At 48.9% G+C, this 278,478-nt stretch overlaps 8 protein-coding genes and 1 non-coding gene across 19 annotated transcripts; 8 read left to right on the top strand and 1 right to left on the bottom strand.

The window, feature by feature from the left end:
* The first annotated feature begins 9,805 nt into the window (after positions 1-9,805).
* DNMT3B (DNA methyltransferase 3 beta) lies at positions 9,806-44,134 on the top strand. 9 transcript variants are annotated; one of them, XM_027558803.1, is made up of 23 exons: positions 9,806-10,134; positions 21,930-22,110; positions 22,841-22,902; positions 24,351-24,458; positions 25,347-25,472; positions 26,124-26,333; positions 27,338-27,496; positions 29,208-29,315; positions 30,109-30,253; positions 30,797-30,856; positions 31,870-31,995; positions 32,127-32,171; positions 33,302-33,381; positions 33,677-33,789; positions 34,177-34,360; positions 34,801-34,885; positions 35,784-35,929; positions 36,255-36,345; positions 36,663-36,811; positions 37,826-37,911; positions 40,360-40,429; positions 41,120-41,238; positions 42,563-44,134. In XM_027558803.1, the coding sequence occupies exons 2-23, from the start codon at positions 21,936-21,938 to the stop codon at positions 42,702-42,704; spliced, it is 2,589 nt and encodes an 862-aa protein (XP_027414604.1). In that variant the 5' UTR covers positions 9,806-10,134; positions 21,930-21,935; the 3' UTR covers positions 42,705-44,134. The 9 variants fall into 9 exon arrangements, with proteins under 9 accessions (XP_027414604.1, XP_027414606.1, XP_027414605.1 ...); XM_027558805.1 differs by having other exon boundaries at positions 21,930-22,092; positions 42,563-42,950; XM_027558804.1 differs by having other exon boundaries at positions 21,930-22,101; positions 42,563-42,950.
* Positions 44,135-49,695: 5,561 nt separating this feature from the next.
* On the top strand, positions 49,696-80,296 carry MAPRE1 (microtubule associated protein RP/EB family member 1). Of its 2 annotated transcripts, none has more exons than XM_027558802.1 (7): positions 49,696-49,793; positions 54,310-54,433; positions 64,409-64,554; positions 66,223-66,430; positions 68,974-69,095; positions 73,887-74,039; positions 76,037-80,296. In XM_027558802.1, the coding sequence occupies exons 2-7, from the start codon at positions 54,313-54,315 to the stop codon at positions 76,091-76,093; spliced, it is 807 nt and encodes a 268-aa protein (XP_027414603.1). In that variant the 5' UTR covers positions 49,696-49,793; positions 54,310-54,312; the 3' UTR covers positions 76,094-80,296. The 2 variants fall into 2 exon arrangements, with proteins under 2 accessions (XP_027414603.1, XP_027414602.1); XM_027558801.1 differs by having other exon boundaries at positions 49,720-49,827.
* A 16,017-nt stretch (positions 80,297-96,313) lies between these two features.
* EFCAB8 (EF-hand calcium binding domain 8) lies at positions 96,314-135,985 on the top strand. The gene is made up of 24 exons (XM_027558101.1): positions 96,314-96,469; positions 98,002-98,105; positions 98,576-98,711; positions 101,973-102,078; positions 102,310-102,394; positions 102,955-103,079; positions 105,017-105,090; positions 107,181-107,311; positions 111,478-111,545; positions 111,867-112,018; positions 113,896-114,033; positions 115,387-115,500; positions 116,644-116,871; positions 118,076-118,146; positions 119,183-119,387; positions 120,225-120,437; positions 121,400-121,534; positions 124,675-124,896; positions 125,440-125,577; positions 127,985-128,153; positions 132,029-132,161; positions 133,726-133,930; positions 134,014-134,112; positions 135,338-135,985. The coding sequence occupies exons 1-24, from the start codon at positions 96,314-96,316 to the stop codon at positions 135,632-135,634; spliced, it is 3,504 nt and encodes a 1,167-aa protein (XP_027413902.1). The 3' UTR covers positions 135,635-135,985.
* Positions 135,986-144,185: 8,200 nt separating this feature from the next.
* SUN5 (Sad1 and UNC84 domain containing 5) lies at positions 144,186-164,697 on the bottom strand. The gene is made up of 13 exons (XM_027558167.1): positions 164,520-164,697; positions 162,693-162,751; positions 162,430-162,498; positions 161,394-161,460; positions 159,191-159,252; positions 157,713-157,762; positions 156,424-156,458; positions 155,511-155,619; positions 147,718-147,796; positions 146,683-146,798; positions 146,007-146,174; positions 145,416-145,502; positions 144,186-144,361 (listed from the first exon to the last, which is right to left on the bottom strand). Exons 1-13 carry the CDS (start codon positions 164,603-164,605, stop codon positions 144,230-144,232), a joined length of 1,119 nt encoding a protein of 372 aa, XP_027413968.1. The 5' UTR covers positions 164,606-164,697; the 3' UTR covers positions 144,186-144,229.
* Positions 164,698-169,861: 5,164 nt separating this feature from the next.
* LOC113903765 lies at positions 169,862-169,968 on the top strand. Its single transcript, XR_003514302.1, has one exon. It is a non-coding gene; the product is annotated as a U6 spliceosomal RNA (small nuclear RNA).
* Positions 169,969-172,174: 2,206 nt separating this feature from the next.
* BPIFB2 (BPI fold containing family B member 2) lies at positions 172,175-190,779 on the top strand. Its single transcript, XM_027558166.1, has 15 exons — positions 172,175-172,313; positions 175,561-175,654; positions 177,832-177,936; positions 179,230-179,376; positions 180,789-180,849; positions 182,544-182,604; positions 185,443-185,534; positions 185,804-185,989; positions 186,245-186,298; positions 186,850-187,024; positions 187,510-187,573; positions 187,736-187,781; positions 188,073-188,136; positions 188,501-188,577; positions 190,511-190,779. The coding sequence occupies exons 1-15, from the start codon at positions 172,202-172,204 to the stop codon at positions 190,550-190,552; spliced, it is 1,380 nt and encodes a 459-aa protein (XP_027413967.1). The 5' UTR covers positions 172,175-172,201; the 3' UTR covers positions 190,553-190,779.
* Positions 190,780-198,844: 8,065 nt separating this feature from the next.
* Positions 198,845-214,677, top strand: BPIFB6 (BPI fold containing family B member 6). Of its 2 annotated transcripts, none has more exons than XM_027558164.1 (15): positions 198,845-199,068; positions 201,381-201,480; positions 202,516-202,620; positions 203,068-203,217; positions 203,365-203,428; positions 203,831-203,891; positions 204,689-204,780; positions 205,702-205,875; positions 206,999-207,052; positions 207,409-207,582; positions 208,321-208,388; positions 212,018-212,063; positions 212,655-212,718; positions 213,113-213,189; positions 214,470-214,677. In XM_027558164.1, exons 1-15 carry the CDS (start codon positions 198,900-198,902, stop codon positions 214,500-214,502), a joined length of 1,431 nt encoding a protein of 476 aa, XP_027413965.1. In that variant the 5' UTR covers positions 198,845-198,899; the 3' UTR covers positions 214,503-214,677. The 2 variants fall into 2 exon arrangements, with proteins under 2 accessions (XP_027413965.1, XP_027413964.1); XM_027558163.1 differs by having other exon boundaries at positions 198,845-199,071.
* An 8,783-nt stretch (positions 214,678-223,460) lies between these two features.
* Positions 223,461-240,371, top strand: BPIFB3 (BPI fold containing family B member 3). The gene is made up of 15 exons (XM_027558162.1): positions 223,461-223,578; positions 224,311-224,467; positions 224,907-225,011; positions 225,459-225,599; positions 227,018-227,081; positions 229,100-229,160; positions 229,915-230,006; positions 230,142-230,321; positions 231,653-231,706; positions 233,299-233,469; positions 234,320-234,387; positions 236,739-236,781; positions 237,568-237,631; positions 238,236-238,312; positions 240,342-240,371. The coding sequence occupies exons 1-15, from the start codon at positions 223,467-223,469 to the stop codon at positions 240,369-240,371; spliced, it is 1,419 nt and encodes a 472-aa protein (XP_027413963.1). The 5' UTR covers positions 223,461-223,466.
* Positions 240,372-249,761: 9,390 nt separating this feature from the next.
* BPIFB4 (BPI fold containing family B member 4) lies at positions 249,762-276,362 on the top strand. Its single transcript, XM_027558161.1, has 16 exons — positions 249,762-249,867; positions 250,843-250,905; positions 251,311-251,830; positions 252,789-252,893; positions 253,641-253,784; positions 254,989-255,052; positions 255,517-255,577; positions 256,590-256,681; positions 258,473-258,676; positions 259,968-260,021; positions 262,615-262,785; positions 265,076-265,143; positions 267,163-267,205; positions 269,887-269,950; positions 272,369-272,445; positions 276,339-276,362. The coding sequence occupies exons 1-16, from the start codon at positions 249,762-249,764 to the stop codon at positions 276,360-276,362; spliced, it is 1,860 nt and encodes a 619-aa protein (XP_027413962.1).
* Positions 276,363-278,478: the final 2,116 nt, after the last annotated feature.

Below are 278,478 nucleotides of genomic sequence, written 5' to 3'. Positions count from 1 at the left end.
CCTGATCACATTCAAGTTTGAGGTACAAATAATCACTGTTTTAAAATGCCCACCACATGCTGGGCTTTATTTTAAGCACCCAAAGACACACCTTGTATGATATTTAATCATACTTTGACTTACTTCAAATACTTTCAATTCAAATACCTTCAATCATACTTTCAATTGTCTATGTCTTGTCCCTCATTTTATTTCTGTTTTAATGTTTATCACATTGTGTTTCTGCTGTCATTTACACATCTGTCTCCTCTGTTTACTAATTATGTTGTCTTGAGCAAATTACTAACCTTTCTGTGCTTCCACTTCTTTTTCCATTTGTACAAATGGAGACAATAGTAGAACCTACTAGAAAAGATGAAATGAGATAATGCTTGTAAAACACTTAGCACAGCAACTGGCCCATTCAGTAAGTGCTCAGCAAAAGCTTGTTAGGAATAGTACTCCAACTTTTGAATCTTATAAAAAGAACTTGGCAATAAGCATCCTGTACACAATTCATTTTTCACATCTGATTATTCCTTGAGGAGAAATTCCTAGAAGGTCAAGGGTATTATGTTCAGACGTTCAGGGTTCAAAATAGTGCTAGGATGACAAATTTTCAAGTAAGGGACAGGCTAGACAATGATTGAGAACACCCGGAAATTAGCATTTCAGCCTGAACAGAAGCCTGGCAGCAGGCTCATTTCCCTGAAGAGGACCCTGCTTCCCTAACCCACATCTCTCAGCCCTGAGAATTCCAAGTCCTCTAAGAGAAACCTCAAAGTCTCACACAACAGCATCTTGGTTTCAATTATAAATGCTACAAAAACATCATCATAAAACGCGGCATAATATTCTACTGAGTGAGAATATAATGATGCCCGTAAGGAATCCCCATTGGTTGCCCGTTCAGGTCTTTACAATTTTTCAATTTTATTAAGAACTTGGCAACTAACAAAGACAATAGATAAAAATTATCTTTCCAATGGTATCCTTCACAACCCACTCAGACAGAAAGGAGTGGTGATCACTATTAATGAGGTAAGTTTGTAGCAGGAAATGCAGACCTGGGGCCAAGCCTCCTTCTAGAGAACCCCCGCCCCCAGCAGCTCCCATTTCAGCCTTAATGAGGGACCTAGCTCCCTCCATTCACTTTAAAATGTCCCCGCAGAGGGCAAAGGAGGCCCCCAACCCCCACCCCTGCAAGTGAAAGGGGTTCATTAAGAAGTCCTTTCTCAGGCTAGAGGATTCCTGCTGGGAATTTCACCAAGGGGCTAGGTTCTCCCCAGGAGAATGGTTGACACTTTAGGCTCTGATATGTCAAAAGACATCTTTTTTTTTTTTTTAATTAAACTTTTTATTTTGACATAATTGTAGATTTACTTGCACTTGTAAGAAATCATGGAGAGAGACCACTGTATTCTTTTTCGAGTTTCTGTGCACAGATCCCATCTTGCAAAGCTAGAGTGAAATCTCCCAAGCCGGATACTGACGTTGGTGCAAAGATACAGAACATCTCCATCACCACAGGGATCCTGCATTTTAACAGAAGGAACAAACTCCAGATCCTCCTTCTGCCAAAACCTAGGGGGAAAATGCTATGGATATTTTTATGTTTCCATTGGTGATTATCCTCATCATACTTTCAATATTATCTTCTTTATTATAAAAACATGTAACAAAAGCCACAAGATTACAGTTACCCTAGACTCTTCAAAACACCTAAGTTATTAAAGTCATCAACAAAGGAAGGTGAAGGAATTTTTCCATATTAAAAGACACTGAAAAAGACAAAGTGACTACATGAATGCAATGTAAGATCCTGGATGGAGGTAAACGATTGCTATAAAAGATATTATTGGCACAACAATGCGAATATCCTTACTACTACTGAACTGTACACATAGACATGGCTAAGGGAGTTTCCTGGTGCTCCAGTGGTTAGGACTCCAAGCTTTCACTGCCAAGGGCCTGGGGTCAGTCCCTGGTTGGGGAACTAAGATCTCACAAGCTGAATGGCACAGCCAAAAAGTATTTTAAAAGAATGAAAGAAGATGGTAAATTTTATGTGATGTGCTTTTCTTTTAACCATAGTTTTTAAAAATGACATTATTGAGACAATTGATAACATTTGAATACAACTTATAGATTGCATAATAATATTGTATCAATGTTTAATTTCCTGTATTTGATCTTTGTGTTTGATTTATGTAAGAGAATGTCTTTTTTTTCTTAATACAAGCTGAATGTATTAAGGTAAAGAGGGATGAAGTGACTGAAGAAAAGAAATGAGGAGGGGATAGTGCAAATATGTCAAATGTTAACAGTTGGTGACTGGGTAAAGAATATACATGGATTCTTTGTATTATGCTCGCAACTGTTTTGTGAATTTCAGTTTATTTACAGAATATATTTTAAAGGAATTTTTCTCACATCCTGTCACATGATAAATTATTTTCTATTTTAACTAATATATCTTTGAGTATTCATTCTGGGAGAGGTGCCTGGCATTTATGCATTTTCTTCCTTAATCCTCTCAGTAACCCTACCAGGAGGTCTTAACTTAACCTTGGTCTTTTTTTTTTTTTTTGTAGAAGGGGGGATACACTTAGAGAAGAAAGGAGCTAATCAAGGACATTGCTGATTAAGGGTAGGACTGAGGTTGAAACCTCCCAAAGGTGTTCTCAGGATCCTTCTGGAATGGCCTAATAGAATTCTTTCTCCATATGTATTTTTTTGAACCATGGACTCATATATACAGAGCTTGCTAGGTGGTGCAGTGGTAAAGAATCAGAATACCAGAATACCAGGCAACCCACTCTGGTATTCTGGCCTGGGAAATCCCATGGACAGAGGAGCCTGCTGGGCTATATAGTCCATGGGATCACAAGAGTCACAGCTTAGCGACTAAACACACACACACATACACACACACAGTTTATAGCACTTAGCATCTTGCCTTTTCACTTAGCAGTACATCTTGCAGTTCCCTCCACATCAGCATTTACAGACTTGCTATTTCCTTTATAATAGCTGTATAGCCTGGATAAATCCCACCTGATCTAACCAGGCTCCTACTGATGGACACTTACGGTTTATCCACGTTTGCACTATTACAAACTTACGAACAAAGCTAGAGGGGACATTCTTACATATACAGATAGTTGTTCTCTAATGAATGGAATTGCTGGGTCGGTACCTTTTTTTTTTTGGTCAGGCCACTCATTCCCTGTGACCAGGGATTGAACCTGGACTCTGGCAGTGAAAGGGCCAAGCCCTACCCACTGGACAACTAGGGAATTCTCACTGGGTCAGCAGCTTCCATTTGGGAAGGATTTGCCAAACGCCCAGGAAGATTTGGAGTCAGTTTTGTGAATACGTTTGTCCATTCATGGGACACGTCTTTATTGAACACCTATTATGCAGCATGGTGCTGGATGCTGGGACAAAGCAGTGAGCTAGACAAAAATGCCCTGGTTGGGAGGCTATTAAGGGCAGAGGAAATGAAGAGCTTAAAATAGGAAGATTTAAAAAATAGAAAGATAGTAAATCAGGACCAGGTAGGAAGCAAATTCACGAACACATGGGTCCGTGGAGGCATTACTGATTAGTTTTTAAATGGGCTCTGAGCTTGCTGGAAGCCAGGGGTGCATGCGTGCATGCTGTTACTTGAGTTGTGTCTGTCTCTTTGCGATCCTGTGGACCAAGGAAGAAGAGTCGTTCCACTTTTAGTTTATCCTTATGCATGTAAATGAATGCAAACAATCTACTGTTAGACTCCCAGGACAGTTCCAGTTTTTTTACTTTTATATAGGATGTGGTGATGTATTAATACTTATTTGTCTGTTTAATAATATTTCTCTAATAAATCTCAAGATTTTTCCTTGAGACAAATTTGAGAAGTGGAATTCCTGGGGTAAAGTTTAAACCTGTTTAAGATCCTTGGCATTAGCTCCAGTGGACATTTACACTGTCCCCTCCAGAAATTTGCTTCTTAAAGGGCCCTTTGGCACTTCCTAGTTTTGAGGGTGGGGGTGATAATGCCTCTACCCTTTCGGAATCTCACTGCTTATTTCAAATTCAAGGTGGGATTCACTTTGCCTGAGAAAATGAGGCCTTGGATCCCTATTGTCTGCTTTGTTTTTCTCCTCAGGATGATTTTAAAGTGAATGCCTGGCTTGGGCCCCAATTTAGGGCTGCAATGCAAATTACTGCTGGGTGTAGTGAACACAACCTGGGTGTAACCTTGGAGGAGTCCCTGGGGAACTTTCTCTTCTAGACCACTTTGATTATCTGAAACCTGGAGGAGCCTACTGATTCTTTGAAGTAGCAGATATTCTTTTTCTTTTTTTTTAACTTTTTATTTTATATTGGAGTATAGCCCATTAACAATGTTGTGTTAGTTTTAGGCTGACAGCTAAGGGACTCAGCCATACATATACATGTATCCATTCTCCCCCAAGGCAGCAGATACTTATTGAGCACCTACTCTGTGCCAGGCTCTGTGCTAGGTGCCCCGGACACAGCAGTGAACAAGACAGGCTACTGCACTGCCTCTGTGCAGCTCCCAATCTGATGGAGGAGACATGCTGTATTTTTGAAGAGTCACTTTTTATCCAAGGGTCACATTTATCCAAGAGTCACTTCCTGGATAAATGCCAGGAAGAGAGTAGGAACTTGTGGGCAGGTTCAGTGAGGATAGGGGTAAAAGAAGCCAGGCATGAGCAGACAAATGAAAGTTAAGCAGAGTCCTCAGGCCTTGAACAGATGACTTAAACAACCCGATGGAAGTCCTGGGGCCCTAAGCATGTCACCCAGTCTTTTCCCACTACTCCACAACTCACAGTCACTTTCCAAAGCCCAGCCTGCAGGCAGGGTTATTGCCACCCTGTGTATATGGACTTCCTGCAGATTGGAGGGAAAGGGCCTGCCCAGAAGAGATAAGGGCAGGTCTGGACAAGGGGATTCCATCCCTTCAATGCTTATCCTGAAATAAAAGAGGAGGCAGAGTCCAGATCCGGAGCAAACTCAGGAAGTAGAATCCTTCCTTTCCAATCCCTCAACAACAATTGTTATTATTACTACATATCAGATGGTGATGTTCTATATCTTGATAGGGGATGGGTTACACAGGCATGCGTGCATGTGTGTGTGTGTATGAATGTTCAGCAAATGTACATCTGAGATTTCTGTGTATCAGTGTGTGTAAAATTTACCTTGGAGACAAAGCAACTGTAAACAAAAATAAACTCCAGTTAGTGATATGCAGGTTGAAATATTTAGAGGAAGTACACTGATGTCTGCAACTTATATTTTGAAATGCTTCTAAAAGTAAGATGGATAAAAGTATAGATGTGTAAGCTGGGTGGTGGATATAAGTGAAAGTGAAAGTCACTCAGTCTTGTCTGACTCTTTGCGACCCCCATAGACTATACAGTCAAAGGAATTCTTCAGGCCAGAATACTGGGGTGGGTAGCCTTTCCCTTCTCCAAGGGATCTTCCCAACCCAGGGATTGAACCCAGGTCTCTGCATTGCAGGCGGATTCTTTACCAGCTGAGCCACGAGGGAAGCTCGGTGAGTATAAGAGTGTTCTTCATAATCTTTTTCAACTTCATTGAATACTTGAACATTTTCATAATAAAATGTTGGAACATTATAAAAATAATTAATAAATTGTTATATAGTCAAGTCACTTGTGACAATTTAACAGTAATTCTTAAAACTGAAAATGTCTAGGAGCTCTCTGGTAGCAAGTCAACAAGGGCAGAAGTCTGGGTGTTCCTGTTGAAAAGGGAAGGTAAGGAACCCACTTTGCAAATGAACGTGGCCTCTAATGACACTACAATTAAGACTGAGTACTTTTCAATGGGGTTCTTTCACATACATGGGCTCTGTGAAATCCCTGCAGTCACTCCTGGAAGTAGGCATCACTATTATTATTATTCCAATTAGAAGGGGAAGAAGACTGAGGCTCAAACTCCTTAGCATAGCACTCGAGGAGTGGGGGTGGGGGGGGGTCACAGCGAGTGGGGGTTGAGCTGGGAGTCTAGTCCTGAGCTGCCACCCACCAGCTGTGGCTCAGCCTAACTGCCTCACTACGCAGAGTTTTGTCTGTAAGATGGAGCTCATCCTACTAGATTCCGCTTGTAGAGGTGAACTGGGCTGGCCTCAGCAGCTGGGAGCCTAAGGGACTGGGTTGTGTCACCCTGAGGAGGAAGGGTGGATGTTCATCTCTGTACCAGCCAGGGGCCCAGTGTAGCACATACTCATCATTAATAACAAGGTAGTTTTTTAATTTAACAAGCACTTTTATGGTAGTTTATATGTTCAAAATGCCTTCCATGTATTAACCCATACAGATCTCCCAACAACCCTGTGAAGGAATTACTACTTTCATTTACAGGTGAAGAAATTAAGGCACACAGAGATGAAGTTACTTGCTCATAAAAATACCGACCACAGGGACTTCCTTGGTGGTCCAATGGCTAAGACTTCGAGCTCCCAATACAGAGGGCCCGGGTTCCATCCTTGATCAGGGAACTAGATCCCGCATGCCGCAACTAAGACCTGGTGCAGCCAAATAGCTAAATAAATAAAAATAATATTAAAAAAAATACCGACCATATACGGAGAGCCTACTGGGCATTAGACACTTTCATGTGTTATTGAAAAGCTGCAGCTGCTCTAAGAGCTGAAAAGAGGATGGTATAATCCCACACATATAGAATATTTAATCTCAACACAGGCAAAAATCCATCATCGGTTGATTTATTAGCATGAGGGCATTAAGGGTGTAATAATGCATGTGTATTTTTTTCTTTTTAATGTTAATTTTTTTAGGAGGAGGTTTTTAAAATTTGAGATAGTTCCTAATTTACAGACAACTTGTAAGACTAGCATAAGGAACTCAAGAATGTCTTTTTAACCAGATTTTCCATTTGTTTACATTTTTGCCCCATTTTCTATCCATTCTCCCTCTGCCATATATATGCATATTATTGTTTCTGAACCATTTTATAGGCAACTTGGTGATAACATTATGCCCATTTATGCTTAATACTTTCCTGTTTATTTCCTAAGAGTATTCTCTTTATGTTATTTTGTTGTTGTTTATTTTTTTGACCATGCCTCTTGGCTTGCACGATCTCAATTCTAGGAGCAGGGATTGAACCCAGGCCAAGGCACTGGAAGCACGGCTTTCTAACCACTGGACCACCAGAGTACTCCCTCTTATCTATCTATCTATATATCTTTTTGATAACAAATGTACTTTAATCACAGAATTTTTGTTGTATCCTTAATAAATATTGATTGGCATCATGATTATAATGATTGTGATGTGTCACAGTAAATTTTTAAGTAAACACTGTTGCACCAGTATGCAACCAGAGGAAAATCTGAAATCCTACTCAGGTGTGTTTTAAACATGAGTCAGAACATGGCTTAAATGGGGACATATCCACCATGGCTTGGCCCCTGTTACTTTTTCCCTCCTTACTCCCTGTGCCCTGGCCACATTGGCTTCCTGTCTGTCCCTCCCACATGCCAAGCTGGATCCTGACCTGGGTCTTCCCCTGGCTACATCATTCCAGCCTCCATTTTATCTTCTTCCCAGATTTAGCCACCCTCCCCAACCATCAGGTAAGCTCTGAACCTTCCCTTCTGAATTCCTAGTCAGGTAGCTGCCACATAGCAGGTGCTCAAAGTCAGGCTACATGGTTGACTCACTTCACATAAGTCCTTCTAGTCTCTGGGCCTCAGTCACCTAATCTGAAATGAGCACCCAATTCTCCCTGCCTTGATTTCTCGTGGAGTGGCTGAGAGGCTCAAAGGAGGTAGTGAATATGACCAATGAACTTTGGAAACGACAAAGTTCTGTGCCACAGGGAAACATGCCATTTTTGTTTCACTTCCTTTCCAAATGACAGGACAGAGACCACTTGCTTATTCAGACCTTGTCTGTTTTTCTTCCTGGAGTTAGGCACTTTGATGTCCCCAGAAATGTCTGCCATGTCCCCCCCGAACCCTACTCTTTGTCATCTTTACTATACCTTCCAGGCATTCCTGGTGGTATACAGACATCCTTTGACCCATGGAGGTCTTAGAGCTTATGGATCAGAAAACAGAGACCCAGCAGCCCTCCCCACAGACCCACCAGCTTCATATATAATTTCTTTCCTCTGAAGACTTACCCCAGATGGTGAGAACAAGCGGCAGGCCCTCTTCAGAGATCTTCTTGCACCAACTGACTGGAACCCAGTTTTGGATGTTTGTGCCAGAAGGTCAAGGAGTTCCTGCCACTCATTTACATGAGGCTTGCCTGGTCACTGAGCCCATCTCACTTTCACACTTCCAACATCAAATAGCTATACGTGCTACAGAGAGAATGAAATAGGAGTGAAGGAGGGGACTATTCAGGTTGCTTGGTCAGAAAAGTCTGTCCAGAAGGTGACACTTTGGGAGAGAACTGAATGGTACAGAGATCTGGAAAAAGAACACCCAGAACCAAGCTTGATGTATTTGAGGAACAGCAAAGATTAGAAGATTAGAGTGAAGTGAGGGGAGGGGTGAGGATAGGCGGTACCTGGGAAGGCAGGCAGGAACCAGCTCAGCTAGGGCCTTTGCAGCCCATCGTGTCATCATTCATTTGCTCTCATTCATTCAACATTTATTTGGCATCTACTGTGTGCTAAGACATACTGAGACACTGCTCTCACAGTTGGATACATAGACACACAATGTTCTGTGCTCAGTCTCTCAGTCGTTCGTGTCTGACTCTTCTGTGACCCCATGGACTGTAGCCCACCGGGCTCCTCTGTCCATGGGGATTCTCCAGGCAAGAATACTAAAGTGGGTTGCCATGCCCTCCTCTAGGGGATCTTCCCAACCCAGGGATCGAACCCAGGCCTCCTGCCTTGCAGATTGACACAAAAATAAGCAGGTAAGTAAGTGTAGATGCCAGGTATGGGAAATATTAGGAAGTGCTGTTTTCCAATAGTTCAGTGCCCCTTTTGGAGAAAGAAATGGCAACCCACTCCAGTACTCTTGCCTGGAGAATCCCCTGGACAGAGGAGCCTGGCGGGCTACAGTCCATGGGGTCACACAGAGCCGGACACGACCGAGCGACTGACACATAATGTCCCTTAAAGGGCAGAAGCCATCAAGACCTGCTAACAGTGGGGCTTCTCCTTCAAGTAATGCCGACTGTAACCCAGAAGCCAGCCAGGGACCTGACTACCTTGGCTCCTCCGCTCTCCCTCCCATCCGCTCAAGATGGCCGACAAAGGCCCAGCAGGGTGGGAGGAAGGGAGAAAGGACTAGTCCGAGGGTCCAGAGCGAGTTGACTGACCCGCGGGGGCACCGCAGCGCCCAGGTGGCCTTGCGGCTGGGAGTTGGGGTAAAGGGGAGACCCGGCTGCTGTGTGACTCTGGGGCGGGGGACGGGGTTCTTCCTTCCCTGGGCCCCCGGCATCCAGACCAGCCCGTGTGTTCTGGGTCGGGGTGGGGATCGGGGAAGAGGGGCCCCGGGAGGAGTCTCGAGAGTTGGGCGACGTCTGCGGGGTCCCCAAGACGCGCCTGTTATCCGGGTGGAGATTTAACCGACCAGTGTGTGTGTGGGGGTGGGGGGGCGAGAGGCGGCGCCTGTGGAGGAGGGGCGGAGGGGAGGCTCCGGAGCGATTTCAAATTTCCCTCGTCCCCGCCCCCCGCCCCTCGCGCTCGAGGCCCTGCTCTGAGTGGCTGCGGCAGGGGCGCCCCCGGGCGGGGGCGGGGCGAGTGCCGGGCCGGGGTTACAAGGGGACTCGGCACCGCCCCCTCCCCACCCACTCCAGCTGCCAGGTCCTGCCCGCGCCGCTTCCTCGCAGCAGCCGCACCCCCTCCCTAGCCCGGCTGCCGCAGCCTGCGTGGACGCCCCGAGCGCCCCCCGACGGACGCCACCGGCTCACTGGCAGGCAGGCAGGCAGGCAGGCAGGCGAGCGGGCGGCCGCGCCCGGCCGGCAGCGCGGGGGTTAAGTGACCCAAGTAAACGTAGCTCGGCGATCGGCGCCGGAGATTCGCGAGCCGAGCGCCCCGCGCGGCCGCCCGCCGGCCTCCCGCCCGCCAGTCCGAACCCGCGGCTCGACCCGCGGAGCCGCGCCCGAGCCAGGCTCTCGGCAGGTGAGCGCCCCGTGGCCCCCGGGGAGGCTTGCCAGCCCGAGGGCTCCGTGGGCTGGTGGGGGAAGGGACCGTGGAGGGGTCCAGCCACCGCAGGGAGGGAATCCCGTTCCGGGACGTCCTGGGGAGGCGGCTCCCGTACGGCTGGAGACCGGGCATGGTTGGGGAGGAGAAGTCCCTGATCTTACTGCGGGGAAATGGGCAATGAGGATAAAATTGGCGACGGGGAAGGCATGTGTATTACAGGGATACGAGTGAAAGGGATACTTGAGGTGTTCAGGAGACCCAGAGGAGGAGAGAGGATCGTCCCCAGGGAGGGTGCTGGACGGCCTTACTGGGGTCTAGAGCCGAGGGGAGGAGGTCTCCTACTGGAGAGAACTGGAGTTAGTGAAGCAGGGGTATTTTTACCTGGCCTCGGCTAGAGAGAGAGAGTCTACTTGGGAAGGGGAACGGTACAGAAGAGAGTTCTGTCGAGGAGACGAGCGTCCGTCCTTTACGACTTGGACCCTGGGGGTTCAGCCGAGGGACTTTTTTTTTTTTTTTCTTCTCTCCCAGGGACGGGGGAGAGGTAGTGGATGGGCGCGGGAGAACAGGTGGACCGGTATGTGAGCGCTTCCCAGGGGCGTGTGCCAGAGGGGCGGGCTCGCGGGGTCCTCCCTAGGGGACCTACGGAGACCGAGGTGCGGCGGGGTTGCGGGGATGCCCTAAGGAGAGGCTGCCTTCACGCTTGTGCACACCTGGCCGGGGAGGAGCCGGCCCGGTGCGGCGCCTCCCTGCCCAGCCACGCTGCCTGCCCTGGGGCCTCACTTTCCATTTTTCCCCCTCTTCCAAGGGTCAGGCTGGTCCCACTTCGCAAACTTGCAAACTGAGGCCTGAAAACCTCCAGCACTACCTCGGTGCCCAGTGGGATTGTTTGCCGCGGGTGGGTGGGTTTTGAGTCCCACTTTCAAGAAGAGAAAGTGGAAGTTAGGGAAGAGCCGGCAGAGGTAGCAAGTTAGCAACAGAGTTGCTCTTCGGCTGGGGTTTTCCTGCTGGAGTCACTCACCTGTGGCAGGGAAGGGCTGCAGGAGTTCTGGGCTCAGAACTCAGGTTGTCCACGCTGCCTCCTTCACTTACCTCCCGGGCGGAAAGAGGCTGACTGGGCCCTAATGCTTCCCCACTCCAAGTTGAGAGGCGTATGAATTAAAGAGAATTAAGGACAAGGTTATGATGTGTGACTTTCTACCTCCTGATTTCTGCATGCTGTGAGTTTTGGCGAACTGGTGGCAGTTGTTTTAGGGAGCCAGATCCCTGCTGGCGCCCACATTTCCAGGATCCAGGACACTGACCTGCCTCTGTTCTCCACCAGGACTGCTGTGACTTCTTGCACCCCAGCCACTGGAATCCCCAGGTGCAGACTTGGTTTTTCCAGCTTTGAGATGATGCTACCTATTTTATAGGGCTGGCATACAGTAATCTCCCAATAAAGTCTTGCCACTCCTTATCTATCATGTGGGATAAGTAGGCTGCTTCCTTTAAGGGGGATGCATAGATCTTTGGCGTGTGTTTAAGTCTATCCATGTTAATCTGTGGCCCTCTGTGCCTTATTACATGTGTGAAATAGGAACCGTCATACTAATAACTCCAAGTTGGGTAAGAAGGAAACCAGTTTTACACAATTTAAACTCTAACCCTCTGTGTTCCTCAGATGATGCGATAATTCCTATCACATTAGGCTTGGGTTAGGAGTCAATACGTTAGTGCTTGGTATAGCAGGTAGTGAATGGTATTGTATTAACCATTAGCCCCTCTTTTTAGGGTGGCCATTAATGAGAATTGGGGAGGATGCAGGCCAACTCTGCCATCCCCTCCTTTCCTCCCACCAAGGTACTCCTCTCAACTATGGAAGGTTTTCCAAATCATTGTCCTCGATTTGGGAGTTGGCAGGAAAGTGTGCCTTTGTTCCTTTTTGAAAGGAGCAGGTTTTTGTTTTATGGATTGTGGTCATTTTTACACCCCCACCCAAGTTTGGGACCTGCCTTGAGGGTGCAGAACTAAGGGAGAGCCTTTACTTTTCTCTGTTAGGGTGGAGAAGGCTGAGACAAAGGGGCTGGGGTTAGGGCTGGCTCCATCCTGCTCCTTAAAGCCATAAGCATTACCTCCAACCCCTGCAGTTTGCAGGGAGGGTAGGAGGGTATTTGGGAGCTGCAGGGGGTGAAGGGGAGGAGCCAGGGAGGTGGGGCTGCCAGAGGTTGCTTCCTCTCCTTCCTTTCCTCCTGCCACGTGGGGCCTGCAACCCAGAGGGGCCTGTCTCCCTTTCTCATACTACAGCCCCAAGCTCCTTGATGGAGGGTTTGGGTAAGTTCTTCCCAGAAAAACTTCCCCGGAACTAACTCCTTTGTCTCAGACCAGCTCTCCTGCCTGCTGTCCCTCCAGGCTCAGATACTTTTCCATTTCACCCAAGATGATCCACGCTAAATCTGAAAGGCCGCTTGGTCTGACACCATGGCAAGTGCTTCTACCCCAACCCTCCAGAAAAGTACAGGTGCACTCTTGGTGTTGAGTTTTAAAATCATGAATTTAGGGTGTTTTTAGTTTAGTTTTTTTTTTTTTTTTCAGTTTCATGGCAGATCAGGGCTGCAGGAGTACAGAATTCCTCATGTCAGCACCCTCTTTGTAAAACGATGGGCTCATGTTCTCACAGGGTCAAAAATTTGCCGCTGATGGAACTCGGAGAGATGCAGGTACTTCGGTAGCCTGATGATTAGTGCTTTACAGAACTTTCACATCTGCCGCTAAAAGGGAAAAAGCCGAGTCCAGGTGTTCAGATGTATCTGGCTGTGGATGGAGGGAAGTGGCCTGGTAAATGCAGAGGGAGCCTGCCCGTGGAGCCCCTGTGCTGATTAATACCTGTATGTAAAGTGAGTGAAGATGTACATACCCCAGTAGAGTTGGTAGGAGGATGAAATGGAATCCTTTTAGGACTTAGGCATTTTCAAAATAAGTTAGGTGGGGGCCCTGAGATATTGTAAAAAGTCTGGTATGTTGTAGGTCATGTTAGTCACTGGAATCAACATACTCATGCAGCCTGGGCTGCCAAATCAAATCAGGATTTATATCCAACTCACTACATTTATAAGCTAGTGACCTGAGCCTCAGTTGCTCCATCTGTAAAATGGGGATGCGTTGTTGGCCAGTTAAGGGAATGTTGAAGTCAGTTGAGATCCTATTAAAAAGTGCACATAATGAGGATTTAATAAATGTCACATTGTGTAGTCAATATTGAGATGATGGCTAATGGTCATTATTTACTTGCTGAGAGAAACAGTTGGCATTCCTGAGGAAATAAGCAAAAAGTGAGGAGGATCTGTTTTGTGTAGGGAATTAGAATATTTTATCAAAAGGATTTCCATTGTGTTTGATACAAATGAAAATCAAATTTGCCATGTTCAGATGCAAAGAAAAAACAGATCACGGCCTGTAATCTCACAGGCCCAAGGTAATCAATGTTTTACTTTCATTTGGGGGCCCTTTCAGTTTCTTCTAGAAGTGGAGAAAGCGTAGAGAGGAGCAGCAGTCCATCCTAAGCAAAAAGACAAGAAGCCAGGGCAAGTGCAGTGTGGTAAGGAAAGGCCCTCCGTTGGCGAGGTTTCCCAGTGCACTGGTCATCTGGGGCCAGCTCCCCACGTGGATGGGAGGACCTTTTACAGAACCATTGGCCTCTGCTCATTGCCCAGCTCAGCCTGACCACGTTTTTCTAAATAACTTCACCTGCAGAGGTTTTTCTCTTTTCAGAGTAATTTTTTCTCCTTCATAAATATATATATATAAATTTTATTTTTGGTTCTGGGTCCTTGCTGTGTGGGCTTTTCTCTATTGTGGCAAGCAGGCAGTCTTCTCTAGTTGGTGGTGTGTGGGTTTCTCATTTCAGTGGCTCTAGAGAGAGTACGGACTTTAGTAGTAGCAGTAGGGCTTCTGTCTCAATGGCCTTTGATAGTCTATGAAATTTGTGGGTAGAGCATTAGTCATTGAGAAATTATGAGCAGGAAATTAGAAATGCCTTGTTAAGAATTGATGGGTGGGAGAGGTCGTGGGGAAATGTTCTTAACCAATTAATTTCCTCTCGGGGACAGATGATGCTGACCAGGTGTGTATGAGGAGCTGGTACTGGAGGAGAAGGGCTCAGTGTCACTGAGGGTTCCTACCCCAAAGTTGAGGAAATAAATTTCCTTGAGCTATTACACCCCTTGTTTTTTGTACTCTGTACAACTCATCAGATGCGGCACCTCCTGGCCTGGTCAATTTGTCCTTAGTTCTGCTTTCTGGTGTCCTCAGCTTTTATGCTTTGAAGGGTTCCTGTCTTAAGAATTTCACTTGTAATGGTGTCTTCATCTTGTTTTTGGACACATCCTTTATCCTCTTGTTTTAATTTTAGTGTGTAGAGCTCCATCCAATATTTCTAAGTGTCTTTTTTTTTTTTTTACTGTTTTTGTTTTTCATATTTTAGTTTTGAACTGTACCTCTGTATTCAGAAGGATTTAAAACTGGAGGCTTACTGTGTGGGACATGGACTGGAACTTGTCTCTGGGTCTCCCAAAATCTGAAGGTAGCTCTCTGATATTGGTATGTCTTATTCCCCATTCCCTGGAGCAGAGGGATCGTCCAATGCCCTGCCCAGTGGTACAGGTCTGGCAGCTAGAAAAGGGACTGGGGAGTTTATCAGTCTGGCATTAATTTTTCCCCTGAGTCAGGTCTCTTGTGTTGCAGCCTGGGTGGAGAAGTCATTACCTACCTATTTCTTTATCCTTTCCTGTACTTCCACCTTCTGAGGTTAATGGGGCTTCCTAAGCAGCATTTATTTCCAGTTGCAAATGGGCCTGCTGGGGCCAGAGCCAGGGCCTTCCACTGCCCTTCAGCTCCTGGAGAAGGGATGGTGCCTTCCTGGTGGATGTTCCCAGCGGCCAGCATGGTGCTGGGGTGTGTGAATGTGTGCTGGGTGACACCAAAGCAGGCCTTGGACAAACCTGGGTGTCCTGTGGCTGAAGCACTGGAAGCGGAGGAGATACTGCAGGTGAGTGGAAGGAAGCCTCACCTGGGACACAGATGTGCAGTATTAGGCGGGATGCCTGGATGGGCAGGTGCTGTCCTCAGGGATTTTCTAGGTTACCAGGGAGGCAGCAATAGGATATGGACAGTTCTGAGCAAATGTGCATACAGGTACGGGTGAAATCGAGAAAATCAATGAAACTTTAAGGTTGGCAGGCGTGTCCAAGGAGATATGAGCATTTATTGTTAATGTATCATGATTAAAAGAGGTGTCAAGGGCTAAATACGAAAAAGAGAAGTGAAACCAGAAACATCCCATGTATATAGGGGACATATATAGAAGAGGTAGAGTTGGGTCATACTAGTCATTGTATGTCTGACTTTCCTTATGGAGAAAATTGAGCGTTCTACCTTATACCATTCAAAAAACTTCAGATTGACTAAACTTAAATGATCATTTTCAAAAGTGACATTTTAAAGTTGACTTTTTGATTGTAAAAGTCACATGGGGATAGATATGGTTGTCTATTCTTCCACAAGCTACCTTGCTGAGAAGTTAAAAAATGCTGGAGGAACATGGCTTAATATACACAGTAACCTATTAAACGCGATTGTATTGTTAGGTGGACTTTTTCACTTTACATGGTTTCATCTAGAACCAGCTGCCCTATTCTTTGCCTCTCAGTGGTCTCCCCAGTGTGGCTGCATGTAATTTAGACAGTCTCCCATTGATCATTTGTTGGTAGCTTTTACTTTGACAATGAAGGCAGTGCCAGTCTTGCCCACAGGTTTGGGGAAGAACTTTGCACTGAGTGGATTCCTAGCAGTAGAATTCCTGTATAACAGGATATGGACACTTGGCACTTGAGGTCATACTGTCAGATTGCCATCTTCAATACTGAATCAGTATCCCCACAGCATTGGTATATAGATGGGCTGAGGTTTTAGGCAATGGCAGTAGCAACAGGTGCAGGCTGCTGCGAGGGGCAGAGCTGAGGGAGTGACTTTGAGAATAGCGGTCTCCTTTCTCCATTCCCGCTGGGAAGAGGGCAGAGGACACTTTGGCTGGATTTTGCCTAGGGGAACAAGGCCGCAGGAGTGGGTATAGCAGCTCCCAAATCCTCAGCCTTAGGATGCCCCACATGGCATTCTGGGTGACCCATGGGTTCCCTGTCTTAATCTGCATGACCTTCCTAGGGCTTCTCAAATAACTTTTAGGCAGAAGGGACTAGTTGCTTGCAACTTGTTTCCATAGGGTAAAAAGTTTGACTCCAAACTCCAGTTGAAGCTCTCATTTCAGATCTTTCTGTAAGTTCCTAGGTTTTCCTGTAAATTATCTAGAAGGTAATGGTATATAATTTTATTGCAGTCTATTGACAAATATCCAGATGTACCAATGTTTCTCTATAATTTTGCTATTAATGAGCAATGTTGCAAGGAACATCTTCATAGCCAGCTTCTCTCATACTTGCCCAGACTGACTACTGGAACATCTTCATAGCCAGCTTTTCTCATACTTGCCCAGACTGACTACTGGAGTCAGTCCTTACTAAGATTCTGATAAATGTGCCCAGGACGAACTATTATCGCACAATGACAGTGGTGCATGTAGCCATGACCCAGAGGCACTGAAAAATTCTCCAAACTTGAGTCATCATGGACGAAGGGATGCATCCCTTTGTGAGCCTAAGCTGGGAAATCTGGCACGACAGCACACAAGACTGTGTAATCTCCAGGTTTTAAGGTTTTGCCATCTGCTTTGGGATCTGTAGCACCAACCACCTAGGGAATTAGATGAGGTCACTTATTGCCTAGGCTGTATGACTGAGGCTTGAGAAGGACAAGGAGGACATTTTCTTCCCGTTTCCCTGTGAACCTGATCTTTTTTATGGAATTCACTGGAGATTCCTGATCAGGCATAGGGAACTGGGACCCTGTGCTCTGTCCCCAGCCAGGGGGACAGCTGTTTCGTCCTCCTTGACTTTGTCTGTACTGTGTCCACTGCCTCCCTTCTCTTCACTCACCCGGGTGAGCTGTCCCTCCCCGGCCGTAAACTTTTTAAACCGTTTAAACTTAAAAACTGTGCTTACTGCATTGTTTTATGATGTCTTTAAGATCTGCCCCCTGGACTAAGGCCTCAGTCTCCATCACTCAGTCACTCTGGGAACCTCATCAAGGAAACTGCTTATCTGTTTCCTCTGAGCTTGTTTCCCCATCTACAGAATGGGGATCATAAGAGTGACTAACTCTTCTGTGGTACATGCTGAGTGCTCTAGCTCAGCCATTTTGGGAAACAGCTAAGAATACTTGAGCAGTTCAAGGGGAGGAGTCAGGAGTCGATTCCCCTCCCACAGGCCAAGGAGGAACTTTTTAAATAGGGGAGGTGGGAATGTCTTTCACCCTCTCCCTCTTTTGCTTTACAAATCTCTAAACCCTGGGTGGACAGAGTCGGTCAGGGATGCCCAAGGTCCTCCCCTGCTAACCTTGCCATCAGGCCCACCATCACCCCCTTCCTGCACTGGAAGTTTAATTAATGCAATTAACATTTACAGGGTGCCAGGAAATAGTTCTGCTGCTGGTACCAGCCTGGAGGAAATGAATGACGTTACTTCTCAGGTTTATAGCTGGGTTGCGGGGAGTCCCTGGGCCGCCTCCTCCCTGAGTCTAATTGGGGGTGCCACCCACCCTTCTGTCTGCCACATTGCATTTGGACACGTCTGACCTGGTTCAGTCAGGACACAAGCATCCTGCACTAATGAGGCAGGGTCTTGCAGGGGGAACCTTGCCTGTGAGCCCACCCAGCACCGCTGACCATCCCGAAGTCACGTGCTGGACCCCAGCCTCTGGGAAAGGGTCAGAGTTCACCTGCATCTCGAGGTTGGACCACCACCTCCTGTGAAGGTTAACAGCTGGTGTAAGTCCCTCAGCCATACAGCTCCCGAAGCTCCTGGAACGAATGGTGCATTGTTCATAACTCATCTCAGGCACAACAGTTCCAGGCACGTGCCCTGGATTGCCTGGGCATGAGTTTGGCACTGCCACTTTGCTGGGTGACTTAATTCATTTGAGCCTGTTGAGAGCAGGTTGATGAGAGGACTTGCCTCGGGTTGGGTGGGGGTTAAGAGGTGTCAGTTCTGGCTTTAGCAGACAGGAGGGGCCTGGGACATGCTAACAGCCAAGTGGCAAGTGTTCTGGAGCTGGTATGTCAGCCCCTCTGGGAAAATCCCTGGGGAAGATGCCACTGCTCAGGATTGGGATCGCTCTAGATAAAGGAGCTGGCTTGTGCTGGGGGCCACATTATCTGGGAAATGCCAATTTTGACTCATTAGAAACCAAACAACTTAATGAGGGAGATGTATTATCTACCATTACAAACCAATCCCTAGTGCTAAGATCTTCCTGTTGCCAAAAGCAGGTAGTTAAAATTCACGCCTTCTTGTTTAAGTTCCCTGGGAGCATTCTTTTAAGTGAGTACAAACTATGTTGCCTAACCTCAGTTTGCTCATCTGTTATACAGGGATAACATTAATGGTATGTAAGGATTAAGTGAATTCATACAGGTAAAGCACAAGGGTGCCTGGCATATGGTAGTAAATACTGAGAAAAGTGATCAAGATGTGTGGATCTTCATGAGGAAGCCTTTGAGAGAAGCCCTCCTTGTTTTGACCTGTGGTTTCTGAAATCTGAATACGTGATAGGGCTTCTAAGTTGAGGGCCTAACAGTAGCACATGCCTGCAGCTGTTTGGGTCATGTGTATAATGTGGAGGAAATATAATGTGTGTAAAATGTCGAGGAACCGAGCTGGGCATCTTTAAATCTTGCCAGTTCTGGACTCTGGTGTGTGTGTGTTGTAACTAGTGAAGTGAAAGTGAAAGTTGCACAGCCGTATCCGACTCTTTGTGACCCCATGGATTATACAGTCCATGGAATTCTCAGTCAGAATACTGGCGTGGGTAGTTGGCTCCCTATTCCAGGAGATCTTCCCAACCCAGGGATTGAACCCAGGTCTCCCGCATTGCAGGTGGATTCTTTAGCAGCTGAGCCACCAGGGAAGCCCAAGAATACTGGAGTGGGCAGCCTAGCCCTTCTCCAGCTGATCTTCCCAACCCAGGAATCTGTCATTGCAAATTCTGGGTGGTGAAAACTACAGGGAAGGAACTTGTAATGAAATCACATTGAATGATGCCACTGGAAGTAAGACTATTTTACCTACCTAGCTCACCCCAGGGCACCCAGGTAGTTGGTCATACAGCAGGTTGGTTTCCTTCCCTGAAATCTTCCTCCAGTCCCTGTGGGCAGAATTTTTCCTGACTGTTGAGATCTGGCTTTGGGAAGGAGCTCTGCTCACATCCCTCTAGCAGGCTGGCAGACAAGTTGGCACTGCTGAGGCCCCAGGGAAGCCTGAGGTGGTTAGTCATAGTTAATCATTGTCTGCTTTGGGCTGCAGGCTCCAAATGGGTCTGTCTAGGAGAGAGATTCCTTTTGACCCAGGTGGGGACTGTCTGAGGGAACTCTGAGCCCCGCATAAGAGGGAAGGAAGCCTTGTCCCTTGATTTCAGCCTCTGACCTGCTACCCCCTCCTGACTGTCTTCAGTCTACCCCTCTCCCCTCCCCAGAGCTCCCGTGGAACCTCCTGGTGTCATGTACCCCATGGCCAAGTCTCCCACCCTCTGCCAGGCCATCCAGGTTACCTAGTTCACTAGTCTGGCCTGAGGCAAAACACTGGAAATTAATGATTACTCTGAACCACACTCCAGCAGTTTTCCTGAGATACTGGCCACTTGGACTCACAGGAACTGGCCGTGGGGTCAGATAACCTGTTCTTCCGGGTCAGGGCTTGAGAGTAAAAGGGCTAGAGAAGCCGCTAATTAGGCTGGGTTAGGCATTCCTTCTTTTCCTTGGGGCTGGTGAGATTCCTTAATACGTATTGAGAGAAAATACACTGGGAGCTGTGAACCTGCACACTCTGGACCACGTGGCTTAGTTAAATGCTCTGTATCAGTGTATGCATTTGTGACCCAGGCAGTATTTTTTTTTTTTTCCTCCTTTTCATCGAACTGCTCAGAATCCAGCTTGCAGAATCTTGGTCAAACCCTGGGCTCCACAGTGAAATAACTAACCACTGGACTGCCAGGGAATTCCAAGGCAGTGTTTCTTTAACTTGCATATTGATTACCCAGGGATCCTGTGCAAATGTTGATCCTGATTTAGTAAGTGCCTGAGAATTCTGCAGCATGATTCCATGGTCCCTCTGCCTTGTGGGGAGCATCAGAGGTCTACTTATCACACACCCACACCTGGGGGATGGACTGATGCCCAGGGTGGAATTAAGAATCCATAGGACATTGCATACCTGCCGGGATTGGGGGTTTGGGGGGGTGGGGGGGGTGCGATGAGAAGTTAATCACTGAACCCCACAGCGCCCCCTGGTGGGTGTGCTGGCAGCATCCCCACTGCAGCTCACAGCCCTGTAACCTAGATGACGCTTCTAGAAGGTACCCTGGGAGGCTTGCTTGGGTCATTGGGTACTATGTGGTGAGTCCGTCTCCCATGATAGGGAACACGGACCAGGAGTGCTCAGCGCCCATAGGCAGCTTCTAGAAGGTACCCTGGGAGGCTTGCTTGGGTCATTGGGTACTATGTGGTGAGTCTGTCTCCCATGATAGGGAACACGGACCAGGAGTGCTCAGCGCCCATAGGCAGCTGTTTGCTGGGGAAACTTCACAAGCAGGGTTCCTGTGGCACCAAATACTTAACCTCCATTTGGGGCTTCACCCTTCCTCTTACATGTGAGGTTTTTATTTTTGATGTTGAAGATTGACCAGGTCTGTGGGTTAGTTTTCCTGTTCTATAAAATGGGCCCACATCACATTAAGAGGAATAAATGAGAGTAAGGTACATGTTCTTGAGGCCAATGTTGCAGGCAGTAGGGCCATGTCAAAGGTCACACAGCCCTCCAATGCATGCCTGAAGACCCTGGCTGGAGCTGGTCTTAGCTTAATAGCCTAGTGATGATGCAGTTACCAGGGTGGGCAGGGATGGGGAGGCAAAGGCCCAGAGGTGGGGTGGGGTTGGAGCAGATGAGGAACATGTCCCTGGTTAACCCGTCCCAGTCCTTCCCCCTGTGTCTCCTCCATTCGTTCCCTTCTTGGGAACTTGGGACTCTGAGCCCCAGCTGGTAAGGGAGGAGGAGAGTGAGCGACAGGCCTGCAGACCAATGGGCCCCCGAGGTTGTGATGGGGCGGGGCTTGTGCTGCCATGGAGAAGAGAGAAGCTGTTCTGTGGGGGAGGAGGGGACGGTGGGAAGAGGACCTGGAGATTGAGGGGAAGGGAGAGAGCAAACAAAGGGGTCAGGAGGGAAAATAATGCACTGACTTCCCGAGGCCCTGCAGAGACTGGGCAGGGAGAGCGCGCCAGGGGCAGAGGGGACCAAGGCTGGCGGCAGGCAGGCCGGCCTTAGATGGCATTGTTTGAAGTGGCCGGCTAATTGCACAGAGCAGCCTGAGCCTCAGACCACGGCCCAGCCCCCTCCTCTGTCCTGGGTGCTGGCTTCTGAGCCTTCGGGTCGAGTGGCCACATGGAACCAAGTCCTGAGCCTCCGAGTTTGGTGAGGGGGGCAGGCTATGGGGGGCGGCCTGGGTGGGGTCCTGAGAACCACTCCCAGGCCCTCTCTTGGCCTGAGGACTTGGTGACATTGGCAGAGGTTTGGGGGCACACTCCCCCCAGCCACCCTTGCATCTCTGCTACCCTCCTCACTCTGGCCTTCCTACAGGAAACAATGAAGGGAGACACCAGGCAACTCAATGGAGAGGAGGACGCCAGCAGGAGGGAAGACTCCGTCCTCACCAACGGGGGCTGCAGCGACCAGTCTTCTGACTCCAAGGACGCACCCTCACCCCCGATCCTGGAGGCTATCAGCACCCCTGAGATCCGAGGTGGCAGAGGTGGCAGAGGTGGCGTGGCCCGTGGGGAGGAGGGGTGAGGAGGGTGGTCACGGTGGACCACAGCTGGGACACAGGCCCCTGAGCAGGCTCAAGGCAGCTGTGGGAGTCTGGGCTCTGACGACCCCTGCCCCAGCCTCAGGGAAGGGAAGAGCTGCTCCCTTTATCCTGGCACCTCCGCTGGGACAGAGTAGGTGACCCCAAGCCAATGAGCCCTTCTGTTCCAGACAAGGGGGTGGGCACAGCATAGGTACACTTCTGAGGGGACACCCTCTCCCCTTGCAGCTGGGCCTGTCATTTTTCTGGGAAGAAATAGAGGCAGTGAGCATATCAGGCTTGCTGCCAGTCCCACCCTCTCTCTTCCCCTCTCCTCTGCTGCTCACATCACCTGGGACCCTCCCTGCTGAGATTTTCTGGCCCAGCTGGTTTGGAAACCCCTGTATTGTCTCATCCTGCTGTCAAGAGAACTCTTCAAGTTACACCTTCCCATAGAACTTTCTAGAGGCTGAAAGTGTTCTCTTTCTGCATTGTTCACATGACCGTGAGGAGCCACACATGAGTACTTAATGTGGCTGCGATGGCAGGCACTGGGTTGCTCCTTTAGTGGAGTTAGTGGCCACTGATTTGGGCAGCATAGGAAGGAACTGTTCAAGGGCTAGGATTTAACCCCTGAGGATGTCAGTGGGTTTAGGGAGACCAGGAGAGCCCCTTCTTCGCAACAGACTCCGGTTCCTCCTTCCAGGCCGCAGATCAAGCTCACGACTGTCCAAGAGGGAGGTCTCCAGCCTGCTAAGTTATACTCAGGTACTGGTTCTGTGGTCACATTTCTGGGATTCAGGGGAACTCTATGGTTTGCATATTAAGTAGGGGACCTGAGGCCCACTTAAACTGATGGCCAGCAAATACTTGCTGAATGAGGAATTTGAACACTGCTAGGTACACAGAAGACTTAGAACAACCTCACTTAGAATGGCATTTGCTGCTCTCACATGCTGAGTTTTTGAAATGAATGTTTTTCTCAATCTGGATGATCAATTGAACTGATAAATTTCTACTGTAACAAGATTTTTTTTTTTGTCCCTGAAAGGAATCCAGCTTGCTCATGGTATGTTTTGAATTGGATCTATTTTAGAATTTAACATCTATTCATGAGGAAAATAAATGTATGATTTTATTGCTTGTAATATACCTGTGTCTGGTTTGATAGTAAGACTGTGTGGCCCTGTGGCCTCAAGGATTTTTTTTTTCCTTTTGGAAAGAACTTGCCTGCCTTATTAGGGGATTTTTAACAATCATTGAAGTATCTTTTACCAGTGTTGCAATGTCAGGGTTTCTACTTGATTAGTTTTTTTCCAACTTGTAGCTTTTCCGTGTTTTTTTTACTCATGACGCTATTTATGTCTTCTGTTTTCCTATGAATCATATTAGAGTTTTGTTAATTCAGGTCATTATCAGGCACTGGGGACAAAGTCACGGTTGAAAGTTGTAGACAATGAAAACTCCCCCTCATATGGCTTGTCTTGTCCTTATGGAGGACCACAGGTGCGCACCCAGATAATAAGGATCAGGAGCTGAGGGGACCGGGTAGGGACAGCACTGGAACAGGCTCAGAACAGCTGTTCTGATCTCTTGGAACCTCCTCTGTGCCTTGCGTTGGCAAGCATGCATTACTTGATTCTTACTATAACTCTGTTGTGCTATAAGGGAAGAACCATTGTGCCAGTTTTAAAGAGAGGAATGGACCCACTCAAGACCTTAGTTGGCAAGGGAAAAGTCAGGTTCTTAACACGCTGGCCAGACATCGGACCACTCCCCACCTCTCTGGCTCTCGTGCTGAGTTTTGTTGAGTTCAGTGTGCAGCATGGGATGTGTATTCGACACAGGACTCGTGCCATTTCTTCTGGGTCACTGTATCAGGAAGCATCTTCCTCAAGCCTGTTTCCCCCAGATGCTGTTAATTGTGGAAATTGACCAGGTCTCCCTGCTGGGCATGGCAAGTTAGTCTAACCATGAAATCATGATTTTGAATGCAGGAGAAACCCCAGTGGAATTAGAAAACCAAAGAAAAGGTGTCAATGCAAAGGGCATCTGAAGCCTTTTGTGCTCATACCTGTAAAATCTTTTGAACAATATGAGGTTGCAGATCTTTTAAAGTCACTCAGACCAATATTGTTTTCAATATGACTGACTCTTCATTTTTAAACTATCTTGGTTATATGACATCTAAAATTAATAATTTTTCATTTATAAAGGACCTGACGGGTGATGGAGATGGCGAGGGAGAAGACGGGGATGGCTCCGACACTCCAGTGATGCCAAAGCTCTTCCGAGAAACCAGGACTCGGTCTGAAAGCCCAGCTGTAAGTGTCTACCCCTGAGCTGAGGCACTTCAAGCACACCACGTGCCTGCATTAAAAGCCTTGTCTAGGATCTCCCTGGAGGAACTTTGAACAAATGTCCTGAAATTGGAAAATGACAGCAAACCTCATTAATTATGATTGAGATGGTTTTCACATGGCAGTTCTCTACTTTTCTGGGGAGCATTCTAAGAAGTGCCCAGGGGTACAGTTTACAGGTGGCTGACTCCAGGCCAGCCAGTTACCTTTGGGACCAAGTTGCTTCTGTAGGTGGATTCTATGACTAAAATGTCTGGAAATGAGAAGGCAGTTATTGCTCACGGTCACCCAGCCTGCTGTTAGGAAGCAGACTGACACTTGGTGACCGTGGCATATGCCACTGATAATCCTATCCAGCACATGATGTCTATCATCCTGTTTTCACAGATGACAGAAAATGCCAGTAGTTTACCCATGGTTAAGCATTAACTTCTTGCGTGCAGGATTTGAACACGGTCTGCAACACTCAAGTTCATGCCATTTTGAGAAGAAAGCCTAAGGGAGTTCTCATCTATCTTGAAGAATGCAACAATTGTAATAATGCTTGCAGGAAAGAAGTCTTTGGGAATAAATGTGGATTTTGTCAGTTCAGTTTGCAGGTGCCAGTTTCAGCTGTACCAGGCCAAGTAGGACCTGCTGTGGATTGTCAGGCAGCCCTGCCAGCCACACTGCCCCCTTATTCCACTCGCACTAGGGAATTCAGGGGTGGGAAGTTAGACCAGAGTGACTCAACCACCGCCTTCACTCCTGTTGGCCTGAGGCGGCCTCTCAAGCGTTGATCTCTGGGCCCTCGGGCTGAGCCTCCAGCCTCCATTCACCAAAGGCCTTGTGCTTGTCCTCTCCTGCTTCCAGGTCCGAACCCGAAATAACAGCAGTACCTCCACCCGGGAGAGGCACAGGCCCTCCCTACGTTCCACCCGAGGCCGGCAGGGCCGCAACCACGTGGATGAATCCCCTGTGGCGTTCTCAACTACCAGGGTTGGTTCCCCGGATGCTCAGATCCCTACCCCCCGCCCAGTCTCTTAACTGGAAGCTCTGCCCCTCTCACCACACCAAGTGGCTGCTCTTTATATAACCTGCTTCCTTTCTTCACCCTCCTCTCCCTTTCAGGTTCCTGCCTTTCCTTTCTCTCCTGGGAGCTAGCTAAGCTCTTCCTAAGCCTGATGACTTCTCTCCTGGCCTAAACCCTAGACGGAACCCTGGTGGGAAGTGCAAGAATTCCCTGTGGACTGGGTCCTTACACTTCCTCAGAATAAGCTCAAACCACTGATTTCAGAACTGTCTTGTCTCCTTAGTATCTTCAGTGACTCTTCTAGAGCCAACCCCATGGGTTACAGCAACTCTCAACTCCTACGGCAAGGCTAGGCACCAGGAAGCCCTCTCTGCGCATCACTTGTTATCCTGTCTTGGTCCTTAATTCTGTCCTTGTTCTTCCGGAAGTTGTTTCTTTCCCCACTTAAGGGACACTCACTTGTTCCTGGAAAACTATCCCTGTTGGTCTCTCTTCCATTACCTTATGTCTCTGCTTCACTTCTGCTTGACTGAGAAGCAGTGGGTGCCCCTCTGCCTCTGGTCGCCGCCCCCCGCCCCGGTCTGCTGTGGCCCATGCTATGCGTCCTGTGTTCACAGTCCCTGAGGCGAAGGACGGGATCCTCTGCAGGCACGCCATGGCCGTCCCCCGCCAGCCCCTACCTCACCATCGACCTCACAGACGAGGATGTGGTGCCGCAGAGCAGCAGCACGCCCTACGCCCGCCTGGGCCAGGACAGCCAGCAGGAGAGCATGGAGTCCTCGCAGCTGGACGCAGACGGCAGAGATGCAGACAGCACTGAGTATCAGGTACCGCTGGGAAGGGCTGAATACAGCGAAAAGTTACCCAGAGGTGACTTAAGACTTTTGGTCACTTACATCACAATAATTGATTCATTCTCCAAGTGCGTTTTCCATTTGTCAAGTGTCCCTTCCTGTATCCTTATCTCAACATTGACTCAGGCACCAGATTAGTTTCCCTCCTAAGTTTTTCTGAACATTTTGTACTTAGAAATGTATATACATAGATAATCCATAATTCTATTCATCATGTGTGTATATACACGCAGTTTTTGATAATTCTATTCATCATCTGTATATACACGCAGTTTTTGATTGGCTTCTTTAACTGAGGAACTAAAGTTGCCCCACTTTCGTGTCTACCCCATCAGGTTTTGTTCATCACCAACCAGTTGAGCTTGTTGGCTTCACTCAGGCTTTGCTACATATGTATTGCTCTATGTACACATACCGTGTAGAAATCTGTTTTCCGAGTACATGACTTCAGAGTAAATCTTATGCATTTTAATAGCTTGCATGATTCCCTTTTACAGCAAGCTTTTTACGTGCAAATGGCCAAATTTTTTTTTTTTTTACATTCTAACGACTTGTACTATCCCATTTGATGGCCTGTGGGAATATCCAGGATTTTTACTCGATTCTTCCCATGAGTTTTCAGTTTTTTGTTTTTGTTTTTTTTTGACTTGGCAGCTTAACATGTTTCCCAGATACTTGGTCAGATATTACAGGTGACATACTGTAGATCCAACCTATAAAAGCTCATGTTCTTATCATGCAACCAAACCTGCCTATCCTCTGCTCCTTATTTCAAGCAATTCTCCTGAGTTTTCAACCAGGAAGTGTGTTGGCGGGGGTAGGGAATTTCCTGAGGAACTCTGCCTGCACTTGCAGGAAGCCCTGTGCTGGACTCTTAAGGCAATGGCCATCAGGGTTGGTGGGACAGGGAAGGTTTTTCCTCCGTCCAACCAGTCTGTCTCATTGCGATTTTGTTCATGTGGTTTTTCTTCTTGCAGGATGGGAAGGAGTTTGGAATAGGAGATCTTGTGTGGGGAAAGATCAAGGGTTTCTCCTGGTGGCCTGCCATGGTGGTGTCCTGGAAGGCCACCTCCAAGCGGCAGGCAATGTCTGGCATGCGGTGGGTCCAGTGGTTTGGTGATGGCAAGTTCTCCGAGGTGAGTCCAGGATGAGATGGGCCTTACTTAATGGGCTTATGGACAGAGCCAGGGTTTCCTTCCCTTACTTTTACAGTTGCCCTTTAACATAACAGCCTGCTCTCTGCGATGGATGTGGCTCAGTGACTCCGTGTGTCCAGGGGCTCATACCGGCCCAGAGCTCTGATCCATGGTGACTTGGCCTCCAGTTTATTTCTCTGTGGCAGAGTCACCAGTATAGGTTCTGAGGGGTAAGAGTGGCCACCTGGGAAAATACTCTCAAAGTATTCCATTTGAGAAGCCTGAAAGAAGAAGAGAGGGGTCTCTGACTTATCATTTAGCCCTGGGGGCCAGGACATCCCTGGCTGGGCTTAGAGATGAATCCAGGGTTGCTTGGTGACAGTTATGAAAGTTCTTTGGAGATTTCAGCATTTCTTGATTTTGATATTAGCCATTTAAAGCTCATCTTTCTTATTGAGAATCTGTGTTGGGGGTGAATCAGGTTGATTTGATTCTTCCACCTTTGAAGACATCTTCTTAGACTCCAGGTTTTGATTAGAATGCAAGGAACAATACTTTTCCTGTGATGTTGTATTTAGCTCATCCAGAGCTAAAGTGTGTCCAGAGGTTAGGTGAGGAACATCCAGTGTGTTCAGAGGTTAGGTGAGGAACAAGTTGGCAGGTTGGCAGGGATGGAGGCAGGTTTGAGAATGAAGAACCAGCTAGTAAGTTGAGACTCTGATTTTCTCATTGGATCTTTCCCATTAGCAACAATGTTCTCAAAGGGTAACAATAGTATATGACCTGGAGTCTCCGGGATAGGGAGAGTTCACATGTAGAGGTCCTCCCTGGCCAGCAGGGGGCGCCAAAGGACAAATATCTGGGGCCTGTGCGCCCCCAGAAGCATCTAATTATAAGAAAGTGGGCAATGACTTGTGTGAAATGAAATGAAAAGAAACATGGAGGGTTTGTAATTTCTTTGGCGAGTGACATAAAATGTGCTTAGCATAACCGTATCTGATTCTAGTAAGATGCTGTTGTCTTAGCATTACAGGGTGTGATTGCAATATGGGGCCTGGTGCTTAGGCTGTAGGCTGTATTGAAACAGTTTGGCCTTGCGATGGCACCTGCATTTCCATGTACAACTGTTGAACCGCAGTTTCTTTTCATCAGTGGGGATGACACCCTTATGGGTGATCAGGCTTAGAAATGTAAATAGAGGTGATCATGAGTGCCATCACTGGGGAGAATGAGACATTACATGTCACTTGAGCTCTGAAACCTGAATGCCCAGTTTCATCTCATTGGCGGCCTGAATGGTTCATGCATGACCTGGGGACGTGGGAATGAGACTTTTACATCGTTAGCCCCAGTGTAATTCATGTATCAACAAATCATAATTACTAAAAAGAGCTTAACTCTGTGCCATGTACTATTCTCTAATCCCATCCCTTAGCTTACTTAATAAATGGCTGAAATAAATAGTAAATAGTAGTCATAGCTATTTGTTATGCTTAGGAAGGAGGTAAGAACATGTACCAAACCCTTTGAAAGTTGGAGCATCCATGGAAAATTGTAAAACTGAGCTGCAAGGGGGCCACACCAGGGACTATTTAGGTCATTTGCTCTTAAAATATCTGTGAACTTGATCCTCAGAGATAAACTCATTAGAAACCCAGGGTACCCCGGATACAGGCTGTGGGTGGAGGTTGATGATAACTTTCTCTTCTAGATTCCAGCAGATAAGTTGGTGGCATTGGGATTGTTCAGCCAGCACTTTAACTTGGCGACCTTCAATAAGCTGGTCTCTTACAGGAAGGCCATGTACCATGCTCTGGAGGTAACTTGGCAGTGGGTGGCTGAAGGAACATACAGAAAGCCAATTCAATCCACAGTGTGGCCAAGAATGACTCAGAGGGGACCTGGGCAACCAGAGGGAGGAGGTTAAAAGATAGCGGTCTAATAGGCTATGCTGAGAAGGGAAGGAAGGGGTTTGAGACTGTCCATAATTTCCCAGTGCCCCGCTGATGTCTGTCTGAATTGCCCTCTGAATGAGGAAGGAGGACCCCTGGGAAGTAGGAGGCAGTATCAGCATTAGTGAGCAGCGATATTAGCATTAGTGAGCAAGCTTTTGCAGAGCTTGTGGTTCAAAAGGCCAAGACTATGCAGCTGCTGAGGTCAGCTGCTTCCTCCCCTTGTCCACGGGACCCGTCAGGCTCTGTCCGTCCTCTACCTTCAGTTGGGTTTGCAGTGATTAGTGTCATCTGTCCAGCATGTGTGAGACCAAGCACTAGGCTTAGTTAGACATTAAGCCTTCACCGCCACACCTTCATTAATAACTTGGAGCTTTGTCAGAGCCCATGAGACAATGCTGACTGATCTGACCTGACCACTCCAGTTCTCTACAGGGAAGAGATCACATTTGGTGCCTCTGTGGGGAGACTGAACGCTCCTTCGTGGCCTGTCCCTGCTCCTCCCTCCCTGTCACATACCACAGCTCAGGACAGCTGTCTGGCTATGAAAGGGCCCAGTGCGAAGGGCAATGAGGCCCCAGCAAGGGGAGTCCCTGGGTGGGGCAAGCCAGGCAAATACCCATCCCGCCTATTTATCAGATTCTATCTCTGTCTCGGCAGAAAGCCAGGATCCGGGCTGGCAAGATGTTCCCCAGCAGCCCTGGAGACTCACTGGAGGATCAGCTGAAGCCCATGTTGGAGTGGGCCCATGGAGGCTTTAAGCCCACTGGGGTCGAGGGTCTCAAACCTAACAACAAGCAACCAGGTATGAATGATGCCCTGTGGCACACCCATGCCACACTGCTGGTGAGAGCACCCTTGGGTGGTGCAGCCATGCCTGCTGCCTCTCACCTCACCCCGGCTTTCCAGCAGTCAGTTTTCCCTGGCTGACTAGTTAGTTTTTTCCCAAAAAACAGCCCAAACATTTCTAGTTTCACTGGCCGCTTTTCCTGCTAAACGGTCAAGTACAGATAATTGAGATTGAATCTGTTTCAGAACAGATCAGTAAACAGTCAAGGCGGAATGTACACTAGCACCTTATTTATTTATTTTTTTTAAGGGGAAGAAATTAAGCCCTTAATATTGGAGAAAACTAGGAAAGTGTTAAAAAAAATCCCTCAAAACAACCAAAATCTAGGTCACCTCCATTTAGAAAGGGGCACCATTCATCCTCAAGTTGACCAATATTGCAGTTCCTCCGTGTTTAGACAGCTGCTTTTCTGTTTCTCTCCAGAAATCCAGAATGTCTTCTCATCCTTCCATTTAACGCAGTGTTTTCTGTTCTGTTTTGTCCCTCCCCCGCAAAAAGTGGTTAATAAATCGAAGGTTCGTCGTACAGGCAGTAGGAACTTAGAAGCCAGGAAACACGGTATTCATTCACCATCTTTTGACTATGCCCTCTTTTCTCTGCACTTTCTTTCAATCTGTTGCACATAAAGTACCCCGAAAAGAATCAAATCTGTTGAAAAGTCACCCTGAACTCTCACCTTCCCCTTCCCTCCAGCCCTCACGACTGCCTTCCAGGTGACTGGGGTTGGGTGTGCACATCCTTCCAGCTCTTCCTGTACACTGGTTGGATTTCTACTTTCCCTTCATTTCTCAATATTTATGGTATAAGCACTGTAAAATGTCATTTTTTCACTAAAGTGTCCTTATTAATGGCTGTGTAATTTTCTCTCCCAGGGACAGAGTCAAATTAAACCATGTCCCTTAATAGATTATTCTGTGTAGATTGAATAAAAATAGAATTTATAGAAATAAAAACAGTAGCCACCTAACATAATTCAGTATTTATTGGCAGCCACATCAAAAAGCTTAAATTAATATTGATCATACACTTAATCTGTTCCCAGCATTTAGTACAAAAAATGATAGTCCTCTTTTCAATATCTTGCTTTAAGTGTCTTAGAACATCTCAATTGGGACACTAAGTGTTCATTACAAACAGTTGATTGGTGTTTTCACCAATGTCCAGCTTGTTCCCAATGGATTAGTTAATGGGATCTATCAAAAGTTTTAAAATGTGCATCGGAATTAAATTAAAACACAGTCCCTCAGTCACAATGATGAGAGATTGCTGTTCTCAGTAGCTTCCTGTGGCTTTCAGCTTATCAGAGATCTCAGGCAGAGTTGGTGGCATCTGTAGACTGAGCTGGATCTGGTGGATGCATTTTGCATCTATAGCTGTTTAAGGCCCTGTACGTGGGTCAGGCACGTGAGTTTCAGATAACGTCGTCCTCATCCAAGTTGTCCAAAGAGGGGCCATGTGACACCCAGCGGGTCACAGCCAGATGCAGCTGGCACCCAGGCCTAGCACACAGGGTCCTGTGCTCCCAGCACCCTCCTCCCACCCAGCCGCGGCTGCCTTCTCACCTTTCACAGAGAATAAGACGCGGAGACGCACAGCTGACGACTCAGCCACCTCTGACTACTGCCCCCCACCCAAGCGCCTCAAGACAAATTGTTACAACAACGGCAAGGACCGAGGAGAGGAGGACCAGAGTCGAGGTGACTGTGGGGTGGGGAGGGGAGGCTAGGGACCCATGCATCCTCAGTTGGCTGTGGGCAGGTAGGGAGGAACACCCAGCACAAGGCTCTCTGACCTTATCTTTTCTCATCACCTTGTCTTTTCTTAACAGAACAAATGGCTTCGGATGTTGCCAGCAACAAAGGCAATCTGGAAGGTAACGCCCTCTCCCTTGCTGGCTTCCCTTCCTCAGTAGTGCTCCCAGCTAGTGCTCCAGTGCTGCTGGTCTGCCCTGCCCTGCAGAGGTTAACCCCGAACTCTGCCTTGACCTCAGGGTGAGGTGTGGACACCTACCTTACTCAGGTGCTACTTAGAATGAGTCACCTGATTTTCACTGAGGGTGATTCCTAAGGTCAGTGGGCACGAAGGATGCTTGGGGACAGGAAGGAAATGACACTTGGGCCAGGAGAGTCACAAACCTGAAACCACGATCTGTGGCCTCTTTAGCCCCCTGAACAAGCACTGCAACTGGCTCAGAGGTGGAAGACTGTCATTCTCAAACCAGCTCTGGTTCCTTTGCCCTGGCTGGGAACCCAGTACACTTCTAATGGATCTCGGGATGTGTGATGAAGGCTGTCTGTTGCATCCTCAGCCCCATGTCTTTAGTCAAAATATGAAGTGGTTAGTCACTTCAGGGTCGGAAAATGGCACAGCTGCTGACCCAGGGAGCCCACGTTTGGAGCAGACCCTGACAATCCTCAGGACATGGACCCATGATCTTCCCCAGCCCTCAAGACTCCTTCAGCCATCTGTCTGCTTCCTGGATGGGCGTGGGGTGAGGGTCCTTGGTATTCGATAGGCCCGGCCCACTTGGTCAGATCTGTAAGACCCGCTGATGGGACGTGAGGCTGGATAGCCTAATAGGAAAAGGACCCCGGCTCTTGAAATCACAGATTATAGTCTGTGTGTAGGATTGGTCACAGTCAAGTCCTATCCTAGGACGACGGGCAAGTTGGCATGACCACAACCCTCAGAAGTGCCAGTCTGTGTAGAGTCTTGAAAGATTTTCATACCAGACTCTCCAAGCATATGCCTCTGCTGGTGCAGCTACTTGTTGCCCCCCTGCACACCTAGGTCCCCCCACCCCCCACCTGCCCCAAGCCCCGCGTTCTTCCTTCTGGGCCAATCCTTTGCCTGTCTTGTGGGACCTTCTGCTTGGAGCTGTTGATTTAACCGTCTCCTTGTGGGATCGAGGATGGTTCCAGAGACAAATCGTTGCATAATCCTAGCATGGAGTAAAGCGCAGTGAGACCCAAGGCTTTAGCAGCGGCCTTGTCTTTCTTACAGATAGCTGTTTGTCCTGTGGTAGGAAAAACCCCGTGTCCTTCCATCCTCTCTTTGAGGGTGGGCTCTGCCAGACATGCCGGGTAAGTCCAATCCCCACCCTGAACTTTCCCGCCCCCTGCCTGCTCCGTGACGTCCCGTACTTCCTCAAAAAAAGCCTCCCGAGTGTAGGCAGCAGGAAAGGTTCTAGGGGGGCTAATCACCCTACCCTTCCCTCCCAAGGGTGCTGGCCTGCAGACCCAGGCTAGTGGTCCCTGTAAAGAGCACCAGGCCACCAGCGACCTGCTGTGTGGCTGTGTCCGAGGGCCGACGAGCCCGCTGGACTTGGCTGGCTGTGCCCGGCCTCCGGCTTCACAGGCGTCTCTCTCTGGCTGCCAGGACCGCTTCCTCGAGCTCTTCTACATGTACGACGACGACGGCTACCAGTCGTACTGCACCGTGTGCTGCGAGGGCCGCGAGCTGCTCCTGTGCAGCAACACGAGCTGCTGCCGGTGAGCCGCAGGGCTCCCCGGACGGGTTCCAGGCCTGGGCACTGGCGCCTCGCTGACTGGGAACCAGGGCCCGGAGCCAGAATTATTCTGCGGGGGCCTGTCCTTGAAGTGCTTATACATCCCTACAGTAGCACTAGGATGTACGGACAAGCTCGGGGCATGAGAGAGGAGAATCCATCACCCCCAGAGCTCAGCCAATTCTGGGCATGGCATGGGTCCCCAAGGAAGAGGTCGGTGTTCCCCAAACACAGGCCTTCCCGCCCTTGGGGAGGGGCAGCTAGGGGCCTGAGAAGGTTTCAGCCAGCACGAGCCATCTCCATGGGGAGGGTTGGGTCACAGGAGAGCCATCGGATGACAGGCACCCTCCTCCCCCGCTGCCTGGCACAGGTGCTTCTGCGTGGAGTGTCTGGAGGTGCTGGTGGGCGCGGGCACGGCGGCAGAGGCCAAGCTGCAGGAGCCCTGGAGTTGCTACATGTGTCTCCCGCAGCGTTGCCACGGCATCCTGCGGCGCCGCAAGGACTGGAGTGTGCGTCTGCAGGCCTTCTTCACCAGCGACCCCGGGCTCGAATATGTAAGCCTGGCATCCGCCCCAGTCTGTCAAACAAAGCTCCGCTGTCCAAAGGAGCATCTGTCTCAGGCTGGAGACCCAGGCGGCTCTGGGGTTCTTCCCTCCCCTCCTTCTTGGCTTGGGTTTTCAAGGGCCTGCTGAAGAAATAAGATGGAACTGACCCAGTCTTAGTTTTAGTAGAACTGCAGGGGGGAGGGAAGCCTTTGACTTACTCTCAGGTCTGGCTGAAAGTGGCTTTTCCTGGGCTGCTTGCTGTTGTTTATGGAGGAACACGTCTGGAGTAGTGTCAAAGTCTCGTTGTTCCATGTCCTCAGGGTAGAAGGGTCATGCTCAGGGCATCCCAGCTCAGAAAGGTTAAAACACATGGCTTGTTGCCCCTCAGGAAGGCCAGCCCCACCTCCGCACCTCCACCTCTATGATCTCTATTTTTATTAACCTGGCAGGAAGCCCCCAAGTTATACCCTGCGATTCCTGCAAACCGAAGGCGGCCTATTCGAGTCTTGTCACTGTTTGATGGAATTGCAACAGGTGAGTTTAGAGCTCACCTAGGGATGCTTACCTGCTTCAGGTATCTGATTTCAATGTTAGGAAAGACCCCTGGGGTTACCCATTGCTCACCTGTTCTGAGAAATCCATTGGTTCCTTGTTTCTCTCCTTGAATCCATCATTTCACATAACTGGTCCTCCTCCTTTAAAGGCATGGATTTTATTTTTTATGTGTAGGAATCTTGGGAAATTATTTGCTGTTTCATATCATAGATATATTGGAGATTAATTCTGAACTCATCACAGTTCCTTCCCATTTCCCCCAGGTTTCCCATGTATAGAATTAGCATAGCCAACATGTGTTGCCTCTGGGGGCTTTGCCTGATTCATTCCTCAGAAGTGCCCTATAATATATTGTTAGGAATATTTCCCTTTTACCAGAGTAGGAAGCAGTGAGAATCAGTTGCTGTGTATTTAGCATCACTTGTATTAATATTTACTTTTGTTCACCAGTGTCCACCTGCCTAAAATACTGATAGCTTTAAAAGACTCCAGGTCATCACCAGTGGCTTGTTTTCCCCTCCCTTTGGGGAAAGTAGGTTCTAAAAAACTATTTGTGTTTGTACAATGGCTTATTCTCACTGTAGCTTGCCAGAAATGTATTTGATTGTCCTGGAGCGGATGGTGCTCAGCATTGGCTATGCACTAGTAAGTTTTGATACATAACGGCCAGTGGACACAGCAGAGAGTCTGGGGAGCCCAGTTTCATTGCTGACAGCATGGCTTCCCTTGAGGACTGCCATGATCTTTATGTCTCTGGTCTGAGTTCTAAAGATTGTCTGGAGATGGCTTCTAGACAATCACTGGAAGGATGGGCCCTGGGCAGGACAATCCTGATAGATTTTCTCTTCCCCTTGACAACCGCCCCCGCCTCCCATAGGGTACTTGGTCCTCAAAGAACTGGGCATCAAAGTGGAGAAATACGTGGCCTCCGAAGTGTGTGAAGAGTCCATTGCCGTTGGCACCGTTAAGCACGAGGGCAACATCAAATACGTGAATGACGTCAGGAATATCACAAAGAAAAACGTGAGGGCAACACCCACTTCTTCTTCTCCCTGAACCCCATACATCCTTACAACCAACTGGTCACCTACCTGCCCAGGGTTGTGGCAGAAGAACAGCTTTGGTTACATCCATCTGTAGTGTTAAGCTCACAACTTGAAAATCCTTCATATGTAAAGCAATCTCAGAGAAGCTTGAGCTTTTGGATTTCTTGGGTCAAAAGTGAAGCTGGGAAATTTAAATGACCAAGCAAGACTTGGAAGTGGGTTTTCTTCTAGCTAGTTACCTGGAATCCAGGCTGTTCATCTCTCCATCCCCAGCCCCAGCCCTGACTGTTTTTCTCCTGCAGATTGAAGAATGGGGCCCATTTGACTTGGTGATTGGTGGAAGCCCATGCAATGATCTCTCCAATGTGAACCCTGCCAGAAAAGGCCTGTATGGTGAGCATCCCTTCTCACATAGACCCCAAGAGACCCTATGTCCCCTGACTGCTGGCCAGGAAGAGTGCCCTGAGAAGGAGCTGTTAGCTTCTGGCCAACTGTACTTGCTGGCTCTGTTCATCCCTCATTGTGACTCCTCATTTTCCAGAGATAAAAATGAATCTCGCATGGCTGATGCCTGGCTTTCTAGATGGTGGCAGGGAGAGGGGACAGTAAGTCATCAGCATAGCTAGTCCTTGGGAATATGTTGGTCTCAATATGGAAGAGTGGGCTGAAGGGTTTGAACCTGGCTTTGCCATTGTCTTTCGTGGGCTCAGAGGGCACAGGCCGGCTCTTCTTTGAGTTCTACCACCTGCTGAATTACACTCGCCCCAAGGAGGGTGAAGACCGGCCTTTCTTCTGGATGTTTGAGAATGTGGTGGCCATGAAGGTTGGCGACAAGCGGGACATCTCTCGGTTTTTGGAGGTGAGGACGTCTGGAGTCTTGATTCTCAGGGTAACACAAATGGGAAGGCTTGCTGGCACTGGGGTGAGGGTTATTTCCAGAGTTGGAATTGATGGTTTCCCGTGGAGGGCATGGCTAGTTGTGAGAGTATGTGGGAAATGTTTGATCTCTCACCTCACTCTAAACCCACTGAAGTTGAGATGATGAGACTAGCATACTTTTGGAGGCACCATGAGAGCGGACCAGACACTTTTTACTTGAATTTTTCTCACCCTTATGCTCAGAACTTCTGCTTTAGGGACCATAAGAAAGATCATTACCTACTGCTTAGTATGCATCAAGCATGGTAGTAAATACTATGTATTTACATGTATGTATGTATGTATATAAGCTTCCCAAGTTGTGCTGGTGGTAAAGAATCTGCCTGCCAATGCAGGTTTTGATCCCTGGGTCAGGAAGATCTTGAGGAAATGGCAACCCACTCCAGTATTCTTGCCTGGAAAATTCCACGCACAGAGGAGCCTGGCAAGCTACAGTCCATGGGGCCACAAAGAGTAGGACATGACTGAGCACAGATACACACACACACATAGACTTACTTCCCCCCGACTTTAAAGCCTCTGTTCTACTAGGGAGGTTCTGGAACTGGTTGGTCCATTCCTCATGCCTTGTGAACGTTGGCTGACCAGTGACAGAAGTCAGATTTTGCCAGCACTGCATTTGCATAACCAGGACCTCATCCATTTTGCTGGGTTTCAGTTTTGAGCTTCCTTTACCCCCGTACCCAGGGCTTCTGTAATGATTTGACATGCCCAGGGAATACCGCCTCTTAAGCAGCAAGTCTGATCTGGTCTCTTTCCCCACCATTAACAGAGAGACACAGGCTTGGTCCTTCAGACAGATTCTTGCGGGGAATTGGTCAGTCCCTCGCCTGGCAGGAGTCATACCTCCCGCACAGTCAGGGACAGCCATGTCCCCAGTGCCACCTGCATTCTGCCCTGAGCTCCCAGCAGCTGCCCTGTTCTCTCCCCACAGTGTAACCCAGTGATGATTGATGCCATCAAAGTGTCTGCTGCTCACAGAGCCCGATACTTCTGGGGCAACCTGCCCGGGATGAACAGGTAACAAGGGGCTCCTGGTGGGACCGGTAACAGCCGAGTTAAATATAATGGTGTGAGCCATAACCACCAACTCTTAGGACTCTTAGGAGAGGGGCACATTGGAACCTTGTATAAAGAGCTGCTCTGCTGAGAAAGGCCTCACCTTCTGCTTCAGACCAACCCTTAGTGTTATGGTTGAAGCTTGTTAGGCTGTATAGCAACTGCCTGAGACTCAGGCCAGGATTCCACAATATACTTTACTCCTGCTCTGCCCACAGACCTGGTGCTTAAACCTGGTACTATGTGCTGGAGCAGGCTTTGTCACAGCCAGGGACATTGACGCTTCTCCACCTCCCTGTTGTGGTCCATTGGGAAATGAACTTTCCCAGTCTCCTTACCTCCAGGATGAAGTGGTGATCCCTGGACCAGGCCTGAGGTGACCAATCAGGTGGCAGAGCTGAGATAACCGTCAGTAGCCCAAAGCCTGTCTTTGGATTTTCTTAACTGAGTTCTTTACCCAACTTTTCATTAGTCCTGTCATGGTGAAAGCCAAGAAAACAAGTGGTATTACTGATGATTAATTACCTCTTTCATGTGGCTTCAGGGAGAACAACCTGCTAATTAAGATACCAAATGTGATGATAATAGGACTTGCAAATAAGTTAGCTTCAAAAAAAGATTCTTTAAAAGGAAGTGTTGGAATTATAACTTTCAGGCATTTAGCAAAGTGTGGACAGAGGTGAGAAGGTACTGGAATAGTTTGGAATTTTTATTGGGTATCTGACATTTTCGTTTGGCTGATCTGCCTGTCAGATGGAGCAGTGTCCACATCTGGACCTGCTTCTTCGCTCTCGCCCTGCCGGACGCTGCACTCCCTGCTGCCAGCTGTGCTGTGACAATGCCAGTCTTGGCTCTAACAGAGCTGACCCTGCCAGTGGGGTAGGCACAGGAAAGACAGAAATTCAGGGTCAGGGCTGGAGAGGGCACTGGAAAAGTTGATTGGGAGGCTCCTTATTCCAGCAGGACCAGAAGAGAAGGAGCAGAGGCATGAAGTTCAGAGGGAAAAGGTCAGGGGTCATAGTCACAGGGTGTTCACAGAGCAGCTCCAAAAACAGTATTTTAGGAGTCAGGGAGAGGAGCGCGAAATAGGCCAAATTACATGAGGCCTGTGGCCATGGCAACAGTTAAATGTACTCTGGCTCAGGGAGTTCAGGTGAGTTTTTCGTGCATGAGATGTGTTTCTGGTTCTCTGGGATTTTTGGTGGAAGAATAGACATTATGAGATGAGAACAGAAGTGGGGAGGCAGCTCAGATGTGGTTCAGAGGAGGACAACTCTGTGCTTGTGTTGGTACCAAGAGGTAGCATCCACATGCACTGAAAACAATGAGCGTGGTGGCTCCAGGAAGGTGTCCTGTGGAATTGCAAAGAGGGATCAGATTCTAGATACTGGGATTTGCAGAACTTTGTCTGAGTTGGGATGAGAAGTGAGCTGCTACAGTCGGGATCTTAGGATCAGTGACTCAACATCAACCATAGGTCACAGACCAAATCTAGCCCTTAGACTAAACACCTTGGTTTTTAAGATTTCAGTCCTAGAATCAACAGAATGTAGGGCAGGGCTGTGAACCCTTAGTCCATGAAAGAGTTGGGAATGGAGAGAGGGTGAGGTCAGTGTGGTATTTTGTGTTCAGTGGCTCCTCTTGTGGGCACCGTGTCCAATCTGACATCTGATTTCATTTTGGCCTCTGAGTTCCTTACCCAGGGATGCTGTGGTGGTCATCAACCCTGTACATTCAGACCTCTTCCTAGTTTTCTGCTTTGGACCTGCTTAACCACTTCAGTATCTAAAGTTCTATCCATCCTCTTTGTCAAGCATCTGTTTGCCTCTCTCTGCATTTGCAGGTTTCAATGGTGAAAGTTACAAGGGGAATTGTAGCCCTTAATGTGAACCACTTAACTACTGTCCTTAACTGGACCCCACTGTTAAAGCCTCCTGAGGCTGCGTTCCAGCAGTAAGCCACCAAATCATGGATTTGATGTACTACTTGTATTGAGTAGACCCACAAAGACTTAATCCAGGCTCCTGAGGCTCAGAGATGGCAGAATTTGCTCAGGGTCACTCATTCAGCCAGTGAGCAGTGGGGCTAAGACTGAAGTGTCTCCTGACCACTCTAATCATGTGCTTCACCATCCTGCTCTCCTCAGTGAAGGAGCTTTGACTACTGTTAGCATTTGGGTAGGGGGACCATTCACTGCTGCACCTGGGGCTTCCTGCCCCAAGCAGCTAGCCTGTCCCTGACTTGACCCCCAGGCTTATGCTCACGCCTGGGCCCTTTTTATCATATTTCTGTAGCAAGTTCATGGCTAGAGCACATTTTGCAGCTTGGGCTCTCACTCCCAGCCTGGGAGGCACCGAGCCAAGGCCTTTTTCCGGGCAGTAGGAAGTAATGGGTTTTGGATGTTCCCAGGCCTGTGATAGCATCCAAGAATGATAAGCTCGAGCTGCAGGACTGCCTGGAGTTCAATAGGACAGCAAAGGTAAGCGGCGCGCTGCCTGGCCCACCACTTGGTGACCTTCCAATGGGACTGAACCTTGGTGTCCTCACCCCACACGACTCCCTGGTGCTGGGCTTCCTTCCCCACACAGTTGTTCTATCCCATCTTCAAATACAGAGGAGGAGGGGTTCTTGATAAAGAAAGTGAGAGAGGGCAACTAGACTTTCCCATTGTGAATGCACACTCCATGGAGACTCCCAAGTGAGAAATGAGTACACTTTTGCAAGAAAAAAAAAAAAATCTGCTATTAAGTCATAAATAATTTATTAATATCTCCAGAAACTTAATTTTCAAAGCTTCCATTAAGCTAAGTTCCATTCAATCCCTGCTTGACCATCCTCTATAATCTGGGGGAACTTTTCCTTTTGCTTAATCTTGCTTCAGCAATAACTGTTTCCTTGATGCCCATCTGATCTCATTCATGGACACTTTTGTTTATCTCTTGTTCTCTCTGAGGCTGGTCCTTCCTGCTCATTAACTTCTTGGCTTTTGTGGGAAGCACAGAGTGTGTCCTTCCGTCTCTCCTTTTCTCGTTCGCTATCTGAGCCTGGCCCTGCCACCCTCTCTCCCACACCTGCCCTCCCTCCTCCTCCACCTTCCTTAGGTGCTTCTGAGCCTTGACCCAGAACCGTTCATTCTGTGCTCACTCCATGATGTCATTTTGTTCTCCAGTTAAAGAAAGTACAGACAATAACCACCAAGTCGAACTCGATCAGACAGGGGAAAAACCAACTTTTCCCTGTTGTCATGAATGGCAAAGAAGATGTTTTGTGGTGCACTGAGCTAGAAAGGTGAGCAAGGCTGTTCGTGGAAAGGGGAATCAAGCAGACAGAGAGAAAGGGGGTAGAAACCATGGTTAAGGCCAGCAGCATGTTCCACATAGTCTCACTGACCTTCTACGTTAGCAGGGCTGGGAGTAACCTTTCCAGTTGGTGCTTATTTCCTAGCAGAAATGGCAAAAGGGCCGGTGGTGAGGAATCTGAAACCTGAGGCCATGAGACAGCACATCTGTCTCACCTGGCTGTGTTTCCTTGGCATTTGCCTGCCCTGACATGCTGGGACCCTAGGATGTGTGAGGATCCAGCTAAAGTAAACTCTACCGGCAAGCCGTTCCTTCTTTCTCAGGATTCCTCCTGCTGAGTTGCTTGTTCCAAAACTCCTTAGCCAAAGTCTGTCCTGCCCCTTATCCATTTATTTGGCTAAGTCTGGATTTTATCTATTTTGAAGAACCAACTCTTTGATTTAATTTCTCCTGTTCTGCATTTAACTTTTTTTTTTCTTGTTTTATTTTGTTATTGTGATGAGACTGTAGTAAGGGGTTGTGAACATTCCTCTTTACATTTTTGGCAGTGTCTTAGGGTTATTTTGATAGAGTATTTTCCACTCCAGATAGTTTAGTTCTAAAGCTGGATGTATTTCTTGGTTTAATTCGTAGTATGGACTGTAAACCTGGGAAAGAGTGAGGGCCAGTGTATCTGTAGCCTCTTTCCAGACCTGTACCTCTTCTCCTGTGGTAGAATGCCACTCAGGAGGCTGTTGGTATATTTTGTTGCCATCTGCCATTTAAGTCCAGCTTGGGCCTTGATCCAGCAATTTGCTTTGAAGAGGGAAAGAAAATGCAGGATGCTTCAGTTTACTCATGGTCAATTACCTGAGCATCTGATGATTAGACAAAAGATCTGCTTTGTGAGTGTCCCTATTCCTTAGTATGGCAATGGCTTAACTTTCTAGCCTTTTGTGATGTGAAGATAGGTACTTGTCTGCTGACTGGCTGGCCATCTTGGCATTCATTCAGTCATTCATACAAGAAAAGTCCAGCGAGCATCATGTGGCAGCAGTACAGTGCAAGCGTGGGGCCGTGCACAAGACAAGTACCCTCAAAAGAGGGACTGTGCCCTCATGACAGGCATCTGTGAGCCGAAGAACTGGTGGACTTGACCTCTGGGGGTCAAGAGGGGGCTCACGGGAAAGCCTGGCGGAAGGGACGGGTCAAAGGGCAGGAAGAGCAGAGCTACATGGGCTGCCTCGGCCAGGAGTCTCCCAGAGGCGCTAAGCATGCTGGTGGGAGCGCATCTGACTCCTTGTCTTTTCACTCTGGTACCCTCCCCGACCCAGGATCTTCGGCTTCCCTGTACACTACACAGACGTCTCCAACATGGGCCGTGTGGCCCGTCAGAAGCTGCTTGGGAGGTCCTGGAGCGTGCCTGTCATCCGACACCTCTTCGCCCCCCTGAAGGACTACTTTGCCTGTGAATAGTCCCCTAGGCACCAGGGCGTGTGGGCAGAGCCACAACCCAGGAGGTGCAGCCGGGCTCTGCCCTTGCCAGCCCAGCTGTGCTTGCGGGGTCTCGCCGAGCACCTCGTTGGGAGCAGAGCTGCCTGTCCCCTCCCTGGGGACCCCGAGGTGCCACCTCCTTGTGCACAACACAGACCCGGCCGCTCGGAGCGGCCAAACACGGTGCTCGTTTTATCTTCTCCTGAAACTTTAAAACTTTAAAACTTGAAATAGGTAGTAAGATGGCTTTTTTTTCCCCCTTCCTTTCTGGGTTTACAGCTCAGAGAAACGATGGCTAAGATACCAAAACCACAGTGCCGACAGCTCTCCAAGACTCAGGTTAATGCTGAAAAATCACCCAAGACAGTTATTGCAAGACTTTAATTTTTTAAAATGTCTGCGGCTCCTTGTTTCCAGGAGTGTGCAGCGGTAGACAGGTAGCTAAGGGACCTTTGAAGGGCCCAGTATGGTTTTTTTCTAGTGCTAGATAAGAGGACATGATGTCCATGTCTGTCTTGAGTTCTTCCCTGGCACGTCGTCGTCCCCACCCGCCCCACCCTGCCCCCACCTCAGTGTAAAGGGCTGGGATCTCTGGCCCATTTAGAGTATTTTCCACAAGGATGATGATTTCAGCAGGGATGACATCATCATCACATTCAGGGCTATGTTTTTCCCATAAATCTGAGGGCAGGGCTACCCTTAGCTAAATCCCTCCCAGTGACTGCAATAGAACCCTCTGGAAACTCAGGAAGGGGTGGGCTGGGTTATAAGCTGCCATATATTGGTATAGACAGGTATGGTTTCTCACTGTCTTCCCCCTTTATACCCATGTGAGAGGAGAGGAGGAGGAAGCTTACATGAGACCCTCCCCCACCCTACCCCACACCCCTCCAGGCTACTCTGCAGGCACAGGTCCCCAGTGTAACACCCCATCTTCTCAGCCAGGGGCAGAAGCACAGTCCTCGCACTTTCCCCTTCTCTAAGAGACTGCAGGGGGAAAACTGCAATAAAAGCTCAACCCTCCCTCCCTCCTGAGATTTTAAAGTCCTTTTTTATTCCATGATGAATCAATAAATCTTTTTTTTTTTTTAGGGGGAGTGGGAGGTCAGACAAGCTGCATTTCAGAAATGCTGTCGTAATGGTTTTTAACACCTTTTACTCTTACTGGTGCTATTTTGTAGAATAAAGAACAATGTTGACAGGTTTTGTGGGAGGTTTTTTTATATACTTTTTTTTTAATCTCAGACTTCTATTTTTGTTTAAACATTTTCATAATTTTTTTTGTAACTGGAGCCACAAGTATGGGGAAAAATTGTGCCTTGTTTCAACAGTTTTGCTAATTTTTAGGCTGAAAGATGACAGATGCCTAGAGTTTACCTTATGTTGAATTAAAATCAGTATTTCTCTAACAATCTGGTGTCCCTTTTGTTCTTTTGCAGATCAAATGGGTGGGGTATGTGGGGGAAAGTGGAAAGGTGGATGGTTGAAATAACCCCCCTTCAGTAACCCACCAGTGTGGAAGTTTGCCTCAGTATCGTCCGACTCATTTGCCACCCTATGGACGATAGCCCACCAGGCTTCTCTGTCATGGGATCCTCCAGGCGAAAATACTGGAGTGCTTGCCATTTCTTTCTCCAGGGGATCTTCCCAACCCGGGGGAATGTCTTTTGCATTGAAGGTGGATTCTGAGCCACCTGGGAAGCCCTTTTAAGTACCACAGGTGACCCCCAAGTCTAGTACCATGTTCCCCAAACTCCAATGTATCAGCATCCCCTGTAAGGCTTGTTCAGTGGAGAACAAGCCCTACTGCTAGAGTTTTTGATACATTAACTCTAAAGTGGAGCCTGAGAATTCCTTGATGCCCTTCCAACGACCAATCTGTGATAGTGAATGGATTTCTAAACCTTGTTTCCCCAAATAAATAACAAGTTCATTGAAAGCCTTGATGTCTGGATCAGTCATGTCCAGGTCATTTCTCAAAGCTATTGCAAGCTGGTTGAGATGAGTCAAAAATCCCATGGCTGACCGTCCAGTTCCTTGTCCCTTTGTAGGCTTCTCCTGCACTTTGTTCCACCACTCCTAAGTTGTCATGTCATAACTGAGCCATGGTCAGTGAGGGGACTTGGCTCCAGTGAGGGGAGACTCCTTGGGAAAGACCCAGGATCAATTTTTGACAGCTGCCTGTGGCCCCCCAGTTCTTTGGGTGGACTGTGTTTCTAGCCCTTGGTAAGTTTAATGTTGCAACTCCCTTCAGTAATTCACCTGGGTCCACCCAGCCATGTGGCCCAAAGCCCAGAGTCCATCATGTCATAATTCTGTGTCACTACCTCTAGCCTTTGGTCAGTGAAACGGTGCTGATGAAGAATCTAGTAGCTTTCCAGAGGTTAAGATTGGTCATCTGGTTCCTTTAGGGAGAAGGCAATGGCAATCCACTCCAGTACTCTTGCCCAGCGAATCCCATGGACAGAGGAGCCTCTTAGGCTGCAGTCCCTGGGGTCACTAGGAGTTGGACACGACTGAGCGACTTCACTTTCACTTTTCACTTTGATGCATTGGAGAAGGAAATGGCAACCCATTCCAGTGTTCTTGCCTGGAGAATCCCAGGGACGGGGGAGCCTGGTGGGCTTCCATCTATGGGGTCGCACAGAGTCTGACACGACTGAAGCGACTTAGCAGCAGCAGCAGCAGGCTAGAATAGAACAGCCCAGGTGCAAGTCACCATGGTGAGACATTGGCAATTAGCAAGCCAATCCTGCTGGTGCTCTGCTCAGGTGTTCAGGCCCCAGGGGCCTTGGCTGCCTTATTAAGCCATCTCGTATACAGTGCTGCACCAAGTGCCAGGACAGGATGAAGCGAAATAAACAGCCTCGGCCTCGAAACCCCAAGAGAGGAGATGGACTAGCCATCCAGGTGAGGGGCCCTTGGGTCTTGTGGCCTGCTTGGGAGCAGCCTTAAGGGGAGACCTTGGAGGGTCTGTGGGGGCAGTTCTCTGTTTTCTCAAGATGGGGGCCAGGTGGAGAATGTGATGGACATTCTGATCTTGGCAAAGTAGTTGGGGTTTGTACCTCAAGCAGACCTTTTCTGAAACTATCTTCTGGCTGCCTGGGGCTGTATCTGGGGGCTCACATGTATCACCTTGGAACTTTTCAAAAGTGAGGATCATAAATCCTACCTGCTTCCTAGGGCTGCTGTGAATGTTTAAGGCTCTAACCTGGGTAACTTGTTTTGCCTGGTGCCTGGCACACAGTGAGCCCTCACATGTACTGAATGGCATTGTGATAACAAAACCCTTATAGTGATGGTAACATCCAATATTAATGTGTTAATAAAATCTGAAAAAAGGACAGGTAATTTTCATCTAAGTGTTGCAAAAGAGCTGAGCAACAGCAGTATTTGGTGCTGAAATTGTGTCCATCACCCCATCCACAACATGTTGGGGTCCCCGTGCTCCTTGTTAGGGAGAGTAAGTGTGGGTGGCTTTGGAGTCTGGCACCCCAGAGATCTGTGAAAGGGATTTTCCCTGGTGGTGCTTGACTGACCTCTGAACAGTTCCATGGTTATTTGGTGGGGGATCAGCACTGGACAGAGGGAATCCCCCAGCCTACCTCAGTCAATTGGCTCTTGAGTGATTTTCTGTTCCAGGCTTGTGCTTGGCTGGTCCTTAATTCCTTCCTGCACCCAGACGGGATGCCTCTCCTTGCTTTATCTCCTAGCTTGTGACCTTGAATGTGCTCCGTAGCCACTCTGAGCCTCCGTTTATGCAGCTGTAAGGCAAGGATAATAACTTCATAAGGCTGATGTGTGGATCACTCATGCAGAGTGCTTGTGGGTAGTGAGTGCTGAGTACACAACAGCTGCTTTATTGTTTACTGTTTAGAGTCCTCCCAGCAACCCTGAAGTGAGGCAGTGGTTACAGTGATCCCAGGTAAAAGAACTGAGACTCAGATGTGGGTATCCAAGGCCACACAGCCAGTGCAAAGAAGTTGTGAATTGAAATCTGTTTTGTGAATCCATTGGTCTCCCCTGCATCTGTGTATGTGTGTATGAGTGTGTGTCTGGATTCTGAAGTTACCTGCTGCCCTTTGCAGCCTATGATAAAATTGACCTTTTTGCTTCCTTCTCTTACTTTTTTTCAACTTACCTTCCTTCTCTCCTTTCTGCCTTCTATCCCTTCTTCTGTTTAACTTTATTACTGGATTTGGTGGCTGCTTAACTGGGTCTTTGTGCATGTTGTTCTCTCCCCAGAACAGCCTTCTCCCTTTTGCCTGGTCCTTCAGTTCTCACCTCTTCCAGGAAGACTTCTTTGCCCCCATTCTAGGCAGCACTAAGAGACATTCTCTAATCTGTCCTTCCCTGTGGACTGATAGGAGAATATCTCAGCACAAAGTACTCTGTATTATTTCTTATTTTTGTACCCATCTCTTTCATGAGCTTGTGAGGTGCTTAAGGCAGATGAGCCCTCCTAACACCAGTTTTTAGTTGAATAAGCTTGTCATACATTTGGAAAACTCAGGTTTGAAGTCATAGTTTTTTATTTGTTTTTGAGGAGGAGACTTACAGTTTAGAGATTATTGCATATATTAAAAGTCACTTAAAAGCACATAGTAAAATCTCCCAACTTTGTCCTACTGGATGGAAATTCTTTTTTCTTTTTACCCTCTGGTCTTTCACAGTTAGAGCTTAATGTGACTCAGACAACCTTGGCTTAACCCCCTTCTCAGAGAGGAGGGTGGAGCCTAAGTAGGTCACATGGCCCTTTCTCATCTCTTTGGGGCACTGTTGCCTGGGAGGGCAGATGAGTTTTATTTCTCAGGCTCTAGCTCAGAGACCTATGATGTCCTGTGTCTCCAGAACCAGGTTCGAATGGTAGTCCGACACCTGAGGCCCTTCTTGACTTGACTTTCATTTCCCACACCCATTCCTCCCCGACCCCAAATGGCTTTCAGGTACTGCTGACAGCATATCAGTTGACAGAAGTTGAATATTGACATCAACTGAAAGGGACTTTGAAACCATTAACATTGATTGAGCACATACTATGTGCTGGGAGTGGTCTAAGAACATTACATACATCTCATTTGATTCTAACCCCTAGCAGAGTCAGGATTTGAACCTAGACCTGGTGGCTTTGCTACTTACAAAATTTACTGAAAGCGTTGGAGACTTAACATCCTTGTGTATAAGTTGGGGGTAATTAACACAAATGCCCAAATCACTATGACTATTCAATTATCCATATAGTGCTGCTATTACTACTATTACTATAATCATTTGTTACAGGGTTCTTTGCTGCATCCTTTTGTTTGTCTTTCTACCCTCTCGCTAGGTTAACATCCTATATTTTAGGGCAAGTATCATCTCTAGGAAGCCTTCCCACACTGTTTAGGTGAGGTCAGGTTTTCTCCTGCTGTATACTCTTGGAGCGGTACTTACCAGCAAGACAACCCAGCAGTACTGGTGGTTAAAATATTGAAATGCCTCCAGACCAGTTGATAAAGAGCTCCTGTCCCAGCTCCCTAACCCATTCTTCCCTGAACATCTCCCCCTGCGTCAGCAACTACTTGGATGAGACCCAGCCCAGAAGAGGCCTCTAGGCCCCTTCTCCTTGCAATGCAGGTGCTATCTTTCCTGCCACAGCCCATTCCTGTCTAACGAAGTCTGGTTTGTAATTAAACATGCTCATTGTGCTTAGTGGTGTCTGACTCTTTGCGACCCTCGGGACCGTAGTCTGCCAGGCTCCTCTGTCCATCGCATTTTCCAGACAAGAATACAGGGGTAGATTACCATTTCCTCCTCCAGGGGATCTTCCCAACCTAGGGATCAAACCAGTGTCTCTTATGTCTCCTGCATTGCAGGCTGGTTCTTTACCGCTGAGCCAGCAGGGAAGCCCTTGTAATTAAACAGTGATGTGTAATTAGTTATGTGCTTTGCCTTCCCTGACAGATTGGAAACTTTAAGAGCTCAGAGGGTATGTCTGTTTCTTGGTCACTGCCGAATCCCTAGGGTTTGATTAATCAGGGAAAAGAAATACTTGCTGAACACATGAATCAGTGATATTTTGACAAGAAAACCAGCTCAAAACTTGGATCAATCTTTGTGATGCAGGGCAACTGATCTCTCTGACCCTCAGTTTTCTCTTCCATAAAGTGGGTGTAACTCATTCTTTGAACAAGTCTCTGCTGCTGCTGCTAAGTCGCATCAGTCGTGTCCGACTCTGTGCGACCCCATAGACGGCAGCCCATCAGACTTCCCCGTCTCCGGGATTCTCCAGGCAAGAACACTGGAGTGGGTTGCCATTTCCTTCTCCAATGCATGAAACTGAAAAGTGCAAGTGAAGTCGCTCAGTCGGGTACGACTCTTAGCGACCCCATGGACTGTAGCCTACCAGGATCCTCCGTCCATGGGATTTCCCAGGCAAGAGTACTGGAGTGGGATTCCAGGCAACAGTACTGAAGTGGGGTGCCATTGATTATCAGGCTCTTGGACACCGTGGGAACAGGATTGAGAAGATTCTTGCTTCCGTGGAATTTATGGAAAAGCAGACAATAAAGGCATAAACAATTAAACGAGATTACTATACTAAGAAAAAAACGGATGATGAGATTTACAGGGTCATTCTAGAAAAAAAAGTCGCAGAATATGTCTCTACTGTGACTTTTAAGTCCTTCCTCAAAGCGCCTATCGATTTATTTTTTTATCTAATAATCCATTTTTTTATAGAAATTCATTGTAAAACCAATTTTTTGGCTACTGGGGTGGAGAATTTGTAACTGGATCCCGCCTTCTAGGCGGGGTCACATCTGCCCGAGGTGGGATCTCATTGGTTGCGGCAGACCTCGCGCAGTTGCATTGCCCCGGCAGCCGGCGCCCCGCCCCTAGGGCACTCCAGCCGTCGATCAAGCTTCGGGCTCCGCCCCCAGCGCGCCGCTTCGTCCCTCTCTATAAAAGGAGCCGGCGGGCGATGACGAGCCTTTACGTCGGCGCGTAAGGGGGGGTGCGTGTGAGGTCATCGCGCGGGCGGGCGGGCGGGGTCAGGCGGTTTGAACGAGACGAAGACGGAACCGGAGCCGGGTACGGGTAGCGGACGCGGTCCAACCGAGAGCCGGTGAGCCGGCCAGCGGGCACGGGGCGGTGGCTGGGGGGCGGCTGGGCGGGCCTCGAGCCGAGCCGAGCGCCAGTGGGCCTCGCGGGCAGTGCTCGGGCCGCTCCCCACGGCGGTGCGGTTCGGGCCGGGTGGGGGAAGGGCGGGGCCATGACCCGGCGCGCGCGGGCTGGGGGGCGCGCGCTCTTCGCTCCGCCGGGGGGGCTGGGGGAGCGGGGGCGGGGCGTCGGGCCGGAAGTGGGGGCTGCCCCTCGGCGGCGTGGGGGCTTATGGGCCGCGGCCTAGGCGTGGAACCAGGACAGGAGGCAGGAGGTTCCGGGGTGGTTGGGCCGGGTAGGGGGCGTGTGTGGAGTTGGAGTGGGCCTGCTGGAAGTTCTGAGGACCCCCCCACTGTAGGAGACGGGGCCGCCTGATGATTTAAGAGTCCAGGTTTTGGAGTCCAATCTGTATTGAATTCCCTGCTGTGCGACCTTGGGCAGGTGCTTTAACCTCTCTGGGCCTCAGTTTCCTCATCTGTAGAACGCGAGAGAAAGATAGTACTACAAAGGGCTTGTCCCCGAGTATGGCGAAAAGCAAGCCAACTCCCTGGACTTCTTCCTTTCTTCATCAGTATTTGTTGAGCGTCCACGGAGCGCTAGGCACTGTGTTAAGCACTGGCCATACACCCAGGAGCAGGAGGGCAAAGGCCTGCTTTTTAGTAGTCTACGTTGTGGTGGGGAGACCGAAAATGAAAAAATACATGGAAATGAGAAAATTAATATATGGAAAAGAATTTCGTATGATCACTGGCGGGACAGTGTAATAGGGTTATATAAACAGTGCTTTTTCAGTACGTGGTTTCACAGCTGACCTGGGGTGCTGCAGGGCAGAGCTGGGCTTCTACTCCATTTTGGGATTGAAACTCCTGAAGTTCATTGAAGGAAGATGCACCAGGCCTGCCATCCACCTCTCTGATGGGGTATCTGTAAGAGTAGTGGTAATAGCAGCTCTTTGCTAATTGGGCACTTGCTATGTGCCAGGTGTTGTGTGGTTTTATGTCATTTAATATTGCACTTGCCTCTTAACAGATTTTATCTTCATTTTACAAATTAGGGGACCGAGACTCTGAGAGGTTATTTGCTTTATGGTGTCCAGCAAGTGGCTGAACTCAAGTCTGTGACTCTTTGAGTCCAGGCCCTTAATCTCTGTATTACGCTGCTTCCCTGAGGTCCAGATCTAGACAGTGTGTTTCCAGTGTGCCCTTTATGATGGTGTATATATGTATACAGTTTTTGTGGTTAAGAAATGTATAGCGGTTTATGACACATAGGGAAGCTTAGGACATGCTGTGTTTTTCACTTAGAGTCTTAGTTAATCCTCACTGCCTCCTCGGGATGAGCAGATGAGCTATTTGTGATCCGGAAAGGTGAGGTATTTACCTAGGGCCACATTGCTTTTTTGGGGGGGGGTCCCCTCCACCCATTCCATAGTGCTCAGTATGGTACCTTGAAAGTGATAAGTGCTCATCAACCAGCCTTGAATTGGAGTGGGTTTGGGAGCCTTTAGGAGAGGCTATATATGGAGAGGTAAGGGGAGGCTTTTTTAAGGAAGTTTAAATGTGGATCAAGGAAGGGTGAGGTTTATATGGTGATCATGGGGTCTTTCTTCCATTGAGGCCAAGCAGAGGAATCCTTATGGAGGAAGAGAATGAGCTGTCGCTAGCTGTAGCTGAGGCTCTGAGAGCTGGTCTCTTTTGACTGCCTGGAAGAGCAAATTAAATAGTTGAGTCAGTGGATGTTTATTGCACATCCACAGGGTGCCTAGCCCCATGTATTCAGTGGCTGCAGAGTTTGCGGAGCACATGGGGCCAGGTATTAATGTGCTGCTAATGAAAGAGTTTTAAATTTATGATGAGGAAAGGCCATTAAGGTTTTCTGAGCTGAGGTGTGGTCAGGAGACACACGTGGCTTTACCAGCTGCTTACATTTTATGGCAGCATGATACACACAGTACCGGATGGATGTATGTATGAATATCGCCAAAATAGATTACAGGTGCTCACCCTGGGGCTGTGGTGGTTTTTGTTTGCATGTGTTTCTCTTTGATACCACACAGTCTGCATTTCATTTCTTCCTTTAGGGATTTTAAACACAGAAGTCACTTGGTCTGATTTTTGATTCAGAAAATTCTCCTTGGGTGTTGCATAAAAACAGTTTGAGACAGAGACTAATTTGATGTCTGTTGCAGTGGATGGAGGTGAGAGATGGTAGTGACAGGTCTCAGGTGCTGTTTTTGGCACTGGAGATAGGATAAATGAGACAAGGTCTCTCTCCTGGACTTGTTTGTTTAATACCAAACCATTTTTTGTGCCTTACCTCATTTAAACGTCACCTCAAATAGGGGGCATTCACTCATAAGATGAATGAGGTGTATTGAAGTTAAGTAACTTGCCCAAGTTCATACAACTGAGTGAGAGCCTCATGTTCAAACCCAGGCTTCAAATACTCAGCCCTTTGCATAGAGCAAATTTCCTACTGGTTCAGATCCCATCTGGGAATGATTCAGAAATGAAGAGATAATGACAGTTGTAGAGGTTTGAGTGAAATGCTGTGGGAACATAGGGATTAATTTCCCAGTGGAGTCAGGAACTAAATTGTGTTGACTTCTAGTATAACATGGTTTTATCATCTGAGTTTAGGTAAGAGAGTTGATAATTTGCTTTCTGAGACACATTTTTCTCTGCTTGACACTGTCCTGCCAGCCTGAAGACAGGTAGCCTTTCCTGAGCCCACTGTGTGATATGCTGTGCCAAGTCCTCAGGGGAGGGGGATGTGGGGTGTGAGGGCACAAGCCTGAGACATCAGATAAAGAGGAGCTTGTGTGGTAGATCTCCATCATTTCCGGCCCTCACATTCTGTAGCTGTTTGACTTGTGAGGTGTGCTGGAGACGCAAGGGAAGACTAGCTAGTCCCTTGGTGGAGGAATGAAGTGCTCAGAGTCCCATGGTGGTTCCAAATTTCCTGAGTTTTTCTTCCCCCATTGATCATATTGATGTCACATGAAATGAGGAAAATTACAAGTGTTGGTCATTGTGAAATTTAGTATTTTCTAGCAGAAGTCCCCAACCTCCAGGATTTAATGCCTGATGATCTGAGGTGGAGCTGATATAATAATACTAGAAATAAAGTGCGCAATAACATAATGCACTTTGAATCATTTGAAAACCATCCTGCCTGCCTCCTCCCCCCTTTCCCCAGTCTGTCCATGGAAAGACTGCCATCCACAGAACCAGTCCCTGGTGTCAAAAAGGTTGGGGACTGCTGTTGCGTAGTCATGAGTCCTCATGGTAATTGCCCAGGAATCTCATTTAGGTCTGGATCCACCTGCCCTTATCTCATATTGAATCTTCTCTTCCCATTATCTGTTCACCAGCAGTTGGTGACCTTTTTCAAACTTAAATGGTGATTCTCCCCCATTTAAATCCCAGGAAGGGATTCTTGAACAGTTAAGAGATAACATCTGAATTCATCATGCCTGCAGAGTCCTAACAGGATCTGGCTTCTTCACTTTTCCCACTTCTGTTGCTCCTTACCCTCCTGCTTGCGGGGCTGTAGCCACTCTGCTTAAGCTTCTCACTTAGCTTAGCCAAGTGTCTGCTAAGCTCCTGGTGCTTAGTAAGCCTACAGATGGCCTCCTGTCCTCAGTAGGTTCAGCAGAGAATTTTACTAAGGACTCTTCTCTGTGAGGTCATTTGCCACCACCTCAGTAGTACTTAGGTTATAGAAAAGGTTACTTTTTCTATTGTAAAAGTGGACATAGTCTTTAAGAAAATTCGGAGAACTTCGTAGTGGAAACTATAAAGAGAAATTAATAAAAAGCCCACCATCTGAAGAAAACTGGTGTAAACATTTTGATACATTAATGGATAAATGAATTGATGTTTTCTAAGCACATTTTTATCGGAGAAGGCAATGGCACCCCTCTCCAGTACTCTTGCCTGGAAAATCCCATGGACGGAGGAGCCTGGTAGGCTGCTGTCCATGGGGTTGCTAAGAGTCGGACACGACTGAGCGACTTCACTTTCACTTTTCAGTTTCATGCATTGGAGAAGGAAATGGCAACCCACTCCAGTGTTCTTGCCTGGAGAATCCCAGGGACAGGGGAGCCTGGTAGGCTGCCGTCTATAGGGTCACACAGAGTCGGACACGACTGAAGTGACTTAGCATAGCATAGCATAGCAAGCACATTTTTATACCAGTCACATTAAAATGGGGCCTGAATTTTAGGCTGGCTGGTGTTGAGCCGTTCATTTCAGGTTATGTTTACTCCTGGAAATCTAGGCTTGTGGCTGGAACCCTAGGTCTTTGATTTGGTATCTTGGGGAAGAATGGGGGTGAGGCTTCCAAGTTGAGTGTCCCCATACTTCTGCTCTGGTGACTCCAGGAAATGCTTGCGCTTTCTTGCTGCCCAGTAATGCGATCCCTTCTCTTTTCTCACGTGCTGTAGAAGATGGCAGTGAACGTGTACTCAACGTCGGTCACCAGTGATAACCTCAGTCGACATGACATGCTGGCCTGGATCAATGAGTCTCTGCAGTTGAATCTGACAAAGATCGAACAGTTGTGCTCAGGTAAGAGTTCAGTAGACCCCTTTCCCCAAGTAAGCCTGTGGGTCCTTCAGGGATGCACAGGTCGGTCCATGTCTGATTGCAAAAGCCACAGGTTCGGGTTCTGTGTTAGGGCTGCTCTGTTTGTTTCAGCCTTGCCTTGGTTCCACTTGTGAGTGGGACTGTGCTTGAAAGGAGCCTGCTCTCTTCTGGCCTGTATGTCCACCGTCGCCCGCTATAGCGGCTCCATTCTGAGGCCTGCAGCTTACTTAGCCTCAGCTGCTCCGTCTGCACTCTTTGCATCCAGATTTGAAGTGACTTATATTTGAGGACAATAATTGTAATTGTTCTAGTTCTGTATTAGTTTATCAGTGGCATTTCTTACTTCCACATAACTCAAGACCAAAGTCAGGCCGGTTTGCTATTTCAGCCACAACTTTATTGAACTACTGTTTGTTAAGAATATGACAGAGAAGTGCTGATTTAAAACGAGAACATACATTATGTGTTAGGCTTATTAAAATGGATTTACCCCAGATAGGAGGTGGGGTCAAGAATATGACAGTAGAAGGATGAGCTGTATATCCTGCTGCTACTTGAATTCTTATCTTGATCTTTGGGTAGAGAATTAGAACCTTCAGCTTCTCCTAGTAATCATAACAACAGTTATTTAATTGAACACTTGTGTGCCAGGGTTATGTAAATGCTTTCAAATATCTTTTTATCACTGTACCTCTGTGAGGTGGCCTCTTGATGAAAGTGAAAGAGGAGAGTGAAAAAGTTGGCTTAAAGCTCAACATTCAGAAAACTAAGATCATGGCATCTGATCCCATCACCTCATGGCAAATAGATGGGGAAACAGTGACAGACTTTATTTTTGGGGGCTCCAAAATCACTGCAGATGGTGACTGCAGCCATGAAATTAAAAGACGCTTACTCCTTGGAAGGAAAGTTATGACCAACCTAGACAACCCATTAAAAAGCAGAGGCATTACTTTTCCAACAAAGGTCTGTCTAGTCAAGGCTATGGTTTTTCCAGCAGTCATGTATGGATGTGAGAGTTGGACTATAAAGAAAGCTGAGTGCTGAAGAATTGATGCTTTTGAACTGCGGTGTTGGAGAATACTCTTGGGAGTCCCTTGGACTGCAAGGAGATCCAACCAGTCCATCCTAAAGGAAATCAGTCCTGAATATTCATTGGAAGGACTGATGTTGAAGCTGAAACTCCAATACTTTGGCCACCTGATGCGAAGAGCTGACTTATTTGCAAAGACCATGATGCTGGGAAAGATTGAAGGTGGAAGGAGAAGGGGGCGACAGAGGATGAGATGGTTGGATGGCATCACCGACTCAATGGACATGAGTTTGAGTAAACTCCGGGAGTTGCTGATAAACAGGGAGGCCTGGTGTGCTGAAGTCCGTGGGTTGCAGAGTTGGACATGACTGAGTGACTGGACTGAACTGAACTGTGAGGTGGGGATGTTTATTAACCTTTTTTTTACAGATGAGAAAATGGGCTTAGAGAAATTGAATAATAAGTATAGGTTTAAACAACCCAGAATAGAATTGAGGCTTGAACCATATTTGAAATCAAGAGCCCATGTCCTTCAGCCTCTGTACCATACTTGTTCTTCAGACTTTTCTTTGACCAACTAGTGCCATTCACATCTCCTTAAAATTATTGCTTTCATTTATATGAAAATTTTCTAAATGAATTCAGCTTCTGTACTTCCTTATTTTGTAGCTGAGTCTTGGTCTTAGTTTCATTTGCTGGTCTTGTTACTTCCTCTGTGAGATTTAATCCCAGTTCTATAGATGGTCAGAGAGGCTCGTTGTGAAGTCGTACAGTGAGGGGGGGCCCAGGAGTCACGCCTACTAAGCGTCAGTTTCTCTGTGAGTCGTAGGTGCCGTTGGATCTGTGCTGCTTTTCCTCTAGTTTCATTTCACCACCACATCCCCTTTTGTTGGAGGCTTTTAAAGCACTCGTTTGCCCCGTGATTAATGACTAATGGGGGGGGATGAGGTCATCTTAACTTTGTTTGGAGCCAGCTTTTTAACCAGCAATTTCTCCCTGAAATTTGTCTTTTTCTATAAATACAGTTCAAGATGTATTTCACTTAATTAAAAAATGAGATCTCTTTTCATGTGTAGGTAAGACTGTACGTGTGCTCATCTGGCTCCAGGTTTCTCTCATTCAGTCAGGGAGCTGTCGTTGGTAGTCAGGGCACGAAGAGACCCCAGTCTGCCCTAAGCGTGTGACTTTTGATGGGACCCTGATGTTCTGGTTCTTCATCTGTAAACTGGGATAAGTGAAGCGAAGTGAAGTTGCTCAGTTGTGTCTGACTTTGCGACCCCGTGGACTGTAGCCTACCAGGCTCCTGAATCCACGGAATTCTCCAGGCAAGAATACTGGAGTGGGTTGCCATTTCCTTCTCCAGGGGATCTTCCTGACCCAGGGATCGAACCTGAGTCTCCTGCATTGCAGACAGACGCTTTACCATTTGAGCCACCAGGGAAGCTCTTAAGATCTGGTTCACCTGTTGGGCTGTTGTGAGACTCACCTGTAAAAATAGCTCTCAGATACTGATTCTGTGCCAGCCCCTGGATGTGAGGCTGGGTTTCTCAAGGGACAGGACACATTGCTGTTTTTCAGAGGAGCCTGCATGGGGCACAGCTTATGCATTATAGAGCCTGATTTTGCATCCAGATCTTTCTGGCCACATAGCCTGTACTCTTTCTGCTGTGTACATGCTTTATCTTTTTATTTTATTTTTTTGACTGCACTGGGTCTTCATTGCTGCCTGTGGGCTTTCTCTCGTTGCAGTGAGTGGGGGCTACTGTAGTTGGGATGCACAGGCTTCTCATTGCCATGGCTTCTCTTGTTGCAGATCATGGGCTCAGTAGTTGTGGCACATGGGCTTTGTTGCCCTTGGCATGTGGGATCTTCCTGGAGCAGGGATTGAACCCATGTCCCCTGTGTTGGCAGGTGGATTCTTAACCACTGGACCACCAGGGAAGTTCATCCATGCTATATCTTTTGAAAAGAAGCATTTGGAAGAGAGTTGAACAAATTAAAATATATTACCAATTATAGCGATATTGTTTCATTTAAAATCTGTAAAGAGTTTGAATTTTGCCTGCTGCCTGCCATTTTTCTTATTATAAAGTGCTTTTTCCCAGTGGAACATTCAGAATACTTTGTGAATATGTAAACAAACTTCTGTTCACAGCTTGTTCCCCCCTTGAGAGTGGTGTGGGGCTTTTCTGAGTATGTAGAGGTTGCATTGTGTGCATGTTGGTGTTTAGGAAATGGGGTCTCAGCTTCCAAACAGGATGAACTGTAGACACTGTGTCCCTGAAGAAGGTCTGCTTCCAGGGGATTGGAGTCAGAGAGAAAGCCAGGCTCCTCAGATCCTTGTGTTTACTGAGGCCTCAGGAGAATCCCAGGGACCTTTATCACTGGTGCCTGGTCCCTCCTGATCTTACCTTCGTTAAGCAGAGAGGCAGGCACACCAGAATTCTCTGACCGTGCACAAGCTTTGAGAGGTAGGAATAGGTTTTCCGCTCGAGAGGGCAAAGCCCTGAGGTTCTACACTATTCATGTGCTGGCTGCCTGCAAAGTGGCTGAGTTTATCAGCATTGTGTGCTCCCTGCGTCCAACGGTGAAAGGAACCTCTGCTTGGCTCTTGTAGTGAGATAAGGTGCGGAGGACTTCAGTGATAGGGTTGGCTGGTTGTTTCAAGGTTCATTATGTTCTGTAGTCTCTGTTTTGGAGAGTTAGTCATCAAGTATTTTGGAAAGATAGTTATCAAGAAAAAAGACCCTGGTCACAGAGAGTGATTGCGATGAGGGATTGCTTGTGTCAAAAGGGGGATGCAGGAAAGGAAAGAATAAAAAAAGATTTCCCTGGTAGACTAGTGGTTAGGATTTGGGGTTTTCACTGTTGTGGCCTGGGTTTAATCCCCAGTTGGGAAACTAAGATCTCACCAGCGTGATGGCAAGGCCAAAAAAAAAAACAAACTGGAGTTGGGAGAGGGGGTGAAGAATGCTGGTTGCTTTCCATTCCATTCCTCTCTCCCTTCGGTTCCAGTCCCTGACCAGGCCCCTCTGCACTTTTCTAAGGGCCCAGCATGGTGCTCTGAGTGTGAATGTCCTCAGAGCTCCCTTCTTTGCCTTCTCTTGTCCAGGCCAGCCAGCTTCACAGTTCCTGTGCTCTGCTGAATGGGAGAGGTGTTCAGATGCTCCCAGGCAAATGCTAGATTTCCTTTCTTCTTAGCTTATTGTGGGGCCGTGGTGCCTTTAGTTTATATAAAACAGCTGTCAGTCTTTTTCTGGAGCCGTTCTGAGAGGGAGACCTGCCCCTGACCAGGCCTCTCCCATTTTGTTTTCTCAAGTTGACTCCCTTTTCCATTTTGGACCTGAATTCGGCCATTCTTCCAATGTCTCAGGCCTGAGAAGCATCCTTTGAGGCTAACTCACAGAGTTCTGGGTCTTCTGCAGGGTCTTTTGGCTGTAGCCTTTCTCAGTTTGCAGGCTGCTGCCACAGTGGCCTCTGCACTGGGCCCTACACACCTCTCTGCTTGTCCCATGGTTGTCTACGGCCTTTTGAAGAGACCATTTTTATTGAGTCACTCCTCTGCTCACGAAAGTAGCTCTTGAAATTTTTTTTTGCTTAATTAATTCTTCAAATACCTCTTTGTGTTAATTGAAGCAGAAGACAAACTTATTTTCTTCTGAGTATAAGTAATTAGGTCTTCTTTATAGAAATGTATTAAAAAAGAAAGCTAGCTTAAAGCACAACATTAAAAAACTAACATCTTTGCATCCTGTCCCATTACTTCATGGCAGCTAGAAGGGGAGAGATTGGAAGAGTAACAGATTTTATTTTCTTGGGCTTCAAAATCACTGCAGATAGTGACTGCAGCCACGAGAATAAAAGATGTTTGCTCCTTGGAAGGAAAGCTACAACAAACCTATACAGCATATTAAAGAGCAGAGACATCACTTTGCCGATAAAGGTTCATAGAGTCAAAGCTTTGGTTTTCCCAGGAGTAACGTACGGTATGAGCGTTGGACTGAAAGAACACTGAATGGCGAAGAATTGGTGTTTTGGGAAATGTGCTGGAGAAGACTCTTGATCTGTTGAAGTGCAAAGAGATCCAACCAGTCAATCCTAAAGGAAATCAACCTTGAATACTCATTGGTAGGACTGATGCTGAAGCTGAAGCTCCAATACTTTGGCCACGTGATATGAAGAGCTGACTCATTGGACAAGACCCTGATGCTGGGAAAGATGGAAGGCAAAAAAGAAGTGGGTGGCCGAGGATGAGATGTTTAGATAGCATCACTGACTCAATGGACATGAATTTGAGCTGGGTGACAATGAAGGACAGGGAAGCCTGGTGTGCTGCAGTCCACGGGGTTGCATAGAGTCGGATGCGACTTAGCACTGAACAGCAACATAGAAACATTAAGAATAAAACTGTAATCTGTTGTACTGTCACAAGTGATAATCACTGTTATCTTGTAATTGTATTTTGAAGGTAAGGTCTGTCATCCCCATGTTATAGAGAAACTGAGAGAAGTTAACTGACTTGTCCAAGGTTACTCATTTTAGCTGTATTTTCAGTATTTTCCATAATTTTAAAATGTAATTGACATACGTTTTGAATAACCAAGTCTCAAAATGGTTTAGAATTCAAAAGAAACAAAAAGATAAACAGTGGAAAGCCTTCCTGTGAAAAGAGCAGAAGTGACCAGTGTTGTCAGCTGGGTGGCCTCCAGGGAGAGTGTGTAGGAGCAGAAACGTCCATCTGCCCATGTTCTGTGCGTGTGCTTCTCTTTCCCCCATTCTACACGCCCGGGGGCGCTCGAGCACGTCGGGCGTTCTGGAGAGCGTCCACTGCCCGTGCAGCATGCGCCGCTTTCTCCTTCTGTGGCTCTGTAGCACCGTCATTTCTTTGAATCAGTCCCTTGTTAATGGACATTTCATTTATTTCCAGTCTGTTGCTGTTACAGACTGTTGTAGTAAGTATCAAATACAAGCACACAGTGTTGTACAGTTTTCTTTCTTTTAAAATTAAAATAGGGTAGTTTTTCTCATGTTCAGATGTCTTCAGACCGACTTTTAATGTCTGCATTAATGACGCCTCACAGTCTTCTATTTTCAGATTGTTTTGGTTATTTTTTTGATGCCTGGACAGGGACTATTTCCAAATTGTATTCAACCTTTAAAATGACTTAAGCCTCACCTACTTCCAAAGCCTGAACACTTTTGCATTTAATGGAGCGTGTTTCCTGTGTGTAAAACTTTGAGAGTTCTTAATGTGGAGTTTTCTGATAGGAGGGCATCTGTCTTACGTAGAATTCTCTTTTTTGTTTTAATCTGTTTTTCCCCTCACTCTTAGTTATGGTGATGCTCTTGGTCAGAGTCTCACACCTAAACTCATTTTTTAAAAAAATTTATTTTAATTGGAGGATAATTACAATATTGTGGTGGTTTTTGCCATACATCAACATGAATCATTTTTTAAAAATTAATAAATTTTTGACTGTGCTGGGTCTTCATTACTGCTTGTGGGCTTTCTCTAGTCGAAGCGAGAGGGGGACGACTCTCTAGTTGCCATGCACAGGCTTGTCATTGCGGTGGCTCCTCTTGTTGCAGAGTGTGGGCTCTAGGGCGCACAGGCTTCAGTAGTTGTGGTACCTCTCCACATATGGAATCTTCTGGACTGGGGATCAAACCCTTGTCCCCTAATTTGGCAGATGGACTTGCCAACCACTGGACCACCAAGGAAGTCCTGGCCTGTATAGATTGTTGACTTCAGCTTTCATCTAATTCTCCAAGGGGCCCTGGCCCAAGATGGCTGAGAGCCTGTGCACTTGAGATAGTGCAGGCGTTGGGCGCAGGGCTGCACTGTGCCCTGTGTGTTCTCTGCTTGTAGCACAGATCTCCGTAGGACGGCGCTGTGGTAGTCAGCGGAGACCTGGTGGTTGATGTCATGACACATCTGGTCCCACCCTAAGGCTGTCTGCATCTTCCAGCCACAGGTTACGTGAACCTGCTCTCCTGCCCCAAAGCACTGGGATAGCGGTCATCTAAGAGCAGTCCTCTTCTGCACCTTGTGTTGCCAGGCTTTGTTATTAAGGCCGAGACTGGAAGGAAAGCCCCTTTGAACCTCTTCTGTACCCACTTGAGACATCTACAGGCCAGGAGTGTTGAGCCCTTTTGTAAATAACCACCTGACAGACTTCTTCCTTTTAAGCATTTATCTTCTTATTTTGTGTGCTTATAATAAAAGTAATTTTCATTGTATATAATAATATTTTAAAAAATAATATGTTCCATACCACCTCCCAGAGATGGCCACTGTTCAGTCATATTTGATCTCCAAAACAGTAACCTTGTATGGTGTAATACAGTGTGCTTTCTCCCAGTTTTTTTCTATACGTATAAAGATGAACGTTTTTACATATATGAAGACATGTTATAGATAACGTTTTTGTATCTTACGTTTTCTTTTAACATTAAGTCTTGAGCTCTTCTCCCAACCCCCGCCAAAAAATGTGCTTTGATTGCTTGCGTAATACTCTCTTAGGCAGTGTTGTGCGAATTTATGTAACTGATTGCTCCTGCTCTTGGACATACAGGTTGCTTCCATTTTTTCCTCTCCTGAATGAAGTTATACAACTTTCATGTGTAAGTCTTTGCTAGATGTATTTTTAATGTGTGTTACTTTATTAAATTTACTTTTTTTCCCCTTTCTTCTAAGTTTACTTTTTTTCCTTTTTCTTGGCTGTACTGTGAGTCCTAGCTACTGGACTGCCAGGGAATTCCCCTTGGTGTATTTAAAAAAAAGAAATGATTCCCTTAGATCCCTTAGGTTGGATCCCCGTGTGTTTATTAGGTGTTTACATTTTTGTGTGTGTGAATTGTCCAATTGATTTGTCTATTTTTATTGAAGTCCTTGTGTTTTTCTTTGTATATTATCTCTGTTTCAGCCAGCTAGAGTGTAGCAGCATGGTATATACCTCTTTCTTCCCTGAGCCAGGAAATGCTTTAGTCTGGAGTAGGGTGTTCTAAGAAAGTGCATAATGACATAGGAAAGAGCAGTGGACAGGGAGTCAGAATACCTGGAATCTGGCTCTAAGCTTGGTCTCTGGCCTCTGTGGTCGTGAGCCGCAGTTTTTGGTCGTCAGGTTTTAAATTTATAATGGCTCTAAGGATTCTTCTAGCTCTAAAATAAAAACTGAAAGTTCTTCAGGCAGGTTTTTAAGAGCAGATGACTGATGCTTTTAAGTGGTTTTGAATGGAAAGTCTCATGAATGGCTTGAGAAAACTGTGTATTTAGTAAATGTACTTTATTTTGCTGGTTCAGAAAAAATATCTTTCATGTGTGAAGCAGTGCTGTAGGTATAGATGCTTCATAGATTATGTCCTTGTGTATATGTGTGTTTTAAGTTGGTATGTATGTATCAGGATCCAAACCAGATCTATATATTGCAGTTGGTAAATTATTGCAGTCAACAGAAAGTGGACTTTCAAATCTCCCTTAAAATGCAGCAATCATCACTCTTCGTGCTATTAACTTGTTAAAGAGACTGGGTCGTTGTCTTACGAAATTGAGGAAGCTATTAGTGCCTCTATTTTAAAAAGCATAAATATTGCTAATTCACTGCCTGGTACATAGAATTCGCATAGTATATTTTTGTTGGATGAGTAAATAAATCAAGCCACTTTAGGAATCAGGCTTTCACTTTCTAGTGCTCCTTTCTACTAAGAATGTCACTCTGATCACTGAAGTGCTTCTGCTCTCTTTGCTGCTGCTGCTAAGTCGCTTCAGTCGTGTCCGACTCTGTGCGACCCCATAGATGGAAGCCCACCAGGCTCCCCCATCCCTGGGATTCTCCAGGCAAGAACACTGGAGTGGGTTGCCATTTCCTTCTCCAATGCATGAAAGTGATAAGTGAAAGTGAAGTCACTCAGTCATGTCTGACTCTTAGCAACCCCATGGACAGCAGCCTACCAGGCTCCTCCGTCCATGGGATTTTCCAGGCAAGAGTACTGGAGTGGGGTGCCAGTGCCTTCTCCAGCTCTCTTTGCATCTTCCCAAAAATAACGATAATGGCACTCTTTATGCCAGATCTGGCAGGAAGCCAGTTTGGCCTGATGTAAAATAAGTTGAATATGCTTATTAAGGCTGCCTCATTCTGCAGAACACCTATTGCGTAGTCGCTGGATTTCTCGTCTCCTTTTCCTGAAAAGACAGTAAGTGTACATGGAGCCTGCCCTCTATTAGGAGAGTGCATTTTAGTAGGCATTAGAGAAATGGCATTCCTAAATTTTAAGTGCCAAGAAAACACTTTTGGGGGTAGTGATGGATAAAAATGAATAAGTGGAGGAAGGAATGAAATTGGGGAGCAAATGGGATGAAATATATGCAATAATTTCTTATAGTGGCCTTTAAAATTGAAAAAATTTAAATGGAAAAACTCAAAGATTCCTTCTATTCAATTTTGTTTATAAACTGATAGGTTAATTAAGTTTATTTAGAGATGTAAAAAGCCCAGGGAGGCAGACATCTTAGAAAAAATATGTTTTTAACCTAAGTCAGAGGATGGATCTTTGATCAGAGGACGGATCTTTGCCATATTGGGGAACTCCTCCTCCTGCTGGCATTCATTTTTCTTTTAGTTGTCATTTTATTGTCATTTCTGTTTCCTACAAAGAATAGTCTTAAAATTTCATAGGACCATTCCTTTTCTCTTCATCATGGGATTTCAGGTTGCAGGTATGTTGTAGAACTTAAGTAGAACCACAGTTCTGTTACTGATTTCAAAGTCAAGTGGAAATGATGCTTTGGGATTTTGTAGGTACACTTCCACAACTTTTCAAATTGTACGTGGGTTAAGCGAGTTGGTAACTTTTTACCCTGTTTCTTTAATAGCTAGTGCGTTTAATGTTCCAGTGTGTGTTTTCTTCTTCTTTTACTCACTCAGGGGCTGCCTACTGTCAGTTTATGGACATGTTGTTCCCTGGCTCCATTGCCTTGAAGAAAGTGAAATTCCAAGCCAAACTAGAACATGAATACATCCAGAACTTCAAAATACTACAAGCAGGTTTTAAGAGGATGGGTGTTGACAAAGTAAGTAAGCTTTATTCTTTCATTTAGGGTATTTCTTAACTCGTCATGATTACCAAGGCTACCAGTGCTGGCCCATGACTTTGGATGTTTTTGTTTTTCTTTTCCCAATTTGTATAGTTATCTTTTCTCGAGTTAACAGTTTACGGGGAGCAATGTGTCCCTCTGTTGTCCTGTCCCTGGTTCCCGTGTGGTCGTCTTTCTTCATTGTGAAGTTGGCGGCTGTCTGGAAAACCAGTCTGTAAATCTGTACCCATTTTTTTTTAACTGTAATATATTAATCTGAGATCTAATTCTTTTAATCTCTGAATTTGCTTCTGTAAAACATACCATATGGTAGAATAAGTAGTTCTAATAGAGAAGATTCTAGAACTGCTTGACTTTTTTAGTGAAGTATAAAACCAAAGTATAAATTACAATATTTTTATAGCTAGTAGGTGCTGGAAAGTTCCCTCTTGCCCTCAAGGTTATGTGAAGCTATAAGAAACAGAGTCCACCAAGCTTCATTGGGAAAAAAACCTCTGTTTTAGTAGATAATACGTTATTGCAGTTAAGCAGTCCCCCCCCCCCATCAAAAAGGCTTAATCTTTAAGCCATTTTGAGGGCGGGGAACATTTTTCAGTAAAGCTTGTAATCACCCCCTAATTATCTTGCTTCTATATCTGATTTTTTATTTACTTTGAAATCAGTCTTAATTTAATATTGTCTCTGCAATATATAAAATGTGCATTAGTATTGTAAGGATATCATTTAGTTGTCAGGCATGGTTTAAACTAGGTTTGTCTTATTATACACAGTAGTTTTTCTTTTTCTTTTTATGGAATTAATGTTTTGAATAAGGCAGATTCCTAGAGTATATAAAAGTAGAATAGTGCAGGGATCCCCCGTGTACTTCGTGATCATCAACTCAGGGGTGGTCTTATTTCATATTATCTCTACTCCACCCCCTGTAGTCCTGGATTATTTTGAAGTAAGTTCCAGATTTAGCTTTATTTGTTAATGTTTCATACCAAGAAATTTTTTAAAGTTTGCTTGTTCAGAGGGGTGGATAGTTCAGATTGTAACTGGAATCCTTGAGGAGTTAAAAGATAGTTATGCTCTGACCATTTAAAGTAATACCTGATAGCACAATAAAAATCTTAGAGGGTCCTTTAAAGTGTGTTTTAATAGGATTGCAATTACTTGAAAAACATGCCATTTTGTAGAAGTCTATCCCAGGATTGATTCTGTACCTTGACCTATTTTTAAGGTAATTTTTTTTTAACACAGTTCATCGAGAATACTTGTTATTTTGTGGTCTGGACTTGGTACCTTGTGTCGGGCACTGTGGCCATGCAAGTTCCATGGGAGGTTTACTTTTTACAGTGAAATGACGTATCTTAAAATGTGTTTGGATGTGTGTGTGACTTCTGTATGATACTTGTTTCTTTTGCGTTTCTGATTTCTTTTGATGGAATTGAACTGTGGGGATTGGCTGTTGTTAAGTTCTCTGTGGAAGGTAAATTGAATGAAACTTGCTCTACAACCTTCCAGGGGCTTACTGAACATTTAGTTCTTGCCTCTTTGTCTCCTTTTAGCAGAGCTTTATACTGATTTTGGTGAATGTGAACACCTTTGATGCCTGCCAGAAACCTCTTGCTTTGAACTAAAGAATCTTATAATTTTCTGCAGATAATTCCTGTGGACAAATTAGTAAAAGGAAAGTTTCAGGACAATTTTGAATTTGTTCAGTGGTTCAAGAAGTTTTTTGATGCAAACTATGATGGAAAAGAGTATGACCCTGTGGCTGCCAGACAAGGTCAAGAAACTGCAATGGCCCCCTCCCTTGTTGCTCCCGCTCTGAACAAACCGAAGAAACCTCTCAGCTCTAGCAGTGCAGGTAAAAAACAAACCAACTGCGCCCCCCCCCACCCCACCCCCCCCCCCCCCCCCCCCCGCACAAATAATGCCATTTCCAAATAATGGTAGTCTAGGTATTCATTCATTCATTCAGTAGCCATAGGCTTAGGGATCTGAAGTAGCATAATCCCAGCCTTATGGCAGGAGCATGGATTGTGACATCAGGGCCCAGCGTTTGCTCTTAGATCTCTGGAGCCTCTATTAGCGCTTCATCTCTGCCCTGTTTCTTCCTCTGTAAGAGGGGAATTGCAGTACTGGCCCCAGAGAGCTGGTCTTGAAGCCTGAATGAGTTACTGTTTGCAGTTTTGCCAACACTCGTTAGTTGTATGGAATAGAAATCCCTCAGGTTAGCTCACATAAAGGAGAGTTAGTTGGAACACAAGGACATTTCATCTTAGAGCCCTGGAATGGGAATTTGCAACCGGACCTGAACTCTCAGAAACTGAAAGAGCTTTCCAGGTCCCTCGGGGGCTGCTCTTGGTTCTGCATTGTCCTTCTGTCTGCAGACCAGCTGCTTGTGCTTATTCACGGCTTCCCTGCCCTCCCTAGAACCTCAGCTGCTAAGTTCTGTGATGCCAGCAGAATCCAGGAGGCAGGGGCAGGCTGTTTATAAGAGACTATCTTTTGAAGTCCTGGCCTAGTGGGTTTTCCTAAATGTGTTTGTAGTGATATACTCACAGAATGTGTGTGTACCTTGTGAGCGGTGGGTGTTCTACAGATGCTAACTCCTCCTTTCCAGAAGGTGGCAAGAACATTAATTAAAGTTGGATAGTACCTTGAGGGAGGGGCTGATCTATCTGGTAGGTAGAAAGGGATGTTGAGTGCTTTGTAATTTTTATAGCTTTATTGAGCTCTTGATTGACTTAAATACAGTTCATGCATTTAAAGTTTTCAAGTGTACAATTGAATGGTTTTTAGTGCATACATAGGTAATGTTATTCTATTGCCATAATCAGTTTTAGAACATTATCATTACCCCCCAAAAGAAACCTCACGTGCTCCCGGTAGCAGTCACTTCCCATTTCTCCCCAAAACTCCTCCCTCCCTGATAGTCCTGGGCAACTGCTGATCCTCTGTGGATTTACCTATTCTGAATATTTCTGAATGGAATGATAGAATATGTGGCCTTTTATGTCTGATTTCTTTCATTTAGCATAATGTTTTCAAGGTTCATCCATGTTGTATCATGTATCAGGACTCCTTTTTATGGTTAAATAATATTCCATCGTGTGGTTGTAGCACATTTTATTTATTCATCAGTTGATGATGATTTGAGTTCTTTCTGTTTTTAAGCTATTATGAACAGGGCTGCTATGACCATTCATATGCAAGTTTCTGTGTGGGCGTATATTTTCATTTCTCTTGGGTGTGTATCCAAGAGTACATACTCTTGGAGCAGAATTTTTGGGTCATGTGATAACTCTGTGTTTAACGTTTGACAGAACTACCTGACTGTTTTGCAGAGTGGCTGAAACATTTATTTTCCCAAGCAGAGTATATGAGGGTTCAGATTTCTCCAGATATTGAGTACTTTGATTCTTTGGCTTTTTAGAATGGGGAATTGCATAGATAACCCTGTGCATTTCACATTTCAGATGCTGCTAACAGGCATGTGGAGACTTGGATTGAGTATTTAGTCTTCAGTTTAAACATATGCTAGAGATCCTCCAGCGGAAATGCCTGTTACTCTGGGTGGCTTTAAGGTCATATGGTTGTTGAATAGTTCAGAATGTTAGGAAGATGAGATATTTCTAAGCCTGGCATAATATATAAACTTTGCAAAATACTCGCTGAATGCATAACTAAAGTCATGAATGATAAATTTGCCTTGAGGTAGCCCATTCCAGATTATTCTTTATTATTTTAACTTGCCAATAGGTTGGCCCCGTTACTGTTTTCCTCGTCTTTGCTTTGGTCATTCTTACTGAGAGAAGTCTGTCTATCCTAGTCACTGTGCTGCTTTTCTCTCCTGACCCTCTAAACAAGGAAACAGGAAGGGGTTTGGAAGCCATTAGTGGTCAGAGCAGTCTCTACCCACTCGCTCATCTTCCTAATCCAAGGAGTGTCAGGTTCTGAGTTGGGAGACACCTTACTTTCCAGATGGGGTGTCATGGGTGCCCCACAGCTGGGGCTGTGGGCTCTTTCCCTCTGCTCCATGAAGCTGCCTGTCTGTGCATTTAGTTAGAGCTGGGTTCAGGTAGTTCATCTGTTTGTACCAGGTTGACTTTGCCTCTTTCAGATGATAGTCCCGTCCACCCCAGCGGAAAAAAGACCACACCAAAAGACTTATTGCCAGCACGAAAGATCATGGCTAAAATTGGTACTTCCCTGTGTTGCCAGGATGCAGAATCACTTTGGGTGATCATGGGGTGTAATCTTGCATGCTGGGCTCTCTGCGGTAGGCCTCTTCACTGCATAACTGTGGAGAGCAGTTGGTCACAGCCTTCTCTTGTTGTCTGGTGGGTTCTTTTTGTTTTGAAATTTCTCCTCTTAAAAAAAAAGCCAACTCTGTCCCCCTCTCAGCTCCACAGAGGCCCATTACAACACACAGAACTACTGCAACCCCTAAAGCTGGCCCGGGTGTGGTGCGGAAGAATCCCGGTGTAGGGAATGGAGATGACGAAGCAGCTGAATTGATGCAGCAGGTAGGCATCTCCTGTGTCCACAACAGGAACCCTTTGGGGGAAGGGGCGCTTGCTGCCCTGACTGGGGAGCTTTGTCTGTGTTCTTGTGGGAAGACCTGCCTTGTCTGTGTATCACAACAGTCCTCGTGACATGTGTCAGGGCTTTGGGACCTGTGTGGGGACTGTGAGCATGGACATGAAGATGGAAGAGCGGGGTGGGCAGCTGTTTCTAAGCTCCATTGTTTCTATTAGAAACCAGTATCTGTTTGGAAATGCACGCATAAGGTAGAACCCTGTTCAAAGTCTCTGGAACACTGTCAGGGTTCCTGGGATTCAGAGACTGTCTCTTGAATTTTGGCTCTAACAGGAGATAATGGAGAGCTCCTTTCTAAATAATAATTAAAAAAAAGTATTCTACAGTGTCCCTGCTGACATCCTGGCTCACTGGAGAATCGAATGGAGAGTGCAGCTGATGTGCAAAGCCTATGGCTTTTCTCTTCTTAATAGGTAGATGATTTGAAACGTCTTGTTTTGAACCAGTTAAGTATCTGAAAATAATTGGTAGAGGTCTCCATAGATCAGAACAAATTTTCGATTTTTAGACATTTTCTCACTAATTCTTATAGTTGTTTTGTTTGCTTTTGGATGTTCCTTGTAATTAATTCCAGATTTAAAAATCAAGGATGCTCTGTAATTCCTGTGAGTTTAGGAATGAACCTTTTCACTTTCCTGAAAGCCAAGTCCTAAAGCTTGGGGGAAACAGCCTCACTTTAATCCAGAACCTTTTGTGGCCCAGACCAAACTCTGAGGAAGTCAGGACCTAAAAGCCTGTCCCCAAGACCACATTCACTGTTATTTTTCGTTCTCTGATCTGCATATGCCCCACGGTGTAGGTGCCTCGGGAGGGTGGGAGGTGACCGGGTCAGCATCCCCGTGGTTGTGGCGGCCTCAAGCGCCCTGTGGGCACTGTGGCTGTGAGTGCAGAAGTCCTGGAGGTTGAGGAGGTGTCCCTGGAACTGCTGGTTTCCAGGCACAGGTGTACACAGAAAGTGGTCTCAGAAATAGAGTAAAGAGGTGTCAGTACTGAGACTTGGCAGCCAGCATAGGGTTGGCCTCACGGTCTCCAGAAGAAGATGCGATGGATTCCATGGGACTGCTGCCCAGCTGGTGTTCTAGGTGAGGGAGCACTGGATTTGAGGGGGCTGTAGATTTGCGGCTGGTCCTGGCTCCACTTCTAACTTGGGGCGAGTCAGTTAACCTCTGAACTCGCTGCCTCATATGCGGCGGGGCAGATACTTTACTCTCAGTGGTTGGATGGATTTCACAAGCTGACGTTTTGCCAAGTGCCTGGAAGGGTTTGGGATAAATGGGGTAAGTGGGGGTGGATGAAAGACAGTTGTGATTATTATGGAAGTTCTTGTCTGTGGTCTTGATAGAGTGAAAAAGGTTTTGAAATATGTTTTCAAAGTTCACAGGAGTCAGATTTTTTTTTTGGTGAAATATACAACTGTTAACAGCAAAAACAAAACCAGCACTTTTAGAGTGCAGGCGCCAGTGCTGGATTAAGCGTTTTGCTTTCACTTTTGCAGCAGCTCCGTGAGGGGTTCCAGAGAAGGACAGCAGTGCAGCTCACACCAGCCTGCCCAGCCCTGCCTCAGAAATAACGTGTGTGGCCAGCACAGGGCTTTGATTTTTACCATTCTTATTTTCAATGTGAAGGATTTTAGGTTCTTTGCAGGTTGCACACCCTGTTACTAACTCCCATGGCTCGTATACATGATCTCTCTGACCCTGAGAGTATTAAAAGTGGTGCACTTGATGAAGGGATGGAGGTCTGGGAGACAGGACCATATTGGTCATGAAAAGTGGAGCCTCACGGGCTTGGTGGGCAGTGTGTTCTACACAAAGTACCTTTTGGTGTTCATAGCCTTGGGATAGCTTCAGTGATTCCATATTCGTTTTTTTAAATGTAATTTTTATTTTTGACTGCACTGGGTCTTCAGTATTGTGCGTGGGTTTTCGCTAGTTGCGGAGAGCTGGGGCTGTTCTCTAGTTGAGGTGCACAGGCTTCCTGTTGCAGTTGGCTTCTCTTTTGTGGAGCACAAACTCTAGAACATAGGCTTTAGTGCTTATGGCACATGGGCTTAGTCGCTCCAAGCCATGTGGGGTCTTCTCAGACCAGGGATTGAACTGGTGTCCCCTGCACTGCAACCACTGGAACACCAGGGAAGCCCGATTCCACATTCTTACGTCATTTGGGAGAAATGTACTGTTCCAAAGCAACACTATTGAGTAGAAATAAAATGTAAACTGGAAATGTGAGATATACGTATATAGAACTGAAAGTTTTCTGGTAGTCACACTGAAAAAAATTGTAATAAGAGACAGGTTAATTCTAATAACACACATTACTCAATATATTTAAAGTATTAGCATTCTGATGTGATCATTATAAATAGTTATCAGTGAGATGTTTTACATTTGAACACTGTACTGGGTCTTTGAAATCCAGTGTGTATTTGATAGCTACAGCCTGTCTCAATTGCACTGGCTACATTTCAAGTGCTCAGAACACCACCTGTGGCTCATAGCTACCGTATCGGCCAGTGCCAGGTCGAAAACATTCTCCTTGGGCTTCCTGGGTTCCAGCTATTACTTCGCTGTAAGAGAATTGTATGCTTGTGGATTGTTTCTTGTGGATTCATGGTTGTTGAGGGATGTCAGGGAGGGCTGCTGCCTTGGCCTGTGGGTGGGGCCTGTCGGGCTGGTTTCTGGCGCCCTGGGTGATGTATAGGTGGAAGGAGGTTTCAGTGGGCTTACGAGGGAGGCGCCGGTGTAACGTGCGTGTACGAGTGGGCTCCAGGCTGCCGCGCCGCGCCAAGTGCTTCCCTTTCCTTCTCGTGATTACGGGCCTCTTCTCACTCATGGACCTTGGGCCGAAGATCCAAGCAGCTTTCACTGCTGGGGATAGTCACCTCTGATCCTTTAGTCCCCTTCTCCCCCTCCACTTCGGGAGTAACTGATAGTTTAAGGAAAGGCTACAAACAGCATTTAAAGCAGGGGTGGGGAGAGTGGAGGTGGATGAATTATTTTGTTTTGCAGGCGACTAGGTGGTGTTAGTACTTTATTGAAACTTTCAACTATTTTTATTCATTTATTTTTAAATTATTTGTTTTTGGTTTTGCTGGGTCTGTGTTGCTCTGTGGGCTTTTCGCTCGTTTCAGAAGCAAGGGCTACTCTCTTGTTGGGCGTGTGGGCTCCTCAGTGCAGTGGCTTCTCTTGCTGCAGAGCACAGGCTTACTTGCTCTGCAGCATGTAGGATCTTCCTGGATCAGGGATCGAACCTGTGTCTCTTGCGTTGGCAGGCCATTCTTTACTGCTGAGCCAGCAGGGAGGCCCCACAGTTATTTTTTAAAGTGATTCCTGTGGTTGCTAAATTCCTTTAGTGAGAGTGTCTAGAACCTTGTTTCTAGAGCCTTGATTCTGGATCGGTCTGTTCAGGCCTTTGATGGCAAACATTGAAATTAAGTCTTTGACAAAATGGTCCTGGTGGTTCCAGTCACCTGCTCCTCATCTCTGATGCCTCTCAACTGCAGGTTGTGAGGGAGCAGGACTTGATCCCTTTGGTTGGGCCTGGCTTCTTTATCAGGCTGTGGGGAAGCTGGATGAGCTGTTTTAGTAACTAGACGTTCAGAAGGTGGACTAGGTTCCTGTAGTGCCTCTGGCTCTCAGAATTCCACTACCCACATTGTTCTCAGCAGCTGCACCTTTGATTCCCTGGCTGGGCTTTCCATGGGGCCCTAGCCTGTAAGGCCTGAGAAGATATATTGTACCATTTGCCATGTAATTTGCATTCAGTGAGAGTCATGGTTGAGTATTCTGGAATGAAGACACACTGGACTGTGAGAGTTGTTATGGTATTGTTATTATTATGTTATGATAACATAATAAAAGTTATGACTTTTATTATTCTTGGCTGAACAGAGTCCTGACCCATTCACTGAGATTTGTTTTGTCATTGCCTCTTTGTGGAAATTAGAGTCCCTCAGTGAGGCTCCTGGAAGATCCTGTGGCATGAGTGGTGAGCTGATGATATGCTCAGGGAGCTAGGGGTGGAATATGGTGGGGTGTGCCCCTCTCCTCTGCCCTTGTCTCTCCCTTTTGAGACTGTCTTGAGGGAGAGAGTGACGCAGGGACCCTCTCATCAGAGGATGCTTTTCTTTTAGTCATGGATCACACCCTAGCCCCAACATACTGGGGGGAAAAATAACTATTGAGTTTCTATGCCCAGGTGCCCCTCAGTGCTAGCTATCTTTGGCCAGTATTAGTTGTTTTTAAATAGTCTTGCCCTCCTGCTCATCATTTCTATCCTGCTCTCTTGGACCAGACCCTGCCTTACCGTTGACTTCAGCTTGCAGAAAGACCTGGATTAACTGACCAAGTGTCCTGGTATGGACTCAGTATATAATTGGCAGCCACTCTGCTGGGCCAGGTTGTGGATTCTTTTTCTATATTTGTCTCAGCAGCCATGCCTTTTTCTCTTTGATCTTATCTTAGTCTCTGAGAAATACCTACATGTTTCCTCATGTAGCCTGTCCTTTTGCAGGGATTGTTACAGTCAGAGTGCCATGAATCAGCCCATGGTATTGATCTGGAGCTGAAGAAAATTGACATCAAATTAAAATGGGAGTTTTGTCCTTGTTAGGGAATTTGATGAAAGACCACACATCTCCTTCCGGGTTGGAGGTTTAATCTGATGTGTTGTTGGTGTATGAATTCCAGGTGTCTGACCCTTTCTAATGTTTTGTGCAGGTCAATGTATTGAAGCTGACTGTGGAAGACTTGGAGAAGGAGAGAGACTTCTATTTTGGAAAGCTGAGGAACATTGAGTTGATTTGCCAGGAGAACGAGGGGGAGAACAACCCTGTGCTGCAGAGGATTGTGGACATTCTCTACGCCACAGACGTATGTGCTGACTTGGGGATGTTTTCTTGCCATTTTGCCACCTAAGAGAAAATACATTTTATGTGGTGGTTTTTGGCAAGCTCAGTACTGATGCTTGTTGTGTTTCAGCATAGCATTCATTTAAAGACTTCATCATTGACCCTCAAGAGTCAGCCAGAGGGGGGCACTTCAGCTTCTGCTTTGAGGTCTCAAGGGACAGTGAGGTGGCGGGCTGCCCTGCTTCTGTAGCTTGTGGCCACTGGTAGGTCACGAGTGCCACCAAGTGCTCTTAATCCTGCCATCCCCGCCTCCACCCCACTCAGCGTGGACCCCTTGGTCCGAGTTGCTGCCTCTTTTTCCTATGCCCCAGGTGTGCCCTGGAGGGTTAGGCACACGGCCCTGTTTGAGGTCTGCTGCCCACAGCTGTGAGAGGTGCCTTTTTCCTCCCACGCTGGAGTGTGCCCGCTTCCCATTTCTCCACACTCTCTTGTGGTCAGATCTCTTGGGAGTCATGTGTATTCGGCAGCTGAATAGGGAAAACTCATTTTCCCTGGATTTAGGATTTGACATTTTGCTCTGTCCACTGTTTAATGGCTATAATTATTAATAATTCTGCCATGCCCAGCAGGGTCTTGAGGGTCAAGCTATAGTATGTGTCTTGCCTAAGTGTTTCACAGTATGTGGCCATATACAAATATAAGGTAACATTAATGTTATTAGCACTATCCTCTAAACGTATTAAGTGAATTTGGGGGTGTTAAGACTGATGACTGAAAAGTTGATAATTTGTTCAATAAACCTGTGTTTCAGGCTTGCTATATACCAGATAATGCAGACAGAGTTAATGAAGATACAGGTGTCTTTGGGTTTAGTCCGAGTATTGTTTTAGTGGAGTCATATGTTGAGTAAATTTAGCCATAGAGGTTTAGTTTAAACAATAGATGGTGGGTGAAGGGGGAGTCTAAGTGTTTTAAGAAGGCAATGGCATCCCACTCCACTACTCTTGGCTGGCAAATCCCATGGACAGAGGAGCCTGGTAGGCTGCAGTCCATGGGGTCCCTAGGAGATGGACACGACTGAGCAACTTTACTTTCACTTTTCACTTTCATGCATTGGAGAAGGAAATGGCAACCCACTCCAGTGTTCTTGCCTGGAGAATCCCATGGATGGGGGAACCTGGTGGGCTGCCGTCTATGGGGTCGCACAGAGTCGGACACGACTGAAGCGACTTAGCAGCAGCAGCAGCAGCCATTAGCTCATACCAGATGTCTGGAGTGTGTGTGAGGTGGGAGCCACACATCCGAGGTTTCCCATGCCTCTCATGTTTGGTCAGCCTAGTTAGTTGTGGGTAAACAGACCACCCACAGCACCTGCAGTAGCATGCAGGTTCCTTCTTGTTCAGTCACTCAGTCGTGTCCGACTCTTTGCGACCCCATGGACTGCAGCACACCAGGCTTCCCTGTCTTTCATCATCTCCTGGAGCTTGCTCAGATTCATGTCCATTGTGTCAGTGATGCCATCCACCATCTCATCCTCTGTCGTCCCCTTCTCCTAAAGGGGATGCAGGTACCTAAGTGCAGTCAAAAGAAGGCACGAAGGAAAAGCTGGCAATGTGGACAGGTTATTGAGAGGAGATGATCTGGTACTATTACGGTGACTTCAGGGATTTTTGAGGGTCAGTTTTCTTAAATAGCTTTATTGAGGTTCGGTTGGTTTAACGACAACTTGATGTATGACATCATTGCCATCATCAAGACAGTGGACACATCCATCACCCTGAACAGCGTGCGGGTGAGTTTGTGCTCAGTTTTGTCCTTCTGTGCGATGTGGTTCCACTGCCTAACTAATAGAAAAGCAGTCACTTGGTCTTGTGCCATTCAATGCCAAGTGTGTGGTAGAGACAGGAAGAACCGTTGACTTTGAGAGGCTTTAAATATGAGGAAAGGGAACCCACAGTAGAAACTGGTCTTTCATTCAGCGTTGAATAATAGCTTTCCCCTCCCATCTTCCCATTTCAGGAAGGCTTCGTGATACCTGATGAAGGGGGCCCACAGGAGGAACAGGAAGAGTATTAATAGCCTGGACCAGCCGAGCAACATCTGAATTCTTCACTCCAAATCATGTGCTTAACTGTAAAATACTCCCTTTTATTATTCTTAGAGGACTCACTGGTTTCTTTTCATAAGCAAAAGTACCTCTTCTAAAAGTGCACTTTGCAGAAGTTTCACTCCTTTTCCAATAAGTTTGAGTTAGGAGCGTTTACCTTGTAGCAGAGCAGTATTAACATCTAGTTGTTCACCCAGGGAACAAAGAGGCTGACCATGGGCTCGCTTTGTGGATGCTGGTAGCACTGATAGCTGGAGAAGGTGGAGACCTCAGTAGAGAAATGTAAAGACTGATTTGAATTTTAAGTTAATGTGAAATCTTGGCAGAGAACGTTTTAATAAATAAATGCCTTAAGAGTATTTAAAAGATGCTTCCATATTTCAAAATATAAAATGTGTGTTTGACATTGTGTCTGGGAAGGAAGGGCTGGAACCTGGAGCCTTTGGGACCTGCTGTTCCCAGCCTTCGCAGGACTGCTTGATCCTCATAAGCCCAGACGTTGGCCCAAAAGCAAAATTTGAAAAGTTATTTTGTAAGCCATTTTGATGACCTTGACCAATAGCATGCCTGTTAAGAAGCAAGAGGCATTGTTGCCTGGATGAATAGAGGGTGTGTTTCAGGCCTGAGAGGTCTGAGTCAAAGAGCTTGATTTTCATTGAGCATTTCTCTGGTGATTTTCCAGTTATCCCTGATAATTCTGTGTACTGTGCGTGTTTTTTTTTTTTTTTGAAATGAGGTGTGTCCAGTTTTTAAACCTAACAACTGCTTTTGGGGACTTGCCCACATCTCTGGGATTTGAATGGGGGCTGTGTCCCGTTTTACTGTCTTTTAAGTTTACATGTAACATGTTCCTCTTCTCTGCTCCCCTTGCCCACTGGGGACTCCTCTTTGGCTCCTTAAAATTTGCTGCTTAGAGTGGAAGTTCAGCAGGCAGGTGATCATACTGCAAGTTCTTTTTGGACCTCTGGCAAAGGGAGTGATCAGTGAAGGCCACCACTCCCTTGGGATCTGCAAGGCTGGGTGTTTTCGGTACCTGCTGTCCACAGCCCTCCACTGTTATCGGAATACTTTGCCAGTGCACTAATCTCTTTGGAGATAAAAATGTTAGTGTGTTACTAAATGTTAATTTTCTTTTGCAGAAAATATAGTACCATGTCTGAATTAATTATTAATATTTAAAATATTTCATTCCTTAGCTCCCTCATTTGCTTTGCTCACAGCCGACTCATTTCCTTTGTTTGGCAGAATTCTGCAACGTGTGTGTCACCCACTACTGAGATTGTTCAGCCCCTGATGTATTTGTATTGATTTGTTTCTGGTGGTAGCTTGTCCTGAAATGTGTGTAGCAAGCAGGTATTTTATGATAAAATTGTTGTGTAGTGCATGCTCTGTGTGGAATTCAGAGGAAAACCCAGATTCAGTGATTAACAATGCCAAAAAATGCAAGTAGCTAGCCGCTGTTCAAACAGCAGTGGTGCTGTTTCTCTTTTGTGGCCTTTTCGACTTCTGTTGCCCTAAAATTCCATTTTGTTGGGAACCCATTTTCCACCTGGTCTTTCTTGACAGGGTTTTTTTCTACTTTTAAACAGTTTCTAAATAAAATTCTGTATTTCAAGAGTGTCATGTCTTCTGAAATTTGTCTTGCCCTGGGTATATTCTTTTAGGTTCAAATGATAAGGTAGCCATGCATCTTCCTTAAATTAGGGCTGATCTTTTGAAATCCTTCACTGTTTTTTTCAGACGTGCTTATTTCTAAGGCCGTTTCTTTTTTCTCCATTCAAACAGTATGCTTCTAAGCCTCCTGACATTTCCTCACTTTTGTGTTACTGTGGGAGGGCTTTCAGAAGTGCAGGGCTTGGCCTCAATGCCATGGAGCTACTTCAGGCTGTTTCCTTCAGAGAAAATCTACAGGACAAGCTTGGTGGATACCATGGGGCAGTACTGTTTTATTTTTTCCCCTGAAAGTGTGTTTCAAAGTCAGTAAACACAGCCAATCTGTAACAATCCGAAATCATCTTTAAAAATTCTATACTCTAAGAAATGAGTTCAGAAGGTGAGGTGCTGCTATTTTCAGTATGAAATAAAAGTTAAATGGGCAGAAGGTAGTTTTCAGTATGATTTTTAGGGTACCGACCACAGTTATGGATGATTTGTAAACCAAACTTCATGATTTTCACTAGAATTACTTCCATGTTACTTCCTGTAGAAGTTAACAGTATGATGCCTTCACTGAAATGTTACACACCTTCAGAAGGGATTGGATACCATGTGTGTTGATAATCTATAAGAAGATACGTCCAGGAGTGCATGGAGTTTGTGAATAAAATGTTGAGTATTGTCAGCTGAGAAGTTACCTTGGAAAGAGTGAAGCTGATACTGTGTGTACTTCTGACCTAGTAAGTCCATGGGCCTGGGTATTTCGGCTGAGGCGTGTAGCATTGAAATGGGTCTCATTTAGGTTAGGTCATGGGTGCTGTGGTCTTGGATAAGCTGCTTGGTTTGCTTGGCAAGGCCTGTGCTGTGTGAGGGATGGGTAAACAGATGGCTGGGTTTGGATTTAGGACTCACTCGTGCTGGTGGTCCTCAGACTGACGGGTTTCAGAAATCACCTGTGAAACTTGACTGACATAAAATTTCTGATGTCCAATTGGCAGAGATTCTGAGTTAGGCGATTAGAAATCTGCATTTTACTATGTGCCTCAGATGACCTGGTTTAATGTAGTCTTCAGAGCTAATTTTGGTCGTAACCCTTATCTCTGCGAGCGCAAATGTAGCTGGCAGGGGGTGTCAGGTTAGAGTTCTTGTAGATTGCTTCTAGCTTTGTGACTTTTACGTTATTAATAATTGATCGCTTGTTCTGACTTGCAGAACAAGGATGACAATGGTGACTGCAGCGCCTCCCTCACCTGGTGCTTGCTGGCATCAGAATGAGCTGAGAACCAGAAAAGGTAACCACAGCGTTAGAAAGCACTGCTTGGTTCTTCAGATCCAGTTTGAAGCTTATGGATCAGAAAAGCTTAGGCCAGGGGTTTTGTATCCTGAGAATTCAGGCAGGCGATTCTTAGATAGGCTTTGAGTATTTTGTAAAATTATATGTAACAAGTACTAATTTTTTTTTTCAGCTTGGGCGATTGATGAGTGCAGCTCCTTTCTTTTGGGACTATCATTTTCATCCCTTTTTCCCCCCAAGTGAAATAATGGTCTAAACACACCTTTCACCTTCTTCTTTTGAATGAAGATTCGGTGATTCAGTAATTCAGATTCATTGATTTAAAGATAAGTGTTTTCTTTAGGATATAATAAGGTGTTGGAAAGGAAGCCGTTTCCTTTTGCTATAACCAAGATAAGTCTAGGGAAATTTTTCTTTAAGGATTGTTTTATGAGATTTGGTATGAAGAACTCCTTTTCTGAAGGTTACCCATAGTTCAGCATAGTCTACAAACAAAACCTCAGCTTTAGGCCTGATCAGCTTGATCAGATTAGCTTGCTGGTATGTGGGTGACCCAAATCTGACTGCTGTCAGCAGAGTGGAAGTGATTGCTTTGAGCCAAGCTGAGCCTGAGCCTGAGCCTGTCTGTGGTCAGTGTTCCTGAATCACCAGTCATTTTGCTGGTCTGGCACTGTTGCCATTGATTTAAAATCAGGCCTATATTGTAGTTTTGAATTCATACATTCCAGTTACAACGTTTTAAAACCTGATGAGTTCATGTGTATTTCTGACACTTGCTGCTCTTTTGTCAGTTTTCACGTCTGAGACTTGAGTACGCAGAGTCCTTTTCTGAAGGAAAGCCCACAGAAGTATTCTGTGCTTTTACACTGAACTTGACTGTTACCGCACATGCCTTCAGCCAGATTGTTAAGTAGCTAAAATTTGTGAAGGTCTGTTTCCCTTTTCTGAATTGGAAAGCAGTGTTACCTTAGCCTAGCGCACAGCTTTCTGTTGAGGTTGTGGTCAGGTTGCTTCACTAAATTCATTATCTAGATAAGCAGGTCTAACCTTAGAGTTGGAATTCTGGGCCCTTATTCCAGGACTATGTATATATACATAAAGAAATTTAAAAAATTAAAATAACCTATATTTCTTTTGAATTGGAGGCTCCGAGGTTCTGAAATGTAAAATGAACGTAGCCTTCACAAACATGTTTCTGGGGGTAGGATGAGAAAAAAAAAAAGAGACAGATCTTTATCTTGTGATCATAGGAAGAGCAAAGCAAGTTAGCCATCAAAGCCTAGAACTTCAGAAATGGTATTGAGAGACTTAGAATTACAGAGTGATGTGTTAGCTGTTTGATACTCTGTAAGACATCTTACCTTAAAAATTCAAAAAAAATTTTTCCCTTCTTCCTGGACGACTGAATATTTTTCAGTCTGTAGGAATTGGTGAGGATAGGGTGGATGCAGGTATGAAGGAGAGGAGAAAGAGCAGTTTACTGTATTTGCTGATGTCTTTAATTTTCATTTCTAGTGGGAGAATGAGATTTGGGAAGCCGCTAGTGAGGTTCAGTCCACCAGGCTAGGTCTTAACAAAGCTGTCTTTATGGCTCTTACTAGTTTCCAGCAGGGACAAAGATGGGTTTCTAAGACAACCTTCATGGATGATTCACAAACTGTAGTGTAGACTATTATAAAATTAAGCCAGGCTCAAGCATGCAAGTGGGGGGACTGAATATATAAAGGGAATATGTGACTGGAGCCCTTTTCTGACCTTTATCAAGAGGAACGAAGGAGAAGTGCTGTGATCAGGAGGCCAAGGGCCAGGAGTTGAGACCAGTGTCCTCCTCCAGGCCCTGCATGGTCTGCGGAGCTTTTCTTTGCCTCAGTTAGGAGATGAGTGAGGATTTTTTCCCTGGGATCCCTTCTGAGCCAGGAAAAATTACTTGGATCTGTAGAAGCCAGCAGGATACCAGAGCCAGCAAGAGTGGGAGAGTGCCCAGTTCCAGCAACTGTTGCCTCTGGAGGCCAGGTTTCATCAGTTAAACAATTTTGGTTCAAAAAAAAAGCACAATGTTTTTCAGCATCGGTGACATTTTGTGTGTGAAATTTTGAAAAAACTCGCACTGACAATGAAATGGTTTGTAAAGTGTACATCCTTTTGTGTTTTAATAAAAGTTTTCGACCCTGAAAGAAGAGATTTTGACAGGTGAAATAAAAAGTGGCTCAACACGTGAGTTTGGCTCTCTGCTGCCCCCGCCCTCCCCCCATAGGCTGCAAGCTGCAGGGAGAGCTTTGCTAATATGGCCTTTCCTGGCCCGCCATTTAGTGCAGGAATAGAAATGTATTGCTCCCACCAGATCTGTCATGGTTTATCCTTGTCTAATCTTGAGTGACCTTCAGATTTCTTTCCTCTCTTGCTTGCTTCACAGTTACTTTGTCACATTCTTATTTTACATTTCTCCTGATCGGGCTCATTTATATATTTTGGAGTAGTTCTAATGATTTTAAGATCCAGCGTACCTCAGGGTCATCTGGGTTTTTTGCATTCTAAAGGTTTCTCACCTGATATTGCCTTTTTTTTTTTTTTTGTATTTTATGTGTTTTTCTACAAAATAATGTGAGTTAAATATGTGTAATTATATATGACTGCTGTTTTTACTTTGAAATTTAAACGCTACCAAGAAGAATGGAATAAACTTTTTTTTACAGGTAGCTGTAGGTGAATCCCAGCTTGCCCCTGTGTGTGCCCCTCCCTCCCTACTAATTTTAAAGGCGGAGAGAAGAAACAAATACGTTGAACGAAATAAAGTTATTTTAAAACAAATTCCCCGAACATCTGTAGCTCTCTTGACTCAATTTTTGTTTTTCATTCTTTTTTGGAAGGAAGTGGGTAAGTAGATACTAAAACACCCCAAGAAGCTACTGTTTTCTTGAATCATGCATGGTATTTTGAAATCTTTGGTATTTGAACTGTGAATTCTCTCTGGCGGTGGGGTGTGGTGGGAAGAGCATTGTTTTAAGTGACATGTGAGCTGAGTTGTTGGTCTCAACTGAAGGTGTAATCTTAACATTCATTAATCTGGGTCCCCTGCAGTTCCCAGCAGTTACTGGCTTCTGTCTTGTTTATTTGATTTTGAAAAGGAAAAAGCCTCTCCTTAGCATCAAGTTGCACCTTAAAATTTTTGGTACATTTTATAAAGCTGAGGATACAAGTTTTCACTTTTGTTAACTTTATTAAGGAATAAATTAAAAAAAAAAGTATGTTAGGATACAACTTTTTAAAATTAAAAAAAATTTGGGGGGCCACACTGTGAATCATGAGGGATCGTAGTTCCCTGACCTGGGATTGAACCTGAGCCCCCTGCATTGGAAATGTGGAGTCTGAACCACTGGACCCCCAGGGAGGTCCCAGGATACAATTCTCGACATTTTAAAAACCGCAGTGGTAAAGCTGAAGAGAGCAGAGTTGGTACCACTTCTGAGCAGAGCGGGGCCACCTTCCCTGGATGAGTCAGCCATGTCCTTGAGTGCCCTTGAAGCCTTCCAGCAGCACCCATCCCAACTCCACTGTTAGGGAGCAGAGTAGGGTCTCCTTGGCATTGGCAAGTGATGCCCGAACTTGTAGGCATTGAGTAGGACTTTGCACTTTCTCCAGGATTGTTTTGTACAGAGGTTTTGTCTAGGAGATTTTTTTTTCCTTCAACACCTTTCCTCCTGCTTCTGTTTTTAAATGAGTTATTGATTATCATGATTTTTTTCTTTTTAGGTGGGGGTTTTCTGAAGTTTTTCTTACCTAAAAAATGGAATACATCTTAATTTCCCTGTTCGGATGTTTCTTGTTTGGGAAGGAAAATGATATTTATTGTGAATGAATCTAGCGTGTTTTAGACTTATGTAAAAAATGTGGATAAACATGGACAGCTGTAAGTAGAAATGATAACATTGGATTGGAAAATAAAAGCTTCAAGTCAAAGAAACAGTGGGGAACAGTCAACTGTAGCATCATCAGCTTTGTTTCTTTTTTTTTTTTTTATTTTAAATAAACCCTTCTAGTTTATTAATACCTAGTTTAATAAAACTGGTTTAAAAGACCTGCATCTTTTATGACATTTCATTGAGCCACTCTACTTCTCATGTTTTACAATATGATGAAATCTTTTGTCTTCACTGTTGATGAAATGGGAGCAGGAATTTTTTTCTGTCTGTGGGTGGTCTCTATGTGGTGAAGATCTGGGGAGGGGGGTCTTGGCTTAGTGGTCAGTTAACATTTTGGTAACATCTAGGTGATCATGAAATGTGACTCAGTGTGGAATCCATGTCCCTGGTTGAATTCTCCCCCAAGAGATTTACCTTTGACCAACTGACGCTGCTGAATTGTGCCAGGGTTAAGACTGAACAGTGCTGCCTCAAGTCCAGGCCTGCCATGAAGTCTGGGTTTATAAGACCCTCGTGTTACACACAGTTCTCTTGTCACCTTCCTCTGTTTTGGAGCTCAGGATTTCCCTGGTGGTCCAGTGGTTAAGAATCCTCCATGCAGTGCAGGGGACAGAGGTTCAGTCCCTGGTTGGGGAACTAAGATCCCACCTGCCACAGAACAACTCAACCCACGAGCCTCAACTCCTGGAGCCCTTGAGCTACGGTAACTGGAGCCCTCGAGCCACGACTAGAGTTGGTACGCTGCAACAAAAGACCCACCAGTGGCAGTGACGATCCCGCATCTGCAGCTGAGACCCAGTGCAGCCAGATGAAGACCTGGAGCTTGTGCAGCTCATGTTAGAGGGCTGCAGTGACGATCCTGCATGCTGCAGCTGAGACCCAGTGCAGCCAGATGAAGACCTGGAGCTTGTGCAGCTCATGTTACAGGGCTGCAGTGACGATCCCGCATGCTGCAGCTGAGACCCAGTGCAGCCAGATGAAGACCTGGAGCTTGTGCAGCTCATGTTAGGGGCTGCTGTGCCTTCTCCTGTCCCCCAACTGTGGGGCCAGTTGGCCTTCTGCATTTATCATTAGACTTGCTGGCATTTTCCATGGTTTCCATGGCAGGTGGGTTCTCCGTGCTGCCTTTGTCCTGTGGATTGTCCTCCACTCATATTTGTTCTGGCTCCAAGTACTGGAGCTCCTCCTGTCGGCTGTCTGCTCTCGTTCAACTTCATCAATAACAAGAATGTCTCAGATTGGATGAAAAATGGCCGCGTGGTAACGGTTTGTGGGATGGATTCTGATGTTCCATTTTGTGTTCTCTGTGTGGAATTCTATCTCATTTTCCTGGTTCTAAGTGTGGCCAACTGGCCCCGCAGTCTGTGGAGGCCCTCGGAGTTCCACAGCGACTTCACAGAGGAGCCACTCTGGACTTGGGGGTGGCTGCCAAGATGTCTCAGTCGAGGAGGAAGTTGAAAGCCAATAAGTCTCCGTTAAATACAACGAGCAGTATTAACTGGGGAGAGCAGATTGGGTCAGGGTGAGTGAGAGTCTGGGGTTAGTCTCTAAAACACTGGACCCCTGGGCCCTAAGATCCAGGATTCAGTCGTTCAGTTGTGTCCAGCTCTGTCACCCTATGGACTGCAGCACACCAGGCTTCCCTGTCCTTCATCTCCCGGAGCTTGCCCAAACTCCTGACCATCCAGTCGGTGATGCCATCCAACCATCTCATCCTCTGTTGTTCCCTTTTCCTGCCTTCAATCTTTGCCAGCATCAGGGTCTTTTCTGATGAGTCAGTTCTGAGACTCAAGGCCAGACAGGAGAGCTGAGCCTCTTTCAGCTGCACTTGGTCTTCAGTCACATGCTGCTACAGATGCTTACAAACGGCAAACCAGTTATTCTCCGATTGCCCGCCTGCTCCCCTAGTGGCAGTTCTAAGCTCCCACTCTTGTTTCCAGGTTTGTAGCACCCCACCCAGCGCCCCCAACCCCAGCCTCCTTCCTCTCATCTGCTCTCATCCTACATGGGTATTTAACTCTCCCGCTGAATCCTCTTTTCCTGCCAGTACTTCTCTCTGCTTCTTGTGCTTTGCTCTTGGGTATCATTAATTGTCCTCCACCAGTATTTTTTCCCTTTTGTGGTCTCAGTCCTTGAACACAAACAGCTCCGCTCTTCTGGTTAAACTCATATTTCTCTCATAAGACTTATAGTTTTGAAATAATAAAATTGTAAGTAGTTTTAAGAATAGTATAAAGAACTCCCCTTTGCCCAGTTCTAATAAGCAGGAAACAACATCAATATCACCTAAAAATGTAAAGGCATGTTTAAATTTCACTGATGGTCCTAATGGCCCTGAGACCTTTTGCTTCCCGAGTCTAGGATCCAGTTCAGATCACACATTGCCTTTAGTTGTTACCTCTCTGCAGCCACCTTTGATGTCCTTTAATCTTTGTCCTTCATGACACTAAGATTTTTAAGAGTGAAGCCCACTTACTTAGTAGAACGTCCTTCAATTTGGGATTGTCAGGTTATGGGTTTGTAGTGCAGAAGCAGTGGTCCAGAGTCCAGCACACCGTGAGGCATGGCCTTGGGCTCCCTCATGAGTGATGTTGACTTTAGTTACTTGTTAACCCAGACTTTAAAGCAAAAGAGAAACCCATGCTTGCCTTTTTAATATAAACGGGATGATACATGCGCCTTCTCTTAGTGCAGACTTTTTGTATTCCTTTATTCCTGGCCCACCTTTTTTGCCACACTGGACCCCTACTCTCCATGATGCTGATAGTTTTGTGTGTACTAACAGTACAGGAGCCCCTTAGACCCAGGCCAGGAAGGCCCCTGTTCTGAGCCAGGCAACCTACTCTGTCCCCTGTCTGACCATGTCCCTTTGTACTAGATGAGGGAGGTCCCAGGGGCTAAGAGGATGGCTGGTCAGCCCTGCTGGTGCACTGCCCCTCTTCCCGCACTGCTCTCAATATTGGAATTACCTGCCCAAATCCCTTTGAACCTGATTCCAGAGTCTGGGGGCCTATTCCTTAGTGCATCATTAAAACCTTTTTAAAAAATTCTTTTTATTTTTTGGCTGTTCCTTGCAGCATATGAGATCTTAGTTCTCCAACCAGGGATGGAACCTGCATCCCCTGCAGTTGGATGTGCGGAGTCCTAACCGTTGGACCACCAGGGAAGTCGCTCAGTGCATGCCTTGAGGGCAGCCCTGCCTAGGCTTGCGGTGGCCACGGAGCCGTGGAGGCATGGGATGTGTGGGTGTACGGGTGACGGTGGCCATCCACATGCCAGCATTTACAAGCTCCCCCCCCCCCCCCACCAGCAGGAATGAGAGGGCAGCAGGACAGAGGGCTTGGAGGCCTTCCAGGTCGTTATGAAAAGTATTTGTGGAGGCACGTGAATAGAATGTTTTATTTAACAGTATATTGATCTATGAACATTTTAAGTAACTAGACTTGCTGTGTGGACCAGTATTCTTTTGCCCTTGGCCCCGTAACTTAGGGGAGACCTCTTTACAGATGTGTGTATGTGTACACGCACATTCTATGTATCAGCACGCACCTATTCATCATCCTTTTGTAAATATTGGCCTCATTCTGTGCACTCTTCTTTTGAGTGTCTCCTGGAAACTCCCCCTGGTCGTCTGCTGAAGGTCTGGTTCATCCTTTGGCTCCTTGGGTGGCGTCCTGAGTGCAGGCGCACTGACTTACTCAGCATTCGTCTACTGAGAGGCGTCCGCCGTACCTGATGCTGTGAACGACGCTGCCGCCAGCATTCCTGTGAGCTTTCACAGATGACTAAATTGTACCCACCATTCACTCTTTAATCTTCAAGATTACCATGAATCTTTTCTGAATTAAAAAATAAAGAGAAACGCATGGTTTTATACTGTAGACATTCTCTTTGATCTCACCTGCCAGAAATAGCTGCCATTACCTCTGGAGTATATTTTTCCAGGCTCGCTCTCTAGGCATGTGCCAACACCTCCATGGAATATTCTTAACAGAAATGGACTCATGAATACACCTCTGCAGCTTTCTCACTGGTGACCTTGCATCGCCGTGTTCAGTGTCCTTCCTTATCACCGTGGCTCACTCTGGAGCATCCCAGACTTGAGTTGACTCACCCTGCCTTTTGTGTGTTTTTCCTGCTCTCTCTATCCCCTCAGTGTAGCCATTTTTCAGTCCCCATATTTCTAGGAACTTGCTTTTTATTTCTAATCATATAGCCCAGCATCACGTGCATTAAACCACTTCCCCTCATTATTTCCTTTCCTGGAAATGTTTCTGGCATTTCCCTCAGTTACTTGGTTCCTGGCTTCCAAGTCTCCTTTCCTTTGGCTCTTCTCTCCCCTTCGGTCCTTATATCTGGGCTGTCACCGAGACACGGTTTAGGTTAGGACGCCATTGGACGGTCATCTAGTCTTCTTCCTTCTCACTCCCCACATCTTATGCTGGTGAGTTTTCATAACTGCCCTTTGTCCTGTTCAGACTTCCTGGTGAAGGTATTTAAGATTCTGCTTCCATTTTTCTCCTCCTTCCTCTTGCACTATTCCTCCCCTCCCACCCAGGAGGACTTTGTCTAGCCAAACTGACTCATTTGCTGTGTCCCCCGAGCCTGTCTGGGACTCATCTCTTTCCTGGCTATTCCCCTGCCGTCCTGAAGTGCCCCCTTGATTCCTGCTGGTGGTACTTGCTGATGGGGTGGATGGATGCTCCTAATAACCCTAACACAACACTGTCTACCACCCTCTGTGGAGGTCCATTGACCCAGGCGGTGTGCCCTTTGTATTCTCAGAGCAGAGCTCTATGGAACAGACCTCTTCCACGCACTCGCACCTGCCCCCATGCTGCGTGCAGGGAGTCCTGTCAGCTCCCTAAAGAAGTCCTGCCTCCAAGGACATCGAGGGCTGGGCGTGGGGGTGCCCGTCGTGGAGAGTCAGGGGCTCTTCTTGCCCCACCTTTGATGAATGGAAACCTTTGACCCTCTGGAGACGTGCTTTCCTCGGACATTATTGCCCTAATCTGTGGATTACAGTTGGACCCCCCGCATGACCTTCTAAGCCTTTTCTACTTCTGTAAAATGGGTGACTCCCTTTAGGAAGCTGCTGGCATGAAGCCAGGAGTATAGTAACCTGAGAAGCCTCAGGTCATCAGGAAGACAGCTCTCCCATCAGCGGAAAGAAGGCTTGCAGGTATAAGCTCTGGAAAAGCTCTGTGTTGGAGGAGCCCCAATGGGACGTGGGGTGCTTGTCAAATGCGAGTTGGGGGTCCACAGGCCTGGGGCAGCCACCTTCTCCCTTGACCTTAACTTCTTTTCCATCCTCCTGTGATTCAGCTAGGTCAGCCTCCGCATGGTCCTTACAAAGATCAGAGTTAAAGCCACTATGATTCCCTATTCTAGGTCAAGAGCTGTGTCTTCTGAGGACTTAAGAGACAAGCCTCTGCCTCGAAAGGTAAGCAAATCATCAGAGTTGGTAATGGGAGGGGTATTCCAGAGCTGCCAGATAGCATCCACATCTGTTGATTATCAGGTTATCAGCCTCCGCACCAGGGGTTGCAAGCTTAGATATTTACAAAATGTTGATAAGTCTAAGCTGCAGTAGGCTGGTTTTGCCTTTTGAAACACTTTATGGGCCAAATGCAATAAATCTGAGGTCACCGATCTGTAGTATCTACTTGGACTCTACTTAATTTTGTCCAGCCACGTTGCGATAACGGTGGGGTGGGCTGTACAGAGTATTATCAAGTCAGATGAGTATGCAGTGTCCATTGTGTGCGTGGGGCTGGGAAAAGACAACTAGTGTAGATTAAATGAAGATAAATTTAAAATGCCCCGGCCTTCCAAGAGCCCACTTTGGTACTTCGCTGGGGGTATAGTGGTTAAGAATCCGCCTTTCAGTGCAGGGGATGTGGGTTGGTTGGATCCCTGGTCGGGGAACTAAGATCCCATATGTCATGGGGTAACTAAACCTGTGTGTCACAACTACTGAGCCCATGCACCCAAGGGCTGGTGCTCCACAACTAGAGAGGCCCCTGTGCTCCCAAACAAAGAGGCCGTGTGCAGCAGGGAAGACCCAGTGCAGCCAAAAATAAATAAATAAAGAGCTCACTGTGAGATGGAGAGATATAACAGTTCTCATGGATTGTGTGATACAATGTGGTGGGGCTTCACGTGTGTTCAGATGTCATTTTGTCTCACTACAACCCTGCAAGGTGGGTATTAGGGAGAGAGAGTCTCTCTGTGGCTCAGAGAAGTGAGGTAATAAGCCCACACTAAATGAGCCTGGGAGCCAGGCAGAATCCTAGTCCAGAGATCTGGGACTCTACCGTCATGTTTCCCACCATGCCTTGCTGCTACATGTATGGACAGGCACGCACAGGAGTCATGTATGCACGGCAGATAGGAACAAAGAATTTGGGAGCACAGAGGTGGCGGTGATGACTCTCACCTGAAAGTCACTGAGGAGCTCCTCGGAGGAGGTGCATTTGAGCCAGACTTTGAAGAATGGGTGTGACTTCACCTCTGGAATTGATGGTCTGTGTCGCAGATAGGGAAAGACGCGAGTAGATGTGGAATGTTAGCTGTGATTGTGGGGCGGTGGAGAGCAGTTGGTGTGCCTGGACCGGGGTGTGTGCAATGAAACTAGAAGCAGGTCAGAGCTGCATGGCAAAGGGCTTTGAGTGCCATGCTCAGGAGTTGATGGGGATGATGGGAGTAATCTGGAAAGCGTCAGCTGGGGTCAAGTCATGATCAGACTTGCCTTCCAGAAAGAAGATTGGCTCCAGTGTTGGGCAGTGGATTGGAAGGGAAGAACAAACCCTGGTCCCAGTTGGGGAAGGGCACAGCACTTGTCCCAGCAGAAGGCTAGGGCTTAAGTTGGGGCAGGGGTCGGGGAGGGGAAGGTTTAGATGTAGGAACTGGATTACAGTAAGAGGCAATATGAAGGTCAGTAAGAATGCAAGGGAGGCAGAGGGAGGGGCCAAAGTTGGTGCTGGGATGTCTAATCTGGCGGCTGCATGGCTGGTGAGAGAATTAACCAGCTCGTCTGCTGGGCTCCATGAAGGCAGGTCTCCACTCTGTTCACTGGTGTGTTCACAGTGTCTGGGACTCAACAAATGTGCATAGACCCTGAGTGAATGAGGGCAAGTTCACAGTTGGATATGCAGGTGGATGAGCTCTGTGGTTGGTGCACTTGGCATAGTGAGAGTGAGTAATCCAACCTCTGCTTGTCTTTGACTTTCTGGACCGATGTCTCCTTGACTGCCCAGCACCCAGAGCAGTGTATTTCAGTGGGCAACACTCAACAGTTATCACATAGTCCACACCTGGAGTCTTCTGGGAGAGGCAGCCTTTGATAACCTGAGCCTCCAGTAACCTGAAACAATGTGCTAAGTGTCAAAATGAGTCTCGTGTAGGGGCTGCAGAGCAGAAGTGTTGTGGAGGGCTGGGGAAGGCTAGGTAGGGGATGTGGAAGGTGAGCAGGAGGAGGAAGAAGCTGAGAGTCCCTGATGGCAGGGACTGCGTGAGCTGGGCTGTGTGTGCAGGTGATCTGATCTGACCTGGCGTGTCTGGTCTGGTCAGGACAAGATCGTGATAGCTGTGGAAGATGGAGCTGGACTCCTTGGGGTCTTGAATTCCGACCACTGAAGATGTGGAACTATATAGTTACCAAACTGAAGCACCTTATAAATTAGAGTCCTGTGATGTGTGAGGTGGGATCTTGGCTGTGGGCACTAACCTCTAAGCCTCAATCACAGCACATCTGTAAAAGAGGAGCAACAGTTAACTCCCCAGAGTCAGGGGATGCAGTCAGACCTTCCTTGGACTTCTTAGGGCTAAAAGTGGCTCAGACCTACTTGTTTGCATCAGTAAGTAACACACCATAACACTACGTACCCCACAGATGTTCTCTTTCAATAGATGTGCTTAAAGCTGTTTGGCTCTGGAAGTCACCCCTCTCAGAGCCTGGTTCTTGTCATCATCTGCGTTCCAGGTGTCCTTTGCAGGTGGACCCAGGAAGAGCAAAGAGGGTCTCAGCTCCCCAGCACCATCCATCTCTGTTAGCCAGACGTCTGACTTCCAGTATGAATCTCAGCTGTTCACTGAGGCACACCTGGCTGAGATGGAGAAGACATTTCAAAGTGAGGTCAACTCAACTGGAGGTGAGGCTATGTCATGGGCCCAGCCTTTGGCCTCTGCATAGGGTGGGACCCAGGACCCAGCCTGGGCAGAGGGTGCAGGCTGCATAAGCATTTTTGCATCCTGTATGTCCTTTAAAACTTTTCATCATTATGCTCTGTGAGTATTGTAAGCCCAGTAGAGGCTATTTGGGACCGAGGGAAAAAATACCCCTGATCTAGACACTTAGGTAACCACTGTCAGCATTTCAGCATGTTTGCACTGAACAATTTCATATGCATGACTTCCTGTCTATTGCTGTGTAACGGTATTTCTACAGAATTCATGGCTTAAATCAGCCCACGTTTACTATCTCACCATTTCAGTGGGTCAGGTATCTGGGCAGAGTTTAGCTGGCTCCTCTGCTCAGGGTCTCACTAGGCTGTGATCAAGGAGTCAGCTGGGGCTGCAGTATCAACTAGGCTTGATTGGGAAGGATTCACTTCTTTTTTTAAAAAAAATATTTATTTATTTATTAGGCTATACTGGGTCTTAGTTGCGGCATTTGGGATCTTTAGCTGAGGTGTGTGAACTCTCAGCTGCAGCACCTGAGATCTTTAGTTGGGACATGTGGGATCTAGTTCTCTGACCAGGGATCGAACCCAGGCCCCCTGCCTTGGGAGGTATGGAGTCTTAGCCACTGAACCATCAGGGAAGTCCTTGTGAAAGATCCACTTCTAAGTTTATGCAGGTTGTTGGCTGAATTCAGTTTCTTGAAGCTACAGGACGAAGGGCTCTCATTTTGTCCTGGCTATTGGAGGGCAACTGTCTTCAGCTCTTAGAGCTGCCCGGTTCCTGGCCCTCTGGGACTCACCAACAAGGCTGACTTCAACACTCAAGCCAGGCAGGGAGGTAGAAAATCAGCATGAGGTGCGCTGCCATCACATAGTCCTGCTCACACAGTCGCATACAGCCTGTCACCTTTGCCGTCTTCCGTTGGTCAGAAGCATAGGTTCCACCACACTCAGCGGGGTGTGAATGCTAGGAGGTCTGGGTCACCTTCAGTCTCTTTGCCCCAGATGACTACGTGTGTTTTCACATGTCTGTAACCGTACTTTAATTTCACACCCTCCTTTTTCTCTTAATGTTAATTTCTTAAGGGTTTTTTTTTTCATATGTTATGTGATCTGCTGAACCATCATTAGCAGTGAATGCAAGGGCTCCACTGGTTGACTAAGCCATTTCCCTAAATGAAACATTTAGTTTTTTTTTAAACATTTGTTTATTTGTTGTGGCTCTTGGCGTCTCTGTTGCCTCATACGGGATCTTTCCTGGCGGTGCATGGACCCTCTAGTGGTGTGCACTAGAGGGTCCGTGGAGCACACAGATCCTGGAGTACACAGTCTCAGCAGTTGCAGTGCATGGGCTTATGACATATGGGATATTAGTTCCCTGACCAGGCACTGAACCCATGTCCCCTGCATTGCAAGAAGGATTCTTAACTACTGGACCACCAGGGAAGTCCCCAACTTTTAGATTTTTACCAAGTTTAAATAACATTGTGAAGAACATCCTTTGTACATAAGTTTTTGTTGTTGTTTTTTTTTCTTTTCAGAGCTTGAATTTTCCCCTTGGGAAAATACACATAAAGCTTACTTATTATTCCTACTGGAGTTCTTTAAGGCATCTTTATTTCTATCCAGTAGACTCGGAGCACCAATGCTGGGGCCATGGCTACTTGCCCCGTCAGTTTGAGTTTGACAGCCACACTGTGATGTGGGCAGGAAGGGTAACAAATGGCCTGTTTATAAAGAGCAGAGTGAGGCTGGGGAGGGACCGTTTGTGTCTGACCTGAAGCTGAGATGCTTCCTCCTCTGAGCTCTTTGGGTGTTGGTGTTTGGCGGCCAGGAGGCGCCACCCCTGTCTTGGAGGACCCGACAATCACAGTTTTGGCCACAGGTTTTATTGCATTTTGTTTTGAACAGGTGATATATTCACACAGGTAAAAATTTAAAAAGTGCCATCACCTCTCCCTCTTTTTGAAGTAGACCACTAATTTTTTTTTTTTAACAATAACAATAACAGTAAAAATAACAGTATTTTTACAATGCTGATCCTAGGGAATGTATTAAGGGTAGCCAGGCTTCCCTGGTGGCTCAGATGGTAAAGAATCTGCCTGCAATGCAGGAGACCTGTGTTCGATCCCTGGGTCAGGAAGATCCCCTGGAGAAGGAAATGGCAACCCACTCCAGTATTCTTGTCTGGACAGAAGAGCCTGGCAGGCTACATACAATCCATAGGGTCGCAAAGAGTTGGACACGACTGAGCGACTCTCACTCCCTCCCTCCCTCCCTCCCTCCCTCCCCAGGGACATGATATTTTCACTTTTGTGCTCCAAGAGCTATTTTTAAAAATTGTGTATTTATATGGCTGTGTCAGGTCTTAGTTGCGTCATGCAGGATCTTTCCTGGCGGCACACAGACTCTCTCAAGTGGTGTCACATGGGCTTCAGAGCACGCGGCCTTCAGGAGTTGCAGCATGTGGGCCTCGTTGCTCCTCGGCTGGTGGAATCTTAGTTCCCCAACCAAGGATTGAACCCGTGTCCCCTGTGTTGCAAGGTAGATTCTTGACCACTGGACCACAAGAGCTATTAATGAACCATTCGTTCATTATACGTGTGAGCTTGGGTGAGTGTTTCTTTTTAGCAGCAATGTGCAGGGGACCTGACTGGTTCCCACAGTGTACCCATCCTTTCCAGGACACCTTTGTGTCTAGTCTCTTCCTATACTCAACAGTTTTTTTCAGTTCAGTTCAGTCGCTCAGTCATGTCCCACTCTTTGCGACCCCATGAACCGCAGCACGCCAGGCCTGCCTGTCCATCACCAACTCCCAGAGTCCACCCAAACCCATGTCCATTGAGTCGGTGATGCCATCCAACCATCTCATCCTCTGTCGTCCCCTTCTCCTCCTGCCCTCACTCTTTCCCAGCATCAGGGTCTTTTCAAATGAGTCAGCTCTTCGCATCAGGTGGCCAAAGTATTGGAGTTTCAGCTTCAACATCAGTCCTTCCAATGAACACCCAGGACTGATCTCCTTTAGAATGGACTGGTTGGATCTCCTTACAGTCCAAGGGACTCTCAAGAGTCTTCTCCAACACCACGGTTCAAAAGCGTCAATTCTTTGGCACTCAGTCCAATTCTTCTATTATAGTCTTCTATTATAATTCTTCTATTCTTCTTTATAGTCCAACTCTCACATCCATACATGACCACTGCAAACACCATAGCCTTGACCAGACGGACCTTTGTTAACAAAGTAATGTCTTGCTTTTTAATATGCTGTCTAGATTGGTCATAACCTTCCTTCCAAGGAGTAAGTGTCTTTTAATTTCATGGCTGCAATCACCATCTGCAGTGATTTTGGAGCCCAGAAAAATAAAGGCTGACACTGTTTCCACTGTTTCCCCATCTATTTCCCATGAAGTGATGGGACCAGATGCCATGATCTTAGTTTTCTGAATGTTAGCTGTTTTTAAGGAGAAGAATATGAAAATAATACGGCAGTGAACAATATATATAGGTTCTTAAACAGCAGTGAAAGGACTCTCCCTGTAGTGCTGTCGAGAGGAGTTTGTTCATTAATTCTGCACAAAGGCATTTTGACTGCCAGCTCTTCCCCGAGGGGACGGCTCTGAGCTCATGGGCTGACGTCTGTCTGATACACAGAGGGACCGTTACGTGTCACTCAAACGTGTAAAGCTCTTGGCAATCACTTCAGATGAGCAGGCTGGATCTTTCTTTAAGCACGGCACCTTTCGTTCAGCCTTTCATTTGTTCCTCAATCTAGCCTTAAGCGATGACAGTTGTCACTGTAGCACAGAGCTGGTTGTTTCATGAGGAGCACGGAGCAGGGTGAGAGCGTGACCCCAGATTGCTGGGAATGGCTCGGTGCCACCACTCACCAGCTATGTGACCTTGGGCTCACAGCCCACCTCTTTGTGTCACAGTTTCCTCATGCCCTGGCCCCCAGCCCCCACCCCCCACCCCCCGCCACCATCAGCCAGTCAGTGTGAATAAACTCAGATGATACTGGTACTCAGTCGTCATCATCACATCCCCCAGGGCTGAAGGAAACACTCAGGGAACAAACATCTGCTTCACGTAAGGACTCGGTCATGGAGGGATCAGGCTTAGCCCTGTACTCCCTGAGCTCACGGCCAGGGTGGTAATGAGGAAGGTCAGGGGGCAGCAGAACCAGGCAGGGTGGTGTGCCACCTCCTTAGAGAGTCTCTGGGAAAAGGCTTCCCTGTGGAGGAACCAGGCAGCACAAAGGCCTTGAGGTGACATGATGGCTGCAGCAGAGAATGAAAGGGACAGTGGTGGGAGGTGAGGTCCTAGAGAAGAGCCTTCAGGCCTAGGTGAGAGTTCCACCTCGGCCTGAAGTGCTTTTTTAAGTGCTTTTTAGAAGCACTTAAATAAATGTTTCTATTTATTTTTTTGGCTGCAGTGTGTCTTAGCTGTGGCACTGGGTATCTTTACTTGCGGTATGTGGGATCTAGTTCCCGGACCAGTGATCAAATCGAGGCCCCCTGCACTGGGAGCTGGACCAGCAGGGAGCACCCCATAGAGTGCGCTTTTTAAAGACCGTGATTATTTTTTAAAAACCTAGACAGGAGTAATTGACCCATCTGCAGACAGATTTCCTTGTAGCCACAAAACCCAGCAGGGGAAAAGGATTTGGTTCTTGTCCTTCTGTTCCTTGCTCCTCTCCCCTTTCCATCTTTCTCTCCAGCCCAACGTTGCATTTTAATTGCCTCTAAAAGATGCACATCTCTTCTCCCTCTATAGCTTTGGATTTATTTATGTCTCTTTGTTGCCATTGTTGAAGTTTTTCTCCTTTCCTATTTATTTATTTATGAGTTTTCATCAGTTTTCTTTGTCTCAGTGCCTGGTCTGTCTTATTTGCTCAGAAATGGGATCTGATCTTGGATCTGATCTTTTTTAGTACCCGTCCCCCCTCACTGCCCTGGGGCCACCACAGTGCTCTCATGCAGCAGGTGTGGGGCCAGGATTTGTGGGTGATTGAATGTTGAACAGATAGGATGGAAAAGATGACCCAGCAGCGTGACCCTCTGTGTGCCCAACCCCCTGCCCCCCAACACCCAGAAGTCCAGGAACACTGTGGCTGGTGATGGGGCCAGGGGACTTGCAATGAAGAGGATGGTGTTCTCCCTTCTCTTTCTTGAAGCCCTGGACATGAAAACTTTCATTAAGGCTGTGAAGAAGATTCTGAGCAATATGTCAGAAGAGATGCTGGAGGCGCTGTTTTTGAAGGTGGACTTGAACTGTAACGGCTTCATCACCTGGGTGAGGAGGGCGCCCCTGCTGCCTCAGAGAGCTGGGGGAGGCTGGGAGGCATGGGCCGTGGCTGGTCAGAGGGGCACAAGGAGGGCTGAGGATCTGGGGGGCAGATTCTGGGGGACTTTCTGGGTAGAGGGAACACTTGGAGTCTTCAAGGGGGCCCTGTTGAGACTCCTGAGAGCTGGACTCGTTGCAGCTTGTTCCCCTCGGGGGGACAGGAGAGTGTGTAACAAAGGCTGGTGACCCCTGCATGAGGCCGGCTATGCCCCCAGTGGTGAGCAGCAGAGGCCTCCAGCTGTCATGTAACGCTCCTGCACACCGGCCTCCCATTTGGCTAAGGGGGTTCCCGCCAGTGCCACAACCATCTCCTGGCCCTTGATGCTCACTCATTTAACAGTGCCTGTTAAATCACAAAATGTCAGAGTTTTAGAGCATATTTATAATAACGCTACTTCCTGCCCCAATTTTAAATGTTCTACAATGAGCATATACAACATTTAACAATGCAGAACACAGTAAAGTACAGAAAAAATCAGTCTGATGTATTGATGTAACCATGCTGACAACGCCAACTGGCATTTGTAGCCGATATAGACCTAAGCAGTCTAAATATCATTATACTCAAACCTCGCAGGAACCCTACGGGGTAGGTGCTGGTAACGTACCTCTATTTGACAGACTGGGAAACTGAGGCAAGAGAAGAATAAACTGGCCCGAGCTTACAGAGTTACTTTAGCTGAGTCAGTCTTCAGACCTAGGGATTTTCCTCCAAGAGTCCATGTGTAGTCAGCTCTGTCACACCTCCCCCCAAGCATGGATGTGCATTCTGTTTTTATATGCGGTTTTTGCTTTCATTTCTTTTTTTAAATTTACTTTTAATTGGAAGATAATTGCTTTTCAACGTTGTGTTGGTTTCTGCCACACAACAATGTGGATCAGTCATGAGTATACATATGTCCCTTCCTTCTTGAACCTCCACTGCCCATTTCTCTTAACATTCTATAACAAACATGTTTCTAGCACTCTGTCATCTACACCATGATCTTTCTTCATAGCTCCCTGTCTCTTGTTATGGCTTCACCTGGTGGTCCGCTCTGGCCTTGGCCGTATTTTCATGAGGCTGCTCAATAGAGCCTAGAGGTGCCCTTGTGGCTTACGGGTGCCTCTCTGCTATTGACTTGATATATGAGCTGGGGCAACGCATCTATACTTATGTGGGCCTCAGTCTTATTATCTGTACAGTGGGAGGAATGAAGGGACTCCGAGGAGATGCCAGCTGTGGAGCGAGGTGAGGATCATTTGCTTACAGAATGAGATAAGGTGGGAGGTACTGTTGTGCCGTCTTCACTTACATGTGCAAATAGGCCCTCTGCACAGTGTAGATCCAAGAACAGCACCAGTGCTTGGTGGCCTCCCTCCACCAGAGCCTCCAGGGGCTCCCAGAGACCCTTGGAAGGGGCTGGGGAGAAGGGGAAGGCCCTGGAAGCCGGTGCTTGGTTTGGCCGACACCCACCTGCTGGCGCTTCTTCCCGAGGCAGCAGGAGTACGTGGACTACGTGATGCGCGAGTTCCAGGGGAAGGAGAAAATGATGAGGGGCCAGTACCGCCTACGCTTCCACCTTCCCATGAGGATCATCCCCCTGTAAGGAGCCTCTCCCTGGGCTGAAGGGTGTGTCTGGACAAGGCTGGGGCCGGCCTGCACCCGCGCCCCTTCCTGAGCCCCCTCTCCATCTCTAAGCACTAGAGTTGTGGCTGGATACACTTTTATTTTGCAGTTTTCATCACAAGCCCACTCTACTTGCCTTCCGTGGGCCGTTTTTCCCTTAAAAGAACATCTATTCCCTATCTTGTCTGGCCCGTCCCATCATGAGGGAGCTGACTCGCTATTTCACGGGTTAAACTTCTGACTCTGGGGTCCCCGCGTCACCCCAGCATCATTCGTGGGTCTCTTTCCTTTCTGCCCACCGTTGTTAGTGGTGACAGTCCCCTGGGGGAGAGGCAGAGTCCGCATCTCAAGGAGCGAGCTTCTCGGGGTACCGGTGTGGGAAGCTTGTCTGTCCTCTGGGCATTTTTCCGCTTTGGCCTGGGCTCCCCTCTCATCACCTTCCCCAGGAATCATGGGTGTGAGATCGTGAAAGTGGAGTTCTTAGTCCAGCGGCTCAAGAAGATTGGCCATTTCCTGACTGTCACCAAGGACGGCATCCTGCAGTTCTGGTCGGAATCCTTCATGCTGACCAGCTCCTTCAGGGTGAGCGGGGCCCACACGGGTGGTTGAAAAGCCTCTGCCTTCACGCCCAGCAGGCTCCTCCTCTGGGCCTGTGGGCTAGGCATCCGTGCTTGCTCTTGGGGGCAGGTCTGGCTTTCCTGTGGGGCCATGAGCCTCACACTTCTCTTCTGAGACTAGGATTCCACCTGGATGTCCACTGCACTTGTATGCCCAACAGACACCCTAAACCCACTTGGTCCAAATTGACTGTAATTGTAGCCTACCTTGTCCACCAAACTTCCTTGTCCTGTACCCCCAAGGCAGTGAATGGCATCACCATCCACCAAGGTTCTTGTGATCAACCTCCTGTCCCTGTCCCACCCACTCCACCACCAAGTCCTGCTGGTTCAAATCTTCTGCTTGGACCAGGGAGGAAGTCACAGTGACTATGAACATGGGCCTTGGAGCCCAACTGCCAGGCATAGATGCTGCCTGACTGCAGCATCTCTCAGCCGTGTGACCCCGGAAGTGACTACAGCGCCCTCCATGTAGCAGTTTCCCCATCTGTCAAGTAGGCTTAGTAATAGTACCCCTACACACAGGGCTGCCAGGAGAATTTCATGACATAACCCATGCCTGGTGCTTGGAGTAGGGCAAGGTACATAGTAAGCACCCGACCAACATAAGCTGACATTGTCATCATCACGGTCGTCTGAGCCGTCGGCTCCCAGCCCAGTGCGGTGAATGATAAAACGCTCAGGAACACCCGTTGTGGACTTGGCGTTGCTGGGCAAGTCCAGCCTCCTCCAGCAGATGAGGAAGGCTGCTCTTCAGGGGAGGCTGAGTGAGCATGCTGTGTGCCTGCAGAGCGTTTCCTAGTTGCATCAGGGGTCACGTCATCCTTTGGGCTGGGAGGATTCTGGGGCATCCCCCATCCCTGGTGGCTGATGGAGGGACCTGAGGCCTGGAGTTCCAGGAACTCGCTCAGCTGCTCCTGGTAATTCGTCCCTGTGTTCCTGAGGCTGGGGTTTCTGGCACATTCCACCCTCTTTTTCTCTTGTGTGCTTATTGGGGGAACACATTATAGCCTGAGATTCTGCTTGTGGCTCCTACTTGGTCACCTCGGCGCTCCCAAGGGCCATAGCCTGGGAGGGCCAAAGAGGACAGAGGGAGGCTCCTGTAGAGGGCCGCAGATGTGGGCCTCCTTCCCTGAGGGGCTGCTTGGGCAAGTGGATGTTGGCAAGAGTGAGCCGTCAAGCACCGGCCTCACACACTCACTGTAGGTCCACAGTCGTCCAGCCTGAAAGCCCCAGAGTCTGGGCTTCACTTACCAGCTGTGCAAGCTTGGGCAAGTCTCTGAGACTTCCCAGGGGTCCGTTTCTAGTCTGAACACCAGCATGTGTGTGTGTGTGGTGGGGGCGGTAGAGGGGGTGATGGACGTTACCATCACCTCCATTGTGTGTGGGTGAGACCCTAGCCTGGTGCCAGAGAGGGGCTTCTGGGGCCCTGGTCCAGTGTCCTCACCACCTCTGCTGTCAGTGCAGGCCCCTGCTCTTGGTGCTCTGGGTTCTGATGGGACAGTTCAGAGCCTGCGTGGTATTATTCAGGGAGTAAAATGCAAGTTCCTCCTCTTCCCTGGACAGTGCAGCTCATTTCTGCTGACCCATCTTTGCACGGGTGTCCCCCGCCGGGAATGCCAGCTCAGGTTCTGTCTGTGTAAGAGTTGTGCGAGGCTGGCACCAGGGCGGGAGGCACCCCTGCCTGGCCCAGCTACCCCTGATGCCAGGCAGCCCTCAGATGCTTTGTTTGTCATGGTTCCATTCATTCCTCACAACCTGACAGGTCGGTTTCTCGTTAATAAGCCAGGTGACACTGGCAGATGGTAAACAAGATTCAGGCAAAACAAACAGAATGAATACCAATGTTAGGTGTCAATTATATCTCAGTAAAAATCGGAGAAAAAAGATTCAGGCATAGAGGGGCAGGTGTGGAAAAGTCAGTTTCCCTGTCTCTCTCCGACTCTAATTCTGTTCACTGGAGGCAACTGCTGTGACCAGTTTGGGGGTGCTCCTCCATGGACAGCCTGTACACACACCCCACCTTTCTTTCTAAATACACAAATGGTAGCACATTAGAATGCTGCTTTTCACCTCACTTTTTCACTTAATAATAGATCTTGGTAACTATTCTGCCTTGTATGTACACAGCTCCCTCGCTCCTAATGTCTGGGCAGCAGTTGGTGTGTGGGTTTATGTAGGGCGTCCTTTCCAGGCAACGTCTGGTCTGTTGCTGTCATAGCTGGGCAGCAGTGCCCGTTCCTGCTTACGCTTCTCTGTGAATACCTGCAAACACATCCTTAGATGCCTCTTGGAAATGGATCCCAGGATCACAAACTGCACAATTAAAACTTGGATGAGCTTGTCAAACTGCTCTAAAAAGGGGTTGTGAGGCTAAGTGTTCTGTAAGCCCAATTTGTTTTTTTGTTGTTGTTCAGTGCTCAGTCATGTCCGACTCTTTGTGACCCTATGGACTGCAGCATGCCAGGCTTCTCTGTCCTTCACTATCTCCCTGAGTTTGCTCAGACTCATGTTCACTGAGTTGGTGATGCCATCCAACCATCTCATCCTCTGTTATCCCCTTCTCCTCCTGCCTTCAGTCTCTCCCAGCATCAGGGTCTTTTCCAACAAGTTGGCTCTTTACATCAGATGGCCAAAGTATTGGAGCTTTAGATTCAGCATCAGTCATACCAATAAATGCTGCTGCTGCTGCTGCTAAGTTGCTTCAGTTGTGTCCAACTCTGTGCGACCCCATAGACGGCAGCCACCAGGCTCCCCCATATTCAGGGTTAATTTCTTTTAGGATGACTGATTGGATCTCCTTGTAGTTCAAGGGACTCTCAGGAGTCTTCTCCAACACCACAGTTCAAAAGCATCAATTCTTCGGCACTCAACCTTCTTTATGGGCCAACTCTCACATCCATACATGACTACTGGAAAAACCATAGCTTTGACTAGACGGACCTTTATCAGCGCAGTGATGTCTCTGCTTTTTAATACACTACCTAGGTTTGTCATAGCTTTTCTTCCAAGGAGCAAGCATTTTACAGACATGGAAATTGGTTTTTAAATTGGAAGCTTATCCAAGGCCCACTATTGTAGTTCGTGGTAAGGCTGGGCTCCTTACCAGGTCTGTGCCTGGCTCTGGGGCCTCGGGGGACAGGAGAGGGTTTGTGGGGACCCTGTGCTCCTGTGCTGTCCCGGGCGAGCCGCCCCGGACCAGGTGTCCTCTGTCCCCCTCTGGCAGCTTTACCAGATCCAGCCGTCCCACAGCCAGCAGATGTGGGTCATCGACATGGTGTGTCTGCACAACATGAACCTGGTGGCCGTGGCGTCCACGGACCAGAAGATAGGTGAGTCCCCGCCACCCCACAGGCCCGCCCCCGGCCGCTGGCAGCCATGCATTGGCACTGGGAGAGATCTGTCGCTCAGCCAACCATGAGCTGGACTGGAGTCCCTGGGAGGATTGCTGGGTGGTGACTAGTGAGGCTGCTCACTGTCACCAGAGATGACCACCCCCCGCCTCTGGCCTAGGACACAGGTTTGGGTTCCCATGCGGGCCTACTCCTCTGTCTCTTCCCCAGAGTTCTTTGATATCAGTAGCCACAAATGTGCCCGGGTCTTCACCTTCACTGATCTGGACAGCTGCGTCCTGACCATGAACTACTGGTGAGTCTCCTGGGAGAGCGCTGCAGGGTCTCGGCAGCAGCCGCATCACTCAGTGGGGCTGGGGTCTCCAGAAAACCTCTCTGGAAGTGGCTCTGGAGTGACCCCACCCTCTGCGCCTGTGTCCTCTTTCCCCCAAGCCGCTCCTCTGTCAGGCCTCTCTTCGCGGTCACTCAGACCGCAGAGTCGTCATCGGCTCCTCTTCCTTTCCCTCTCACACTGGGTCAGCCATCAAACTGGCCTGTCCTGCTGTGGCCTAAGGGCTCTGAGCACATCATGGTCCATCGGTAGCGTGACCTGGCAAAGAGAAGCCGAAGGAGCAGGGAGCCATTTATTTTGCTTTTTTAAAAATGTGTTGATTTCTCTTGGACCTGGTTCCCTGATGGTTTGGATCCGGGTGGATGGACCCATGTTTGTCGGCTGTTGGGGTCCAGGCTGGAAAGCTGTGTGGGCTCTGCCCTCACTTCTGAGGTGGAGGAGGGCCTCGGGAGCCAGGGAGAGGTGGGCGGTGCTGCCTGACGTGCCCAGCTGCTCCATGGTCTTCTCTGTCTCCCCGTTTCCAGGTCGGACTACCACAGGGCTGTGTTCTGCTATGGGGACACCAAAGGCAATGTCATCATCTTCACCTCTGACGATGTGACCACCGGGCTCTTCAACCCCCGAGTCCTCCCCAGGACCTCCAAATGGGGTAGGGAGACGTGGGGAGTCAGAGGAGACGGTCCTGTCTTGGGAGCTCCTCCCCGTCCCATCCCTGGGGAGGTGGCACACCAGTGTGCTCAGCTCAGAACCACTATAGGGGTAGGAGATGGGTGACCGCGGGGCAGGGACAGGGCTGAGGAGACGGGCAGTCCCTCTGAAGGTGGGAAATTGTGCCTGTGAGGGCTGGTTCGGGGGCCGAAACAGGGAGTCTTCAGAACCCTTCTCATCCTAGGGAGAAAAAACCTGTGGCAGCTGAGTGACCCCTCTGGGCTCTGGGACAAGGGCATGCTTCCTTCATTGTGTGAGCAGAGTTCTGCTCCCCATGGCTGGGAGCTGCCTGTAGGTGGGGAGTAGGGTGGAGCTGAGGGGCTGCCCTGAAGGTGGGCTCTGCAGGGCCTGGAGGAAAGCCCAGCTCCACAGCATGAATCAGCACGTGACCTTCACCGAGCCCTCGGGGGCTGAGCACGTCACCTCCTACAGTTTACCTGTGCCAGGAGGGGCTGATGTTGTCACAGTCTGTTAAGGGAGGAGCAGGGGAGGGTAAAGGGGGTGAAGGCTTGCACAGGCCCCACAGTGACGACTGAGATCCCAGGCAGGCAGTCTGCCCCAGAGCTGGCACCTGAACCTCTTGCTGGGCTGTATCTCAAGCTGACTAAATGCTGGAGGGTTCTGTTTGGGGATGCTCTGCCAAGCGGCAAGGGATCCCACGGCCTCGGAGCCTGGGGCTGTCCGGGCTTGTCTGAGCTGGACCCTGCCCAGGATCGAGGCTTCGACCCGCAGTGGCAGTCCTCCAGGCCGCTCCACGTCCATCTAGAGGAGGCGGAGGCCACTAGGGGCCCCAGCCCCCAGGAATACTGGCTCCCCTCCATCCAGGATTCCAGAGCGGCCTCTTGGGCTTCCGGAGTTTCTGAGCGGGACTCTCCTCTCTCCAGGGGCTCCCAGGCCTTGGTGACACCTCCTGCCTAGCTTGTTGGGCAGCATTCACTACCAGCCAGGCAGGAGACGGGTCCTGCCCTGGACGCAGAAGGGGTCTGGCACCCCATGTGCCTGCCTCATCAGCCTCTACCCCTGGTGCCCACCCTGTCCTGAGCCAGCCCACCCTGGTCACTATGCCACCCTGCAGATTGGCACAGGAGGCTGTGGTGGTCTTTGAGCTGAGTGGTGGACAGGAAATTGGAAGGGAGGCAGATGAGGCTGGAGTGTTGGATGGGAGTCCTTCCACGCCACATGCTGCCTGAGGGCCGGGGACAAACAAGAAGGGGCATCCGGCAGTGCGCGGACTTGGGAGGGGCTGCACAGACCAGCTCTGTGTGACCTGGACCCCGTGGCTGAACCTCTCTGTGCCTCGGTTCCCTTATTCAAATGGGGATGAGCACATTCAGTTCATGGATTTGCTAGAGGTGGAAGGAGAGAAAGTGGGGGCAGGGCTATGCTCACCATGCAGGCTCCAGACATGCTTGCTTTACGACGCATGCATGCAACTTCTTCTTGGAACTTGTATTTGCCAGACAAGATGGGGCATGTAGTTTGAAGCAGAATGACAAACTCCCAAATGACTGTTTTCAGAATGAATAAGAGCCCAGGATCTCAGTTCATTCTCCGCTCCTGCAGAGTCCGAGCTCTCTAATGGAGACTCAACAGGGGAGAGTTGAGTCTCTAAAATCTGGCTCCAGCTCTGCCAGGGGCTGACAGGGGGACTCTGAGCAGCAGTGTTTATTGGCTCAGGTCTGTTTCCTGGGTGCCAAGTTCAGTGTCTGCACTGAACTTGCCAGGACACAGGGAAGCTTGAGCGAGCATTTGTATGGGAAAGCCTTTTGAGATGCATGGGAGTTGCAAACCAGCCCAAGGGGTCTTGCTCTTGAGGTCTTGTTTGTCCTGCAAATGGGAAGACCTGGTGACCTGGGCCTTGATTTTCTCCCCTATCAGATAACTGGATCAACGTTTCTACCCGGAGGCTTCTAAGTGAGAAGTCCCCTATGTATAGAAGTTACCGGCTGAAGGTAAGGGGGCTCTTTCCTTGGCTGTTTCCATGGTAACTAGCTGTACACATGTACCACTCAGAAATAAATACAGCAGGTGGATCTGCCCTTGGGTCTGTGGCGTTGGGCACTGGTCCCCGAGGAAGAGGGTGGAGGCACCTGCTGGATCCTGCCAGCTCTTTCTGCAGAATCCCCAGGCGAGGCTGGTCTCTCTCAACACCTTCCTTGCGGCCCCTCCTGGGTGGCTTCTCACCATTGCCCAATTCCTTTCTCCATATGGTGCTTTCTGCATTCAGCAACTTAAAGAATCATGAGCTAGAAATACAGTCAGGTCACTCCTTTGCTCAAAATCCCAGGAGCTGTCCTGTTTGAACAAAGTCTCAAGTGCACCCCACGACCATCAGGACGGGAAGGGCTCTGGCCCCTGGCTTGTTTCTGGTCTTGCTTTCTACCTTGCTTCTCCTCACTCTGCCACAGAAATGCCAGCAAACTGCTGTTCTCTGAGTGCGAAGCCCGTGGCACTGCAGGGCCTTGGCACGTGCCATTCCTTTAGGCTACTGTGTTCTCCCCCCACTTACTGTACGCACCCCTCTGTTTGCTTTGGGTCCTAAGCAGCCAGCTTAGCACAGCCCTGCTTGCCATCCACCTCTGCCTTCATCCCTGCACTGCAGTGCTGATAGCAGTGGTTCCCAACCTGGCATGAGGGAATGGTTTCATAGAAGACAGTTTTTCCATTGACTGGGGTGGGGGATGGTGTCAGGGTGATTGAAGTGCATTTCATTTATTGTGCACCTTATTTCTATTATTATTGCATCAGCTCCACCTCAGATCATCAGGCATTAGGTCCTGGAGGTCGGGTACCCCCTGGCATATAGGACTGTGGCGCCTGTCACAATGACTGTTTTTCTCCCATGCCTCTGAGCTGTTCTCTGACATGAGCTGGCTTTCCTACAATTCAGCTCAATCCTAACACTGTCTACCCAAAGATAGCCTCAGACCCTGCAGGTTAAGGGTCCCACGTGACTGCCCTCCACTTCCGATGCCAAGTGCAAGTTCAGGCTGTCACCTGTGATTCTGACCCACCAGCATAAGTGAGGTTCCCATGACTGCCCTCCTTGGGTTCGATTAATTTGCCAGAGTAGCTCATAGAACTTCGAGAAACGTTTTACTTCACTAGATCACCGTTGTTTTTGTTTTAAATAAAAAGATGTAATTTAGGAACAGCCAGGTGGCAGAGATGCAGAAGGCACGGCAGAAGTGGGGGTGGAGCTCCCATCCCTGTCTGGGTCCCCACTCTCCCTGTACGCGTTCTCCAGCCCAGAAGCTTTCTGAATCCCATCCTTTTGGGTTTCTATGGCGGCTTCGTTACGCAGGCATGACTGCTCGCTTCGTCAGCCACTGGTAATCAAATCATCCTCCAGCCTTGACCGTGACAGGCACTTGGTGAAACAGCGCATGTGAGACCCAGCTCAGTGCCTGACGACCCCTCCAGTCACCTTGTCCATTCTTGTCCTGGAGAGGAAAATCTCCTGACTGGAAGGCCAAGCGTAGGGCCAGACCTCAGAGTGCATCCAGCCAGGCCATGCCCTTGGCCTGTGGGTTGCAGCCTTTTTTCCACCCAAGTTGCACCAGATAACATCCTCGTGTTCTGCATACCTCGTCCTGACAAACACAAGGCGGGTGTAGGGGAGCGCTGGCTCCCTGTCGACTAGGGATGAGGGTGGATGACAGGGACTGTGGACTAGGCAGACTTGGACCCATCCTGCCTCCCACCTTGGGATGGGGCCACAGAGAATGGTATTAGTATGCACTTGACCTAGCCTGTCCTCTGATCTATAAATAAGAGTTCACGTGACAGGAGATTTCAGTGCTTCTCACCTGTTCCATTGACAACTGGTGGCCATACTGTCCTGATCGCATTACCTGGGCTAGAACTGCGGGGCCGGAGCACTTTGCCAGAGCCTTGATCACTAGCACTAGACTCAGGATCTCCTGGCCCTTCCAGCTCCTGATCTCTGCCACTTTCTGGGAGCTGGGCCTGGACGAGGTGGGGCTGGGCCTGGACGACTGTGCTTGGGTTGGGTGTCCCACCACCATCGCTCTCTTTCCAGGCTCTCCACCTCAACTGGTGTCAACAGGTCAAGTTCATCCCCCAGCTGAACCTGGTGGCCTCCTGTTCAGCCATTGACAAGTCCTCTCTGGTGCTGACGGTGTTGCCATCCAAAGTCCCAGACAGCCTCAAGTAAGGGGCACCCATCTCCAGGTGGAGGTGGTGGGTCTGGAGAGGGTGGGTGGTGACACTGACTCTGGGATGCCAGCTTCAGTTCAACCACACGTGGCCGTCCCTGCTGAGAGGTGGCCTGCCTCTAGGACAGTGGCATCTCCTGTGGGCAGTACAGAGGCCTGTGGATCAGGCTGGGTACAAAGAATCACTGTATGTCCTAAGAGCCAACAGTGGGCTGTGGTGGCTGGAATATGGGCTCTGGAGTCTGTTTTTCATTTTTTAAATTTGAGATTGTCAGTTTTGAAAATTGACATATAATATTATATTAAGTTTCAGGTGTGCAATAGAATGATTTGATACTCATATATAATTTGTGAGGGCTTCCCTGGTGGCTCAGTCAGTAAAGAATCCACCTGCAATGTGGGAGACCTGGGTTCGACTCCTGGGTTGGGAAGATCCCCTGGAGGAGGGCATGGCAACCCACTCCAGTACTCTTGCCTGGAGAATCCCATGGACAGAGGAGCCTGGCGGGCAACGCTCCATGGGGTCCCAAAGAATCGCACATGACTGAGTGACTAAACACATGTATTGTGAAATGATCACAGTAAGTCTAGTTAACATCTATCACCACACACAGTTACACGTTCCTTTTTTCCTTTCCTGCGATGAGAACTTTTATGGAGTCTGGTTTTAATCATTCTGGCATTGCCACCAGCAGCAAAAATGTAAGGTCTCTTTTATCCACCAATCTATACACAAAATTCAGCACAAAGGCTGGCACGTAGTATGATACAGTCAGAAAAACGTTTTCTGAGTGAAGGGATGAATGTGGGTTGCTTTACTTCTGTGAACCTCAGTTTCCTCCTGTTCCCAAAGGGGACGATAATAGCCCTTCACTTACCTCAAGGCTTACGTGAGCGAGCACCGCATGTGGTCTGTGTTCGGTAGTTGGCCACACTAATTCTTTGGAGATGGTTCTAATATATTTCCTTCATGTTTAATTCCTTTACCCCGGAGGGAATATTTTCTTCTGTTGTCTTTTTTTTTTTTGAAAATCAACTGTTAGGAATTCCCTCGTGGTCCAGTGGTTGCTGCTGCTGCTGCTGCTAAGTCGCTTCAGTCGTGTCCGACTCTGTGCGACCCCATAGACGGCGGCCCACCAGGCTCCCCCGTCCCTGGGATTCTCCAGGCAAGAACACTGGAGTGGGTTGCCATTTCCTTCTCCAATGCATGAAACTGAAAAGTGAAAGTGAAGTCGCTCAGTCGTGTCCGACTCTTAGCGAGCCCATGGACTGCAGCCTACCAGGCTCCTCCATCCATGGGATTTTCCAGGCAAGAGTACTGGAGTGGGGTGCCATTGCCTTCTCCACGATTTCGCTACTGAGGGCCCAGGTTTCATCCATGATTGAACAGCTAAGATCCCACAAACTGCGTTGTGCAGCCAAGAAAATAAAATCAGCTGTTAGTCATACAGGTATATGTATATACGTAAAGAAGATTCAAACATAAATGAATCTGGAATCTTGTGGGGCCCCCTCCTCTCCCCGCTCCCTTATCCAGTCCTCAAGTCCTGGAACTAACTCTAGGCTGGAGGAGGGGAGCATATGCCTGAGGTGGTGGGGAGGCTTCTGTCTTGCTTTTGTGCTTTGAGTGGAGTGGTGTGGTGGCGTTTTGCTTGGAGCTGGTTTGTCGGTTTGGTTCCTCTGATTTGGTGGGAGTATTACCTCATGTTGGTGATATGTCTTTCATTCAGCTTCTTGTTTTATTGGGTCTCAGTGGCAGGAGGCTGTCATGGGGATTACTGCGTTGTGGCCACGAGGGCCTCGGTGGCTGGCCCTGCTGCCTTCCCACTCTAGCCACACTGGCCCCCTCGTGGTTCAAGCATGTTCCTGCCCCCAGGCCTGCATTGGTCCTGTCTGCCTGGTTTTTTTTTTTTGTTTGTTTGTTTTGTTTTTGAAACATTTTTCCTTTTATGAAAGATTTTAAACAAATAGAAGTAGAGAAATAGTATAATGCTTTCTAAGTTTGATCCCTAGGTTGAGAAGATTCCCCTTAAGAAGGGAATGGCTACCCACTCCAGTATTCTTGCCTGGAAAATCTCATAGACAGAGGAGCCTGGTGGTCTACAGTCCATGGGGTTGCAAAGAGTTGGACACAACTGAGCAACTAACACTTTAATATTCCTAGTACTATCCAAGTTAATCTTTACCCAAGTGTCTCAAAAACATCTTTTTATTATTATTTGGAATTAGATATGGGCAAGGTTTCTAGGATGGTTCTGGGCAGAGGAATGGTGTGGTCTGACATGCAGAGCATCATTCTGGCTGCTCTGTTGCAAGTGCTGGTCGTGGTGGTATAAGTCGCTAAGTCGTGTCCAACTCTTGTGAACACGTAGACTGCAGCCTGCCAGGCTCCTCTGTTCATGGGATTCTCTAGGCAAGAATACTGGAGTGGGTTGCTGTCTCCTTCTCCAGGGGATCTTCCTGACCCAGGAATTAACCCGGGTCTCCTTCATTGCAGGCAGATTCTTTACCCACTGAGCTAAGAGGGAAGCTGTATATGGGCAGGAGGGGAAGTAAGGACACCAGTAGGGATGCCATTGTATTAATTCAGGGCACACACGATGGTGGCCTGGAGTCCGCCAGGAGTGGACATCGAGATTTATTTTAGGGGTGGGTTGCAGAATATATAGTTATACACATGTGCACATACCCCGTTTCTTCATGTGTGAGTGCAGTACACACCCTGGCCAGCAGGTGACACCATTGACTGCTCTTGTTCAGTCTCTCAGTTGAGTTCAGTGCTGCGAGCCCACGGACTGCAGCACGCCAGGCTTCCCTGCCCATCACCAACTCCCGGAACTTGCTCAAACTCATGTCCATTGAGTCCATGATGCCTTCCAATCATCTCATCCTCTGTCATCCTCTTCTCCTCCTGCCTTTAATCTTTCCCAGCATCAGGGTTTTTTTCCAGTGAATTAGGTGATGCCCTCTTGGGGCATGGCCTCTGCAGGTGGGGCCGGCACTGTCAACCCAAATTCTGCCTCTGGAGTGGCCTTGTGGACTTCTTCCCTGAGTCATACCCTGACCTTCCAATCTCTTCTCCACACAGAAGTCTCCTGCAGACCTGGTCTCCTCCAGCGGTCTGTTTATTTCCCTGCAGGACTTGCCATGATGTGTACATGCCCATTTCCTTGTCTCTCTATTCTTTACTCTCTCAGGTGGTTTTCCTCTAGAAGGGAAGCTCCAGTGAAGGCAGGAGCATCCTGTCTGCTCATCCTGGAAGGGCATAGGAACTGGGAAACCTTCCTTGAATAGATGGGTGAATCAGCCTGAAATAATTTCTAGTAACATTTTGTGACAGTTCTTCCAGAATATTTCTTTGCATACATTCAGTGTGGAGAGAGATATATCTGGTTTGACAACACAGATATTTCATATGCTTTTCTTGAACTTTTGAGTTTTAGAGGAATCCTTCTGGCTGTGGAGTGGGGAGCACAGGGAAGTGGCAGAAAGGCAGGAGATTAAGAGCCCCCCACCCCAGGAGGCTGATACAGAAGTGAAGGGGGCCTGGGCCCTGGTGGGATGTGGGCAAAGAGGATTTGGGGCTCGGCTGAATAATGGGAATTCAGGAGAGGGAGCCTCTACGGTGATAACCAGGCTTAGGCCCCCGGGTAGTGGCAGAGGAGCAGTTCAGGGCCAAGTTTGGTTGAGAACATGCTGGAGTTGAGTTCATTTACTTATGGCTGTGCTGGGTCTTCGTTGCTATGTGCGGGCTTTCTCTAGTTGCTGTGAGTGGGAGCTGCTCTTCACTGCAGTGCGGGAGCATCTCATTGTAGGGGCTTCTCTTATTGCAGAGTACAAGCTGGAGGTGCACGGGCCTCAGTAGTTGCAGCGCACGGGCTTAGTTGTTCCACAGCATGTGGGATCTTCCTGGACTGGGGATCCACCCATACCCCCTGCGTTGTCAGGATGATTCTTATCCACTGTGCCACCAGTAAAGGCCTAGAGTTGAGTTTTGAAGGGAGAGTTTGAATAGAAAGAGTTGGTGGGGCAGGATGTGTGGACATGAGGGAATAGCACGCGCAAAGGCACAGAGCTTCTAGGGCTCTGGGGCCTGTGAGGCCATTGGGCTTGACTTTCTCCCTGACCCTCCCGGAACCCCTGCCTCCTTTGCTGTTGTAGGGTGTCCGTGCTGAATTTGAGAAAAGGGATTCTTTGCTTCGATTACTGCCCAGACAGGAACGTCCTGGGTAAGTAACCTTTGTATCACGTGGAAGGTGCTGGTCTGGCAGAACGAGGGTGAGGGCTGCTGAGGGGGTGCGACCTATTAGAGTTGAGGGGGAGGCCTCGTGGCATCTGGCATCTGGCCTCTGGCCGCTCCGGTGCCCGCTCATGGGCACCTGGGGTGGAGTGGTGACACGGGCTTGCTTGGCTCGGTGGTGGAGGGGATGGGGTGGGGAGGGCAGGTATGGGTCGTAACAGCAGCTGTCATCTGGCTGGAGTCTGAGGCCTGTCCAGGACAAGGTCCCAGCACAAGCCCCTAGTGGCTGATACCCGGTTTTCAACTCCAGTGACTGGTGGCTATGACCCCCTCATCCGCCTGTGGAACCCCTTCTTCTCAAGAAAGCCCGTGTGGATGATGAAGGGGCATCAGACTTCGGTGACACACATCGTTGTGAACAGCAAGGACAGCAGCATCCTCCTCAGCGTCTCCAAGGACAAGGTGTCACCCTGGGGGAGCCCAGCCTGACGCCCCCCGGCCCATAAGTTCCCGTTTCCCAAAGATGCTGGCCCACTGATAATGAGCTGGCTCAGCCAGCCAGGGGGCTGCCAGTTGGAGAGGCTCAGGGAATGGTGGGACCTCCCTGCCCATGGTCCCACCCCTGCCCAAAGGCCTAGAGGGGGGTACCCCAGGTGGCACCATGGGTCTCTGACCACCTCACCCCCCACCACAATAGAAGCCTGAGCCCAGCTCTGAGCAGCCCACTAGAGCTGCTTTCCACGTGGCCCAGCCTGGCTACGTGGTTTGTGGTCCTGGGCGGGGCCTTCGCTTAACTGGGTCTCAGTCTCCTCATCCAGAGAATGGCTGTTGAGTGGTTTAGAGGAGGGCAGGTGGTAAAGGAGCAGTGGCCGGACTGACACATAGTAGGTATACAACACAGGTGAGCCTTTCCCCTCCCCCAGACCCAGACTTGCTGCCCTCAGCTCTCCCAGTGACCTCTCTTGCCTGCCCTGGCTGGACCTTTCTCAAATGCCCCAGCTCCTCTGCTCAGGTCCGTTACTCTGCTCCTCTGAGCTATGGGTTCAGGATCTCTCCCCACCTACTGGGGACTGCACGTCAACAGTCCCAGGTGTCTTCCTGCAGGGGACAAGTTTGTGTCTTCTGGGACTCGGTAGATCAGGAGCAGGCAGGGCCCTTGGGTCACCAGGACATGCTCCCCAGCACACCCCACACTTCTTATTGTCTGGAATGCTGCTGGCAGCACCAGGAGCTGGGCATCATCCCCTCTGATGGAGACTCTGAGACTGGAGGGGTGGGGAGACAGAAACAGACGCTCATGGTCAGCGATGAGTGGAGCCAGGATGTGGATGGGTCTGTGGATTCAAGCCCCTGCCCTGTCCGGTTTGCTGCCGATGCCCCCGGGTGAGGAGTGTCCCGCAGGGACTTCCACGGGCCCTCTGGGGACACTTCCTTAACCTGGGAGGAAGCCAGGGGAACAGGCTGGCCTTTTGGGCAACTAAGTTGGCAGTTCTGTCTGTGCCCTGCCTGGCTTTACTGGAGGGATGCCGGGGTGGGAGCTGCGTGTCTAGGGGGCATGGGCTGCCTGGTGAGGTCTCCATCCTCAGCTGATGAGCAGCAGGTGCTCAAGCAGGGTAGACGTCTGGGGAGGAGGATACTGGGAGTGGTGTGTATGGCTCAGTTGCCTCATGTGACCATAAGCAAAGACTGATGCTGAAGCTGAAACTCCAATACTTTGGCCACCTGATGCCAAGAACCGACTCATTTGAAGAGACCCTGATGCTGGGAATGATTGAAGGCAGGAAGAGAAGGGGACGACTAGAGGATGAGATGGTTAGATGGCATCACTGACTCAATGGACATGAGTTTGAGTAAACTTCGGGAGTTGATGGTGGACAGGGAAGCCTGGTATGCTGCAGTCCATGGGGTTGCAAAGAGTCAGACACGACTGAGCAACTGAACTGAGTGACTGAACTGAACCTGAACTGAACGATGTCTCTGGGCTTCCCAGGTGGAGCTAGTGGTAAAGAGCCTGCCTGCCAATGCAGAAGATGTAAGGGATGTGGGTTTGATCCCTAGATAGGGAAGGTCCCACAGAGGAAGGCATGGCAATCCACTCCAGTATTCTTGCCTGGGAAATCCAATGGACAGAGGAGCCTGGCAGGCTACAGTCCATGGGGTCGCACAGAGTCAGACATGACTGAGCGACCAAGCATACACGCACGGTGTCTCTGTCATGGGCTTGTGGTCTGTGGCAGTGACAGCATGGTGGCTGTGCTCCCAGGAGCACCCCCAGGCCTCGGGCCAGCCGCATCCCTGAGAACCCACTCTTGACCTCTCTGCTGATTTCCCACCCCCAGAATATTCGCGTGTGGGACATGCAAGACTACCAGTGTCTTCAGTCCTTCTGCGGGAAGCATTTTGCCCTGGGACATTGCCCCATCACCAGCATCTACTTCCACAAAGAGGACAACTCGCTCATCTGCAGCACCTATTCAGTGAGTGCTGTGCGGGAGGGAGGCGGGCCATGGCTGCACGAGGAGGGGAGGGGCCATGGTCTGCTGACCCACGGGACACCGAGGGGTGGTCACATCCTGTCCTGACCGAGACTGCTTTATGCCATGAGGACAAAGCTGCTGGGCTCTGTGGCCTGGCCCTCAAAGTGCTATCCCCTGCGAATTCCTGGAGGACTGCTTCTAGGCCCCCAGTGGTCACCCTCTATGTTGCTCTTGCTGCTCTCTTGACCTTTGCCTCCTCCAGTCCTTCCTTCTGGAAGCCTGCCTTGACCCCCAGGCTAGGTTAGAAGCCTTCACTCCAAGCTCCTTTGCCTGGCCTGGATCACAGCCCTTATGACTCTGTCCTGTCATGGTTACATGACTGTCTTTCCTGCCAAATCATGAACCCCAGGAGGGCAGGGCCCACACCCACACCCGAGCAGTCCCTGTGAAGGAGAGAACCTGGGGGGACCTGCCGTGAAGCCTGCCTGTGAGCCGTGACGCAGCTGGTGCCCATGTGAGGTCTGCCCTGAACCCCTCAGGGTGGGACATCCTGGGAGAAGCACAAAGGGCTGACTGTCCATGGTGCCGGTGCGGGGAGGGGGGCAGCGATGTGACAAGATGGAAGTTAGGGGGCTATAGGGATGCTTGGCAGCCAGTAGAAGAGGTTCGATCCAGAAAGGGAGACGAGGGTGTCACCTGTGGTTGAGAGGAAGTGGTAGCCCTACATGGCTCTTCTTCCCTCTGTTGGCCAGCTGACACACTCAGTGTCCTTGTGCCATTGGCTGACTCTCCCAGATGGCAGGTGTCCTGAGAAGGGAGTTGGTGGGTTCCTTCCCCTCTGCTGAGTGTCAGGACGGCTGTCAGCGCTTGTTGAATTCAACAGACCTTTGAATTTCATTTCAAAGCAGAGAGTATATTAATTAGGCACTGGCCCATCCCTCAAGGAACTCATGGGGGAGTAGCATAACAGATAATTTTAATAGAAAATGCTGTGCATTATATGTAGATGTGTGCTGGGTGCCTCATGGAGCACAGAGAAAGGATCCCGAGCCTGGCTGGAGGCTAAGGCAGTCAGGGAAGGCTTCCTGGAGGAGGGAACACCAGATCGAGGCCTTATGCTTTTCAGAAGTTATAAAAGGGACTTGGATTTGTGCTTTGGGGTTGTAGGAGCTCTAGGGTTTGGAAGCTCTGATCTCAGGAAGTGGGGGCATGGATTTGGGGTGAGCTGTCAGTAAGCCTGCATGCGGTTGAGGATGTCTTGGTGTCTTGGTTTACTGGAAGTTTCTCCCTGGGGCCAGTCACTGACAGCGGGCCCTTCTGACTGTCCAACTGTCTGCACCTCCTCCCCTACAGATTGGAATCCTGAAAGGGTACCTGGAGACGCAGGGGCCTGGGAGAGCAGAGGAGAAGACCACGACTTACAGCACGCCCCTGTGTGCCGTCCTCTACAGCAAGGTTTTCAAGCAGGTCAGTGGGCAGCAGCTTATCTCTAGGGCTGGCAGCAGGCACAGGGGGCGGCGTGGGGCAGGACTCTCAGAGCTTGGGTGGTGGTACGGGCAGCGGGAGGTTGGCGAGCAGCTGTCTTGCACAAGGGTTGCCCTGGGGGAGACCGGAGCTCCACCAAGTGGCCACTGGGTCACCAAACTCCTCTGAGCCTGTGTGCCCCTGGCTACCACCCCAGGTCAGCTCTGGGCAGCCTTCTTTCCGCTGTGTGTGATGGAACACGGGGTGTGGGCTGCTCTTTGAGGATCCTGGGGTGGGTGTTGCCCCTGGAGGTCATTTCCAGGGAAACCGTGGTTCAGCTTTGTTATGGAAGGGGAGGGAGGCCCAGGCTGTGGTCCTGAGCAGAGACCTCTGCATTGGGCAGAGCAACTACGCATGTAGATTCTGAAGTGTGGGGACAGCAGGGGCTCCTGGGCCCTCTGCCCCCTCTTACTGGTACCCATTTCCTGGCTGGGGCTCTGGGTAGGGCGGCTCTGTCTGCTGCAACATGGCCTTGGCGGTGGGAGGCCAGCACTTACCTCTTTGGGTTTCCCTCTCGTTCTGGCTCCTGGCACCACCACTCCTCATACCTTAGGGCTCCTCAATGCCCTTAACCAGTTTTAAAAAAACCCCCCTTATCTAGCTTTTCTAGATGTTCTCAATGGGAAGGTTAGTCTGAAGGAACATCCCCTGTTGCTGTTTCATCGTCACAGTCGTGATGTTGCTTCAGGTGGGGTGACCTATCTTTAACCAACATTTCCCTGCTTAGGGGACCATTAGTGTATTTCTTGTTTTTTTTTCCTATCCTCCATGTTAATGCTTTTTCGGTAAGTGTCTTTTCTGGATTCAGTATGATTTTCTCTGGAAAGATTCTGATAAATTCCATTTCAGAGTTAAAGGGGATTTCACCAAAGCGGTTCCTTCTAAAAGAACTGTGCCAGTTTGCACAGGGCAGAGGAAGGCCTGTTTTCGAGAGTGGGTTGTCCTGCAGCAGGAGGGCCCAGAGTGTCTGTCTTCTCGGTACACTGAGTGGTGGCTGGGCTATCAGCAGTCATGCCAGCTGGCGGCTGCCCTTGGGAGTGGGGGCCTTCCCCTCCCCAGGAGCCCCGGCTGTGTGCTCCCCCACAGGTGGTGAGCGGCTGTCTGAGCGGCATGGTGAGTGTGTGGGAGGTCGTGACGGGCAGGAGGCTGATGGAGTTCTCAGTGACGGGTGACCAGCAAGTGGAGCTGACCGCCATGTCCCTGGATGAGTCAGAGGGGTGCCTGCTCACGGGTCTGCGTGATGGCACCGTGAAGATGTGGAACTACAGCGTTGGCGAATGCCTGCTGACCTTCCCCAAAGCGGACCAGTTAGAGGTCAGTCTGGCCCATCATCTGGGGCCTGGGGGCCCCTCACAGCTCCTGTGACCCCAGCACGTGCTATTTTTCACGTCTCCCTGAAAGGCTGTGCACACAGACTCCCTGGCTTTTGCCTCCCTGAGCCTTTGTGCATAAAATGAAGCTAGTTGAGACTTCCCTGAAGGTCTAGTGGTTAAGACTTCACCTTCCATTGCAGGGGGTGGAGGTTTGATCCTTGGTTGGGGAGCCAAGATCCCACATGCCTTGAGGCCAAAGAAAACCAACACATAAAACAAAAGCAATATGGTAACAAATTCAATAAAGACAAAAAATGGTCCACATAAAAAAATCTTAATCAATAAAATGAAGATAGATAATAGGGCCTGTCCTCCACAAATGTTCTTCAGATGTCAGCTACTCTTGCTCTTTTAGTGTGTTAGCACTTCTCATCTTATATCTTGGGAGGATTTTCCCAGGTGGCTCCGGTGGTAAGGAATCCACCTGCCAATGCAGGAGACTCAGGAGGTCCTGAGTTAGTGGGTTTGATCCCTGGGTCAGGAAGATCCCCTGAAATAGAAAATGGCAAACTGCTCCAGTATTTTTGCTTGGGGAATTTCACGGACAGAGGAGCCTGGTGGGCTGCAGTCCATAGCATCGCAAAGAGACACGACTGAGCGAGTGAGCACACAGGCGCCCTACATCTTAGGGCTTTAGGTGGCATTGTTGGCAGTGGGGTCCTGTGATTCAGAGCCACCCATACCCCTGTTTGGGAAATGCCTGCCAGGGTTGTGAGGAAGATCTGTGGCTGTGGCAAAGTGCAAAGCCAGCAGTTCCTCTTTGGGACTTGAGCCTGTTACAAACTTGTGACACAGTTCTTTAAGAAACTCAGAAGGAGCACTTGGCCAAGAAGCCAGGGATTAGGGACTGGTCCAGATCCTATGACTCAGTTGTGTGACCTTAGCCAGGCTTGACCTTGGCTTCCCTCCTGTCCCCTGTGAGATGGACATGGACACTTACCCAATCTGCCACCTCCAGGTCCATCACATGGATAATGGGATGTGAGAGCACTCTGAAAAAAAATATAGTGGTTTCACTGCTAGGGGAAGTCTCATTATCATGGAGAGTTTGGATTTCCTGCTTGGTATGGTTAGGAAGACATTTGGGGCCTGGGGCCATTTTCTCTGAGGTGCCTTAGTGTTCTGTTTCCTTTCCTCTTCAATAGATTAGTGGGATTGTCCACATGAACAAAGTGTTCTACACGACTGGATGGAGTAAGAGAATCACTTATTACACGTGAGTAGCCAGGGTGCAGGGCTTCCCTGATTTGGCTCAGACAGTAAAGAATCTGCCTGCAACGTAGGAGACCTGAGTTCAATCCCTTGGATGGGAAGATCCTCTGGAGAAGGAAATGGCAACCCACTCCAGTATTCTCGCCTGGAGAATTCCATGGACAGAGGAGCCTGGCGGGCTACAGTCCACAGGGTTGCAAAGAGTCGGACATGCCTGAGCGCGGAAATCACTGCCAGCGGCCAGGGCGCACGTGGCGGGTGACGGCAGCTGGCCCTTCTCTCTTTACTTAAGATGGGCTCCTCCATCCCTAACGTTGCTGGCGGCTGGAACACCAAGCAGGAAATTAGTGCAGGGTGAGGTTTACTGCTTCGTCCTCTCATCTGTCCACTTATTCATCACTCCATGAGGCCAACAGGCTTTGTACTAGGTGCTGGGAATGGATATAAGCAAGAACATGAAGTCTCCATCCTCCTGGAACTCAGACACTAATCAAATAACTTAATTTATAATGATAGTCTGTTCAGTGCTATGAAAAAAACAATACAGGTTTCTATGGGGAGGGGACAAAATCTGATCTAGTGTCAGGGGCCATCAGAAAAGGGTCATCTGAGGTGTCATGAGTGGAGTGGGATCTGAAGAGTGAGCAGGAGAGGTCTTAGAGAAGCAGTGAGGGGCTGGGGACAGGAGCGACATTATAGGCAGAGGAATAGCAAGTGCAGGGGCCCGTCCTCTTCAGAGAGCCTTTCTAGGGTCATGATTTCCCCTTCTTTCAGCCTGAGGTCTTGCTCAGGTGTCTGAAGGGGGCGAATCTGTAAGATTAGTGTATGTGAAGCCCCTAGGACCAGGCCTTTACAGCAGGCACATAGCAGATGCTCAGTTAATGCAGTCAGCCGGGCAGAACTCCAACTCTGCTCTACGCCTCCTCTGGAGGGGTCCTCCTCTGGGTCAGAGCTTGGAATCCCAGAGGCTTGGATGTTCTTCTCCCAGGATACCAATAAGGCTGAGCGCTCCACCCTCCTGCCTCCGGGCACGTGTGCAGGTTCCACAAGATCAAGCCGGTGCTCTTATGCCACCACTGGCAGACCTTCCACACGGAGGATGTCCTGAGCATGGCCAAGTACCAGAACCAGTTCATCGCCACCTCCTCCTACAACGGGGACATCCTGTTCTGGAACGTCGGCACCTTCAGGCCCATCCTCAATTTCAACGCCTCTCAGAGCCCCTTGCCCTTGCTGCCCAAGAGGGTACAGTCAGCAGAAGCATGCTTTCTTCTTCGTGCTCCCTTAGCTGTGGGCCAGAACCATGTAGGGCTGGGGAGTGGGTCAGGGACACCCTGGGAGGTGGAAGGGAGTGATGGTGACTTGTTCTGAAGGAGTTTGGGAGCTAGGGAGGTAGGTGGTAGTTCTTATAATTATTCTCATTTGACACATGAGGAAACAGGCACAGAGACGTTAAGTATCTCTCCTGAGGTCACACAGCCATCAAGTAATAGATCCAAATCCAGGCTGTCTGACTCCAGAGCCTTGTGGCTCTAATCCTAGTCTCCCGAGGAGATTACTGTCTCTTTGAAGGTGGCTCACATTGACCCATCGCTACTACAGATTACTGCTCTGGGCTCACTGGGCTCTTGGTAGGACTTGGGAAGCCCCCACAGTCTCTGAATGACTGTATCTTTGTGGATTAAAGCTGGAAGGGGCCTTCGGGGTCACCCTGTCCAGTAGTTTTCCAAACTTGTGGAGAGAGGCTTAGAGGCTATTACAGCAGCTTCTCCAGGACACTTCAGCTTTTTGTCTATTTTACACTTTGGAGTTTCCCTTCAGACTAAAAACTACTTCAAAAATACTTGGGAAGCACTGTCCACTTACAGTTGGGGAGACCGAGTCCTTCCTGGACGCTGTCCCCTGCCTGTGGGTGCCCCGGGGACAGGCTTCTAAGCTTTGGTTCAATGCCGTCAAGGTACAGGGTTTCTGGGAAGCAAGCCCAACGCACCCGGAGGGCCCCGTGGTGTTGGCATTGGGCAGGGAGGCCTCCCTTCCAACCGGGACGCTGCAATGCCTCATGGGACTCCCTCCCACGCACAGGTGAAGGATGTGAACGACTGTGTGTTCGATAGCCACAGGCCCAGCAAGCCCTGCATCGAGCAGGAGAAGTGGGCTTACAAACTGCACCTACAGCCCCCAGGCCTTCGCACGAGGGCCATGGTCGATGCCAACCTGCGACGGAACCTGATGTCGGCGCCTCCAGTGATGAGACACCCCAGAGACAAGGAGCCGGCCAAGCCGGTGCCCCTGAAGGTGGCCGCCCCATGTCCCCACCACCCGAGGAGGCGCCTTGGCCAGGCCTGGGTGGGGTCCCTTCCGATTAGGCCCATTGCTGCCTCGGGCCTGGGCCCAGTCTCTTCCAGGAGCACGGCCAGTACAGACCTAGTGTCTGCAGGCTCGAGGGTCAAGGGTACAGCTGAAGTTCAAGCCTTTCTCTGTCCTTGGGCTCCCATCACCCAGGCAAAGATGAGCCACCATGCCTCCTGCCCCAGAGAACGAGCTGTGGGGGTCTGAAGCCCAGAGGCAGCCACCACTTCCCTCCTCCTCTGAGTCCTGGCCTCTGCCCCAGGTTAACCTCCCCAGGCTTGTCTGACAGCCCTGTTCTGGAGCGGGGGAGTTGGAAGGAAGAGCAGGGGGTATCTACTGTCTCCTGCTGACTCAGCGTGCATTGGCCTCTGACCCTCAGCCATGAAGACCGTTATCTCCAGTGAGAGGCTTGAGGGACCAGTCAGATTGTCTCAGCACCTGCAGTCTAATTCCCATTCTGGAGAGCTGGGCCTCAGTGAGAAACCCCACCTTCCCCAGACACAGAGAGCTTGTGAGGCACAGGGCAGTCTGAACCTCAACCCACATAATCTGCTGGATACATGCACACCTGTCACTCTGAGGCTCTCAGACCATCCTTGAAGTGTCAGGGTTGTATAACTACATACACAGCCCTTGATCCTCACCTCTAGCCAGAGTGTCTTTCCCAGGATGAAGGAGGGGGCTTCCCCAGAAGCCAACTGTGCTCTCTGCCCTGAAAGCAGAAGCTGCCGGTAACTTAAACCTGAGATTCTCCAGCGTTGGAGTGTCTTTATGCCCAGGATCCTTTGAACACCCAGCTGTATCTTTTGGGGGGAGGTGTCCACTCTTTCAGCATTTGCCTCTGTCTCTGTTCCCCAGAGATTGTCTCAAGCTGAACTGGGAGGCCCATTTTTTTTTTTTTTTTCCAGAAACCTCTCAGTGCTAGCAGCCTCAGTCAGTCAAGATTATCCCTTGACAGACACTCAACTCTCAAAGAGGCTGAAAGGAAAAAAGCAGACTTCCAGAAGAAGCTGTTGCTGCAGTCCAATGCATCGGTGGAGAAGGTTGGCCATGTTCAGGCAGGGGCTGGGTTGTGAGCCAGGGGCTGGACAGTTGGGATGCAGACTGGAGATGTGGCACCTGGGGGTCTGGGAGCCCAGCCTCGTTCTCCCAGGACCTGGAGAAGCCTGTTGGACGTGATGGCAGTGCTCAGGATCTTGGCTACAGGGCTGCCATTTTGGGGGTGTCCCCAGTGTGTGGGGCTGTCTAGGGAGGGGAGCAGTGTTCCTTCCTGGACTGGGAGGTAGGAGATGAGGCATGTTCAGAACCCACTGGTGAAGTGCCCTCCTGAATTTTGCGTGATGCGTGAGTGGGGATTGGGTTATCTCTGTTCTTCCTCCTCCTGTACCTTCCCCCTTTCTGAGCTTGGACACGTCTCCCTCTGCTGTCACCCCTGGGTAAGGTGACCTCTAAGGCCCCTTCCAGGTTTAATCTGAAATAATAGGGTAATTCTATATGGGTCCCCTAGGCTCCTACCATGAGCCCAATGAGAATATAATTAATAGCTGTAGGTTGCAGCAGGGCTGCTCCATGGCCCAGTTTCTGGGACTCAAGAACAGGGGAGCAGTGTCCTGTGGGACGGGTCCTGTGGAATGGAGCAGAGAGCTACCAGTGGCTGGACCTTCTCTCCTTCAGGTTCTGAATGTGCTTTCCTCTGTTTTTAAAAACATGGCTTAAAAAAACCCTCCAAAACTTAAAAAAGTAGTATTGGTTAAAAAAATAGAAATATGTGTAAAGCAAAAAATAAAAGGTCCATGTTTCTCACTGTGTACTCCGTCTCATCCCCCAACAGTGGTCGCAATCACTATGAAAAGGTTGGTTTAGCTTTGTCTTTTTTTTTTTTAGGGGAGTGATGTTAAATTATATAGCTACGTGCATTTGCTTTTAAAATTTAACTATACTATATTATGGATATGTTTTCTCCCTAGTGATTTTCAGCTTATTCCTTTGTTAGGTTAAAAAATTATTTTCTTAAATCTACATTTCTTTAATAGTACATGAGTCTGCCTTTGTCCTCACACTAAGCCAGTCCTAGACATCAGCCTTGTCTTCATTTCTGCCAGTCTGGTAGGTGGAAAATATTGTCTTTTGATATTTCTTTGGTTATTTGTGATGTTGAGCTTTTTGTATTTTTGTTAGACAGTTGCATTTCTTCAGTGGAATAAATGCATATTCATATCCTTTTCCATTCTTTTTTGTGTTAATTTCTTGGAGCTGTCTATATGTTCTGGAAATGAATCCTTTGCCTGTTGTGTCTTGGAGATATTTTCACCTCATCAGCCTTCAGGGTGTCACATTGAGGTTTTAACTTTTTTTTTAATTAGTTAATTAGTTTTATTTTTGGTTGCTCTGGGTCTCCATTGCTGTGCACAGGCCTTTCTCTAGATGCAGTAAGCAGAGGCTACTCTTGGGTGAGGTGCACAGGCTTCTCACTGCGTAGGCTTCTCTTGTTGCATAGCGTGGGCTCTAGGGCACGCAGCTTCAGTGGTTCCAACTCCTGGGGACTAGAGCGCGGGCTGAGTGGTTGTGGCATGTGGCTGAGTTGCTTCACGGCATGTAAAATCTTCCCGGACTAGGGACAGAACCCTGGCATCTCACTGTACAAATATATCAAGGGGAACGAGTTTGTTTTCTGCATCATTCTGAGTTGAGTACAGGTCTTTAGAAAAATCTTGTTTGAGCCTTCAGTTCAGTTCAGTTGCTCAGTCGTGTCCGACTCTTTGTGACCCCATGAATCGCAGCACACCAGGCCTCCCTGTCCATTACCAACTCCCGGAGTTCACCCAGACTCACGTCCATCGAGTCAGTGATGCCATCCAGCCATCTCATCCTCTGTCGTCCCCTTCTCCTCCTGCCTCCAATCCCTCCCAGCATCAGAGTCTTTTCCAATGAGTCAACTCTTTGCATGAGGTGGCCAAAGTACTGGAGTTTCAGCTTTAGCATCATTCCTTGCAAAGAAATCCCAGGGCTGATCTCCTTCAGAATGGACTGGTTGGATCTCCTTGCAGTCCAAGGGACTCTCAACAGTCTTCTCCAACACCACAGTTCAAAAGCATCAATTCTTCGGCACTCAGCCTTCTTCACAGTCCAACTCTCACATCCATACATGACCACAGGAAAAACCATAGCCTTGACTAGACGAACTTTTGTTGGCAAAGTAATGTCTTTGCTTTTGAATATGCTATCTTGTTGGTCATAATTTTCCTTCCAAGGAGAAAGCATCTTTTAATTTCATGGCTGCAGTCACCATCTGCAGTGATTTTGGAGCCCCAAAAAATAAAGTCTGACACTGTTTCCACTGTTTCCCCATCTATTTCCCATGAAGTGATGGGACCGGATGCCATGATCTTCGTTTTCTGAATGTTGAGCTTTAAGCCAACTTTTTCACTCCCCACTTTCACTTTCATCAAGAGGCTTTTTAGTTCCTCTTCACTTTCTGCCATGGAGAAGGCAATGGCACCCCACTCCAGTACTCTTGCCTGGAGAATCCCAGGGACGGGGAAGCCTGGTGGGCTGCCGTCTATGGGGTCGCACAGAGTCGGACACGACTAAAGCGACTTAGCAGCAGCAGCAGCAGCACTTTCTGCCATAAGGGTGGTGTCATCTGCATATCTGAGGTTATTGATATTTCTCCCGGCAATCTTGATTCCAGCTTGTGTTCCTTCCAGTCCAGCATTTCTCATGATGTACTCTGCATATAAGTTAAATGAGCAGGGTGACAACATACAGCCTTGATGTACTCCTTTTCCTATTTGGAACCAGTCTGTTGTTCCATGTCCAGTTCTAACTGTTGCTTCCTGACCTGCATATAAATTTCTCAAGAGGCAGGTCAGGTGGTCTGGTATTCCTGTCTTTATTCGGTAGCCGTTCATTGATCTATTATGATGTGTCAGGCAGTGTCATATGGGATAAAGTCATGAACAAAAAAGATACAAATCCCAGTCCTTGGGGAGCTCATAGTCTGGCCAAACGTTCCTAGTCACCAACTGGGTAGGTAAGGTGGTATTCCATCACTGTTCTCACTGGGCGTCTAGGAAACTGGGGGACCAGGTGGGTGTGGCTCCTTGCCCAGGCGTCTCAGCACTGTGCCACAGGGGAGCTCTGGCTCCCAGCACCCCTGAGCGGGTTCGCCTCTCTCGCACAGATAATCTTCTTACAGACCAGGCCTCGCCTGCCACACTCGGCTGCCTTGCTGAGCAGCTGCATGGACGGTTACATCTATGCCTGGTCCATCCATGGGAGCGGAGGCCTGCTGGGCAAGTTCCCTGTGGACTCTGTAGACGAGGGGGACGTGGTTGTGGGTGCCATGGCCACGGATCAAAATGACTGGATTCTTGTCACAGGGGATTGCAAAGGGTGCATCAAGGTGAGGAAGAACTGGCCCTGGGATCGAGGGGCTGGCCTGAGCCATGCTCTGGCCTCCTCTTTGCCATCGGTGGTCCTCGCCCCATCCCTATGTCCTCTGGGCACTCGATTCACTTGTAACACAGTGGGTGGTGGGGTGGGTTCCCTCAGAGTCCTCTCCTGCCCTCGTGGGCCCAGGGAAGTGAAGGAGGGCTTGGTCAGGGGGTCGCCCGCCCAGAAGACTTCCTGTGGGTCCTGTGCTTTAGAATTCTCTTCCTGCTGCTCCCTCACCCCCAGCTGTGCATCTGATCTGTGATCAGCTGTCTCAGGAGCTGATTTTGTGCTTTGTGGTGATGTGGGGTGTGAATGTCCCATCACTGGGTCTGTCACACTCTCCCTGTATGCTAGCTAAAGGTCTGGCCTAGAAGATGCCGTGGTCCCCTTGGCGGTGTGGGTAAGAACCAGCCCCCTGCGGTGAAGAGAAATGGTCTGGGGGGGACCCTCAGAGTGAGTCGGTGTTGGGGGTCAGGGAGTGCTGGGCTACTAATCCATGCTTTGTGTCTAGATCTGGGACATCAAGGATTACTGTGCACATTCTGACAAGCAGACAAACCATCCTAGTGAGATCAACAAGTTTCGGTTCTTAATTTCTGAACGGATTCAGGTCAGCCTCCCAAACTACAGTCCCCCGGAGGAGAAGAAGGTAGGATGATTACTGGGCAATTGCTGAGAAAAGTGCCTCTGAGCCCCGCCAATGAGTTGGGACCATGGTTCCCACACTGAGATTCGGAATCTTCCATGTTTTCTGTCGAAGGTTGTCTGATTGATGTGGAAAAGGTTTTCTGCTCACCAGAAGTCACTATTAACCAGTGAAACATAAGTATGCACACACCAAACACACTCACGTGCACACACATGTATACACGTACACACATATGCATACCTTCCATGGGCTTTGATCTTTGCAATGAAGGCCCTGAGGTCATAAATTCCTTTAAAAAGTAATGCAAATATTTATGTATTTTCTTGAGTAGGTAATGCATTTGCGTGTGTGCTAAGTCGCTTCAGTCGTGTCCCAGTCTTTGTGACTCTATGGACGTAGCCTGCCAGGTTTCTCTGTCCTTGGGATTTTTTAGGCAAGAATACTGGAGTGGGTTGCCATGCCCTCCTGCAGGGGATCTTCTCAACCCAGGGATCGAACCCACGTGTCTTTTGTCTCCTGGCGGGTTCTTTACCAATAAGGCCATGTTGGGAAGCCCAGATAATGCATCTACGTAGTTCAGAAATCACTGGCTATTTCCCCGATGACTAGTGAATTTGAGCACCTTTTCCTTAGTTGTCAGGAAAATGCAAATTAAAGCCCAAAGGTGGTATCACTGCTTATCTACCAGAATGACTAAAACTGAAATGACAGGCAATGCCAAATATTGGCAAGAATATAGGTCAACTGGTGATAACCCATCTAAAATTGCTTATTTTGATGGTTGTAACTCTGAATATATGAAAAGCCACTGAAGCCAGCACTTTAAATAGGTACGTTGTGTGTGAATTGTATTTCAATAAAACTGTGTTTAAAAGCTATAGAAACAATAGGACAAATATTCTTTTTTGGTTTTGTTTTTTTTTAACGAATCTTTGTTTGTAATTGTTTATCTACACATCTGGTAATTTATCCCAAGGAAGTAGTATGTAAAAGGACGTCAATCTAAGGCCTTTAATGCTACTGCCGTACTGCATTCCAGAAAGTTTATGTAGGTTTTCACTTTATTAGTTTGTTTTGCTTTATCCTTGACAGCATAAAGTTTTTATCATTAACAGTATTTATCTGAGTGAGCGCCCCCTGATAGATAGAGAAGGCATTCAATAAATAAATGTTTAAAGTGAAAAAAAAAAAACTTTTACTGATTTTTAGATATAAACAGTTTCTTTTGATTTTATGAAAATATCTTTGCTTATATTGACATCTGTCCTTATTTTATTGGCTATATATATTTTGTGAATTACCTCTTCATGTCCTTGGTCCAGTTTTCTTTTGTGGTGACCATCTTTTATAAATGATGTACAATCATCTTAAAACATATTAAAAGACATTAACTCATTGCCTGTCATATGTATTACAAGCATCCCCTCCCCCCAGGTTGTCATTTGCCTTTTAATTTATGATGAGTTTTAAATTACAACGTATTTTTTGGTGGTCAATTTTTCTTCCCATTGTGATATTTCCTGTCGCTTATCACTTCCTAATCAGAGATAATAGTCATTCTTTCTCTTCAATATTTTATGGTTTCATTAAAAAGGATTCTTCAACCCTTCTAGTGTTTACTTATAAGATATAAGACAATGATTTAAGTTTCACTACTTAGTTTATCAGGAATTCCAACACTGTTGATTGAATCCTGTTCTCTATTACCACCAATTTCCTACCATTCTTGTTATCAACGTTTTAAATATATATTTGGGTTGGTTTCTGAGATATTGTCTTCCATTGTCTAGTTTTTATTACTGTGATGTAACATACTCGAGTATGATAAAACATGTCCTCCTTCATTAATTTTGTTTTATTTGAAAATAGTCTTGGATATTTACACTCATTTTCCAATTAAGTAGGATTTTATTCTTTCATAGTACATTGTGATATATCACTCCATTTCTCACCCTATTCCATGCCTGATGCCCAACTAAATATCTTGAAAAAAAGACCTGGGTTCTTGTCTAACCCCATCACTTTCTAGCTGTGTGGTTCTGGGCTGATTACTGAATGTTTCTGACTCTCACTTCTCTCCTCTCTGCAGTGGTGAGACTCATACACATCCCATAAGGTTATTCTGATGTGCAAACGAAATAATCTGTACACAGGAAGCGGGCAAGCAATACAACAATATGCATTTTTTTTTTTTAAATGATTTTACTGAAGGGACCAGTGAGGGCCAGAGAAGTGCTTGGATTTACATAAGGTCACCAGAAAGTTCATGTGGGGGTGTATCTAGAACTAGAACTGTGGCCCATGTCCCAGCTCCTTCCAGAAGCCTCTGCTACCTCCAGCCCTGGGTGCCCTCTGCTGAGCCAGCGTCTTGGGAGTTTAATTAATTCTCTTTCACTGTCCCCTGTAGGTGGAGGCCGGCCAGACCATTTCCCTGATTCCACCCCAGCTTCTGATTAGCTGGAAGGCCCATTTGGATAGTGTGGCAGACATCCTATATGTGGACAGCCTCCAGCTGGTTATAAGTGCTGGCCAGGACCGGGACGTCAAGGCTTGGAAACTCTCTGGTGACGCCATTGGTACGGACGGTCCTGCTGAAGCTCAGTCATGCCCCATGGCCCTTCCTGGCCCTGACCCTGTTAGAACACAAGCTGGCATAAACCTCATATCCCATGGGGTGGAAGTTTCAGACCACAGCAGCTGTCTTTCCTCAAACAGTATCACAAGGTGTGAGTCTGTCCAATTGTCCATTCAGCAGTCTGTCCATCCGCTCATTCTCTCATCTGCTCAACACTATTTGCCTTTGCATATCAGATCATATATCTGATAAGGTACAGTCCATTCTCTTTTTAAAAATAAACTTAATTCTTGAGGTATAACATATGTAATGAAAAGCCCACAAACCAAAAGTATTCTCAGCTTAGTGAATTTTCAGGAGGTAAACGTATAGCCGTATAACCATCATTGTATCAAGAAACAGAACATCACCAGGACTCAGGGCTTCCCTCACCTCCTGACCCACTGTCTCTACCAACACCTTTCCAAAAGTAACCACTGTTCTGGTTCCTAAATCCAAAGCTTATATTAGTCTTGCTTTGAACTTTGTCTAAATGGAATCATTTGATAGTTTCTCCTTTGTGTCTGGCTTCTTTCTCTCAAACACCATATGTTTGTGCCATTCAGCCATTCGTTGACTGTAGCAGCTCATTCATTCTTCCTGCTGAGTGGTATTCTGTTGTTGATACCGTACTTTATCTATCTGTGCTATTGTTGGTGGGCATTAGGACTATTGTAGGCTATTAAACGGAGAAGGCAATGGCACCCCACTCCAGTACTCTTGCCTGGAAAATCCCATGGACGGAGGAGCCTGGTGGGCTGCAGTCCATGGGGTCGCTAAGAGTCGGACACGACTGAGCGACTTCACTTTCACTTTTCACTTTCATGCATTGGAGAAGGAAATGGCAACCCACTCCAGTGTTCTTGCCTGGAGAATCCCGGGGACAGGGGAGCCTGGTGGGCTGCCATCTATGGGGTCGCACAGAGTCGGACACGACTGAAGCGACTTAGCAGTAGCAGCAGCAGGCTATTAAAAACAAACACTGCTGTGAACACCCTCATACAGGTTTTTTTTTGAACAAGTGTATGCATTTCTGTTAGATATGTATTTATAATGGAATTGCTGAACCACAGAGTATACACATTCAGTGTCAGTAGATGCTTTAAACTATCTTTCAAAGTGCTCACCAGTTTTCACTCTTTCACCAGCTGCATACAGCGGCTCTTACTGAGTCATAACTTTGTGACTGCTTGATATCGTCATTGCATTAAATTTTAGCCATTTTGGTGAATATGTAGTGGCATTTTATTGTGGTTTTAATTTGAATCCCTGATGAGTAGAGGTTGAATATCTATTTATGTATTTATTGATCATATGTTTATTGATCAATTGTATATTTTATAGTTGTCCCATGTCTCTCATTCTCTCTTCTGTTCTTTACATTTTTTTTTTTCCTGTCTCTGCATTCCATTTTGGATATTTTCTACTGACCTGCCTTCCAGTTCGTTAATCTTGTCTCCTATGTGCAGTCTGCTATTAAATCCATCCAGATACTGTATTTTTTAGTTCTACAACACTCATTTGATTTATTCTACAAATGTCGATTCATGGTTGAAATTCTGCTTCTTTTCCTCCATTCTATTCATATTTTCCTTTATTTTATTTAACATTTTTACAACAGTTGTTTTAAAGTATTTACCTATTAACTCCAATGTCTGAATTATCTGTGAGTCTGATTCTAATGCCTATTTCTTCTTTTGATTATTGGTTATATTTTCCTGCATTTTCACATGTCATGTATAGAAAAACTCCATGAAACCAAACCAAACAAAAACCCAACCCAAATCAAGCTGAACTTTCCTGAACTTTGTAGAAAAGAAACTGCAAAGACTGAAGCCGATATGATTTTCCTCCAGCGCGTTGCTCTTTCCTCTGCATAGCGCTTCTCGTCTCAGTGCGGTTAGGAAGTGAGCTGGGTTGGGGCTGGATTGTAGCTCCAGGAGCCCTAGTTTACTTCTGGGTTCAGCTGATTCCAGGGTAAAGCCTGTTGTGTTTGCTGTTGGCTTCTTCCTCCAGTGAGACTCTTGACTCCTAGTGAGCTCATTCTGTCTTTCTAGCCCAACCCTCAGAACTTAAGCAATTGCAGGCCCTGATCTTCTTTCCACGTGGCGACCGCTCATTTGTCCTATGATCTCTAAGTCTGTTTTTGTTTGTTTCATTTGTCTGTTTCGTTTTTTAGATTATATAACTAAGATCATGAGGCATTTGTCTTTCTTTAACTTGTTTTACTTAACACAGTACTTTCCAGAGCCACCAGTGTTGTCACAAATGGCAAGATTTCTCTTTTTTTATGACTGAGTCATATTCTCTAAGCTCTCCTGTAGGGAAAACAACCATGCCTTTGGGACTCCACTAGACTTAATCTGTCATGCCAGCCAGATTGGCTCTTAGAAACTCTGCTGGTTTCCCTATCTTTGGGTATCTTTCTTCTGCTAAACGGAGCCTGATTCTCACTCACCATGTGTCCATACTCAGAAAATTGCTCCCAGAGAAAAAAGCAGTTCCCAATTTTAGTTCTTCTGGGAAGGACTCTTTCCTTTCTGTAATTTGGTTTGTCTAGTCTTCTCTGCTTCTATAGCTCTCCAGTGATTTTTTTAAATACAGTTTTTAGAAGTTCCTTTCCATTTACAGTTATTACAAAATATTGGCTGAATTCCCTGTGTTGGGCAGCGTACATCCTTGAGCCTGTCTTACACCTATAGTTTGTACCTCCCCGCTGGTAATCACTAGTTTGTTCTCTGTATCTGTGAGTCTGCTTATTTTTTATTATATTCATCAATTGGTTCTATTTTTTAGATTCCACTTATAAGTGATATAATGTTTGTCTTTGACTGATTTATTTCACTTAGCATATAGCCTTCAAGGTTCATTCTTGTTGCCACAAATGGTGAAATTTTGTTTTTTCTTTATGACTGAGTAGCTTTCAGTCATAAAGTAGCTTTTTACATATCAATTATATGTATTGATATACATACCACATCTTCTTAGGTTGCTTCCGTATCTTGGCAATTATAAATAAAGCTGCTATGAACATTGGGCTGTATCTTTTTGATTTTTTTTTTTTGCATGTATACCCAGGAGTGGAGTTGTTGGATTGTATGGTAGTCCTATTTTTAGTTATGGAGAACCCCCTATGCTGTTTTTCACAGCGGCCGCACTCATTTACATTCCCACAAATAGTGTACAGGGTTCCTTTTGTTCCAGATCCTCGCCAACATTCATTATCTGTGTTCTTTTTGATGATCGCCATTCTCATTGGTGTGAGGTGATATCTTATTCTTCTCCAGTGATTTGTAAAAATATGACTTTGTAACACATCTGCTTTGGTTTTCTTAATTAAAAAGAATTCTGCAGCATGAAAATGGCCTACAACTCACTATGCCCTGCCCAGAAGTAGGACTCATATTTCTCTATTCTTACTACCTACTTTCTACCCCAGCCCTGATCCTCCACAGACCCATTCCTAATCTCACATCTGATAGGTGGCTGATAGATGCCTGTAGTCTTGCACCATTGCCATTTTATGTGTGAGCCACTTAAAGCCCGTCTGAGGACTATTCAGTCATTGCCAAAGAACCTTCTCCATCTTAGCCTATATGTGAGGCAGGATGCTTTAGGCCTGAACTCCAAGTATACCCTAGGGTTAGGGTCTGACTCTTCCAGATATTTGCCAAGTAGCTAGCATAATGCCTGGGATATGTTGGGCATAGTTAGGTGTAGGCCAGGAACAAGGGATTGCTGGCTGCCTCTTGAGGGTGGATGGTGAGGGACAGAGTGTTTAGAGGAGGGAGTGGCTGGCCAGTCCTTGCTACTGAACTGGGTCTGGTTAAATCACAGGGACGTTTGGCTTGAGTGTTTGGAAAAGGCTGCAGGATACCCCAATGATGACTGATGGCGAACTAAATGAAAGATTAAAGAAAGAGGGTGACTTCTTCGACCCCAATGAGAAGACCTTCCATCTAGAGCTGCAGTGAGTTATCACAATGGTCACTAGTCACTGGTCAACTGGTTAACTCTGGTCTGGATCCCAGGAGCCCCCCCTTGTAGGGTAGTGCTGGGCATATGCAGGCAGGGCCTTCAGAATGTCACAGGTATGGGAATTGCAGGTGACTTGACTCTACAGGTGGTGGCTGTGGCCTCAGAGCCCGAGGCTCCGTACTAGCCCAGATCAGCTGTAAGACTGAGCAGTGAAAACCAGAAAATATAAAACCCAAGTCCTTAGATGGGGACCCTGCTCCAGAATCAGGGCCCCTGCTGGGACAGCCCAGGATTCTGGTCTTGACATATGTGTTATTTCTCTGAGTTGGGGGAGGCAGGTTGCTTGCTACCTGTTCTTTCCTCTACAGGTTCCTCCTCCACCTGTGCTCTATCCCTATTCCTGACCAAGTCTCAGATAAATTTTTTGTTGTTCAGTTGCTAAGTCATGTCCAACTCTTTGCGACCCCATGAACTGCAGCACACCAGGCTTCCCAGTTCTTCACTATCTTCCAGAGTTTGCTCAAACTCATGTCCATTGAGTCAGTGGTGCTATCCAACCATCTCATCCTCTGTTGTCCCCTTCTCCTCCTGCCTTCCATCTTTCCCAGCATCAGGGTCTTTTCCAATGAGTCAGCGCTTTGCATCAAGTGGCCAAAATATTGGAGCTTGAGCTTCAGTATTAGTCCTTCAATGAATATTCAGGACTGATTTCCTTTAGGATTGACTGGTTTGATCTCCTTGCATCCCAGGGACTCTCAAGAGTCTTCTCCAGCACCACAGTTTGAAAGCATCAATTCTTTGGCACTCAGTCTTCTGAGAGATGGTCCAACTCTCACATCTGTACATGACTACTGGAAAAACCATAGCTTTGGTTGGGTCATTCAAAAAATATTTATTGACTGCCAGGTTGTGCTAGGTTCTGGACATCCAAAACTATCCAGACATAGGTCCTGCCTCAGAGAACTCCCAGTCCACTGAGGGAGATGAATATGTAACCCATGGCTACAGTTCTATGTGGTAAACAATAGGACTATTAAGACAGGCTTGGCTCAGAGGATAATCACCTGACTGGGTGGAGCAAGTAAGGAAGGCTTCATAGAAGAGAGATTTTGGAGTTGGGTTTTGTCATGTAGGTAAGAGTTTGTCAGGCACCATAGAGTCCTCGTGGCTCCTATGCTCCTGTCAAGGCTTAGGCTTTTACAGTCCTGTCAGGATATATCAACAAGACAGAGGCAAGGTTCCCCTTGCAGGGAGAGGAAGTTTAGGTGTTCTACAAGGGGAGGCCCAGGGGAAGTCTGGATGGGGTGTCAGGCCTCCATAGAAGAGTATGTCGGGTGGTGGGAGGTGTCGTAGGACTTGTTGGAGGCCAGGATAAGCAGGGCTTTGTTAGTGTTAATTGAACACTTGCCCATTGATGGGCCCTGGGCTGTACAGCCTCAGGGGAGGGATGAGAAGGTTGGAGAGGATCCAGCCCAGAAAGGAGAAACCTGCCTGGGGAGGGATGTCCCACCACGTGGTACAGAGGGCATCTTGTGAAGGAAAGCCCCTCACATCAGGGAGGAGCGAGATCTTGCTGAGGCCCTGATGTACCAGCGGCGGGAACAGGTAGTCCTCTTGGATCTGCTGAATGGGAAGGCAGACACGGAGGCTAAAGCCTGGGCCAGGCTGCAAAAGATAACCCCGATGTCCCCATGGACTGGAAAGCGCTCCCCGGAAGACATTGAGGATACCTGGTGCAAGTGGGAATCCAAGGGCAAGCAGGTGAGGCTGGCGGGGCACTGAGTGGGTAGGGAAGCCCTCAACCCTCAGCCCCGAGCCCTCGCCCTTGCCTGGGACCCCTGCAGGAGAGCAAAGTGCTGGGAGCAGCATACAAGCCCAAGGAGCGGTTGCGGAGCCCTGGACTCCTGTTCACCAACGTGCAGTATGGCTGCATGAAGCACCAGGTGAGTCAGGGTGGGGTTAGCTCCCTGAGATGCTGGGCCTAGGGGCTGGGGCTCCCACCTCCATCATGCCCACATGGCCCTCCAGTGGGAGTGAGGGGCGCACCTTTCCTTAGCAGGATTCTGGGCCATAGGCAGCTCTGGGATGAAGCTGGTCTGGCTGGTTTGTTTGCCAAGGCCCTGCTTGAGGCCATGGACACAGTTTTTGTCCTTGAGGACAAACCTCATCAAGCCTATGGGAGGAGGTTGTTTGTGGACTTGGAATCTGTTGCTCGCCTTCAAAGCATTTTTCCCAGAGTCTGCTTGTTTGCTGGGCTTCCCTTGTAGCTTAGTTGGTAAAGAATCTGCCTGCAGTGCAGGAGACCCCAGTTCAATCCCTGGGTCAGGAAGATCCCCTGGAGAAGGAAATGGCAACCCACTCCAGCATTCTCGCCTGGAAAATCCCATGGACAGAGGAGCCTGGTGGGCTGCAGTCCATGGGGTCGCAATGGGTGCCATTCTGGAGTAGACACAGGGCCTCATGGTGCTAGGCACACAGTCAGCAAGAGACAGAGGGAGTGGAACAGGCCTGTCCTTGGGGAGAGAAAGGGACCAGGGACTTCGGACAGACCAGCCTAGAGTCCCATCCTGCCTCTTGCTTGGGCAGATCCCAGCCTCTCTCAACCTCTTCCTCCTCCTCGGGGGAGCTCCCATCCTCTGGGATGTGGACTCAAAGGCAAACCCCTGGCCCCAGGCTGGGGAGGGGCCAGTGCCAAAAAGGAACTTGGCTTCCTTGCCCTTTCCTGGAGATGGGCCTCCCAGCACAGCGTGGCGAGTGCTGCTGGGAGAGGTGGGGGCATGTCTGGAGAGTTCCTTGCATTCGAGCCCCACTCAGGGTCCAGCTCGAGGCCTCATTGTGAGATGGGGATGGTCCAGCACTGACCTCACAGGACTGTTGGCAGCACCAAGAGAAGGGCTGGGGGCTGGGCCTGGTGCCCAGTGGGCTCACTGCTCGGCCAAGTGTGGTCATCACTAATGTTGCTGTTCAGTCGCTAAGTCACGTCCTATTCTTTGTGGCCCCAATGACTGCAGCATTCCAGGCCTCCCTGTCCCTCCCAGGTCATCAGCAACAGGCGTGCAACTCTGGGGATGGCTCCTCTCTCAAAGGAAGCCCCCAGAGTCCATCCTCCCTGGGAACCTGCTCTTGGCCCCTGCTGTTCTCCACGCTCCCCTGCTCTGTTCCCTGCAGATCTCACCTCAGATCTACCAGAGCCTGCACTTCAGTGAGCTGGCGTCCACCCAGAACCCTGCCTTCAAGACGCAAAAAGTCCTGGACCAGCAGAGCTGGCTCACCCTCCTGGTGACCCAGCGCATCCGGAAGGACCTGGGTCCCTACAGGGACACCGTGCCTGAGCACCCGGCCAGCTCGCCCACCACCACGGCCTCCTCGCCTTCCTCACCCTCACTGTCAGCCTCGGGCTCCGGGCTCCTGGCGTCTGGCCTGGCCCCTTCCTCATGGTCCCAGCCCTCCCGATCCTTTTTGTAGCCCCCATCCACTCCTGCACCCTGTCCTCCCCCGTGGACCTGTCCCAGGTATCCGGGCACGTCCTGCAGAGGCTGGTGTCTTCCCTGCCCCACGGCCCCTCCCTCAGGCTGCTCTCCAGGCCTCTGAAGGCCCACCTTCCATCCTCCCACATTAGGCTCTGAGGTGGCCCATCCTCTCTCCAGTTCGCCAGCAGGGCCACCAGGCTCATGAGGTCCTGTCTGTCCCTGGCTTACCCTCTGCCAGGCCCAGAGGGTACAGACCTCGCCCTGGCTCTCCCCACTCTGCCATCTGGTGAAGCCAACCTTCTTCGCCAGAGTCCTGGAGAAGAAAAATAAATGTTCTCAGATGTTGAAGCCCCACCAGCCTTGGGATTGGGCTGTGTGTCCCTCACACCTTAGGCACCAGGCTGTGTCTCTGATTTGGGGTTGTGCTCCCCTAGGCAAGGGGATGTGGGGAGGAGAGTCCCTCCTCTCAGGACACCTGGTGTGGCTGGCTGGCAAGTAACAGGCCAAAGCAGGGGCAGGGGCTTCACAGGCCCTGGAGGTGCTGTGGTGGGTAGTGTGAGTGAGCGGAGAGGGGGAAGCAGCGGAGGAGAGGAGAGGAGGTCAGCCAGGCGGGTGGGACCTTGAAGACCAGGAAAACACATCTGGAGTGACTCTGAGTGAGACGGGAGCCATTGCAGGGGCTGGAGCCAGAGTGCGACATGATGGGATTGAAGCGGAGCCGAGAGGAGGCTGTTCTGAGCAGCGATGGCGGAGCTGGTCAGAGGGTGAGGGGGATGGTCAGGAGGTGAAGGTGGGGGGTGCCGATGTGCAGAGCAGACTGTGGGGGTGAGAGTGTCTTGCCCGACTTGGCTGGTTTTTGTCCTGAGGCCTGTACACAGCAAGTCCTACTGAACTCCCAGGAAGGTAGTCATCTTCTCCCCATTTTACAGAAGGGAACAGAGGCTCAGAGAGGGGAAGTAACTTGCCCGGGGTCATCCAGCATGGAAGCCAGAGTGGGATCCGCGCCCAGGCCAGGCTGACGCTTAAGCCCAGCTTCCCTCTCCTGGGTGCCTTTGCCCTACACTGGCTGGGTGACCATCTGCCAGGACTAAATCTCTCCCAGTCCCGTCTGGAAAGCTAGGCAGATCCTCCTGGTGATTTAAAAGATTAAAATAAAAGACACTGTTCTCAGTGGGTGGCACTGGATAGATAGTTTAGGGCTGAAGATCTCTCAGAGTGGAGGAGGAAAGAGATACCTCTAAAGCCTGGTGAGAGAATCCAGAAAATCCAGGTCTCTCAATCCTAGTCTCTCAACGCTATCCCACCTGGCTTGCATACCTCCTGGGACAAGGGCCTCAGTCCTTGCAGAGTTGGGGACTGTTAGAACATCCTTCCTTGGGTGGCATCCACGTTTACTTCCTGCTCTGGCCCAGTTCTGTCCAGGAAGGTGATGAGGAGGGAGGCAGTGGGGATGCCAGACCGTGTGCCCCCAGCTTCTTACAGGGGCCACAGGAGAGACCTAGTGCCCACTACGGACCCCTATCACCAGCCCTTCCTTTCCTGGACACCCCGTCAGCAGTGACTGCAGAGCCAGATAGCCAGGCTGGAATTCCTGCCCTGCAACTCTTGAGCTGCGTGACCACATGCAGGCCACATCCCTCTCGTTTCCCAAAGTTGTGCCTCTTTCGAGGGGCTGCCAGGAGAAGAGGGCAGGGGGCGGTACAGTGAGTTCCCATCTACAGGTCCAGCAGGGCAAGCCCTCCATGAAGGGTGCTTATTAGGGTGATTTTTATTTCTCCCCTCCCTTGCGAAGCCCAGGTCTCAGGTATCCTAGGATGTTGCCTGATGTGTCTGTGCTCTTTTGAAGGGTCACCTGAGACCTTCCTTCCTGTCACAGAGGGACCTTCTGGAGGGCATGTCCTCACTTGGCCACATGGTGGGTTGGTAGCATTGATGGGAGACAAACTGGCAGGTTAAGAAGGGAGAGGGCGCCGGGAGGTCTGCTGTTCTGAGCTCTGGCGGTGAACGAGGCCTCCCTTTCCTCCCCTTTCTGACTCCAGAACCACTGCCAAAGCTGAGGGACTCAAAGGACTTGGGGCTGAGTGTTGGGGACAGACCCCTCCTGGAGCCCAGCCCCAGGGAACTGCCCCAGGGCCAGTGTCTGAGAACTGAACAGAGCAGGAGGCTCTTTACCAGCGTGAGAGGCAGGACCAGGTGGTGTCCACACACCCAGGATGGAGGGGATTCTAGGACCCCAGAGTCTGGGCCAGCCTTCCAGGCTACCTAGAGCTTCCCATAAGCCTGTAGGCCCCATGATGGGGAAGAGGGGTGGATAGGGGCACTCCAGTTTATGCTCCCTGACCTTGACCATGACACATGGTAACCAGCAGTCTCAATCCCTCCTCTGTAGAGATGAATCATCCCCAGAGCCCTGGGAGGGTGAAAGTGGCCTGAGAAACCACTGTGACCACTGTAGGGCTTCCCACTGCCCAAGCTGTGTGCTTCCTCAGAGCTGGCTCTGGTTTGGAGAAGTAAAGGCTGTATTATTTCCTCCACTTTGTGTGAAGGGCTCATAGCCATCATCACAATTGACAAGGGCCTTCCATGCCAGGATCTGGGGGCCTCAGTTCACTCTGACCTCTGGGAGGAGGTGAGGACTAGCGTCTCCTAGGCGCATATGGGGAAATTGAGGCCAAGAGGGAAACTTTGTCCAGGTCGCAGGGTGAGGGAGCTCAGGACAGGGGCAGGGCCTAGGATTTTGCCTCATCACTGGTTCAGGCAGCTCTGAGTCTTGCAGAAGGGAGGCCCTGCCCATCAGCCCCAGGCCTACCTGGCCTGGCATTCAGGGATTAATAAGGATTAATGAAAATCCTGGGGCTTGAGCTAGGCTTACCAGAGGCGCCACTCCGGGGACCGTGGGGGATGACTTGGCGCTCTGTACCTCCGGTTCTGTCTTGGTCACTGCAGAGAGTTAACTCCCACCCTGGCTGGCCGCCTGCTCCTCTGCTCCTGTCTAGTGGGTGGGCCGGGTGGTGGGAGGGCGGCAAGCCTTGTGCATTGTGGGCCTGGAATGGGGGTGGGCCGCGAGACCCCTTTGTTCTCCTGCAGGATGCTGCCCCAGAGCCAAGCCCCTTCTGATTAGAGCAGGCCTATGTTGTGGACCTTGGATTGCTCTGGGTCCCTCTAGGGGTCCATCATGACAAATAGATGGGGAAAAAATGGAAACAGTGACAGACTTTATTTTCTTGGGCTCCAAAATCACTGTGAATGGTGACCGCAGCCATGAAAGTAAAAGACGTTTGCTCCTTGGAAGAAAAGCTATGACAAACTTAGCATATTAAAAAGCAGAGACATCACTTTGCTGACAAAGCTCTGTCTAGTCAAAGCTATGGTTTTTCCAGTAGTCACGTATGGATGTGAGAGTTGGACCATAAAGAAGGCTGAGTGCTGAAGAACTGATGCTTTCGAATTGCGATGTTGGAGAAGACTCTTGAGAGCCCCTTGCACTGCAAGGAGATCCAACCAGTCAATCCTAAAGGAAATCAACCCTGAATATTCATTGGAAGGACTGACACTGAATCTGAAGGTCCAATTTGGCCACCTAATGTGAAGAGCTGACTCATTGGAAAAGACCCTGATGTTGGGAAAGATTGAGGGCAGGAGAATAAGGGGACAACAGAGGATGAGATGGTTGGATGGCATCACCAATTCAATGCACGTGAGTTTGAGCAAACCCCGGGAGATTGTGAGGGACAGAGGAGCCTGGCATGCTGCAGCCGATGTGGTTGCAAAGTGTCAGACATGACTTGGCGACTGAACAACAAGGGGCCCGTCTCCTTGTCTGTGCAGTGGGGTTGTTCAAAGGCTCTGGGGACTGCAATGCCCAACCAGGGTCTAGTGATTTTGAAGGACGGGTGCTGTGGGGCATGGAAGGGACACTTCTGGGGCAGGTGAAGGGAGGACAGTGGTGAGTAAGGAGGACCTGAATAAAGCAAAAGGCTGAGCTGCCTGCAGTGAGGGGTCCTGGTGAAGAGCAGCCCCACCCCCTCCCCGTGGATGAGAGCCCCCTGGCTGTGCCCTTCCCTGCAGTCTGTGCACCTACTCAGCAGCCTGGAGTGGGCGGGACGGGCAGGCTGCTCTCTGGGGCACAGTGGGGACAGACCCTGGAATCCTGCCCTCCCTTCGGCTTCCATAATCAGTCCACCTGAACCGACTGGAATTTGAAATGATGTGAGAGGGCTTGGGTGGGTGAGCAAGCACTTTGGGCCAGGAAGGTCTGGGTTGGTGTTGCAGCTCCGCCATGGCCCCTTCCGTCACCTTAGGAAATGACTCCACCTCTCGGTGCCTCAGTTGCCCTGTCTGTAGGGAGGCTTGGTCCCTGTGGTGAGGAGGAGGTGGGAAGATGAGTGTGAGCGCACCTGTGCATTATGGAATGTTTGTGGACGATACGCTTGTCCATCTAGAAAACTCAAGAGGGAGAGGACCATGGCGGAGTGAGGTTGCATGATTTTCTTCCACAGCAGCTGTGACCATAGAGAATGTCCCTGAGGGTAAAGATCCCATTTACAATCAGCCTAAAACTGATTAAAATATCTGGAACTAAAATCTGACCAGAAAGGCAGAGAATTCATATGAAGAAAGCAATGGCACTTCATTAAAGGTGTTGAAGTAGGATCCCATGTTCCGGAAGGAGAAGAGCTGACGTGTGGCCAAGACACTTAGTTTTCATCCACGAATTCATAAAACCAGTGCAAGTTTAGCTGTTAAAAAAATGCAACTTGACAAAGCTGATTCTAAAGTTTGCCTTGACAGACTTCCCTGGTTGTCCAGTGGTTAGGACTATCTTCCAACGGAGGGGATGTGGGTTCGATCCCTGGCCAGAGAACTAAGATCTCACATGCTGAGAGGCAACCAAGCCTGCATCCCATAACTACTGAGTCCACATGCATCAACTAGAGAGAAGTCTGCAGGCTGCAACTAAGACCTATTGCTGCCAAAAAAAGAAAAAAATGCTTGCCTTGAAAGAGAAGTGTATGAAAAGCAGAAATAAAGAGAATGGTACTCAATATAGCTCCTGGAGGAGGAAATGGCAACCCAGTCCAATATTTTTGCCAGGATAATCCCATGGACAGAGGAGGGGACAGTCCATGGGGTTGCAGAGTCAGACACAACTTAGCCACTGAGCATGCGCGCACACACTCAGTATAGCACATACCAACACACATTCCAAAGCTGGAGTAACTTGAAGAGTACGGTTTCGTACAGGACAAAGCAGGGAACCCAATGAAGTGATGAAGCCCAGAGGCTCTGCACTGACTCTGTTTCCAAGCTACAGATGGAAGATGGATCATTTAATACAGTATTGTGGTTTCTAGGAAGCAATTTAGTTTTAAAATTAAACTAGATCTCTACCTTACACCAGGCATAAAAATAAATTTCAGATGCATTATAAAGCTTTTACACATTTAAATCTTATATGTGTGCACCAAAGAGCTCATATCTATATCTACAGTATGTAGGTATGTATATACATCATATATAAATTATAAAATTACTAGAAGGAAGTATAGGAATATATTGTTGTAATCTTGGAACTGGGCAGAACCTTCCTAGCAACACATACATCTTAGAAGCTACAAAGGAAAAGGCTGATTTGACTTTGTACATAACATTTTCTAAAAAAATAAAATACTTTGAATAAAGTTAAAAGACAAAATTTTGGAAGAAAGTTGTAGGATGACTGGAAGAGTGAGATTGGGAGAGGCATTTGGGGGAGGGAGTGGGGTGTCTCCGGATTCACTTTTCCTCAAACCTCAATATGGTGCGTTAATAACATTCTTACTAATAACAAGAATAATTTTCATAGAAACTGTGGGATAATACCAGGTTGGATATGTGTGGCTCCCAGGTCCACTGAGTGCTGGGAGGGACAGGGAGTGTCAGGATGCTGTGATCCCTTGAAGCCCCCTCTGACCATGGAGACCATCAAAGGACAAGCCCTGGGGCCATGTGCTGGAGGGTGACCAGGGGCTGGTGAGTCCCCAGGGGCTGGTGAGGAGCCTGGCTGATGGCCAGAGGGGCAGCTTCTGCAGCAGGACAGAGGCTTGTCCAAGGTGATCTCTCAGGAGACAACTATGTTTCCGATTTACCTACATTTCTAATGCCCAGTTGAGCCCTTGCCAGCCTCTCCACCTGCCTGTCTCTGGCTTTATGAAGTCCCTCCCTTGAAGACTTCCTGTGCCCTTTCCAACTGGACCAGCCTGCCCCCATCTCGGACAGCATCACCTTGTCCCCAAGGACTGGGCCTCTTATCACCTGCCTGGGGCCAGAGGTTGACAGTGGTCATTTACCCATCATTCACCCAGCACCTACTGTGTGCTATACTCTGTGCTGAGAGCTCCGTGGGAGGTCCATGGCGTTTTTTCCACGGATACTCACAGTAGACACTGGCTTTAGCACTTCTGTCAGCTCTTAAGTAAATACCAGAACAGGTGGGATTCAGCTATGGCAAAGATTACACACATAAACTATGAGTGACTGGTTAGGGAACAGAAACAAAAAGCAATTTACATCTGCCTTTCTAATAGTATACTGAGATGACCTGCTATCAGAATTTATAGAATTTCCTTACAATGTTTTCAAAGTATCCCAGAGTCTCTCCTTTACGGGATTTAAAATATCTTATAACTTTTTTCAATTTTCAAAATCATAGTAATATATATAATATAATATTAATATATAATATATTGATGATATAATATATGATAATATATTATATATAATATTATAATATATACAAATATATACATAATATATATATAAAATGTAAAGTTTATCATCTTAACCTTTTCAAAGTGTATAGTTCACTGGTATTAAATATATTCATAACATTGTTACAACCATCGCTAACATCCATCTTCATAGCTCTTTCCATGTAAAACTGAAGCTGTGTACCCATTTAACACCGACTCCCCATTCTCCCATACCTCAACTGGTGGCAACCCATCTACTTTCTGCCTCCATGCATTTGACAGAATAAGTATCTCATATAAGTAGAATCATAGCACATTTGTCTTTTTGTGACTGGCTTATTTCATTTAGCATCATGTTCTCAAGGTTCATCCATGTTGCGGCATATTGCAGAACTTTTTCCTTTCAAAGACTGAATAGTATTCCATTGTATGTATAGAACACATCTGGTCTATTTCATTTATTCTGTTGATGAAAACTTGTGTTGCTTCCTGCTGTTACGAATAATGCTGCTATGAATATGAGTGTACAAATACCTCTTTGAGACCCTGCTTTTAATTCTTTTTGGTAAATATCCAGAGTGGGATTGTTCAGTCAAATGGTGTTTCTATTTTAAATCTATTTTTTTTTTTTGTAAAATGCCTTACTATTTTCCACAGTGGCTCTACATGAAGTCCCACTGACAGTACACAAGTTCCAATTTCTCTATATCCTCATCCACACTTTTTATTTTTTTTATAATAGCCTAATGGGTGTGAAGTAGTAGATCTCATTATAGATTTTTTAAAAGTCTTTTTAAAAAGGTGTTTATTTTTGGCTGCATTGGGTCTTAGTTATGGCACACGGGATCTTCCCTTGTGGAGCTCAGGCTTCTCTCTAGTTGTGGCACGCGGGCTCCAGAGTGTGTGGGCTCTGTATTTTGAGGAATGTGGGCTTAGTTGCCCTATGGTGTGTGGGACCTTAGTTCCCTGACCAGGGATTGAACCCATGTTCCCTGCATGGCAGGTGGATCCTTAACCACGGGACCACAGAGGAAATCCCTCATTGTAGCTTTGACTTGCATTTCCCTAATGATGAGTGATGTTGAATAAGTTGTCAATGTACTTATTGACCATTCATATATCTTTTTCAGAGAAATGTCTGTTCGGATGCTTTGCCCATTTTTGAATTGAGTTTTTTTTTGTGTGTGTGTGGTTGAATTTTAGGAGTTCTCCATATATTCTGAATATTAATCTCTTATCAGATATATGATTTGCAAATACTCTCTCCCATCCTGTGGGTTGCCTTTTTTACTTTGTTGATATTGTCTTTCAATGCACACAATGGACTAGAAATGTTCACACCTGGAAAAACAGAGGTCCAGAGAGGATGTGTGTTTTGTCTAATGTTACACTGAATCATCTGTGTGATGTTGAAACACTCTGTGATGGTCACAGGAAGGATTTCTCATCTCCCACCTCATCTGATACAACAGCCATGATCCTGTCTATTGAAGACGGGGAAACTGAAAGGGCTGGGTCTTGCCCAGGGTCACACTCGGGTCAGTGGCAGAGTTTGACTTGAAACCAGAAGATAAGTCACGTACGGGTGTCAGACAGCTTGGAGTTGAATCCTGGTGCTGCTATTTGCTAACTGTGACTTCTGGCAGTCAGTTTTTTTGCCTGGAGACTTCACTGTCCCCATGTGTGAAATGGGGCCTCATGGGGCTGTTGTGAGGGTACCTGGGTACCCAGGATGGGACTGATAATTGCTACACTGAATTTCAGACATCAAGCCCTAGGCCACTCTCACTTTTGGGGGCCAAAAGACACTTGGAATTGGACGTGAAGAATAAACTTTAATCTCTCTTGGGGTGGGGGCTCTAGTTAGGCTGCTCTCTGGGTAGAGTCACAGAGCCATGCACACGTACTCGGTACAGGCAGGTGAAGCGTGGGTTCCCCCAGTTGCTGGATATCTTCACCTTGACAGCCCCAAATGTCCTGGGAGGCTGGTTCTGAAGAAGAGCCACAGACAGGGGCCATCTCACTCATAGCCCCTGTCCAGAGGAATGTTTGGCAGTGGAAGGAAACCCTCCAATTCCTTAGCTGGGGAAACTGAGGCTCTGAGAGGGGAATGTTTCAAAACCACATGGCAGGTCACTCAGGGGCTGGGATGCAAGGGGCTGAGGCCGGAAGATAGCTCGACGGTGATGGGGAACGCATCCCAGCCTTGGGGCCCTGGCACATGTGTGCTCTGGCACCCTGGGCAAACCACACCCTCTCTGGGCTTCAGTTTCCGGTCTATAAGAGGAAGAGGGGTAATGTCTGCTTCCCAGGGTTGCCATGAGCACTGAAGTAAGATCTTGGGGCCAGATGGCTTACCAGCCCTGGGCATACAGTAGGTGGTATATAAATGCGGCCCCCTCCCCTTTCTCCCCATAACCCAGAGGGGATGGAGCCCAGTGGCCTGTGAGATCTCACTGGATGGTCTCAACCTCCCAGGAAATTACACCAGGGGAAACTGAGGCCCAGAGAGGAAGAGAATGGTCTGTGATCACATAGAACTTATGGTTGGGTCAGGATTTGGGCCAGGGTCAGTCGGATTTCCAAGCCTGAACATTTTCTCGAGTCTCAGGGCCATTCCAGTAGCCACCTTCTGGTCATGCTTCTGTCTCCAACTCCCTCCCCTCCAGGCCTCAGCTTCCCCACCTGTAGTTGGACCAGGTGTTGATCATGTGGTTTCCCAGTATGGAGACATTAAGTTCAAAGCCAGTGACCCTGGCCTGACGGCCCTACCAGCTCACCACCTGCTGTCCATGGGAGGAACCACAGCAGGAGGGCTCCTCAGTGGCTCAGGGAAATGGAGGTAGATGAGTCTCCTCAGGGTTCCACTCTAGGCCCTAGGCAGTGGCTCCATCACTCTGGCCTCAGTTTCCTCATCTGTCAAGTCAGTTAGTGACACCTGTGCGCCACCTCGGGCTGCTGGGGCATGAAGTGGGGTCCCCTGTAAAGCCCTGCCCACAGTGTGTGTTCAGTAGGTGCCCAGCATGGGCAGGGTTTCTCAGGTACCTGGAGCTGGAACGTCTGAATGATATTTTCTGGCTGAAACTGAAATGCCCCCAGGAACACCTCCTCCTTGGGGGAGCCTTCCACGCCCTGGAGAATCAGAACCAAGAATAAAGCATCAGGTACAGGCAGGAACTCCAGGAGGTGCTGCCTTCTCCAGTCGAGACCTGCACACCTGTCAGGATGGGGAGCTGTCTACTTCTTTGGGCACTGTTCCGTTGCAGCACAGGTAAAGGATAGGAAAAAGCATTGCACTGGAAGCCAGAAGGTTAAGGGTCCACTTCTAACACTGCCGTTGACTCTAGGGTTTGATGTATCCCTGCCCTTTCTCTGAACCTGTTTCCTTTTCAGTAAAATGGGGGCTCAATTATCTTTGAAGACTCAATTGGCTCTGAAAAACTTGGGTTGTGATAGAGTGCCGTTTACCCCCTAATCTCAGAAGGCTGTGATCTGACCCTGACCCTGACTATCCCCAGCCTTAACATCCAGCCCCTCTAGGCTTCGTAGATTGTATGGTTTATCACAGCGCTGCGAAAGCTGCCATTACGAGCTGTCCCCTCAGCTAAGCATTGCTGCCAGCTGGGGCGTGCTCACGTAGATGACGAAGTCCTTGGGGGCGGTGTCCAGGCTGCCTGACAGTGAGATGGTCTTCGGGATGTGCTGCAGGGTCAGGTTGGACAGGTAGACCTTCTGGGCCAGTCGGATGGTCACCTGGCCGCGGTCACCCGAGAAGGCCCAGCAGTTGCCAGGTGTCACGTTGGGCTGGAAGCGGCAGATGTAGTGAAGGTAGATGGTTAAAGAACAGATTCCTTATCCCAGCTTGGCTTCCCTAGACCTTCTCAGCCTTCCTGGACAAGCCCAGTCCTTCCTGTCTACAAAGCTCGGTTCGAGTACCACCAACTCCATCCAGGAAGCCTCCCTGACAGCAGGCAGCAAGGATGACCCCTCCCCTCAGCCCAGCGCAGTCAGGGTTCCCTGAGATGCAAGACTTGAGGGTTGGGGGAGGGGCCTCTTCCAGTGCCAGAGCAGGCTGTCCCTGCCCCTGGGCCTGTCCCCTACTCCTGCATAGCACCCCAACTTCTCCCCAGACTACCACCCCCACCCCATCAGTTGTGCCTTTTTTCTGCCTCGGTTCCTCCCTTTCTCTCGTTCCTACTCTGCCCCAGGCCCCCACCCTCTGCACTCTCACCCCAACCTCTGCCTTCAGCTCCTGCCCCCAGGCCCCTGGCCACACCCCTGCCACTCTCCCCCGTCCCGCCATTCCTCCTGCCTCGAGGATCACGTCCGGGGGCTGTGCATAGTTCCACAGCCGGATCCAGTTCCAGTAGGAGCAGGCCTTGTCGTGGTTGTACGTGGCTGACGTCTGCTCAAAGTCGATGGAGGCCCCTGTGTGGGAGGTGATGGCAGCGGAGGGGTTGGGGCGGGGGATGGGGGGAGGGGGAAGAGTCTCAGCTGAGCAGCCCTGGCATCTGCCTGGTGGAGGGAGTCTCACTAGGTGCCAGGGGAACACTTCAGAAGAGTCAGTGGTCCTCTCTGGACCTCAGCGTTGTCCTCTGGGATATGGGAGTAACAAAAGTAATAATAATAGTAGTAATGAGAGCATCCATTTCATGGAGTTGTTGTGAGGTTGAAAGGAGTTAATACAGTAAACTTTTTCCAGCAGTGCCTGGTGCAATGCAGGCGCTCACTCACTTATGTCAGCCTAGTTATTATAACCCAGTTAGTATCACCGGGGCCCTTATTATAGCCATTCTCAGACTCCAGGTCTGAGAGCTTAGACCGAAGCCCTCTGACACTGAGTCTCCTTGGGCCTAGGGATGCTGGGGTGAGCTGGTGCTGCCTACACCAGGCAGCCCACCCGCCTACCCACCTCACCCCCTCCCATGCAGCCCCTCACAGGGGCACCTTTCATATCAGTTCCTGTGGTTTGATACGAAAAACACTTCATCCTCCTTACCAGACCTCAACCCAGCATGCTCCTCCCTACCCCTCTATTGCAGCCACTGCTTAATTTTTCAAAGGCGTGATTCCTAACTGTAATTAGGCCTGTGGCCAGTCTCCCCTGCACAGACAGGGACAACTCTGTGGACCCCTACATTTGGAGGGGGACGGGTGGATGATGGCCTCCCCTTCTCACCTCAGCCTCTGTGGGAGAAAATGGAAAACCGTAACAAGAGCACCAGCCAGGCGGGTGAGGTTAGCAGGATATGCCCCCGACCAGAGCTGAAATCTACCCTCTGAAGAGTTTCTCAGGAAACTTGGGCTGGGCTGGTTGGTGAGGCAAGGTAGGTGGGAAGTCACTCACCTATTGACTTCAGGGCAAAGTCCGGCTTCTCAATGTAATCTCCTTGGATCATCTTTATTATTTTCTGGGTCATTTTTTGCTGCGAAGGCAGAAAACCCAAGCTGTGCAGTGATGTGTTCTTACAGATCACGGTCCACAGCTCTGTTCACACCAGGTGACGAGTGGCCTCAGGACACCTTTTCGTCCTTGCCTGCTGGCCACTGCCTGGTCCACGCACAGGGCTGTCACATGCTGTGCTGTGAGGAGGTCCAGAGCCGCCCCCGTCCCATCCATGGGGTTTCCTCGGTGTTTTCACACCCTCTGGGATGCACTGTCATACATGCAGGACCAGGAGTCTCAGTCAAGTCCAGGGCAGGGGGCCTGGAGTCAGACAGACCTTTCCTGCTAATGATCCCTAGGCTAGTTACTGCCCCCGTACACCCCCCTGCCCCCGAATCTTGACTTTCTCATTTTATGAAGTGAACATGTTAGTCACTCAGTCCTGTCTGACTCTTTGTGCCCCCATATAGCCCGGCCAAACCCCTCTGTCCTTGGGCTTTTACAGGCAAGAATACTGGAGTGAGTTGCCATTCCCTCTTCCAGGGGATCTTCCCGACTCAGGGATCGAACCCCGGTCTCCTACATTGCAGGCAGATTCTTTACAGTGTGAGCCACCAGAGACACTGGAACAATAATCACATCCACCCCCTACTCTTGTTAGGATTAGAGCTAAGACTCATAAAGCTGTGACTATATGTCAGGACTGTCTTCAGTATGTTCATACTTATCCCCTCTCAGCAACCCTAGGAGGTATGTACTATTATTGCCCCCATTTTAAAGAGGAGAATATTGAGGCACAAAAAGGTAACTTGTCCAAGGTCACATAGCTAGTGAGAGGCAGACCCGGAAACTCTGGTTCCAGAGTTCAGGTTCTTAACCTCTACATTGCCAGATAAAGATCGCAAAGCGTTGAGCACAGTTGGTGCTCAATAAATCACTGGCCACTATTTGATTAGATTTTTCACAAGAGTGTTGCTCAGTCACTAAGTTGCATCTAACTCTTTGTAACCACATGAACTGCAGCATGCCAGGCTCCTCTGTCCTTCACTATCTCCTGGAGTTTGCTCTAATTCTTGTCCATTGATTCGACGTTGCTACCTACTACCCCCATTCTCCTTTTGCCTTCAATCTTTCCCAGCATCAGGGTCTTTTCCATGAGTTGGTTCTTTGCATCAGGTGGCCAAAGTATTGGAGTTTCAGCTTCAGCATCAATCCTTCCAATGAATATTCAGGTTTGATTTCCTTTAGGATTGACTGGTTGGATCTCCTTGCAGTCTAAGGGACTCTCAAGAGTTCTCCAATACCACAATTCGAAAGCATCAATTCTCCAGAGCTTATCTTTCTTTATGGTCCAACTCTCATATTCGTACATGACTACTGTAAAAACCATAGCTTTGACTAGATGGACCTTTGTCAGCAAAGTGATGACTCTGCTTTTTAATATGTTGTCTCGGTTTGTTATGGCCTTTCCTGGTGGCTCAGAGGGTAAAGGATCTGCCTGCAATGCGGGAGATGGGTTTGATCCCTGGGTTGGAAACATTCCCTGGAGGAGGGCTTGGCAACCCACTCCAGTATTCTTGCCTGGAAAATCCCCATGGACAGAGGAGCCTGGCGGGCTATAGTCCATAGGACACGACTGAGTAACTAACACTTACACTTTCATTTTAGGTATGTCACAGCTTTCCTGCCAAGGAGCTAGTTGCAGTCACTGCTTGCAGTGATTTTGGAGCCCAAGAAAATAAAAGCTGTGCCTGCTTCCACTTTTTCCCCTTCTATTTCCCATAAGGTGATAGGACCAGATGCTGTGATCTTAGTTTTTTGAATGTTGAGTTTCAAGCCAGTTTTTTCACTCTTCTCTTTTCACCTTCTTCAAATTCTCTTAAGTTCGTCTTCACTTTCTGCCATTACAGTGGTATCATCTGAGGCTGCTGATATTTCTGCCAGCAATCTTGATCCAGCTTGGGATTCATCTAGCCTGGCATTGCACATGATATATTCGGCATATAAGTTAAATAAGCAGGGTGACAATATACAGCCTTGTTATACTCCTTTCCCAATTTTTAACCAGTCAGTTGTTCCATGTCCAGTTCTAACTGTTGCTTCTTTATCTCTGTAGAGGTTTCTCAGGAAACAAGTAAGGTGGTCTGGTATTCCCATCTCTTTAGTAATTTTCCAGTTTCTGATCCACATAGTCAAAGGCTTTAGCACAGTCAATGAAGCGGAAATAGATATTTTTCTGGAATTCCCTTGCTTTCTCTATGACCTAATGAACGTTGGTAATTTGATCTTGGTTCCTGTGCCTTCACGGAGTTCAGTTCAGTTCAGTCACTCAGTCGTGTCTGGCTCTTTGTGACCCCATGGACTGCAGCACACCAGGCTTCCCTGTCCATCACCAACTCCCAGAGCTTACTCAAACTCATGTCCATCGAGTCAGTGATATCATCCAACCATCTCATCCTCTGCCGTCCCCTTCTCCTCCCGCCTTCAATCTTTCCCAGCATCAGGGTCTTTTCCAACGAGTCAATTCTTTGCATCAGGTGGCCAAAGTATTGGAGTTTCAACTTCAGCATCAGTCCCTCCAATGAATATTCAGGACTGATTTCCTTTAGGATTGACTGGTTGGATTTCCTTGTAGTCCAGGGGACTCTCAAGAGTCTTCTCCAGCATCACAATTTGAAAATATTGATTCTTTGGTGCTAAGCCTTCTTTATGGTCCAACTCTCACATCCATACATGAATCCTGGAAAAACCATAGCTTTAACTAGACGGACCTTTGTTGGCAAAGTAATGATTCTGCTTTTTAATATGCTGTCTAGGTTGGTCATAACCTTTCTTCCAAGGAGCAAACGTCTTTTAATTTCATGGCTGTAGTCACAATTTGCAGTGATTTTGGAGCCCAAGAAAATAAAGTTTCACAGAGTAGCAGATTGTATTTTCTTAAAATGATTGCAGACAGGCCTCTCGTTCCTTGCTCCTCCTTCTGTGTGACTTTGACACCCTTCTCATGGACACATGGGACTTCAGTTCTCTCCCTATCCATCTGGGTGAGCCTGTGACTGATGGGAGTGATGCTATATGACCTGTGGGCTCAGTCCTAAAAGGTGAACCATCTGCTTCTGGGGGGACGTTCACTTTCTGAAGCCAGTTGCCGTGTTGTAAGGAAGGCCATGCCATACAAAGGGACCACCTATGGGCACTTTAGTCAACAGCCCTCAGTTCCCAGCTGACAGCCAGCATCAACCTCCACACAAGTGAATAAAGATTCCTCTAGATGATTCCAGACCCAGATATTGGGTCATCTCCAGCCTTCGTGCCTTCCCAGCTGAGGCCCCTGACGTCATGAAGCAGTGACAAACCATCTCCACTGCATCCTGTCTGAATTCTTGATTCACAGAATCTTTGGACATAATAAAATGGTTGTTCTGCACTACTAAGTTTTAGGATGGTAACTGGGTAACTAGCATAGTAGATAGAGTGTTGCTGCTGCTGCTGCTGCTAAGTCGCTTCAGTCGTGTCTGACTCCTAGCGACCCCATGGACTGCAGCCTACCAGGCTCCTCCATCCATGGGATTTTCCAGGCAAGAGTACTGGAGTGGGGTGCCATTGCCTTCTCCAGATAGAGTGTTACAGGGCAGTAATTATACTCTATTTGTTGATGTGGAAACAGACTCAGAGAGGTAAGAACTGAGCTCCTAAAGCTAAGAAAAGACTAAGAAAAGCTAAGAAAATTCTACATATAAGTGATATCATATGATATTTATCTTTCTTAAAGAACATTTCTTAAATGTGTTCTTAAAGAACACGTTTCCACATTGAAAGGGTTTCCACATTGAAAGCCAAGTGTGGCTAACTCATAGGTACATTATTATGACATTTTAGATGTAAGGTAAGATGATGTAGGGCTTCTAGGTTAGATGTAGTAAGTTACCGAGAACCTATGGTCCCACTAAAAACAAGTAGAAAAAGCCAGATGGTTTGCTAAATCATGTTTTAATACCATCATTGAGCTATGAAAGAAACAGGACCAGATGGACTAAAATTCTAGACAGGGGACAACCAATCTGAAATATGCTGACATTCTTAATCTCTGCAGCATTTGATGATTCTGTGCATGGGTTGAGGATCTGGGGGCAGGGGCTGCTACTGACAAAAGAGAAAGCAGCGAAGTTGTTAGCATTTACATAGAGCAGGTAGAACGGAATTGGACACTTAAGGAGCCTTGGCCATGGCTTATTTCCCTCATTAGATGTTAACTGGAATCCAAGACTATGTAAGAAGCTAAAGAGCTGCTTTAAAAGCTTCTGAAAAGCAGAATAAAATCTCCCAGTCTCACAGCGCTTAATAAGCAAAGTCCCTCCGAGGAAGGAGACGCCAAAACAAAGCAAGCAAGAGATTAAAGACTCGGCACAGTGATTCTCCTTATTATTTGTCAGAATCACTGAAGGACTTGTTGAAACACAGAAAAGTTGGTTCCCATCCTTAGAGTATGTGATTCAGTAGGTCTGGGTGGGGTCCGTTAATTTGAATTTCTCACATTTTTCCAGGTAATGCTGATGCTGCTGAAATGGAGGCCACACTTTGAGAACTGCTGTCCTAGAGGAAATGCTGAGTCAGTACTAAGTAGCTACATCTGCTCTTCACTCCAGGGCACTAAACCAATTACAATCACAATGAGAGACTGAGAATCCAAGCTTGCCCCTGGCAGAGAAGACTGCCAATGGGGTCAGAGATTTTGTACCCAAAATTGGAAATTCAAAGTCCAGAAATAAATCCATATGTCCACAGTCAATTAATCTTTGACAAAGGAGGCAAGGATATACAATAGAGAAAAGAGGTCTCTTCAGCAAGTGATTTTGGAAAAGCTGGAAGCCTCATTAAATCAATGAAATTAGAACACACTTTCACACCACACAAAAATAAAGTCAAGATGGTTTAGACTTAAATCTAAGGCATGACACCATAAAACTCTTAGGAGAGAACATAGGCAAAACATTCTTTGACATAAACCATACCAATCATTTCCTTAGATCAGTCTCCCAAGGCAATAGAAATAAAAGCGAAAAAAAAAAAAAAAAAAAAACACAAAAAAACAAAACCCCACAAAACCCAAAAGAAAATCCCCTCAAAGCAAATAGAACCTAATCAAGTTTATGAGCTTCTGTACATCAAAAGAAACCACATACAAAACGAAAGAACAACCTACAGGTTGGGAGAAAATATTTGTAAATAATATGACCGAGAAGGTCTTACTTTCCAAAATATGCAAATAGCACATACAAGTCAACAACAAAAAACAACCCAGTTGGAAAATGAGCAGAAGGCCTAAAGAGGCATTTCTTCAAAGAGGACATACAGATGACCAACAGATTCATGAAATTATGCTCAGCATCACTAATTATTAGAGAAATGCAAATCAAAACTACAATGAGGTACCACCTCACATCAGTCAGAATGACCATCATCAAAAAGTGAAAAGTCTATAAACAACAAATGCTGGAGAAGGTGTGAAGAAAAGGGGGTCTTCTTACACATTCATGGGAATGTAAACTGGTGCAACTTTTATGGAAAAAAAGTTCCTCAAAAAACTAAAAATAGAGTTGCCATAGGATCCCATACAATCCCAATCCTGGGCATATATCTGGCAAAACTATAATTCAAAAAGAAACATGCACTCCAACATTCGTTGAAGCACTATTTATAATAGCCAAGACATGGAATCAAGCTAAATGTCCGTTGGCAGATAAATGGATAAATAAATGTGGTAAGTACATACAATGGAATACTACTCAGCCATAAAAGGATGAAACTATGCCATTTGCAGCAACATGGATGGGCGTAGAGATTATCATACTAAGTGAAGTCAGAAGGACAAATACCATATAATGTCATTTATATGTTGAATCTAAAGTATGACACAAATGAATTCATCTACAAACAGAAGCAGACTCAGACATAAAGAACAGACTGTGGTTGCTAACTGGGTGGGGGAGTTGGGGAAGGAGTTTGGGATTAGTGAACGCAAACCGTTATGTATAAAATGGATAAACAATGAGTTCCTACTGTAAAGCACAGGAAACTATATTCAATATTTTCTGACAAACATACTGGGAAAGTTTGAAAAGAGTGTATACATGTGCAACTGAGTCACTTTCTTGTAGAGTAGAAATTAACACAACATTGTACATCAACTATACCTCAATAACAAATTGAAAACTCAAGAGGCCTCAAACATATGTTCAGTCTTTCCCATCAAGACATTTATCAATTTTTGAAATTGCATGGGCAGGAGGCTAGAAGGCTAAGCCAAAAACCTTTGAATAAATCCTATAAAAATTACAATCTAGGTCTGAACCAGTTTAATGCATGTTTGCATAGAAGTGATCAGTATACTTCATCTTCCTTACAAAGAAAAGAGAGAACTCTACCTAGTTGAAATTATAATTTCAACAGGAACATCTAGTTTTTTTGGTAAAAGATTGTCCAGAAAACACTAAAAATTTACCAGATATGAAAAGACAAAACCATAAGATTGATACACCAAAGAAAAAGCAGGCAATAGGAGATCATAGATGATCCAAGTATTAGATTTAGCAGACAAGGATTTAAAAATAACTGTGACCAATATGTTAAATATAATAAAGGAAAAGATGAACAATATAGATGAAATGTTGGAGAATTCCACCATAGAATTAAAATCTATGAAAAATAATAAAATGTATATTCTAGAACTAGACTATGCAATATATGAAATTAAGAACTTAATGGAAATGTTTAGAAGTAGATTGGATAGAGCAGACTATAGGATTATTAGTGAACCTGAAGAAACATGAAGAGAAAGCATCAAAACTTAAGCACATAGAGAAAAAGAATGAAAAAACAAGCAAACAAGGAAAAAATACAAGAAGAATATGGAAAACACTCCAGAAATTAGGATAGTTATAATTGGTGTCTCAGGAGAGGTGATAGATAATGGGTTAAAAACAATGTTTTAAGGAATAATAGCTAATAATTTTCTGAAACTACTGAAAAAGATCAACTCATAGAGTCAGTAAGTTCAGGAATCCCCCAGCAGGTTAAATATAGAACACTGGAGGTAAAAAGAATATCCTACAAACTTAGGGATGGAAACAGACCACACTCAAATGACAAATAATAAGAGTGATATTAGACTTCTCTACAGCAACATTATCGGAGGAGGCAAAGGCACCCACTCCAGTGCTCTTGCCTGGAAAATCCCATGGACAGAGGAGCCTGCTGGGCTGCAGTCCATGGGGTCGCTAAGAGTCGGACACGACTGAGCGACTTCACTTTCACTTTTCACTTTCCTGCATTGGAGAAGGAAATGGCAACCCACTCCAGTGTTCTTGCCTGGAGAATCCCGGGGACGGGGGAGCCTGGTGGGCTGCCATCTATGGGGTCGCACAGAGTCGGACACGACTGAAGTGACTTAGCAGCAGTAGCAGCATCAAAGCAACAGCTTAGACTAGAACACAAGAGTGGAATTCTTTCAAAATCCTCAGGGGAAATTTTTCCTATCTATAATTCTATACCCAACCAAACTATCAACAAGTGCAAGGGTAGAATAGAGATGTTTTCAAACATACATGTTCTAAAAAAAACTTAATACATACCTCTTATTTTATTCTTTCCCAGGAAGTTATTTGGGCATATGTTCCACTAAAACTTGGAATATGAGAAGCTGGACATCAAACAGAGAGGTCAGGTGTTTCGGGGCAGAATGGCTAGCAACTCACCTCATCGGACATGGCTTCCATCTCTTGGAGCTTGGCAATGAGCTGGTTCAAGTGGCCTCGGAGGTCCTGGATTTCCCCAGTATGATGCCGCACCTTCTCTTGGTACATCCTTATGGGGAAGGAATGAGAACAGAGAGCAACTGATTTGTGATGCTGCTACTATCACAGTCAGCTTCTACCTCTGCCAGTCAGCACACAGAGAGCTAGCTTCTCATCTTCCCACTCTCATGGGCCCATCCCTGGACCTGCCCCCCAAATTCCTATCTCTAAGAATTTAGAGCAGTGAGCATTACTCATGCCCTTACTTCTGCTTGGACTGTCTGACTATCCCTAAACCCAACTCATTCCTTCTGAATATTGGAGTATTTTTTTTCATTTAAGGATGCTGCCATGGGTGTATCTTGGTTAAAATTTCTTCTCAGCTACCATTTGCTGGGGCTTTCCCAAGTGGCTCAGTGGTAAAGAATCCAGCTGCCAAGCAGGAGACACGAGTTCTTTCCCTGGATGGGGAAGATCCCCTGGAGAAGGAAATGGCAACTCACTCCAGTGTTCTTGCTTGGGAAATCCAATGGACAGGGCAGGTTATAGTCCCCATGAGGTTACAAAGAGCTGGACAGGACTTATGACTAAACAACAGTAACAACCAAAACCATCTGCTGAACACTATGGGTCAGGAACTATTCATGACATTTTCTTTAATATCCATGATTACCAAGAACAAGCTGGGTGTTATGCTTTATTTCATAAAGGAGAAGAAGTGAAGTGACTTGTATAAGTTTAGCCAGGTAGGAGGTATGGGAGCTGGGATTTAAGCCCAAATTGTTCTGGCAGACCCCATATTCTTAGCCAGTAGATCTTGGCTATAGCTCTGGTTTTTAGGTAACATTAGGACTATTTAGCAGATTCTTCTTACCTCAAGCTCTGCAGTGGACTATCTATGCTGTCTTCCTGGTGGGATATTGAGGAAAGCAAGGGATCTCCTTCAGATGGCCTAATCTGGGCCCAGTAGAATTTCATCAATCCATCCTCCCACAATCATAAATCCAGCCATTCATCCACTTTCCTATTTTTTCCCACCTGCCATCCATTCAAAATCCAATTTACCCTCCTTTTTGCTCATTCATCTGCATACACTTCCATCAAACCTCCCACCCATCTACCATCCTATTCATCCCCCTTTCCCATCAGTCTGCTCCTTCATTTATCCAATCTTTCTTATCCATCCACCTTACCTTATCCATCGACCCTTTCATCAGTCCATGCATGCATGCATCCATCTACCCTCCTGTCTATCCACTGTCCCACTCAGCTATCCATTCATCTATCTATCCATCCATCCATTTACTCACCCTTATCCCATCTGCCCTCCCATCCATCCACTCTCTCATCTGTACCTTCTTCCATTCATTCATCCATCTATCCCACTATCCATTTCCCACATCCTTACATCCATCACTTCCATCCCGCCTCCAATCACACCCCATCTGGCCATCTAAATGTCCAGAATTGATCATGTTCACCTTGTACCAGGTGTTGAGGTGGACATTGCTGGAGTGAATCAGATCTGACTCTGTCTTCAAGGACTCTCAATACAGTTGGGAAAGCAATTATGATTACAGAAAATTGTGGAAGAATAGAGGGGAATGTGACCACCTCTGCTTAGGTATTTCTGGAGGAGAGGGAAGCATATGACGGAGTTCATTCATAAGGGGAGAAGAAGAGAGGGAAGGACAGGTTCATCAGATCTCTTCTCTCGAGGCCTTCTGACTCTGCTGTCCTCAGACAGGGAGCTCTGGCCACTGATTTCTCCTCCTTCTTCTCCAGGAACCACAAAGTAAAGGTCTCATCTCATTTGAGCAAAAGAACTAACTGCCTTGAGTAGAGAGAGAAATGTGTTCTTTGGCCACACCATCCCATTGTAGGTGGGGGCCTTGATAAAGGAAAGATGGGTCACCTCTGTGAAACAGTGACAGGAGAGGATCCTGGAGGAGGAACTATGCATCTGGTCCTTGAAAGTCACATTTTGACGGGAGAGATGGTTCCAGGTGGGGAACAAGACAAAGGCAGAGATTTGTATCTGGAATGAGTCAGCAACTGAGTAGGGTCCAGAAGTGGCAAGAGGGAAAGGAACTTATGAAGGTGACATTGACCGGTTAGGGTGAGGCCAGTCAAGGGTGGGGCCTGAAGAGAGTACGCACTTACCTGCCAGATGTCCATTTTGGACGGTAAGTGCACAGAAAACATCCAAAATCCTGTGGGAGTCGGGGAACAAGAATGAGCATTTAGGATGAAAGCTTAAGAGCTTACATCTTAGGCTTTGGAGTTAAGACTTCTAGATTCAAATCTAAGCCTTGCCACTTCCTAGCACTGTGCAGTTTTGGGAGAAGTTACTTAATCCCTCTATGCATTAGTTTACTCCTCTGTAAAATGGGAATAACAGTAAAATCCACTTTATGATCCAATGATATCATATATGCATATCAGCTCACATAAACCAAGTAATCTATGTTTCCTCTTCCTCTCCAGTCTTAATCCTACTGGGGATAATTGGCAAAAAGAAGGAAAAGGGGTGGTCCCCCTTGCATTTTATGATTTCTGTGCTGTCTGAAATCTCATTATTCAGGTCATTATTAAATACCTTTAAAATATATTTGTTGTTTTTAAATAGAACAGAATAGAACTTCAAAGAAAAGAATGGAACTTCCTCAATCTGATAAAAGTTGTTTATGAGCCACAGCTAACATCATGCTTAATGGTGAAATACTGGAGGTTTTCTTCCTAAGATCAGGAGTAAGACAAGGTGTCTGCTCTTAAAATTTCTTTTCTTTTTTCTTTTTTGATCCTATGAAGCTTGCAGGATCTTAGTTTCCCTGACCAGGGATTGAACCCAGGCCCTGGCAGCAAAAGCACCGAGTCCTAACCACTGGACCACCAAAGAATTCCCTGCTCTTGCTATTTCTATTTAACATTATTTTGGGATTTGAGCCAGGTCAATTAGTTAAGAAAAAGAAATAAAAGGCAGATGACATGATGTTGCATATAGAAATCTTAAAGTATTCAAGACTGGGTGTCTTGCCCAGTGTTAGCAGTAACACATGAGTTCAGCAAGGTTGCAGGATACAAGATCAGTACACAAAAGTCAGTTGTACAATTGACCTTTGGCATTATTTTAAAAAGTCTTATCTGTTGGATTATGTTGTCCAGGAATTTCTAATTTCTTAGGAAATTCTCTTCCTTCTCTTTCCCTCAACCCCCACCTGGTGGTGTATTTAAGTAGAAGGAGGAGATTTCTTTGTTTGAGAAAGCAAAGCTGTAATGTGAGAGGTGGTGGTGTTGGCTGGAAGGAAGCCACAAAAACTGAGAGAGAAAGAGAGAGGGAGAAAGAGGGAGGGAGGGAGAGGGAAAAGAAGAAGAGGAAGAATAAGAATATTATATAATACAGTTTGGGGAGAACCTTACAGTTTTCAAAGTTTTTCTTAGCTTTCAAACATTTTCCTTGGACATCATTTTATCCTCACAGCAACACTCATTAGGCAGATGAGGATACTGGGGTCCCCAGAGGGACAGTGTCGGGCACAGTGTCACATAGCTGGTGCCACAGCTCTTTCCCTCCCCAGGATGGGCACGAGCCCAGGGTTAGGTACCTCCACCTGGAATGGGACAGGGCCCTGGACACGTACCAAAAGCACAGAGGATCAGAACGCCTGCTTTTTCTATCAGCTTGTGGATGAACAGCTTGTATCTGCAAGACAGAGAAGTGATGGTCAAGGTGAGGCAGGGCTTTGCACAGGCTGGACAGCCTCAGCCTGGCCCTTGCCCTGAACGCACCCCGAGAAGCACATTCCTATCTGGGCCATGACACTCTCTCCAAGATGCTGGCCATGTTCTGTGGCTCCACAGCATCTCTGAGGAAAGAAAGCCCTTAGCCCAGTATCTCTGGCCATCAGAGATCAACTCATAGCGTTCACCCACATCCTCCTCACTCTCTCCCTCCATTTACGTACTGTTTGCCCCTTTCCAGCTTCTCCCCCAGTAAATGCATCCTTCAGAGCTTAGTTTAAATGTGCCCTCTGCCTACAAGCTCCAGGCTCAACACCCCCAGCTTTGTTGCTGTTGTTACAGTCGCTAAGTTGTGTCTAACTCTTTGCGACCCCATGACCTGCAGCATGCCAGGCTTCTCTGCCCTTCACTACCTCCTTGAGTTTGCTCAACTCATGTCCATCGAGTCGGTGATGCCATCCAACCATCTCATCCTCTGTCACCCCCTTCTCCTCCTGCCTTCAATCTTTCCCAGCATCAGGGTCTTTTCCAAGGAGTCAGCACTTCGCATCAGGTGGCCAAAGTATTGGAGTTTCAGCTTCAGCATCAGTCCTTCCAATGAATATTCAGGGATGATTTCCTTGCTGTCCAAGGAACTCTCAAGAGTCTTCTCTAGCACCACAGTCTGAAAGCATCAATTCTTTGATGCGCAGGCTTTTTCACGGTCCAACTCTCACATCCATTCGTGACTTTGACTAGATGGACCTTTGTTGGCAAAGTGACATCTCTGCTTTTTTAGTATACTGTCGAGGTTTGCCATAGCTATTCTTACAAGAAACAAGGGCCTTTTAATTTCATGGCTGCAGTCACCATCGGCACTGATTTTGGAGACCAAGAAAATGAATTCTCTCACTGTTTCCACTGTTTCCCCATCTATTTGCCATGAAGTGATAGGACCAGATGCCATGATCTTCGTTTTTGAATGTTGAGTTTGAAAGCCAGCTTTTTCACTCCCTTCTTTCACCTTCATTAAGAGGCTCTTTAGTTCCTCTTCACTTTCTGCCGTTAAAGTGGTATCATCTGCACATCTGAAACTGTTGATATTTCTCCCAGCAATCTTGATTTCAGCTTGTGATTCATCCAGCCTGGCATTTCGCATGATGTATTCTGCATGGAAGTTAAATAAGCAGGAATACAGTCTTGATGTATTCCTTTCCCAATTTTGAACCTGTCTGTTGTTCCATGTCCAGTTCTAACTGTTGCTTTTTGTCCTCCATACAGGTTTCTCAGGAGCAGGGAATGTGGTCTGGTATTCCTATCTCATTAAGAATATTCCACAATTTGGTGTCTGCTTCTCCACACATGGGAGCTCATGTGTGGTGGAGCCAAGGCTGGGCCCAGAGAAGACATTATAGAGATGTTTCAGACTTCCCTGGAGGTCCAGTGCGAGGGACACAGGTTTGACCCCTAGTCCAGGAAGATTCCGCATGCTGCAGGGCAACTAAGCCCTTGCACCACAGCTACTGAAAGCCATGAGCCCTAAAACCCAAGTTCTGCAACAAAATAAGCCAGTGCAACGAGAAGCTCATGAACCCCAACTAGAGAGTAGCCCACCCTCGCCACAATTAGAGAAAGCCCACACACAGAGCAAAGACACAGCATGGCCAGAAATAAGAAATGCTTAGAATGTAAGCTTTAAAAGCACAAATGAGGTGGAAACTCTGCAGGAATTCAGAGGCATTTTGCATGGGCAGAAAATGAAAAGGGAAAGAATGGAGCAGACATTTCAGGCAGGAAGAACAGCCTGTGCAAACCTATGCAGGTGGAAAGAGGTATAGTGGGTCCAGGGAGTGAGAATCCTAGCCATGCTGGCCCAATGGATCTATTGCAGAAAGCAGAAAAAGGGGAGCTGGGAAAGGAAGGGTGAGGCAAGATTTCAGAGGGCTATAGGCTGAGGTGCTGGACTGACAGGGAGCCACAGTGGATTCTGGGGTGAGGGGTCTGATATAAACCAGATTTGATATAGATTATCTGAGGAGAGGTCTAAGCCAGTGATGGAGTTGCCATGGTCACCAGCACACAGTTCCAGTCCCCATAACCTTCCCGCTTCCTGCCCCAGCTCACCTGCAAGTGTTGAACAGAACCCGGTGAGCCCGAGTCCTTAGGAAGCAGGCCAGGCAGGTGATCCAGGCTGTGGAGGAGACAGGAGAGCAGTGAGCAGCTGTATCCTCCTTCTTATTCTATGACAATTCACAGGGAGAGACCCTGTTGCTGGGAGACCCTCTCAATTTGCTAGTTGAGCCCAGGACAGTTCTTTGAGCTACTTATAGGTAAGCATCAGCTTGGACTGAGTACTAGAACTACAAAACCACTAGTGACTGGCAGGTACTGAATACTTAAAAGTGACTCAGGAGCAAGAAAAGTTTGAGATGTCCCTGCCAATGTCTATTCCCAGACACTGAAAGCCTCTCAGTAGAAGACTGCTTGTCTGGTTCATTCCTGAGTGCCTACTATTGCAGTGCATGAAGCTAGGCAAAAAATACGGGCTCAGAATGGGTGCGTAGGTGGGAGGAGGCATGGATACATGGAAGAATGGTTAAGAGAATGGCTTGGAAAAGAGGTGATTAGAAAGATGGATGAGAGGATGGGAGAATGAGAGGGGGAATGGAAGGGTGCATGGGTTGATGACTGAATGGATATGAATGGTAACAAAAGTATGGGTGTATTGATGGATGACTCAGTGAAGGGCTTGGATGGATGGATGAACTAATAGGGTGTATGGATATTCCAACAGATGGATAACAGACAGATGGTTGGATAAATGACTGAGTGGATGAATAGTGGAGGTGTGGCAGGAGGAACACAGAAGACTGATCTTTAGGGTGTGGTCAGAACCATGTCCTCAAAGTGAGGGTGAGTTGCATGGAACCATTCGCATGAGTTCAGGGGCCAGGCCGGTGGCAGAGTTGGGGAGGGCTGGCAGTTAGCTGCTCCTCCAAGCAGATCTCCCTCCCAGCCAACCCTCATTCCTCGCTGGAATGACACCCCTGACGCCTCTGAAGGGAAGACCTCCAGAGCTCCACCTGCAGCCCAGCTTGAGGCTGGGCCCTCTTCCCAGGCCCACGCTGATGGCCAAGGCGGCTCTTCAGTGTATACGTACACACACATTCCAGCATGCACTGGGTCAGGCCTGGGGCATTGATGCGGACAGGCAACAGGAAGGCATCACCTGCAGAAAGCACAGGGCTGTCATGTCACTGCCAGCCTCTGGGACAAGGTGCTTGCAGACACTGCAGGAGCATCCCTACCCCCTGCCCCCTGCCCCTTGCTGGGGGACCCTGGGTTGCCCACTTGACATCTCTGAGCTTCAGCCGCTCACTGCCCACAAAGACCCCAGGGCTCCCCTCTGCCCTCCCTTCTCACTTGCGTTTGACAAAGGCGCCTCTGTCATCCTGCAGATGTTCCGGCCTCGTTGGATGATCCTGGCAACGACAGGATTCACAATTGTATTTTACAGTTCACAAGGAGCATGGCGTCCCCATGTTCCAGATGGAGAAACTGAACTGCTGAAAAGTTTGCTCAAGACCACAAGGCTGAGAATCAGGGATAGACTGAGGTGTGGCTGACCCTCAGTGCACGCCTCTTCAGAGGAAAGGACTCAGTTTGCTGTGGCAGTCACGGTTGGTTGTCATCCAAAAGCCACTCCTTCCTCTTACTGGCAGAAGACTGATTTTGGTCCCTTGTCCCTTTCTCCCCCAAGTGATTTAGATGGATCTGGTTGGTTTCTGACTGTTTCTGTCTCCGTCCCCTTGCTGTTGGTTCAAGGATGGGAAAGTCTGCAGGGGTGAGCTGTAGGGTAGATAAAGGGGTCTGGGACTTGGGGAGAAGATTTTCTCATTGCTAAACTGAGACCCACAAGAGGCAACACCCTCCTCTCTGTTCGCATATGGCCATGCTTCTGTGCTACACCAGGGATGGTGGTAGCCACCTTGTGACCGTGAGATGAGGCCAAAAGGTAGAGCAAAAAAGATGGCAGGAACCTGGGGAGTGGCTGGCACTGCAGAACCTCAGAGTTAACATTCTCTGGAGCCATCCATATCTTGGGATCTTTTGGCATGTAAGATAAATTTTCTTTAATTAAAAAAATTTTTTAAATTGAAGTATAGTTGTACAATATTTTATGTTACAGGTATATGATATAGTGATTAATAACTTTAAACGTTATATTCCATTTATAGTTATTATAAAACATTAGCTATATTCCCTGCCATGTACATTTTTCTTTATTTCTAAGGTATGGTCTCTAATAGCCCATTTGGTAAAGAACCTGACTGGAATGCAGGAGACCCTGGTTTGATCCCTGGGTCAGGAAGATCCGCTAGAGAAGGGATAGGCTACCCGCTCCAGTATTCTTGGGCTTCCCTTGTGGCTCAGCTGGTAAAGAATTCTCCTGTAATGTGGGAGACCTGGGCTCGACCCCGGGGTTGGGAAGATCGCCTGGAGAAGGGAAAGGCTACCTACTCCAGTATTCTGGCCTGGAGAACACCATGGACTACAGTCCACGGGGTCACAAAGAGTCAGACATGACTAAGTGACTGTCACGTCATGTCCATGTCAATGGTTTCTAAACTTTTATACTCCCAACATTTTATATATGTGTGTATATATATGTATATATATTTCTCCATGTGGACGAATATATTATTTACCCTATCAAATGTATAGGCTTTATTCACACCTTCCTGAGGAATATAAATTAAAAGAGGATGAGCTAAAGAAAATACATACTGAAGTTATAATAGCATTCTCCTTACCCCGTATGGTTATTCTGTATGCCCTCCTCTAGGGATAGACAGCTGTTCTGGGGCCCAGAGTTAGGCACTGTTTTGAGTTGGAACTGCTACCACCCGCAAGCAGAGGCCTCCTACAGATAAACACGGCAGAGAGGCGTGCTTTCTCGTTTACGATCTGTCTCCCTCACGTGAGCTCCACGGGGGCAGGGAGCACGGCCATCTGGTGCAACACCACCGTCCCAGCACTCTGCCCAGTGCTGGCACACAGCAGGTGCTCAATAAACACGGGCTCAATGGACGACCGCTCCTCCGCTCCCTGGCTGAAAGCCACTGTCGTCTCTCTGACTTCAGGTGCTGCGTCTGTAGGCGCAGCTGCTAACGCCAGCTGGCTTCCAAGAAAGGGCTGAGGCGCGGTGTTTCGTAAGGGCTGTGCAGAGGGAGGGGCTGCCGTTCTCACCTCCTGGGCCTGACCTCCCTGGAGACGTGGGCCACATTTTCGGGTTGGTCACACGAGTCCTCAGGGCTCCTTGAGGACCGGGGCATCGATGTCCTTCTCTAGGACAGGGGATTGACGGTGGGGATCTCTGGGAGTCTGTGAGGGGGAAGTGGCTGCTGCTGCTGCTCCCACCTAGTGTGCCCTGAAAGGTGCCGTGTGGAAGCTTTCCTGGGTCAAGTGGAACTGTTGGCACTGTGACCTCACAGAGCAGGTGCAGGTGGTCTTCCCAGTCTCCAGTTTGGCTCTGGAACTTCCCCCTCAGAGGAACTCATTCTGTCCAACTTTCCACTTTTAAGATGGCCTTGAAGGGCCATGCCAGGCACTCAGGGGCTGGACAGGGGCAAGACTTGGGGCTCCAAGATCCAGGCCATGCTTTTTCTTGCTCTCAGACCCTTTCTGCCCCAGGCTTCCTTACCTTCTTAGGCTATATACGGATTTATTCTGTAATGCCAAGCTTCTCACTGGTGGATGTTTGACATAATACAAAACAATGTTTGTGTGTTGTTGTCTTAGTAAAGTTCTACATTTTACCGGTGAAAAATAAAAGCATGCAGAGTGGGAATGTCTGGTTATGGTTTTTCTACTTGGATTGTGGAACTAAAATGAATTCACTTTTGCCCCCTGGTGGCAGTTGGCTTTCCTGGTGGCCTAGACGGTAAAGCGTCTGCCTGCAACGCACGAGACCTGGGTTCGATCCCTGGGTCGGGAAGATGCCCTGGTGAAGGGAATGGCAACCCACTCCAGTACTCTTGCCTGTAAAATCCCATGGACAGAGGAGCCTGGTAGGTTATAGTCTATGGGGTCGCAAAGAGTTGGACACGACTGAGTGACTTCACATGGACATGGCAGTTGCTCAAATTGCAGGCTCAGTACTTGTAAACAGAGTAACTGTCCTCTAAAGAGGCTCATGTGCTAAAACCTGAACGTGAAGATATGTTAGGTAATGTAAGAGTTCAGTTCTGTCACTCAGTTGCGTCTGGCTCTTTGCGACCCCTATGGACTGTAGCACGCCAGGCTTCCCTGTCCATCACCAACTCCCGGAGGTTGCTCAAACTCATATCCATCGAGTTGGTGATGCCATCCAACCATCTCGTCCTCTGTCGTCGCTTTCTCCTCCTGCCTTCAATCTTTCCCAGTATCAGGCTGTTTTCCAATGAGTCAGCTCTTCACATCAGATAACGTAACAAAGGGGAACTAACACTTGCAAATGAGATTGAGGTTGCTAATCAGCTGACCTTGAAATCAGAGAATATGCTAGATTATCCAGGTGGGCCCAGGTGGGCCCTTAATGATAGAGGTCCTTAAAAGTGTAAGAAGGAGGCAGACCAGGAGAGAGATGGCAGCATAATGATCCTAATTTATTGGTTCTGAAGATGGAAGAAGGGATCATGAGCCAAGGAATGAAGGCCAGGAAGTGGATTCTCTTCTATAGTTTCTAGAAGGGAACAAAGTCCTGCCAGTACCTTGATTTTAGCCCAGGGAGATCCATCTTGGACTTCCGACATCCAAAGTGGTTAAGATAATAAATTTGTGTTTGCCAGTCACTAAGTTGGTGGTAATTTGTTATAGCAGTGATAGGAAGCTAAGACAGTGCCCAGAAGAATATTCAGTGAAGGAGCGGCTCTGAAATGCTGCCAGTCATTATTACAGGGGCCATTCAATGGTACATTCTTTATCCATTGAACAAGTTTTTATGAAACACCAGTATTTATTAAGCACAGGTGTGAGCAGAACCAGCTTTTATCCCTGGGGTGGAGGGCGATGTGGCTGCAGACCAGCCTCCATGTAGTGGGTGCTCACAGAGTGGCACTGCAGGGAGGAGGGGCTGGTGAGAACCCCCCTCCTTTGCGTCTACTGGCCGTCACCCAATGCCCCCTGGTGCTTGAAATGTGGAGGAAGAGGAAGTGTTCATGAGGAGAGCAAACACTGAGAGTGGCTTTGGTCAATATTTGTGCCATTGTCCGCTGAATCTGATCTCTGGCTCAGCTCCTGTGAGGACCAGGAGGGCTGGTCTTATGCATTAGTGGGTAAGTGGGGGCCAGGAGAAGGATGTTAGGGAGCATGCAGCCAGCTCCTCTCATTCCTTTGTGCCTCAAGAATGAGGCGGGGGAGCATGGGCTCAAAGGCAGGACTGGTCCAGGGGAACTCTGGCCTCTGAGGGAAGGGCCTGATAGTTTCTACATTTCCTGTCTGCTCTGTGGACCCTAGGGGAGGACCCAGTACAGGTAGGCCTGGCCTCTGGGCCTGAAATAAGGGCTGGTGTGGAGTCAGTGGGAACCATGGAGAACTCGGAGTTGGGGAAGGCCCTGGGCCCTTTGTGCCTATACCCCAGGAGAGCCATGCAGAGGAACGGAGGAGACTTCCCTGTAGTTCTGCCATCACCTCCTGTGCACACATGCATGGACACACAAACACATATGCACACCCCTAATGTCAGGACACAGACCACCAGATCCACCTACACATACATGTTCAGCCTCACAGACACACTCACTATACTAAGTCTACTTAAACATATTGGACACAGAACTCCCCACACCTGCACTCATGTAGGTTCATATTAACAGGCAAGTGACACCACAAACCAAGATGGCAACACCCTCGCTTCATGTGCACACCCACACACAAACACACACTTGCCTCTGACATCAGTAATTATGACCTAGTGCAGTGTGTATGCATGACTACACACACAAACACGCACACATATAAGCACACATATACCCCTGAGACACGCACATATAGACAAACCCCTTCAGGAGCACTCAGGTCTTTGGGGCCCGTACAGCCAAGGTGGATGCTGTAGTTTGTAATGTGGACGCTGCTGACGGGCTCAGTCCTCCATGAGTGGGATGCACCTTTGGAGAGAAGCTGAGTGTTAAGTAGCAGGACTGGGTCCTCCACACCCTCTTCTCTGCTGCCTTTTGAGTTTTGGCTCCATGTATGATGAGGGGGAAGTATGTGACCAGGAACGGGGCTCAGCTGATGATGGGGATGGGACTCAGATCGCCTCCTGCTCCTACTAGAAGAGCCGTGTTTCCACGTGGAGGTACAGGCGGGAGGTCAGCCATCCTCCTGACCTACGTCTTTGCTTCTGTTTGTATCTTTTTATTGAAACGTAGTTGGCTTACCATGTTGTGACAATTTCTGCCGTACAGCAAACTTACTCAGTTATACACATATGTGTGTGCTCCTGAAATATGTGTGTGTGTTAGTTGCTCAATTGTGTCTGACTCTTTGTGACCCCATGGTCTGTAGCCTGCCAGGCTCCTCTGTCCCATGGGATTTCCCAGGCAAGAATACTGGAGTGGGTTTTCATTTCCTCCTCCAGGAGATTGTCTTGACCCAGGGATCAAACCTGGGTCTCCTGCACTGCAGGCAGATTCTTCACTGTCTGAGCCATCAGGAAAGCCTCAATATAAACATTCTTTTTTTATTGGAATATAACTGCTTTATGATGTGATGTTAGTTTCCACTGTATGATGAAGTGAATCAGCTATATATATGCATATATCCCTTCCCTCTTGGAACTGCCTCCCACCCCACCACCTCAGCTCCCCCCCACCCCCAGATCATCACAGAACTTTATAGCAGCTTCCCACTCAATCTGTCATACAGAGTGAAGTAAGTTAGAAAAAGAAAAACAAATATCATATATTAATGCATATATGTGGAATCTAGAAAAATGGTACAGATGAATCTGTTTCCAAGGCAGGAATAGAGACACAGATGTAGAGAACGAACGTGTGGACATAACGGGGAGGGGAGAATCGGAGATTGGGACTGACATATTATACATTCTTTGTAAATATTCTTTCCCATTATGGTTTATCACAGGATGGGGAAGGTGGTTCCCGGTGCTGTACATTAGAACCTTGTTGCTTGTCCATTCTAAATGTACTAGTTTGCATCTACCAACCCCAAACTCCCAGTCCCTCCTTCCCTCCCTACTGCCTTGGCAACCACAAGTCTGTTCCCTCTGTGAGTCTGTTTCTGCTTCATAGATAAATTTATTTATTTTATTTTTTTATTTTTTTAAATTTTATTTTATTTTTAAACTTTACAATATTGTTTTGCCAAACATCGAAATGAATCTGCCACAGGTATACATGTGTTCCCCATCCTGAACCCTCCTCTCTCCTCCCTCCCCATACCATCCCTCTGGGTTGTCCCAGTGCACCAGCCCCAAGCATCCAGTACCGTGCATCGAACCTGGACTGGTGAGTCGTTCTATATATGATATTATATGTATTTCAATGCCATTCTCCCAAATCATCCCACCCTCTCCCTCTCCCACAGAGTCCAAAAGACTGTTCTATACATCAGTGTCTCTTTTGCTGGCTCATATACAGGGTTATTGTTACCATCTTTCTAAATTCCATATATATGCGTTAGTATACTGTATTGGTGTTTTTCTTTCTGGCTTACTTCACTCTGTATAATAGGCTCCAGTTTCATCCACCTCATTAGAACTGATTCAAATGTATTCTTTTTAATGTCTGAGTAATACTCCATTGTGTATATGTACCACAGCTTTCTTATCCATTCATCTGCTGATGGACATCTAGGTTGCTTCCATGTCCTGGCTATTATAAACAGTGCTGCAATGAACATTGGGGTACACGTGTCTCTTTCAATTCTGGTTTCCTCAGTGTGTATGCCCAGCAGTGGGATTGCTGGATCATAAGGCAGTTCTATTTCCAGTTTTTTAAGGAATCTCCACACTGTTCTCCATAGTGGCTGTACTAGTTTGCATTCCCACAAACAGTGTAAAAGGGTTTCCTTTTCTCCACACCCTCTCCAGCATTTATTGCTTGTAGACTTTTGGATCGCAGACATTCTGACTGGCGTGAAATGGTACCTCATAGTGGTTTTGATTTGCATTTCTCTGATAATGAGTGATGTTGAGCATCTTTTCATGTGTTTGTTAGCCATCTGTATGTCTTCTTTGGAGAAATGTCTATTTAGTTCTTTGGCCCATTTTTTGATTGGGTCATTTATTTTTCTGGAATTGTGCTGTAGGAGTTGCTTGTATATTTTTGAGATTAGTTGTTTGTCAGTTGCTTCATTTGCTATTATTTTCTCCCATTCTGAAGGCTGTCTTTTCACCTTGCTTATAGTTTCCTTTGTTGTGCAGAAGCTTTTAAGTTTAATTAAGTCCCATTTGTTTATTTTTGCTTTTAACTCTCACTGTTTGCATATGACATGATCCTTTACATAGAAAACCCTAAAGACTCTACCAGAAAATTACTAGAACTAATCAATGATTATAGTAAAGTTGCAGGATATAAAATCAACACACAGTGCTTGCTTCGGCAGCACATACACTAAAATTGGAATGATACAGAGAAGATTAACATGGCCCCTGCGCAAGGATGACACGCAAATTCGTGAAGCGTTCCATATTTTTAAAATAAAATAAAATAAAAAGTCAACGCTCTACATAATGAAAACAGAAACTCCACCTTAAATACTTTAAACTACTAATAATGGGTACTACTGCCCCTGGTGATTCTCCCTTGTTTGCAAGAAACTTCTGAATTTCCCTTCCCTCAGTCTTGCATGTTGCTGGGAAATAAATTTTGCTTTGCTGCAAATGATGTGTACATGAAAAAAAAAAATAAAATAAAATCAACACACAGAAATCCCTTGCATTCCTATACACTAATAATGAGAAAACAGAAAGAGAAATTAAGGAAACAATTCCATTCACCATTGCAATGGAAAGAATAAAATACTTAGGAATATATCTACCTAAAGAAACTAAAGACATATATATAGAAAACTATAAAACACTGGTGAAAGAAATCAAAGAGGACACTAATAGATGGAGAAATATACCATGTTCATGGATTGGAAGAATCAATATAGTGAAAATGAGTATACTACCCAAAGCAATTTATAGATTCAATGCAATCCCTATCAAGCTACCAATGGTATTCTTCACAGAGCTAGAACAAATAATTTCACAATTTGTATGGAAATACAAAAAACCTCGAATAGCCAAAGCTATCTTGAGAAATAAGAATGGAACTGGAGGAATCAACCTACCTGACTTCAGGCCCTACTACAAAGCCACAGTTATCAAGACAGTATGGTACTGGCACAAAGACAGAAATATAGATCAATGGAACAAAATAGAAAGCCCAGAGATAAATCCATGCACATATGGACACCTTATCTTTGACAAAGGAGGCAAGAATATACAATGGATTAAAGACAATCTCTTTAACAAGTGGTGCTGGGAAAACTGGTCAACCACTTGTGAAAGAATGAAACTAGAGCACTTTCTAACACCATACACAAAAATAAACTAAAAATGGATTAAAGATCTAAACGTAAGACCAGAAACTATAAAACTCCTAGAGGAGAACATAGGCAAAACACTCTCCGACATACATCACAGCAGGATCCTCTATGACCCACCTCCCAGAATATTGGAAATAAAAGTTTATTTATTTTAGATTCCACCTATAAGTGATTATCTCCTTGATTCTGGGCACCTCCTTCCTCCTGGGCCTGCCTCCTGGGGCAGACATCCTTCTATAAGTCTGCTGGTCTTTGAGGTTCCAAAGCTGCCCAGCCCCAGGGTCTAACAGCGGCTGGCAGCAAGCTTGCTACGTGGCAACCCCCCTGCACACGTAGGGTGAGATACTTTGGCAAAGGTCGTGTTTGCAGGGAAAACACTTGCAACCACAAGCAAACCTGCCCCTCCCTGGGTCGTTCCCTGGTGGACCCTGTGCACTGGGGAGCCTCATAAAGCAGTTTCCACATCTGCTTGGGGCTGCAGAGGGCTTGGCTGGGGCTGAGAGTCTATCTGCCCTGGGAACCGCCTGAGGTAGGAACAGAGATGGGGCTGGTGCTCTTCCAGGGAGGAGCCTCGATTTTTCCATCTGTTCAATGGGGATGCTACTTCCAAAAGCCTTTTGCAGAAGGGTCCATCCCTTATCTTGCTATGGGACCCTGGACAAGTGCCACCTCATTGGGCCTTAGTTGTCTATCTGAGCAGCAGCCCCCCACCCTGGTCCCACCTGACTCCTCCTCCCTAAGTCCGCTGAGCTGGGCTGAGTGGGGAGGGGCTGGGGACCGTGTGAGAGGCCTACGCTTAGGACATTTCTTCACCTGGCACAGGATAAGAGGAGGATGGGAAGCACCCCGGATCTTTCCCTGGAGGCTTCGGACACAAGGCTAGGCTGGATCCCTGGCATTAGGCAACACAGCGCTGGCCTTGGGGCACTGGGCCTAGGCTCCCTCCTGGGGACGGGACGCTGCCCTCAGTCTCCCCATCTGGGCATCCCCCCATCCTCCTCTGGCACAACTTGGGTCCTGCACCTGCTCCCAATTTGCTGCGTGGTCCTAGGCAAGGCCATGTCTTCTCTGGGGCTTGGGACCATGTCCAGACCAGATGCCACCACGGTTGCTGAAGAAGCAGGCTGGGATGGGGATTCTTCTCAGAGCAGAGATGCAAAACCTAATGTGCTGGGGTGAGGGGTCATGGGCAGGGCTGGGATCGCTGCTCACGGTTTGCGACCTCCAGGTTGGGATGGGGTTAGCCACCCCGGGTGGGGCCATTCTGGACCAGTTCCCTGATGCTTGTCCCCACTCCAGCCCACAGATCCTGGGGGGAAGGGGCCAGGGCCACCATGCCTGGGGCGTGTGGGCTGGGCCTGCTGCTGGCACTGATGCTGCTGCCCGTGGTCAGTGCCTCCAGGCCGGGCACCGTGTTCAGACTCAACAAGGAAGTGCTGAGCTATGGTAAGAGGTGTGCTGTCAGGCTGTTGGCCATGTGTGTGTGCGAGAGGGTGAGCTTGGGCGTCCATGCCTGTAGGTGTGTGTACAATCCTAAATGTACCTGTGTATCTATGAACTCAAACCCCATGGGGACCTGGATTTCTCTTCTGCCATTGTGTCCCTGGGCCCCAGAAAGCGCTGCTCAACAAATGTTTATTCAGTGGCTGCATGAGCGGAGGTACATGCCATGCCCGCGTGCACGTGGCTGCCGTGCCCAAGCGATGTGAGGATGGGTCAGTTTGAATGGCTCCTTTTGCTTATATGTGTCTGGTATGAGTTTGAAAATCCATGGAGATATGATGTGCCCACCTGCATACTTGAGGGTCGGGAGGGTGCCTAGCCACTGGCACATGCACAAGGCCACGGCACACGCCTCGGGGTGTGTAGCTCTGTGGGCCTGCATCCTGGGATGTGTGTGGGGGGCTGTGTGCACACGTGTGCTGGGGAGACGCACACCTAGCATTGCACTCGGGAACGTCCAGGAGCTGGGCCCTCCCTGCTGGGCTCCCAGGGAGAAGCAGCAGCCGCTCTCTGGGCCCTTCTTGGCAAGGCGTCTACCCCATGTCTCTGTTCCCTCCTTCCAAGTCCCATGTGATCCTGGAGAGGGGGCCAAAATAAGGACATCCAGGCCAGGGTGAGACAAAAACTGCCCTGCAACTGCCCCTGGGGAGGCTTTTGGGATCCCACCAAGGTTGGTGAGAGGTCACAGGTGAAAGATCAGAAGCTCTTTACCCCAAGGCCAGACCACACTCGGATAACAACATGAGGAACTCAGGTCAGACAGTGAAGGGGACTTTCAAGGATTCTGGAACACAAATGGTTGTGGAGGCAGGTAGCTCAGGGAAGCAGCAGGGTATCCCCTGGGGCGCATGAAGCTTTCCAGAACATTGTATCCGGACAGATGGGCAGACAGTGAAAGTGGTCAGTGATCCGTGTCAGAGTGTCATGAGGATGACCGCAGGCCCGCTCCCCTCCCCGTGCTGTGTGAGCCTCCTTTGTCCCCAGACAGCCCTCCCAGCTGCAGCTGCCTGTTCGTTCTCGGTGGAAACAAATAGCCAAGAACACACTGCTATACACCTCCTGCATGGCAAAGCTGGAGGCTTTTTCATAATACTGCGACATCCTCCCCATCCCCTCTTGCAAGCCCCAGGGTTCAAGCCCACATCAGGGCAGCACTGTGGACGGAGTCCAGAAGCCCGGGTGTGAGTCCAGTTCAGCCGCAGTCAGGCTGGAGAGGGGCCTCGGGAGCACCTTTATGCTCCAGGGTCTGTGGAAACCGAGGCCTCGAGGGACACAGGGGCTCCCCAGGTCCTCTGCCAATTCAGAGGGAAGTTCAGACTGGGCTCCTCCTCTGATGCATCCTTGCTGCACCCCAACCTCTCCTTTTAATTCTACTCAGGTTTGACTGTTGAATTAGCACCTCTGTCAGCCCAGCAGCCCAGGTGTGGGAGAAAGTCCAGGGCCTTGAGGGCTGGGTATCTTGACCCAGATCCAGCTTCTTCTTGCCTGGGTCCTCAACCTCTTGGTAAACTGGGTATAATATCGCACTGACATCACAGAATTTTGAGGAAAGCGAAAGCACTCAGAACAATGCCTGGGACAAAGGGAGCATGATAGGAGTGCTAGCCATTATAATTACAAATAGCCACGTGAGCTAATATTTATTGTGAACTGAGTGGGTCTTTCCAAGGACCCCATGTGACAGGCATCGTTTTTTTTTTTTTTTTTTTGAGTGTGTGATTTGAACAAGGAAAGTTTAATCTATATTGAGAGCGAACTGGAGTAACAGGGAGTTGGCTAGTAAGAGTTAAGAAGAATTTAAAGAACACAAGCTGTTGTTGTTCAGTCGCTCAGTCGTGTCAGACTCTTGGCAACTCCATGGACTGCAGCATGCCAGACTTCCCTGTCCTTCACCATCTCCCAGAGCTTGCTCACACTCATGTCCCTTGAGTCAGTGAACAAAGAACACAAGAGTAATAGATATAAGGGAATACCAGTACCCCTAAGGCTGAGATGAAGGTCCAAGAAGAACCATCCCATCATGAGGGCAGAGATCCAGAGATCTTAATGGAGATGGCAGAGCATTGGCTCCCTGTTGTTGCAAGGGTCACAGGGGTGTTTCACTGGGGATGCACTCTCTAGAAAAGACCCTGATGCTGGGAAAGATTGAAGGCAAAAAGAGAAGGCGGCAGCAGAAGATGAAATGGTTGGATGACCTCACCAACTCAATGGACATGAATCTGAGCAAGCTCCGGGAGATAGTGAAGGACGGGGTAGCCTGGTGTGCTGCAGACCATGGGGTCGCAAAGAGTCGGACACGACTAAGCGATTGAACCACAACAGCAATCCTTCAGGGACTTGGAAGTAGCAATTCATAGTGTGATGTCAAACCCTGGAACTTGCTAGGTGCCAAGGAAAACTTGCTGGCTGCCAATGGAGTTAAGAAACTGTCCTCTTCAGGAGTCTAGTGCACTTCCGTGTGTGTCTTGGGCCAATATAGCTCTTGACTGGTGCCTGAGATAAAAGCTCAGCAGCCGGTTCCCTAGATACTCAGTGTTATGGGCTCCCAGTAGGTACCTGGTAGGGCTAAAGAAAGGATATGGGGAGCGGTGACCTAGGCTGGCAACAGATCCATGGTGACTCCAGCATACATCACAGTTGCCCAAGTCAAGCTCTGGAGAAAGTGCAGGGGGCGGGGAGGTGCCAGATCCTGAGAAAGCTGACAGCTACCGTTCTAAGCATTGTAGATTGATTTGCAGGGAAACTGAGGCACGGGGAAGCCGCACAGGTAGTGAGTAGCAGAGGTGGACTTGCACCTAGATTTTGAGGGGCTCCTGAGCCCTCAGCCTGCAAGAGAGACTGCTTCCACCCTCTCCCCGCAGGGCTGGGAACTGCTCCTTCTGCCTGGGGCCTTGTAGAAGCTCCCAAGGAGGTGGAAACTGATCAAGGCCTTGCAAAAGGGCAAAGGGTGTTACTGTTTTTGAGGAGAGAGTAGATACGTGGGATTTGGAAGGGCAAAGAGGAAAGACATGTCTGGTAGGGCCTGGTGGGGTTGTGCCCCCCAGGTGGCCCCCTGTGCGCCTGTGGACAAGCCCGCCCCTTCCAATCTCTGAGTTCTCCTCGCCCAAGGTGTGGGGCAGATGGTGGGCAGTGCGGTCTCTCTTGGCGGCTCCTGAGGACGGCCTGACCTCACCCTGCTCTGGCCCCTCAGCGGCTGAAGCCGGGAAAGCCCCGCTCCAGAATGCCCTGCAGGTCACAGTGCCGCTTTTCCTGGACGAGAGTGGAGGGGTCTTCCAGCCCACCAGGTGAGTGCTTCCCCCCCACCAGCTAGATGAGTGTTTCCCTCACCAAATTAGATACTCCCACCTGCCAGGTGAGTGGGCACAAGAGGCTGCAGGAGCTGGGACCAGCCAAGGGGGTCTGATGCCTCTTAATTAGTAGATTTCTATGTACAGAGCCTAAGACTCTGGCTCCTAGGTCCCCAGGGCTGACAGGGCCTTGGATACTTCTTCCAAAAGTCTAACACTGAATCTAGACACAAATGTGAGTCTAATATACCCCTCTCCATAAAGCAGAGACTCAAAGGCAGAGGCAGGTGGGAGCACCTCAGACTCAGACGCTTTTAGGAACTGGGCTAACTGTCCCCACCCAGTGGGAAACAGACTCACTATAGCCAAGACTCTGGACTTCCAAGAAAATCCACATGTATATCATGTATATATACTATACATGTATAGGAACTCATAATGTATGTACATACGTATATTCTTACAAAAAGCCATGTACATTTTTTGACTGTTGCTAGCAGCAGTTTATTTCTTCATCACCGTCATCATCGTCATCAACAACAAACAGGTACTTTCTTCCTTCTGTGTATGTTGCGTTGTGAAAATGGGTGCTACGCTCTCTGTCTATGTACAAAGTGTATAAATGTGGTATGCTGATACAAAGTTGAGCCATTAAAAAGAGCTTAATAACAACTTCTTGGAGATAGTTAAACCTGATCTGGGGTGTTGAGAGAATTGATGAAGAGATTTATTTAGTTTTGCTTTTTTTCTTCTGATTTTATTTTTACATTTGTTATTATTTTTAATTCATTTTTAAAAATTGGAGTATAGTGGCGTCACAGTGTTGTGTCAATTTCTGCTGAACAACAAAGTGGATCAGCTGTATGTATACATATATCCCCTCCCTCTTGAACCTCCCTCTCCACCCCCCATCCTCCCCAGTGAAGAGATTTAGAAACAACACACAAACTCAAATATTTAGTAAAGGATTTATTTGGGAAGGAGTGAAAGCTAAACGTGCCATGCCATGGGCTGCTGAAGGGTTCTCTCAGTTGCTCCCGGTGGACTTTCCTTCTGCTCCGATCTTTAAATAGTGCTAAGCATGGCAGGCTCCATCGCTCTGTGCATTGTCACAGGAGAGCCCAGAACCATACCTGTGTATATAAAAATCAACCAAGTTTTGAATGACGGCAACTCTTTTTAAAAATGTTTAAAACTTGCAAACACTGGGCGGGTGAAAATGCAGCCGGTGGGGAAGCCCCCAGTTTGAGACCCTGGGGTAGGGCTGGGCTGATGATGTCGGGCCCAGGAGCATCAGTGTCCCGAGGTCGAGGATTCCTAAATGATTTGCAGTCTGGCCACACAGAGGCTCAATCACGCGATTGTTGGAAAACAGCGCCAGGAGTCCTTGTTTGTAGATGTGGGAACACATCCAGAATGGTTATCAAGTGAAAAGAAGCAGGCTCTAGGTCAGCTTGTGTCCCAAGGAGAGTCATGGAAAGATGTCACCCAAGTGCTAACAGAGAGTGCTTTGATGTGACTTTTAACATTTGCCTGGAGAATTCCACGGACAGAGGATGCTGGTGGGCTACAGTCCATGGGTCGCAAAGAGTCGGACACAACCGAGTGACTAACACATTCACTTTAACACTTCTACCACTTTGTAGTGCCCCACCTCCCACAACTAGCTACTGTGCTGGAGAGAGAGAGAAAAAAAGAAGACTTTTATTCAGGAAAAAGAAATCATAGGTTAGCTGGACAGTGCTGAGCAATCGGAACAAGCAGCTTTGAAAGGAGTTGAGTTTTCCATTGCTAAAGTGCTACAAGCCAAAGCTGCTGACTAGAGGGGGATTTCTGCCTTCTGTGGATCCCATAGTTTTTTCTTTCCCTACCTTCCCAGTTTTCCAGATCTCCATCAGAAACTAAAATCCCTCCAAGACCTGAGTAATCATCATCTCACTTAATTCATGCCTAATGCTGGGGTGCCCTTTGCATCTTTTCCCTACTGGCAGGTTGGTTAACCTTGCTTGCATGCCCCCTATGATGGTGAACTCACTACCTCTTCCTCATCCCATAGTTTTAGTTGTCAGAGGTCCTTTATAAATACCAACAGTGTGGATAGGCTCCGCGCACACCCAGAGCTGATGCCATGGTTTAACGGGGACTGCCCTGTCACTTTGACTCCTACCCTGCAGGATTCAGATTCGGAATGTCGATGTGTCCCACCTCCAGCTGACATTTGTTGCCGATTTCGGAATACGCTTGTTGGCAGCCACCAATTTTACTTTCAAGATCTTCCGGTGAGTCAGTCTCCTTGTTGGGAGTGGAAGGATTTTCAAGGACTCTCTGAAGGTAAAACGGAGGAAGGGGATTTAGCAAATTCCAAGATCCCAACGCAGACCTTCTAACTCTGTTCAGCACTCTCTCTCTCCAATGCCTTCTCTCCCATCCTCCATGGGGGCGGGGAGTGAGACAGTGAGAGAATTTCTGAGAATCCAGACCCTGCTCAACAGTTATGCAAATGGAGAGAGTCATTTCACTTCTCTGACCCTGTTTCGTCCTTTATAAAAAACCAAAGCATAAGAAAACAAGCATGTCTATGGAGGTTTGAGGGCTTCCCAGGTGGCACTAGCAGTAAAGAACCTGCCTGCCAGTGCAGGAGATATAAGAGACACAGGTTCGATCCCTGGGTTGGGAAGATCCCCTGGAGAAGGAAATGGCAACCCACTCCAGTATCCCTGCCTGGAGAATCCCATGGACAGAGGAGCCTGGTGGGTTACAGTCCATAGGGTCGCAAAGAGTCAGACACGACAGAAGCGACTTAGCAAGCAATGGAGGTTTGAGTGGATGGATTCACTGCTATGATTAAAATTATATTATCCCTTTCATGTGCAAGGCACCTGGTGCTCAATAAAATACTAGACTTGTTTCTGTGCATCAGTCACTATATATGCATTTAATTTTCAAACTGGGGGCTGAGTGTTCTTATTTTAACTCCTCTCTCCTGATACTACCGGTTTATGAGTGCTAGTGGGCCAGCCTTCAAGTAGGATGTTTTCACATGATTGTTTTCTAGAAAATTCAGCATAGCAGCCTTGTGAGATAGGAGCCACCAATCTGATGTCCATTTTTACAGAAGAAGAATCTAAGGCTCAGTATGGGAATGACTGGCCCAGGGTCTCACATAAGAGGGTACAGGGAGCCAGAGCTCATGGCCATCTGATGCTATGTCTGTGACCCTGAGTGGAGTTTGGCGGTGTGCCCAGCCTGCCCCGGGGGGGACCATCTCATGCTGAGTAGGGTCCCCACCTGTGTTAAGGGGTCAGCATCATACCTATTTTATGGCTGAAGGCACTGAAGTTCAGAGAAGGGAAAGGACATGCCCAAGGTCACACAGTGAGTGTGTGGCCAGAGCCCGTGGTTCCACCACTGCTCCGAACCATGTGACAACGCACACTGGCCATTAACGTCCTATTTGGAGAGGGACTCTGGGCTGGCAGGTGCAGACCCCTGAGTGGGGGAGGGGGTCTTGCATCTGTCACTGTAGGCTTGCTAGGCAGTGCCACCTGGACTCAGGACTGGTGTCCCCACAGTGACCCGGAGCCCCTGCACCTGCTGCTCCCCATAGCACTGCTGGCTGACACCTCCGTGGAGCAGGGCTCCATCGGGACCCCCGTGGTCAGCATCTCCAGCTGCTTTTCCATCTTCGACAAAGCCATCGTGTTTGATGGCCGCAACAGGTGGGTGCTGGAGGCTGGGCTGCTGGAACCCGGACACGGAGGCTGTGGTGCTGTTTCTTGAACTTCCTACTTCATCCAATCCCGATGATGGATCCGAGGGCCGGCCCTGCCCCTGCCCTGCCCCGTTGCCACCAGCATCATACCTATTTAATGGCTGAAGACACTTAAGTTCAGATAAGGGAAGGGACATGCCCAAGGTCACACAGCGAGTGTGTGGCCAGAGCCCGTGGCTCCACCTCTGCTCCGCACCATGTGACTATGCACACTGGCCATTAATGTCCTATTTGGAGAGGGACTCTGGGCTGGCAGCCACATTTGGGACCCCCAGAGGGTCTGAGGAATCTGAGGCCCAGGGAGGGGCTGGGACCCGCCAAGCTCTCCCCGTGAGTCAGGTGGCTGCTCCTGTTTTGGCATCTAAGGCTGACGGCCACTCCACCTCCCGAGCACCAGTGTGTGCTGGACACGTTCTGGGCCCTTTCTGTGAGTCATCTCACAGTCCTACCAGGTCGGTGGAGGCATTTCCCTCATTTTGCAAGAGAGCAAGTGGAGGCACAGAGTGGTTAAGTGACTTGCCTGAGGTCACCCAGCTAGCACATGGGTTCAAACTTGGCAGCCTGATTGACCCCACTGCTACGAGTTCCTCTGCCATGGGGGCTCACTTCGAGGTGGTTGAATATTTTAGCATCTTAAAAGGGAGCAACATTTACCCAAAGACTGGACGTTTTCCTCAGACAAGGCTTGGGTATAAATCTATTCCCACTTGGGCCCCCTGCTTAGCCTGTGTAACTCATGATCCCCCACGGTCCCTCACAGTCCTTGTGGGCAGGGGCTGCTCATGGTTTATTGATGGGAAAACAGAAGCCCAGAGTTTGATGCCGCTGAGAACATTGGTGCCTTTCTCCTGCCTCCCCAAGAGGCCATTCAGCAAGGCTGGGCCATGCCTCATGTCAGCGTGTTAGGGAACCAAGGAACGGTGACTTCTCATGGATCCCCATTCTGAAACACTGACTCAGCCCCCCGGCTCAGTGAGGAAGGGATTGTAGTAGGTTTGCCACAGAGAAATGGGGCCCATGCAGGGAGCAGACCTGGGTCCCGCCAGCCACAGCCCCGCCTCACTGGGCTCAGTGGCCCTGAAGCCAGCTGGATGTAGTCAAGTCCAGCCTTCACAACACCCTCCGTCTCCCCACTCCACTTGGCCTCATTCTTGGCCACTTCCAAATCTTGGGACCAATGGCCCCTTCTTGGTGGCTCGGTGTCTTCCACTGTGGGGTCAGTCATGCTGGTTCCATGCCTGGCATGTGGCAGGGTGTGGCGTGGGCACAGACTTTTCTCTGGCACCCTTGGCTTTGGGGAGAGACAGGCCCCTATGGTGCTGACCTGGGCTCAGGGGCCCTTTCTGGTCTCCTCCTCAGCACAGCCCCCGCGATGCTGGCCCCGCTGCAGAGTCACATCACAGCTGTGCTGAAGAGCAAGGTAAAGGACCTGCCAGAGCCTGCAGGATGCGGGGGGCAGCAGTGAGTGAAGAGGGGGGTCGCAGGCAGGGATTGTTAGTGCTCCTCCTGTGGCTTCTCTACTTTCCCCAGAAGGGTGGGGAGGAGGCGGGGCTGACGGTCTAGTGCAATGACCTGGCAGTTGTGGGGCTGCAGGGGAGGGAGGCTCCTCCACTCAGACCACCCCAGTGCCATGTGGAGTGGAGTGCTTTCAGGGCCACGTAGCTTCTGAAAAGAGAACACAATGGGAGTGGATGAGGGCCTGGGCACCAGGGGTGGATGTGATCCTGGTCCCCTCCTTCCCAGCTGGGACCTTGGACAAGTCGCCTGGCCCCCGTCTGCCACTCCTTCCACATCTGTAAGGAGAGAGAACCACTGTCCCTATCCAGCCCCTGGTGGGCAGGCTGTGGGGCTGAGTGCATTACCACCTGTGCAGTTTACAGCAGTTTGGGGAGAGTGAGCATTGCTGTGAAGGCTGCTATGTTAGCTCCTGTCATTGTCTGCGGGTGGCCGACTTGGTGAGCAACTGTGTCCCAGGGGCCAGGGCCCTACTCTCCCTCCCTGCCCCTTCCCACCCACCCTACCTCCAGTAGTGGCAGTAATGGAGACCAAGTCAACCCACTGTGTGCCATTTCACACCCTCAAGAGGCAGGCCTCAGGACCCCCACGCTACAGATGAGAACACTGAGGCCGGAAGGCAGAAGCCAGTATATTCCTCTCTGCTCCAGTAGTCAAGCGTGGATGTGAGGGCTGGGCCATATAAAAGGCTGAGCACTGAAAAATTGATGCTTTTCAACTGTGGTGTTGGAGAAGACTCTTGAGAGTCCCTTGGACTACAAGGAGATCAAACCAGTCAATCCTGAAGGAAATCAGTCCTGAATATTCTTTGGAAGGACTGATGCTGAAGCTGGAGCTTCAATACTTTGGCCACCCGGTGTGAAGAACTGACTCATTGGAAAAGACCCTGATGCTGGGAAAGATTGAAAGCAGGAGGAGAAGGGGATGACAGAGGATGATGGTTGTCCAACCAACCAAATGGTTGGATGGCATCACTGACTTGATGGACATGAGTTTGAGCAAGCTCCAGGAGTTGGTGATGGACAGGGAAGGCTGGCGTGTTGCAGTCCATAGGGTTGCAAAGAGTCGGACACAACTGAGCGACTGAACTGAACTGAACTGCCTCTTGGCCTCGCCTCACCAAGTCCTCCCTGGATCAGCTATGACCACCCCCGGCCTTGCAGTCTCTTCTCTGCCCCACCTTCTGTCACAGTGGCCCCAGCTTAATCCACTTCTGGTGGCCCACTGGGCTGGGAGGACTCCAGCCTCCCTGGCCCGGCTTGCTGACCACAGCCCGCGTCCTCTGCAGGGAGCATCGTCCCATCAGCCGGGCCTCTGGGCCCGTATGCAGCAGGCTGCCTGCCTCCGTTTCCTGGGCCTGGTTGTGGCCACTCCCGCTGGACCCCACAGCCCTGCTCTTTCCTCAGTGCCCACAGGCCCAGCGTCCCCTCTGAGTCCCCAGGGCCCAGAGGAGGTGCTGGAAGAGGCCCACTGGCTGGTGGTGGAAGGAAGGGCTCCCAGGCCTTGGTGTCCAGGTTGGGAGAGTCTTCCAGCCAGGGCCTCTAGACCCTCCCAGCCTCACCCTCTCCAACCTTGAGAGCCGCCTCTGTCTTTCTGCAGCTGTGCCTGAGAATCTCCAACCTGGTGCAAGGCCTCAATGTCCACCTGGGCACTTTAATTGGTAAGACCTGGGAGCCTGGGGAGGGGGCTGGGGCCTCTGAAATCCCCTGAGATCCCCATGACCCTTCAAAGACCCCTCCTTTGCATCAGAGGTGACCTCTGGGAGATCAATCATAGGATGTCTGGACAATTATTGGTGGAATTTGGAAGTCTCCAAATTGTAGAACCAAGTCTTTGAATATTTTGTGTGTGTGTGTGTATGTGTGTGTGTGTGTGTGCACGTGCACACATGCGCGTGCCCTAAGTCACTTCCATGGTGTCCGACTCTTTACGACCCATGGACTGTAGCCCACCAGGCTCCTCTGTCCATGGAATTTTCCAGGCAAGAATACTGATGTGAGTTGCCATTTCATTCTCCAGAAACAAGCCCCTGACAGGTCTTCAATTTACAATATGTAACTAAAAGCGACAGAAGTAGGTCAGCTTCATCTTTTTAGTGGTATTTATCAGTATTGAAGAACCATTGGTAATTACTCACGCATTCCCAGACTGATCATAGAATGCACCCTCTTGTGACTCGGGAGGAAATCTGTGCGCAGTGAGCCCCGAGTAAATCCAGGGCATCCTCTCTTTTTTCATAAACCCGTTTTTAAAGCTGCTTCTGTTTGAAGTGCACCTTCTTGTACCTGAGGACTTTCTTTGCCTGGGACTCTGGAGTTTCTCCTGTGTTGCCATCACTGACTTTGCGAAATCCAGAGCTGTGTGTCAATGGCAGCTGCCCTAGGCCATTGGTTGGTTCTGCCTTTGAGTTGGGGGTTGTATCTAACTCCTTACAGAGCCTGGGACAGGTGTGCAGGGCGACGTACTGGCGTTAAGCCAGGAAGGATGTTGGGCAGGGTCCACATTTATCTGTAGTGACTTCTTCAGTGAATGTTTTTATAGCAGGGTAGCTCTTTGGTTTTCTTGGGCAAATTTTACGAGGCTGCATCGTTATCTCCAGTTTGTAGATGGAAAATCAGAAGCTCTGAGTTTAAAGTCTCAGCATGGTACCAGCACCCTGTGTGAATCAGCTCACCTGGAGTTTCTCCTCCTCACACGTCCACCTATTGTCCTGTCCACACTTCACAGCCCAGCTAGAAGTCTGGGGAACATTTCTTGAACTCCTCCACTCTCCTCATGACCCCAACCCCAATATTACCTTAGCAGGAGGTACTGAGAGGCCAAGGAAAATGGACTTGGAATCAAAGGATATGAGTATGAATTCTGGCTCACTTGCTGTGTGACCTTAGGGAAGTCACTCCATCTCTCTGGGCTTAATCATTCCATCCAAAAATAAGAATCAAAATTTCTACTTTTCCAATGTGTTGCTATCATACAAGACAGCACAGGTTAGGTGCCTGGTATGCAATAAACTCAATAAGCCTTAGTCTCTCCTTCTCCCTTCAGAGGGACTGTCTTCATCAAGATGCCTTGGACCCGGGTTCATACCAAAGATCAGCTCTCGCCCTGGTCTTTGCTTCCATCTTGCCTTGGTCAGGGGATGTTTGTGCCTGGAATGACCCTTCTCCTTTCTGATTTAGGGTCTTTAGTCTTCTGCCGATTGGGAAAGTAGAAACCCAAACCGTTAGAATGGTGTCTTAGAATCAGCAGGTTGTGAGCAGCTGACTCTTGGGTGTGCATTTTGCAACTTAAATTTGCTTACTCATGGGCCTTTTCATGCCTCTTTTCTTGGTCTGGGTCTGGCTAAATGAGGTGTGTGGGCATGTGTGTGCTCAGTCACTTCAGTCATGTCTGACTCTTCGTGACCCCATGGACCCCATGGCAGAGGAGCCTGCTAGGTTCCTCTGTCCATGGGATTCTTCAGGCGGGAATACTGGAGAGCTGCTCTCTCCATTCATCTCATCCTCTCCCTCTTCGCCTCTACCTTGTCCATAAGTCTGTTCTCTATGTCTGTGCCTCCACTGCTGCTCTGCAAACAGGTTCATCAGTAACATCCTTCCAGATCCCACACACATGTGTTAATATACGATATTCACTTTTCTTTCTGACTTACTTCATTCTGAATAATAGGCTCTAGGTTCATCCACCTCATTAGAACCGACTCAAATGCATTCCTTTTTATGGCTGAGTAGTGTTCCATTGTCGGAGAAGGCAATGGCACCCCACTCCAGTACTCTTGCCTGGAAAATCCCATGGATGGAGAAGCCTGGTGGGCTACAGTCCATGGGGTCGCCAAGAGTCGGACACGACTGAGCTACTTCACTTTCACTTTTCACTTTCATGCATTGGAGAAGGAAATGGCAACCCACTCCAGTGTTCTTGCCTGGAGAATCCCAGGGATGGGGGAGCCTGGTGGGCTGCCGTCTATGGGGTCGCACAGAGTTGGACACGACTGAAGTGACTTAGCAGCAGCAGTATTCCATTGTATATATGCACCACAACTTCTTAATCCATTCATCTGTTGACGGATATACACTAACATATGTAAACAGATAGCCAATGAGAATTTGCTGTATGACTCAGAGAACCCAAACTGGGGCTCTAACCTAGAGGAGTGGGAATGGGTGGGACTTGGGAGGGAGATTCAAGAGGGAGGGAGCATATGTATACCTATGGTTAATTCATGTTGATGTATGATAGAAATCAAACCAATATTGTAAAGCAATCATCATTCAATTAAACATAAATAAATATTAAAAAATAGAATACTAAAGCGGGTAGCCATTCCCTTCTCCAGGGCATCTTCCCAACCTAGGGATCAAACCTATATCTCTTACATCTCCTGCGTTTGCAGGTGGGTTCTTTACCAATAGTGCCACCTGGGAAGCCCAGCTAAATGAGGCATTGGTGGATAATGCTGAGTATGCCATCTTTTATTCTGCACCCTGGTTTCCTTCAGGCCTCAGCCCTGTGGGTCCAGAATCCCAGGTCCACTACTCCATGATTGACACCCCTACCATCACCAACGACTACATTTCCTTGGATATCAACGTAAGTGCCTCCTGCTCCACTCAGAGCTGGGGCCTTGTTACCTCTGGAGTCCTTGGTGTTCTGCAAGATTCCTAAAGCAGCAGGAGAGTTGAGGGGAGAGGAGCTGGGATGGCATTCCAGGAGGGAGCGTGGCATGTAGGCAAAGGGTGAGGCTGACAGCATGCGTGGCATCTTGGGGGTGGGTGCACCTCACAGCCCAGAATCTGCCATGGAGCCGCCTGCCTACTGAGGCTCCGCTTCTGTTCTCTTCCTCACCCTCAACTCGACAGGCTGTTCTCTTCCTGCTGGGCAGACCCATCGTTCTGCCTGTGGATACTACCCCCTTCGTGCTGCCACAGCACATGGGCACCAAGGGTGCCATGGCAACCGTGGGCCTCTCCCAGGACCTGTTTGACTCTGTCATCATGCTGCTGCAGAAGGCTGGTGCGCTCAACCTGGACGTCACAGCGCAGCTGGTGAGAGCTGGTCCTTCCGCCCTGGGCACGTGGGGCAGGAGTGCCCTGTTGCCCAGCTTGGGGAGACCCTGCTGAGGCCAAATCCTGAGTGGGTGGGGCAGTTGAAGCTTTGGGGCCACAGGGTGGCTATTGTAAGGGTTAGACAGAGGGGTAGGGTGGGGATTAGACAGAGGAGTTGGGATGGAGAGACAAGAGGCGGTCTGGCTTGGGGAGTGACTGTTCTAAAACCTGTCGTGTGTTGGGAGTTGATTTCAGAATTCGAGTAACAACCCGCTGAACACCTCTGTGCTGGGCCAGTTCATCCCCGAGGTGGGTGATGTTTCTGGTCATTCCAGGGGCTGAGACCTGGGATCGCGGTGGGAGGTTCTCTGGGCTCTAGCGTCTCGGCTGGCTCATATCTGTTCCTAGTGGGGTTCAGCATCTGCCTTTCCATCTGCACATCCTCTGTCTTGGGGTGGCCCCCCTTCGGCCCAGGCATCACACCATTTCCTCCTCTCTGTGAAGCAGGCAAGAAGTGCCTACACTGTCTCCTCTGCTTCCTTCCCCCGATCCATCCAAGTCCAAGCTCGGGGCTACCTCCCATGGGAGGACTAGACCCATTGTCTGGTCCGGGAGCCTCCTTGTGCTCCCATGTCCTTGAGCTACCCTCCTGGCACAGATCACAGGTTGTGACTGTCTTCATGTGGCCACCCATCAGCTGGGTGTCCCCGAGGGCGGGAGTCAGGGGTGGACCCACTTCTATGGTCTGGGCACTTACAGCACAGCGGTAGCTTGATCAGGATCTAAGGAATGATGAGCGAAGAGCCCACCCAGTCTTTGCCCCCATGTGCCCTCCTCCCTCTCGCCCCTCTGCTCCCCAGGTGGCCCGTCAATTCCCCGAGCCCATGCCCCTGCTGCTCAAGGTGAGGCTGGGTGCCACGCCCACAGTCACGTTCCGCACCAACAACGCCACGCTGCAGCTGCAGCCCTTTGTGGAAGTCCTGGCCCCGACCTCCAACTCGGCTTTCCAGTACCTCTTCTCCCTCAATGTGGTGAGTGAGGTGGGCTGGATGGCGCTGGCCAGGAGATGGGCGACTCTCACGGAGGCCTCACTTCCTCCCACACGCTTCGCTTTTTATCCACACTGGTGTCCTTGCTGTTCCGTCAATGTGCCAAGACTTTCCTGCCTCAGGACCTTTGCACATGCTGTACCCTGTGCCTAGGACACACTTCCCCTTACTCTTGGCAAGTCTAGCTTCTCCTCACCGTTCAGATCTCAGCTTGAATGCTGCAGTCTTCCTCCAGGCAGGCTGCTAGATCCCCCATCCCTCCACATGCCACTCTGCCTTTGTGACACCCAGCACTCTCTGAAAGGATCTTATCTGATTTCTTTGGTTGTTGTTCACCTCCCCAGCGGCCTGTGTTCCACAAACACCTGAATGGATGGGTGTGGGTGGGAGACTGGGATATCCGGTGGCCAGCTGAGAGCTCCCACATGGTTCTGTGCCCTTTGACCCTGCTCTCCCCATGTGCCCAGGCAGTGAACCTGAGCCTCCAGCTTTCTGTGTCCAAGGTGAGGCTTCGGGGGACCACATCTGTGCTGGGGTAAGTGAGGCCTCTTGGACCCAGCAGCCTCAGTATGCTCCTCTGAGCAATGGGCCTGCAATGGCCTGTCACAGTGTCAGTCAGGGGAGCTTGGGACGCAGCTGGTGTGTTAAACAGGTGAGAGGCCCCATTCCCACCCCTCCCCTCTGGCTTCCCTTTCAGGAATGTCCAGCTCACCGTTGCCTCCTCCAATCTGGGCTTCATTGATGTGAGTATGGGGCTGGGGTCTCCAGAGACCCCCTCGCTGGGTGGGGCAGGCCCTGAGCCTGGGGAAGGGGAGTGTGTGCCCATGTTTCTCAGGCCAGCAGTTCCTGGGGGCCTGACGCTGACACGATCCTGGGAGCAGCTGGGCTCTGCCTGAAGCCCGGACTAGGGTGACTTGCCCTCATCCCTCCTGCTAAACCTCTGTTGGTTGATCTGTCTCTGTGTTCACGTGTCTCTCCTGGCCCCTTGCCGGGACGGGCCCGTGGTCCCCATCTCCCTGGCTTCATGGCTGCAGACCAACCATGTCCAGACACTCATGGGCGAAGTGTTTGAGAAGCCCTTGCTGGACCACCTCAATGGTGAGCTCTGCCCTCTGCCCCATGTGCCCCTCTGGCCCCTTCCACCCGCATGCTGCTCCAGGCTCTATCTCGGCCCCTTCCTACATCCCAGGCTCAGAGGCTAAGAGGGTGGCTTTGAGAGTCCTGCTGCCTGTGTGTACATCTTAGCTTGGCTGTTTAGCAGCTGTGTGATCTTAGTTAAGTTCTGTTTCCTCCCCTAACCTCAGTTTTCCCTTCTATAAAGTGGGTATAGTAATAGCAGTTCCCACCTCCTGAGTATCTGTGGACCTCAGTGTCATGATGCATGTGAAGACCTCAGCGCAGGGCTGTCTTCAGGTGGCACTTCGTTACCGGCTGACCTTGATTCCTCTTTTCTCTCCTGCAGCTCTCTTGGGCATGGGGATTGCCCTCCCCCACGTGGTCAATCTCCAGTACGTCAACCCTGAGATTTTTATCCAGGAGGTGAGAGCCTTTCAGTGTGACCAGAGGGGCCTCCTTCATCTTTGGAGGGAGGCTGGGCTTGGGGAGGTTGGGGGTCACTCCTCTCCCTCTCTTCCTACTAGAGCACACAGTGGGGTTCAGGGTCAGCCAGGCCTAGGAATGCCCCCCGGCCCAGACCATGCCATGAATCAGCTGCAATGAGGTGGAAAATTCTAAATGTAAGGAGACATTGGAGCAAAGGTTTCACTCACCCTCATTAAATATCACACCAGGTCACACTCAGTGGATTCAGACCAACTGTGCCGTGACTCTGTGCCCTGGGATAGGCACAACCCCTCTGGAGTCTGGGGAAGGATGAGAGAGGGAGTCTTTCCAGGGTTGTACACAAACCTCCACAGGCCAGATGGTACAAGGGGATCCTGACCCTTCTAAAATGATCCAATGTTGGGATCAGACATTGTGGGCCCAGGGTGACATCCTACCATTTCTTTCTGCTTCACCTGAGCTACAAAAGGGCAACATTCTTCCTAATTCATTAAATAAGACGTGCATGGGGCAGAAAATGTAACCAAGGTCCTTCAAGCCCAACATCTGTGTCATTTACACTCCCTAAGAGGGACTGGCTAAGGGCTTTCAGGGAGGATGGCCTCCTTGCTTGAGAACTATGGTCCCAAGGCAATTGGCAGGTAATAACTTGCTCCCCAAGAAATAACCATCAGCACACAGGGGAGCAGGGCTTTTAGTGGGAATTTCCCCCAAGACTTCCTTTATCAGGCAAGGTCAGTGGCTGACTCACCTTGGCATTCCCAAATCCAGCCACTTGGGACTGAAGTCAAAGGTCCCTAGACCAGCACTGCCCAATAGAACTTCCTACAAGGATAGAGGTCTGCACCATCCAAGGCAGTGGCCACTGTCAGCCACTGGGCACAGGTGACTTTTGGGCCCTTAACATATGACCAGTGTAACTGAGAAGGTGAATTCTAAATCTTACTTAATTTTACTTAATGTAAGTGTACAGTAGTCTCACCTATCTGGAGGGAGATACATTCCAAGATGCCCAGTGGATGCCTGAAACTGCGGATAGATAGTACTAATGGGTGGGAATCACACACAGCGTAGATCCACTGGGCCAAGGGATGACTCACATCCAGGATGGGATGAGTAGGATGGCATGGGATTTCATTATGTGACTCAGAATGGCATGGAATTTAAAGCCTATGAAGTATTTATTTCTAGAATTTTCCATTTGATATTTTTGGACCATAGTTATACTTGGGTAAATGAAACCGTGGATAAGAGGGGGTAACTGTAATTAGTCAGGTATTAATGGCTACCCTATTGGACCATGTACAAGTTACACAAAGACAAGGACTGGTTCTGGTTATTTTTCTGCTGGGTTCCCAACACCTGGCACAGGGCTTGGGTCGTAGTAGAGGCTCAATGAAGATTGAAGAAAGAAAGAGAAAGAGGAAGAGGAAGGAAGAAAAAAGAAGGGAGGGAGGGCAAAGGAAGGAAGGAAGGAAAAGATCAGTAGGCCCCCAGGAAGTTTCTGCAGTGCAGTGTAGACAGTAGGGGACATTTGGTCGGGGGGGGGGATATGCCTGATTTTGCTAGAGAGGCTTGGACTTGGAGAAGATACTCAGTGGTCTGAACTCCAGGTCGTAAAACAGAGGTGGTCCTGACCACGTATGAAGCCTGAATCAAGCTCAGCTCCACACTGAGTGCTCTGCCTGTGTGATCTGGCTGCATCCATCTATCAGTAGCAGCCTTGCAAAGTGGATGCTTTACCGTCCACGAGAGTCAGCAGGAAACCGAGGCTGGAGAGGCAGTGGCTGCGCTCGGGACACGCAGCAAGAGCGGCAGAGCCTGAGCTAGAGCCAGGCTGCTGGGCAACTGGGGCCCTACCACCCCCGAGCGGCTTCTCACCTGGCCCATGGCTGTGTCTGTCTTTCAGGGCTATGTCGTGGTGTCCAGTGGACTCTTGTACCAGCGCTGATGTGGGACCACTGGGAGAGCTGCTCTGGGGACACTTTGGCCTCAAGCCTCTTGGGAAACTGAGTCAAAGCCACACTTTCATCACCACACTTAGTCATCACCAGCAAGTTGGTTGGCCCAGCCGGGCTGCTACATCCCATGCTGCCCCCTTCCCTCCATACCCCCTTCCTTCCTTCATCCCATCCTTATGGGGAGCAGATAGCTCCTCCAGGCTGTATAGATCTTGCATTAAACACCTTCTCTTGAGCTGCAACTACCAGCCAGGCTCGGCAAACTCTTTGCATACTGCAGGCCAGTTCCCTACATGCAGGGCCTGGTCCTGTCTGTCCCTGGAGCCCCCAAAGCTGGCCTGGGAAAGAGAGAGGATGTGGCCATGTCCCTGCTGACCATATCTGTTGACAGCATCACCTCCTAGCCCAGGGGAGCAACATGGACGAGCTGAAGTTGCGAATGCCACAATGGCACTTCAGGCGTGTGCCCTCACCTGGCGGCATTTCTTCTCTCAGAATCACATCCCATCCTTCTCCTAGAACCTCATGAGCCCTGAGAGTTCTGTGGGCAGAGCATGCAGTCCCATCTCACAGAGGCAGAGATTAGGCCCAGTGAGGATGGGAGTGTGCCCCGAGTCTCCGAGCTGGGGGATGGCAGATGCCCAGGACTGCCACCTTCCTAGGATTCAGACCTAGATGCCCAGTCCTCTCTTCCATCACCAGCATTCCCACCTGGGGTTGGACTTTAGGTCATGAGCCTCAGGTGACAGACACTCACTGTCTTCTCCAACAGCTTCTCCATCTCGGTTTATGCGGCTCACAGGCGAGTTTTTGTTCAAGGGAGGCAGGATCTGCTTCCTGGGCCTGTGTCAGACACTGACCATGTCTTATTCCTTTTTGCTGTGAAACCTCTTCAACCCCAGTGGGTCACAGGTGACAAGATGACTTAGGGGAGGCTGAGGGGTGCAAACGCTGGCAGGATGAAGCCATGTGATTTTTCTCTTTCTGATAAGCTAATCTTTTAGCCAGAGATCATATTCCTTCCTTCCCAGATACACTGGATTCAGGTTATGTTTATGTTTCTCTGGGGAGTAAGGGTGTCCAGATTTCCAGCATCAGTAAGCAAAGCCCTTGGGACAGCGGTACACTAACCTTCCCCCTGTAATGGTTGTAAGTTCAACCCTAAAGGCCCTGAGTGACAGGCCTAGGGGCCTGGAACAAGCCCGGAGTGTTAGTGGGAGGAGGTGGGGGTGGTCCTGAAAGCTGGAAAGGGCCAAGCTATAAAATTCCACCTCATGATTTCGCCCAGGACAGTGAAAGGTTGTTGTTGAATCATGCGAATACACCGGGATTCTTGGCCCCCGGAGGAGAAGAATTCAATCCGGGGCCAGAGACGAGGCTTGATCGCTCAGAGCTTTTATGTAATGAAGTTTTATTAAAGTATAAAGGAGATAGAGAAAGCTTCTGACATAGGCATCAGAAGGGGGCAGAAAGAGTACCCGCTTGCTAGTGTTAACAATGAAGTTATATACTCCAAAGAATGTCTGGAGGTTGTAAAGACCTCATCAGACCTACTCCCATAATTTACATTTTAAGATAATAGAAGGTTGAATCCAAAGACTGTCCTTAGGCAGGATACATTATTGTTATATAACCCTAAGGAATGTGGAGAAAAAAAAAGTTTGTCCTTTCTTCCTCCTTGAGAATTCCAGACCCCTCTCTCCTTGGGGACCCTTAGACTCCTTATCAACCTGCCTAGGAACTGACTCTCAACAGCATGGCTTTTATTTCATCTGGTTGTCTGGTGAATTAATTCATGAATCCTACTTTAGCAGGTCTTTACACAGGCTCAGCCCAAGGCTAGGTGGTATGGAATATGGGAGAGACAAAAATTTTGAGACACAGACTCAGCCCATAAATTTAACACCTAGAAAAAGATCAATATGTGAGATCTATTCATTAAGCCATCAGTCCAGAGGTCCAGCTATTACTCCTTTCTTCCTCCTGTTCTTCCTTCCTTCCACCCACCCATCTGTCCATCCATCCATCCATCCTGTCATCCACACATCTACCCATTTATCCAGTGATGTGGTCTAGATCTTATTTGTACCCATGATGCTCCTGGTTCAATAATATACATTCTTTTAAGACGAGGGGGATGAAACAGCTGAGTCAAGCTCTCTGCCCAGAAGGAAGCCGTGGTCTGTCTGAAGAGAACCGGCCTAGTCCCTGAGGGACCCCATTCAGCCTTTCAGTAAGGAGCCCGCTGGGCCCTGGCTACTGGGGGACACAGACGAGCACGGCAACCTGGGTCCAATCAGAAGGTAGAAAGCGCATAATATCTAAAACAGGGGACTCTCACTCTGAAGGGCTATTAACTATGGTAGAAGAGTAACTGCAAGCTGAAGGAAACTATGCAGTCCGCTGGGGCTGAGGGAGAGTGCCCGGAAGGAAAGACTTGGAAGGGCTCAGACCTCGATGGGGAGGGTGCTGTTCAGTGTACTGGGTAGCAGGGGGGTTCGCTACCAGGTCGGAGCTGGCCTGGGGTTGCTGGGCAAACAATGGCAACGAAGACCTCGAGGAATTCCCTGGCGGTTCTGTGGTTAGGACTCCATGCTCTCACTACCAAGGACCTGGGTTCAATCCCTCGTCGGGGAACTAAGATCCCACAAGCTGTGGCGTGGTCACAAAGACCTCCAGAGCCCCCTGGGGCAAGCCGCACGGGGGAGGGGAGGGTGTGCGAGGAGAGGTAGTGGTTGTGAGTTGCAGACGTGGCAGCCACACACAGAGCAGCTGCCTGAGGGCTGTGGGCACTGTCATAGGCCAGTGGCCCTCAGAGTGAGTGGACAGCGGGAGGGTGCGGGTTTGGGGAGGGCCTTAGCTTATTTGGAAAGGGCTGCAGAAAAGCTGCCCCCAGGCTGAGTCAGAGGGGTCGAGTCTGGGCGGGTGGCTGAGACGAGCTTTGCTGGATGGTCTCCTCCCCACACGGCTCACCTCAACCCCACCGGAAATCACAGGAAGCCCCTTCCTCTCTCATGCCTCCCCGACGTGTGCCCTCCGGTTAGCTTCATGCTAAAGGAGATGTGCTGAAAAGAATTCAGAATTGAGTCCTGTATACAGACCTGTACTGAAGCGTGCGTTCTCAGGTCTGGCTCCTTCACGAACCTTCTCGAGGCCCACCTTTCACCTCGACCCTGCACCTTGCACACTTTCCCTCTAGGCCTCGGGCTCTATGCTCTGCCTGGGCCACCTTAACCTGCCCTGGTTTACCCTGCCCATCAGCTCACAGGCGGTCTCCCTGGCCATGAGCAAACCCCTCTGCCCTGGTGACTCTGATGCCCTTCAGTTTCTGACGACCGTGGCTAGTGTCTGCGGCTTCTCTCCCCACCACCCCTCTCTGACCTTTCCAGAGCCCTGCATACAGCAAGTGCGTAATAAGCATGTGGTGAGTGAGATGCTTGTACTGTGTTTATGCCGGAGCTCTGGCCCAGGCTTACCCAGCCCTGAGCTTGGGAAGCCGCGTGGAGTCCAGTCCCTGTAGGCTGGGTGTTTGAACTGGGAGTCACCCTTGCTGATCTTCAGGATTGGCCTGGTCTCCAGTATCTGAGGGGTGTGGGTGGTGGGGGGAGGTGGGAGAGGAAGGGGCTTCTTCCCTGGAGGAAGAAGCCGCAGCTGGTCCTGGAAGGATGGCAGGATTTGGAGCTTTGGTAGGGACCAGGCAGGGCGATGCAGGGGCATGGGGCAGGGAAAGGAGGTCAGCAGGTAGGCAGTGCTCCCTTGGGTATGCCTTAGCATGTCTGGCCTGGGCTCTGGAGCTCCTGGCTCTGCCATCACTTGCTGTAACTTGGGCAGGTGGCTTGATCTCTCTGAGCCTCTGTTTCTGTCTGTAAAATGGAAAAAATTGTCAGAGTGCCCACCTCATAGGGTAGTCCTCAGGATTAAGTGGACTGCTGCTGCTGCTAAGTTGCTTCAGTCATGTCCGACTCTGTGTGACCCCATAGACAGCAGCCCACCAGGCTCCCTGATCCCTGGGATTCTCCAGGCAAGAACGCTGGAGTGGGTTGCCATTTCCTTCTCCAATGCATGAAAGTGGAAAGTGAAAGTGAAGTTGCTCAGTCATGTCCGACTCTTCGAGACCCCATGGACTGCAGCCTACCGGGCTCCTCCACCCATGGGATTTTCCAGGCAAGAGTACTGGAGTAGGGTGCCATTGCCTTAAGTGGACTAGTGCATATCAAACACTCAGCACTCTGTCTGGCACAGGTCAGGTGCACAATAAAGGGGCCCTCTTGTTACTATTACTATCACCATCATGAGAGCTGAGTCGGAGGTGCTTCCAGAGGCTCTAGCTACAGGTTGGCTGAACCAGGCTTCCCCGGGGACACTGAAGCCATGTGATGACCCAGGGCCCCAGGAAAGATTCAGTGTGTCCCTGAAGGAATTTATTTTTAGGGATATTGCCTCCTCTCTGGCCACTTTGAACTTAGAGAAAGAGGGGATGGCATGACTGTCCTTTTCCCTCTGAGCAATGCTTTCGTTATTTGTGCCCCCACATTATAAAGAGGATAAAACTGTGGCCTAGGGAGGCTGAGGGTGCTACCCAAGGACACACAACTTGTGAGCGCAGAGGCTGGGACTGAGGCCCCGATCCCCAAACCCATGCAAAGGGGTTTCTTCAGCCTCCCCCACCCCAACCATCCCATGTCTTTCCTGCCTCCACCTTCTCCCTAATACCCAGGACCACCCTGGGGGAGGCAGGGAGGGCTGGGTGATCAGAGGCACACCCGAGTGGATTTACATGCAAGGAGGAGGTGGAGCCTGCTGGTGCCTCTGTCTGTAGAGGGTGGATCTGCAGGGATAAAGTGATGCTATCTGTAGTTTGGCTCCTCCAGCGCAGGGCCCACATCAGGATGGAGACTGGCTATGCTGACCTGGGTCCTTCTCTCCCTCACTCCAATCTGGTTTGGCCCGCGGACTTCAGGCAGGCCTTCACCCCTCTCTGGCCTCAGCAGCCCTCTGTGCACAATGGGCACAGAAGCTTCCTCGATCTTCCACACCTGTGAGCTCCCTTTAGGTTGGAGGACGAAAACCCCATTTCTCCAGCAGCCCCCTGGGACTCTTTATCACCTTCAAGGTGCCCCCAGCCATGCCCCTCAAGGGTCTTGCCAGGAGCAGAGCAGAGGCTGGGCACCCTGAGGCCCCAGGTCTAACGCCAGCTCTGTGGCCAGCTAGTCTTGTGGTCCTGGGGTCAACTTGCCTTCATTGCCTTCCAGATTTGGAGAAAGCCTTCATGCCAGCATTTACCACCTCCTGGCATCTCCTCCAAGAGGGTCTCCCTTGAAGACACACCACTGGGCCATAGCTCTTTGCCCCCTGTGAGTGTCAGGGGGCCCAGTCATGATGGTCTAGCCCGCATGTCCCAGGTCTTTGCACCCACTGATTCCTTGCCTGAAACACCTTCCCCTGCCTTGCAGCACTGGCTCTGCTTTCCCCTCAGGTATCAGCTCCAACACCCTCTGCTTCAGGGCTCTTCTGTTGTGGAATAACCCCCTCTTTTCTCCCTGTCCCACCCTCCAGTTCACTGGCTTCCACCACCCTCAGCTCCCCAGGACTGACCTGGCTCTGTGCTGTCCACTTGCAGATGGCCTGTCCCCCTGGGCTCCAGAAGCCCCCTTAGGATAGGAAACGCAGCTCCTTTGCTTGGTGTGGCATCTCTCGCCCCCGCACAGGCCTGGCACACAGTGGGTCCTAGGTAAACATGAACGGAATGAGTGCCAACAGTGTGTCCAGCCTTGTGGGAGGCACTGAGTATCGGGGAGGGGCAGTGTGAGCCCCGACAGCCTCTCTGGCGACCGCATCCCCTCCCCAGCGCCCGCCCTGGGGCAGCCATCCATGTCCTCTGTGCTATTTATGTTGGAACAGGCTGAATCGTCACGTGAGCACTGGGGCTCCTGTTCTCTGGGCCTCTAGATAATTATCTGGGCCTTATTAAACCCTTAATTATCCAAGCAGCTAATCAGGCTCCCAAATATAAGGGCTTCCTCATCCCAGGGTGGGGAGCCAGGGGCCAGTCATCAGCAGGACATCCCCAGGCAAGGTAAGGATAGGCTCTACCTGTGGGCCTCTCCCCAGACAGTGTTTTTTTCAGCCCTGTCATTTTACAGATGAAAACACTGAGGCTCAGGGAGGGCAAGAGACTTGCCTGAGGTCACACAGTAACCGGGTAGCAGGACCAGGGCTTGGATCTGTGTCCTGACTCCCACCCAGTGCTCTGAACCTGACAGGAAGCCACCAGACATTCATAAACCTCAGATGCTGTAGGACCTGGGCAAGATCAAGGAGACAGCAGATCTGGGGTGCCTCTTTGGGTTCCATCTGAGGCCAGTGGGAGACAAGGGAGGCTCTGCTTTGCAGGAGCTCAGAGCTGAGCTGAGGCAGCAGGGGGTGGGGGGACAGTTATGGTAGGGGGCACCTGGGAGCATTTGGCAAGTAGAAAGCGAGGAAGGACTCCAGATGGAGGAAATAGTGTGAGTAGAAGATGGGGCTGGGCAGCAGGAAACACTCATCTTGGGGGGATAGATCAGATACATACATGCTCAGGTTCCAACTACGTCTTCAAGACTGGAGGGAGCTGGAGGTTGGGGGAGGCTTCCTGGTGGAGGAGGCAGGGGCTGAAATTAGGACTTGAGGGATAAGCAAGGAGGAGGCAGGTGTTGTTTGAGGGAGGGACGGCTTAGGCAAAAGCACAACACAGCCAGAAACAAAACCCTGGCATTGACCCTTTGCCCCAGAAACACACTGTGTTCCTCAGTGAGTGATAGTCGCTCAGTCGTGTCCAACTCTGTGTGACCCCATGGACTGTAGCCCACCAGGCTCCTCTGTCGTGGAATTCTCCAGGCAAGAATACTGGAGAGGGTGTTCCTCAAGCCACTTATTATTCTAAGAGGGCAAAAATCCCTGCTCTGAGTGGCCTTGACACCTGACATCAGTTCTGGTCTGGGAATGGGGGGACTGGGGTGGCACTCAGTCTTGAGGCTCAGTCTCCCCACCTTGGGGGTAGGGCAGGGCTAGAGAAGACCTTTACCCAGCCCCTTCAAGCTCTGCTGCCAGGTGCTGAACTCCATAGTCACCCACAGGATGAACTTCAGTGATCTGGCACTAGGCTTGTTCACAGGGGTAGAAGAAACACCATGATTGATTATTTTCAAGCTCAGATAGATATCTAAAAATTGAATGGGACAAGAGACAAATAGAACACGGTTTCACTTAGCAAATGTTGATTGTAGGCTCGATGGTCTCCTTGTTTTTTTTTATGTACTGGCATCCTTTAGGCCTCAGCCTAAACATCTCCTCCTTAGAGAGTCCTTCCCTGATGCCCACCCCCACTCCCTAATCCCTCATACACATTGTATCCCATGCGATTGATTCTCTCTAAGATTCAGGACAAGCAGGACTGTCTCTGCTGTGTGTACCCTGTAGCCCGGCCTGCTTGACACGTAGTGGGGACTCAGTAAATGTGAGTTGAATGAACGACTGTTTATGGGTCAGTGACTGAGCCGGCTGTCCCATAAAGGCTCATAAAGGCTGGAGTCCATTGGGAACTCTTCCTCTTTGGTGACACAGACCAGCCTCAGTAGCTGCCCCACCTTGATTCTTTTCAGCCACAGCTCAAACCTGAAATAAACACTCTGCCTCTGGTTGGAAGAATTTCAGGTCTTGGTAAGTAGTCTACAGGAAGAAAGGTTGTCTGGGAGCCCAGAGATGGGAAGGGGGTTTCCTGGGAGTTTTGAAGGATCTGAGGTCAGAGGTCATCATTTGATTCTCTACTCACTGACTGTGAGATCTTGGCGCTGGTTCAAACTATGCCTTGATTTCCCTATTGGTGAGGCATTGTCTCCAGGGGCCTTAAGGGGCTGTGAACTGAGATTCCTGGAAGGGAGGCTGAGCTGGGGGAGGTGGGGGATGCCCCGGGCTGTCGGAGGGCTAGGGAAGCAGAGGGTTCCCCCATTCCCACGCTGCACTGCATGGGGAGTTCCTGGATCAGGACCAGGAGGGAATTCCTTCTGCGGCCCCAGCACTGCTCTCTGAGCCACACCTGAAAACGTGAAAAATTGCAGCTAAACCTTCCACCAACCCCATCAGGCAGGCTGATCAGAATGCATCAGGCCCACAGATGAGGAAGCTGAGGCTTAGAGAGGGAAGTGACCTGCTCGGGGTGACTCCAGAAGGCCTGGTGTTTCATCCGGACACCCTTGGGCCCTTTGGGAGGAGGCAGGCATGAGGTTCTCTGAACTGGCTGGAGTCCAAAGGCTCCTAGACTTCCGAGATCACCCATGGGGGCTCCGTCTGCTCTGGAGCATGAGAGGCTCCCGGGAGAACCAGGGCTTGTTGAGCTGCACCCAATTCAGGCCCTACGGCACAGGCGGGGCCATGCTGTGGATCCTGTGTCTGGCGCTCTGCAGCCTGCTGACTCCCACGCGAGCAGACCCTGGGGCACTGCTGCGGCTGGGCATGGACGTCCTGAATCGCGGTGAGCTGGCGCTGGATGTTGGCAGAGGGTGTGGGAGGTGTGTGACTGGGGTTAGGTAGCAACTGCTCGTGTTTACATAGACTTGAGTGCTCTGTGATCCTCAAAGTAAACTTATAGGCAATGTGTTATTCTCCCATTTTACAGAGAGGAGAGGAAACTGAGACCCAGAGAAAATAGGGGGACCTTCCCAAGGTCCCCCAACAAGTTGAAGGCAGAGCTTTAAATTCTGCCTCCTGTAGCCTCTCCTTGGCCCTGATGGCAGGGGTTGGTGTCCACAAGCGGGTCATCGGGGTGACAGACATGAGCCAAATCCCAGCTCTGCCAACAGTTTACTCTGTGGCCTCAAGCAAGTCAGTCACCCTCTCTGTGCTGCCAGTGTGCTCCTCAGAGAATGTAAAATGAAAAGAGATGCAAATTAGCAGGACTTCCCTGGTGGTCCAGAGGCCACTCCGAGCTCCCCATGCCGGCAGCCTGGGTTCCATCCCTGGTCAGGGACCTAGATCCCACGGGCTACAGCTCAGAGTTTGCCTGCTGTAACTAGATATCCTGCACACTGCAACTGAGAGTCAGTGCAGCCAAATAAATAAAAACTATACTTAAAAAAATGTAAAATGGTAAACTGTCCTTTTGGGGCAGGATCAAATTAAATTGTGATACAAACTCCCCGTGGCTCCGATGGTAAAGAATCTGCCTACAGTCCATGGGGTCGCAGAGAGTCGGACACGACTCAGAAACTAACACACTTCAGATGAAATTGAGATGAAAAGGCTCTGAGGGTTCTTTACTCAAAGGTATTTTCCACCCCCAGCTCTGTGACCCTCAGGGAAGTCACATCCAGGCCCAAAGAGCTAACGATTTCGTCAGCTCAGGATTTGTCCCCCTCTGGGAACTAGCCTGTGACTATTATAGGGTGTTTCTGGCACAGTATCATTTGGGGTGGGGGCCCCCAGGCTTGGGGAATCAGAATGTCTTGGCTTCAGGCACAGTATCTCGACTTTAACAAGCTCCAAGTTGAATTCCCTAACCACCCCAGTTTGAGAGTGTCTGGGCTACAGCATAAAGTCGGCCCTCTCACTCGAGGTTCAAGGCCTCCATGATGTGCCCTGGAAACTGCTCCAGAGTCTAGTCCTGCCCTCCCCACTCCAGCCACCGCGTGTTCCTCTCTCCTCCCTCGCCACGCCACCTCCTTCCCCTCTCTCCGCCTCTGCCCTTGGTGCATCCTCTGCCCTGAGCCACCTCCTTTACCCCTTTGTTTCCTGGTGAAAATCCTATTCTTCCTTTAAGGACCAATTGACAGCTTACCTCCTCCTGGAAAGCCTTCCCCAGCTCTTTCTTTACCGGCCCAAACCTGTCATGTGGTTCTTCTAGCTGTGTGTACTTTTTATGGCTCTCATCACTTTTATTTACAATATATTTCTTTCTTGCTTTTTAAAAAAAAATTTTGACTGCACTCCACGGCATGTGGGACTTCAGTTCCCTGACCAAGGATTGAATCTGTGCTCCCTGCGATGGAACGTGGAGTCGTAACCACAGTACTGGCAGTACTGGCTCTCATCACCTTTTCTTCTTTTAATGATGAATTTTTATGTGGTACTCAAAAACACAGCTATTTTACAATGTCTAATTCCAAAATACACATTTTGTTGAACACAAGCATGTTTCTGTTGGGTATGTAATTAGTAGAGGAATTTCACAGTTATAGAATATGTATATCTTCAGCTTTCATAGATTCTGCCAAAATATTTTCCAGTAGAATTCACTGTATTGTTTATTGTATTTTTAATTGGAGTATACAATGTTATGCTAGTTTCTACTGTACAACAACATGAATCAGCTATGAGTATACCTATATGCACCCCCCCACCCTTGGACCTCTCTCCCACGCCCTCTCCCCATCCCACCTGTCTAAGTCATCTCAGAGCATGGAGCTGAGCTCCCAGTGTTATATAGCAGCTTCCCACTGAACAAAGTGAAAGTTAGTTGCACAGACATGTCCAGCTCTTTGCGACCCCATGGACTGTGGCCTGCCAGGCTCCTCTGTCCATGGCATTCTCCGGGGGAGAGTTCCCACTAGCTCTCTGTTTTACCATAGTAGCATCTGTATGTCAATGCTGCACTCCCAATTCGTCCCACCCTCTCCTTCCTCTCATCACTCTTTACTGTTATTGTTGGTGACTCTGTCTCCCCCAGGAGGCTGGAAGAGGGCAGGGTCTGCACACGACTTGTTTCTGGGATGCCTGAGAGAATGGTGAGGGAAGGAAGCAGTAAAGAGCCCAGGCGAGGGTCTATCTGACTCTTCTCCTTTCCAGAGGTCCAGAATGCCATGGATGAGAGTCATATCCTGGAGAAGATGGCAGCTGAGGCAGGCCAAAATCGCCCAGGGATGAAGCCTATCAAGGGCATCACTGAGTGAGCAGGGGAGGAGCTTCATGGGCCGGGGGAAGGGGGTGGTGGTTAGGGCAGAGGGTGGTGGGTAATGCTATGCCCAGGACCTGAGTGAAAGAGTTGATACAGGACATGGGGCCTCTTTCTGGCTTTGCTGCTGGCTTGCTGTGTGACCTTGGGCAGGTCACTGCTCTTGCCTGGACCTCAGTCCCCTCAGTCACCCACTAGGGACAATTCTAGTCCTGTTGTGAGCAGGGCCATTGGGAGGAGGAAGTGAAGTTGAAAAGTCAAACTCCAGCAGTAGCTTGCTGAATGTAGGTGAAATTGAATGAAAAATCCTCCAGTGGCTGAATGGAAACGATCATCTAAGGATAGGTGCAAACTAGTTTCGTTGCTTGCATCATACGGGATTGATTAGTAGGGGCTGTCTGGAATGATGTACTGGGGAGGGTTCTGAGACACTTTCTGGACTTAGCAGGAAATAGCAGTGTGATTGATTAGCAATGTCTGCCAAGAGCTCTGGGTGGGCAGGGGAAGTAAATGTGCCACAACTTTGTTATCCCGGATCTTGACTGGTGGTTCTCAGCCAGGAGTGATTTTGCCTCCAGGGGGCATCTGGCTATGTCTGGAGACATTTTTGATTGTCCCACCTTGTAGAGTGGGGGAGGGGGGTGCATCTAGTCCCTGTGGTGAGCAGAAGCCAAGATTTCTATGAAACATCCTACAATGCACAGGACAGCCCACAGCACAGGATGGTCTTGCCCCAAATGTCCGTAGCATCAGTGATGAGAAACTCAGATCTAAGCAAACCTCCTCTTTTTGTCAGTGGGGAAACAGAGGCCTACATCAGGGAAGGCAGCAGCCCAGGGTCACAAATTAAGCCACATGTCATCTCACCCACAATGAGAGCTTTCTGTGTACAGACTGGTTCAGAGATAGGTTTATCCCTATGACATGGGATGGGGGATTTACCCAGGGCCTCCCAGCAAAGTGGTGGAGGAGTGCGTTGAGGGATCTCACCTGTCCAGTTCTCACTGCTCAAATGTGTGCCCCTCCCAGTCTGAAAGTGAAGGATGTGCTGGTGCCTGTCATCACAATGAACTTTATGCCCAGGGTGGGCATCTTCCAGTGTGTGTCCACGGGCATGACCATCACCGGCAAGAGGTGAGTATGGCACGGATGTGAGAGGGAAAGGACAATGGCCTCTTTGTCTCACTCTTATATGCCCATTGATTGAGTACCTACTGTGTACCATGCTGTGGTCTGAGATAATGCAAATTTGGTTCCTACCTTTGATGGGAACCAGACCTGAGCACAGATGATCACAGGTTGATAGATTGGCCTGGGACAGAAGAAATATTGACAGGGTGTAGGGGCTGGGGATTAGAAAAGGCTTTGGGGAGATGATGACAGCAGAGCAGAGTTTTGAAGGATGTGTAGGAGTTCACCAAAGCAAGAGAGGAGAGGAAAGGCTGGTTGTGTGAACTTGGGCAGGTCCCATCCCTCTTTCTGTCCCATGGCATGGTCTCCCACCCTTTCACCCTCTCAGAGAGGCTGAGATTCTGGCCACAGTGGCAGCGGTGCCCTGATGCCTGCCTGCCCCCCCTCCAGCTTCATGGGTGGGAACATGGAGATCATCGTGGTCCTGAACATCACAGCCACCAACCGGCTTCTGCAGGACGAGGAGACGGGCCTCCCCATGTTCAAGAGCGAGGGCTGTGAGATCATCCTGGTCAGCGTGAAGACAAACCTGCCTAGCAAGTGAGGTTCTCTGTGGTTGGGGAGGAAGGCTCGGTCCACCTTGCCAGCCCGACCCAGCATCCCACTTCCTGAGCCACTGAACTCCTTAGCCATGTCCTGTGTCTAACTTCCTGCCATCTATGCCTCTGCCCCATCCTCTGTGTCCAGCATGCTGCCCAAAATGGTCAACAAGTTCCTGGACAGCACCCTACACAAAGTTCTTCCTGGTCTGGTGAGTGCCCAGAGTGAGCCTCCGCCCCTCATCCCCGGCACTGCTTAGACCAGGGCTGGCAAGCACGTTTCATCTCGGCTGTTCGATCGACTGTTGGCGGCTGAGGAGGCTCCTGAGGCTGTGGCTGGCTCAGTGAGAGGAAGTACCGTGATCAGCTAGTGATGTCTTCCATAAGCAGAGGAGGAGAAAACAGCAGCTGGTATCACACAGCTTGCCAACCCTGCTGAGTGTACCAGTCCCTGGGGCTCTGCCATTGACTTTCTGTATGACTTGTGGCTTTGGTTCCCCTCCAGTCTCTATCCCACCAGGGCCCTTGAGACTCCCCATGGAGTAACATTCAGCTGTGAGAATGGGGCCCTCCACTCAGGGCCCCCTTCAGCCCAGCGCTTTCTCTTCTTCCAGATGTGCCCTGCCATTGATGCAGTCCTGGTGTATGTGAACAAGAAGTGGGCCAGCCTGAATGGTATGTAGCCCTAGCCATGCCTTGCTCCCACATGGGGTCAGCAGGATGGCTAGAATTTTTGGATGTCCCACTCCCCATTCAAGTACCTGCTCCTGGCCCGGCCTTGGGACTACAGGAGGTCTGAGGTCATGGAGTCCACTCCTCCCCGCAATGCCCAGATGGGGAGCCTTAGGCCCTGAGGGGCTCTGGTGTCCTTACCTCTCAGCCCTCCACCCAGTGTTCCATCTATTACCCTCCCAGACTCCAAGGACAGCAGCCTTTGTTCACAATAGCTCATCCACAAACCTTGTACCACGAAGAGCAATTCCAGTAGTAACCCCACCCTTCCCTTTGCTAAGGGAACCTTTATCACTGTGGGGTCCACAGGGCTCCCCAAGACCAGGAGGAGAAACCCCAATGGCTGAGACTGAGGAAAACTGGTTCATGTGCCCAGCAGAGTGGCCTGGGACATTATTTCACTCCTCCAATTCTCAATCTGTGCATCTGTAAAATAGAACCAATAATCCTGACCCCACCAATCTGTTGTGAGAACTGAGCTGGACAACCCTTGGTAAATGCTCAAGCTCTGTATCTGCAGGGTGATATGAGGTTGCATGATTTTCTAGCTCAGGCACCATTGCCTCCATTCTGCAGATGAAACTACTGAGGCCCAGAGATGCTAAGCAGTTTGCCTGTGTCACAGAGAGGGCCGGGGTCCTGGCATCCAGGCCAGGTTCAGGTGGCAGCTGGCTGGTGCTGGCTTCTCCAGGCTGTCCTTGGGCTGGTGTCTCTCTGAGTGAATCTTCATCTTTGAACAGCCCCCATGCCTGTGGGCCAGATGGGCACTGTCCAATATGTCCTGACGTCCGTACCGACCACAACACCCAGCTACATTCAAGTGGACTTCAGTGTAAGCACCAAAGGGCATCAGCCGGCAGAGGTCTCACTGGCTTGAGTGGTGGGGGCTGCTTCTGCCAAGGCCGGTGGATGGGCTGGGGTTGCGGAGGGTGGAAAGGGCCTCTTTCTCTTTCTGCTCTCAGTACGAACCCCAAATCCTGAGCTAATTTCTGGATGGCCAACTCCACACCCACACCCCTGAGGCTCCCTGCTTCTCCCAATGAGTGGCTTGCCCACTGTCGTTGTATAGAAGAGAGCACCCAGCTTAGCAGGCAGGCAGGATTTGGCTAGGGCCTCACCCAGGACTCCAGAACCCTAGTGACCAGGTGACCGCATCTCCCAGGAATGGAAAGAAGAATCCCAAGTGGTCATCTCCCTGTGAAGTCTTCCTCCAGTGGGACTCTTACAGGCTGCATGTTGTCTTCCGTTTACCTCGTTCTCTTGAGGTTAAAATAGTAAACGAGGGCTCTAATCAGTTAGAGTCAGATTAACTGATGTTACTTACACAATCCTATGAGGAGCTGCCAGTGGTTCAGTGATTGACTCCATTATCCTTGTGGGTCTCAGTCTACCCATCTGTATGCTGGGAGAGTTGAGCCACTGCACGCTGCTCTGGCTCAACCATCTCATGACTTGCTGACTTGGGCACCACAGACTTCCCTGTTGGCTCAGATGGTAAAGAGTCTGCCTGCAGTGCAGGAGACCTGGGTTCGATCCCCGGGTCAGGAAGATCCCCTGGAGAAGGAAACCCACTCCAGCATCCTTGCCTGGAAAATCCCATGGATAGAGGAGCTTGGTGGGCTACAGTCCATGGGGTCACAAAGAGTCAAATGACTAAGTAATTAACACTAGGCTGGTTTGAGCACCATTTGTTTGGAGGACTGAGACTTGCCCATGGTCAAGGCTGAGGGTCTCTCCCCTGGCTGTCCCATAGCCTGTGGTGCAGCAGCAAAAGGGCAACACCATCCAGCTTGCGGATGCCGGAGGGGCTGAGTTCCCTGAGGACTATGCTGAAGGCTCCTCACAGCTGCTGCTCTCGGCCACCTTCCTCACAGCAGAGCTTGCTCTTCTGCAGAAGTCCTTTAATGTAAAAGTCAAGGATACGATGGTGAGCTGCCCAGTGGCCACACCCCCGATATCTGCATCTGCCTCCTGTAATGACAGTCCCTGCCAGACTGAGAATTATCCTGGGGTTGTGAGTAATGCTAGGACTGGGAGGGGCCAGGATGGATTTCTGTCATCATTTCACCCCACCATCCGCCATCTCTCTGTCCATGTAGCCACTGTGTATTCATCTATCCATTCAACTGTCCACACACCAGGTATTTATCCACCAACCTACAACTCTTCTGCATTGTCCATCCATCTACCTGCTTTTTTTCCGGTCTGTCTTGTTACTATGTAGTCATGTCCTAGACTCTATCCTTTTAGCTAGAATCCACCCAACCCTCCATACCATCCATACCTAGAACAGGGGCTGATACTACTGAATGAATGAATCTATGTATCTGCCGTTTACCGCCTAAACACCCAGATACCCACCCATCTACTCATCCAGTTCTCCATTATCCATTCTCCTACTCATTTACTGATCCAGCCAGCCAGCCATCAATCCATCCATTCATTCATTCATCCCCACTGATCCCTTTATTCATCCTTGCATCCATGCACCCCCCATCTATTTGTGGACCTTTCTATTCATCCCTCCACCCATCAATCCATTCATCATCCATTCTCCCATCCATTTATCAGATGATTCCACCATTTTCCCATCCACCCATCCTCCCTTCTCCATTATTCCTTTCATGCCTCCATGCAGCCATCCACCTGCTATCTATTATTCATTCTCCTACACAAACACCTATCCATCAATCCACCCATCCATTCACGCACTTATATGTTTATACTTTTTCTCCATCCACCTATCCATCTATGAATCCCTTCACCCACATCCTCTGATCCATTGCATCTACCCATTCTCCCATCTCTCTGTCTACTTTTTCATCAAACAAAATTTTCTCAGTGCATGATCTTGTACTCAGAGCTATGGGCATTGGAATGTGTGAGCCACAGTCTGGGCTCTCCAGGCGCTCATTATCTACTTAATCAAAGAGTGATAACTATTTTGATGAAGGACCTCAGAGGGCATGCCTTTTTAAGTCAGAGGAGAGGTTTGTTAGGATGACTCAGGGAAGCCTTCAGTAATCCTAACCTTGACTATTATTTTGTAGATCGGTGAGCTGCCACCCCAAACCACTGTGACACTGGCTGGCTTCATCCCTAAAGTAAGTGCCCCAGCTATCCATAATCACCACAATCACCTGCCCTGTTCTCCATCCAGGCAAATGGATTTTCAATACCATGTCTCCCTTGTCCAGTGTGGAATCATCCCAACTTCTCCGTAAAGTAGTCTTTGGGCCCCCACAGGAACACCCAGGTTTTGTGCATTGTACTTTCTATGTCCAATATAGAAATAGTCAGATTTTCTGTTTTGTTTCCTTTATTTCCTGATAGACATATTCCAGCCTTTGCATATAGTACTTCCAAGGCAGAAATCACCTATTTCATGTCAGACTCCTAGTTTCAATGGAAACCACCAGTCTGAGGATTGGCCCTGAGGGGAGTTTCCTGGTTTCTGTAGGTGGCTGAAGCCTATCCCAAGCCGAAACCCCTGGTGACCCAGATCAGGATAAACAAGCCCCCCAAGGTCACCATGAAGACAGGCAAGAGCCTGCTGCACCTCCACGGCACCCTGGAGATGTTTGCTGCACGGTGGCGGGGCAAGCCGCCTGTATCCCTCTTTGTCCTGGAAACTGTGAGTGGACTTTTTCCCAGCTAAGCCCAACTCATGGATATTTGAAGCTGGAGGGTGGGCTTTTAGCTCATAGTCAAGTAATGGATTGAAGGGCTCTTAGTTAATCTTGATTATTTGGTCATAACCTTCTGGGCACTGTCACCTACTGTCTGATTTTGGGCTCTGCAATTGAACCTCCAAATGACTAGAAAGATATTTCTTTCTCTTCCCTCCTTTCCTCCCTCTCTTTCCTGTTCAACTTCCCACCCTCCAACATTCATTAGCATCTATAAGGGCAGTGAAGTCTCACTCAGGGAATTATAGGAACCTAAAGAGATTGCAAATCTATTTTGAGGAAATCACAGAGGACTTCCTAGAGAAGGTGATGCCTGAGCTATGTTTTGAAAGTTGAACAGGATCTGGCCAGGGAAAGGGTTGAGGTTGGTGATGGAGGGTACTCCAGATAGAGTAACAGGATGTGGCCTGGAGCAATAACATGGTATGTTCAGGGACCCACAATCATGCCGGGATTTCTGATAGTGCTGTCGTGGGCTGGGTACAGGGAGGATGAGGATCCTGGGCTAGGGGAATGGGGAGACTGCTGGCTTCAGGTCCTGAGGGTGGGGTGGGCAGAGAGGAAGACACTTGCTCTGTCTTGGCAGTGGTGGTGGTTCTGGGAAGGTCGTAGAGCCCTTGGTTTTACCAGCCCTGATGGGGGACCCACTGCCTTCTTCCTGCTTTCCCCCCACTCTGTGTCAGCACTTCAACCTGAAAATCCAGTACTCAGTTCATGAGGACCGGCTGCAGATGACCACCTCTCTGGACAGGTAGGAGTCTGCTGCCCAGGTTGGCATCCCTGTACCCCTGCCTAGGCACCACCAAGACCACTTGGTTTCCTGCTCCAGGGCCTTCCTCTGACCCAGCCAGCACAGCCCACACTGCCAGGCTTCTCTGGTCTCTATGCCTGCTAGAACTCTCAATGGCTCCCCATTGTGTGCATGATCTTTTGTCAAATCTTAGCCTGGCCTTCAAGGCCCTTCTCAAATTCTCCCACCACCGCTCCCACTATTCCACTAGGCTCTTGCACAGTGAGTCTGATCATGTGATCATGTTCCCTTTTTCATGAACAGGCTTTTACCCATGTCATCCAAATGCCACCTGCTAGTCAGTGCCCACCTCAAATATGACCTTCTCTAGGAACACCTTCTTTATACTGATAACAGTCAACAATTATAGAGCTCTATCTATGTGTGAGGTCTAGTTTTGTATTCAATTGCTGAATAATTTTTGTATTTGTCATAATTTCTTGTCTGATGTGTTGGGTGCCAAGATTCTACTGGTTGTAAGAGACAATTCTGACTTTAACTCACTTAAGCCCAAAAGGGACTTTTGAGTCATATAATTAAAATCTCTAGCAGTAGTTCTCACCTTTCAGGCATGGCTGGATCTAGGTGCACAAAAATTCTCAAAGTTTATCCCTCTCTTCCCTTGGTTTTTGCTGTCTACTTTGTTGGACATTCTCAGGCAGCCGCTCCCCAAAATTGGTGGCAAAGTGACCCCAATAAGAAGAGAGACCTCTTATTTAACAGTTCTAACAAAATCTCAAAGGCTGTTTTCATTGGTCTAGTGTGGATCACATGACCAACTCTAAGCTAATCACTATGACTCTTTATTGCAAAATTCAGACTGAAATTGAAGAAAGTAGGGAAAACAACTAGACCATTTAGGTATGACCTACCACTCCAGTGTTCTTGCCTGGAGAATCCCAGGGACGTGGAAGCCTGGTGGGCTGCCGTTTATGGGGTCGCACAGAGTCAGACACGACTGAAGCGACTTAGCAGCAGCAAATCAAACCTATTATGATTATACAGTGGATGTGAGAAATAGATTTAGGGGACTAGATCTGATAGACAAAGTGCCTGAAAAACTATGGATGGAGGTTCATGACATTGTACAGCAGACAGTGATCAAGACCATCCCCAAGAAAAGGAAACGCAAAAAGGCAAAATGGTTGTCTGAGGAGGCCTTACAAACAACTGAGAAAAGAAGAGAAGTGAAAGGCAAAGGAGAAAAGGAAAGATATACCCACCTGAATGCAGAGTTCCAAAGAATAGCAAGGAGAGATAAGAAAGCCTTCCTCAGTGATCAATGAAAAGAAATAGAGGAAAACAATAGAATGGGAAAGACTAGAGATCTTGTCAAGAAAATAAGAGATACCAAGGGAACATTTCATGCAAAGATGGGCTCAGTAAAGGAACAGAAATGGTATGGACCTAACAGAAGCAGAAGATATTAAGAAGAGGTGGCAAGAATACACAGAAGAACTGTACAAAAAAGATCTTCATGACCCAGATAACCATGATGGTGTGATCACTCACCTAGAGCAAGACATCCTGAAATGTGAAGTCAAGTGGGCCTCAGGAAGCATCACTATGAACAAAGCTAGTGGAGGTGATGGAATTCCAGTTGAGCTATTTCAAATCCTAAAAGAGGATGCTGTGAAAGTGCTGCACTCAATATGCCAGCAAATTTGGAAAACTCAGCAGTGGCCACAGTACTGGAAAAGGTCAGTTTTCATTCCAATCCCAAAGAAAGGCAATGCCAAAGAATGTTCAAACTACCGCACAATTGCACTCATCTCACGTGCTAGCAAAATAATGCTCAAAATTCTCCAAGCCAGGCTTCAACAGTACATGAACTGTGAACTTCCAGATGTTAAAGCTGGATTTAGAAAAGGCAGAGGAACCAGAGATCAAATTGCCAACATCCACTGGATCATTCAAAAGGCAAGAGAGTTCCAGAAAAACATCTACTTCTGCTTTATTGACTAAGCCTTTGACTGTGTGATCACAACAAACTATGGAAAATTCTTAAAGAGACAGGAATACCAGACCACCTGACCTGCTTCTTGAGAAATCTGCATGCAGGTCAAGAAGCAACAATTAGAACTGGACATGGAACAACAGACTGCTTCCAGATTGGGAGCGGAGTACATCAAGGCTGTATATTGTCACCCTACTTATTTAACTTATATGCAGAGTACATCATGTGAAATGCTGGGCTGGATGAAGCACAAGCTGGAATCAAGATTTCCAGGAGAAATTTCAATAACCTCCTGGCAGATGACACCACCCTTATGGCAGAAAGTGAAGAACTAAAGAGCCTCTTCATGAAAGTGAAAGAGAGGAGAGTGAAAAGTTGGCTTAAAACTCAGCATTCAAAAAACTAAGATCATGGCACCTGGTCCCATCCCTTCATGGCAAATAGATGGGGAAACAATGGAAACAGTGTGAGAATTAATTTTCTTGGGCTCCAAAATCACTGCAAATGGTGACTGTAGCCATGAAATTAAAAGACGCTTGCTCCTTAGAAGAAAAGCTACGACAAACCTACACAGCATATTAAAAAGCAGAGACATTACTTTGCCAATAGAGGTCCATCTGGTCAAAGCTATGGTTTTTCCAGTAGTCATGTATGGATGTGAGGGTTGGACTATAAAGAAAGCTGAGCACCGAAGAATTGCTGCCTTTGAACTGTGGTGTTGGAGAAGACTCTTGAGAGTCCTGTGGACTGCAAGGAGATCCAACCAATCAATCCTAAAGGAAATTAGTCCTGAATATTCATTGGAAGGACTGATGCTGAAGCTCCAATACTTTGGCCACCTGATGCGAAGAACTAACTCATTGGAAAAGACCCTGATGCTGGGAAAGATTGAAGGCAGGAGGAGAAGGGGATGGCAGAGGATGAGATGGTTGGATGGCATCACTGACTCAATGGACATGAGTTTGAGCAAGCTCCGGGAGTTGGTGAAGGACAGGGAAGCCTTGTGTGCTGCAGTCCATGGGGTCGCAAAGAGTCAGACATGACTGAGCAACTGAACTGAACTGAACTTATGACTCTAGAGAGCGAATGCTCTGATTGGCCAGGTCTGGGTGATGTGCTCACCCCACTGTAATGCCTTGGATAGAGAGGCTCAGGAAATGGAAACTCTGTTACTGGAGTAAAGAATAGATGTTGGGAAGATAGAACCAGCAGATGATGGTCATATGGCCTGTTCTGGTGCCAAGATGCATTAGTGCCACCAGAAGCTGTGCAGAGGAGGGACCCTGTGAAGGACCCCAGCTCTGTGTGCTGCAGAAGTCTGCAACGGGTTAACTGAGCTGCAAACCTCTGCATATCTGGCCTTGGGCAGGTGCAATAGACAGAGCTTGGGTCCCAAAGAGAGGAGTCAGGACCAATGAGAGAAGTCAGTGGTTTGAGCTGTGGGAAACAACATGGGCTGTAAGAAAAAGTGGTGAGTGCCCCATCACAGGTAGCATGTAAACAGACTTAGGAGTGCCTAGTGTGAAGGCTATAAGGGGACTTCCCCATCAGAGAGGAGCCGGGGGTGTTTGAGATGTCTTTTCTCCAGTGCTCTGAATGCCCTTCCTCCTCCCTGGTTCCCTCTCTTCTGCAGATTACTGAGCATGTCCCGGAAGTCCTCATCAATTGGCCCCTTCAAGGTAAGTATCCCAAGTACTTCTGCCTGGTCTGGCTTAAAAGCAAAAAACTGGGCCTATTCACCTTGGGATTTCAGGGTAGAGCTCTGAAATGGAGGCAGAGTGAATAGAGTAGGTCATTGTGGGGTTTGGGGCTCCTGACTGACCGTGTGACCTTGGGAAAATTGCTTTGCTTCTCTGAGTCTTTGTTCTCTTTTCTGGATAGAATCTGGACATCTCCCTAGATTGATTTTAAAAGCATTGTTGTGCATAGCAGCAACCTGAGCTTGTTTGCCCAGCCCAGGTGCTATTTTTATTAGTTTCTGTAGTCTCAGGGCCCAACACAGAACCTGATGTAGTTAGGAGTAGTGTGTGCTCAGTCGCTCAGTCGTTATCTGATTCTTTGCGACCCCATGGACTGAACAGGAGCTAAGCAGAAATGAAGGGCATCAGTCTACAGTGTAACAGTCAGACGCAGTTTTGATGTGATTTGATGTCTCTAAAATTCGTTCCTGTGGTCCTTGGACTCAGCTGGACTAAGAGCTGAAAAAAAAATCTGTTGAATTAATGGAACGATGGGATGAGGGTATCTTCTCTTTCTCTCTCTCTCGCCAGGAGAAGAAATTGACTGGCTTCATCACTGATTTTCTCCAAGAAGCCTACATCCCAGTCATCAATGGTGAGGGTTTTGCTGGTGCCAAGAAGCACTCTGAGCAGGAAAGGATGTCACAAGGGTGGTCTCAAAGGCCCTCCACTGGTCCCAAATGAGGAAACCTAAAAGGGAGTAGATAGTCAATACTGAATCTTTGAGGCTAAAGTCATGTTAATATCACTTGCCTGGGGACAAGGGCCCCTTCAACAACTTGGACTCTGACCTTTGACCCGATACCTGAAGTCAGATCTTGACTCTGCCCTGGGATGCAAGTCGGTGGTGATCCCGCTGATGGTGTCTAGGCCTGTGCAGCTGGCAGACATCATGAATCAATCACTGCACTATTTCCCACTATGCTGCTCCAGGCAGCCACTTACTTGCAGAGCAGGTAGGCTGAAATAACTCTTCCTGTATTTCTCAGATGTACTCCAAGTCGGGTTCCCACTTCCTGACCTTCTGGACATGAACTACAACCTGGCAGAGCTGGACATAACTGAGGTGAGGAAAGGAGGTGGGGAAGGCCAGTTCAGCCAAAGTTTCTGGCCAATGAGCAAGAGCCTGCCATTCTCAACTTGGAGGGCATTGGACTAAGGAGGCAGCGGCCATCAGTACAGTCTTGCCAATCCCCTGAGCAAGACCCTGCCCCTCAGAATCTGGAGGCTGCCCTTAGCCAGGGATCCCCTGAAGGAAACATGAATTCTGCTACTGTCCTCCTCTGCCACCTTGGACGAATTGCTTCCTCTTTCTCGGTGCTTCTATTTTTCTGTCATCTCAAATAGAGAGAATAATATAGTATCCACTCTGGAGAGCTGTTGTGATGATTTATGGAGATAATTCACTTAAAGGCATACAGTAAGTGCTCCATAAATATTAGCTTTGCCTTGCACACCAAGCACTGCACTTGGAGCATTAAATGGACCTTTTTCTCATTTGATCTCTCTACTCTGGGAGGTAGGGGTGCTTCTCCTCACTTGATTGTTGAGAAACTCAAGGTTCAGAGAGGTGAAGGGTCTTAAGGCCAGTCTTCCTTTTTTAAGCATTTCTTTATTTATTTTTGGCTGTGCTGGGTCTTCATTGCTGCACAGGATTTTCTCTAATTGCGGCGAGCAGAGGCTACTCTCTAATTGCAGTGCACAGGCTTCTCACTGAAGTGTCTTCTCTGGTTGCAGAGCACAGGCTCTAGAGTACACAAGCTTCAGTAGTTATGTCTCCTGGGCTCTAGAGCAAAGGCTCAGTAGTTGTGGCACATGGGCTTAGCTTCCCTGTGGCATGTGGGATCTACCTGGACCAGAGATCGAACCTGTGTCTCCTGTATTGACAGGCAGATTTTTTTTTTTTAAGCACTGAGCCACCAGGGGTGCCCCATCCTTCGTCCTTTTTTTTTTTTTTTTTAAATTAGAGGCTAATTACTTTACAATATTGTATTGGTTTTGCCATACATCAACATGAATCCACCACGGGTGCACACGTGTTCCCAATCTTGAACCCCGCTCCCACCTCCCTCCCCATACCGTCCCTCTGGGTCATTCCAGTGCACCAGATCCAAGTATCCTGTATCCTGTATCAAACCTGGACTGGTGATTCGTTTCTTATATGATATTATACATGTTTCAATGACATTCTCCCAAATCACCGCCCCCCCACACACAGAGTCCATCCTTCGTTCTTAAACACCGAGCTGATTTCATTCCTGACCACGCCCCGGTCCATCCCCGTCTGTGTCTGGGTGGCCCCTCATTGTTCCCCACACCTGCTCCTGGCCCTTTTTCTCCTGCCAGAATGCCCTGGTGCTGAACTTGAAGCTGGACTGACTGGGACAGGATTTGCCTGCCAGCTGCCTGCACACCGTCCACTAGTTACACCCAGCAGAGGAGCCTGATTGGAACTGGGTGGGCCTGGCCCCCTTCCACTGGGGCTGATGAGGAGTGAGCAGGGCAGGACGGGGCTGGGGACTTGGCAATAAACAGGAGAAAGGCCCTAACGAACATTTGATGTTTTGACCTCTTTATTTGTAGAAAATTGATGTGTGTTTTTTCTTCCTCTTCAATGGGTTTTGGGATCTAAGAGCAGCTTGGGTCTGAGGGGCAGGCTTGAGCATATATTGAGTACCTGCTGAATGCCATGCTCAGAGCTTTACTTGTACCATCTCATTTAATCTATGCAGTAACCCTATAAGGGGAGGGTGACCATCCCCACTGTGTGTGTGTGTGTGTGCTCAATCACTCAGTCATGTCTGGCTCTTTGTGATCCCATGGACTATAGCCCACCAAGCTCCTCTGTTCATGGGATTTCCCAGACAAAAATACTGGAGTGGGCTGCCATTCCCTTCTCCAGGGGATCTTCCCGACCAGGGATTGAACCTGGGTCTCCTGCATTGCAGGCAAATTCTTTACCATCTGGGCCACCTACTGACGCTGTTCTTCAAACTGACCCTTCTTTAAAGTGAATGTATTTTTATATATAACAAAGTTAAAAACACAATCTAAAATAAGTGCATTCTAAGTGGATTCTCAAAATCAGTATCATTTACTAGAATGTTGAAAAAAAAAAACAAAACCCCAAAACCTGTAACTTTGAAAAAAAAAAAGGTACTTCAGAGCCCCTCTGATTGGCTGTTGCTCCAGCCCTGGGAATTATTGAGATGGTGGTCCCACATACGTGTCCATGGTCCATGCGTTGCTGTTTGCATCTGTCAGAAGGTCTCTGTCTCCATGGGTGGGTCTGTGTACCAGCCTGGCCCAGAGCCATGTCACAGAGGAAAGAGGGCCCCTCCCTTGCCTTGGCCTGGGTGCCTGGGCTGTCCCCTTTTCCCTCAGAGTCGACCTTAATCTCAACACCCATCATCTCCTGGCTCTGGGACAATGGTGGCCTTGAGACTGGCTGGCACATACAGACGCCTGGGTAATCTGTGGGTGGCTGATGCCTGATCCTAGGCGTGCCTGGGCTCCTCCACTCCCCTAATCCTGTCCTTAGATGTTCACACAGTACACTCACTGCTCCCCTCCCCAGCCCAGTGCACAGATGGAGAAACCAAGGCAGAAAGGCTGAGTCAAGAGGACCAGGTTCTTGCCTTGGCACAACCAGGGGCACACTACGTGGCCTTGGACAAACCATAGCTCCTCCCCGGACCTCAGTTTTCCCATCTGGGAAATAGGAAAGGGGTTGAGTACTTTGACCTCTAATCTCATTGCGACCTTCTTTGAATGATCAGTTACCCTGGATTTACTCTGAGCAGAAAATGAGGGCTGGGCTGGCAAGGGGAGCCCTGTGCTGTGACCCCAGCTTCTAGAGAGGCAATAATGGGGGTTTTCTGCCCATGGGCACTGCTCAACTTCCAAGACTCCCAACCCTGGATGAGGAAGTGGAGGCTCAGAGAGATGAAGCCAGCGCCCAAGGGCACACTTGCATGTGGGGACGGGCTTGAACCCTGTCTGCCTGAGTCCAAGTCTCATTGCTTCTTCACACCACGTTCAGCAACAAGATGCATCACCATTATTTAAAGAACTGGGGCCCAGAGAGGGTATGTGGTCAGCTCAAGGTCACAGAGCAAGGAGGGAGGACAGCCAGCTCTTTGATCCTGGACTCATGATTATCGACCCCCAAAGCCTGCCACGCAGCCCCCTGGGGGAACTGAAGACCACCCACCAATGCCCCAGATTTGTGTCCACACCAGTCACCACCCAGCCTGCCTTCTCCCTTCCAAGCCCACTCTCAGCTGCAGTAACTTCAAGAAGGCCTCCCAGGGATCTTGCCATCATCTGAATTTCTCAGGCACCTTTGGCAGCCTTTCCTTAATGCTCTAAGGCCTATTTCCTGGACACCTGTACCCACAGCCAGACCAGTCAGGTGAGAGTGGACAATTTTAATTAACATCAGACCTTTTGCAGGTTGGGGAAACTATGGCTCTGAGATGGTAATGATCAGAGTCAGGAATTGGATCCAGGAATTCTGGCTACAGGGGCTTCCCTCTAGGTCCTAATGCCCAGGGGTACTCTTTGCCATTCAGCCCCTCCCCTGCTCTAGTGCCTTCCACGGCTCCACATCACTGAGGGTTCTCCAAAGGGCTACACGTCAGATTGAAGTTAAACATGCCAGTTCCTGAGCCCTCCACCCCAGACCTATTGAGTCAGGGCTGCAGTGTTAGGCCTGGAGATATGCATTTTCATTAATCTTTACCACCGACAGGCGCAATCCCTGACTGGGTCTTGGTGCTTGAGGTGGCTTGCAGGTGCCTAGGGAGCTGGGTGGGGGTGGGCGGAGGTTGTAGGGGTATCCACTGGGGTGGGATCTGGAAGGAATTGGGGAAGATAAGGCAGATCAGAAAGTAGGTAGCCTTTTCTTCCCTTGAGAAGGGCTGGCCTGGGCCGTGGTTAAGAGGATGAGTGTCCCTAACAAAACATTGTAAATCTACTGTGTTAAAATTAAAGGGGGAGGGGGATGGTGAGTATCAGAGTCAGACAGGTCGGCTGGACTCTTGTGTGACCTTGGGCCGGTGGCTTCTCCTTGGAGAGAGAGCCCTGGCTCCTTGAGGGTAAGACAGGAGCTATGATATGCTGACCTTCCTGGTCATCATGATGACTGGACCGATTTGTACACATCAGTGCCTTGCAGACAATAACTGCTCAATGAAAGCTAGGTGCTAGCTTTCCCTCCTCCTCCCTCTAATGGAGTCTTAAGAATACTGGCAGTACCCAGTGTGCAAGAATATGAGCAGTAGCACTGGGAGAGCCCTGTAAAAAAACTTAAGAAAATTCACTGTGGACATGTGCTACTTCATTTTGTTGCTGTTTAATCACTGAGTCAGGTACGACTCTTTCGCGACCCAGTGGACTGTAGCCCCACAGGCTCCACTGTCCATGGGATTTCCCAGTCAAGAATACCGAAGTGGGTTGCCACTTCCTTCCCCAGGGAATCTTCCCAATCCAGGGATCAAATCTGCATCTCCTGCATTGGTAGATGGATTCTTTACCACCGAGCCACCAGGGAAGCCCCACAGGCACTACTAGGACCCAGCAATCCCTCTCCTAGTTGGCCACACAAGAGAAATGAACAATAAATGCACGTCCACAAAAAGACTTAACAAGAATGCTCAGAGCAGCTTTTGACCCGAAGGCCTGGGTGCCTCTAGACAGGAGTATGGATAAGCAATCTGGGTGTGGTCACATAATGAAATAGCATAAGGCAAAGAGGAAAAAATCATTGCCTCTCACAACATGACTGGACTGCATAGACACAGGTGTGAAGGAGCTATACACAAAAGAGTGCACTTGCGCAATCCCATTTATAGTACCCTCAAGAGCAGACTGAGCTCATCATTGTGTTAGAGGTCAGCACTGAGGGACAAAACAGGGCTTCTGAAATAAAAGAATTTTGTAAAAGTTCATCAAGCTGTACACTTAGGGTTTGGACTTTATATTTCAAGAAAAGATTTATTTATTTATTTAAAAGTGGTGTGGTTGGGTAACCTGGCTCAGTGTCTAAAGTCATAGGATGAATATTGTATGGCTAGGGGTTCAGGGGTTATGAGGTGAATCAGGCCAGATTGAGTCTCAGGGCCCCATGCAAGAGACAGACCCACGAGTACCCAGAAACATGGTTACAACCCTGCATGTCATGGATTCTGACAGAGGAGATTCCAGGAGGCTGTGGGGTCACAGCCAGCTTGGGAGTCAGGAGGGCTTGCTACAGGAGGGAATGCCTGAGCCCGGACCTGCTGAAGAACTGCAAACAAAAGCCAAAGTCTGTAAGTCTGTACAGTAACCTGCAGGGCCGCGTCACCTGATTGACCCCGTGGCCCCCACACCCCTCCAACTGCACAGCCCTCTTTGTGTTCCTAGAACATACCACCTCAGGCCTTTGAACTTGCCCTTCCCTCCATCCATGGGGTTCTTCCCTCTGTCTAAGAGGAGAGTTGAAAAACTGGCTTAAAACTCAACATTCAGAAAACTAAGATCATGGCGTCCAGTCCCATCACCTCATGGCAAACAGATGGGGAAACAATGGAAACAGTGTGAGACTTTATTTTTTGGGATTCCAAAATCATTATAGATGGTGACTGCAGCCATGAAATTAAAAGACACTTGCTCCTTGGAAGAAAAGCTATGACCAACCTAGAAAGCATGTTAAAAAGCAGAGACATTACTTTGCCAACAAAGGTCCATCTGGTCAAAGCTATGGTTTTTCCAGCAGTCATGTATGGATGTGAGAGTTGGACTATAAAGAAAGCTGAGTGCTGAAGAATTGATGCTTTTCAACTGTGGTGTTGGAGAAGACTCTTGACAGTCCCTTGGACTGCAAGGAGATCCAACCAGTCAATCCTAAAGGAAATCAGTCCTGAATATTCATTGGAAGAACTGAGGCTGAAGCTGAAACTCCAATACTTTGACCACCTGATGTGAAGAACTGACTCATTGGAAAAGACCCTGATGCTGGGAAAGATTGAAGGCAGGAGGAGAAGGGATGAGTTGGTTGGATGGCATCACCGACTCTATGGACATGAGTTTGAGCAAGCTCCAGGAGTTGGGTGATGTACAGGGAAACCTGGCGTTCTGCAGTCCATGGGGGTCACAAAGAGTTGGACACAATTGAATGACTGAACTGAACTTCCCTCCGTCTGGTGGGCTCTTCCGCAGGTAACCATCTGGCTCACTCCTTCTCCTCCTGCAGGTCAAAAGTCACACTTGTTCAAATATGAAAAGTGAAAGTGAAGTCACTCAGTCATGTCCGACTCTGCGACCCTGTGGACAGTACCTGCCAGGCACCTCCATCCATGGGATTTTCCAGGCAAGATTATAGGAGTGGGTTGCTATTTCCTTCTCCAGGGGGTCTTCCCAACCCAGGGATCAAACCTGGGTCTCCTGCATTGCAGGCAGACTCTACCATCTGAGCCACAAGGGAAGCTCTTGGGGATCTTCCCAATCCAGGGATCAAACCCAGGTCTCCTGCACTGTAGGTGGATTTTTTACCAGCTGAGTCACACATGAGGCCTCCCCGACCACCATACTGGAACTGGACCCCCTTCCCTTATTTATTTTTATCATCAGCCTCTGACTTACTTCATCATGTGCTTATCTGTTCTCCCCAGAGGTATGCTGATCAGTACAATGGCCAACAGCCAACAGCCATACAAGGAGATTGATTGAACACTTGAAAGGTGGCGAATCCAAATTTGGTGTGCAGACTTAGTATGAGAAAACAAGTGTAGGGTGTCTATTGAGAATTTATATTGATTGAATGTTAAATGATAATATTTTGGACATACTGGGTTAAATAAGCTATACAAATTTTTAAGTTATTTTTTCCATTTTGGGTTTTGAAAGTTCTCAAATCTACAGAGGAGGGACTTCCCTGTTGGCTTAGATGGTAAATTGTCTGCCTACAAGGAGGGAGACCCGGGTTCAATCCCTGGGTCAGAAAGATCTCCTGGAGAAGGAAATGGCGACCCACTCCAGTATTCTTGCCTGGAGAATCCCATGGATGGAGGAGCCTGGTAGGCTACAGTCCATGGGGTCACAAAGAGTTGGACATGACTGAGTGACTTCACTCATTCACTCACAGAGGAGCTGAAAGTATAGCAATAGTAAATAGCCATATATGCTTCATGGACAATTTAAACTATACTATTAAAATTCACTTAAAAAAATGTGGCTATTGGAAGCTAGAACATGGAAGCAACCTGGATGTCCATTGACAGATGAATGGATAAAGAAGTTGTGGTACATATACACAATGGAATATTACTCAGCCATAAAAAGGAATGCATTTGAGTTAGTTCTAAGGAGGTGGGTGAACCTAGAACCTATTATACAGAGTGAAGCAAGTCAGAAAGAGAAAGAAAAATTTCGTATTCTAATGCATACATATTGATTCTAGAAAAATGGTACTGAAGAATTTATTTACAGGGCAGCAAAAGGAGAAACAGACATAGAGAATAGACGTAGGGACATGGGGAGAGGGGAGGAGAGGGTGAGATATATAGAAAGAATAACATGGAAACTTACATTACCATACGTAAAATAGATAGCCAATGGGAATTTGTTGTATGGCTCAGGAAACTCAAACAGGGGCTCTGTATCAATCTAGAGGGGTGGGATGGGGAGGGAGATGGGAGGGAGGTTCAAAAAGGAGGGGATATATGTATACCTATGGCTGATTTATGTTGAGGTTTGACAGAAAACAACAGAATTCTATAAAGCAATTATCCTTCAATAAAAAATAAAAAATGTGGCTACTGGAAAAAATGTTCATTGCACTGTATTTCTATTGGTCATCAGGGGAGGTGGTTTGTTTCTTTTGTTTACAGGTCTTATCCCCAGCACCTAGCAGACAGCAGGTGCTGCACAAGTGCCTGCACAAGAAATAATGAATGGATGGATGAATTTCTCTCTATCGTCACCTGCACCAGACTTAGGAGGGGAATACTGCTGTGGAACCCCAGCAGACACTGGGTCTTGGCAGATAGGGGTGGAGTTAGTGGCCCTCCCCAGGACTACACAGAGTTCCTCTCTCCAGGACCCATGGCTGTCTCCATGCCAGACCTGGGGTCGGGGTGGGCAGAGGGACAGAAGACCCTGCAGCTTTAATCTCCTTCCTTCTCTCCCTGGGTCTCAGGTGGGGTAGGTGGGGAGGCAGGGTGGATTCTGTGCCATCAGGGCACATGTGGCCATTAGGGAACCCTGAAGGGAGATCCCATAGGTGGGCTGAATGCCCTACTCCACCCCCAGGTCTAGGAGGAGGTGGCTGCCTTTGCAGCCCCCAGGCTTTCATTCCCGCCCCTGGGCACTGACCCCAGTCCTCCCCTTTCACTCTACCCCCAGAAGGAAGGCTTAGCCCAGGCCCGCAGGGAAAACCACAATTTGCTTCTGACATGACACATTGACGGGTTTCTGGCGGCTGCGCCCCCTTTGTGTCCCCAGAGGCACTGTGGGCATATAAAGGCAGCCCCCGGGCCTGAGTGGGTGGAGGAGCTAACAGGAGGCCAGGAGCCCCCGTCTATTCCTTGTGGAGCTGCAGGAGAGGGTAAGACAGCCTGCGGAGCCCCAACTTTATCCAGATCCCCAGTTGTTGGCCCTGTAACCATCCTGCTGTCCCATCTGAATAATGGGCCCAGAAAGAATTCTCCCTAGGAGAACACTGTGGGTACCTAGAAGATGATGGGAGAAAAAGTCCATTTTGCAGATGGGAAAACAGGGACTCCATGAGGGGGCAAAGGCAGGGATTCATGGGCTGAGGGCAAAATTTTCCTAGGCTCAAGAGATGCCCATTTTTCTCTGAACCACTAATTCTGACTGATTTCCCGTTGTGGGAATATTTCCTTCTATGAGAGAGTCAAGGTTACAGGGAGCCACTCTGGGACCAGTCCTGCTGATACCAGCTGGTCCCTACAGAGCCCTTATGCACCTCTGTGCGAGAGGAAAAGGTGTCCTCTTGGGGAGACAGAGCCTACGCCAGAGCAAAGAGTTGGCGAATACAGTGGGGCTGGATTTCCATCTACTCTTGGCCCCTCAGCCAGCACCTGCTCCAACACACAATTATGCACTGAGACTCTAGAAACAGTCCCTGCCCCCAGGGAACTCACAGAAATGGCACATGAGAACATAAACACGATGCATGGTCGCAAACTGCCTTCAAGTATACATTCTGGGTGGTGTTTGGTGACAGACAGGCTTCTTTAGACAAAGTGAAGGAGGGCGGCCTCTCCAAGTAGGTGACATTTATTCAGAACCTGAAAAGTGAGGAGTTAGTCCAGAGGAAGAACATCCCTAACAGAAAGAATAGCATGTGCAAAGGCCCTGAGGTGGAAGGAGCTTGTCAAGGTTAAGACAGAGAAGGTAAAGAGGCAGGTAGAGTCCTTGTGAGTAACAGTAAGGAGCCTGGGTTTTATACCCAGGGCAGTGGGGAACCACTGAAGAGTTTAAACAGGGGTGATGATGGGTATGTAACTGGGCTGGCAGGTGTTGAACTTCATACAGAAAAATCCCAACCTATGAAACTAACGTTAGCTATGCTGTCACTTCCTATCTTGTTCCTTTCAACATCAGTCCAGGATAGACGCAGGGTTTACTGTTACCATTCAGTCGCTAAATCGTGTCCGACTCTGTAACCCCAAGGACTGCAGCGTGTCAGGCTCCTCTGTCCTTCACTATCTCCTGGAGTTTACTCAAACTCATGTTCATTGAGTCAGTGATGCCATCAACCATTTATCTCCCCCTTCTCCTCCTGCCCTCATTCTTTCCCTTCATCAGAGTCTTTTCCAGTGAGTCAGCTTTTCGCATCAGGTGGCCAAAATATTGGAGCTTCAGTAACAGTCCTTCCAATGAATATTCAGGGTTGATTTCCTTTAGGATTGATTGGTTTGATTTCCTTGCAGTCCAAGAGGTAAGGGAGGCAGGAGAGAAACGGGACTTGTCAAATCTATCTGCTGAACGTCTCCAATCAGCCACACCTTCTGAAACGGCCCCCTGAGCCAATGGGAAAGTGGTCCAGGAAACGGAGATCCTGTCCTGCTGTTCTGGAAAGGAAGGCCCTCTACGGCTTTCTCTGAGAGCCCGGTCCAGGCTCCCTGGGACCACAGACGCCTAAGACTTTAAATTCAGATGTGTTAGCTGCTGCTCAAATTGGAGGGAGAGGGCTTTCCTGGGAGTGAAACTGGACTTGAGCGTTGCCAGGCGGGTGGGAGGGCCCCAGGCTGGTGAAGGGGCACAGGGAAGAGAAGCCCTGGGCACAAGGATGGCCCCAGGTTTCTGCTTCCATTCTTGGTAGGTGTGACACTGACAATGTTGGGCATGTGGTCCCCGCTTCTCCTCTGGGGTCTGGTGACTCCGTGCCAGGGGCTGCTTGAGAAGGTGGGCACCCTCGCTAGGATCGACAAGGACGAACTCGGCAAAGGTGAGCCCAAGGTGGGCAGGGTGTGAGGATCCAGCCGCAGTATAAACTGTCTCATAGATAGACTTACATGCTTATGCTTCAGGGGGTAGATGAGAACAGGGTTTGATTCCCAACTGTGTAGAGTTCAGGGGCTTAATGTTTGGTGTGCAGGCTCCAATGAGTAGTTCACTCTCTTCTGAGAGGGGAACTGGACTGGATGAGCAAGTAGGGTTTGAGTCTCCCTCAGGGATGGGGGTGGGCAGGGTTGAGGAGGTCCGGGGGTGGGTGCTGGCTGAACCAGCATCTCTGCCCCCCCATTTCTGGGGTAGCGGAATTCTACTAAGCATTTGGGGCCTCAGGGGCTCAACGGCCCAGAGTGACCATGGCTGTGAAGAGGAAATGCTTCCTGGAAGCTCCCCTCATTGTCCCAACCTCCACGAGGCGGTGCTTTCCATCTTGCCCTTCTCACAATCCACATAGAGTCAGGCCAGTCGTGCCCAGGAGGGGTTGCCTCCTCCCTTTTGCTCAAGCTCTGGTGGCTGGGTGCTCCCTCCTTTACTTTTGTTCCCCCCTTTCAATCTGCCGGGTGGTCCAGTGTCCAGGAGTCCTAGTCATACTGTTGGCCCCAAATCCGATTTGCTGTGTGACTTTGCCCCTCTCTGGGCCCTAGTTTTCTCATCTGTAATATGAAACTTCCTTCCCCCTTCCCTCCCCTTGGTTCCCCCCTCCCAACCCCCCCTGCCCTCTTTGCAGCCATCCAGAACTCACTGGTCGGTGGGCCCATTCTACAGAACGTGCTGGGAACAGTCACGTCTGTGAACCAGGGCCTCCTGGGCTCCGGGGGCCTGCTCGGAGGAGGTGGCTTGCTGAGCTATGGAGGGGTTTTTGGCGTTGTTGAGGAGCTTTCTGGGTGAGTCTCACAATGTGGCCACGTGACTGTCTACCTCCTGCGTGCTGTTCAGGTAGCCTGGTCTTTTCTTTGCTTCAGGGAATAGAGAAGAGGTTGACTTTTTTAATTTGTTGGAAGGCAGTGGGAATATCATGGGGAGCCTTAGAGAGGGAGTCCTAGAAACTGAGTCAGAAAATAAGGGGTCTACTGAATGTCAGGCAGCACGTCCCTGTGGTTGAGGGTTCCAGCTGTGGGATCAGTTTCAATAACTGTGTGAGTGTGTGATCTGGGGCAAGTTTCTCAGTCTCTCTAGGCTAATCCAAGTATCTTCAGGGCTCCCTCCTTCCTCCTCTTTAAGTGTCTGCTCCAAAGACCTCTGTCCTGACCAGCGTGGTCTGGGTGGGTCCAGGCACTAAGGGACTGGTGCGGGGGGATGTCAGTGGCCCTGTCCTCCCCGCAGGCTGAAGGTGGAGGAAGTCACACTGCCAAAGGTGTCTGTGAAGCTGCTGCCAGGGTTTGGGGTGCAGCTGAACCTGCACACCAAGGTGGGCCTGCACGGCTCTGGGTGAGTGTGCCCCTGGGCCTCTACCCTGCGGCTCCACACCCCACCCCACTGGGCACCCCCTACCCTATTGTCTCTGCAGGCTCACCCCCTCAACCCCTATTTCCTCCCACCCTACTTCCTTCCCAGGGACTTCTGCTTTCCTATTCCCTCCCTGGATCCTACCTCACTACCCGTCTCCAGGGATCTCCATCCCATGGACGTCCAGGGACTTCCGTCTCTCTCCCTGAGAGAGGTCACTGGTGGGGGTGAGGGAGGGGGCGCATGGGCGTGAGGAAGGACAGGGAGGCTGGGGAGAGAGGAGGGGTGGGGACTAGACCCCTCGCAAGGCTACCCCATCCGCTGCCCATCAGAGCCCTGGTCTGCTGCCCCGGGATGGGCGCGGCCGAGGCGGCCCTGGCGGGTGGGGCCTCGGCTGCCTGGTCACGCCCCCAGTTTCTGGTCTCGCAGCCCCCTCGGGAGCGTCCTGCAGCTGGCTGCTGAGGTGAACGTGTCGTCGCGGGTGGCGCTGGGCGTGAGCGCGCGGGGTACGCCCATCCTTATCCTCAAGCGCTGCAGCACGCTCCTGGGACACATCAGCCTGCTCACGGGGTGAGTCCGCGGGCTGGAGCCCTAGTTGGGCGGCTCCCCTGATGGGACTCCTCGGGGTCTCCTTGACCAGCTGGGCGGGGCTTGAGTTCACCCTGCCTCTGCCCCTCTCACCGCATCAGCCCATTGCACGGACTTGTAGACTGAGGCCTACCACGGACAAGGACTCTGGTCCAGCCCCCAGCTTGCAACTCCCGCTCCTGAGCGTCCCACTTCTCCAGCCCCTGAGAGCCTGCCTCCCTTCTTCCAGATAGAACAAGGGCCGATGGGGGTCCCTCCATCTGCGGGGAACTGAGTGTCTGCTTGTAGCATGTCAGAGACCCAGCTCAGCCTCTGACTTGCTGTGTGACCCCAGGGGATCCCCGTCCCTTGTCTGGGCTTCCGTGTCCCTATCTGTATAATGAGCACCTAAATTTATTGATCCCAAAGTCTCTGGCACCGTTATAACCATCTCTTACTCCAGGTGTTTAGGACACAGTGACCCTTCCACCCACGGGGCAACTGAAGCCCAAAGAGAGCTTGGGATTTGCCCAAGGTCACACACCCACATTGCAGCAAGTGTAGAGATAAACTGGTCTCTGGACTCAGGTCCGAGGCTTTCTTGCAGCACTCTGCACCTGCCCCTACTGTCGTCTGCTGTCTGCCCCCACCCTTTCCAACTTTGAGTCAGCCTCTGTTAGTCTCTCCATTCCAGACCAAATCTCACAGCCACACCCCACCTTTGCTGGGTGGCCCCTGCCCAGTGATGGGTGATGAGACAGCTCTGTGTTAGTTTCCAAGAATAGGGTGAACCAGGGTTGGTTCTGTCTGCAGAAGAGCCTTAAAAAGGGGCTTCCAGGCAGGCTCTTGGGCTCCTTAAATCCCAGTGGCTCCATCCTGCTCCTCTGGGCTAGAGGTGGCATGGAGGGGCTGGAGCTCAGGAGGGTGCTGGTGTCCTGTGCTTGCGGTTCTGTGGTTGTCACCCTCCCTCTGTACCCCCATAGTCTCCAAACAGACCTAAGTCTGTCTGCATGCACATCCTCAGGCCACCCCCTCAGACATTCATTCAACAAATACTTACTGAACCCTCAGCCTAAGCCAGGTGCTGTTGTTGACCCAAATGTCACTTGTCTATACTTATTGGGGGAAATGAAGGGAACAGACTTTTATTGAGCACTAGACACGTGTGCGCTCCCATTTGATCTCAGTGGCAGCAGCTCTCTCTAAAGCAGGCACTGTATGGATGGGGAAACTGAAATCCTTCTCTGGGCCCGTGGTGAGGCAGAGCCAAGATTTAAACCCAGATCCCTAAGTCCCAATCAAGCCCACCAGGAGAGGAGATGGGTGATGTTCTGAGTCCCAAGTGCCCACGCTGCCCCGTCATCCGAGTTGGCGCTGTCCCTGTGTGGTGGCCACACCTTCACGCATCTCATTCTGCCCAGGTTGCTACCTGCACCACTCTTTGGGGTTGTGGAACAGACACTCTTCAAGGTGCTGCCAGAATTGGTGAGTGTGGGGCCACAGACGAGGCACACCCCTTCCCCTGGGCTGTGCCCCTCCTCCCCGGCTTTGAGTTAATCTGGGCGCCAGGCAGGATTAGGCTGGTCTTCCCTTCCACGCCCATCAGGTAATCCCATCCTGGCCTGCCCATGGGTGTCCCAGGTGCCGCCTGCCAGTCTGTAGGTGGGCTGGCACAGTCTGTCCCCAGACCTCTGAACCCTAAATTTACAGCTTCCGGTGACCTGCTCTCCAATCCAAGTCTCTTTCTTACCCCCTGCTTTGTCTTTGCCACCTGTATTGTTATTGACTTTATATTTTCCTGTAAACTAGATTTGAATTAAAATTGGGTCACTCAATGATTTTAAAAAAAGCCCTGTGCTTAGCAAACACGTCTAAGAAGATCACATATATGTATATTAAGACATGTGTGTGTGTGTGTTCAGTCATTCAGTCAGGTCCGACTCTTTGTGATTCCATGGACTATAGCCTGCCAGGCTCCTATGTCCATGGAATTTTCCAGGCAAGAATGCTGGAGTGGGTTGCCATTTCCTCCTCCAGGGGATCTTCCCACCCCAGGGATTGAACCCACATCTCCTGCATTGCAGGCAGATTCTTTACTGCTGAGCCACCAGGAAAGCCCATATATTGACATCATGTGACATTAAACACAATATGATGAAACTGCTCCAGGATGCTCCTGCCTGCCCCTGCCATCCCTTGAACCACACTTAAGCTGGTCTGGCCAAAGCTCCATTTTGTTAAGGATGGAGAGGGGAGCGGCTTGCTGACAGCCAGCAAAGAGTAGTCAGGCTTTCTGGTCGCCAATCCTGGCTGGACCTCTCTTATGAGTCCTTGTTAAGAACAGCTGTGGAGGTGGCAAGGGTATCGGAGACTGACGTTGACAAAACTGCCCTGGGCTTCAAGAATCCAATCAGAAAAGCAGCTCAGGGGGAGAAGAGACGCTCCCAGCAGCCCAGGCCCATCTCAAGTCGATTTCAACAAGGGAAGTAGCTACATTTAAGTCACAGCCAGTAACTGGGGGTCTCTGGACAATTGGCTGCAAGACAGGATTTATGTGACTCAAAGAGGTTTTAAAAATAAGAGTTAATTACTGACACTTAGAGACTGGAGGCTTCTCTCAGCAATCTGATTTCTGGCTTCTCTTGTGCCGTCAGCCATCCTGGCTGCCCGTACCTCCTTCCTGCAGTCGGCACACAGCTGGTCTCCAAGGGGCTGCTCACCCTCTCCCATCACAGCCCCTCTGGTCTCCTCTCCTTTCTGTGATGTGCCTGACCCCAGAAGCCCTGGAGTTAGGGATTCCATGTTTAAATGAAAAGACAGCCTTCTCTTGTCTTTCTGAGAACAGCTGTGATCTTGGATAGGTCGCCTGTCTCCTCTGGCCCCAGCTGTAGAATGAAGGGGCTGAGTGAGAGAAGGGGCTGGGCTGGGCCACCTTTGGGGTTCTTGCTTTGGTGGACTCGGATTCCGTGATAAGATTCTGGAATCCAAACTGCTTGCTCCCTGTTGTCACAGCCCAGGGGTTTTCCGGGAAACTCAGGATGGTGTTATAGTAGATGCCTCGGGCCAGGCCTGACTCTGCGTGGAGGGTAGGAGGTGCCATTCTGTGGGATCCAGATTGTAGGTCTCCAGGCATCCACCTGGATGGCAGGAGGAGCCTGAGACCTTGGAGAAAATAGCCATTTGTTTCCTCTGGGGAAGGCCTTGTCCCCACGCCCCAGCGAGCCTCTGGAATGTGTCCCCATGTCCCCCCAGCATCCTCCAAGGTGTTCTGAGGGGGCCCATGTAGCTGGCCCTCTGCACCACCCACTCTGCCCTCTGACACTTCAAGCTCCAGCCCATCCATGCCTCCCACCTGTGTGCCCCCCTATCCATCTCCATCGTCTGCCCTGTTTGGGGCCCTTGGGACCCCAAAGCAAATAATTTAAAGAAAATGCAGTCATTCCCTGCACCAGGCTTGGGCCCACTCTTATGCTCCTGTTAACCCCCATCTCCTCTGGACACAGCTGTGCCCCGTGGTGGACAGTGTGCTGGGTGTGGTGAATGAGCTCCTGGGGGCCGTGCTGGGTAAGTTGGGGTCTGCCCTGCTCCTCCTCTGCACCTGCTCTTACCACTCCACCCCATACCAGTGAAGAGGACGGGGGAGAATTCTGGGCCCTTTCACGTCTTCCTCAGACTGACGAGGCCGCCATGATGAGGAGGCCTAATGGTGGAGTTCTGGGCTGAGGCCGGTTCAACGGGGTGAGGACACGTGGAGCCATCCAGGTCTCCATCTATCGGGGCTTCAGGCCACTCGCTGATCACCAGTGGGGTGTCTGGCACTGTCAGAAGTGTGAGGCAGATATTATTATTATCTGGACAGACAAGATGACTGAGGTCCAGAGCTTACATAAGGAACCCAGGGCCCCTCAGCCACAGTGGCCCCCGGCCTCTCTGAGCCTTATGGAGACATGGATGCCTTTTGTATTCACAAATGGGCCTTGAAAAAAGTATAAAAATGCTTAACTAGGATTAGGATAGAAAACCTGGGGGCAGATGTATCTCTGTATGTGGTGTTATACGAGAGAGGCAGGGCAACGACGTGGTTAGTGGCACCAGTGCTGGAAAACAGGAACCTTGGCTTTGCTATTCTGTGGCTTGTGTGGCTTGGGGCTAGTGACTTCCTCTGTTAAAGCCTCAGTTTCCATATCTGTAAAATGGGGATGACAGTAGCACCCAGGTGAATACTCAGTAGAGTGCTAGGCATTCAGCAGGCGCTCAGTAAATAGAAGTAGGGCCTGGGCTCATGGGGGCCTTTCTTCTTCCTCCCCTCCTCATCCAGGCCTGGTGCCTCTCGGGGCTCTTGGGTCCGTGGAATTCACTCTGGCCACACTGCCTCTCATCTCCAACCAGTACATAGAGCTGGATGTCAATGTAAGTGCCCACCAAGGCCCTGCCCACCACTGGGGGTGGGTGAGGTCCCAGTGGAGGCCAGGAAGGGGATGCTGACTCAGAGCCAGGTGAGTGAGCTGCCCTGAGATCCTGCCGCACTGTCTCTCACCTCTGCAGCCCATCGTGAAGAGCGTAGCTGGTGACGTCATTGACTTCCCCAAGCCCCGCAACCCCGTCAAGGTGCCGCCCAAGGAGGACCACACATCCCAGGTGACCGTGCCTCTGTTCCTCTTTAACACCGTGTTTGGGCTCCTTCAGACCAGCGGTGCCCTTGACCTGGACATCACCTCCGAGCTGGTAAGTGTGGCAACCTGCCCTGCTGGGTCTTAGCGATGCTAGTTGTAACCTAGCTGAACCTCATCACTGTTCAGCCCTGATGAGCCTTCTTCTTATAATCAGAGAGACTTGGACAGTTTTATAGCAGGTACATGTCCATGCTTGTCCTTGTAGACAAGTATGACATTACTTACTAATTGATAATGGCCTCTACTTGGCTAAACCTGAGTGGGACTTCTGAGTCTTTCTCAACATGACACTCAGGAAGTTACTTTGAATTGGTCAAAATTGGTGTGTGAAATGTAGCCAGTTTTCTATCCCTGCACCAGATGAGCTCTTGTAGTCAATGCTCAATTTTTACTAAAGTGTGAATGGCTAACATTCCTACTACTTTCTCAAGAGCATATTTGAGTTGAAGAGAAGAAAACTCAGTTTGGACTATACCAAAGGTATACAGAGCCCAAACACTGTTAAAGAGGTACAGAGGTGTGGTCACCTGGGATGTGTGGTCCTCCTTGGGCGGCACCCTGATGGAGTTTTGGGGCTTAGGGAAGTCAATGATGTCACCGACTATGCTCTTCATGACATTTGGACACTGGACATTTATTCTGAAGTTTCAGAGATGTCTGTTTCCCTTCTGGCCCCTCTCACACCCTCACAGATGTCTGGAAGCCCCAGCCCAGAAGCCTTACCCAGTGGCATTCTTGGTCTCAGCCCTGTCCAAAGTAAACTCTGAGCCACCTGGGCCCCTCATCTGCGGCTCAGCCTAAGGGAGCAGGGGTTGATCATTGACTTCCTATATGTGGGGTCCAAAGAGCACGCTGAAGGCCTGTGGGTGGTTGGAATAGGGCCTTGAGCTGGGAGCCAGATGTGACCAGATTTTCCAATTTTTTAAAGTTAGAAACTGCAAATTTATATGAAATGTCCTAATTTGTAAATGATAGAAACAAATTTATAGTATTTGAGAATATTTTGGGGTAAAAAGCAAAAATATGTGGGGTCAGATTCCTGGGCTTTCAAATTGGGAGGGAAGTTTAAAAGGTCAAAGCCTGGTGCCACCATTTACCAGCTTATAAGCCTGGACAGGAACCTCAGGTTTTTCATCTGTAAAATGGGAGTAATCATAGCACCTACTTCCTGGAGCAGTTATAAAGGTGGAATGAGTGAAGGCTCAGAAAGCCCTTAGCATGAGTCTGGCATGTAGTAAGCACTCATCATTGGTTACTAGAAGGAACATGAGTGTCTGTGGAGACGCATGTATGTAGCTGGGTGGGAGGAAGCTACTGTTTGTGCTGAGGGATCCCTATCTCGGCTCTGTGTTTATCCCCCTTCCCATTTGGTCTCCGGTCCAGGTTCCCAGCAATGTCCCACTGACAACTACAGATCTGGCAGCTTTGGTCCCTGAGGTGAGTGACCCTCTCATGGACTTTATTCATGGTAGGTCTTTCCTGATGACCCTGAATGGACTCCAGAATCTTTCTCAATACAGCTCTACAGATAGTCACAATTGAATGTTGAGTTCAAATTCACACTGAAGTGTGATTGACTAACACCATATCCTTTCCTGATAGTAGATTTTGCTTAGAGAGGAAAGGACCAGGGTTTAACTGCACCAGAAGTCAACGGGGCATTTGTCCTCGGTCTGTTGCTTCTCTGTCAAGCAGAGGACAGGAGTTTCTTTCCAAATGACTTTAGCCCTCTCCCTCCAACTGCCTTCAGTTCAGTTCAGTTGCTCAGTTGTGTCCAGCTCTTTGCGACCTCATGAGCCGCAGCACGCCAAGCCTCCCTGTCCATCACCAACTCCTGGAGTCTGCCCAAACCTATGGCCGTTGTGTCAGTGATGCCATCCAACCATCTCATCCTCTGTCGTCCCCTTCTCCCGCCTTCAATCTTTCCCAGCATCAGGGTCTTTTCAAATGAGTCAGTTCTCTTTATCAGGTGGCCAAAGTATTGGAGTTTCAGCTTCAGCATCAGTTCCTCCAATGAACACCCAGGACTGATCTCCTTTAGGATGGACTGGTTGGATCTCCTTGTAGTCCAAGGGAATCTCAACAGTCTTCTCCAACACCGCAGTTCAAAAGCATCAATTCTTCGGCCAACTGCCTTACTTCATCTTAGTCTCAGTGTTCTTGTCCCCAGAGAGAAGACTCAGGGCAGTGACCTTGGAAAAGTAAGAGAAAGGAGAAGATTCAGGGAGATTTGACTAGTGGGCATCAGTCAGTACGTGGCTACAGGGCCTGGCCCTCAGCTTTACCATTCCTCCAACTGGGGCTGAACGGCTTCTTTCCAGCTGTGGGAATCTGAATTATTTAGCAGCCCTGTGCCAGGTGCTGGGCATGTGCAAGGGGCAGACAGTGAAAAGTAGATAAAAGTCTCTGTGTTCCAGGAGCTGCCATTGTGATGGGAGGGACAGACATTGAACAAATGAATAAGCAGAATATATACAATGTCAGAAGGTGGAGGAGGGTACCTTGCAAAGGCCTCACTGGGGAGGTGATATGTGAGCTGAAGGCTGACAGAGGGGAGGGAGGGAACGGTGAAGGTGTCTGGAGAAGACATTTCTGGCAGAGGGAACAGCGAGTGCAAAGGCCCTGAGGTAGGAGTGTGCCTGGCAGCTTGGAGGAACAGCAGAGTGGTCAGTGAGTCTAAGAGAGAAGAGAATAGGGGCCAGTGGTGGGAGGCTAGACACGAGGGCAGAAGATGGATCATGTGGGACTGTGGGCATAGGAAGGTTTTTTGTTTTCTTTTCTTTTTTATGTTGTCTAATGAAGTGTGTCCTGGGGGCGATTTTGACTCTGATTGGGCTGTTCCATAATGTCAGCCTCCAGGGGGCCGAGACCAGACCTATCTGGTTCAGGCTGTTAGCACAGCTCCCAGCTCAGTACCGGTACCCACTAGGTGCCCAGTGAGTGTCTGTTGACTGACTGACCGGCTGATTCTATTAGTGGGGCATCTAAGATGCCCCCATGCCCCCTGCTCTGCCCTTGCTTCTGTCCAGGCCCTGCGGAAGCTGCCTCCAGGCCAGCAGCTCCTGCTCTCCTTGCGGGTGAAGGAAGCGCCCACAGTCACGCTTCAGAACCACAAGGCCACGGTCTCCATCTCAGCTACCATCCATGTGCTGTCCTACTTCCCTCAGGGGGCCCATGAAGCCTTGTTCCAGCTGAATGGGGTGAGCGGCTGAGGGGTGGGAGCAGGCACTGGGGTTCTGAGTAGGCCTGACCCGCTCCAGGCTGTGGATCTCAGGGTGGGGGATCCCATAGGGCACCATGCAGGAAGCCCTCACCCACTGTCAACCTGACTGTTCGGACTCCTGCCTGCTCCCTCATCACACGTGTCCTGGGTGCTTCCGCAGGATCTCAGGAATTGGCCCCGCCCCCTAGCCACCCTGTGCTCAGATACCTCTTGGATGGCCCTCCAGCTCTCCCCAGCCCCCCACCTCCATTCTGCTCCCCTCCACCCCACCTCTGCTAATTTCCCCAACCATACATCTGGGCAGAGGCAGTCCCTACCCTGCTCACTCTGCCCTGGCCCCACACGGCCAGATACCATTCCTTGCCGCGTCCCCCACCCCCGGCCTCACTCTCCTGCTTTCCCAGCCTTGTGCCCTAAGCCAGTTACTCAGGGCTGCCAGGTTCCCCCACCTTGCCCTTGTTTGTGCAGAGACCACCACGTTTCTCCCCTTCCTTTGGCTAACTCCTTGTCTTCCAGGATTCAGCACAGGGGTCACCTCGTGGGCGATGCCTTCCCTCACCCACTGCAGGCAGGATTGAGGGTCTGTCCAAGCTCCTGCCACCCCAGGACTCCCTCACATCCAACACTGACAGCCCTTAGTACCCTGGTTTCTGAGCACCAGAACCTTCACGTGACTTCCTTGTAGCCCAGCATGGACACTAACACATCAGCAAGGGGTAGTGGAGGAAATGAATGGTGGAGAGTCACCTGTTGGCCAAGGCAGACCTACCTGTCTTCAGGCTCCTTTTGCCGAATTGGTATAATTTCTGCCTGCTCTTCTCACGTAGGTGATGACTTTAAATGCCCAGCTGGCTCCCTCGGCTACCAAGCTGCACATCTCGCTATCCCTGGAACGGTAACGTGGGGTCCTGGGTGTTGTCTCTATGAACAAGAATTAGGGGGACTTCACTAGTGGTCCAGTGGTTAAGACTTCACCTTTCAATGCAGGGGATGTGGGTTTGATACCCTGTTTGAGTCACTAAGATCCCACATGCCTCACGGCCCAAAAGCCAGAACGTAAAACAGAAGCAGTGTTGTAACAAATTCAATAAAGACTTAAAAAAAGAATTAGGGACTAGCAGAAACCCCATTATTTATTGAGAGGCAACTGAATTGCAGGTGTTTGTTTTGCCAGAGTCTTCCTTGCCTCTGGAACCTACTGGGAAAGGGTGGTCTTGGCCCATTTTATAGATGAGGCAACTAGGGCTCAGAGAATCGCCTCCAGAGAGGGCATCTTCCACTGCACCTGCTCAAAACCTGGCCCTGGAGATAAACCTGCTGCAGAGGAGTCCAGACTTCTTTTTTTTTTTTTTTTTTTCTCTCTAATTTTATTTTATTTTTAAACTTTACATAATTGTATTAGTTTTGCCAAATATCAAAATGAATCCACCCCAGGTATACATGTGTTCCCCATCCTGAACCCTCCTCCCTCCTCCCTCCCCATACCATCCCTCTGGGCCGTCCCAGTGCACCAGCCCCAAGCATCCAGCATCATGCATCGAACCTGGACTGGCAACTCGTTTCCTACATGATATTTTACATGTTTCATTGCCATTCTCCCAAATCTTCCCACCCTCTCCCTCTCCCACAGAGTCCATAAGACTGTTCTATACATCAGTGTCTCTTTTGCTGTCTCGTACACCGGGTTATTGTTACCATCTTTCTAAATTCCATATATATGCGTTAGTATACTGTATTGATGTTTTTCCTTCTGGCTTACTTCACTCTGTATAATAGGCTCCAGTTTCATCCACCTCATTAGAACTGAACTAAACACTCTGGAGGCAACAAATAGTAGAATAACAGAGGCAGAAGACAGGATTAGTGAATTAGAAGATAGAATGGTAGAAATAAATGAATCAGAGAGGATAAAAGAAAAACGAATTAAAAGAAATGAGGACAATCTCAGAGACCTTCAGGACAATATTAAACGCTACAACATTCGAATCATAGGGGTTCCAGAAGAAGAAGACAAAAAGAAAGACCATGAGAAAATACTTGAGCAGACTTCTGAGTTATCAGCCCTAGAGGCAGGCCATGGAGATACCTGTCCTTGAATGTGGTCAGATGCTTTGTTATTCACGTGGACTAGCTATATGGACGAAGGAGCCTGCTGGGCTGCAGTCCATGGGGTCGCTAAGAGTCGGACACGACTGAGCGACTTCACTTTCACTTTTCACTTTCATGCATTGGAGAAGGAATTGGCAACCCACTCCAGTGTTCTTGCCTGGACAATCCCAGGGACAGGGGAGCCTGGTAGGCTGCCGTCTATGGGGTCACACAGAGTCGGACACGACTGAAGCGACTTAGCAGCAGCAGCAGCAGCAGCAGCTATTTCTCTAGTTTCTACCCGCCTCTGGTAACTAGGCCTCATGATAATCATACTAACCGAGATAGTGAGGTTGATGACAATCCTCCCTTACGCATGCACAGCACTTGACAGTTTGCAAAGCCCAGCCTCCAAAAGTGCATTGTCCCTGGAAGCCAGTCCTCTGTCTAGGCCTCCGTTCTCCAGGCCCAGCACTCTCACCTTGGCCTGGGGCCTGGGGCCTCTCTGTCCCACCCCTGGATGCAGGATGCAGGAGTATTCCCAGGGGACTCTGAGATCTGCCTGCCCTGGGCCATAGGCAGCTGGTGCTCACCTGATCCCTGCCGGCCCCTCAGGCTGCATCTGCCCCCCTCCCACTCCCCCTCCCCACAAGGCTCCACCGCCACTCCATTTCTATACTTGACAAAGACCTCACCCACTGCCAGGGTTCACCTCCCCTTCCTGGTGGCTGTTGAAGCCTCAGCTCTGCAGGAGAAGAGATGTGTGTCCGGGCTCTGGCCCTGGACCTTTATGTGGGCCAGCTGTGATCCACTGGTGGTTTATTGCCGTTAGTGAGCAGCTGTGGGGTGCAGAGCACCCTGTATCCAGGGCTCAGTCTATGGGAGGGCTACTTCTCAGAGAGCGTCAGTCAGATAAGTGGGAGTCAGATCAAGGTTCCAGGGCCGTGGAGTTGGAGGTAGCAGTCATGACATTTCAGAAGGAGGTTAGCTCCCTCCAAGCCCATTTTACAGGTGGGTAAACTGAGACCCCAAGTCAAGGCTGAATGGAGGCAGAGTGGGGCCTGTAACCCTGTTTCCTGATCCTGGAGAGCTAGGGATGGGGCAGGCTGAGGTTTGGTGAGTGCTGGGGCCCCTCAACATCTCTCTTCTCTCTGCCAGGCTCAGCGTCCAGCTGGTGTCCTCCTCTGCTCACACCTTCGATGTAAGTTCTGGGAGGCTGGGCAGTTTGGCGGTGGTGAGGGTCTACAGGTGGGGTGGAAAGGAAGCAGGATGAGTCAGGCTATATGACTGAGCTGGCCCCAGTCTGGGCTCTGCCCCCAAAAGACGGAGTGGACAAACATCCCGGCCGGTGTGTGTCTCTGTGTGTTCATGCACACATGTGCACTCACTTGTCAAACAGTCATTGTCTTAGGAAAGTGAATCTCATGATCTTTCAGTCTTGGAACCTTATAAAGTTGTAAATGTGTAGAACCTCACAAGGGCTCACAATTCTGGAACTTCACACAAGTAATAAGGTCCTTGAGCTCAGAAGGTTCTAACATTTCAGAGACTCACAGAGCCCTTAGTTTCCTGCTTCTTACAAAGTCCCGAGGTTCTAGAATTTCATGATGGTTTCAGATTCTAGATCATTCTAAGTGTTTCTCAACTCCTAGGAATCTAAGGTCAGACCACACAGAATTACTGGAGCTGGGCTCATTTCCTCCCTCTTTCTCAGACACAGGCCCCCACCAGGCCCCCCAGATCCTTCCTCCAGGAGAGCAGCCCTTTCAAGCTCACGGGGCCCAGAGTGAAGCCTGCCTAAATCAGAGTCCCCTTGGAGTCACTCTTGAACTGCCCACCCCAGCAGTTCCTGTGCCCAGTAGGAGCTATGTCGTCAGGCTTGTGGGGAGGCTGGGGCAGCTGGACCTCTGGAGTTTTCTTCCCGGGAAGGGTGGTACTGCTCCCTGCAAAGTCACCCCTTCCAGCCTCTCTACATGCTCTGTTGCAGGCGTCCCGTTTAGAAGAATGGCTCAGCAGTGTGGTCCGGCTAGCTTACGTGCCAAAGCTCAATGGTAAGCGAAGCCTTAAGTGTCTTCTTGGACACGGAGTGTCTGAACTCAGGATTGCCAAATCCATTGCCTCTCTCCATTGCTCTTTTGTTAAAAAATTGAAGTATAGTTAATTTATAATGTTGTGTTAGTTTCAAGTGTACAGCAAAGTGATTTGATCATTCTCTACTGTTCTTAATAGACACTGAGATTGGAGAGGGCTTGATCCCCCTTTCTAAGATACAGAAACTAGGATTGTTTCCAATCAAGCAATATGGATTGCTCCTGCATCATGCCCAACTCTGAGTGTCAAGAGCTATCTGATGTGGCTCGTGTCTTCAGGCTCACAATCCAGATGGAAATAGTTGTATAAACAAATGAATAGAATATAAATGACCCAGATTGTGCAAGAGACTGAGAGAACCTCAAGGAGGCTCTGCTGAGGGAACCCCTTAAGACAATAGAGAAAAGGGGCATTTTTGTTTGGGTTTAGTAGGATGAGTAGGAGTTTCACGGGAACCTGAGTCTCAAAGAAGAGAATTGGCTAGCTCAAAGTGGTGGAATAGGGTCAGCAGGTCCCACCTTGGCCCCTCACGTATCTTTGCTTTCAACCACATCCTTTTCACAGTGAACCTAGATGTTGGGATCCCCCTGCCTAAGGTTCTCAATGTCAATTTTGCCAATGCGGCCCTGGCAATCATAGAGGTGAGTTTCCCATGGTGGGGAGGGTAAGCCTTGATGGACCTAAAGCTTGTCTCTGGAGAGGGGACTGCTCTGCCTTTGACAAGGTCTGTCGCTGCCCATTTTCTAGGTTGCTCAGGGATTATAAACTACCTAACTTGGGAATGGCAAATACATGACATACATTCTAGCGCTCCTTCCTTACTTGCCCAAGGCGGATGTTGGCAAGCAGTCACAGAGCTCTTGTTGAATTCAGACACAGGACTGGCCTGTGGGATGGGATCTCAGGTTTCCTCACAGAATCACAGTTCCCCTGGCCCAGGGGTAGCAAGTACACACCTTCTGTTTCTCCCCTGCGCTGTGCCTGTGGCAGCCTTCTCTGATAGATCAGGGCGTTTCTTCCTGCTGAGTATGGACATGGTCTCCTGCGCTGTGCCTGTGGCAGCCTTCTCTGATAGATCAGGGCGTTTCTTCCTGCTGAGTATGGACATGGTCTCCTGCGCTGTGCCTGTGGCAGCCTTCTCTGATAGATCGGGGCGTTTTTTCCTGCTGAGTATGGACATGGTCTCCTGCGCTGTGCCTGTGGCAGCCTTCTCTGATAGATCGGGGCGTTTTTTCCTGCTGAGTATGGACATGGTCTCCTGCGCTGTGCCTGTGGCAGCCTTCTCTGATAGATCGGGGCGTTTCTTCCTGCTGAGTATGGACATGGTCTCCTGCGCTGTGCCTGTGGCAGCCTTCTCTGATAGATCGGGGCGTTTTTTCCTGCTGAGTATGGACATGGTCTCCTGCGCTGTGCCTGTGGCAGCCTTCTCTGATAGATCGGGGCGTTTCTTCCTGCTGAGTATGGACATGGTCTCCTGCGCTGTGCCTGTGGCAGCCTTCTCTGATAGATCAGGGCGTTTTTTCCTGCTGAGTATGGACATGGTCTCCTGCGCTGTGCCTGTGGCAGCCTTCTCTGATAGATCAGGGCTTTTTTTCCTGCTGAGTATGGACATGGTCTCCTGCGCTGTGCCTGTGGCAGCCTTCTCTGATAGATCAGGGCGTTTCTTCCTGCTGAGTATGGACATGGTCTCCTGCGCTGTGCCTGTGGCAGCCTTCTCTGATAGATCAGGGCGTTTCTTCCTGCTGAGTATGGACATGGTCTCCTGCGCTGTGCCTGTGGCAGCCTTCTCTGATAGATCAGGGCTTTTTTTCCTGCTGAGTATGGACATGGTCTCCTGCGCTGTGCCTGTGGCAGCCTTCTCTGATAGATCAGGGCATTTCTTCCTGCTGAGTATGGACATGGTCTCCTGCGCTGTGCCTGTGGCAGCCTTCTCTGATAGATCAGGGCGTTTTTTCCTGCTGAGTATGGACATGGTCTCCTGCGCTGTGCCTGTGGCAGCCTTCTCTGATAGATCAGGGCGTTTCTTCCTGCTGAGTATGGACATGGTCTCCTGCGCTGTGCCTGTGGCAGCCTTCTCTGATAGATCAGGGCGTTTCTTCCTGCTGAGTATGGACATGGTCTCCTGCGCTGTGCCTGTGGCAGCCTTCTCTGATAGATCAGGGCGTTTTTTCCTGCTGAGTATGGGCATGGTCTCCTGCGCTGTGCCTGTGGCAGCCTTCTCTGATAGATCAGGGCGTTTTTTCCTGCTGAGTATGGGCATGGTCTCACGATCCTCTTCAGTCCAGTACGCCTTTGAGTCTTGGAACAGCTCTGGGAGGTGGGCAGATCAGGGAATCCTGGACCTACTTCTCAGATAAGGACCAAGGCTGTAGGAGGCCCAGTTTCTGGTCCAAGGTCACACAATAAATTCACAGGAAAAATGACATTTGAACTAAAGTCTCTAAAATCAGTGACCTCTCCCACACTGAAGGTCATTTATTCATCGTTCATTCATTTGTTCACTCGTTCACTTAGTAAGTGCAAGTTGTGTTCCCAATACAGCGCTCACCCCAGGGCACGGGGCTGGTGTTGGGGGTGGGGGACGCAGAGTGGCTGCAGGGGTGGGAGGTGTAGCGGGATGTTGGGCACAAGGGCTCAGAGGACCTAACCTAGAGCCATTGCTCTTTGCAGAATGCCGTGGTGCTGACCGTGCCATCCTGAGGCTGACAGAGGGCTGCCATCCCTCTGTGTTGACTGCCAGAATCCTGCCCACCTGCCCATCTGCCTCAGTTTCCCTCCCAGGCTCTAGCCTGTGTCTGTGACAGTATAAGTGTCCCTTATCCACCCAGGGCCCCCCAGGTGCTCCGGCCCTGCAGCCCTGTCCCCAGTCTGGAGTGGGGACTGCAGGGCTAGCCACAAGACTCTGCTTTGGAGAAAGATCTAGGGCCTCCTTGGCATGTCCTGAGCTTTCAATAAATGACTCGTCTCAGCACCTCCTGGCTGGTTTGTTCTCCAGTCACACCGGGGCTGCCTTGGCCTCTGCCTCTGGTGCTCTCCCCAGCTTCAAGCAGGGCTCCTGGGAGGTGAAGGGACCTGGGACCTAGTCATTGTAGCTTCATGTCCCAAACATAACTGGTTGACCTTGGCAACCTCCGTGTCTTGTCCTGCCTTCCTCCGCCTCTGTGTGGCGCTCTCTGTGTCGCCCTCCCCACTTCCTTCCCCTCTATTTCTTTTCTTTTCTTCTTATTTTTTTATTGGCCATGCCACGCGTGGCATGTGGAATCTTAGTTCCCTGATCAGGGATCGAACTCGTGCCCCCTCCCTGTATTGGGAGCATGGAGTCTTATCCATTGGACCACCAGGAAGTCCCATCCTCTCTGTATTTTTCTAAACGCCTCCATCTTTCACCCTGTCTCTCTGAGCCTGTCTGAGTTTGTGTCTGTCTGTTTCAGTCTCTCTGATTTTGGGACAGTTCTCAGAAATGATGTCCGAGTTGAATTTTGAAGGCTGAGTAAGAGTTTTCCAGGGAGTACTCCAGGAGGCAGAGATGGGTGAGACTCCTGGAAGGTGTTGCCCTGGAGGGGTCACTTAACAGCTGCACACCTGCCATTGACACACCTCAGGACAGACTTCAGGACAAAGTACGCTGAATACTCATAGTGTGGGTGGAGAAACTGACTCCAGAGAGGAGCCTGGCTGGCCGAGGCTGCACAGGAGCAGAGCTGGGATGGGAAACTGGGGATCCTGATTCTCTTGCCGGGACTCCTCTCCGCTGCTCAAGATGGGCCTCCTTGGTTCTGGAGAATGGCCCCAAGTCGGTACAAATGGGTGGACCTGAGTGAAAAGGTGCCAGTTAAGTTTTGGGAACTGGATTAGTGGATCTAGGGGGTGCAGTGGGGAACCAAGGAGAGTTGGAACCCGTCTAGAGGTTTATGCACCAATGGGAATGACCATCCTCTCATCCATCTACCCATCCATCCATCCATTCATCCACCGACCCATTCACCCTTCCATCTATATTTATCCACCACTCACCCATCCATCCACCCACCCATCTACCCACCCATCTATTCACACATCTATTCATCCTCCAGTCCGTCCATCCTTCCACTGTTCTACCCTTTCTTCCTCCCGGTTCCCTTCTTTTCTCTTTACCTCCCCTCCACCCACCTGCAGTTACTGGTTTGGACTACCTGCCGGACCCAGTGCTGAGTGGCATGTGGGATTTATGCTTGTCTCCTTTCTCACCTCCAGTGTCTCCTGACTCCCATCCAGGACAATACAGTGATTATATGAGTAGCTTGAATTTTTGCTGCCTGTGTTCAAATCCCAGGGCTTCCTAGGTGGTGCTAGTGGTAAAGAACCCATCTGCCAATGCAGAGACATAAGAGACATGGGTTCCATCTCTGGGTCAAGCAGATACCCTGGAAGAGGGCATGTCAACCCACTCCAGTATTCTTGCCTGGAGAATCCCATGGAATGAGGCGCCTGGTGGTCTATAGTCCACAGAGTCACAAAGAGTCGGACACGACTGAGGTGACTTAGCACACACGCACACAGGTTCACATCCCATCCCAGCTGCCATGTGGCCTCAGGCAAGTCATTGACTCTCTCTGACTCTCAACTTCTTCATCAGTAACTTGGGGATGACGGTTAATTTGGTTTTGAGGGTTAACCAGCACTCAGGATGTTGACTCACCCATCAGTTCCTGTTAGCTCATGTTACTGCCACATTATTCTACCTTCTCATCCTGCCTTCATCTGCTCCTGCCTCTCCACCCAGACCCCAGCACACCTTCCTCCTCTCTCACGGGGACTGCGCCTCCTGTCCTGTTCTTCACACTCTCCTCTCTTCCATCCTGTCCTCCTTCAGCCCTTCCTTTACCTCGTCTGACCATCTCTCACCTCCGCTGACAGACTTTCCATGGCTGGATTCTCTGGGCCAGCAGAAAACCATCCAGGCTCCGAGGTTTGGCGTCAAGGCTGCCTGTGGCCTCAGCCTATCCTCCTGGAGCATGAAGAGGAAGCAGAGCCAGTTCTGTGCCTCGGGCTCCTCGTCTGTGAAATGGGAATCATGTCTGTAGGACTCACTCATGGGTCGTTTGAGGATGAAATGAGATAGTCCTCCCAGTATACAGAGAAGAGTGCCTCCAGCCTCACAGACCCTAGGCAGGCTCTGTTATTGTATCCACCGTCCTGGATTGTCCCTGCCTCACCTTGTTCTCCCACTTGACCAAGAGCTCCCCAAGGTCAAGGTGAGGGAAGGTCTTTGTTCACCCTGGTGAGTCCTGTGGTTGCACAGAGTAGCAATGAAAACAGCTAACCTCTACCGAGCGCTTACTGTATACCAGCCTCTGTGTTAGATGCTGAGGACCCTTTGCTCAGTTAGGTTTCATAGTGACCCTAATCAATGGGTGTTATCGCCCTATTTTAAAATGAGCAAACAGGCTCAGAGAAATGGAAATGGACAGCTCCTAAGTGGCAGAGACAGGGTTTGAACCAGATCCTTCTTCCCCTTAATCCAAAGCCTGGGCTTTTCATGACTGTGCTATAAAAATAATACTTGCTGTGTTTATTGTATGCTTCCTAACTGCAGACACTGTCTTAAGGACTTTTGATACTTTTGTCATGATCTCCTTGAATCAACCCTTCTTTCTCAGAACTGTTTTTACGTTCACTCTAGAGCTGTCACCCTGTTTATTTAACTTATATGCAGAGTACATCATAAGAAACGCTGGACTGGAAGAAACACAAACTGGAATCAAGATTGTGGGGAGAAATATCAATAACCTCAGTTATGCAGATGACACCACCCTTATGGCAGAAAGTGAAGAGGAACTAAAAAGCCTCTTGATGAAAGTGAAAGAGGAGAGTGAAAAAGTTGGCTTAAAGCTCAACATTCAGAAAACAAAGATCATGGCATCCGGTCCCATCACTTCATGGGAAATAGATGGGGAAACAGTGGAGACAGTGTCAGACTTTATTTTTCTGGGCTCCAAAATCACTGCAGACGGTGACTGCAGCCATGAAATTAAAAGACGCTTACTCCTTGGAAGGAAAGTTATGACCAACCTAGATAGCATATTCAAAAGCAGAGACATTACTTTGCCAACAAAGGTTCGTCTAGTCAAGGCTATGGTTTTTCCTGTGGTCATGTATGGATGTGAGAGTTGGACTGTGAAGAAGGCTGAGCTCTGAAGAATTGATGCTTTTGAACTGTGGTGTTGGAGAAGACTGTTGAGAGTCCCTTGGACTGCAAGGAGATCCAACCAGTCCATTCTGAAGGAAATCAGCCCTGGGATTTCTTTGGAAGGAACCATGCTAAAGCTGAAACTCCAGTACTTTGGCCACCTCATGCGAAGAGTTGACTCATTGGAAAACACTCTGATGCTGGGAGGGATTGGGGGCAGGAGGAGAAGGGGACGACAGAGGATGAGATGGCTGGATGGCATCACTGACTCGATGGACGTGAGTCTGAGTGAACTCCGGGAGTTGGTGATGGACGGGGAGGCCTGGCGTGCTGCGATTCATGGGGTCGCAAAGAGTCGGACACGACTGAGCGACTGATCTGATCTGATCTGATCTAGAGTTGAGGAAACTGAGGCCCAGAGAAGTTAAGAGACTTGCCCAAGGCCACACAGCCAGGAAGTGATGAGGGTCAGCACTTGAGCCCAGGCCCCTGACTCCAGAGCCCAGGTTCTGAACTGCCACATTTAGGCTGGGCAATGAAACCAGCCAGATGTGCAGGAAGTCCCTCGGTCAGCAGCGAACCGACAGTTCATAAGGGGGACAAGGGTTGAGTTGGAGGGATTGGTAGTGAGGTTGGGTCTGTTTCCTGGTCCCAACTCCCCACTTCATGAAGCCCCCACAAGGCCCCCTGCAGGCTGAGTCACCTTCAGGATGAATCGCCTCCCAGGGCCTGGTCCCACCAGCTCCAGACAAAGGTGCCCTTTGGCTGCTAAGCCCAGGTGATCTCCTCGGCGCCAGAGCTACACTAATCCTCTCGGGGCCTGGGGGGAAGGCTGGCCTCATGACCACCAGGACCTGGCTGGTCTCCGGGCTGAAGACAGCATTGACCTCCATGTGTGCACTGCCCTCTACAGTTCACAGTAGGCGTTGATCCTTGCTCTCTGGCGGGAGGGACGGGCAGGTGGAGAAAGGCGCGGTTGCCCTCTTTGCCCCACAAAGCTCCAGGCATGTTCCAGACATTTCCTCCGCAATCCTGGAAACCCTGCTGAAGAAGTGTGGTATTCTGCCCATTTCTCAGATGCCCAAACTGAGGGCCCAGAGAAGAAGGGATTGTCCGGAGCTGAGAGGCCAAGTGGGATCTGGGAACACAGGCGTGTGTGGTTCTTGGGGTCCCTGCCCGGAACCCTCCTAGCCCTTACAGGTGATCAGTTGGTCCAGGGCCTGGGTTCAGGCACCCGCTCACACCCCTGTGGGTTTTACCAACTTTCTGCCTTGTGGCGCCAACAGGGACCCAGGATGATGAGAGTAAAAATACCACCTACTGAGCACCTACTGGGTGCTGGGCCTTGTTCTCACCACTTTGCAAGATTAAACTCAACCTTTACAACATTCTTTTGAGGCCAAGTCACTCTGGTCACCATCTTGACACCAAAGAAACAGGCTTGGAGAAAACAGACAGCAGAATTCAAACCGAGCCTCTGGCTCCGAAGTCTGTTTTCCACTAAAGCACCCGCTGCAGATGGGAAAGTGAGTCCCAGAGAGGCGCTGGCTCAGGGTCCAGTGGTGCCACTGGCGAGGTTGGCAGGACACCTGCCTTCAGAGGCCCCACAGCCCTCAGACAGCAGGGAGGGAGCATCTCCCTGCAGAGTTCAGGGGAACGCCTGTTTATGCTCAGCCTGGCTTGAGAGCAGACTTCGGTGGGGGAGAGAAATGCCCCCTCACCCAGGAGAGCTCCTCAGGTGGGCTTCATGGGGAAGGAGGAGATGTCATCAATTAAGCACTGAGGTAGGGGGTCTTCCCTGGTGGTCCAGTGGTTAAGACTCCGCACTTTGAATGCAGGGGCATGGGTTCGCCCCTGGTCAGACAACTAAGACCCCATGTGCCATGGGGTGTGGCTAGTACGTAGAAAAAGAAACACGAAGGTAGGACCTAGGCCTGGGCTGGGGGCGGGAAGCAAGGAGGACTCAGATTGCTCCCCAGGTTGTGTGCAGTGATTGAAAGCATTCGTTCATTCATTCATTCATTTGCTACACTGGCATCTGTGCCTGTGCTGGGCTGGCAGTGGGGCACAGGCCTGGTTTGCCCAGAGCAAGGCCATCTCAATGGGGTGGCAGAGGGCCTTGGGCGTCCAGAGGGAGCATCCGAGTTGGGGGTTGTCACAGCATTCTAGAGCAGCTGGCATTTCTGCACTGTGTGACTAGCAGAATCTGGGGAAGGGTGTTCTTTGGCAGAGAGGGCACGTGCAGAGGCCGGGAGACAGGGAGGCTGGGGGCGGTGGTGGTGAGAGGAATGGGTGCCACTCGGTGTGGAAGGCAGATCCACCTTCAGTGCCAAGGGAGAGGTCTGGTCTGTGTCCTAGCAGGTCTTGGAGCGGGCAGTGGCTGCCTCTGAGGGGTGGGAGCAGGCGCTGACTGAGAAGGAACAGGAGGGAAAATTCTGGGGTGATGAAAATATGTTAAGATAGGGGTGCAAGCGACATACTGTATAACATTGTCACTATTTAAATAAACACTTAATATTTATGAATTTCACTGTATGTAAATTCTACATCTAAAGAAGAGGATCGTTATGGCATGCATGTTAAAGTGTTTAGAGGAAAATATATTGTTAACTGCAACTTTCTTTGAAATACATTTAAAAAATATTTATTTATTTTTACTTATTTGGCTGCACCGGGTCTTAGTCGTGGCATGCGGGATCTTTAGACGTGGCATGCGAACTCTTAGCTGTGGCATGTGGGATCCAGTTCCCTGACCAGGGATCGAACCCAGGGCCCCTGCATTGGGAGTGCAGAGTCTTGGCCACTGGACCACCAGAGAAATCCTTGAAATACGTTTTTTTTTTTTTTTTTTTTAAGATGGATTAATGGATGAATAGATACATAGTAAAGTAAGTATGCTATGCTAAGTCGCTTCAGTCATGTCTGACTCTGTGCGACCCCATAGACAGCAGCCCACCAGGCTCCCCCGTCCCTGGGATTCTCCAGGCAAGAACACTGGAGTGGGTTGCCATTTCCTTCTCCAGTGCATGAAAGTGAAAAGTGAAAGTGAAGTCGCTCAGTCGTGTCCGACTCTTAGAGACTCCATGGACTGCAGCCTACCAGGCTCCTCTGTCCATGGGACTTTCCAGGCAAGAGTACAAGAAAATACTAATGGTCGATGTAGCCGGTGGGTAGAATCTGACAAGTATATGGGTGCTCACTGCACAATCTTTTCAACTTCACTGGATGTGTGGACATTTCATAATGAAATGTTGGGAGAAAAACTTCTGCAGATCAACAGAAGCCAGTCTGCTTGTTCTCTTCACACTTGCCCCAAGTTTGAAGAGTCAGGTCCAAGTTTATCTCCTTGAATCCTCAAATCAGTCCTGTGAGGCAGGTATTCTACCTACTTAACAGATGGAAATATGTGATGAGAGGCAGAGAACAGAGGAGTGGCTGACCTAAGGTCACACAGCGAGTTCTGGGTCGAGTGAAGCTGAACCAGGGTCAGCTTGATGCTGAGTCTGGGTATGGTTCTCTGCCCTGGCCAGCTGGAGTGGGCAGTGCCTGCTTTCGAGCTGAAAACTAGATGCCTCTGGGGGTGCTTCCACTTCCCCCATCTGGGGTCCTTGCTAGGGTCTCTAGGAATGTGCCCAGAGCAGGGGCCGATAAACCCCAGCTCATGTGACACCATCCGGAGTTGCAAGTTCTCAGAATTAGCTACAAACGACCAGGGGCTGATAAACCCCAGCTCCTGTGACACCATGTGGAGTTGAACAAGTTCTCAGAATTAGCCACAAACCGCAAACCCTTGTGGTTTTGAGTCTCAGTGCCCAATGTGAGGAGCAAATCTAGATTCCGGTCTCTCATAATTACATGGTGTTTCCCTCCCTGGGTCAGGGAGCAGACTCTGGCTGCTATATAAGGCCAGCCTGCGACCAGATTCAGCTGAAGCAGAGGGCCCAGTGAACGGGACCTCTCAAGACCGAGCTGCAGGGACCTCCCGGGGGGTAAGGAGGTGCCCCCTTCCCTCTTCAGAGTCTGGGCAGGGGGAGCCCGAGGTCTGGGGAGGCAATGAAGTGTGTCCCAGACTGGATACCTGCCTGGGTGACCCTTTTCTGAACCTCAGTGATCTTGTCTGCAGCATGAGCATAGTCAGGAGACCTCTCAGGGATCAACAGAAGGGCCTGAGTCCCTTGAATGACATGGGTGAGCAGAGCTGCACTCATCTTCCCCAGGAATGTTGGGGTTGGGTACCCGGGACCTTTGCTACCTCCCTGATACTCGTTAGCTGTTTGCTGATGCCAGAAATCCCTCCTTTGATGCCCATCTTTTTAACTGAAGGTGGTGATCCCTCTTTGAACAGAGAATTCTCTGGGCAGGGGATTAGAATGAGGTGAGGAAGCCAGGGGGAAAAAATTCTTAAATATATGATACCATAATATTCTACTATGAATGAGTTCCCATGAAATTCTTCCTAGGGGAGCAGGGAAAGAATGGAGGGGCTGTGTGAACTTCAGGGGATGTAGGAGACAGGAGAAAGGGAAGAAGGTGCATATGTGTAGGGGGTTGAGGCCAACAACTTCATAGTTTGGCCTGGAAGGAACCATGTCCTGCTCTGATTCTCTGAGGCTGGTGAATGGGTAGACTGGTTTGGTGGAGTAATAGAAGTTTATTAGACATGAAGGCAGCAAAATAAAATTTCCTAGGGGTTGACCTGCTCATCCCCAAATGCATGCTTCACCCCTCCAATCTCATAATACTTCACATCCACTTCTTAGGGGTGTGAAATAATAGTCCCCCCAAAATAGCTACTGTTTATTGAGTGTCTGCTATGTACCAGATATGATGTGCTGGTGACTGCATGTATGTGCGTGCTAAGTCACTTCAGTTGTCTCTTTGCGACCCTATGGACTGCAGCCCATCAGGCTCCTCTGTCCATGGGATTCTCCAGGCAAGAATACTGGAGTGGGTTGCCATGCCCTCCTCCAGGGGATCTTTCCAACCCATGGGTCGAACCCACACCTCTTATATATACTGCATTGGCAGGTGGGTTCTTTACCCCTGGCACCACCTGGGAAGCCATGATGGTGACTAGGAAGCTGTAATTCAAAAGGTCAAATCTTTTTTCTAAGGATTAGAATCCAGAGAGGTCTGATCTAGAGCCCTTCATCTTAATGACATGATGATGGAACAGTCTCCTCCAAAGAGATAGGAAGGGGTATTTGCTAGCTGGCTGGATGCATGCAAGTGTGGCTAGGTGAATGTGTTGACAGGTGGATGGACTGATGGAAGGATGTATGGGTGATGGATGTATGAAAGGAAGGAAGGAAGAAAGGATAGGTGGATGGATATAAGATCAGCTTGCTGGTTGGTTGGGTCATGTATAGATGATGGATAGATGGGAAGAAGGATGGATAGATGGATGGATGGATGAATAAGAGGGGGAATGGATGGTTGATGAGTGGGTGAATGGATGGGTGGATGGGGGAATAGAAGGATGGATGGATGGGTGGTTGGGTAAACAGATGAGTAGATTTCTCTAGAAATCTCTGGAGAAATTTCCCCAGAGTCTGCCTTCTACTAATTTGCTATTTTGATTGGAATCCCCAATAGAGTATTTTTTCTCTATTCCTGAAGCTCCATTTGTAAATTTTCATCTGGGGAGATATTAATGAAACATCTATGTTATGGAACAGTTCAGTTAATGATATGTCCAGATTGACTGCAATTTGAAAAGCTCAGAAGGTGGCATCAGGAACTCTGGGCCTGCCTTATTCTATGCCCTTGGGTGATTTCCCCTGTTTCTGGGCCTCAGGGTCTTGATGTGACTCTTGGTGGGTTGTGAAGGGGTGGTGGTAACTCCAGCTGCTGGGCAGGGTGGTAACACCCAGCCATGGCCCTATGACCCGCTGTCTCCTTAGCAGAGAAGCAGTGCCAGCATGTGGACGGCATGGTGTGTGGCTGCTCTGTCAGTGGCGGCTGTGTGTGGCGTCCGCCAAGATACAAACACCGTCCTCAGGGTTACCAAACACGTGCTGAGCAACGGTGAGTCCAGTCCTGCAGAGAGTGAATGGTGGCAGGCGGCGGGTAGGGAAGTCCAGCCAACTCTGAAATTCCCAAGCACTCTCTTGTTCACTGGCAGGTTCTACATCAGAAGGATGGGTGGCTTCTCTCTGGGCCTTAGTTTCATCTTTTCAGTGAGCTCCCACTTCCTGAGCACTTGCTAGGGGCCAGGCACCATGCTGGGGAGTGTATGCTTGAGGCAGTAGAAAGCAGCGATTAAGAGCTTGCGTCTTGGAGTTAGCCTTCCTAGAGTTCAGATATTGGCTATATGACCTTAAGTCCATGACTTGAGTTCTCTGAGCCTCAGTTTTCTCATCTGTGAAGAGGGTGTCATTATGGTCCCCATCCTGGAGGACTGATACAAGAATCTAATGAGATGAATGACCTTTTGAAAACTTAGCACAGTTCCTGGTTCATAGAAAACACTCAAAAGTGGGAGCTGTCGTTGATCCTGCCTTCAGTTCTTGGGGGTCTCTCTTTTGTCATCTGGAAAATGAGGACATGTCCCCTGCCCTCATTCCTGTCTAAAGCTGTCATAGAATGAAAAAAATGCGGTCATTTCCTCAGTGTCACGGGCCTCAGTTTCTTTATCCATCAAATGGGGACAATAATTCTGGCCTTGACTGTTTTCCAGGAATAAATTTGAATAATGCACGAAGAAGTAGGGTTTTTTTTGTTGTTGTTGTTGTTTTTTACACTGTAAAGTGTGGAGTGCTTGGAAGGAAGGATCATGAAGAAAATCTACCCAGGTTTGGCTGAACAATGTTGAAATCCGGTTAATGTGTGAGAGGTCAAAGCCAGCAGCTAATGAGCTCACGGGGATGTCAGGGCTGGTCAGGAGGAGCCTTACCATTTGACCTCAGGAGTTTACCAGTGGGGAAAGGGGACTAGGGAACGAGCAGTGCTGGGGACCGGAGGGGGAACGAGCCTCTGAATGAGACCTTTGCTTCTCCGCAGCCATCTCGGGCACCTTGCAGCAAAGTGATGCTTTTCGCTCAGCCCTGAGAGAGGTGCCCATGGGTAAAGCTGGTGGTGATGGTGGCGGGCCTCTCCTGGGGGGTCTGCTTGGTGGAAGTGGAGGTGGTGGGGGAGGTGGTCTTCTGGGGGGCCTGCTTGGTGGCGGGGGTGGAGGGGGTGGTGACCTGTTGGGCGGAGTTGGAGGAGGCTTATTGGGTGGCGGTAGCAGCAGTGGTAGAGGGCTCCTGGGTGGCAGTGATGGGGGGCTTTTTGGTGGTGGGAGTAGCAGTGGTGATGGTGGGCTGCTGGGTGGTGGAGGCCACGGTGGTGGGGGGCTGCTGGGTGGTGGAGGCCACGGTGGTGGAGGGCTCTTGGGTGGCAGTGGTGGGCTCTTGGGTGGCAGTGGTGGTCTTTTGGGTGGTGGCCGACATCATTACAATGACTACAGACGTGCTGAATTCCCCCGAGGTGTCGGTGGTGTTCCCTACAATGACTTTCACGTCCGAGAACCACCCCCAAAGTATACCAATGGCCACCAGCTGGGCGGTAATTACAAGTATGGTCACGTCGAGGCCAGTGACAACACCGCTCAGTTGGGGGGCAAATACCGATATGGTGAGATCCTTGAGTCCGATGGAAGCGTCAGGGACCTCCGAACCAGCAACTACCGCAAAGCTGAGAATGCACACGGCAGCCACAGGGACCACGGGCGGTACAGGTCTGCTGAAGGCGCGGCGCCCGTGGGCAGACTTCACCGGCGAGAGTTGAGGCCTGGAGAGATCCCGCCTGGTGTAGCCACTGGGGCACTGGGCCCAGGCGGTTTGCTGGGCACGGGGGGCATGCTGGCAGCTGACGGCATCCTAGCAGGCCAAGGTGGCCTGCTCGGCGGAGGTGGTCTCCTTGGAGACGGAGGACTTCTTGGAGGAGGGGGCGTCCTGGGCGTACTTGGCGAGGGCGGCATCATCAGCACCGTGCAGGGCATCACCGGGTAAGGAGAGGCTGGGGTCTCCCTGTCAAGCTCCCTAATGAACTCTGAACAAGAATAATCACCCCCAGGGGCCTGGAGTTGGAATAAGGATGGTCTTTGGTGTCTCATACACTTTAGGACCTGGCCTCAGGACTGGACGTCTTGAGTCTTGTATGATTTGGGATCTTGCTGTTAAAAGTCCTGAGTTTGAGTCCCAGCTCAGCCTTTTAGATTAGCCTGTGACTTTGGGCCATTCTTTTCCTCTCTCTGAGTCTCATTTTCCTCCTCTGTAGAATGGTCATAGTAATACAGTCGAGGTGGAAAACACCCAAGATTGCGCATACATATTATAATTTCAACTATGCTCAGCCTCCTCCTCATATTCACTATTTAATTTGACCAATATTTAGAGTGCCAACTACATGCAGGGCGCTCTATTGTCCCCAGGGGCACGACCTCATGGTGAGCCAAGACAAGACACATCTCTTGTCCTGATGGAGCTTGCAGGCTGGTGGGTTATATGGCATCAATGAAGAAGCCTGGAAACAATTATACACTTACAGTGCTAAGAAGTTCATGAAGAAGTGAGGAGGTGTATAGTGGAGAGATCAGGGGAGGCTTCCCGGAGGAAGAAAACCTAGAGCTGAAATCTAAAGAATGTGTGGGAAGAAACCAGGCAAAGCCGGGCAGGGACAGGCAGAAGGAGTAGCATTTTTACATGAAAAAAAAAAAAAGATCCAAGCAAATACATGGAAATATAAACAATAGACCTCCAGGCAGTGGGAGACTGGGTCATGGCATATTTTTTGCCTTTAATTTTTCTGTGTTTTCCAAACTCTATCCACGAATCGTAGGTCTTTCTAGAGCTGAGAAGAATGAATGGGGCGCAGAGGAGGGGGGTACAGGGAGGACGGTCCCTGGGAGTGGGGTGCCGGGCACTGGAGATGGCAGCCCTCTCACTGCTCTTGGTCCCCCGCAGGTTACGCATTGTGGAGTTGACTCTCCCTCGGGTGTCTGTGCGGCTCCTGCCTGGCGTGGGCGTCTACCTGAGCTTGTACACCCGTGTGGCCATCAACGGGAAGAGGTGTGTGCCCTTGGTTCCAGAGGGGTCCCTGCCACCCTACATCCTGGCTGGGAGATCTGGGGCAGGTTATTTCTCCTTTTTGTCCATAATGTGGGGACTAAAAGACCTGAGGTGTCATCAGCACGCACGTGGCTTATACCTTTGGGCTCAGGTCATCTCCTGAGCAGAAGGCAGTGAAGGCAGCCTATGCAGAGGTTAAGATCCTAGGAGGTTGGAGTCTGGGGGCCCCTTGGGTTCAAATCCTGACTCTCTTTTAACCCGTGTGAAGTCAGGCCAGTTCTCCTAATATCACTGAGCCATAATGTCTTCGCCTGCAATGGGCACAATAAGACTTATCCTTTCCCAGGTGGCTGCAGCCACTGTGACAGATGGTCTCCCTGAATAGTGTCTGCCAAGTAGTTGGTGCTCATTAGAGGACCTCAGGTGGTGGACCTTTGCACTGATTTATCCCCATGGGAGGAAGTCATACCTACAAAGCAGTATGATGGGGTGGTCGCCTTGGAAACCAAAATTTGGACATAGGTTCATTTATTGGCCTCTGTTCCCAGCCTTTGAAGCTCTCATAAGTGGGGATAGATTTGTTCACAGATGACTTGAGGGTCCAGGGAAGCCTTCTGGTTTGGGACCCCAGACGTGAACCAGCAGCATAGTAGATGGCAGGAACCGCCAGGGCAAAGGCCAAGGCGCAATGTGGTGGTTGGACGTTGACTCACTGTCTCCCTGGTACCATGGTCTCCTCTCCTCTAGTCTTATTGGGTTCCTGGACATCGCAGTGGAGGTGAACATCACGGCCAAAGTCCGGCTGACCATGGACCGCACGGGTTACCCAAGGCTGGTCGTTGAGCGATGTGATACCCTCCTGGGAGGTATCAAAGTCAGGCTGCTGCGAGGGTGAGTACCAGTGGGCTGTGGAGTGCCTTGGCAGATGGTAGAGTGATCTGTCTTTGGCCAATCATAGTTTAGAGCAGAGGCTCTGGAAGCAGCCTGGGGTTCAAACCTCTTCAGCTTCACTATTGCTTGCTGTGTGACCTTGGATAGCTCTGTTGCTCTCTCTGAGCTCCACTTTTTTTATCTGTGAAATGGGGGTCATTTTTTCCCCTTTGGAATTAAGATGGTGAGTGTAAAACACCTAGTGAAAATCTGGCACATTTTAAGAGTTTATGTTACTTGAATAACATGGGTATTGTGTTCAATGGTGCTCCAACTCACAGTGAAATTTCCCAGTTGATGCTGTTCCTGTGATCTTAATCAAGATGTTGAGTTTTTTCTATTACACTCTACTCACAAACTGGCAGAGTGCACACCTTGTGTCCAGAGGGGTTTTCAAGTGTCTGGATATTGGCTGGTACACTGCCCCCTGATGATGGTCTCTGATGAGGGCACATCAGGGCTACTCAGAACTGAGTTCCTTTCTTTTCATTCCCTGGCCCTCATCTTGAGAGATCCTTGTTCTTGGTCTCTCTGAAGCCCCCTAATCCTTCCTCTCCTGTCTCATCAGTTTCTTTCTTATCCAGCCCTCATGTTATCTAGACTGTGGGATCAGAGAAATTCACTGATGAAGGGACAGGCAAATTTGCATTTGAGCCCCAAGTTTCCTATTCATGTGGGCTTCTCTGAGCCTTTCTGCTCCAGGGTGGGTGGAGGCAGAAAAAAATCAGCCCCTGGTGTTCTGGTGAGATGAGGAGGGGGAAGGATACCCAGAAACTTCACAGATTTTTAATTCACATTTTCACAAGGAAAAATATCTGGTGGTACATTGTTCAAAATATAAAATGATAAAAAGGCATGGCCCCCTGCCTCTCCATCTCCCATCTTCCCCCTTCCCAGAGAGCTCTCCTTGGTTATTTGTTTCTTGATTCTCCATCCAATTTTTTTAAACAAATGAAGCAAGCATGAATGTAAATTTCATTCCCCTCTGTCATTTTAACACAAGTGAGCACATACTGGAAACACTGCTTTGTACTTTTCTCTCATCATTGGTCTCTTGGGAGAATTTTCTGTGCCAAACACGAAGAGTTTCCTTTTGCTTACCTTTACATGGTTGTGTAATATTCCACCATTTGGTTGAACTGTCATTGATTTGCTCTCTCTTCAGGCTACTCCCCAACCTTGTGGACAACTTAGTAAACCGAGTCCTGGCCAATGTCCTCCCTGACTTGGTAAGAACCCATCCCGGGACCAGGAGCAGGAAGTACAAACTTTCCCCAGAGTGAGGGGCCCCGTCCAGCCTCCATTCCTGGAGGCACACAGGTGACCCAGAAGGCGAGAGGGACCCAGGGGGCTGGGACGCGTCCCTGGGGGTCTGAAAAGGGCCCTAAGGAATGCGGAGGGACAGATTGGTGAGAGGATAAAGAGGTGAGGCTTGAGATATATACAGTCCTTGGTTGGAAACCCAGCTCCAGCACTTCCAAGCTGGGTGGCAGTCACATCACCTCTCTGAGCCTCAGTTTTCCCATCTGTAAAATGGGGATCATGAGAAAGCCTTCCCCACAGGGCTGCAGAGAGGACAGGGCCACGCAGAGAAAGGCAGTCAGTACAGTTGCTATTATCATTGTTCTCGCTTGTGCACCACCCCCCACGCCCTGCGCGGTCACCAGGATTCCATGCCCTTTCTCCTCTGCAGCTCTGCCCCATCGTGGACGTGGTGCTGGGCCTTGTCAACGACCAACTGGGTCTCGTGGACTGTAAGTTCTTCCTTTGTTGCTTCATTCAACCAGCATCTTCTAGCACCTGATCTGGGCCCAGCCCTCGGAAGGGACTGGGGACACAGCAACGTCTGGGAGGAGGGCCCTGTGTGGTGCATGCTGTGCTGTGCGTCTGACGCCAGGGGAGAGGGGCTGCCTGGCCCTTCCTCTTGTCCCTGGATACCCCACCCCCCTGCAAGCCCCAGAGGGAGGAGCTTCCTGCTTGGACCCCCAGGCGCTGCGGCTCTGGATGGTGTTGGGACACTGGGTTTCCAGCCCCCAGGCAGCGTGTGGACTTGGAGAGGCTCTTCCCAGTTCCCTCATCTCTAAAATCAGGGAGTTGGTCTCAAGCCCTAGAGAGACTGGAGTGACTATGACTAGGTTAGGGAGTGACAGATGCCGTGGAGACCGTCCAGGTCTTCAGATTCAGGCTGTGACACTCACCCTTGAGCCAGGATTTCAGAGTAAACATTCCTGAAGGCAAGTCTGCCCCATGCGGTTGTCCAGGTCGTGCACTCCATGATTCCAGGGTCCTCCATCCAGATAGATCACAGCATAATGGTAGCACCTGTTGGGCAGTGCACAGTCTCTACCACCGTACAGGGTTGGAAGAGCCCAGAAGTTAGGGCCGTTTATCACAAGCAGTCAGAGAAATGCCAAACTCAATTAAGCGCCACGTTGTGGAGCCCCATAATTTCTTCCCAGTACAGCACTTCACAGCTTACAAAGCTTATCAGTATGTAGAATCTCATTGCCCACCCCCAACCACCAATATTGTCTGAGGAGTTCTATTAAGCTTATTTTACAGGGGAGGAAATGGAGATTCAGAGAGGTGCAGTGTCTTGACCAAGATCACACAGCAAGGAAGAGGCAGAGCTGGGGTTTGAACCCAGAATGCTTGCTCTTTCCATGGTGTCTGGAGCCAGAACCTTGCTGCCCACTCCCCTCAGGTCACAAAGAAGGTGTCTGGGTGGGTGGGGGGAGCTTCCTGTGACCCCACCTTTGCCTGCAGCTCTGATTCCTCTGGGGATACTGGGAAGTGTCCAGTACACCTTCTCCAGCCTCCCGCTCGTGACTGGGGAATTCCTGGAGCTGGACCTCAACGTAAGTGCCTGGGCTCGGGTGGGGGAGGTGGCCTTCTCCATACAGGCCGAGGTGTGAGCGAGGACCCCACCTCCCCTGATCCCTCACCCCCCGGAGCCCCCCCACCCCACCCCCCACCATCAGGGCTGCTGCTGAATGCCTGGGAGGCAGCATTTGAGCAAGACCTTTTCCTGCTTGGATGAGGACCTTCAAGAAGCTGTGTTGGGAAATTCAGTCACAGCCAACACTCACCTAGTGCTTGCTGTGTGCCAGGCACATTCCTGGAACTTTATGTAGATTAACCCCGAAGCAGGCACTCTTACTGAGGAAAGGAAGACACAGAGAGGTTAAGCCACCTGCCAAAGGTCACACAGCTAATAAATGTGAACCCGGGCTTTGAAGCAGGCAGTCTGGCTTCTAGCTGTGGGAGCTGCTGCTATGCGCTTGGGTTTGTTGGAGGAGGGAATCTGGCTATTTGTGTGCTGGTAAACATTAACACCTGATTCTTCATGGTTGTTTAAAAAAGTCCTAATTTGTAATGTTTGCTGATTTCCATGGTGTAAGTACCCCTACCCTGACCAATTTCAGGCTACTAACATGACTCACTAAACACAGGGTTGGAAAGACATGCCTGGAATTGGCTCTTATGAGCTGATGCGAACTAGCTCAAGCACACCACTCAATCAGGCCCGTAACTGTGCACGCGCATGCACACACACACACACACACTTACCCTGGGCTGCACACACACAAGTGCCTTCCACTTCCTGCATCAGACACAGAGCATGCACACCCATGCCCTCAAAGACACAGCACACCTGTGCACACATATATGTGCACACGGAGTATATCCACAGGCACAGAGGATTCAGGAGATGTTTATCAGTTAGCTGCTGTGTGCCAGACTCTGGACTGGGACTGGTGGTAAACATAACAAGATCCCTGACTTGAGGGAGGTGACCATCTACTGGAGTGGATGGGCCATCTAAGAATCACTCAAACGATTAGAGACCTTGAGCTCTGCAAAAGGGATTCCTGGTCTATCAGAGCCTAAAGCAGGGGATATGATTTACCCAGGGAGGTCACAGAGGACTCCCTGGAGGAGGTGATACTTGAGCTGAGACCAGCCAAAGGAGTGGGACAGAACAAAAGAAGAGAGTGTGGGAGGAAACGGCAGGCAGGAAGCACCTACAGATGGTAGGGGGGCTGAGGTGGAGGTACAGATAGACAAGACCCTGGTGGCTGCATCGAGGAAGGGGGTGAGAGAGGCAGAGTGACTCCAGATGAGGCAGACCGCACAACAGCTTTTATGCTATGGAGAGTAGTCTGGCCTTTAAAGAGTAGATACTCTGGTGTATATGGTACAGGTGCATCAACTTGCTGCATTGCTAGTGGAGGGCTCTCATTCTTCTGTTTCAAATATATGGCACTGAACCATGGCTTAATTATAACTGGTCATAGAGCAGGAACTGCAAGAGATGCTTGTTGTTCAGTCACTAAGTCGTGTCTGACTCTGTGACCCCATGGACCGCAGCACATGAGGTTGCTCTGTCTTCCACTATCTCCTGAAGTTTGCTCAGATTCATGTCCGTCCAGTTGGTGATGCTCACTAACCATCTCATCAAGAGATGCTATTCCATCACAAATTGAATTTATGGGACCATACATGAAAGTCACTCAGACCCAGTGGGTTTAACCAAGGAAGGCTGCCTGTAGGCAAATGCAGGGATTCATTTCAGCCTTCAGCCCCTCTCCTCCACTCTTCTCTCTGCACCCCTCCCCCTGTGACCTCTTTCTTCTCTACTTCCCCAGACTTTGGTTGGAGAAGCTGGAGGAGACCTCATCGACTACCCACTGGGGCGGCCAGCTTTGTCTCCCAGGCAGAAAATGCCAGAATTGCCCCCCATGGGTGACAACACCAACTCCCAACTGGCCATTTCTGCCAACTTTCTGGGCTCGGTTCTGACTCTCCTGCAGAAGCAAGGGGCCCTAGATATTGACATCACCGATGGCATGGTGAGTGAGTCATGGCCCCCAGGAAGGGGCGGCTGGGCAGTGCACAGCCCACTGTTGATTCTCTCTAGTGCCCAGTGTCCTGGGAAATGGCTTGAAAGCAAAGACTATGGACAGTTCACCCCTTAACTCATGACACTAAACAACATTGAAACGTTGCTCCCTATCCAACTCTACATAATTTTATTCCAAACCTTAAAAAAAAGCATAATATAAATCCATATGTCTGTATCTCAGTACAAGTGTTTTGAATCCTTTTGCTTGGTAAACATTGATAGTGCATAACTAAGAGACATAAGAATTAAATATCACCTTTAGGTATGTTCCAGAGTCATTTTCTCTCCAAATCTTTTCTTTTAAAACATTTCAAGCCTTCATCAAAGCTGCAAAATAATACAATTAATGTCATAATATCCTTCACCTAGATTCACCAGTTAATATTTTGCCACATTTGCTTCATATCCATCCATCCACCTATCTTTATCTGTCTGTCAATCTATCTATCTGTCTATCTACGTATCCTGTATCTGCTGTTGAACAGCTTGAGTGTTTGGAGTTATCACATTTTGTTCCATAAAATTCAGTGTGTATCTCTTAAGAACAAGAGTTTCTCAAAATAACCCCGTCATGTGCCTTATGTCAACCTTGACTCTACCAAGAGGAAAGTCTCCGTTTGGTGCCAGTATGATGTGACCCTCTCTTAAACTTTTGGGTGTCCTCTTTTAACTCAGGGAGAACAGAACTCCCCCCTCTACAGACAATGGTATCCACGCACAGTGAGGTCATTGTTTTGTTTTTATTGCATTTAGTTTTACAGATGCCATCACCTTCTGTCAAGTGGTACTGGCTTTCCATTTCTTAGTATTTGATACTTTTTAAAAGTTAGTCATTTAAGGAAGATATTAGCTAAATAATAGCACAGGTAGTTCGGGGATATGGCGGCATCATGCACTTGATGGACACTGGGTTTCACACCTGGACCCGCTGATGTCCATCTTGTTTTCATAAAGACTCACATTTTTAGAGGAGAAAGGTTCAGATCTTGCCTCCTGCCCTGAGAAGTCCTGTCTGTGGAAGCTTCAGCGGCTGCCCCATCCACTTAACCCCCAAATGGCTACCTCACTCTGCATGGTAGCCCTTATTGGACCTGTGGGGCCTCCCCAGAGGCCTTGAAGGGAGAGGACATGCCCCCACTGGTTGTCTGAGAGGGGCAGAGGTTTAATCACTGTGGTGGCAACTCCTGTCTGTCTCCATAGCCTCGGGGACCCACACAACCCTTCTTCTTTCCCTGCAGTTTGAAGAGCTTCCTCCACTCACCACGTCCACACTGGGAGCCCTGATTCCCAAGGTACGTATGGGTGGTGCCTCCCCTCGCCTTCAGCCCCACGTTCCCTTTCACTGTCCCAGGAGCTGGGCAGGAAGGGAAGACACTCAGCACTAGGGTGGGTGTTCCAACCTTCTCCCTGCGCCTTGAAAGTACAGTGAGAAAGGCTTGGAGACCAGACCCCCGGGGGTGTGTGGGCGCAGAGGCTGAAGTGGAAAGCATCTGAGCTCTAGCCGTGGACAGGCCTGCCCAGATCTAATCCCAGCCTGGTCACTTCCTTGCTGTGTGTCTTTGGGCAAGAGTCTTAATATCTCTGAGCCTTAGTTTCCTCTTCAGTCAAAGGAGGATGCTAATAGCTATTACACAGGTTCATCCAGGAGGGTAAAGGAGATGATGCACATAAAGATACTGATACCGAGCTTGGGGGTGGGGGTTGGAGAGCATGGAGGCCTAGAGGGAAAGAGCCACATCTTTGGAGCAGACAGACATGAATTTTATTCCAGCTCAGCACATCCCAGCCATACTTCCTTAGGCAAATGACTTCTCTCTGAGCCTCGGTTTTTTCACCTGGAAAAACGGGCAAAAATGCCGACCCGACAAGGTGACCGCAGCTCTGGGATTTGAATCTAGGCCCGGAGTAGGCATTTGATAAATGTTAACTATGATCGTTCTTGTTAACTTATTATTATTATTTTTTAAAAAGAGCAGATGCAAATGCAGTCTTGGATCAGCTGCCATACCCAGTTGGAACAAAGGCTTTTCTGATCCCAGTTCTCTTCCTAGCTCTGGTTCCAGGCCTGCTACCCTGCACCTGGCAGCAAAGAGCTTCTTACATGGTGTTATACAGTTGCCAGGGATTTCTGTAATTGACAGCCATTTTAGACATTTTTCATCTCCTGTCTACCTGTCCCATCCTGTTCTGGGTGGAATTCAAAGGAAAGGAAACTGCGCTCAACAAATGGTCACTATCGCCCTCGTGTGGTTGAAAGCTGAATGGCAGGGCACCATTAATGGCACAAACCGTGGCATTGCCAGGAGGCAGGCGGGCCCCTCAATCAACTGGACCTTCATTTATTGGACCACTTCTTACGTGCACTGCACTTTATGGTTCGTGAAAGTTGTTAAGAATCCACAGTTTCATGTGGTTTTAATCCTCCCCCCATCCATGGGACCAGAAGGGACGAGAAACCCAGTTTACAGGTGGGGAAACCAGCTCAGAGAGGCCACACCATGTGGCGGCAGCCCAGCTGAGCTCAGTGAAGCAAAGACTCAGGCCATCCTATGGCGCTGGGCCTGTAGCAGGGAGGGAATGAGGCTAGACACGGAGGAATGTCTCCTGGAGTTACCAGGAGACGCTTGACCAGAGCCAGGATAGGTATCCTGAGCTTTCTGCTGCTGCGGAGAGAATTCAGGGTAACCTCTCAGGGTTCCTGTGAATGGAGAGTTGTGAATTCTTGGAGATTCTGCATGTTGGGGTGGAGGTGGTTGGGACACCAGGCCCCTCTGTGGAAATATCCTGAAAACCCTTTTGTGAAAAGCCAATGCGCCTAATTATCAATTTGTTGAGAGGCAATTTGCCCAAAGATGAATCCACTGAGTGGTCAATTGGTTATATTTATTAGATTAGCTGTTAGATCAAGAGTTTTCCAGTAGAGTTTCACCTTGAATGTGGTCAGGAAAATGAACGCCTTCTTAGGATCAGGACATATCCTGCTGCACTGGATATAGAAAAGCTGATGTTTAGATTGGTTTATTTTTAAAGTAACTTTGGGACTTTTTCCATATATTTATGTTCACTTAACATATTTAAGAAAAATGTTCCTTAAACTTTTTTGGTAAAGCAGTTATTTAGTAAATATGAGGGCTGGTCTTTTGATGACTGGTCCCTTTAGCCAATTTGGAGGAATCAGTGAGCAGCGAACAGGCTCTGATCCCTCCCACCGTGTGTCTCCAGAGGCCCCAGCAAATCCAGGTGGGTGGGGCAGGCTGTGCCTTGCTCTGGGAATTTCACTGCGAGGCACCTGGAATTGTAGACTTTCTCATTCTAGGTGGGGCATCCGGAGTCAGTAGGAAGCGAGAGAGGCCCTGGGCTCCCGAGTCACACAGACCTGGCCTAGAATCTCAGCTCTCCTGTTGGCTTTGGACAATTTACTTGATGTTCCCCCTCTGAGCCTCAGTTTTCTCATCTGTAAAACGGAGAAGAAAAGCAACGTATGGAGTTGTGATGAGTCAATGAAATCATGAATGTCCAGCACCAAGCTCAGTGTCCCTCTCCCAATCCCACCTCCCCAGCCCCCCAGGACCCTACCTCCCTAAGGACCAGGTTTAGAGCATTTCCACAGTATCTGTGTCAGGTATTGGGTTTGAAGCTTTGCTGGCATTACATTGAATTCTCACGATATCTCTTTGTGAGAGGCTTGGAGAAGACAGCCCCTGGCCAAACCCCACAGTGGATGGAGGCTTTGCATGTGGTTTGTAGGACTCAAGCAATATTGCAGATTCTGAAGGGATCCAGTGTGGGACCCTCTGCTGTGTGCTTAGAGGTTGGCTGATGACCCCCTGAGTCCCCCCTCCACCGTGGATGGCCCTGCTCACCCCACCTGGTGTCTGTCCACAGGTGTTCCAGCAGTACCCCGAGTCCCGCCCCCTCACCATCAGGATCCAGGTGCCAAACCCACCTTTGGTGACGCTGCAGAAGGACCAGGCGCTGGTGAAGGTGTTTGCCACCTCTGAGGTCATGGTCTCCCAGCCCAATGATGTCGAGACCACCATCTGCCTCATCGATGTGGTAAGTGGGGGTGGGCGGTCTCCGGGAGTCTGCAGACACCTTCCCATGGTTCCCACCACAGTGACTATGAGTTGGATTTGGGGGCCAGATGACCTGATTCAAATCCAAGCTTTAAGGGCACTTATAGCTGTGTGACCTTTGGCTTGATTTTTTTCCCCCATGGCAGTAGCAGCAGGGCGTTAATGAGATGCTCAGAGAAGTACCAGAAACACCAGAAGGAAGCCACAAGTGCTGGCTGGTATTATTCCCACAGGTTGTGTACCACACCCTATGGCAAAGCAGTCCTCAGTCAGTCATTCAGCAATATTTATTGAGCACCTATGGAGAAGGAAATGTCAATCCACTCCAGTACTATTGCCTGGAAAATCCCATGGACAGAGGAGCCTGGTAGGCTACAGTCCATGGGGTCGCAAAGAGTCGGACACGACTGAGCGACTTCACTTACTATGTGTTATGTTTTCTACTAGAGGCTGAAGAAAGGGGAACACGACGGATGGTTCTGGCTTTCTTGCCCCTGGTACCCACGAGGGAAAAGATACAAATACAACAGCTTCCAAAATTATTTCATAGAGGAGAATCCTCTTAAAATGATGTTACTCCTTTGATCGAAATTTAAACACAGCCCATCCTCTATCGTTCATAAAGTCCTTCCTGAGCATCCTCTGGTCACCTTTTAGCTCCTCGGTGTTCCTCCAACATGCCAGGCACAGTCCCACCTGGAGCCTTTGCACATGCTGTTGCCTCTGTCTTGAATGCTCTTCTCCCAGACATCTGTGTGGTTCACAGCCTGGCTTCCATCTGATCTAACGTCACCTCCTCCGAGAGGTCTTCCCAGACCACCTGTCTCAAATGCTCCCACCACTCCCATCTCTCTCTCTGTCTCCCTTGCTTTATGTTGCTCATAGCCTTAATGTGATATTATTAAATGAATTCATTGGTTAGTTTATTACTGGGCAGAGACACAGACCATTTTATTCACTGTCGGATCCCCAGGGCCAGGCGCAGAATCTGGTACACAGCAGGTGTTTGGTAGATATTTGTGGAAGGAATGTGCTCAGTTGTGTTGAGTGCTATTTCCCCCTCCTTGGTGAAAGTTTCAGGCTCAGGCACTTAGGGTTCTGTCCTGTCTGCTGTATCTTCCCAGTCTCTCCTCCCAGGGCTGGAGACGTGGTGAGCCACCTCTAGTCTGGGAGGTGGGTGTTCTCAGCTGGAGCACACATGGAATCCACACTGGGCATTGTCAGATGAGAAATTGAAAGGGCTGATTCTCACCCAGGAGTGGAGATGGCTGCCCCTCATCCAGTCCCCTGTTGATTTGTCCCTACCTTGTGGGAATTTTTTTTCATCAATAGCCCACACATTTGATCCAGCTCAGAACCCTGCCATGACCCCACTGCCCGCTGGATCAGCCCTGATTCCTCTCCAGCCTATGTTGCCCTGCCTGGTCTGGCCCCACCCCAACTCCAGCCTCCAGGAGTCCCCTCCCTCCTCACACTCTGGTTTTCTCTCTGTCCCTCTGCCAACCCCTTTCCTGCCCTAGCTCTAATGCACACGCCCTTCTCACTGCCTGGATCATTCTCACACCCTCTTTTCCATCTGGCCAATTCGTACGTACCCTTCAGGCCTCAGCTCAAGTGCCATTTCCCCAGGAGGATTTCCCATACCTGGATAGGTCTCTGCCATATAATCCAGTGCTCCTGCTTCTTCTCCATCATCCTAATTATTGTTTTTACTAATAGCATCACCTGAAATTGCTGGGAGCTTCCCTTTCCTCACAAGACAAAATTGTTTTATTTTATTTTGGGGGGAGGGGAGGGCCAAGAAGCAAAGAGGGATCTTCTGACAACAAGGCTTCTGCTTAGAGAAGGGGATGAGTCTGGACCTTTTATGCTCTCTATTGGCGGGGGCGGGGGGGGGGGCAGTTATGACTGACAGTGATGATATCCAATTGCATTTACAACAACTGTTCTGAAGCAGGTCTCTTAGGCTGCAGGCCATGCCCGCCTCCTCTGAGACAGCTCAGAGAAACTCAGTAAACATCCCCGACTCCTGTGCCAATCATTGGCTTCCTATGACTGTTGTCTTTTTGAAGAATGTTCCTCCAGCCTTTGCTGTGACTTACTTGTGAACAACAGTTAATGCAGGCAATTTATGATTCCCAACTCCTTCCCTCCAGAGGTGGGGAAATCCATTACATTGGGTGTTATTGGGGGTCTCACAGGGAGCCCCCAGCGAGCAATGACCGCTGTATGATGGCAGTGACATTCTATTCACCTTCCCTTTCCTCCAGGACACAGAACTCTTGGCCATGTTTTCCGTGGAGAATGATAAGCTTATGATTGATGCCAAGCTGGACAAGTAAGAGGGTTTGCTGCTGAGGGTTCTCGCTTCTCATAAAGACTTCTTTGGCATTCTTATGTCTGGTGCCAACTCACAGGGAGGGCTTAGAGGTCTCTGGACTTGGCTGCTGGGTAAATCCAAGGGACGGCACAGGGGAAAATGGGCCGTAACTGCCAAAACCACTGGCGTGAGCAGGGCAAGGAGGGTGGAGCCGAGAGCCTCGCGGAAGGACCTGCTGCCAACAACAGCATGGGCAGTAACGATACTGCAGCTGCCACTGCACCAGCTGCTGGTGGTTAGCCGGGCTCTGTGCTGGCTGCTTCTGTGTCTAATGCCATTCAGCCTTGCAGAAGCAGGGCTATTATCTTCCCATTTTAAAGAGGAGAAAACTAAGACTCAGAGAGGTGGATTTATTTACTCAAGGAAGGCACAATATGAGAACAGAGCGTTTGCGGGGGGCGGCTGTGAGCCAACCCACGTCTGTCTGATTTGGAGCTGTGTCGAATGGTTACAAGCACCAGCTGTGGAGCCAGCAGTATGGGTTCAGATCCTTCCATGACCCCCGACTGGCTGTGTGATGTAAGCCAAGTGACCTTGCCTCTCTGAAACTCAGTTTTCTCATCTTAAAATGGGCATCGTTGTCTCCACCTTATAGGACTCATGATAATAGCTGTTATTTATTGGATGCTTTCTATGTGCCAGGCATTGAGCTAAGCCTTCAAGGTGTCTTCATTCATTTAATTCTTGACATCAGCCTATGGCTGCAAGGGTTATTATCATTGTTATTATTGTCTTCAAGGGTCCCACTTCAAGACAGATGAGAGTGTATGTAACACTTGCAGCGTGTGCCTAGTTCATTGTAAGGTTTTTGTGTTTTACAACAAATATTTATCAACCTCAACAGTGAGAGCTACTCCTACTGTGATGCTAATTGGAGCCATTCAGGAGTATCTAACGAGGTCTGAGACTGAGGCCTGGAAGGGGAGCAGGGGGCAGCCGTGGGGAGAGCTGGGGGTTCCAGTCAGCGAGAGCAGAGCCGGCAAACTTCCAGGGGCAGGAAAGAGCTTGGGTGTCCTGGATGGAGCAGTCGTGGAGGAAGGAGGGATAGGAGGAGAAGTTGAGAAGGAGTCCTACGTTCTGAAGCAGAGTCTTCTCTCCTGAGAAGCCTCTATTGTTCCACATTGGTTTCTCTCCCACCTAGAGGCTAGTGGCTCCAATGTCTCTTTGCCCATGAGCAGATCTGGTCCAGCCTCTCTCAGGTGGGACTGCTGCTTTGCATGTGAGATTCAGGTGCAGTGAGACTGAAGCCCTCACAATGCAGAGAAAGACCTTGAACCCAGGCTCGGGCCTCCCTGCTCAGAACAGCACAGCAACCATGAGTGCTGCTCAGGGCATGAGTCCGGGGCTCCCTCTCCCAGCTCTGTGGCCTTGGCCGGTTTCGTGGGAGCCTTTGGTTCCTCCTTCGTGGAATTCCTAAAGGATCTTGCCAGGTAGTGATGATGCTCATGCGGGCATAGCACCCACCGGGTACCAGGGGTGATTCTATGGGATTTACTTGAATTACCCTATTTAGTGCTTATAGACACCCACTCTGCAGAGGAGGAAACTGAAGCATGGGGAACTTAAATACTTTGCCAAGGACACATAGCTGTGATACGAGCCTTATGCACATGTCATCGTGTCTGGCACATAGTTAATACTCTGTAATGGAGACCAGCCCTACTCATATTAACTCCCCCAGATCCAGAGGGGCTCCCTGAGGATGTTGGTGGACGGTCTCCTTACACTAAAATGTGAGCCTCTTATGATTCTCGGCAATTGCTACTTCTTTCTTTCTTTATTTGGCTGCACTGGGTCTTTGTTGCCGTCCACCGCGAACTCTTGGTTGCAGCATACAGACTCCTAGCTGAGGCATGTGGGATCTAGTTCCCTGACCAGGGACTGAAACCGGGCCCCCTGCATCAGGAGCTCAGAGTCTCTGAGTCACCAGGGAAGTCCCAATAGCTCCTTCTAACGAGCTGTTTTCTTCATCTGCAGGACCAGCCTCAACCTCAGAACCTCAAACGTGGGCAATTTTGATGTAAGTACCAAGCTCAGGCCCCAGAGTCAAGTCTGGGAATGGCACCCTGTGAGGCTGGCTGGGGACTGGGATGTCGGTGAATTCCAAAGCATTGATAGGCTGTCAGGCCTTGTTTTACAGATGGGAAAACTTGAGGCCCACAAAGCAAGTGAGGGGCATGGTCCTGATTCACAGCTCCTTCTACCATGCCTGTGGTGTCCCATTCTAACTGCCCCCATGGGGATCACTTGGCCCAAATCCTCCACCCCAGGGTGGGTGGCAGTTGGGGCAGCCATGACCTTTGGGACCTCTTCCTTCATGGATTGGGGGATTCAGCTTTGCCACTAACTCTTGTGTGACCTTAGCTATACCTACCCACTCAGCCTATTTCCTTGTCTGTAAGGCAAACAGGTTTGAACTTCTTTTGAAACCTCCACATTCTAGAATTCTGCCTTTCTAAAGATCCATGAATCTGAGACACTTATATTCTAGAATTTGTTTTTTTTTCTTGTTTTTTTTTTTAAATTAAATTTATTTTATTTTATTTTTCAACTTTACAATATTGTATTGGTTTTGCCATATATCAACATGAATCCGCCACAGGTATACACGTGTTCCCCATCCTGAACCCTCCTCCCTCCCCGTACCATCCCTCTGGGTCGTCCCAGTGCACCAGCTCCAAGCATCCAGTATCATGCATTGAACCTGGACTGGCGACTTGTTTCATACATGATATTATACATGTTTCAATGCCATTCTCCCAAATCATCCCACCCTCTCCCTCTTCCACAGAGTCCAAAAGACTGTTCTATACATCAGTGTCTCTTTTGCTGTCTCGTATACAGAGTTATTGTTACCATCTTTCTAAATTCCATATATATGTGTTAGTATACTGTATTGGTGTTTTTCTTTCTGGCTTACTTCACTCTGTATAATAGGCTCCAGTTTCATCCACCTCATTAGAACTGATTCAAATGTATTCTTTTTAATGGCTGAGAATTTGGTCCTGTTTCATCAGTTTTTTCATTCTTGTGTCCCCCACTCCACCTAAGACTTTGAAAATGCCCATTTGGCGTCGCAAAGAGTTGGACACGACTGAGTGACTGAACTGAACCGACTGATTTTATAAATTGACAATGAAATTGATGCTTGCTTTCTGGGGCAAGTTTGGGTGAGATTTCCACTTATGCAGAGACAGTCATGGAGCTTTTCTTGTCCAAACAACTCATAGGATTGGTATCATCAGCTTCATTTTATAGATGGAGAGATTGGTACCCAGATAGGGGCAGTGACGTGCTTTACAGCTGGTTGGGGCAGAGCTCAGACTAGAATGGAAATCTCTGGATGCCAAATGGAAAAAGACACCAATACTTAATTGGATATTTAATAAATATTTCTGGAGCAATAGAAATTGACATCAGGCACTACCTTAACCTTTTATTTACTTATTTATTTTGAAATCAAGCCTTTCTCCATTGATTCTCAAATCAAACTTATGATGTGGGTGCAATTATTGGCCCACTTTCCAAATAAGAGAGTCAAACACAGAGAAGTTAAGCGACCCTCCCAAGGTCACAGAGCTGGTAAGAGGCAGTGTGTTAGTCATTCAGTCGTGTCCAACTCTTTATGACCCCATGGACTGTAGCCCTCCAGGCTCATCTGTCCATGGGGATTCTCCAGGCAAGAATACTGGAGTGGGTAGCCATTCCCTTCTCCAGGGGATCTTCCTGACCCAGGGATTGAACCCGGGTCTCCTGAACTACAGGCAGACTCAACAGAGCCACCAGGTAAGAGGCAGTGCTGGGACTTGAGTCCCATGCTCTGTCACCATGGTATCACGTGGCACCATGCCGTGGCAGGTATTCTACACGGAAGAGCTTATGTTTGGTTTGGACAAGTACTCCCTGAGGTAAAGATTGCCCACTCACATTTTCAGATGTAGAAAGCAAGGTTTAGAGAAGTGAAGAGCAGTTCTATGTGAAAAAGGGCTTCCCTGGTGACTCAGAGGTGAAGTATGTGCCTGCAGAGCAGGAACCATGGGTTCAATCCCTGGGTCAGGAAGATTCCCTGGAGCAGGGCATGGCAACTCACTCCAGTATTCATGCCTGGAGAATGGATGGAGGAGCCTGGCGAGCTGCAGTCCATGGGCTTGCAAAGAGCTGGGCACAACTATAGCATGCACACACGCTATATGAAAAGGCTCAAGGCCAAGCGTTTTACATGGTCTGCTCCTAATCCTCACTGCTTCCTTGCAAGCCGGACTTGCTGGCCCATTTTACAGCTGAGGAAACTGGGGGTCAGAGAGGTGAGGGAAGCTGCCTGGAAGTCCATGGAAGCTGAGCTGGGGTGGGGACCTGAAGTGCTGGTCACAAAGTGCAAGGGCCTTCCAAGCCACCAAAGGCCCCGTGCTCTTTGCCCTTTGGGAGGACCTGATCTCCCTCAGTCTCTGCCTCACCATGAGCCTTGGGCCAGCACTTGCTGGGAATTGGACCTCAGCCTGCGCATCTGTACAAGGAGCAGGTGGACAGATGTGCCTTGGGGTTGGTGGTGCTGGAATCACAGGGGCTCTGGCTGCAGCTCCCGGATTCTTCTAGAGATGCTCTTCGACTTCCTCTCCAGCCACAGGGCTGGGGTTCGGGGTGGGGGCTCAAAGATCCCTTCAGACCTGAGCGAATCTCTGCCTTTTCATTCTTCCTCTGCAGGTTGGCCTCTTGGAGGTGCTGGTCGGGAAGATTTTTGACCTGGCATTCATGCCTGCAATGAATGGTGAGAGAGGGTGCCCCAGGGTGCGTGGTCTGCGGATCAGGGGGTTACTGGTTTGTTGGGCATATTTGATGCACAGCTGTTCCACCTCAATAGCATTCCCGAGACCTTCACTCTAAGCTTATTTATCTCAGCCTCTAAATGCAAATATTGCCCCAAGATTCCATCAACTTATTTGCTGCTTTTGTTGTATTCTTTCCCTGCCCCGCCTTATTTGACTGATTTCTCTGATTATTTATGTGAACTTCTGATTATATGTGAAAATTATGTGTGTGTACATTTTAGAAAGTCCAGAGAGGTTAGAAAACAAAATCTCACCTCCCAGAGGCGATTAATCCCAATATCTGGGTATACTTCCTTCTAAACTCCTCTTTTTTTGGTTTTTAAAATTTTTATATTTATTTTCATTTGGTTTCTTTTCAGTTGTGGTAAGATATATATATATACATATATATATATATATATATATATATATATATATATATATATATATAACATAAATTTGCCTTCCTAACCATTTTTAACTTAATTCACATGGCTGTGTTCCTGACTTATTTTTTCTGACTTATCTTTAATTGTGTATTTATTTTTACTTGCACAGCGACCACATGTGTATTTTATTAATGTAAAAAGTTCGATCAGTACAGACAGAACTAAAGTTGCTGTTACCAATATTCCCAGCCTCCTAACCCCCTAGACAGTTTACATAGTCAGTGAGAGGATTTTCTTGCCCAAATTTATAAATAGATCAAACAGCCTGGTGCCTCATCTCTGTGGTTCCTTGTTGAGCCCTGGGGCCTCTGGAGGTTGCGTCAGCTGCTCCATCAAGAACCACAGCCCTCAAGCTGTTATCAACCAGGGTTCTTGGCCCCCTTAATCAATAGAAATTGATCAGGGGCCAGACAAGAAATGCAAGCAAGGCTTTACTGGGGTCCCTGCTGCAGCAAGGGGGGAGCAAGAACAAACAACAGGTTCCCTTGCTTACTGTCTCCCTGAGTGGAGCAAGCTTGTTTCTTATATGTGGTGAGGGTAAGGGTGGTCCAGTGGTCAAGCTGGAGGGGTGACCTAAGTGGTTTGTCCACCCCTTAGGTGGTATCGTGTGTACAGGGCATGTGCAGTACCATGCTTGTGTTTCCAACCTCCTCTTCTTCGGTCCAGGCTCTTCAAAAGAGGCAGTTAGGTTTTCGGTTTATTTGTATCTTTTGTCCAGAATTTGCCCCAACTCTTATTTTTAGTCCCATACAGTTTCTTTGTATTTTCTTGCTTGAGGAGAGGTGTGTCCAGGTGCAAGAATTGCAGCAAAGGGCCCCAGGTCCCAGCTTGTCTCATTGCTGCTGGACCCCAACCTCTCTCTCCCCACTTCTGCATCCTGGAAGATGGAATGAAGAGGGGTGGCATCAACTGTACCAGCTCAGTTCATTTGGAGAACTCTTGATGTCAATCAGACATTTTTTCAGGGGACTGTCACCAGAGGAGACTGAATCAGAACCACAGAAAAGCGCTGGTCACCAGGCCCATGCTCATTCCCTGGTAGGAGAGGATGATGTCAGGAGATGGATGGGGCTGGGCTGACCTGGGAGCCAATAGATGGAGAGGCTCTCCTGGGCTTCACCACTAGGAGGTGCTGTGAACTTGACAGCAATTCCCTCAATCCCACTATACTGCGATTTACCATTCTCAAAAGTGAGAGGTTGGGTTAGATCTATGATTCCCAAAAAGGGTTCTGTAGAAAATCAGTCCCACAAGATACTCTGAGAAAAGGGTTCCGTGACCAAGCAAGTTTGGGAAATACTGCATAGGTTCCTCGGGGGTAGATTCACAATGTCCTTAGTCCTCTGAAAAATCCTGCTGGAGTCAGAGGACTAAGTCCTGTGTTTCCCACCTGCTTCACCCCCTTTCCTGGCTCCCTTCCTTCTTTCTTTCTAGAATGTTAATCAGCAGGTCTGCTTAGGCTCTGATGATCTAGACCTCCACGGAGGTCACTTGTTGGGTCCCATGTATTTCCTTCCGTGCCTTCATTCAGCAAACCTCTGTCTCCTCCTCTGTGCTCCACCCAGGTCTGGGTGATGCTGGGGACACAGTCCTTGCCGGAAGAAACTCACAATCTGGTGGTGGTGACAGATGCGAAGACAGGGCATTAGTATGCTGTGGTTTCCGAAATGCAGTTGTTCGGGAAGAGTGGCAGGAGCACAGGGTTGCTCAGGCTGGTGGGTAGGAGACCTCACAGAGGTGGCATCAAAACAGAATTTCGGGGAATGCTCAGAACTCAGCAGGCAGGCAACGCTGAGGCTGCGTGCTCCCAGCACAAGGACGGGCAAGGACAAAGTCCTGGAGGCATGAAAGACGTAATACTGGAGGCTTCGGGAAGGTTGCTGCCTCTTGGCCACGCTGATTGTACCTGATCATTTTTTTCCCCCACAGCTGTGCTGGGCTCCGGTGTCCCTCTTCCCAAAATCCTCAACATCGACTTCAGCAATGCAGACATTGACATCTTGGAGGTAAGGGGAGATTAGAGCTCTGTTCTGCCTTCCTCTGCAAACCCAGGAATTGGGAGGAAGAAGAGAAGGGAAGGGAAGGGCAGGACAATAGCAGCCTCTACCTTCAAAGGATGGGGCTGAGGGAATAAGAAACAAAGCTGCTAGGAGCCTTAAATGAAGCTCTCATCACTGCCCCCATCTCACAGATGGGAATACTGAGGCTCAGAGCAGTAAAGGGCTTGCCCAAAGTGAAAGTGTGACATAGTTCATCAGAAATTTTTTTATTGAGCACCTAATATGTGCCAGACAATGCCCAAGGGGCTGAGGAAACAGTAGTGAACAAAACCCCTGGCCCTTGCAAAGCTTCAACCAGTGGGTAGATGGGCCTTTGGGAAAATATTCCTGAATAATTGTTAATTGGAATCATGGCAGGTGCTATGGAGGGGATCTTGTTACCACTTCCAAAATACACATAAGTTCAATATCTGAAATTTAAAAAATACAAAAAAGATGAAACAAACACATGTTTATCTTCCTAGATATATTTGCAACCCAGAAATTATCTCTTAGAACATTTTGTTATTTTTCATTCCAATCTCTCTGGAATTTTATTTTTAAACATGGCTTGACCAGGGGGTCGGTCAGTAGAGCACTGGAGTTGAAGAATAAGGGTCCTGGCATCCACTGGCCTGGGTTTAAATCCTGACTTTGTCAGTTTCCAGCTGGGTGGCCCTGGGCCTCAGTTATCTCCTCTATACAAAGGGGCTAATCATAGTGTGTATCTACCGGGCTGCATTTAGGATAAAAGAGGTTCTGCACATAAGGGGCCTTGTACAGCCCCTGGTGCAGAGTCAGCATTCTAGATGTGTCTGTCATTATCAGCATCACTGTAATAAAGAAGGTGCAGTGTACATCCTGGTGCACAAACTGGTTCTGACTCCAGGATTCAGTTCTTTAGAACATGATCCCCGAACATGATCCCAGATTGACGAAGTCCTTTTCAAAAGGTAGCACCTATTTGCATAGCCACCAGCTGTGTGCTGAGAGCCCAGCTCCTCACACTCATGCCAGGCTTGGGCCTCCTCAGCCCAGGGGACAGCCCACCCCACCCCCCCCACCTTTGGGGAAGAGTCAAGAGAGGTGGCAGTGACCTTGAATGGGCAATGTGGGTCAGACGCCGGCTCTGGGCCATCCTTGGGGGCACCAGTCGTGGTCCCTTCTCTTGAGCGCCTGCAGGACCTCAGCACTACTCTGAGCCTCAGTTTCCTCATCTGAAAATGGGGAACACCACCACCCACTTCACGGAGTTGACAGTGAGAGATTAAATGAGATACAGCATTTCAGCGTTAACAGTCATCATTCACTTGTTGAAAATGGGTTAGGAAATGTGAACAGGATTGGCAGAAATTTATTGTCCCCATCGTCACCACAGTCATCATTTCTACCATTTACTGAGCACATGTGGTGCGCCCTGCACTGTCTTATATGCATTTGGGCCTTTCCAGGGCTCCGGTCAATGTTGGCCTCACATCGTAGGTGAAGGACCTGCGTATCAGAGAGGGTAGGCCACTTGCCCAAGGTCACTCAGCTAGTGAGAGGCAGGATTTGCACTGAAGTAACAGAGATAGCTCAGACCAGGGGTTTTCACCCGAGATTGTATTGCAGCCCACCTCCCCAACCTGAAGGGAATTTTAAAATGTGTAGGGATGAATTTTCTTTCCTAAATAATCATGCTTGAGCATTTTATATCAAAATAATTGGGTTGGCCAAAAAGTTCACTTGGGTTTTTCCGTAACATCTTATGGAATAACCCAAACTAATGTTTTGGCTGACTCGATACATATTATTTTGTTATAAATTACTTATCTTTTATTTCTTCTGTATATTCCAGTAAAAGAATTATACTGGCTTTTAAAATATATGTATCAGTAAATTATGTAATCTATGAGATTCATTTCAGAGTAAAGGAAGTAATGAAGTCCTATAATCAAATGAAAAATGGGTGTTGGGTCTGAAAGGTGAAAAATCACTGGTTTAAAGAAAGATTCAGAAAAAAAGAGAAAGACTCAGAGGCTCTTGTAGGCTCTCTGTTGTTCAGTGGCTCAATTGTGTCCGACTCTTTTTGACCCCATGGACTGCAGCACACCAGGCTTCCCTGTCCTTCACCATCTCCCAGAGCTTGCTTAAACTCATGTCCATTGAGCTGGTAATGCCATCCAACCATCTCATCCTCTGTCATTCCCTTCTCCTCCTGCCCTCAATCTTTCCCATCATCAGGGTCTTTTCTCAAGAGTCAGCTCTTTGTATCAGGTGTCCAAAATATTGGAGCTTCAGCTTGAACATCAGTCCTTCCGATGAATATTCAGGATTGATTTCCTTTAGGATGGACTGGTTTGATCTCCTTGCAGTCCAAGGGACTCTCAAGAGTCTTATAGGCCCTCTGTAAATGGTAGCTATTCTTCCTTCTTCTTATTAGGAAAGGAAAGTAAAAGTGAAATCCCTCAGTTGTGTCCGACTCTTTGCGACCCCATAGACTGTAGCCTACCAGGCTCCTCTGTCCATGGGATTTTCCAGGCAATAGTACTGGAGTGGATTGCCATTTCCTTCTCCAGAGGATCTTCCCAACCCAGGGTTCGAACCTGGGTCTCCCGCATTGTAGATAGACGCTTTACTGTCTGAGCCACCAGGGAAGTCCTTCTTCTTATTACTACTACTAAATGGGTCTAGCCATTTATTTTAACTTTTTATTTTAAAATAATTTTAGACTTATAGAAAAGTTGCAAAAATAGTACAGAGAGAGTTCCAGAACACTCTTCACCTATCTTCCTCCAGTGTCAGCATCTGCTGTAGTCCAAGTACAACGATCACAGTCAGGAAGTTAACATTAGTACAGATCCACAGGCCTCACCTGCCAGCTTTCCCACGAATGTCCTTCGTCTGGTTCAGGATCCGGGCTTCCACTTCACAGTTGGTGGTCACACCTCCTTAGTGCCCTTCAATCTGGGACGGTTCCTCAATTTTCCTTGTGTTTTGTGACCTTGACATTTCTGATGAGCTGGGCTGGATTTGTGGGATGTCTCTCAATTTGGATTTGACTGATAGTTTCTCATAATTAGATGAGGTTATGCATTTTTGGCAAGAATGCTGCCAAACAATGCTGTGCCCTTGTCAGGGTACCAAGTCAGGGCCCGTGACGTCAGCATCTCCTTCCCGGAAGTGTTCAGCTTTGCTCTTGTGGTTAAGGTGGATCCTGCCAGGTTTCTCCACCAAGTTGCTACGTTCTCCCTTTATAACTAATCAATATTGCATGGGGCCTAAACTTCAACACTATGCAAATATTCTGTTTCTCACCACACTTTTTCCACTACTTTTGTCGTTCATTAATGATTTTTGCCTTCAACAGTATTACTGTGCTGTTTGCCTGAATGGTGATTTTTTTTATCTCTTCAATTCCTTTCACACTTACTAGTTGGGGTTCTGCTGTAAAGAAAAGTTACCCCTTCTCCCTCATTTATTTATTAACTCAATTACTTATACCAGTATGGACACATGGGTATTCATTTGTGCTATGAATTAAGTCTGTTGCTTTTATTATTGTTGTAGATCTTTTTAATTATGAAAACTGGAGTTTGGAAGAGTTTGGAGAGGGGCTCAGGCCTGCTTCTCTTTATTTGGAAAAGAAGGAAATGAGGGGTAGGGTGGGAAGTGTCTTGCCCAAGATCCCCTGCTCACAGCAAGCTAATGGACACAGCCAGGGTGATTCTCAGGCCCCTTTGACCCCAGCTGTCTCCACTGTTCAGAGTTACTGCTGCCGAGAAATGCGACTGGCCTGACCCTAAGGCAGGCGGCTGTCTGCTGAGCTGTAGCCAGAAGCCACCCCATTCACTAACCAGCTCTGTGTTCTGCCCTCTAAGGACCTTCTGGTGCTGAGCACCTGAATGACAGAGGCAGAGATGCTGCTACAGCCTGGGGAGAAGCTGGAACCAGTCCTGGAAAGCCTTGGCCTGACACGGTCCCCAGCTCCAAGTCTCTTCAGCTCCTCAACAGGTCCCTCTCCATCCCTCCAACCATCTTCTCACATGCCACTGCCGTGAGAAAGGGTCCAGCCACTGCCCGCATTGACGAACAATCCCATCCATGGTCAGCCCCCGGCAGGGGCATAGAGTTCTCCTAGAAGACAGAGGCCTCTCAGACTCCACGCCAGACCCCAAGCTGAGAACTCTATGCTTTCAATAAAAGATTCCTCTTTCCCTGCAGTTGGGGCGAGTCTCCCCAAAGGACCCTCCCTCAGGGTCTGGGTGTTTCTTTCCTTGTTCGAGACTTCACGGGGGGCATCTGGCAGATGTAGCTACAGCCTCATGAAAGATGGTTCAGTCCATTACTGAAAAATGCCTGACACCTCTGAGGACCCTGTGGATGGGCAGGGGGGGACCTTAATTCAGTTCTCACTGCCTTCTTCAGCTCTCAGCTTGGCTGATCTCTCATTCCTCAATTCTCCCACCCCAACTCCACAGCGCACGGGGAGGGTCAGCACTCAGAAGTAGCAAGTTCAAAGTCATTAGACTGACTGCACACTGCTGGAGGGCTGCCCTCTGGCCTAACTCCCATTCGCCAAGATGACAAAGGTCTCCACTCCTTTCTCAGCTTTCACCTGCCCTCTCCCCTCCCCATCTTCTCTGTGTTCCCAGCATGTGATTTACACCCATCCACCACCAGCCGGAAGGGTGGTGGATGGGTGTATCTCAGGTCCCAGGGGAGAGATGAAAGAGGCAAAAATAAGATATCCTCCTGCCTCATCCTCCTGAGAGATGTTTATGGCGTGCTTGCTACCTGCTGAGCCTGGCACTGAGACTTTGGGATTTGATCTCATTTAACCTCATGAGAGCACCATGAGGTAGATATCAGGATAGTTCCTATTTTGCAGGTGGGGAAACTGAGGCATCAAGAATTGCAATGACTTGCCCAAGGTTGCACAGCTGCAAAATGACAGAGCTGGGGTTTAAACCTGATGATTTAACTGCAAGGCTCAAGCCCTCTCCACTTACCACACTGTCTCTGTTCATAAGCTGCAGGTGGGAAGCCCTGGGCTGAATTTGTCCCCACATCTGCACAGTCCCCAGAGCAAAGAAAGCATAAGGAGGGAGTCAAGCACCAGCACTTCCAGGCTTCCACCAGGAAGCATCGGTTTCACTCACACTTCATTGGCCAAAGCAGGTCACATGATCTAGCTTGACTTCAAGGGGTAGGGAAGTATGATCAGGAGGAAGGGGAAACCAGGTATATGCGTGAGCATGGTAAGGTCTTCTATGTCTAACCACAGGTCTTATCTGTGGTTAGAGCTGAGGGGCAGTGAGGCTCCTGTTGCCATAGAGATTCTGCAGAAATACTAGGCATCTCATGTCTTCAGGTCCAAGCTGAGGAGGCACGGATGCAGCAGCAGCCCACAAAATGAGCAAGGAAGCTCCCAGATGGGTTCTTTACAAACAAGCTCTTTTTCTAGAAATAAAGCCTAATGACTGTATGTCCGTTGAAACTTAGACTCTGGCCATGTACGGTCTGCTCAGAGCAACTGCTCCCCAAGCCCCATCCCAAAGCTCCTTCTCTGCCAGACAGTGAGGAAAACGGCCAATCTCTTCATGTTGAAAACAATCAGACAGCATTCTACAGAGAGGTTTCCCTGCCACAGGACAGCTTTATACATCACCAGCCTCAATTCTGGCATCAGGAGGTCATTAAAGAGCAAGACTTTTGGAGTCAGGAGAATGGGGTTCACATTCCATCACTGTCACTGGTTGACTTAGTGAGGCCCTTTAGCCTTCTAATCTTGAGTTTTCTTATCAGTGGGCTTCGCTGGTGGCTCAGATGATAAATAATCTGCCTGTAATGAGGGAGACCCGGGTTCGATCCCTGGGTTGGGAAGATCCCCTGGAGAAGGGAATGGCAACCCACTCCAGTATTCTTGCCTCAAGAATTCCATGGATGGAGGAGCCTGGCAGGCTACTGTCCATGGGGTTGCAAAGAGTCAGCTGTGACTGAGTGACTAGCACTTTGTTA

The sequence above is a fragment of the Bos indicus x Bos taurus genome, chromosome 13 (assembly GCF_003369695.1).
Source record: "Bos indicus x Bos taurus breed Angus x Brahman F1 hybrid chromosome 13, Bos_hybrid_MaternalHap_v2.0, whole genome shotgun sequence".
In the NCBI taxonomy this organism is placed as follows: Eukaryota; Metazoa; Chordata; class Mammalia; order Artiodactyla; family Bovidae; genus Bos; species Bos indicus x Bos taurus.
This window is presented reverse-complemented; position numbering and strand designations above follow the sequence as displayed.

Coding starts and splice junctions, on each gene's coding strand:
- DNMT3B (XM_027558803.1), top strand. CDS start 21,936: ATGAAGGGAGACACCAGGCAACTCAATGGAGAGGAGGACGCCAGCAGG. Junction 30,857..31,869: donor CTTAGAAGCCAGGAAACACG/GTATTCATTCAC, acceptor CACCTTTCACAG/AGAATAAGACGCGGAGACGC. Junction 31,996..32,126: donor AGAGGAGGACCAGAGTCGAG/GTGACTGTGGGG, acceptor TTTTCTTAACAG/AACAAATGGCTTCGGATGTT.
- MAPRE1 (XM_027558802.1), top strand. CDS start 54,313: ATGGCAGTGAACGTGTACTCAACGTCGGTCACCAGTGATAACCTCAGT. Junction 54,434..64,408: donor GATCGAACAGTTGTGCTCAG/GTAAGAGTTCAG, acceptor TTACTCACTCAG/GGGCTGCCTACTGTCAGTTT. Junction 69,096..73,886: donor CAGCTGAATTGATGCAGCAG/GTAGGCATCTCC, acceptor TGTTTTGTGCAG/GTCAATGTATTGAAGCTGAC.
- BPIFB3 (XM_027558162.1), top strand. CDS start 223,467: ATGTTGGGCATGTGGTCCCCGCTTCTCCTCTGGGGTCTGGTGACTCCG. Junction 225,012..225,458: donor GTGGGCCTGCACGGCTCTGG/GTGAGTGTGCCC, acceptor CTGGTCTCGCAG/CCCCCTCGGGAGCGTCCTGC. Junction 236,782..237,567: donor CCTCTGCTCACACCTTCGAT/GTAAGTTCTGGG, acceptor GCTCTGTTGCAG/GCGTCCCGTTTAGAAGAATG.
- SUN5 (XM_027558167.1), bottom strand. CDS start 164,605: ATGCCCCGGTCCTCAAGGAGCCCTGAGGACTCGTGTGACCAACCCGAA. Junction 156,459..157,712: donor CCAAAATGGACATCTGGCAG/GTAAGTGCGTAC, acceptor ATATCCCACCAG/GAAGACAGCATAGATAGTCC. Junction 145,503..146,006: donor CCAAGGACTTCGTCATCTAC/GTGAGCACGCCC, acceptor CTGATTCTCCAG/GGCGTGGAAGGCTCCCCCAA.
- BPIFB2 (XM_027558166.1), top strand. CDS start 172,202: ATGCCTGGGGCGTGTGGGCTGGGCCTGCTGCTGGCACTGATGCTGCTG. Junction 172,314..175,560: donor CAAGGAAGTGCTGAGCTATG/GTAAGAGGTGTG, acceptor CTGGCCCCTCAG/CGGCTGAAGCCGGGAAAGCC. Junction 185,990..186,244: donor TGGACGTCACAGCGCAGCTG/GTGAGAGCTGGT, acceptor AGTTGATTTCAG/AATTCGAGTAACAACCCGCT.
- EFCAB8 (XM_027558101.1), top strand. CDS start 96,314: ATGAAGAGGATGGTGTTCTCCCTTCTCTTTCTTGAAGCCCTGGACATG. Junction 124,897..125,439: donor ATTGCAAAGGGTGCATCAAG/GTGAGGAAGAAC, acceptor CTTTGTGTCTAG/ATCTGGGACATCAAGGATTA. Junction 134,113..135,337: donor ATGGCTGCATGAAGCACCAG/GTGAGTCAGGGT, acceptor TGTTCCCTGCAG/ATCTCACCTCAGATCTACCA.
- BPIFB6 (XM_027558163.1), top strand. CDS start 198,900: ATGAGAGGCTCCCGGGAGAACCAGGGCTTGTTGAGCTGCACCCAATTC. Junction 202,621..203,067: donor ATGACCATCACCGGCAAGAG/GTGAGTATGGCA, acceptor CCCCCCCTCCAG/CTTCATGGGTGGGAACATGG. Junction 213,190..214,469: donor CAGAGCTGGACATAACTGAG/GTGAGGAAAGGA, acceptor TTCTCCTGCCAG/AATGCCCTGGTGCTGAACTT.
- BPIFB4 (XM_027558161.1), top strand. CDS start 249,762: ATGTGGACGGCATGGTGTGTGGCTGCTCTGTCAGTGGCGGCTGTGTGT. Junction 255,053..255,516: donor CCAATGTCCTCCCTGACTTG/GTAAGAACCCAT, acceptor TCTCCTCTGCAG/CTCTGCCCCATCGTGGACGT. Junction 269,951..272,368: donor ATTCATGCCTGCAATGAATG/GTGAGAGAGGGT, acceptor TTTCCCCCACAG/CTGTGCTGGGCTCCGGTGTC.